Source organism: Urocitellus parryii, chromosome 16, assembly GCF_045843805.1.
Source record: "Urocitellus parryii isolate mUroPar1 chromosome 16, mUroPar1.hap1, whole genome shotgun sequence".
Lineage (NCBI taxonomy): Eukaryota > Metazoa > Chordata > Mammalia > Rodentia > Sciuridae > Urocitellus > Urocitellus parryii.
In genome coordinates, this window is record NC_135546.1 from 14,516,693 (window position 1) to 14,803,061 (window position 286,369).

The window sequence follows — 286,369 nt, forward strand, 5'->3', positions numbered from 1 at the left end:
TTGCACCTGCAAAGCTTGTGCTCTCTGGCTGAGCCACACCTTGGCCTCAGAAGTGTTTTGAAAGCAAATCCAAGCATGGTGTCAGCTCATCCTTGGAAATAGCAGTGTTGACAGGTTACACGATGCACGTGGGTGGCTTGAATCAGGATCCAAAGTCCAGTTTTTGTTGAGACACTTCCCCTCCTCCACCCTTCCATTTCAAATCATTTATTTTTAAAAAAGTTGTTTGTCCTGTACCACGTCCCACACTTTGAACTTTGTTGGTTGCTTTCTCATGGCATTGATTAACTTCTGCCCCGCCCCCAGTGCTTTCTGGAAACTGGCAGCTACACCTGTTCCTGGACACTTGGACTCACCCCTTTTAGTGTGAAAACATCTTCCTGGTGCTATGAATCTACCGCTGTGCCACACTGCAAGGCTGTTAACATTGGCTGGTTCTATTTTTCTTAAGGATAATTCACGGGCATCACCAGATCCATGCTTGTTGAGGTTCCCCATTATTACCCTTCCACCTAAGGGTCTTACTACCCTTGTCCACACCCATGATTAGGGGTTACAGATGGCCTAGCGCCCTTCCGTGTTTATTAGCACTTTTTCCTTCAGCAGTTACTTTATTACCTGGATATACAGGAAAGGCAAGACAATGGCTTCATCATTTTTCTACTTAGGAAGTGCTAGAAAGCCAACCTTTGAAAATTACTGTCATTTTCCCATTACAAAGTCATGGGTTTTTATGTATGTTCTGTTTCAGTTAATTAGAGTCATTGGTCTTTTTGATGCTTCCCCATTTGACTAGTGGGTTCCTGGGTGCTTTGGGCAGTGACCCCAGAGTCTCTTCTTTTTTCCTTTAGTACAGGGAATTGAACCCAGAGTGTCCAACCACTGAGCCACATCCCCAACCTTTTTATTTTTTGAGACAGGTTCCCCCTATGTTGCTGAGGCTGGTTTTGAACTCAGTCCTCCTGCCTCAGCCTTTTGAATTGCTGGGATTATGGGTCTGCGCCACCATGCCTGGCTCCCACAGTCTTTAATAGCTTTCTTGCTTTCTGTCCCAGTAAGACATCTTGGGCCCATTTTGTGCATTTTCATGTCTCAGACCAAAAATCAACACCCCCCCCATACCTTTTCTTCCTTTTAAGGAAGACTTGGTTCCTGTCAGTGGCAAATAGTTTTTAGAGACCACAATCTAGGTGTCACGTTGATACCAGAGAGGTAAAGAGTGGCATGAGTTCATGTCTGCAGTTCTACTTTCCATAGTTTGAATCACCTCAACTTTGATCTGAAAATACTACATGGAAAATTCCAGAAATATGTATTTTCTATAATTTTGTTTCTATTTTGAGCTGGGGTCTCATTGTCATCAGGCTGGTCTTTCAAACTTGGGCTCAGGTGACCCACCTGCCTCCGTTGTAGCTATAACTATAGTCAGATGCACCCAGATGCACATTTTAAATAACTTCTGAACATTTTGAATAACTTCTATTGCATATGTTATAACTGTTTTAGTTTTCATTATTGTTGTTAATCTCTTATGTGCCCAGATTCTACTTGAACTTCATTAGAGCTATGTTTGTAGAGAGCTTAGTCCTGGTGGTGTCTTCAGTCATACACTGGGATCTTGGAACATGTGCATAAGGGGACTACTGCAGTTCCAGAGAAGGTCAAAAACCAGGTTTTTGTCCTTTCTTTCTCCATTATTCTGAGACATTGATTTCTGATTACCTTCACAAAATAACCTCTCTTGCTTGCTTTTACTATGGCAACATACTTTCAGAATAAAGGATAGTTCAGTAACTGCTAAGCATGAAACTATTTAATGCAGGCACTAGGGGTATAGAGTCAAAACATCTTTATCTTCTGGTTCCTGAGCTTGATATAAAACTTATATTTCATTCAAGGTTTTTTTCTAGTTTTTAAGAAATTTTCCTTCATGATTTTATTATAAAGCATTTACATGGTTCCAGAAATCAACCTTTAACAAGGGGCATTTGGAGAGTACATCTCTTGCCTGTCCCTTCTACTCTTCCTTTTCCTCTGTAACTATCTTGTTGTGACTTTCTTTGAAAGTGTGTTGCTTCAATTTCCAAATGTCCAAGGATTTTCCATGTATGTTGTTGATTTCTATTTCTAGTTTCCTTTCATTCTTGTCAGAGTATGTCCTATGTGATTTTTGTAGCTTGAGGTTTGTTTCAAGGTCCAGAAATTGTATCCAGGTGCAAGGAATGAAGGCATTGTGGGTGGGTGCTGTGTTGAGGCAGCTGGGTCAGGCTCTGAGCTATGGCTTTGTGGATTCTAACCTTGCAGATGCTTGCTGGAAGAGGAGTGTGGAGATTGCCCACCAAAATGGTAGATTATTTCTCGCATTTCAGATCTGTTGTGTGTATCCACACAGGATTACATCTCTATTCCCCTTATATTTGTTGTTCTAAAGTCTCTTTTGCCTTTTGATTAATATCTGTACATTACATACATTTTTATCTAGTACCAGGCACTGAACACAGGTGCTTTACCACTGAGCTACATCCCCAGCCTTTTTAAAAATTTTTACTGTGGCGCTGGGATTGTGGCTCAGCGGTAGAGTGCTTGCCTAGCACGAGCTGGACCCGGGTTCGATTCTTAGCACCACATAAAAATAAAGGCATTGTGTTGTGTCCATCTACACCTAAAAAATCAATATTTAAAAAATTTCTCTGATGTGGAGGCTGGTCTCACAGGTAAGTGCCACACTGTGCCTGGCTGTTATTTTTCAGTGCTCTACTACTGAGGCATGTCCCCAGCCTTAAGGGGGCCTTAGAGATTTTTTTTTTTCTCTTTTGTGATGGGGTCAGACTGGCCTTCGAAGTAACTGTAGATGGGCACCACCCCACCCAACTAATTTGGTTTAAGTCTCCCATTGTCATACTTCGTAGCAGTAATTTTGTATTGGATACTGAACACTGTTAAGAGCTGCATTTTTTTTTTTCCCTACAGAATGTTGGGCTTTGGAATTATTTGTGTTTGGTCCTCTTCATGGTTGCTTTTCAGGTCTGGCTCGGTCTTTGCCATAGAGCTCATTCACGGTGTGTTACTGGGGCATGAGGCTGCCTTCTCCTAGGGCTGTATCATGAAGTCGTTACACTGTCAGGAGGTGAGCAAGGGCCAGAGATTGGCCTGTTGCTTTCTGGCCACTAGTTACCATTACAAGCACGAAGTGTCCTGCCACGTTGCCTTGACTCGGCTAGGTGGTGTGAGCTACGGAGCACACGGCTTGCTGCAGCTGACTTGACCAGCAGCAGCCATGGTGGGAAGACAAAACCATTCTCCATTTGTTGAGGGCATCTGGCACTAGATCTAGGAAGCCTGTCCTTTGCTTACAGAGCAGAACTTATTAGGAAAGGCAGACCTGGACTTGAGGCTAACCCGAATCAGGGACACCCCTGTACTGAGGAGTGTGCATGCCAAGGGGTCAAATGGGACCACATCAGACTTGAACACTTCCACATAGCAAAGAACACTGGCAGGAGAAATTATCTTCATATTGGATAAGGGTAGAATACTTGAAAATTTACTCTAGATAAAGGTGGGTGTTTCTGTTCTCTGAAGGCCTCTACTGTCATTTCAACCAAAGTGCTTCCACTTTCTTCCGAAAAATAAGGGAAGGATGCAGTCAAGGGAATAGGGGTCCATGGTTCCCTGACCACATGCACCTCACCCCTCTCTGGAGCCCAACACTCTTATCACTTAGCAGCGCCTGGTCATGGCCCTTCTGGTCCACCCATCTGTGTCAACCTTCAGGGCAGAGTCCTCACAACTGTGGTGCCTTCAACATGAAGCGAATCTTGAAGGAACTCTGAGTGAGGCAGGTTGAGGTTTTTGCCTCGTTAGGGGTGTGTTAGGAAAATGAGGAATTGTAAGCAATATGATTTTTATTTAGTTTGGGAACAACCTCCCCCCAAGTAATGCCCCAACCCAAAGGTACATAAAAATGGCCAAAAGTATTTCAAAATAATAGATTTGAAGTCATTTGTAGTTTCTTCAGGACATCAATGCTTTGAGCCGGGCAGTAAATTACAAACCTCATGGAATTGTGTTAAGGCAGATGATCTGTGGTAGCATTTGTAAGTGTTCCTAGGAAGACGGTCCTGGTGGACCTGGGTGCTCCTCTTCCCACTTGCTTGGTCAGTTGTCCCAGGAAAGGGGCAGGTGGGGAACCAAGCCCCATCTGTGTTGTCACTGCTCATTCTGCTGGCCCTCTGTGACGGAAGCTGACACGGAGCCTTGGCCCTTATTCACGTCACTGATGCAGACCCACTGCCCGTCCACGGACTCCTTCCACAGGGTCACCTACAGGTTAGCACAGCGTGTGTCACTCATGAAAGAGCAGGAATGACACCCATGCAGCTGGAGGGAGAGGATGTCCCCAGACCAGGGAGCTGGTTATGGTTTCACACCCTGACTTCAACTTGGAGGTTAACATCTTAAAACTGGTCGTGAGTTTTAAATCACTAGTGTGCCACTTCTACATTGAGGAAATAGCTGAGAGCAGGCCCGATCTGTGTCTCTGCAGAGTAAAAAAAATCTAAAAGAACTCTTCCTTTGGAGATGGAACACTGGGTCCTTTGTAGGAAGCTTCACACTCCAGCATCTGTGCCTTGTAAAGGTTACCACACACATAAGTCTGGGCTTGGGGGGGGGGGGGGCGCGCGCGCTGATCTCGTAAGGACCTCAGCTGCCTGCAGAGGGTCCCCACCGTCTAGCAACACGTAAAGAATATGCTCAGTCAGCTTTAAAGGGGGCAGTTTCTGACCCAGGTTGTGTGCCTAAAGAAATGGTTAAGGGTGGTAAATCCTAGGTATACTTTACCCCTTCCCTCCTGTACACAGATTTAAAAAAGTGATTAGGAATGTTATTATTCCCTGAGGACCTCTCATCATACAGGGTGGGCTGTCATTCCAGCCCTCGCCACTCTGGTTCATACTTCATGTGGAAGTATGACATGAAGGTCTCAGGCTTATAAAAAGTAAGTACCCTAGTGTAGACAAACTCTGAAAAGGGCTTGTACACGTCAGCTTTTTTTTTTGTACTGGGGATGGGACCCTCAAATGAATCCCTATTTTGAGATAGGTTTTCTCAGTTACTAAGTGCCTAACCACTGGGATGACAAGTGTGTACGAGCAGGAACAGCTTCTAATGTCCCTTCCAAGCCAGTGATCAGATAGACCTAGCTACAGCACACACCCTATGGATGGACCGGACCTACCTTATTGTCTCCACCGGAGACGGCCAGGATGTTGGCGGTGATGGACCAGCTCACATGCCACACCACGTCGTTGAACTTATGCAGTAACTTAGGTGACCACATATTGCCTGAGGCATCATCACAGGTCCAAATGAACACCCGGCCATCCTGGGAAAAGAGGCTGCAGTCAGGACTGTCTCCTTACCCAGCTTTGACGCTGGCATCCTTGCTTATCTACCCTGAGGAACTTAGGCACAAGAGAAAACACGAGCAGTGGTCTATTAAGCCACTTGTGGGGAAGTGCTCCAATGTTGGCATGCAGGGGACACAAAGTTGTGTCCATCACATACTAAAAAATATTTCACTGAAGAATGTTTTCACTTTAACATCAAATAAAAAAGCCTTGTGTAAGGGGGGAACCTGTCCCACATGATTCCTGCCTGGGTGCCTCCCGCTAGGCCATCAGGAAGGTGCCCAATGGGTCTGGCCTGACCTGGGAACAGCTGGCGATGGTGCTGGTGGGCAGGCCAATGGAGGGGGCCCAGGCAACATCCCGAACCCAGTCGCTGTGTGCCTCCAGCTTCTGCTCTTCTTTCCACTGGCCGTCCTCCTCCTCCCTGTGGGAACAGCGGAGGAGCAGGGAGCTGTGCCACCGTCCAGGTCACATTGTCACCCACCACTGGTAGAAATGCGGTGGTGGGAACAGAGGTGACCTTACACTCAAGCCACTCACTTCCACAGCTTGATGAGGTTGTCACAGCCCCCGGATGCAAACTTCTTGATGTAACTGGGCTTCTGTCCTGACGGCTGGTCGATGAGGCTTCCGGGGACCACGGCAGGGGCCCAGCTGACTGCATTGCAGCCAATCTGTAAAGAGGGACCCAGGTGACGAGCTCGCCCTTGTGCAGCAAAACACCTCTGTACACACCGGAGGCTGGTGGTCACGTCTCCAGGACTAGACAACATGGCCCTTGAGAGAAGAATTGAGCCCTGCAACTCTCCCTCACGGAAGCCTAACTTCGTGTACGCACATGTAGAATTAGGGACTTAAAGGTCACCTTTTCCAAATACATGAAAGGAGGCCACACTGGGGTCCATTAAAATTACACAGATAAGCCCTTGGCCTAATGAACTCTGAAGCACTCTGGAAACCCGGTCAAGAAACAACCACCCCCTACCTGAGAAGCCTCTCACTTTGTCCCCTCCTAACCCAGGCCCCCTCAGCTTTTCCGCCACCCATGCGCTCACTACATTAATCCATGTAATTAGGACAGTGCTGATTTTTTTCCTCTTCATAGTTTTCCGGTTGAACAAACCAGAGTCACCTGACCCCTAGGCCCAGTCGGGCTCTTCTGAATTCTTGAATGCTCATTTAGACAGAGGGCTGGGCTGGGCCACAGGCCTCCAGCGCTACTAGGAAGTGCCAGCTTGGCCACTCTGGGCTTCATTCTAATGTCATGAGCTATTGAATCCATATGCTCATTTGACAGGTTTTAGTTCACTTATTTTTGTTACTGGGGATTGAACTCGGGGGCACTTAACCACCGAGCTCCTCACCTTTAAAGTTTTTTTATTTTTTATTGAGAGAGTGTCTCACTGAGTTGCCAAGGGCCTGGCTAAGTTTCTCAGGCTGGCTCTGAACTCCTCCTGCCTCAGCTGGGATTATGCCACCAGACCCAACTCACTGTATTCTTGTCCCGCTCAGCGTGGCTCCTCTGACACAACCTTACTGTGTCCAACACAGCTCTGATCATTTCTCTACAGGTACGACGTTCTAGGCTTTCCCTGTACATTTCCTGCCTCAGACCTGGGATCCCTCTGGTTTGAGAAACTATTTCAAAATTATAATCTGGGTTCTAGGGATGCTCACAGTCCCAGAATTACATGTGGTTTTGTCTCATTCCACACAAAACTTTCTACTGCCAACATGGTTATGAAAGAAAAAAAAGACTTTGCAAATGTTTTTTCCCCATTCTCTCTCAACGCTGTTCATCCCCACCACTGGGGAGGGAGTCTAGGGGTGCTCTACTACCCCCCACCCAGCCTCCCTTTAATTGAGATGGACACAATATATTTTTATGTGGTGCCGAGGATAGAAACCAGTGCCTCACACACGCAAGGCAGGCGCTCTACCACTGAGCCCCAGCCCTCCCTCCTTTTTTTAAATTTATTTTTTAGTTCTCGGCGGACACAACATCTTTGTTTGTATGTGGTGCTGAGGATCAAACCCGGGCCACACGCATGCCAGGCGAGCGCGCTACCGCTGGAGCCATATCCCCAGCCCCCTCCCTCCCTTTAATTGAGACAGAGTCTGGCTACATTGCTCAGGCTGGCTTCCAGCTTGTGATCCTCTTGCCTCAGCCTATCAGTAGCTGGGATTATAGGTGTGCCCTTGTGCCCAACTCCCTTGAATATTTTATGTTTTTGGTACCAGGAGTTGAATCCAGAGGTGCTTAAACACTGAGCCATATCCCCAGCCCATTTTATTTTTTGAGACAGGGCCTTGCCATGGTTTTGAGGCTGGCTTTGAACTTGTGATCTTCCTGCCTCAGCCTTGTGAGCTGCTGTGATTACAGGCATGTGCCACCACACCTGGCTTGGATACTTTATGTGGCCTTCTCTGGTGCTCAGATAAACCCAGGGCCTTGTGAATACTAGGCACACACTATCACTGAGCAGTACCCCCAGTCCTGAACTCCTTTTTCTTATGCATGAATCTGTGATAATCTAACATGGTTTTGCCCAACTTGTTTTGTTTAAAGTCCAATAATTTTACTAGAATTATGTCTTTCTTGGTGACTCTGGGTTGATGTTCTTTTTTGGTACCAGGTATTGAACCCAGGGGCACTGATCCAAATCCCCAGCCATCTTTATATTTTGAGACAGGGCCCAAGTTGCTGAGGCTGGCTTTGAACTCAATCCTCTTGCCTAGCCCCTGGGATTACAGGTATGTGCCATCGTGCCTGGCGTGGGGTGATGTTCTTAAATACAGAATTAGATCTCTTAATCAAGTTTCAAATCCTTTAAAGGTTTTCTTGAATCTTTTTAGTATTTCGTTTTCTTCAGAGACTTATTGGTATATTTCCCATTTGCCTCTATGAAAAGCTTGCTCCTGTACTTCTAATTTCATGCTTTCTATTTCCAATTCTTTCCTGAATTCTGTTTCTTCATTTTCGAGTTTCTCTAATTTTGACTTTTTTTTTTTTTGGATACCAGGGATTGAACCCAGAGTTGCTTAATCAATGAGCCACATTCCCAGCCCTTTTTATTTTTTGGTGGTGTGTGTAGTGTGAGTGTTTTAAATTGTTGTTCTTTTATACATGATAGAGTGTATTTTCACCTATTATACATATAACTTCCCTTTCTTGTGGTTGTACGAGTTTCGATGGTTGTGTATTCATTTAAGAACATAGGAAAGTTATGTCTGATGCATTTTACTGCTACTTTCCTATTCCCATCTGCCCTCCTTCTCCACCTAATCCAATGAACTTCTGCTTTTCCCTCCCCTGCCCCCTTATCATGTGTTACCACCCACATATCAGAGAAAACATTCTGCCTTTTGTTTCTTGGGATTGGCTTATTTCACTTAGCATGACGGTCTCCAGTTCCATCCATTTACCAGCCAATGCCATAATTTAATCTTTATGGCTGAGTAATACTCCCGTGTGTGTGTGTGTGTGTGTGTATGTACACATATATAAAATGAATGATCTGGGAAGGGTGGGCAGGTGTGCCTGTCCTGATTCTTCTTTGGGAATACCCCTGGGCATACACACCCACCCCACATTTTCTTCATCCATCTGTTGGAGGGTACCTAGGTTGGTTTCCATAGCCTAGCTTTTGTGAATTGAGCTGCTATAAACATTGATGTGGCTACTTTTTGAGTCAGGGTCTAAGTTGCCGAGGCTGGCTTCTAACTCACAATCCTCTTGCTTTAGCTTCCTGAGCTGTTGGGATTACAGGCATGTGCCACCAGGCTGGGCTCTCCTGATTTATATACATATCTCTTAGCTTGATTTGCAACAGTGGTAACAGTTTGATTCTTTATGTGGGCATGTCTTTGCAGTGTACTCTCCTTGTAGGGATATTATTTGTGTAATTTTTCTTGGTGTGTCTGTGGTGCTGGGGATGGAACTCGGGGCCTTGAGCATGGCAGGCAGCACCAACCGTTACTAACCTACTCCCAGCCTAGTTTTCTGGTCTAACCTCTTCTATCCTTCTGTGTCCCTAACTGGCTCAATTCTGATTTCACCCCAGCAGTCTCCCCTTGTGACAGGACTTGCAGTTCTTTAGTCTTTCCCACTGTGGTTCAAGAGAGTACAAGACCCTCCCAGGCATCTCTCTAAAGAGGACATTGAAATGGCTAGAACCACAGCAAAGATGCCCATTTTGATGAGCAAAATGAAAACACCAACCACAGCAACCACCACCTCACACCCACCAGGACAGCACTGACCACAGAGATGGCTGTTGGTGAGGATGTGGAGGAGGAGTACCTCGTGCTGCTGGTGGGAACACAGGATGACTACGTGGCTCAGCAAATTCACCTCAGTGCACCCAGGGGAAACCCACCCGTTGATACAGAAACCTGTCCCTGAACATTCACAGTAGCATCTGGTCATGACAGCTGAAGGTGCCCATCAGCTGGGGAATGGCCAAACATGACATGAACAGCCACAGTGGGAGCATGACTGGCCATAGAAAGGAACATGCAAGACATGCTGTGACTTGGGTGAGCCCTGAGAATCTCACAATTGTTAGTTCCTCCTTTCATTCATGAGTTTGTGAGAACAAGGCACAAGGCAGGGGCTCCATAGGTGCGTCCCCCACTGTCCACACTGTTTTCTGGACAGTTTCAAACTTAAGGTCCAATGCCCAGGAGCACATGGAACTCAGACACTGTGATGCTTTCTATAGCCACCTCAACTCTAGGGGTCCCAGTGGCTGTTGCAGGGCGTGTTGACCAAGCCGTCCACAGCTAAGGCAACAGGGGGGGTGGGCTGCTGCTGCCCCAGCCCTCCCCACCGGGGGGCTTACCAGGAGGAGCCAGTGCTAACCCTGCCCTGGGCAGCAGAGGCTGTGCACCTGCTCGGGCTTCAGAACAGGAGGCTCAAGCATGTGACCAGCAGCCCTCCTGGCCCACAACTCACCACCCCCAAGGCCACACACAGCACTACCCTCTGCATGAAGGCAGGGGCTGGACTTACAGTGTGAGCGTTGTTGATCTTCTTCACTTCCCACTGGCCTTCCCCGGTGTAGGTCAGCAGGGAGATGGCCCCATCCGAGCTCCCGCAGGCCAGGATCAGGCCGTAGTCATGGGGGGCCCAGCACACAGAGTTCACTGCAGAGGGAAGGAAGGAAGGAAGGAAGGAAGGAGGGAAGGAGGGAAGGAGGGAAGGGGCAGTGAGTGGGGACAGCAGGCGCGGAGCCGCAGACCATCAGTTTCCGAGATCTATGGCTTTACTACGTTTCTAAAATAATTGTAGGGATCACTGCGGGCAGTTGTGATTTTGTCAAAGACACAATTATCTACTAACGCTATCATTTCATCGTTGGTCTTCAAAAGAGTAGAAGGAAAACCACCTGAGAATAAAGGCTGGTACTTAAATGAATAAACCTTAAGGAAAATTCACTGTGTTGTGCTTACGCTTCTCATTTTCCTCTGGACTGGCTTTGGATTTGGGGCCTTATCCCAACCTGTAAGGGGCATCAACCCGAGATACCACAGCTAGGGTGGGAGTGAGGGACTAGCAGAAGGCCAACCAATCCCAGGGGACAGATAAGCCCCACTACAAGGGAGCTAGGGCTTCAGGAAGGACAGAGTCCCTCTTCACCCAGGGGTTGACTGCCCACCAGCCCCATGTACCGGAAGAGTCGTGTCCCGAGTGCTCATGGGTCTTCTCCCAGGTGCCGTTTTCCTCTTTCCAGATAATGACTTTCCGGTCGTAGGAGCAGGAGGCCAGGATATTGCCATACATGGGGTGGGCCCAGGCCACCTGCCACACAGGACCCTCATGCCTGCAAGGGGAGGGGTTGGAGCTGCTCAGGGCTCTGCCAGGCTCTATTCTGGACAAAACTAAATAAAGTCTGCCCAAGAATTCCAAAGGGGGGGCTGGGGCTGATCGGTAGAGTGCTTGCCTAGCATGTGTGAGGCCCGGAGTTCGATCCTCAGCACCACATAAAGATATTGTGTCCATCTACAACTAAAAAATAAATATTAAAAAAAAATTCAAAAAGGGACAGTACAGAATGACACTGCCACAGGGACACTTGCTAGACAGTGAGGACCCTAATGTCCCGAGAGGTTGAGCACCTTGAGGTCAGAGTCTTTTGACAGACAGGACTCCAGCAGCCTCCCTGTGGCAGCCAGGAGAAACCTCACTCTGATTGCGGCCAGCAGTGCCTGTGTCCACTGTTGTCTACACCCACAGGTGATCAGTACCTGTAGACGGAGTCACAATCCACTCTCCACACTCAGCTTGTGTGTGTTTTACTTTGATATTTTTCATCTGTTCAAAAGGCACGTCCTTCCCTTCTCTCCTCATCTATCCATTCACCTGCTGACAGGCATCATCTGCATAGGCTGCAGCAGGCCTGGCACGGGGGCTGCTCCTGTGGTCAGGGAGGGCTGCATGCTTAGCACACAGCGGGCAGCCTGCAGGTACTCAGGCCCCTGCAAACCCACTCCCCACTCCCCAGCTCTGGACTTCGGGCCAGGGTCAGATCTCCCTGTGGCTTTTTTTTTTTTTTTTTTCGGATTTGTTTTTTAGTTGTAGATGGACACAATACCTTTATCTTATTTATTTTTATGTGGTGCTGAGGATCGAACCCAGGGCCTTACACCTGCCAGGCAAGTGCTCTACCACAGAGCCACAGCCACAGCCCCTTGACTTTGTCTCTTGATTTAAAAATGGACCTATCAATAAGATTTCTTTCACAAGGTGGTCACAAGGGTTAAATGTGATAACTCACATACAAAGCTTAGAAAAATGCATGGTACAAAAAGAAAAAAAAGGATGTGGGGGGAAAAGGTACACTCACACATTGCTGGTTGGGACTGCAAATTGTCGCAACCATTATGGAAAGTGGTTTGGAGATTCCTCAGAAAACCTGGAATGGAACCACCATTTGATCCAGTTATCCCCCTCTTTGGTTTATACCTGAAAGACTTAAAATCGGCATACTACAGTGTCACAGCCACATCAATGTTTATAGCAGCTCAATTCACAACAGCTAAACTATGGAACCATCCTGGGTACCCTTCAACAGATGAATGGATAAAGAAAATGTGGTGCATATACGTAATGCAATCCTACTCAGCCTTAAAGAAGAATGAAATTACGGCATTTGCTGGTAAAAAGATGGAGCTGGAGAATATCATGCTGAGTGAAATTAGCTAATCCCCCTCCAAACCAAAGGCTGAATGTTTTCTGATATGCAGATGCTAACTCAATAAGGGGGGGGGTGGCGGCTAGGAAAGAACAGAGGTACTTTAGAATAGACAGAGTGAAGGGAGGAGAGGGGGTAGGGGGTAGGAAGGAGAGTAGAAAGAATCTCAGACATTATTACCCTACGTACATATATAACTACATGACTAGTGTGATTCTACATCATGTACAACCAGAAGAGTGAGACATTATGCTCCATTTACATATGATGCATCACAGTGCATTCTACTGTCATGTATAATGAGAATTAAAAAAAAAAAAGACACTTAGCCTTTAGCTCTTAAATTTAAATGAGAGTGTTAAAAGTGTGCTGCGAGTCCCTAAGAGCACTGTTAAGACAATGACAAGACATGAAGTGCTCCTGAATGGCAGCGGTGTGTCACCCACAACCCCACACACTGTGCAATCCTCATGGCCACCATTTCAGAATCTCACCCTGTGGGTTTGCTTTCTACAGGTACTTGTGATGCCAGTATCTTGGGTTCAAGTTCCTCTAAAGAGCAGACCTTAGAAAAGGGGTGTGTGTAGGCAATTTGTTTTGGAAAACAATCCTATAACTAGGAAGAGAAAAAAAATGGTGAAAGGGGAAACCAATCCACTGTTATATTTTTGAGCCAATTCCTACAATGTGGATTTGGGAGTATCAACTGCTGGGAACCTTTACAGAATCACGGGGAATACACCCCAATATTGTCTGGCCAAGGCAGGGAAGCAGCAGCATATGTCTACTGGCTCTAATGCTATAATTTAATAGGAACATCACTGACCTGGACCTCAAGGTTTACATAAGACTTGGAATGTCGAGATGTCTTATTCCGCCAGACTCATCTCTACCACCCCCTTGGTATTTCTCTGAAGTAATTAAAGTCAGATTTCTTAATGACACATGCACACTCATGTTCACAGCAGCACAACTCAGAAGAGCCAAATCATGAGAACCAGCCTAGCTGTCAGTCAACAGATGAATGGATTAAAAAATGTAGTATAGGGGCTGGGGCTCAGCGGTAAAGCGCTCGCCTTGCACGCACAAGGCCCTGGGTTTGATCCTCAACACCACATAAAAATAAATAAGTGAAATAAAGGTATTGTGTCCAACTATAACTAAAAAATAAAAAATATATTTTTTAAATGTGGTATACGTACACACAATGGAGTTTTATTTGGCCTAAAGAAAAAAATTATGTAATTTTCAGGAAAATGGATGAAACTGGTAAGCATATGTTAATTGAAATATACCAGACTCAGAAAATCAACAGTCATGTTTTCTCAATTATGTGAAAGGTGGAAAGAAAAACATGGAAAAAGGATTTCATGAAAATAGAAGGGGGACCAGTGGCTCGGGAGGCTGAGGCAGGAGGACCACAAGTTCAAAGCCAGCCTCATCAACAGCAAGGCACTAAGCAACTCAGCGAGACCCTGTCTCTAAATAAAACAAAAAATAAGGCTGGGGGTGTGGCTCAGTGATCAAGTGCCCCCAGGTTCAATCAATCCCCTGTACCCCACCCCAGGATGGGGTAGAAAAAGGAGGGAGCCCTTTAGGATAGAAAAAGTGAATTACGGAGAGAAACTAGAGGTACTGGTGATTGATTTGATCAAATCATCATTGGGGTGGGGGAGACCACCAAACCAAACCCGCTCAATGCCAGGAGATGCCCTTGGTTACTTCTCTGCCCTAGAGCAGCAGCCACTGCCCCCTGGCTGGACAACACTATGTTCCCAACACCTGCGAAGGAGCTGCTGATGGCATTGAACGGACCTGAGTCCCAGCAATGGGCAGAGTTCTGACGGAAGCACATGTTTGGCTGTGTCTTTCACATCATTTGAGCACGAGGAAAACCTGCAGGGAGCTCAGCTCCTGCACAGGACTCTGGCAGCTGGCTCCTCAGTCACTTGTCCTCAACACTCAGGTGGAGGGTGACTTTCAGTCTCATTTCCCCAAATGGGTGATTTAGTCTGCTTTAACGCAGCTCAATACATCCTGGCACCTCTGTCAGGGCTCTGCTCCTGGGCAATCTAGCAAGGTCAGGGATGCTCAGAAGAGGGCACAAAAGAGACAGAAGCAAGCTGACCACGCCAACCCCCTGATCTTGAAATAGGAACCCAGACACCGAAATCAACAACCGATAAGCCCACAGATGGTGTGACTGACTCTAGTGGCACATCTAATAACCATTGTGATGCAAAGTCACGGTATTGTAAGAGCTACAACTGCAATGTAAAATGAAAATACCTGTGACATCCATTGGTGCCAAAGTGACAGGCACTACAAACACTACTGTGGATTCTGCTGCACCTCCAAAATTGAAGGAAGTGTGAAATATCAGTCACGAAAAATAAAGGTGATTCTTTTCCCCCTTGCTCCAGTTCCCCGAACCCTGTGTTCTTCCCACAGCACCTTGTGGATCTCAGGTTAAAACCCACAACTCTGTGAAAGGCAGGGAACTTGGGGGTGAGCATAAAAGTGATTCAGGATCTCAGTAGGGAGAAGGGGAAATCAAACATTCAATCAACACCTGCCATTGGCAAACAGAACAACAGATTAAAAAGTTTATTCTTACAGTAAAGCTCTTGAGATCACATAGGCTAAACCATATAAAATGGCATCGTTTACCACTTTTTTTTTTCCACATTCTTTTTTTGGGCCAGGGATTGAACCCAGGGGCACTTCAGTAGTGAGTCACATCCCCAGCCTTTTTTATTTTTTTGAGAGACAGGATCTTGCTCAGTTGCTGAGGCTGCCCTCAAACTTGTCATCCTCGTGCCTCAGCCTTCCAAGTTGCTGGGATCATAAGCACGAGCCCCCCACACCCACTGTTTAAATGTATCAGTACCTGCTCACACTGAAGATGAACTGGGGGCTGGCTGTGTAACACATGCTCCTTGCGAAGGAAGCAGGATGAGCCCATCTTGAGGGTATGTAGATAAGGATTCAAGAGGTACACTGCCTCACTTGCCCCAGGTCCTCTAGTAGGAGTGTGGGTGCAGATCCGGGACTCACAGCTGGATCCACCTGTGCCCTTAGCTGCATCCCCCTGAGGGGCATATGCTGAGGTCAACTGGGGTGCTGGGACCCAGCCATCTTTGCTAAATATACTTTGGGGTTGCTCTGAATCCTGGCTCCATCCTTTTCTCAGGCTCAAGGCAGGGCCTGAGGTGTCACATGATTCTGGCAAACCTTCTCTGGGCTTGCCCACACTTACCCCCTGAGGTCGGCGATGAGGATCTGTCCCCCGTTGCGCACATCGAAGATTTTGACGGACCTGTCTGAGGAACAGGTTGCCAGGCGGGTGCCATAGTAGTCCATCTGGGCATCATGCTGCAAAGGGAGGACAGCTTAGGAAGCCTGCAGGCTGGGCAGGTGGGGTGAGGGCAGTCACCAGACAGAGACTAGTTTGGACTAATCTACCCGGAACTCACTTTTTGGTATTGGGAATTGAACCCAGGGGCACTTTACCACTGAGCCACCTCTCCAGCCCTTCTTAAGACAGGGTCTTGCTAAGCTGATGAAGCTGCTCTGAATTCTCCTGCCTCAGCCTCCCAAGTCCCTGGGATTACAGGTGTGCGCCACTGCCTCCAGTCACCCAAAACTAATTTGATCCCAAAGAATTGTCATCACTAGGCAAGGAGATACTCTCTGATAAGTGATGTCTTTCCAAAAGGGACAAAACAAACCATACTCAGCTGATTTTACATACCCTTTATACATTCTCAGGAAGGTCTCTTTAATCCTGTTCTGTTGGGTGAAGATGGGGAAACCAAAGCTGGCCCAGTCCCCCTTTCTCCTTTCTCTCAGGCTCCATGGTGTATTGGGAAAGGTACACCAAGGTCCAGCTCAGCCGCAGAACCCAAGGCTAACACTTGAAAATAGGTCCCAGACAGGTCCTCGGGACTACACACAGGGTCCCACTCAAGATATTTAGGTTCCTGACTCCACCCAGAGGCCCTTTTCCATACTGTTGTGCCTAGTAACTCTGACTCCCACCCAACGGAAACACCACCTCAGGTGTCACTGGCTGTGCCACTCGTGAACCAGATTCCCAATGCTGCCTGACCACCCAGAGCTGGGCTGGCTCCTGCCCACAGCCCCTTCTCTCTGGGTGATAATTCCTCTGAGGCACTGTGCCTACTGCCTTCTACCCTGGCCCTTCTGCTTGCAGGCTCTCCCTATTCCAAGGATGCTATTCCCTAGCTGTCCCGCCTGGAGGGTTTCAGAAGTGATTAGCTGTCACCCCTGTGGTCACCATGAGCAAGCGTGCCCTGTGAAAGGAAGCATTCCGTGTGTCTGCCTCGGCCCTCCTTTCTCACTGCCCCACCCATGGAAAACTGACTCCTCTTTGGAAATCAGCCCCCCTCCCCTGCTGTGTTGGGTCTGGCTTTCTGGGGGGCAGGCAGTGCAGGTGCATTCCCTAGGTTCTTCTCCAGCAGGTGCTACCACACTGTGAGAGGAAGCAAGGCATAATACCAAAGAGATTCAAATCCTAGCTCCTTATCTGCTGTGCAACCTTTGGGTAGCGACCTCACCTCCTTCAGCTTTAATTTCCATATTTAAAAATGGTCTAATGACTGCTCTCTTCTTCAACATTTGTAAGGCAGTCTGAAGGAGATATGAATGAAAAGTACTTAGTATGGGGTCTGATGTTTAGTAAGCAAATGTCCATAATTATGATTTTGCCTCACCTGCTTCCTAAACTCATGCAAGTAGGTAGCATAGCCACTATTCTTCCCATGAGGCTTACAAAAGTTAAGACAGTAGTAATAGAGCCTCACACTGGATCTTCCTGCCCATAGCACCACGCTGTATCCAAGGAGGTATGGTCTCACAGCTAGACTGCTTGTGACTAAACCAGAAACAGATTAACTCTGCCATTAGGCCAATTCTCAGAAACCTGAAAGCAGCTATTGAGTGGCCAGGCTGAGGGTGGTAACCCAGCATGAAACACTGTTTAAGCCTGTGTCCTGCTCAAAAATTACCTGTATTCCGTGGCCCTACACGAAGCAGCTTGGGCTTCCACTGTGGCTGCTGGCTGGCTTTCTACATCATCTTCCTTCTCTCCTCATTTAAGCCCCTTTGCAGAGGGACCAAGAAGTGACAGCAGGAGGAAGACTGGGAAGGCAACAGTCAAGCCTCACACCCACTTGGCCTCCAACCCAGAGCAAGTTACTGTGTTGGCCAAAGACCAAGGGCTCTGAGTGACAAACTGCTCCTAAGCACCCCTCAGCAGGGAGATCAGACTATCATAGTCCTGCTAACTCAGACAACACTGCTGACACGGCTGGGAGAATGACCACGCCCCTGAGGCTACAGCCTGACTAGCAACCACTGTACAGCCAGACCTGGGTTCATAAAAATGATCAATAGAAAGGGGAATGAAAAATCCACGCTTTGTCCCTCCCACAGAAATGCCCATGCCCAAAGCCCCAGAGGGAGGATTAAATACTCACAATCATATCCTCATGGGATGTATCTACGGTGTTGATTACTGATACCTGGAATCAAAGATGGTGCTGGTAAATTAACTGACAGCAGAATGCAATATCTCCTCATTAAGTCCACTTTTTTTTTTTTTTTTTTAAGTTCTTGACTGCAAGAGGTAGTTGTCTTTGAAAAGTTTACATGGTAAGATAAATCTTTTAACATTATAGGAGTCCTAGGGGGTAGCGGTAGACACGGACTGGACCTAGATGAGAAGGAGCATTGGCCAGATGGCGAGGGGTGGGCGAGTACTGTCTAAGCACAGGGATAAACAAGCAAAGACCCAGAGGTCTGAGAGAGCTCGATGTGAACTGTGGAATGACAAGGTCTGCCTCTGAAGGTGAGGTGGAGCCTGGAGGGAGTTAGAGTCCATGTTCCCTTCTTGGATGGCAGCCTCTGAGGTCCCAGGCACTTTATGCATAACACGATTAACATCTATGACTTGGAGACTTGATTCAAACTTCTCCTGAGTCAGCTCCCTGGTCTACCACTTGTGATGGACTCTCACACCTAGTGGCATCCAGGTTCAATAGTTTGAAGGGCTGGGACACAGGTGTTACGGCATCAACCTCCTCATTCTGTGAGATGCAGCTCAAACGAGCCCCCCCATTAAAGATTCTCAAATCCTTGACTGGCTGGACTCTTGTATAATAGCCCCGCACACCTACAACACTTTGTGCTGTTTCTTCTCCCCACTAGAAGGGGAGCTCCCTGGAACCCTGCACTTAGTCACATGCAGTTTTGAAACCCTTCAAATCATCTATTGCAAACACAAGGAACTCGGTGACTATTTGCTGAATGAATACATGAACAAAAATTGACTACTTTTTCTTTGCTCAACCATTATTCTCTTAATTCACTGGATAGAAAAGGAGACTTGAAAAGATTTCAGTTTGGAACTGACATTTCTTTCCTTTTGATACTAGGGATTGAACCCAGGGATGTTTTACCACTGAGCCATACCCCTAACCTTTTTATTGATTTTATTTATTTTGAGACAAGGACTAAGTTGCCCAGACTAGCCTTGAACTTGTCATCCTGTCTTGGCCTCCCCAATTGCTAGGATTATAAGCACGTGCCACCACGACTGGCTGGTACTGACATTTCTTAATTATTTCACCCAGTTCATACTTTCTAGCACAAACCCCGCAAGTATAAAATCTGACTTCACTTTTCAGAAAGATGCATCACGGGAGAGGATGGTAGCAAAGCAGGTCAGAGGCGCATGCTGAGTAAGCTTCAGTTCTCTCATAAAATTCTAACACCTGCAAAAGTGGGCTCCCAGGGTCCTCAAATGCAGGAAAGGAAAAGGAGTCTCCTGTGCGTTGAACTGTCAGGATACAAAGTGCTTTCACATGTGCCCTGGGAGGTACCACGTGCAGAGTCAATTACAGTCACCTGACACACTAAGGCACTGAAGAAGCCCAGAGAAGAAGAAACACCTGTCAAAGTCTCAGAGCTGGGGAAAGAGTCATCCCCTAATCTACCAACTCCCAGCCACAATCCACAATCCACTAGACTCTGGTCCACTGAGAACATAAAATAGTTGTTGCACCGAATTCCCTAAATCCAATGGCTGAGAGTGAGTCAGGAAGAAAGTTTGCTGACAGATAGTCTCGTACTGAATTATTAAAGGACTTTAGAAGCAGCATTCATTTCTAACCACGTTCATCCACCAGCCAAGATTGGCGAACCATGCTTGTAAACAAGTGTGTTTTAAAGCCTTTTTTTCTCCCAAGCAGAATGCAATATCACCTCATCAATATCTCCTCCTCTTTATCTTGGTGGATAAAGAATAATAACCTGAATATAATATAATTAATATAATAATCTGTTATTATCACTGTTAAACAGTAAGAAGCAGCACTCAAAACCAATTCATCTTTTCAGAATCACAAGTAATTTAGAAGGAGGTGAACACTGAGAATAAGTGCTTCCAACTTTATTAAGCCTAAGAACCAGAAGCCAAAAGAGCAGCAGAGTAGCTCCCTGCAGAACAAGAACTAATCCCAGGGCTCTCATTCCTGGGTTCACGAAGGCTCCCTCAAACCTGCAGCTCGGGCATATCCACTTTCCTAAGAGCATGCATTTACCACAGGGTACCAAACTCAGTCTGCAGACTTCCATTCATTAGTTCATTCGTGCTCATTGAACTGAACAGTAAGCGGTAGACACCACAGAAATTTCAAACAACGGCGGCCTCACTCAGTTGGTCTTTCCTGAACCGCCCCTCATACCTGGGGACGCTGTGCTCAACTGGTCACAATTGAGCTGTTAGAGGTGGTAGGCGGCAGAATGGAACGGTTAGGAAGGTTCGAGAACTCAGCTCTGCCCCTGACCAGGTAGCTCTGCAAGAGGCTTTACCTCTCAGCGAAAGCTTTTCTCGTCTGCAGGGTGACGACACCTTCACGAGGCTCGGCGGGCGGAGATTACGAGCAACACCTGGGGTTTCTAAGGCCTCGATATGGCGTTTGGGGTTTTCAATGGCGGAAGGAAGAGGACGGGGATAAGAGGAAGGCAGGGCAGCGGCGCGGCCCGCAGAGCCCCGGGAGGTGCCGCGGCCTCGTCCGGGTCTCTCGCTCGGAAAGGTCCACAAGGACGCGGACAGAGCACCCAAACCTCCGAGTAATGAGGGGGAGCTGAACGGCCCCAGCCCGGGCTTTGAGCCTCAGCGTGGCCAAAGCCTTGGTGTGGTCCGAACCCTGCTCCGCGACCCCAGCTGAGCTGAGGCGAGAGCGACTCACCATAGCTGCTGCGAGAGCGACTCCCGGTCTCGGACGTGGCAGCCTGAGGCGTCGCGTCCGGGCGTCTCACTTCCGGCGCCGTGTGGGCAGGACTAATGGCCCGTCGCTCTGAAGCCTCCGGGTAGCAACACGCTCGGCTTGCGCGGAGGTCCGGCGTCTTCCACAGGCCGCGCCCCGCCCTCCTGTGGCTCCTCCTCTTTATCCTGGCGGAACGCGGGAGATCCACGGGGCGGGGTTCTGGTTGCCTAGGCGACCCGGGCGGAGGGCGGTTGGACTCGGAAGCTCTAGGGCGTTAGCTATCCTGACCTAGCCGTCCCTTTTCCTGAGACCTAGAAGTGAAAGCATTAATAATGGCAGCTTCACGGGCCCCTCGGCGGTTCTGGGTATGACCGGCTTTTTGATGAATATTGGAAGATGATTAATTTTGTGGGGGTTGATTGGACTGGTCTTAGCTCTTCATTTTTGGTCCTTCCTAAGGACCACCCTGCCGTCCCTAAGCCCCAGGACCTATGACTTTAGAGACTCCAAATTTCCCCTTGCAAACGGAAAGCCTGCGATCTGTGAGGCTGGCTGGCTTATCAGGTAGATTCCCCCAGGCGTGGAGGGACCTCAGCCAAACTCCTGTGTCTGGAGTCCAGGAGTCCAACCCTCAGTGTCCCCAACTCCTCCTAGATGCCTGGCTTCCCCAAGGGAGGGCAGCCAAGGATCGCTCCACAAGCACGTGGAGAATTCCGCACTGCAGGACAGAGCCTGGGCCACACATGGTCTAGGCCTGGGCCCACTCAAGTACTAGGGGGCAAGCAGCTTACAGGGGAGCCTTGCTTTCTTTAGGGAGTCATAGTCCTTCAGTTTCCTCTGTAGAAACTGGGGCTAAGAGTCCTGCTCAGTGATGTCCCCAGGAAGACGTTGATAGGCACAAGCTGTCAAGGAGCATTGGAGAGGAGGCCAGGGGAGTTCCCTGTTAAGTAAGCCTCAGGAAGCAAGCCAGTCTTCTACCCCCACCCCAGCTTCTGAGATTTATTTCTCTCCAATGAAGAAATATTGCGGGGGCATGAGGGGGTGGTTCTTTTTTTAAAATATTTTTTTTTTAGTTAAAGATGGACACAATATCTTTATTTTATTTATTTATTTTTATGTGGTGCTGAGGATTGAACCCAGTGCCCCAGTGCCTCACATGGGCGGGGCACACACTCTGCCAAGCTCCTGCATCTACAACCCCAGCCCAGAGGGAGTGGTTCTTAGGGTAGAGCAGGGAACACAGCGGAGGGGGACCTGTTGGTCTCCTGTTCTTCAAGGGATCCCTAGTCTTGGTTGGGTAGTTGCACCACTGATCTTCTGGGTGATAGGTCAATTCTTTCTGAGCCAGTGGGAAATTGGCATAGAGGCATATTAGATATAATTTAAATATAATGCAGCAGCGTAGTCGTTATTGATGGAATTTCCTGGTGTAAACATTGAGGTTGAAGAAACAGAAAATTTGGGACAAACAATGGGTATGTATTTTACTCATATTTGTACTCACAAGATATTTGTGAGTGGGACTGAAAGACTTTGTTATAGAGAATTTTAGGTGCTGACCCTGGCATCAAGATGGACAGGTATCAGTATCACACCTCTTGCTTATTATATAGGCAAATCTTTCATTCACCTCTCTGAGCTGCTGTTTCCGTCTCTGGAAAGTAGGAAATATAATACAGGTTGAGTATCTCTTACCTGAAATGCTTGGGACCAGAAATGTTTGATTTTTTGGGATATGGAAAATTCACATATTCATAACGAGATGGTTTGGGGACGGGACCCAAATCTAAACACAAACACTTTTATGTAGTATTTTTAATAAATTTTTGCATGAAGTGAAGTTTTGTGGTGTGAAATTTTTACTCATGATGTTATATCAGCATCCAAAACATCTTTGTTTTTTTCCAAAACATCTTTGGATTAGGGATGCTCAACCTGTAATGCCGCTTCTGAGAACTGATGTTAAATAAATGAACCTTGGATATGTAATTACTTGGAAGTAGGATGGGCCAGTGGTTCTTGTTCTAAGCATCAGTTCAACCCGAGAAGAGCTGGGATTGTGTGTGTATAAACCTCAGCTTTTGAAGCAACATTGAGAATTGTTTCTCAATCTGGGAATATTCTCCTTCTCTTCCGATGCTCAGCAGAGCTTGGCAAAGTTCAGACTCCCTCTGTCTTCCCCCTCCCCAGTGGAAGATGCCACCTATATCCTATGTCTGTATTTCCCATCTCCTCCCTCTGGTTAATCCCAGACCCCAAGTCATTCTAGCTTTCTCTAACCTGTGCCCTTCACCTCCCAGTCCCTTTGGCCCAGAGTTTCTTTATATCCTCTGGAGGCCTTTCCCCCCATTCTCTCTGAGATGGTCACGTTAAGTTTGCCTCCTTCATTGGGTAGGTGGTCAAAAGGTGCGACCTAGTAGAGGGAGAGCAAAGTGTCCTTCCCAACCAGGGGCTTGATTTCCCCAAATTTAAACCCACAGAGGGTGGGGACCCAGCTGTCCTTCAGAAAAAGGCTTTGTGATGGGAAGCATGCCTGCATTTCCACGTGTGCATTTATTGTTATTGCTCAGTATAGTGTTGAAAAGGCAGACAAATCCCATTAGTTACAAAGAGCACAAGCCAGAGATACAGAGAAATAAAGAGTGTACAGTAAGAGCACAGTCTCTTCCCAGCCCCGATTGTCCCAGAGCCCCCCCCCCCCCCCAGAGCCCGGGCAGCTTATGGAAGCTGGAGGCGGCACCAGTCCCTCACTACTCTATTATAAAAGATGTGCACACAAGAGTTAGCAAGTGTGGCGACCCCCGAGAGGAACGGCTCGGGAGGGAGAGCACCACAGACATTACAAAACAGACTGAGGGGCTGAGGGGTGGCCCCGAGAAGCCTCAAATCTCTTGTTTTTTTGGAGGGGGTGGTGATGGCAGCTGCCCAGGGCCTGGGATCTTTCCCCCCCTGCTCCGTCTCCTGCCTTTTGGGTGGTGGGATCTCTACATTTAAATCAGGAGAGCTTGATTTGGAACCTGGAAAAGTCCTGGGGTTTCCTGTTGTCCCAGTATGGCCTTGGCTCTGGGAGACCCTAAAGCCTTCAGGAAGCAGCCCTTCCCTGCCAGATCCTCTCAAGTGGGGTTCAGATGTTGCTGCAGGAAAGATTTGAGGGGGAGGCTCGTCAGATGCACCAGGTTGGCAGCCTCCGGTAGGCAGAACAGGAATGGGGTGAGGGGAGGAAGGGCACAGAGAACATCCGGGCAAGAAACTTCTGTATCTCACAGGCGCTGAAGCTCTGAATTAAATAAGAGGGGATCCCCCCACTCTCTGAAAAAACAAAAACACCTGAAATAAAATAACCAAAAACAAGTTCAGGAAGTGGAGACATGAACAAACGTTTCTCCCATGAACAGTACAGCGTGGGCCCCACATTCTCTCCGAGCTCACCCTCATAGCTCTGGGTCTAGGAGAACCCCTTTTTATCTTCTGATGATTGGCGGAAGATGGAGGGTCCACCTCTGCATGATCATGAAGTGACTTTGGTTCCTAAGCTAAGGCTGGGTGGGGGCTCAGTGGATTCTTCCTCACAACTCCTAGGCCTGGGCAACAGGTGAAATGACAGGAGGGACATCAGGCTTCCTTCGATATTCAGGATTCCACTTTTGTCCCTTCTGACAGGACACACTGTATTTAGTGACCCTGGGGAGCAGGAATTACAATGTGGGGAGAGGGATGGCACATAGGGTGACAGGACCCAGGATCTGGGCTGGGAAGAGGGCAGAAGATGGAGGTCTTGGCAGATTTTTAACATTACCTCAGAAGAATAGATGAGAGAATAACTAGGAGATTTTGTTCAAGTAGGGTGAAGGAGACTCACCCTGCCACAGAATAAAACATTCCAAAGTGACAGTAAGCAAAACAGTGTGGCTGGTGCCAGAGGAGACATCCAGATGAGGGAATAGAAGAGAAATTGCAGAAATAGGCCCAAGACTACATAGGACGTCAGGAGGGATAGACGCACCATTTTAACACAGTTGGGCAGAGGGGCTCTTGAGTGACAAGGTTCAGAGTCCTGGCTCAAGAGCAATGTGCTCTCAGAAGCAGGGTGCCCCCGCTCTTGCCAGTTCTATGCTGGGGTTGAGACACAGGGCCCTGGTGAGGGTTGCTGGAGCATTGGGGGCTGCTCCTGAGTTAGAGAAAGCCCCATATTGCAGGAAGAGCCCTCCCTTCCCTCCTCCAAAGGTAGGTCAACCTGTAGCATCAGGAGTCACTGAACACGTCTCTGTCTTTCCCTCATCTCTTTTGAGTTGGGGAGCTTAGATCTCAGAACTACCCCTCCTACCTTCTCCTAGAGCCTGGGTCTACAGGACAGGACAGAAACAGAGTGTGTAGTCCAAATTAGAACAGCATAATTTACACAGTATATATTTACTATGTTCTGCTTGATTGGTGTTTCTTTTTCTTTTCTTTTTTTCCTGAAACCACATCTCAGAACCACACTGTAGGAGTCAGAAGAGTCGGCAATTGAAAGCATACCCATTGCATAGTATTAAATGAACAGAGACGGTGAGTTCTTTATTTACAATTATTGTCTAGATAAAAAAATTCATAAAAACAGATGAATGGTCATAAATTATTTACCCCCTAATGGGGTGATCTGCCAAACGTACCCCATGCTGCTAGATATAGGACGCAGAGTGCAAGCTTTGTATACTACAGTGAGTTGTGACAAACCAACCATTTCCTGTGTGCGTGCGTGTGTGGATGTGTGCAAGTTGGAGAGTGAGGGGTCTGTGTGTGCGATTGTCCATCATTCCTGACGAGAGGAGACCAGACGCCCATGTGGGGCCTCCCTGGTGGCTTCCGTGGATCCCTGTCACCCCAGCTGGGATCTGCTCAGAGCACCCCTCCCATTTGCCTTGCATCCCGGCTCCAGGAGCACAGGGGAGTCTGGTGAGCAAGTACGACCATCCTGATATCATGGAATGAGGTCACAGAGATGTGATTGAACAAAGAAGGGGAAGATGGGAAAAAACGTGAGAAAGGAAAACTCCAAGAGAAACTACCATGTTCCAGGGCTGCCCCATGTTTCCTGCGTGCCGGTCTCTCCTTCCTCGGAGGAGCGAGTAGGCTGGCTTTGGTGGTGTTTATACTAGAATCCAATAAGCACATCCGAGGGTGGTGTTTCCTCTGCTGGATACATTCAGAGAGACTTCTTAGCGACACTCAGGCGATGCTCTTTTGCACGGAAGGTCCTCCTTAGAGAAAGATTTTGCCAGGTGGGATGGGCTGACTTTGAACCCTAAAGCTGTCAGGTTTTTCCACAGCTGTGCAGACACGGGCCCTCCCAGCTGACTATGGCTCTTTTCCCGGTGGCTCTCATCTTGGTAGTGGAAGAGTTCTCTGGGCCTGGAGAAGGGGCAGGGGCCAGGCGGACACGAAATGACTGTGGGGAAGGGTCAGCGTGAGGAATGGACTTTGCAAGCGAGGCGGGAAGTGTTTGGTTTTCCTTGAAGCATGGGACATCATCGATCATGGTATTCAAAATGTCTTTTGCACTGTACAAGTTTATGGAAAAAGATTGTATGCTGAAAAGTCTCAAAGCAAACTTTGTATTAAATACAAAAGTTCTTTTATGAAAAAAGCTGAGACCCACAAAGTGCTTAGCAGTTAAGAGGCCGACAGACAATTAAATAAGCTCTTATTAAGTGGGATTACTAGTGCTGTTATTGTCTTGGGGGGAAAATAGCCACCTTTTCTGACCTGTGATATGGGAGGGTTTCAGAATGGCTTTCTGTCTGGGGAAGCAAGACTTGCTGTTACAGGTTACAGTATATATTGTGGCTAAAGGAAGACAATTTGGTTTAAAAATCACACTGAATACATCTCAATATACACATCATAAGGTTCATTCGGATCTAAATAGTGCAGAGAAAAAGGCTATTCTTCTTCAAAAATAAAAATAAAAGCAGCAAGCCATACCGATCTTCATCCAGTGTGCCAACAGCTTATACGCTGCCATTTATAAGGAAATAAACTTCTAAATTACTAACTAAAAAAAAAAATCAACACAATAGCATTTATAATATTTCAACACTACCTCAACCTCTGTGCAGACAGCGCCAAAGACAACCTATTTTGGAAATGCTCTTGGTAAACTCAAGCGAGTTTCATTGAAAGAAAAGTCTTGAGCCAGTGCTTTTGACATCCTTGGGTTGTGACAGCTGCTGGTGCCACAAACCTAGGAAACCTTCTCTCTTCTCCCTTCGTCTACGGAGCCTGTGGCTGAACACCTCAGGATGGATCCTCGGTAGCATTTGGCTTCTGCCTGAGCCTCCCACGGTAGTGACGTCATTGAACGGAAATAGCAGGCAAAAATCAGAGCATGGCTATTGTAAAACATCGAGGATGCAATCCAGGGGAAGTGTCTGTTGGGCCGAGCGAGCTATTTTTATAGCATCTCAGCCACCAGTGTTCTTGAACCGTACAAATAGCCAAAGACATTATCTACAGGTTTGTAAACAAATTACATTCTTCTTTTAGGACATAAATAAGTTAAAATAGAGCAATTTAAGCAGAAACAAGGCAACATGCCGGCAAAGAAACTTTATATATCCATGTATATATATTTATATATATATATATATATATCTACCTATCTATATGGACGTATACAGTCTTGGAAAGTATACGTTGATATAGATACAAAGAAATGGATATAACCTCGTGAGTGTCTATGATGTTCTTCGGTTCCATTGGTGCAAATCTACTAGGCGAGTTAAGCTCTGCGATTTCAAAAAGTTATTAAATTAATCTATACAACTGAGACCATGCTGCGCAAGCATTTCAAAAACTCACAGACCAGTGGATCGGATAAATAGTCTCAGAAAAGAGTCCTGTTTGCAGTTCCCGCCTAAGAAAACAAACAAACAAAAAACCCCTCCCCCTCTCCAACCCCCCCAAAACCAAACAAGGGGAGGATGGAAAGTGTCCAGTACATTCATGCGGGGGGGACGTGGTGGCCGGGTGGGTGCATGGCTGGTTCATGTCTTGAGTGGGAGCCAAGAAAGGCTCCCTTTGGGATAACTGCTCACTCCTCCCAGAGGCCCCCCGGAACCCGGCCCTTGCCTCGAAGTGAAAAATTGTTCAAACAGCATCGCAGCCAGAGAAAGGTCTGTGGGTGGAAACGTCGGGTTTTCTCTCCAGTATTTGGTTTCCTGGGGTTGCTCCTTGCTGCGTGGGTGAGTCGGGTGCCTGGAGGGGTGGGTGCCCGGGAGCGGTGGCAGCGGGTCCCTTAGGGCGGGCCGGCGGGTGGGCAACAGGGTCCTCAGCTAAAGCGACGTCTCCAGGCTGTGAATGGGGCTCCCTGGACTTGAAGAGGTAGCTGATTTGCTCGTGTCGGTCGTCAGGTTGATCCCGCTGTCGATGGCGCTGTTGTTCTTGTTGAGCGATGACGGCGGGCTGGAGTTCTGCTTGAGCGCGGCATCTTCTTCCAGGTCGGTGTCGTCAATGAGGGGGATGTGGGGCTGTGAATCTTCGATCCGGAATTCAGGATGAGCCATGAAGTTATGGATGGAGGTTCGAGACTCGGGCTTTTCTAACCCTTCATAGAGAGAGCTACGGAACGCCTTCACGACGCGGATCTGCAAGGGAAGCACAGGGCTCAGGAGCAGCCCTGGGGCCTGTGGGGGCTCCGGGGGGGCTCAGAGGATGGGGCTGGAGGAGGGTGAGGGCAGCAGGCGGCTGGAGTCCACAGTCGCTGGGTGCTATGCGCATCGCAGGGAGGGAAGAATGGCAGAGGGGCTCAGGTGATGTGCATCCATGAGCTGGTTTTTAAAAATGGCTTTGGTTTTGGTCAGAACTACAGTATTAGGATAGGAGGAGTCATCAAGCACCATGAAAGAGATGCTGGGACACAGTGGTGAACGGAAGCATGGTCCACTCCAACGGGCACCCCGACCTAGTGAGAGACTGAGCCTGGTTAACTTGACAGCAGAGGTTCGACCATGCAGAAGGGAGTGGGGCGGGGGAAGAGACGGGGAAAGAGGAGAGGCTTTTTTTAAATATATATTATTAATTTTAAAAATAAACCAAAAAACCCCAAAAAACCACACACAGTAAAGAAACCAAACCACATGGAACAGGTTACGTGTCACACAGTAAAGGAACAGGAAGGAGAGACGGCTGGATGAGCGGGGATGAGAGAGGACACACGAGGCCAAACAGAGAACGGGGACATCAAACTGAGGCAGCAAAGCGGATGAAGCCAGCTCAGGTCTTTCTGAGGCGCAGAGCAGAGGCAGCCAGAAAGCACGAAGGAGCCGCAGATGGATGACATTCAGGGGCAGGGAGCATGCCACAGCAGGATCAGGAAACCACACAGCACACACAGACGGACACACGGCTACACTTGGAAGCCTGGACAATGTGAACAAGATCGTTTGTACCCAGCGTTTCTTTCCTTCATGCATTTGGGAGGTAAACACTCGAGTATAGACTCACAGCCCTGGCCAGTCAGTGGAGCTTGCTTTGGTGGTGGTGGGGGGTTCTCTGGTTTCCTGGGGTGTTTTGTTCATTTCTTTATTTGTGCTTTGAAAACACAAAACCAAAAAATGAGGCCAGAAGCAGATGGCCATGCCCAGCCTCCCCGGGCAGTTCCAGGGGGCGTGTACTGTGTTTCTTGTCAGTGGTGAGCCACACAACGAGGCTCAGCCTCCTCTAAAGATTGGAAGGAGGCTGCTCATTGGGTCTTCAAGGACAGTGGACGGGGACTTGGAAGTAGGAAGAGACCCAAGTGTGGGCTCTGGCTCTGCTGCCTTTTGTGCCTTGGCTGTGGGGGACCCACACTGTCTCTCTGGTCATGCTCTGTCCTGCCTTACAGGGTGCAGAGGGGCAGGACCCTCACCTGGGAGAGAGATGTCCCCTCTCTGGGCTCTTGGGAGAGGGAACATGCCTGTCACCTCAGGGGACTGATGGGCCTTGGGACAAAGGTGCCTTGTGCTCTCTTCCCAGCCCCAACTCAGAGCAGAGTGAGAGGTGGAGGAAACACGGTGGCTGGGTATGGAGTGTGTATGGGGGGGTGGGGCCGAGAGGCAGGGCCTTGGTGACACCTCCAGCCTGCAGGGAAGCAGAGGACCGTGGAGATGGTTGTGGGGAGGCCCTAGAAGTCCCAGACTGAGCTCCCGGCTGACCGAGGGCTGGCTCCTCTGATGGCATGGTGTGGCAGCCTGTTCCCTGGGGGTGAATTTTCTGGGTGCCTCTGGTTGGTGATTCTACGTGTCCTAACTGAGGCGTATTTCCCTGTTTCAGGGGGAGGGCTTCTATAGCTCTCATGTGCGCTCTGCCTTCTGAGGACGAACACAGGGAGAGTTAACTTGGGTTCTGCTGTCGTCCTTCTTGGTCTGGTGCCAGGTCACCCCGTTTGGCTCTGTCCTCCCCCCGGAGTTCCCCTCTGCTGTGGGCCATCAGTTATCAGTGCTGACTTCCGCATGTTTTCTAAGGAGCATCTCTGTCTCTCCAGAGTCCCTCCAGAGTCCAGCACTTGCTGGAATCATGCTTTAAATCAGAGGCAACAGATGCCAAGCAAGAGTTGGCCAGACACCGCATTAGTGCTGGCACTTTGTGATGGCCCTCTTGGCTGCCCTGACTTCCGTATTGGTGGCTCTGTAGAGATGATAAATACTCGGATCTCTGGATATTTGGGCCATCACACCATTGACTGAGAGAAAATGGCAGAACAAAACAAAAAGTCCTCAGTTTTCTCATCTGTGAAATGGGAGTGATCAGTGTCACTGGCACTGCCCTAGTGCATGTGCTTTCTGAGGCTGATGTGCAATGAGATGCCGGCTGGAGCACTTGGTACATGTGTGGGGGAAGGGGACAGTGGCAGGCCCCTGTCATGTGACTGACAACGCAGAGGGGATGACACACAATGAGATGAGGCCCTTCCACCCTCCCCCTGGCATGGAGACAACAGAAATAATGAACTGCTCTGGACAAGACTGTGGGGACAAGACTTTTCGGGACACCCCGCCACGGCCATCTCAAGTCTCCACTTCGGTTCTCTCTGTGGCTGAAATGGAAAAAAATATATATGGGAAGAAAAAAAAATGCTCTTCCATCTCCCCTCCCTGCCTGCCGTGGAGATGGGACTTGGGGGCAGAAGCCAAGTTTGGGTACAGGGACCAGGAAAGAGGAAGGGCCCAGTGGGCGGGATTCAGCTGGTGTGGCTTGGTCAGCACAGGGCACCTGGCGCTACAGGAGGGCTCTGGGGGATGCACAGGCCCCGCTCTGAGACGGTTCCGGGGTTCCACATACTCGAATGTTTACCCGGCTTCAAGGAAGCCAAGAGTCTGGGATTGATTCACATTCATTTCAGGCTCAAGGTTAAAGACTCACAACCTGTTTTAATTTCACTCTCTCTTGCTGAACTCTGTGTCCAGGGTTCTCTAGCCCTCTAGGGAAACAAACACACGGCATATTCAGACAGTGGAGAGGTCTGGGGCCCCCCCAACCCAGAAGCAAGCCATTTTCTCACCAACCCAAGTCGCTCTAAATGAGTTACCAAAATGCTAAAGAGAGGTCCAGCTTTCTGTCCTCCTCCTTGTCTTGATTTCTCTTCCTCACTGTACCATCCTTGCCCTAGCAGTCCTCAAAACCAGGACAGGTGGTCCCCTGTCTGTCTAGGGAGGCATGGTGTCCAAAATGTGGCCCAGGCCTGGCTCACAAGTGGGTCTGAAGGAGCAGGAATTCACTGATGAACACAGAACCTGCTACAGACTTGCTCGGGACAAAGATGGCTTGAGATGAGTTAGGATTTGAGGGGGAGAAGGGGAAGAAGAGGCCACCGTGCAGCCTGGCGTTTGAATGGGGTTCTGGTCACGAGTGGGAAGTCATGCTGCGTCTCGTTCCCTGCCAGGCTGGGGGACTTTTCCTGGTGAATCTGTGGGTGTGGGCGCCCGCTGTGGAATGAAAGTTCAGCCTCCGTGCCTCCAGGTCTGTGGACCTGTCTGGGAAGTGATGGGACGGTGAGGGGACAGACTTCCTGCCACTCCTTTGCTGTGGGTGTCTGTCAGTGTCTTCCTCTGTTCCATTAACATGCTGGTAGACTGTCCTTTCTTCCTAGTCATTTTGTGACAGGATCTTGCTAAAGTTGTCCAGGCTGGTGATCAACTCTTGTTGGCCTAGGGACAGTGGTTTGACTTCTCTAGGGGCACACAGACTGCAGCTCTCTGTGCCTCAGCAGGCCCATGGCCATCTTTGCTGAAGAGCCCCCAACGTGTAGATCCTGCTTTAAGGGGGCAGCCCCTGTCTATCCACCCAATGGGGCTCTGCTGCTGTGCCCTGGACACTTGATGCAAACCTCCCTGTGGGCAGGAAACATTTTGGCTTCTCAAGGGACCTTGCCTCATATCTAGAGGGTCCTCAGAGTCCTTGGAGACCAGAGGAGGTGACATTGTTATGGAAACTATTCAAGCAAAGGACGAGGGATGTTTACTTAGTGTTTGCACAGTGACCCTCATGACCAAATGTATATGTTGAGACTATAGACGTTGGGATCCCTCTTGGAGCCAGTGCCCTTGGGCAAGAAGATGGTGAGGTTCTTTTTGGGATCCTATGCCCTTCTGGGACCCAGTTATCGGCTGGACTCTAAAACAAGAGGGTAGGAACGCTAGGTTCCTGGCGATGGGCTTGGGTGAGGGAGTTGGTGTGACCAACCCCACTGGGGCTTCTGGGAGAATGAGGGGTCAGGGGTGAGGACCAGTAGGTCAGCTTTGGGACAGCCTCTGCCTAAGCTCCATTCAGAGGCTTTTTCCAAAGTTGAGGTCAGTTGGGATAAGGGGGGCTGATCTGGGCTGGAGGGAGTTTAAAAGTGGGAATAATGTGCATTTCTCTGAAGGAACAGTGCTGTCCCATTACTGGCCTCCTTCAATGGTTTTACAAATGACACAAAAGAAGAGTGAGAAGGAGGCGTGGAGGTGTGAGAGGACTGAGCTTTCTTCTTGATCATGAGGGCTAAGCTGAGGGACTAAACCCAGGGAAGGTCTGCCAAGGCTGTGTGGGTGCCCAGGAGTGTTGGGTGAGTTCTGTCCTGGCTGGTGCAAAGCACTGTGCTTCAAGAAAGAGGCTGAAAGAGGCCAGGCAAAGTGGCACATCCCTGGGATCTCAGTGGCCAGGGAGGCTCAGGCAGGAGGATCACAAGTTCAAGGCCAGCCTTAGCAACTTAGCAAGGCCCTGTCTCAAAAATAAAAAATATAAAAAGCAGGGCTGAGGATGTGGCTCAGTGGTTAAAGGGAATGGAAAAAAGAACTGAGCTTGTACCCAGGAGCCACAGTCCTGGCAATCAGGGTCACCCAGAGCAACTCTGGAGTCACCAACAGGGGCATCTCCGTGCCAGAACACTTGGTGACTGCACTTCTAGACAGGTGGGGTGCTGCGCAAGGCCAAAGTTAAGCTACTACAGGGACAGGAAGGAGTAGAACAGTCATCTGGGTGAAGGTCACCCACTGAGGTGAGGGCTTTGGTCTGAAGGCCAGAGAGGGTGGGACCAAAGTGTTTCCTGCCCAGAGGGAGCCTGGCCGTGATCTCCTAGGGACGGCACCTTATGGGAACGTGACTCAGACACCATCTGCTTACATACGTGTCCACATCCCCTGGCGCATCTGGTCACCCCATCTCTGTGTTTTTGTGCTAATGAATGAACATTTTCTGCATCCTTCCTGCAGTCTTGTGAACTGGGCAGGAGATGAGTGCAGGCCATGGACAGGATCAGGTTCTTTGTGGTCATATGGAATAGCTCCCACACCACACCCAAGTCCTTCCTGCTGGGGAGGGCGGAGTGTTGCGGCTGCTGTGGTTTTGGGTGCAGGTAGGGGCGCTTCATGAAGCATCAAGAGGTAAGGCCCGGAGTCTGTTTCCCTCTGTCTGATGGGAACACCGGACCCAGGGACTCCCTTGAGTGTGGGGGGGTCTACTGGAGACAAAACCAGGGAGCATCTGGGAAATACAGACTGACTCCTTCTGGGGCCTAAAGTCACGGAGAAGCCAGGAAATCCAGAGATGAGAGATGAGGGACTCGGGTCAGAAGAGGCAGCATGAGGAGCGGAGGAGAGAGATGAAGGAGGGGGTCACAGTCCCAGGCTATCCCTCAGACCCTCAGATAAAGAAGGACAAGATGCCAAAGGTTAGACCTGAATGCTCCGAGCCTGCTGGCACCCAGAAGAGATGTGAGACATGCCCCATGCCCATGGGCAGGAGCCTTGTCTTTTCCAGGAAGGGGTCAGAAATTTAGTGTGTCCCAACTTCTAGTAGGGAACAGTGTTTCTAAGTCCCCTGATGCCATCAGATGGGCAAGGGGAGGGACATTCTAGAAGGGAGATTTCAGAAATTTGGGACCCCTGACTGATGGTGACCTGTGGCCTACAGTGACCTCTTGGCTTGTCTGTCCCTCTTGGTCATGACTTCCCACACTGTTAGGTATCATCTGATCATCTGGGAAACCCGAGATGACATGACCTCCTCTTGGTGGGGTCCCACTGTGACCCCTGAGGGGCTTTTACCCTGACCCACAGTACCCATTGCTTGACTTTGACTGCAAGATTGTGACCTGTAGGCCAACTCTGACCCTGGTCCTCACGGGCTAGGCTTTTGCTGACAAAGGACAACTAAACTAGATGACACTCTGGCCAGCTCTGTGACTGCCTGTCATGGCCTCTGGGACCTGTGGTGGACTGAGACCATTAGATCACTGAAACCCAAACCCTCCTGACCGCTGGTGATCCTCTGACTCAGACCTTTGGACTGCTGTGACCCTAACGACACCGACTGGTTGGTTGTAACCCCTGGACCCAGCTGACCCTGGCCTCCTGAGTGACTGGCTATGACCTCCTGACCAACTGGGACCCTCTTCAGTGGTAGAGACCCCTTAGCCCCCTGGGCCTGACGTGACCAGCTGCCCCCCACGTCCTCTGGCACCCCTGCCCCTGCCCGCCCCGGGGGTTGGCGTTGGTGGCGCCAGCAGAGGCGGTAAGGAGTCACACTCACGCCCAGCTGCAGCAGGAGGAAGGCTGGTCGGAGAGGAAAGAGCATTGGACAACGACACGCGACTAGGGCTAGAGAGATTGGCTACGTCCTGGCTCTGGCTGGTGACGGAGGACTGTCTCCGCAGGGCCCCCTGAAAGGAGGCCCCGCTCTTGAATGTATTGACTACTTCAATCTGCAACGGAGGAGAGAACGAGACAAGTTGCGAGAAGAACGGACACGACAGCTACACAACTGACAGGCGCAAGGTCACGAGAACAGCCGCAGCCACGGCGACAACGACAACGTCACTTAAATCAAAACAAAAAATACCAGACACACTCCAAGGCTCTGAAAGATGTCTGCTCGGCTCCGGGCCCATCGGTAGGCCCCAGGGTCCCCGGGAGGACACAGGGTTCCAGCCTCTCCCCTGTGCTAAGGGCTGGGGACCGTGGCTGGGGGAGGCTGGGGGAGGCTGGGGGTGAGCATGCTGTTTGGCCGGAAGAGTAGCTGCTCAGCCTCCCTGGGCCAGGCCTGGAGCCAAGAGCATTGTGGTGGGGGCCTTGGGGTGGGCAAACCTTGGTCCAAATTCTGGCTTTTGTCACTTACTAGCTAGGTGACCTTGGGCAAGTCCCCTGTCTGAGTCCTGTTTCTTGTCCTTAAGAAGGGGCAAAGCCATCTACCTGGCAGGCTTATCTGCAAACAGCAAACACCAGGCCCACGTTAGTGCTCAGGAAGAGGCGGGAATGGAGGTGCTCTGCTCATGCCCACTTTAGAAACTACACTCTTTGGTCCCTCCAGCAATCTGGAGACCTGCAGGGCAATGACAGTCGCAGGGCTGGAGCCACCGGATGCTCTGCCCCCACAGGAAGTGGGGCCACTGGGGTCCTGGCTAGGGAAGGGGGTGCCCAGGCTGCATCAGGTGGCTCTGGGTCTGAAACCCACTCCCTGTCCCATCCGGGTCATGCCATCTCAGCAGAAGGGCCATCTCAGGGGCTGAGTGGCTTCTAGAACTGGGGAGGCAGACCCACCTGTCCTCTCAGGCCATAAAGGTCAAATGAGATGAGGTTTGGGACTGGCACTGTGGGGTGAGAAGTGGCCCAGGGGAGCCACCTGCCGCACAGGACAGAAATGAAGTTGCTAGTCCACTTCTGGAGACCGAGGTGCAGCGGTGGCTCTTTGCCAAGCTTTCCCAGAGGGTCAGGGAGGGATCAAGGACGACCTCCCCAGCTGGAGTGCCCCTGGTGGTCTCTCAGGTCAGGAGGCCTCTCTCTTGGTTTCTTGGTCCCCTTTTGACCCCGACCTCACAGAATGGTGACAGCATGCCTGTGAACAGCCTCTGACTGGGGGAGGGGGCTCTGAGGCTTGTGCCTGGGGAGGGACATGGTTTTTACATGCCACATGGTGGCTCCCCATGCGTGTGCATGGCAGGCACGGGTGTGTCTGTGTACCTGGGGAGAGCCACCTTTGCTCCCCAGGGCCCCCTTAACCACCTGTGGGAGTCTGGGGAGTGTCTGGAGCCCTTGTGGGGACAGAGGATGGCGTGGGTCCATAAAGGTCTCACCCCGGGGCCCTGAGAAAACCTGAGGCAGCCCTGGCCTGTAGCTTCCACCCAGCCTTGCCCTACCCCTCCTGGTGGCCGTCCCCAGCCACCACAGTCCCCTCACTCACCTCAGCCCTCAGAGCTGCCCCTCCCACCCTCCCAAGGGACTTCTCCTGGAAACCCAGGGTGGGATCGACCCCTGCATTGTCTCCTGGGGGGGCCACGGTGTGATGGAGTCCTCCTGAGGAGGCTGCTCTGTCCTTGTAGCAGCATGAGTGTGTGTAAGGAGCGCCGTGTGCGAGTAGCTGGTGACACAGTGAGGGCTGGTCTGGGACCTTACAATGCTCTTTGCAGGGTGCTATGAAAGCCCCCTGGGCCTGTCTGTGGCCACCCTCGGTGCCAGAGCCACCTCTGGGAGTGGCAGGCACACACTGACCTCTGCCACCACCTGCCAGCAAGGCCTGGGCCCCACCCTGGAGCTTCCTGTACCTGTGTCTGAATCCGATTCAGGCCCCGGAACCACAGGATCTGGCCGCGGCGCAGCTCCCTCTCCGCGTGGTCGATCTCCTCCACGTCCTCGTTGAGCTCCTCCTCAGGGATCTCCTCCTTCTGCGTGAGCCTGCCTGCCTCCTTCAGGAACTTGAGCCTGCTCGTGGGGATGGTGGCGATGACCTGCAAGGGACACCACCCAGCAGGGGTTCAGGGCAGCCTGTCCTTCCAGCTTCTCCTCCACTTCCTCTCCCTCCTCCTCTACCAGCTCGTCCAGCCCCAGGACCCACTTGCTCCTTAGCCCATCTCTCCCATCCCTTGGCTCAACCTTTTACAAGTTCTTGTTAACTTGCTTTTTCACTCACTCGTCTAGACTCAGGGGCACAGTGGGACCTCTGGGCCTTTAGAAGTTGCCCAGATGTGACTTGGAAGACATCAGACTGTGCTGGTTGTGCAGCCCTGGGCAGGTCATGTACCCTCTCTGAGCTTTGGTTTCCCCATCAGCGAGGATGCAGCCGGGCGTGTAAGTTGCTGTGTAGACCTTCGCCTATGGCTGGCCCTCAGGTCTCCCGGGTTCATTTCCCCCTGAGGTCACTGGGTCATGGGATCCCCAAACTGGGGGAAAAAGGGCATAGGTCCGGGTGGCCTGGGGCTAGCCAATCTTGGACGGGGAAGGCAATATGGGAAGGGATGTGCCTTCTTCTCCATCTGAAGGCTTCCCAAATGGCTTGTCCATGGGTCCGAGGCCCTTAAATCCATGAGGATACATACTCAGCCTAAGGGTTCCCTGGGAGTTTAGGGACAACACTGTCCACTGATATTGACCTTAGTCCTTCAGTATCTGCTCCCCCAGATGCTGAGAGCTTAGAGTATGGGCTTCAGTGTGATAGAGATGGTCCCAAGAAGTGCCCAGAGAAGGGGGTTCCTAGATCAAATTGAGTCTATCAATTTTCCAAAGAAGCTCCAAATTTTAAAGATGAAACTCCTGGGTATGGTGGTCATTTCAAAATGAAACCTGTAATCCCAGCAACTTGGGAGGTTGAGGCAGGAGGGTCACAAGTTCAAGGTCAGCCTGGGAAATTTAGACCCTGTCTCAAAATTAAAAATAAAAGGTGCTGGGAATGTAGTTCAGTGATGGAGACCCACTGGAGTTCCACCTCCAGTTCCAGTACTGCTGATAACTTTCTTCTGTATCTTCTAGTTAATTTTTGTCACTGTGGCTTCTTACTCTAGCTTGGGGACAGCCATGAAGGAGAAAATTATGTCTCAGGCCCATGGGGTCCCCACTGCCTGGGTGTCTGAGCACCTTGGAAATCAAGCTCCTTGGGCCCAGAATGGGCTCTGGACACCTACCCAGCACCTGAGTCATGAGCAAGCAGAATTGTGATGGCATATGTGTGTGTGTGTGTGTGTGTGTACATGTGGGTACACTCAAAAATGCTCATGTGTGCGTAGAACTCGGCAAACACAGGGGAAGGAACTGGCTGAAGAATGTCCTGGGATCAGAGCTAGAGGGGCCACCAGAGAGTATTCCCAAAGCCAGGGAAGATCTCTTGTGACCCCAGGCACAGTACTGCGTCACACTGCAACATGGCAGGATTTGTACCTCTGAGTCAGGACACCACTGACTAATGTCCCCTTTCAACACACTGGCTTCAGGCCCTGAGCCTTGGCAGGCCACAGTGTCTAGCTAGCACTTAATAACATTGTGCTCATGACATTAAACTTTTTGTTAGCTTCTATTTATAGCAAGTGACTGATTTTCTAGTTATGTTAGTAATATTATGTTGCCTTTCGAAGTAAATTTGTTAAAAAAAATCCCGAAGTGATTAAAAAATATTAATAACAGGAGCAATGGTAAATAGATAAAAGGCGAAATTCAGAGTGGTGGCATGCAGATATCTAGCATTTGGGACCTGGCCAGGCCCCCACTGCTCAGATGTCCAGAGATGGTGAGGGCCTTGCCTGGGGTGGCAGTGAGTCTATGGCGGAGCCAGGACCCATTCCTGGGGGCTCCTGGATTCCCTGTCCAGTGCTCTTCCCTTCCCCTGCAGAGAGACACCTCCTGCAACCCCCAGGAACCCACCTGGCCCCAGACGAGCTCTCCCAACCCGATGAATATGCACCACATCCACTGGTCCAGCTGCAGCGGCGAGCAGCTGAAGGGCTTCCCTCCAAACTGCACGATCACTATCTGGAGGTCAAAGGGAGCAGAGACACAGGGGGACAGGCCCTCAGCGGCCGGCACAGAGGGCTGGGGTGCTCACTGCCCAGCCCAGCCCAGGTGAGGGCAGGGGCCTGGTTACCTGGATGGCGAAGGTGCCCAGCACGATGGTGCAGAAGATGGGGTTCCGGAAGATGCCATCGAAGACGTTGCGCTCGCCATGGATCTTGCGGGCGTTGATCTCATTGAAGAGCTGCATCATGACGAAGGTGTTGAAGATGATGGTGTAGTGCTCTGAGGGTGGTGAGTGCAGGGGGGCGTTCCTCCCACTGTCGATCTGGAACATCTTCTCGCCTGCCAAGCCGAGAGGGCAGGGGCTGGGCTGGGAGCAGCAGAGGAGGGAGGCACGGCTGGAAGCAAGGGGCAGGGTACAGCCCGCACTGCTGCCTGGTCAGTGAGGGAAGGGTCAGCAAAGCCCTTTTTCTAAGGGGCAGGGGGCAAAGACCTTGGGGAGCTGTCTTCCGTCTTTCCTGTGGAAATCTGAGAAAGGTGGAATGCCAGTTGCATACTAGGTGACATTGCTTATAAGAAGTGACCCTAGATTGGCAAGTGCATCTGGACTGGGAGGACAAGAAAACCTGTGGGAAGCTGCTATGGTTTGCCAGTGTCCCCCAAAGGCTCAAGCGATAAAGGCTTGGTCCCTATCCCACAGTGCTATTGGGGTACTTTTAAGAGGTGGAGCCTAATGTGGGGGTCTTACGGTCCCTGGGATATGCTATCAAAGGGGATTCTGAGACCCCAGCCTCTTCCTCTTCCTCTCTTAAACTTCCCTTCCATGTTGGGCAGTTTCCTCCAGCATGTACCCCCTCACCACAGGCCTAAAAGCAAGAGACTGACCATAGACTGAAACCTCCAAAACTGTAAGCCAAAATAAACATTTCCTCTTTTTAAGTTGATTATCTCAGGTGTTTTGTAACAGCAACAGAAAGCTGATCACATGGAGGCCATGGATCTGAGCTTCCCTGACAGTTCTGCTGCTTGGCACTGAGCATGCCCTTGCTGAGACCTCTGGAAGCTCATAGGGCTGTTATAAGAGATCCCCATTCCTATGTGAGTGTGGGGCTTCTAGGCTGGGGTGGCCTTGGAACCACCCTTTTGGGCTTCATCCTTTCACACCTGAGCTGTTGCTTGGGGTGGTCCCCAGATTGCTGCATGGATGCCTGTTGGTGGCATGTCTGATGCATCCTGTATCCTTTTGTAAAACCTCATGAACTGGTGCCAGGAAGGTCGTGGAGTTTTCTGGGTAGAAGGTGTCCAGCCAAACCCAAGAACGGCAGGTGATGAAGTCGGGGTTGGGTGGTGGTGCGGGCAGCAGGCAGTAGGAGCCCCAGTTCTCCTCCCTTTCTCCCACCACTTTCTCCTAGTGTCTCAAGGTTTTCTTTCATGTGGCTTCCTCTATAGCTTTTCAGGATAATTCTTACAACAGTAAACTGTGTCCCGACAACACATCACTTTCCAGATTTACAGAAGGTGACTGCCTTTTTTGGACTGAGACCCTTGCCGCGCCACCATGCATACTCTGGGTGTTGAGGGCGCATGCTCGTTAGCATTGAAAACCCAGCTCCCAGGCTGGGGATGCTGCACTGGCCTGTCTCTGTGTGACCAACCCCTTCCTCTTCCTGGGTTGGGGACCATGACCAGGGATAGGCTTTGCCAGGATCATCTTGGAGGCTCCACAGAAACCAGGCCATTCTTAACCCCAGCCAAACCTGATTCTCTTTCTAGTTCCTCCTCAGACCAGCTGTGTGCCCTTAGGTAAGCACCTCACCTCTGTGAGCCTTGGTGCCTTGGAGTAATGGGGGGTCAAGGTACTATAATTTGGATCTGGAGTGTCCACCAGAGGCCCATGTGTTAAGACTTGGTCCCCAGGGTGGTGCTACAGGGAGGTGGTGGAATCATTGGGAGATGGAGCCTTGTGCGAGGCTTTCTGGTCACTGGGGCATGTCTTCGAAGGGGGACATGGGCCCTGGTCTCTACTGCTCTCTCTGCCCCCTGGCTCCCAAGGTGATCCGTTTTGCTCTACCCCATGCTCCTGCCATGAAGTGCTGCCTTGCCATTACCCTAAACAACAGGGCCACCTGACTGTGGACAGAAACCTTCAAAACTGTGAACCAAAATAAACTTATTCTAAGTTTTCTTGGGTCTTTTATTATAGTGACAGAAACAGCTTCCTAACACAGGAGCAAGGGCACCTGCCTCATGGCGTGGCTGGAGGCCTAAATGAGGCAGCTTCGGTGGAAGCATGGTGTAAGTGGCTGGCAGTTACACAGACGTCTCCATGAGGACACCCTCCCTGGTGCAACAGAAGGTGCTAGAAGAGGTCAGGGAAGGGGTCCCGGCTCTGAGGAGCTGATATGAAGTGCACTCATCAGCCCTGCATGCACCTTGTGTGATGTGCACTCAGACCTGGGAGCTGCGATCCATGGAAAAAACCCTAGATTTGGGGTCAGCTAAGCCTGTGATGGGGACAGGCTCTGCTCGAAGCTCCCTCTGTGACCTTGAGCAACTTACTTTACCTCCCTAAGCTTGAGCAAAATAGGAAGGTGGCTGTGAATCCAGATGCCAGGTCTGGGCCAAAGTGTCCCTGGAAGGTGGTGACAGGGCCACTGAGGATGTGGGCAGGGGGCTCACCAACGAAGAGCAGGGTGAAGATGAGGGTGAGCTGGTAGACTGCGTGGCCCAGGATGTTCTTCATCATGGTCCGGGAGATGAGGGGCTTGTTGCGTCCGTACGGCTTCCTCAGAAGCAGAGTCTCAGTGGGTGGCTCTGTGGCCAGAGCCAGGGAAGCGAATGTGTCCATGATGAGGTTCACCCAGAGCATCTGCACAGCCTTCAGAGGGGAGTCCTGGAGAAGTGGCCCAAGGAGAGCTCTGTCACAGGAGCCAGCCCCTCCTCTGCCATAGAGTGCTGGTAGGATGTGACGGAGGTCACATGAGGCTGGCCTGTCCCGTGGGTTCCTGAGCAGGTGCACAGCAGGTTCTAGAAGCCTCCTCTGGAGGACTGTGCAGAGCTGCCCACCTCAGCCCTGTACCCCACCACCCCAGGAGAAGGCAGAGTCCCCCAGGCCCAACAGCCACCAGCTTCTTGTAATCTTTAGCTGCATCCCTGCCACCTCCCTCCCCCCTTCTCCTGGCCATGTCACAGCACAGCCCCTGCCGCTCCCCCTTCCCTGCACCTCCTGCTGCCTCTTTCCCCTCAACTGTCTGTGGCTCAAGTCTCTCCTTTCCATGACCCTTGTCCCCAGTTTCTCCTTGCCTTTTATTATCCTACGTTATTCTAAAAAGCCTCTCTTTGTGTTTCTATGACTTTAAAAATAATACATTTTCAAGCTGGGAAATTTTGGCACATAAGGAATAGCAGAGGAGGCTAAAAGTCTCTGGGGGATCTCACAGAGGTTACCACTGCCCCCATTCTGGTGTGTGCCCTTCTAGACCTCTCGCTGACTGAGACGGGAGAGTACCGCGTGTCGGGCACAATCACAGTGCAGGGTCTCCACTGCCTGAAGGAGCTGGAGCTGCTGGTCGCCCTCCCTCCTCCTGCCCTGTAGGCCTTATCCACAGCTGTAGGCTTGGCCCCTCTGTGTCCTCAAATGCCTTTCTCTGTCACCAGCCACTTCTGTATCAGATTGAGGGATCCCTCCTCCAGCCTCACCGCAGTGCCAGGCCACTCCTGACCCCACTCTCCTGGTCCTCCCTTTCAGAGGGCTCCTCCTCCCTCCTTTTAAAAATGGGTTCCTGGGCTGGGGTTGTGGCTCAGCAGTAGAGTGCTCGCCTGGCACGTGTGAGGCCCTGGGTTCGATCCTCAGCGCCACATAAGAATAAATAAATAAAATAAAGGTATTATGTCCAACTACAACAACAACAAAAAAATATTTAAAAAAACCCTGGGCTCCTGTGGCCCCTTCCTGGGCCCTGCTCTCCTCTGCACCTGTTTCCCTAGCTTCAGGGACCTACCTCCTCCCACCTGGCCTCTCTCCAGCCCAGATCCCTGTGGCTTTAGCCTTGCCCATCTGGGGGCCATAGAACACAGCCTTCAGGAAGCCCACCCACCCTGACCCCTCTGCCTGTGCCCGTGCGCTCGCTCACCTCCTAGGCGATTGTCACAGCCCCTCCTGGCCAGCTCCCCGGCCTCTGTCCTGGCTCAGCCATCCCTCTTGGGCTTCCTCCTGCCCCTCAGCTTTTTCTGATTGAGTGCACCTCAGGGACTGGTGTCCACCTATTCCCCCTGGTCCCTGTTCAACTGGTAGTTTTCTTGGAACCTCAGTTTCCCCACCAGGTACCAGTTGGATCCAAGAAGCCTGAGTTTCTGTTACCATGGCAGTATCCCCAAGCTGCCACTAGAGGGAGCTTCTCATCCACAGGAGAGGAAAGAGGACTCTTTCCAGCAGAAGGGAACCCAACCATCCCTATCTCTGCCCTTCACCCCACAGGGCTCTGACTCTCAGACTGGGGCAAGCAGTGGCCACCAGCAGTGTCCCCATGACTCGGATGCAACAGAGGGGAGCAGGGTTCCCAGGGCCACACAGCTCAGTAGTAGTGCAGCACTCTGGGATTCTGGGGGTCCTGAGTACAGGGGCTTGAATACTGAGGTGGCTGCTGGAAGGCGTCAGGCCTCAGGGACTTCCCAGGGCTGAGGCAGCCTACTCTCTTCCCCAGGCCAGGCTGGTCAGCTCCTGGAGGAGGCAGGCTGGTAGCAGTACCAGGAGGCTTCAGGAGCAGTGGTAGGTGCCTCTCCTACTCTGAGCCTCAGTTTCTGCCTCTGTCAAATGGGAATCATCCCAATTCCTGTCTCAAAGTGAGGACATGGTGAGGCTGCAGGCCTCCAGGTCTTGTTTTCTGCAGGCCCCACCTAGTCTAGAGGACAGGGCTGCATGAAACCCAGAAGAAGTGATCTGGATAAACAGATTCCCGCTGCCTGTACTGTCCCCATCATTGCAGAACCAAGGCCCCCAGGGGCCCCGCTGACCCTCAGCCGGTCCTGTGATCTACATTGGGTCTGCACTGGCCCTGTCTCCCCCTAGCCCTGGACCAAGAGTCTGGCCAGTGCCTGGCCCAGGACCATGGGGGTGTAAGGCTGACATCTTCCACTTACTGGGCCACCTGAGCCATGCCACCTCTCATTTCCTCCACTGCACCAGGGCTGGCACCTGCACAGGGAACTGTGATGCGGTTCCTGGCAGGTGCTCCAATCACGCGTGCCCCAATCCAGGCATTCTGACACAGCTCAGGAAGCTCTCAGCTCGGGGTCTCTGCCCGCACCCCAAGGACCCACCTGTGTGATGCATGCGCCTGTGAAGGCCACGATTACAGCCACCACGTTGACAGTCAGCTGGAACTGCAAGAACTTGGAGATGCTATCATAGACGTTGCGACCCCACATCACCGCCTTGACGATGCTGCTGAAGTTGTCGTCTGTCAGGATGATGTCTGAGGCCTCCTTGGCTACATCCGTGCCTGCGATGCCCTGTGGGGACAGGGACAGGAGCCTGGAGGGGTGGCCGGGGGAGGTGAGTGGCTCTATACTGCTGTCCCCATCCCTGGCACATCCTCAGCCCACCACAACCCACTCCTGTTCCATCCCAATGGGCCCAGCACAGTCAGACCACACACAGGGACACACACAGACCCCCACCTGGGCCCTGCCCTGGACCCTCTCCTCCCTCACCCTCCTGCTCTCCAACCTACAAGTGCCCCTCCTTGCAAAGCTCTCCCTGAGCAGAAGGACTCCTCCCTTCCAGGAAGACCTCTGGGGCCAGGTGGAGGCTGGAGAGCATTGAATGCACACAGGGCCAAAGGGTCAGCTGAGTGTCAACTGGGGGTCCCACAAGCCACTTCAAGGCTATGTAGCCTAGGTGCTCCTGCCAGATTCCACCCCACACCCCTGAGAGCCGCTCCTACCATGGCGAAGCCCACATCAGCCTTCTTGAGTGCAGGCCCATCGTTGGTCCCATCCCCGGTCACAGCCACCACCTGCCGCTGCTCAGTGTGTGTGCTGTCGATGATGCCTGTTGGGGACAGGAGTATGCTCAGGGCCTGGGCCAGCCCTGAGCCTTGACCATGGCCATGGCCCCCTCTCTGGCCCCTGCTTAGCTAGCCCCTTCTGGCGTGGCTCTTCCCAGTACCTGCAGGGCATTCTGGGTACTTGGCTAGCCCAGGGCTGGCTGGAGGTCCTGTGTGGCCTGGGTCCTGCCCACTTTCCAGCACTGTCTTTGTTTCTTACAGAACTTGGCCACACTGGCAACCACCCTAACCAGAAAAACTGTCCCCTTGGTCCCTCTGCTTATACCCAGGGCCCCTCTGCTCTCCAGGGATTCTCAAGGTTTCTCTGGGGTCCCGCCATCTGCCCTACCAACACCTTCCCCTTACTACTCTGACCTTGGCCTATCTCCAGACACTCATCCTCAATAAAAAATTCAATAAAAATGAGAATGAACACAAGACACGTGGCCCCAGTCACCAGCTGGGTCAGTGGAAGAGGGTAGGTGAAAGGTGTCATCATCAGGGCCCTTTGGAGTGTGTGGGACTTGTCACTCATGAAGCTACCAGGCAGAGATGGCCATGGGCAGGACAGATATTTGGGTGTTGACCTTGACTCTTATTCCACACAACAGACGCATCACCAAGGCCTTAGATTTCTGGCTCCAAAATGTCACTGAAGTCCTTTGTGTTCTGTCCTGATTTCTACAACTGGCATTTCTACTGGCCCCTCACTAACTTGGGGCACCCTGGAACTTGCTGCAAGACCTTGTTTGAACCTGTCCCTTGCCCCTCGGAAAAGCCGTTCACTTCTTCCCTGGGCCTCATGATAACATGCAGGAACCTCTGAACCCCACGACCGGGCCTCTCCACTCTGATCTCTTCTCTTGCCCCTGGCCATGTCCACCTCTTTGCCACATGCCTGGCTCTCACTGGCCTCTGTTCCTATAAAAGCTGTTCCTTGGGTTGGATATACTCCTGTCACCCATCTATAGCTTCAGCTTGGATGCCACCATCCACAGAAGTCTTCGTAGTGCCCTGAAGACCCCTGTCACTCCAAGAGCATCCCCGAAGCTGCTGCCTCCCCTACCCACCCCCCTGCCTATGCCCTGCAGTGGAGGGGGGGATGAGCTCCCTAACTTAGGGCACTGTCCCCTCTAAATTGCTCCCCTCAAGACCTAGCTCCCATGCCTGGTGCCCCAGGAACCGTCCTGAGCTGCTGCCACCCAGTAGCCAGCCCCAAGGCCCTCTGCCCTGAACCCGGTCTCTCCAAGCTGGTCCACTCGTATGCGCATGCGAGGCCTCTGTCCTCCCTGGTTCCCTCAGCCTGCAGGGGGCTCCTCTTTGACAAGGGGAGGGGCTCTGTGGCTCCCTGGGCTGGTAATGGGCTTTTCCTGTTCCCAACAGAGCACAGATCTGGGACAAAACCCTCCTGGGGCTGTCTCTTCTCACTCTAGGCCCAGTGTGGCCCTGCCCTGTGTGGCCACCAGGGGCTTCCCTGTGGCCAATCTGTGTCCTGACCCTCCAGACCACATCCGTCCTCCTCTCTGACAAGCTTCCGTCCTGGCTTTCCTGTCACCCATATCACTCCCGCTCCTCTGGTCACTTGTCCTTGGGTTCTGCTGGCACCACTTAGGTGGGTGCTCCTGGGTTCAGCAGCTCCCCAGCTCTTCCCTCTTGTACCCCAGCCAGGCCTGTGTCTCAGGCCCCGCACTCTCCTGCCCTGAGAGCCAGCCACCTCTGGACAGCTTCGCTCGACTGTCAGAGGCCGCAGCGTGGCCAGTCCTACACTGAAAGCATCAATTTTCCTCAGATCTGTCTTGTCTCCTGTGACTCCTGGTGCCCAGATGCCCACCAGAAAGGCACTGGGCCTGCAGTGGGCCCTCAAACAGGCAGACAGCAGAGGTCCTGGGCCCCTGCCCCTTAACCCCCTTACAATGTCCAAACACCCTGCTCAGACTTCCACCTGGAAGGGTTTCTCAGACCTGCTGACGGCTGGCCGCCCTGCCTGCCACCATCTGGTCCTTGTGGCACGCTAGGCAATCCTGGTGGTCCCTCTTGCCTGCAGGTCACTCTCCCAAAGCAGGCTGGGTTTTATGAAATGGTGGTCTTTTCCACGTGGCCCTCCCACTTCCTGAACTTGGGGTAACAGTGCAGGTCATTGCCACCTACGTGGCGAATGCGTGGTCTGTAGGATGTGATGCCACCCGCCTCCTCCAGTCTCCTCCTCAGCTTTCCCTCTTCCAGGACTCCCATGCAGGTAACTGAATTTACGTTCATTCCTTGATGTGCTGGGGAAAACTTTTTTCTCTGGACAGTTCCAGTGTGGTTCCCTGCCCTGTCTGAAAACCAGACCCTTCCTCCTGGAAACACCCTCCCCACCCACCCCTGGCCTTCCATGGCCTGTGACCTGACACCCTACCCAGCCAGAGTCAGAGGGCAGCAGCGGGCCCCAGCACAGCCTTCTCTGCCACCCATGCAGCCTTTCACCCTCTGCAGGGACACTGCCTATTTAGTGTCCACTGCCTGGGACCTGCACCACGAATTCCAGAGGGAAGGACCACATCCACCTAGATCAGGGCCTGGATATAACAGGTCCTCAATAAATGGTCATTGAAAGAATGAATAAATGAATTGATGAGCAAATGAGTTAATAAATAATAAGAAATGAGCATGGGTTGGAGAACTTTTGCTTCAGTATCTGTGCTTCAGGGCTTCTGTTTCTGTCCCCAGGCTAGATCTGCCTCCATTAATGTCCCTGGGTGACACGTTTGAGGCAAGAATCCTAGACACCTACGGATGATCTCAGGCAGAAGCCTGGATCCCACAGTCAATTTACAGATGGGTAAATCGAGTCCCAGAGTGGACAGTCTTGTCCACGGCCACAGAGCAGGTCAGCAGCAGAGCCAGGACATGAACCAGAAATACCTAGAACCTGGCCCCCAGAGCTTGGCATGTGTTGTGCTCTCTCTGGGGGGGGAAATGGGAAGAGAGAAGGACTGTGGCATTGGGCCCAAGACAGCCCATCCCTGAGTCTCAAGATGCCAAGCACACCAAGGCTCTTGAACTCCTGAGCTCTGGGGCCAGACTGAGAGCAAGTGAAGAGGGTTGACTTTCAGATAACGAGCAGTAGCAGTCTGTCAACCACAGAGAGCAAGATCTGTATAAAGTCACTCAAACTCGACATTTAAAATGCCCCACTGGCCAAATAAAACATATCTGTGGTCCCCATAAGGTAACTGAGCCATGAGTTCGAGACCCTAGATGGCCCCAACCCTAACATTTCTTGGAGGAGTTGGAGGCCCAGAATAGAAGGCTCACAACCTCCTTTGGGCCCTCAACAGGCATCCCTGGGCCGAAAAGCATCCTTTTCATAAGAGCATCCCCAGATGTGTAGACTCCCAGAGAGGGTCCCTTTCCCCCGTCCAGTTGTATGGAAACACCACGTGCCAGGAAATGAGGATTGGTCTCTGGCCTCAGAATTTCCCAAGACCTCCCACGTCTCACCTTTGACCAGGGTGTGCTTGTCTGTCGGGGAGGAGCGAGCCAGCACCCGCAGTTTTGGCCAGATCTTGTCAATTCGCTCCTGCTCAATCTGCAGAGGGATGAGGGGAGAGGGTCAGCAGGATCAGGGAGAGAAACTGAGGATCGAGGAAGAGCCCAGAGTATACTGGCTGGTCTCTGCACAATCATGCATCACAGCGCCTGTGCCTCCCAGCTCCCCGCCCCATCAAATCTAGTCCCTCTGAGGACATTTACCCTGGGTCACGTACCTCCCCCTTCTCGTTGCGGATCCTCCGGTTGAACTCTTTGCCCTCCAGACACAGGAAGTCTTCCCCAGGATGGATGATACCACACTTGATGGCGATGGCCCGGGCCGTATTGATATTGTCACCAGTGACCATTCGGACAGTGATACCTGCCCGCTGGCACTTGCGGATGGCTTCTGGGACCTAGACAGGAGGGTAGGATCCATGGGGGAGGGCACCACCCCTGGCAGGCCCTCGCTGCCTTCATGAGTCCCAGAGTGAGCCCTTCTCATAGGCAGTTCCACTTAAATGGGAGTAAAAACCCCATGAGATACTGATGGCACAGATAGAATACAGGCCATGGCTTCTCTCCCTGTGCCCATGGCAGACATTGTTAATCGATCACAGTATCCTGGATTGAACCTGATGTGGGCTCAGAATTCTTCTCAGCCAGAATCCCAGGCAGCCAACACCTACTGACCATGATAGTCTCTCCTGAGACCAAACCACTGGATCCCCCGAACTGCATAATGCTTTGGAAAGACCCTAATGAACACCTTCTCAGATCAGGCCCCAGGCCAGAGTACAGAGCACCTAGTACACTTGAACTGGACCAGCTTTATCTACAAGCTCCATGATAAGTCTGTTTGTGTATTTTCAGGCTTTTTTTTTTTTTTTTGAGGGGGAGATGTTTGCATTTGGAGGCATTTTATTTACAGAATGTGACATTGGATTAGAATAAATCCGAATGACTATGCTGTCACTTAAAATAGGACATTTTGCTGAGAGTAAGGATTGCATCCTGCCTTCTCTGACTATAATGACAGACTGATGTCTGGGCCAATCGGGTCAGATTCAGACCCAGCCCAGCCAATCTGAAGGCGGCAAGGCCCGCCACCCCCTAGGCCCCAGTAGCTTCCCCAAGCAGAGCTCTGGATTTACCCAGCAACCAGGATGTGGAAATTAGCCTGGAGCTGTGGCAGCCCTTTATACAGAACACAGATCAACTGAATGAGTGATTCTTACCCATAGGCAATAACAAATAATAAAATAATAAGACTATATTTGCTGCAGAATGTCTTTGAGGGGGAGAGAACACATCAAGGGCAGAAAATCCAGTTGTCCAGAAATACTAAAGCACTAAAGCACATTGGAATCCTGGGCCCAAGAGCTGAGTCGTGCACACCCTAGTGACTGAGGCCTCACTCCCATGCCTCCTCTGACAAGCCACTGCTGAGCTTGGAAATGCATTTCCCCCCAAAGAGACCCCGAAGTCCTAAGCCCCCATAGCTGTGAAAATGGCCTTACTTGAAGAAAGGGTCTTTATGAAGGTAATTACACAAAGATGAGGTTCTCAGAAAAAGTCCTCATCCAGTATAATCGGGTCCTTAGGCACAGAGGAAATTTGGATGCAAAGACATGCACAAAAGGAGATGTCAGGGGAGGGAGAAGGCATGCCAAAGAACAACAGAGACGGTCCAGCAAACCTCTAGAAGCTAGGAGAGTGGTCTAGAGCAGGCCCTGCCCACTCCTGGATCTTGGGCTTCAGCCTCCACAGCTGTGAGACAAATTTCCACTGTTTGAGCTGCTCAGTTTGTGGTTTACCTGCTGTTCAACAGAGTTCAGTCCTGATAAACCCACCGTTAAGTTGAAAATATCAAAAGTAAAAAATGCACCAAATAGACCTAACCTACCGAACAGCCAAGATGAACATCAAGTATCATGGGTTGTTCCCCCTCGTGATCATGGGCTGACAGGCAGCCGTGGCTCACTGCCCTGCCCAGCATCAAGAGGTTTTTCTGCCCCATTTTGCTAGTCTGGAAAAAGATCCAGATTTGAAATTCCAAGTACAGTTTCCATGGAATGAGTATTGCTTTCACACCTTTGTGGAGTCAAAAAAATTCAAAATCTAATTATCGTTAGGTTGGGGGCTATCTGTACTTTGCCATGGCAGCCCTCGCAAACTGATGAATAAAACACTTAGCATCTACTATAGTTTAGATCTTGAACATCCTCCAAAGGCCTGTGTGTTCAAGGCTTGGTCCCTAGACTATGGTGCTATCGGGAGGTGGTGGAACCTCTAAAGGGTGGGAGGTCTTAGGTTACAAGGGGTGTGCCCTGGAAGGGGACTATGGAATCTAGGTCTCTTCTTCTTTCTCTTTTGCTTCTAAGCTGTGATGTGAAATGCTTTGCTCTGCCATGTATTCCCACCATAATGTGTTGCCTCAACATGGGCCAAAAAACAATGGGGCCCAAACAACCATGGGCTGAAACCTCCAAAACTGTGAACTCAAACAAACCTTTCTTCTTTACAAGTTGATTCATCTCAAGCATTCTGTTATAGTAACAGAAATCTGACTAATACAGAATCCTTTTCCAACTCCCTGCCTTTGCCCATTCTGTTCCTTCTGCCTTCCCTCAATCTCTGTGTGTCGTATCTTACCCATCTTACATGTAAAATGCTTTCAGCTCATGAAGCCATTCTGAATTCTTCCAATCCAGTGGGATATTTCCTTAAACTATTCTCAGTAGTTTCTTCTATCACTCAGACATTTGTTCATTCAATGAACTGTTATTGAACATCCTGTTCAAGGCACTAAAGATGCAGAGATGATTAAGACTGAAACCCCAGAGGCATTGATCTGGTTGAAATATGCTTTCCACATAAATAAAATTGCTGTTAATTTTTTTTTAAAAAAAGGCTTCTTTTGCTAAAATTATCCTAGATATTTCTCACTGAGGAAAAACAGTCAGGAAATGGGCGCTTCCTGTTTTCATTAAATAAAGGCTTTTAAACATCTGTTGTTTCTGGTGACAGCCGTTGTCTGTGACTCTAAGGGCTCCAAACACCCCCGGATAACCCGGCAAGTCCCAGACCGCCATTCTCCTGATGGCTTCATTGATGTTGGCTTCCGTCAGCCTCAGCAACGTCTCAGGGTGGGAGTTTTGGCAAATATGTTTTTAACTGATTCTTGCCTTTGGTGGTCTCCAGGGGGGAAGGCAGTGTGGAGATTCACCCCACTGACAGCTGGGGAAACCAAGGGGGGCATAAATTATCTTCCTGCTATGGCAAAATGAACCCTAGCATGTCTAAGGACCCTAGAGGTGGCCCAGGTGGAGGCCATCCTCCTTTCTGGGCCTCGGCAGGCTGGAGGCACTAAGCAGGGTATTCGCCCAGGAGACTCAGGGCAGGGTGAACAGAGCTCGGCAGAGTTTGCAGAAATGCACCCACCATAGGCATGGATGCTCCCAGAGGGTCACTCACAAAACCGGTGACAGTGCTGCTGTGGAGGTGGGAATTGGGGACTAGCATGGCGGTAGGGTTATTTCACACTTCTGTACTTTTTGAATTTGGTTCCATGCACACAAATCACCTATCCTAAAAAAGCAAATCAGTAAGACAACTGTATCCACTGGGCTCCTGGGGGCCTGCATCCATCCCACGCTCCCCAGGGGGAGACGCAAATCAGCAGGTCTGAGCTTTTATGCTTTCAGGTAGCGTCCCCAGCAGCCCTGCCATGTCTGTGAGTCGAGAACATCAGACCGTTCACGTGTCTTGTTTTTCAGATGAGGAGACCGAGGCTAAAGGGGATGCACCTGAGGCCACCTAGAAGGAGTGGCAGGAGCAGAATCAGAGCCCACATCCTCTGACTCTGCCAGGCCACTGCTGTTAAATTCAGATTATGTCTTGAGGGCAGGCCTTTGGGGCACGGGAGAGGGTCAAGATGGATTCTCTGATGGAAGGAAGGATGAGCAGATGAGAAGATAGAGGCACAGAGAGAGGGCCAGTGGCTTATTGGTGGTAAAGTTGGGGCTGGCATCCAGGTCCTTTCCAAGTCTGCATCTGAAGCCACTTACTCTGGATGACCCTGCTGTCAACAGCAAATGCCAGGGACCCAGCTTTGCTCCTCTCAGGCCCTGGGTGTGGGGAGTCTTTCCTCAACCTCCTGACACAGAATGACTTGCCCCTTCTGTTTTGTGGCATCTAGGCAAAGGCCCTGGGGAAGAAAGGCAGAAACCTGCCCTAATCGGGACTTGCTCAGCCTCTTACAGGGAGTCTTTGGGGACATCCCCGTCCCTCTGTGTTTCCATCTGCAAACTGGGATGTGAGGAAGCTATCTGGGTGAGATGAGGGTTCAAACCTCTAGCCACGCCTCTTGAGTGACTGTGAAGGCAGTGGGTGTTGATTGGCATTAACAAAAAGAAGGAAGGACAGAAAATTCCGCACTACATGGCATTACTTTGTGAAATTCTTGGGTTGGTTAAGCGTGTGTGCTGACTTGAGTCATGACATAAAATCCATTTCTTCTTATTTTGGGTCAGGGCCAAAAAAATGTTTGCACCGGATTCTCTTTCCCAGCCCACCTCAGAGGTGTTTCGGAGGCGTGGTGATGAGCCAGGAGCTCACGGAGGGGTGGAGGAGGCTCTAGAAAGCAAGGACAAGGGAGTCCCCAGGGCGTGGTTAGGCCCGCCTCCTTCTGCAGGGGACAAGCCACTGCTGCCTGTTCTGAGAAATTTCCAGTAAGGAGGTAATGCATCGCCGTGAGGCCTGAGCCCATTAGCGGTTGGTAATGAGCAGGCGTCCCCTGGGGGAGCTGATAAATGGCCTGTGTACCCGGGAGGGCTGCGGTCTACAGAAAAACACACGCGGGCTCTGGTGCCAAGCGCCAAGCTCCTGGGTGCTGACTGTCTTTGCTGTTTTAGGATCGGGGTAGGATGAGGGGCCCACAGTGAGACCCAGTTGTGTGTGTGACAAGAGGGGGGGGGGAGAGAGAGAGAGAGAGAGAGAGAGAGAGAGAGAGAGAGAGAGAGAGAGAGAGAGAGAGACCTGAGCACTAGATACGGTGTTGGAAGACTGGGGTTCAAGTCCATTCATTCTACAAATCTTTATCGAGCACCTCCTGAAGGCTCAGCTGTGGGTTAGGGGACACAATGTGTCATTGGATCCAGAATCTATGGGGAAGGGGGGAAGAAAGGGGACCTTCGTTTTGGGGCCATCTACCTCATGCCAGACACTCTGCTTTTGTTCATTCAAAATGGTACGATCAGACCCTTCACAATATCCCAGGATGTGCATGCATGCGTGCGTGCGTGCGTGCGTGCGTGCGTGTGTGTGTGTGTGCGTGTGTGTGTGTGTGCGTGTGTGTGTGTGTGCGTGTGTGTGTGTGTGTGTGTGTGTGTGTACGTGGGGGAGGGTATTATTATCCGAAGTCTGCAGATAAGAATCAGAGAGCTTATGTAACTGGCCCAATGCCTCACAGCCAGCAATTCTGGCACTCCCTGGTCCGTCCCATGCCAGAATTCATTCACTCTTTGATTCTTCTCCCTGATGCCTGAGTGGAATGTAGAATCTTACGGCATCAGGCCCAAGAACTTGGAGGACAAAAATTCTACCCTGTTTCCCTTTAAAGAGGGGAAACTGAGGCTCTGAGAGAACAGGGACTGGCCAGACCATGGTGTCAGGGCAGGAGGGGACACGGAGGCCGTCCCTGCTGGCACACTCCACACTGGGCAGTCCATCCTCCTCCCTTCCTCCCGCCACGCTCCAGCTCAGGATTCTTGTCCTTCTCCCTGCAGGATGCAGACTCAGCTAAAGGAGACTGAAGACCTACTGTGTGCTGAGTACCTGTTAGGGGCTCTCCCACAATCACCTCCTCCATCCATGTGAGGAAGGTGCTGTCGCCCCCGCCCACTTGCTGGAGACTGTGACCTGACACTGAGAAACTGATGGGACTCCATTTTTGAGAAACCAGCCTCAACCTCAGAGCAAAGCCTGTCCAAGGAAGGGGGCGTGGCCCTTGTCCTTGGAAAAACCCACAGAGCACTCCTAGGCACATACCCACCCTGCTGAGTTGTTTGTCTGCAAATAACAGGAGAGATCTGCAGAGCCAAGTGTCCCTGACTCAGTCAGGCTAGGTGAGGACCCATAGCAACCCCCTAGCAACCACCAATCAGCATGAGACAGGGAAAATACCTGGGATGCCAGATGACCCCCCCAGTAGTTTATGGTGGTTGATAACATGTTGGGAAACCCTGTAGTTTAGACATACACCCCTCATGGCTTAAACCAATCAGTTCAAACGAGTCCCCCTCTTGTACTAACCAATCACCCCTACCCAACTTGTTCCTGCCAGGGAATGCGCTAATCAGTGTTAAGAGTTGTTGTTGGACTTTCCCGCGGTGTGGAATGATTTGCTGTGTGATGTTGTGACCCATAGAGTATCCCCCAAAACCTATAAGATCTCACTGAACAAAGGACCGGGGCTCACTCCCTGGGACCACTGTGAGTCCAGGCTCGAGCTTGCAATAAAGACTCTTGTGTGATTGCATCGGATTTGGCTCCTGGAAGTCCCGAGAATTACATGACACCGTGACTTGTGCGAGCTCTGTTCCTCTGAATGTCAGAGGTGTTACCAGGCAAGCTGGCCAGGGGATGGTGATTGCTAAACTGCACCTGGACAGAGGGAAGTGGAAGTACTGATGGGGACACGGCACTTGGTGTTCTCCTGAGAACAACGGCCCTTGTCATTGGGTGTGTCCTTTGCCCAGGCCTGGAACCTGGGCCTAGGGGCTTGTTACCAGAGCTCCTGGTTCCTGTGAGGTAAAAGGCTTCTAAGGCAGGGAACTCCCCACACCTGTCCCTGGGGAGGGGGGTAGAGGGAAGAGCACCTGGCGGCAGGGAGGACAGGCCCCGCAGCAGAGCACCAGGGCCTTACCTCAGGCCGAACGGGGTCCTCGATGCCCACCACACAGATGCAGGTGAGGTCATTGAGGATGTCATTCTCGTTGTCCCAGTCGGGCTCGGGGCTGCTGGGGAAGTCACGGTAGGCCACACAGATGGTGCGGAGCCCGTCGCAGGCCATGGGCTCGATCACCTTCTTCACCATCTCGTCCCTGTCTCGGGGTCGGAAGACCCGGGGCTCACCTGCCCCACTGAGGATTTTGCAGCACCTGGGGGAGAGTGAAAGGCAGGTGAATAAAGCCCAGCCAAGGGCCTAAGGGGTGTTCCCCTGCCCACTGGGGATGTCCAACTGGCCACAGAGTTCAGGCAAGGCCCACCGGGTCCATCTCCCATAATGCCTCAGGACTAGGTGCACCCACCAGCGCCCAGGTCTGAGGTAGGGTAAAACCAGGTGACCTTAAAATATCTGCCCAGGGCCATTCAGCAAGAGCAACCCTGCTTTGGTCAGTTATATGTGTTATCTACAAGGTTTCATTTGAAAAATTAAAAAAATGGTTTCCAAAGGCCATCAAACCTTGGCTAGTAGTTTTTGGCCCCACTTGTATACTAGGATCAACTGGGGAGAGCATTTAACAAATACCCACGTGTGCATCCTGCCCTCGGGTCTCCAATTCAAGTTATCTGGGGTAAGTCCAATGATCAATGGTTTTTTAAAAAATCTCCCTGGGGTGATTTGCATGGGGCTGCTGGCGCTGAGAACCATCGGGCTAGATCAATCCCTTCAACCTACGAGCCAGGAAACTGAGGCCCACAGAGGACAGTGACCTGCTTAGCTCCCCAGGTTTATCTCTGGCGCACAGTCAGAGGAACTTGCCTGATGAAAACCAAGTAACTACCACCAACCAGCCCTATGAGAAGGGAAGCAAAATTAAGTGTGACTGTGGGTAGAACGTCCTGAGGATCCAGTCTCTCAGAAGGCAGGGAAGACTCTTATCTGTAGAAATTTTTAAGAGGATATAGTTAAAAAAGTGGTGGGCAAGGGGTGAGTCTTGCTGTGTGACCTGGTGCTAGATGGACTCTCCAGTCCAGGGGTGCTGCTAGGTCCAGCATGGACGATGCCAGCATTGCATGGTCCAGAGGCCCCCAACCCCCTCCTCCAGCTCGGCCCTCAGCCGGCGCCCTGTTGGCCACTTACTTTTTGAGCACAATCTCAGAAGCACCCTTGCTGTACATGCGGAAGCTCTCGTCGGGCATCTTGATGACGGTGCTCATGGACTTGCGCACGGAGTTGAAGGTGTACACCTTATACAGCTTCTCCTCCGGCATCTGGCTGCGCACAGGCTCATAGTCCTGCTTCAGATCCAGCACAAAGCCCAGCAGACCGCATTCTGTTTTGTTACCCACCTGCCGAGGCAGGCCACCCTCCTTCTCCGGGGGCTGTGGAGAGAGGCAGGTGCGGCTCATACAGGGCAGGGCCCGCCCCCGGGGAGCCCTGGGTCCACCCTTTGCATCTGGCCTGGGACGTAAGCCACTGCATCCCAGATGGAGTCCTGACTCCAGATGCAAATCATGAAGCAAGACATCTTTTAATAATTATAGATTATTTCAAACAACTATGAATTATTTCAAGCATAAAAGAAGATAATGATAGAAACAGTTGTGTACCTACCACCCTACTTTGTAGAATCTTGACATTATGCCATATTTGCTTCAAAATTTTCTTTTTTTTTAATATTTATTTTTTAGTTGTAGTTGGACACAATACCTTTATTTTATTTATTTATTCTTATGTGGTGCTGAGGATCGAACCCAGGGCCTCGCAAGTGCTAGGCGAGCGCTCTACTGCTGAGCCACAACCCCAGCCCCCAAATTTTCTTTTTTAAGAAGCAAAACATGTCAAAGAAAAGTTGAATCCCCTCTGTGTATCTCTTCTCATCTGCTCACTTCACCCTGGACCCAGAATTAACTTTTATGTTAAATTTGGCTTTAGTCGTTGCCATGTATGTGTTATTCTTAGATAACTGTGGATTCACATGCAGTAAGAAATAATACAGAGAGCTCTCATATATCCCCTTTGTCCAATTTCCCCCAAAGTTAACTTCTTGCTTCATCAAAGTACAATGTCACAAACACCATCAAACTGGCCTTATTCAGATCTCACCAGCTTCACTTCCACTGTGTGTGCACGTGTGCATTTAGTTCTTCACAATGGCATCATGCCTGAATTCCCATGATTACCACCAGTGTCAAGATACAGGACAGTTCACCCCAAGGGGCCCCCTGCTACTCCCTGGTGGCCACAGTCAACTCCTCCCTGGCCCTGGCCATCAATCATCTATCTCTACCCTTTCGTTATCCCCCCCTTATTGTGGTGCTAGGAAGTGAACTCGGGGTCCCGGGCATGCTAAGCAGGTGTGCTACCACTGAGTTACTCCACCAGCCTGCTTCTGTCATTGGAGGCATTGATACAGGGAGTCGCACAGTAGGTTAATTTGGGAGATTGGCTTTGTCCACTCAGCATAATCTCCTTGAGATCCAGACAAGCTGTTCCATGTGGCCATGATTTATTCTCTTCATCAGCTAAGTAGTGTCCCACCGTGTGGATGGATGGGCCATCTCTTGTGATTTCGACTCAGGTTGAGCCAAATGAAATGGCTAGTTGTGCATGTCAAAAATGGCCCAAAGGTGGCAATTGCATGAGGCCATTTAACCTAATGTCTATCCGGGTAGGACTCTTTTGCACGTTGAGCATTTCAGACCCGGGGACTGTACACATTCTTCTGTAACTTGCTCTACTCACTCCACATTCCATTCGTGAGATTCTATGTGTTTTGGTTCTAGTTTGTTCTTTTTAACCTGTGGCGTAGATTTCATTCTATGAATAGGGTGCGATTGATTGACTTATCCCTTTTGGTCCCTCCCTTTTTTCTTCTCGCTCGTTCTTTAGCACTTGCTACGTTGTTGCTGTGCCAGCAACATCTGCTGCAGAGATTCTCAGTAAAACCAGGGCTGCCTCTCTCCCCCAGCACCCTTACCCTCACCTGATTTCGGCCTCCACTTCTGTTCTGAGTGGGTCCTTCTCTCTTTCCTGCTGGGCACAGTCCCACTCATGTTTTAAGGATCAACTCAAACATCTTGTATTTGAAGATTGCCTCTGGGGCTCTATCTCTTGTGTTCTATTCCTCTCTGGGTTCTCAGGGGTACTGCAGAGCCCAGCACACAGTAGGTGCTTGCCAACTGCTTGAATGGCTCAAGGCAGCCCAGTCTTCTGGGCAAGATGCACGTTTGCAGGTCAAGGCAAGATGCTCCACAGGGGCACTAAGGGGGCACTAGCCCCTCACGGTGGGAAGGGAAGATCTGCAGGTATGATCCACTCCCTTGGGTTCCCCCACACATGTGCACAGAAAGCACTTGACATTAATATGCAGTCACTCAGGTGGAGGTGGCTTGGGGAGCAGGAAAAGCCACCAGAGATAAAAAATCAAAACCAGAGAGCTATTAAAGAGGGACAAATAGCAAGAAACATGCCTGTCCTCCTCCGTCCCAGTAGTGACATTTCATGGGTCTCAGATCGGCCTTGCATCCTGGTCCTCAGCTTCCTTGAGATTGCTCAAAAGAGCAGGGTGGGCAGGAAGAACAGGGATTCAAGAAGATGCGAGCTTTGTAGGGACCCTCCATAGTCAGTTATGTCCTGGGCCTATTCTCCCCTTCTGCAGTTAAGGTTCAGGCCCAGGAGGCAGGTCCCAGTCACATGGAGACACAATTATTGACACACACAGTGGGCCTGAGACCCAGGAAGGAAAGAGACTTAGAACCTAACCATGTTCTCAGTTTCTCCATCTGTGAAATGGAATGGGTAGGAGCAGATGGTTTCCGAGAGAGAAATCAAAGCTTTCCTTAAAGTAGACTTTGGTGAAGGATGGTGGAGGGGAGAAGGTCCGTCAGCAGATGATCTGGGGACCAGGGAAGGGGACAAGGCTCAGAACATCTTCCCAGGTCCCATGACCACATTAACCTATGTCTCAGCATCAAGCACCTTGCAGAGTTGCCCTCTCTATGCTCCATGATGAGATTTCACTTGGAAGCAGAGAAATCTTTGATATGACTTCCCATTTCTGGCATTAGGAAAATAAATTCTAAGAGCTTCTTTTTTGTTTCCACAATATGTTGTTAGGCTCTAGTGTAATATATATAAAATACAATTTTATAATTAACTTTCTGGTGATTTCCAGAGTTTTATGTATGTTCCACAACCGTTTTTTTTTTCTCCCCTCTCCACTAATGAAAGAAAATGACGACTCCAAGGACTTAAATAAAAATGCCTAATTACTTATTTGCCCAAGAGAGCTGAGCAGTCATGCCTGCAAAACACCCAACATTTTATTACCCTCTGTGAAATATTTTAATTTTCCTCTAAAAGGATTTCAAACAATCCATGGTTACAAATAGCAAGCGCTGCCTCCTCCGTAATTCAATTTGTTTCCATGAACTTGAGCTCTGAAATCGCCTACACGCGTTACTAAGAAGCGTGCACCCTCCCCTTTTCTCTTTCTGCATTTTTTATCCTGACAAGCTCAGAGGTTTCGCTCTTGCTGTAAAAATTCCAAGAGCCTTATTAGCTCCAGGACTCCAACTCTGCAAAGGAGTTAAGGTGTTGGTAGTGTTCCTGTTTCTAGGGACAGGAAATAGCCCAGGAGGGAAGTGACCTGCTCTAGGTCACAGTCTCACTGAGGGCTGGGGCCCGGGGGCTGTCACTTCAAAGCTTTATCTGGTACATTTCCCTGCTCGGCTGTTGAGCCCTTTGGGAGTGCGAGGTGCAGTCATGGGCGTAACTTGGGACAAGTCATGCTTCTGATTTGGAATGCTGGATGTTTTGGGAGTGAAACAGATAAAAATCAATGAATGATGATGAATTATAAATAACAAACTATAAATATACATGATCCAAATTGTAAATAATATCTGCAAAAATGAGATGATTAAAAAACCCAGAGCACGTATCACCTCGTATCCATTAGGATAACTATTATTAAAAACACTACCAACAGGGGCTGGGGGTGTGGCTCAAGTGGTTAGCACGCTCGCCTAGCATGCGTGAGGCACTGGGTTCGATTCTCAGCACCACGTAAAAATAAAATAAAGATATTGTGTCCACCTAAAACTAAAAAATTAAAAAAAAAAACACACCACCAACAAAAAAATCCCAGGAAATAACAAGTTTGGCAAGAATGAGATGGAACTGGAACTCTTGTGCATGGCTGGTAGGAATGTAAAGGGGTGCAGATGCTGTGGAAAACAGTATGGCAATTCCTTAAAAAGTTAATTTGCAAGTCCAAATCCTAGGTACACACCCCAAATAACTGAAAATAGAGACTTACAGAGATATTCGCATACCCATGTTCACAGTGGTGGTATTCACAGTAGCTAAGAGGTAGAAGCTATGTATGTGTCCACTGATGGACGAAAGGTAAATAAGATGTGGCCTGTCCATGCTATGGAGAATCATTCAGTCTTACAAAGGAAGGAAATTCTGACACATGGTACCATATGGGTGGACCTTAAGGACATGCTAAAGGGAAAAATGCCAGTTACCGAAAGACAAATACTGTATGGATCAACTTATATGAGGGACTAAGAGGGGCTGAATTCATAGAAAGCAGAGTGCTCCCCAGGCACTGAGGGGAGTGGGGATTGGAAGGAAGAGTTTAATGTGGTACAGAGTTTCAGTTTTGCAGGATGAGAATTCTCTGGATGGGTGGTGGTGATGTTTGTGCCACAGTGTCAAGGTACTGAATGCTACTAAAATATACGTTTAAAAAAGGTCAATTTTATGGTATGTGTATTTGACCACTATTAAGAAGGAAAAAAATCAAAAGAAATTCCATGATTAATTGCTACAGTTTGAATCTTACATGTCCCCTAAAGGCCCATAGGATAAAGGCCTGGTCCCCAGCTTGGTGCTATTGGACTCTGGAGGGGACTTTAAGAACTGGGGCCTAGTGGAGCGAGCTCTTAAATATTGGGACCTCATCTTCTTCTTTCTCTCTCACTTCCTGGTTGTGAGCCTGCAGTCTTGCTCCCCCAGGAGCCACCATGATGGGCTTCCACAAGCCCAAAGCAATGGTGTTCATGAATCATAATCTGGTGGCTCCAAAACTGTGAGCCAAACCCCACTCCTTTTTTTTTTTTAAATAAGCCAACTTACCTCAGATATTTGTTACAGTGACAGAAAGCTGACAAACACAGTAGGGAACCCCATGGCATGATAAGCTGCGATGTGAGGATAGACCTTGGAAGTGAAGCCTCTCTCGATGCCAGACTAACCACCAGCCCTGTCTCAACGGTAGCCATGACCAGCTCTCCGAATGCCCGCTCTGTGCTCATGGCTTCCCTGAGCTCTTCACGTGCGTCCCCTCATTGTACCTCCACAGCTCATTCCACAGTTATGCACATTGAGCAGGACGAGGTGGCGCTGGTAAGAAGCAGCTGAGCCAGGACCCAGGTGGTTCCCTGGTCTGTGCCCCACAGCGCATGCTCCCCGACAGCATCTGCCTCTCCCCTCCAGCGCTGGAGACCACTGGCTAATAGCAAAGTGGAGGGGCCACTGAAGAGTCCTGGGGGCGCAGGGCAGTGTGCCCTGCTCCTCTCTGTACTCACCTCTAGAATGGGGTGGTGGGGAGCCATCCAATAAGTGTCAAATGAACTGACGAATCGTTTTGTGTCTATGTCTGGGCTGCCGCTCACCAGACGGAAAGGAATTTAGGCAAAATTGGGCTCCAGAACTGTCATCTAAGGGGCTACCTCTGCTGGAGAGCTTCTCAGGTGCCAGGTCTGAGGAGAGTGAGGTGGCCAAGCCAGGCCAGCAAGCCACAGGACCTTCCCTGGAAGCTGCAAAGGCAGATGTGGGTGTCCAGGGTGACAGGATCCCCCTGCTATGCGGAGAGATCTTTGGAAAGTAAACTCTTTGGAGACCTTTCCAAGTTCACGGGTGCTTTGTTACGTGTGGTATTTGTGGTGTGTGCGCATGTGCGTGTGTGTGTGTCTGTGTGAGAGAGACAGAGAGAGAGAAAGAGCAGGCAAACGGGGAGGGATTAACAGCTCGGTTAAGAGTTGGGCTTCATTCCACCAGGGATGATTTGCTTTAAGTCACTTTAAGTTACTATCCCAGAGACAGGAACTGCAAAACTGGTCCCTGGCATTTCACCTACCAGAACTAGACCCTCACTTTAAGCCCCGTCTCATGTCTTTCAAAGTCCCTTTCAGAGCCTTCCACACCCTCTGGCCCCTCTGTCTTGTCAGGAGGCCAGCTGCAGAGCACAGCCTGACTCGGGGGACTTGGAGGCTCATTTGAATGTTAGGTCGAGCCCTGAGTTGGAAGCCTGGAGCCCTGGGTTTGGGGCGGTCTCTCTGCTCCTCAGTCACTTCCCCTTCTCCTATACTTGGCCCTTCTCATCATCTGTCCAGGTTCTAATGTTTACTGAAAATACAATCCAGCAGATTCTTCCTGCTGTTTGGGGGTTCCTGGGGCTAGGCATCTGGGGTTTTGTTTTTAGTTTATTTGTTTTTAGGTACTAGGGATTGAACCTGGGGTGCTCTACCACTGAGCTACATCATCAGTCCTTCTTGTTTTTGAGACAGGGTCTCACTAAGTTGCTGAGGGTCTTGCTAAGTTTCCGAGTCTGGCTTCGACCTTGCAATCCTCCTGCCTTCGTCTCCTGAGTGGCTTGGATTTCAGGCCTGTGCCACTGCACCTGAAATCTAGATTCTAACTAGAAGAAGTTGGCTTATCTGTTCAGGAAAACCACACTGTTCCAGGGCAATCCTTCCTTCCCCATCACTTTGGGGGCTCCAGGGAGATCAGTTTCTCTCCCCACAGTTTATGATTTTAGACGCTTGACACCCTCTTTTATCAATTCAGCTCCGCATGCATCCATCTGCAGTTTAATGATTCAAATGTCACCTGGAGAGTCACCTGACTTTATAAGAGGCCTCGTAAGATACAAAACTCAAGCCTGCTCGGGTGGTTGATATGCAGGCGAAACGTGGGCAGAAAAGGAGATCATTTTCCCAAGAAAGCTCAGTGCCTCGGGAGTGTGAGGAAAGAGCTATTTCCATCGAAAGCTCAGCTGTGGCTCAGAAAGAGAGTGGCACGTTGACAGGGAGACAAGAAGCAGCCAGGAGAAGTCTTAACGTACAAAGAGTTGGAGGCCACAAAGCAAATGTCAGGGTGTGCCAGGATTTCTGAAGCAGGGAAGCAATTTTTGACAAAAAGAAGACTCATGTAGCTTCCCCTGGGGGCAAGGGAAGTCCCTAATGATTAGAAATAAGAGTGGAAAGAGCCCCCCTACCTTCCATCTCAGAAGGGATGGGCATGGGGCTGAGGCTGGCCTCCTGGGCCTCCTTTTCTGGCCACCCTTCCTACAACCTTGGCCCTTGAACCCGCCTCACCTGTGTTTTGAGTAATTCTTTTGGGTCCCGTGAGGAGAAAGCCTACTGCGGACTTATTTGCTACCAATGAGCTCTGCCTCACCCTTCAGACTAATTTTGCATTATTCTGGCCCTCAAAGAAATGCCGGGGCCACACACCACCATGTTTTCTGAATGAGCCATGAATTTTAAGTTCTCTGGGCCTGCCTGGAATGTCCCTCCTCCCTGACCACCATGGAGAACTTCTCTGGAATTTTCTGGACTCAGCTTCATCCCTGGTCTTCAGGAGTGACCATGGCAGGTTACTTGAGGTTTCTGCAGCTCAGTTTTCCTAGCTGCAACATGGGAGTGGGCCTGTTTGGCCTGATGGGATGAAAGGGATGTGTAGGGTCAAGCGAGACTGACCGGCAAAGCCAACTGCAGAGGCTCAGAAAGAATCATGGTGGTAATGAGAGTAATAACTGACATGGACGGAGGGCTTGTTGCACTGTCCTGGGTACTCTGCCTTCATTAGCCTCCTCTGGGTGCCACCGCTGGCTGGTAGCACATGCCTGTAATCTTAGCAGCTCTGGAGGCTGAGGCAGGAGGATTGCAAGTTTGAGGCCAGCCTCTGCAGCTTAGCGAGAGACCCTGTCTCAGAATTAAAAAATAAAAAGTGCTGGGGATGTAGCTTAAGGATAGAGCACCCCTGGGTTCTTTACCCACCCTTGCAAATACGCATGTAATTTGTTCATGTTTGAAAGAAGAAAGGCATCAGCCAATTAGGAGCTCTCTGGTTCAACCAGCACAGCCTGGATGACTGAGGGAAACTGCAGAGTCAGCTTGGTAAGTTGGAGGGGTTGACAAAGCCCTGGTGTTGGCCAAGGAACATGGAACCTCTGGCTGTCACAGGAAGAGGTCACAGAGACCCCTATTAATTCATAGTCACCCATTCACTCATCTACCCCGACACACACCCATCTACCTACTCACCCTCCACCTTCCATTCATCTGCCCATCTGTTCCTCCCTCTCTCTGCCTTCCTGTCATCTCATTGATTATTTATCTATTTATGGATCAACCAATTCACTTACCCAGCCCATCCACCCACTATTTCCCAAAGGCCTATGCTGAGGGGACTAGAGAAGACTCAACTGTGTCTCTCGTTCTCAAAGACCCCACTGCCGGGCTGGGGATGTGGCTCAAGCGGTAGCGCGCTTGCCCAGCACGCACGGGGCACTGGGTTCGATCCTCAGCACCACATAAAAAATAAAATAAAGATGTCGTGTCCACCGAAAACTAAAAAATAAATATTAAAAAAATTCTCTCTCTCTTTCTCTTAAAAAAAAAGAAAAAGACCCCATTGTTTGCATCAGATGGTGAGAAGAGACAGAGGACTGTTGTCCTCAGGAAGGGGAAGACACGGTGTGTGCGAGCTCAGCTGTCACCAGGGTCTCATTTTCCTTGGCCAGGTCCATTTTTTGCACGGGAGCAGATGAGTCATGAGGGTGAAGGGCACGGCTCCTCCTTCCTGCCCACCTCCTCTTGCATGGACTCAGGGCGTCCTGCAGTCTAGATTTCCCATCCTGGTTGGGAGATGCCTGGACTTCTACCCTGGACCAAGCTGCCTTAGCCTCTTTACTGTCTTCATCAGGATGAAGAAAGGGTGGTCCCCGAGAGCCCCTGTGTTACATGGCCCGATTGGCAGGGTCTGGGTGGGAAACTTACCCTGAACTCCAGCCCTCGTTCCCAAGACCACCACAGTCTAATGGTGTTGTGGGATTGGTTTCAATGACTAAGAATCTGGCTGGGCCCCTGGACTCAACAGCTGGCTATAAGGTGGCCAGAGGTTGACTTTGCTGCTGACTGACTTTGGACAAGACCCTTTTCCTCTCTACCCTGATGCCTCTGCTGTAATTTACTTACTTGTTGGTCTCTGCATTGCCAAATGGAATCCTCCTATAATTTTATTGCTGAATAACCACCCAGTCATCCTGTATGCTAATTATGTGCCAGGTGTGGTGCTCAGCGCGTCCCACTTACTGATTTGCTCCTCACAATAATCCTATCATTTTACCCAAGAAACTAAGGCACAGAGAAGTTAAGTAATTTGTTTGGATTCACACAGCTAGCGAGAGGTTTGAACCCAGGCTGTCTGGCTCCAGAGTAGGAGTCTTGACCACTGTCTGCTCATACCAGAGGCTCTACTGTCCCTCCCACACTGATGGCTGTCAACAAAAAGAATCATGTGGCCATGATACTTTCAGGAAAGAGCCAGAAATACAGGCACAGGAATCCTAGGATCCCAGAGTTCAAGGTATAGCAGCAGGGGACCCTATGTGACTATTGGATTACAAACCAAGGACCCCGATTTCCAGGTCTCTGGCCTGGCCCCAAGCTTACGAAGCTGCACCTTCTCCCCAGGTGGACTCACTGACCCTTGTCTCTTGTGCCACCTGGACACAGCCTCAGTCCACCAATATCTGGAAGTGAGATTCTAGCTTTGCCACCGCTGTTCCCGAGACCATCTGAGATTTAACACCATGGAGAGGTTTCTACAGATCTCCTGATCGATCCAGGGACTTCCTGACTGTAACTGAATAATCTACGTCTCAATCCAAGCCCACTGCACAGGGCTTTTGCCCACATGGCTGCCCCCATGGCTGGAAGCCTGTTCTGGGAATCGCCGCTCCCCTCTCTGCCACATCTGCAGGACAAACTCATTCACAGCGTGGCGGTTATTTTAGGAAGGCCGGGGGAACCAAATAAAGCATCGCTGATCTCTCTTGATTCCCAAATCAGGGGAGAAAGGAGACAGAAATGTCATCTCTGGCATCACCCGCAGGGTTCTCTGTCACCCGTCTGCACACGTCCTCCGACCTACTTTCCCCTCTGTGGATTCTGCCTCCCTTGGCCTGCAGCTCCAGGGTGATGGGGGTGGCCATGAGAGGCAGGGCGCCGGAGCCGCCTCCTTATCCCCACAGCAACCCCCAGTCCCTCGCTGCTGACTCACGCTGCTGACTCCCCAATTTGGCGGCTCCCACAAATCCCACCGGATTATGAAGGCTGCAGCTGGCCCCCGGCTGAAGGGGAAGGTCAGGGCTCGGGCACATGTGGAGGGGAAGCAGAAAGCTCCGCCGATTCACCCCGATGCCCGTGAAGCAGAAATGCCCTGCATCTGGGTGGCCGTGGCCATCTGGATGAATGAACTCTGGGCTTCTCGTCCATAGTCCAAACGCTGGTTAATTACCAAGAGGCAACTTGGGTTTCTAAACCCAAAAGGCATCACAGCATGATGAGACTAAGTAGCATAGCTGAGAGAGTAAGATGATTGTTATTTTATCTTATTTTATTTTAGTTTTTGGTACCAAGGATTGAACTCAGGGACACTCGACCACTGAGCCCCCTCCCCAGCCCTATTTTGTATTTTATTTAGAGACAAGGTCTCATGAGCTGCTGAAAGTGATTTTTTTTTCATCAAAATAAATAATTTTATTACTCTTACTAACAACAGCGGTTATTATGGGTGGCAGATTGTTTATAAAAATGGCCACAGTTTTTTTTCCTTCTATGAATCCATGTCCTAAGCAGCACCTCTCAGCAAGAGGCGGAATCTCTAATTCACTCTGTGAATCTGGGCTGGCCTCCCAACTTGCACTGCTCAACGGGATGTGTCAAAGTGACAGTTTACAGCCCAGTTCTCAAGAGACCCTGAACACCTCAGTTCTAAGAACCCTGTTGTCACCATGTGAATTAGCCCAGACTAGCCTGCCAGAGGAGGTGAGACTACACGGCGGAGCAGGGGTAGCCTAGAGGAGGCCAGGCCAGATCAGCCAATGGTCCTGCCAAGATCAACAGACCTGGCCACTTGAAGCTCTGCAGATGCATGAGGGAGCCCAGCTGAGACTGGAAGAACCACCTTGCTGAGCACAGCCAGAACCACTGAACTGCAGGATTGCTAGCTTCATAGAGCCAGCTCTTAGTCCCTGTGGGGGATGGGTTCCAGGACCCACAGCAGATACCAACGTCTTTGGATGCTCAGCCCCTTAAATAGAATGGCACAGCATTTACACAGAACCCACACAATCCTCTCCCATACTTTTAAACTTGTCTCTAGCTGACTTATAATACCAATCTAAATATTACATGTAAAGAGTTCTTTTAGTGTATTGTTTAGGAAATAATGACAAGGAAAAAGTCTGTATAGTGCTGTACAGATGCAACAATTCTAGTCCTAACTAGATTTTTTTCTGCATATTTTTTAACCCACAGTTGATGGAATCAGCATACGGAATCCACAGACATGGAGGGCGGACTGCAGTTTCATTTTGTGTTACTAAATTTTGAAGTGTGTGTGTGTGTGTGTGTGTTTTGAACCAAGGGGTGCTTACCTACTGTGCCACATTCCCAGCCTTTTTAAAAAGTTTTTTGAGACAGGGGTGTCACTAAGTTGCTTAGGACCTAAATTGCTGAGGCTGGCCTTGAACTCTCAATCCTCCTGCCTCAGCCTCTGGAGTCAGAGGGATTACCGGGGTGCACCACCATGTCTGGCTTGAAGTATTTTGTTTTGTTACATAGCATAAACTAATTAATAGAAACATTTTGGCAAGGGGATCAATGTCAGGATTTAAAAAAATAATCGATGGTAATAATTAACAATCTTTTCTGTTTGATCACACAGACATTAAAGTTAGAAGATTATCAAATCAAACAGAAATGAATTGCTTATTATCTGACCACCCGGGAGTGCATCTGCAGGAGCTGAGAACATCAATGCCATCGTTCAATCTGCCCAGGACTTCTGGGTCGCATCATGGATGATGCGCCCCCTAGCGGGGGATGCCACAGGTGCCCACTTACCAGAATCTTGGTGGTGTAGGCGCTGTTGATGGCGATGGCGTTGACCAGCAGCTCCATGGTCTTGGCGTTGATGGAGCTGGGATCCGGAATCTCCTTGTAGTGGACGTCACCAACGTAGGCCTGCACCACCGTCATACGATTGGTGGTCAGAGTGCCTGTCTTGTCTGAGCAGATGGCTGTGGCGTTGCCCATGGTCTCACAGGCGTCCAGGTGGCGCACTAGGTTGTTGTCCTTCATCATTTTCTGGGAGAAAGGGCAGATAAAAGGGCGATGGTGAGGAGGGAAGGTGGGGGAGATGGGATGCCTGGGGGCGGAGGCCCTGCGTGATATTTGGCCTCTGCATGTCAGAGGATCTTGGTTATTAAGGCCTCTTACACCTGGACTTCTTTTGACTGTTATGGCCCTTTTCTTTCTCTTTTATCATTTGAACCATTTAAAAGATTACTTATTTTTTTTTTTTTTACCTCAAGATACAGAAGTAATCTACATTGTCTATAGAAAAAAAAGGTGGAAAAAATATACGAAAAAATGCTCATCATCTCTAGCAATCAGAGAAATGCAAATTAAAACTATGCTAAGATACCATCTCACTCCAGTAAGAGTGGCAGCCATTACGAAGACAAACAACAACAAGTGCTGGCGAGGATTGCAGGGGAAAAAGGTACACTCGTAGACTGCTGGTGGGACTGCAAATTGGTGCAGCCAATTTGGAAAGCAGTATGGAGATTCCTTGGAAATCTGGGAATGGAACCACCATTTGACCCAGCTATTCCTCTCCTTGATCTATACCCAAAGGACCTAAAGACAGCACCCTACAGGGACACAGCCACATCAATGTTTATAGCAGCACAATTCACAATAGCTAAACTGTGGAGCTAACCTAGATGCCCTTCAGTGGATGAATGGATAAAAAAAATGGGGCATTTATACACAATAGAATTTTACTCATCAATAAAAAATAATAAGATCATGGCATTTGCAGGGAAGTGGATGGCATTAGAGAAGATTATGCTAAGTGAAGTCAGCCAATCCCCCCAAAACAAATGCTGAATGACTTCTCTGATATAAGGGAGGTGACTCAAAATGGTGTTGGGAGGGAGAGCATGGGAGGAAAATTACCCCTAGATAGGGAATAGGGGTGGAAGGGAAAGGAAAAAGGGGAATAGCATGGATGGTGGAAGGAGACCCTCATCATTATATAAAATACAGGTATGAAGATGTGAATTTGGTGTCAACATACCTTATATACAGAGACATGATAAACTGTGGTATAAAGGTGTATTGCATTTGTAATGCAAAGAAGAAAAAAATTAAAAAAAAATTAAGGTTGGGTCTCTCTTGATTACTTCAAATATTTTACTCTTAACTGAGCATAAATAATTATTCCTTATTTGGTTATGGATTTTTCTCAAATGTATCACCTTCTACTGGTGCCTGTTTTTCAGTGTCTTTTCAATTTTGCCAAAGCTAAAATAAGTTTAGCATACATGTGTTTATGGATATAGGAAATAATTTGGAGAAATATCAAAATATGAGTGTCATTATCTCTCAGTGATAGAATTTTAGATTTTTATTGACTTCTTTTTATAAAATCCATAGATTTCATTTTTCTATAATGAGCACATAACTTGCACCATAAAAACTATGAATTCCTTTTAAATAAAAATATACTAAAAGGAAAATGAAAAGTGAGCCATCAACTGCCACCTAGAACAGCCACATCTTATTATAAATTTAAAAAGAACAGATGTTGATGTATAACAAAATGAAACCCTACTATACATATTATTATTTTTATAGAGCCTCCCCTTTTCTGGCTCAATTCCTGCCTCTTCTAGGTTCTTAAACAAGTAATGAAAATAAAGTAATTTTCAAAGAACCACCATTTCTCATGCAGGTACCCTGACAAGTTGACCCTACCTGGGAAGGAAGGGCGAGCAAAGCCGCTAGAGGCTGAGTCAGATGGAGTTCTAGTCTGTGCCTAGAGATTTTTTTCCCCTCTTGATACCAGGGATTGAACCGAGGGTGCTTAACCACTAAGCCACGTCCCTGGGCCTTTTTGTGTTTTATTTAGAGAAAGGGTCTCAATGAGTTGCTTAGGGCCTTGCTAAGTTGCTAAGGCTGACTTTGGAATTGCAATCCTCCTGCCTCGGCCTCCCAAGCCACTGGGATTACAGGCATGTGCCACCCTGCCAGGCTGGGCCTAGAGATTTCATTTCCTTTATTCTTGCTCCTCATTATAATTCTTTACAGCAAGGATAAATAAGAATGCAATTTGAATAATTTTACCAGAGGTTTAAGTTAGATACTGATAGGATTATTGCTATTGAATTTTCCTGATTATAACCCGTGATAATAATGCCAATAAATATCATGCTGAATGGTTGACCAACATTTGGAATTTGCAATACACTTTACATTCTGCAACGAGCCTTTTGCATTTATTTTCTTGTCTGATGTTGTAAGAATCCCATGAACCCTGAGAAGATCTGTTTTGGCAACTGAAGAAATCTAGACAAAGAGATTAGACCAGGATCACACTCCCAGTGAGGTTGAAGGTTGGTGTTTCAACCCAGCTCGACTTAACCGCACAGCCTAGATCATTCCATGGAGCCTCAACCCATCTGCTCTCTGAAGAGGGTGGTCTACTAGGCTTGAGAATCCCTAAGTTGAGACTGTCCAATAGGGTAGCTCCAAAGTGTACATGTAAAAAGCACATTGCATTTTGAAGACACTATGAAAAAAGAACATGTAAAAGAAATCTCTTTATAATTTCTACATCAATCACATGTTGCATTGATAATAATTTGGATATATTGGGTTAAGTCAATTGCATTATTAAAGTTATCTTCACCTGTTCCTTTTTTACTTTTAACAAAATGGGGCTACTTGGACATTTAATGTGGCTCACATCTGTTTTTCCCAGGTAGCACCGATCCAAGTGGTCACTGCTGGGCTCTTGATGGTGACTCCCAGATCCAGGCTCAGAGAGGAATCATCTGCTTCTCCTGAGCTGGGTGCTCTAAGTTTATCAAGTGACTGCAGAATCAACATGACCTAAGATGACCAAAGCTACCAGGTGCCAGATATACAAACTGCAGACAGCACAGGAGCCTAAGATTGTCTAGACACATGGTTCCTCCAAACCCGGTCTGTAAAGTTTTCAAGGAGATCCCCAGCTCGGTGGGGTGGCTGTGGAGCCCCTACTCATGGCTATGTAAATATTGCCCTCTCTCGTCCCCCGGGCTCTCGAGGAGCATCTTCATGTGACCTGTTTGGGCTTTGGTTTGTGGGATGGAGTTTCTCTGAAAACCCTAAAACAGAGAGAACAGAACGATCAGGGCTGTATAGATTTCACAGAGCTGCCACTTCCTGGCACCAGCTTGGAGATCTCTTTTCTGGATGAAATTACATCGGAGAGCCCAGCCCAAATTCCTACTTGGAAACAGATGCTCACTGTGCCCTCCAAAAGCCCTGCCAATTTCTTGGAGTGGGGGGCCTTATTAATAAACACGACCACACCTCTGCCCTTGTGGGGGACATCATGGCATCAGGACACTGGGCGAAAAGAATCCAGAGCCCTGCCCTCCAAGGTGGGGAAACCCCGGGGGCAAAGGGAAGAAATGAGCAGGACGTGAGAGCCTTGGAGTGACCCACAGAAGGTCAGACTTGTGGTGTCTGGGACCCGCGGATGACCACTGCCTGGGCAGGTGGGAGTGGGACTCCGCCATTGATTGTGCTTTGGAAAGCCTCCCAGACCCGAGCTGCCCCAGTGAACATCCACTGTCCAACAGTCCTTCATTTAACTGCTTTTAAAACCTCTCAGTCTATATCCAAGGTGAAGAGGCTTCTGTTAAATTAGGCTTCCCTTTGTTTTCATCTTACCTCTTTCACACTTTTTAGATTGCGGCCTCTGAGATTAGTTGTGTAAATACTATGGCTACGAGGGGCCTGTTACTGTGGCTGCCAGACCTCTGCCTATATTCAGTGGGAGGGGGATAGGTTTGGGCCTCAGAGCGATATCTGGATTTTATTTAATTTTTGCAGTACTAGGGATGGAACCCAGAGCCTCATGCATGTGAGGCAAGCACTCTGCTACTGAGCTACACCCCCAATCCTATTTTATTTTAGGGGATTGAGCTGATTGTCAATACAAATCTGGAGAATTTATAGTAAGTGCAGAGTTTTGACTTCTCTTGAAAGATGTGTGAAGATCTGACCCCCTGGGCCTGCAATCCTACAAGGCGACATTTGGCTGGGCTAAATAGTGGAGACCCCTTTAGCTAGGGCTGGGCTCTTGGGTCTGTCCCCAGCTTCCTCAGGTGTCTGAGTTTTGGGGACAGCAGACATCCTCTCTGAGCCCCTGATGTGTCCATATGCTTCTTGGCTCATCTCCCAACCCCAGCACCAACCCTGGGGCCCCTCCCCAGGCTCCCAGCTGGGGATGTCAGCTGACTGGTCCTGCACTCCCAGCTCACCTTCACCGAGTAGGCCAGCGAGATGGTGACCGCCAGAGGGAGTCCCTCGGGCACAGCGACCACCAGCACTGTCACACCAATGATGAAGAACTTGACAAAGTACTGCACGTAGACGGGCGTGCACTCGGGCAGCCACGGCTTCTTGTTGACCACGAAGGTGTCCACGGTGAAGTAGAGCACCAGGATGATCACGGTGATGGCCGACATCACCAGACCTGCAACACAGGGGGACACCTGCTCAGAAGGCTCCAGGCAGGGCCCAAGGGGCCCTGAGAAGTGAGGTATGGACTAAACACTTGGCTGAAAGGTCCCTGGGGTCTAGCAGAACTCAAAGCACGTCCCAGCTCTGCTCCTTCCTTGCCCTGTGACTTAGAGCAACTCCTTGGTCCTCTGTGAGCCTCAGTCTCTTCCTCTGTACCATGGGGATGCAGATTTCCTTCATGCAAAGTGCCTAGCACAGTGCCCACCTGACACTTAGCAGGTGCTTCAGAAATGTGTGCCAAAACAGGGAGGTGAAGTTGAAATCACTTATTTCCTCATTTTTTTAAAAAAAATCTTAGTTGCTGATAGACCTTTATTTTATTTTTAATTTTTTTAGCTGTTAATGAACCTTTATTTTATTCCCTTATTTATATGTGGTGCTGAGACTTGAACCCAGTGCCTCACACATGCTAGGCCAGCGCTCTACCGCTGAGCCCCAGCCCCAGCCCCTTCCTTCACTTATTGATAAATAAATACCTTTTGAGCATTTATACCAGTCACATAGTAGTTCCTAGGCTACAAACTAGAGGCACAGCAGTTACAGAGTTCCTACCCTTGGGGACCTGATGTTCTAGAGGGACAGGCATACCAGAAACAGATCACACAGCCACAAGATCATTGAGATGCTGCAAAGAAAAACCAAGGTGATGTGACAGAAGGTGACATGACAGGGGAAGTTGCTTTAGCCAGGATAGCCAGGGAAGGCTTCCTGGAGGAGGTGACCTTTGGGCAGACACAGGAACAACAGGAAAAGGAAACTGAGGCTCAACAGGAGAAGTGTCTTGTTCACCGCCACAGGAGCTACTGTAGCAGTAGGGATGCCGTTGGCAACCTCCCGAGATCCCCTGGGGTCTCTCTCACCAGTTCAGTGTGCCCACCTCCCACCTGCGGCAGGTGCCGCAGAGACTGCTTACATCTGCAGCCTTTGCCAGAGGGAAGTGGCACTGGGGGCGATGTGAGTCCCCTTGTCATGGGAGTGAACCAGCCCCCATCTGGGTTCTAGTGAACCCACCCACCAACCAGTGGCTGATGTGGGGGGTCCCAAAGCCCAGGCCCTGCTGCAAGGTGGACGGGCCCCCTGTCATGTGGCTCATGGTCCTGCGGAATCAAGTGGAGACTAGGAATGTTCCAGAAATCTCAGTGGCATCTGGCTTCCTCCCCTTACTGCAGGCTCCACATGAGAAAATCTCGGGTAAATCCCTCACCACCCATCTCGGATCTGCTTGCAGGAAATTCAGCCCAAGAGGTAGGCTGTGAAAGGTCAGGGAGGGAGGGGAGGGAGGACTCTGAGGGCCACGGGGCTGTTGTCTTCTTAGTCTCCTCCCCTAACCAATGCCACCTTCCCAGGGAGTCTTGTGCCTGTGACAGCCATGGTGGGGACAGAGGAAATCCCTGGGCCCGTCATTCCCCACCCCCCCCACCTCCAGCTGCGGGGCCTCAGAGCCGGGCTCTATCCCTGTCTGACAGTCACAGGGGCGGGAAGCCAAGCTCCCAGCAGCCCGGAGCTGTCACCAGGCCCCCGAGTTTAAATATAGACAGCCGGGCCTATAATTTTCCTCCCTCCCCCTGCTGTGGTGTCTATAATTAGAGCCAGGGAGACAGCCACGGAGGAGAGCAGCCAGGTGGGGAAGCCTTGGCACTGGCTGTATCCTTAGCCAGGAGGGTTGGGACTCACCTTGCAGCTGGGCTCAGCTTCTCGGGCCAGGGGGCTGTCACCAGCCACCACGTGCAGCCACTACCTCAGTTGGGAAGCCCCGCTTGTTTGGTTGGAGCGCAGACAATGGGCTTCTCCCTGGGCTCCTGGCATGCCCTCGGCCTCTTTAATCTTTCCTCTGCATCGCAGCTGGTGTGGTTCATTATAAAGCCCCAATCCGTCCCTGCCCAGCCCTACTCAAATCTCTTCCATGGCTCCCAGTGTCCTCAGGATAAAAATCTGAGCTGCCTAGATCTCCAGGCTCTGAGAATCTGATCCCTCTTGAGTCACTGCATGTGCCAAAGGCTAAGTCCTCTGTATACATAATTCCCTTTAATCCTCAGAGCAACCTGTCAAGTGGGGATGACCTGTAACCCCATTTTACAGGTGAGAAGACAGAGGCTCAGAGCAAGCTGATGATACTTGGCCCAGTTCTCACAGCCATGGATGGACTGCAATGTAGGCAGTCTGCCCCGATCCAGGGTTTTACCCTCCTCTTTCTGCCTCACTAAGTGCTGAGTGTTTACTGCATACAGGACTCAGATTGATGGCTATGGCAGGAAAGCCTGGGCTTCCAGGACCATCTCTTTCTTATTTATTTTTTGGTACAGGGAATTGAACCTGGGAGTGTTAATCCCTGAGCCGCATCCCGAGTCCTTTTTATTTAGTTTAAGATCGGTTCTCACCAAGCTGCTTAGGGCCTTGCTAAGTTTCTGAGGCTGGCTTTGAACTTATGATCCTCCTGCCTCAGCTTCCTGAGCCCTGGGATTTACAGGGTGTGTGCCCCCCCAGCACCCACCAGGCAGGACCCTCTCTTTCAAGGTGACCGAGGTCAGCCTGGGGTCTCACTGGTGGCTTCAGTCCCTCAGCCCCCACCGCTGCACACTCACCCGCCTTGCCAATCTGCACTGCCAGTTTGGTGAGCTTGCCCTGCAGCACAGACTTCTCCTTCTTGTGCATGTTGGCCTTCTTCTTGTCGTCTGCGTCGCCGCCCTCGGCACTCTTGAGGGGCTGCATCTCCATGGCGGCTGCCCCGTCCTGCTGTTTGGCTGGAGGAGGCAGAGCACGCACATGCGCACACACACACACACACACACAGACACACAGATGCGCACGCAGGTCAGCCTTCAGGGTGGGGATGCTGGCACCCACCCTGCCTGCCCAGTGGAGGTGCTGGCTGCCCCGACTGGGCCCCCACATGGTGGGCACAGGAGCCCAGATGGATTCTTGGGCTGCCAGGAGTCTCACTGCCTCAGAGAACACGCTCTACCCTGGGCTCCCAGCAGGAGTGGACTGGGGTCCCCTTGGGGCCTGAAGCAACCCACAGACTCTACTCAAAATGGACTCTTGGTCTTTCCCATAGTCAGATAGGAAAGAAAGTCTTGGGCTTTCCCAGCATGCCCCTGGGGCATGCTACTAAGATATTGAGGATCCAGCAGACAGGAGGGTCAAAAATGAAAAATAAGAAAGACGTTTAAAAGGTAAAAGAGGGTGAACCTCTGGGCACAGGTACCTAGTCCCCAGTCAGTATGGCCTCTTCAGCATGGGACTGAATGGAGGACCTGTGGCCCTTTTTTGACAGAGATTGGGCCAGCCCTTAACCTACCCCATCCTTCGACCTGTAAGGATCTCAAAGAACCAGTTTTGAGTCTGCAGCTGAATGGGCCGGGAGCCCAAAGGCTGGGGAGACGCTGGCCCAGGAGTGTCCTCTCTTCTCCCCAGGGACACCTGGCACCATGAGTATCACAGCTACATCCCCAGGGACACCAGGCCTCGTAACTAGCCTCCACCTCTGGTGCAAGCTGGTGTGGGTGGGGAGGGGCCCGCGCGGACCACAGAGGCTGGGACAGAGGTTTACCTTTGCTCTGGCTGGAGTCCACATTGCCATCTTGCATTTTACCTACACGACAAAGAATTTTAACAGACAACAGAGAACAGATGGCACAGGTCGGTCATCACAGAGACGTAACAGGCCATGGACATTCATGTCACAGATGGAGGAAGGACTGAGCTGTTCAGGTGCTGTGTAGGCCCGCAGACCCAGGGCAAGCTGGCTGCCAGGCTGGCCACAGGGGGCTGTCAGTCTGAGTGACTCTGGATTCTCTAGGGGACTCAGGAGAGAGGGTTTCTGTTGCAATCACCTTGGCCCTGAGTGTTTTATAGATTCAAGGACCATATTTGAGAGTCAAGGGGACAGAGTCTGCTGGCAGGAAGCAGGAGAACTCTAGACCCCACCAGTGAGGCTTTTATAACTTTTTGACAGCTGTATTTTGTGGGCTGGGAGGGGGCAAAGGGGAATGTTCAGCTACAACCTTTTTGTTTCCTTGTAGAAGGAAACATGTAAACACAATGGAGAAAGAGAGAGACAGAAAAAGAGGGAGGGAGGGAGAGAGGGAGGGGAAGGATGGGAGGGAGGGGGAGAGAGGGAGGGAGGGACGGAGGAAGGAAAGAGAGAAGGGGGTGGGATTGATTCTAGAATAAGCAGAGTCTGGATGATGTACGTAGTTCTGTGTCTCTTTGTATCTGGCTCCAGGGGACAATTCTGCTTTTTCCTCATCTTTCTGAAGGGCTAAGAAGCTATTGCATGGATGTTTCTGACAGTGACCATGGCAAAGAGTGAGCAAGACGTCCCCAGCAGTGGTCTTTGAGGGGCCCTGAGCATGTCGGGGGGGGGGCTTCATGAAGCATCCTCATTCCCGAGGGGAAAGCTACGACCCCTGGTTAAGGGGGACTTTATTCTGCAGCTCCGGCCACGGTAGGCAGGATAAGTAGAGTCAGTAGGTTCCTCTGGGCAGTTTCTTCTATGCCAGGGCCTGCTGCCTAGCACAGGGGAAAGGGTGACTATGGGGATCCCCACCCACTAAACAGGGCAGCCCTGGCCCAAGTGGGTGGCACTGGTGGCTGCTGTGTCTCACCTGGAACACCTGCCTCTCTCCTGTACCCTCTGGTCCCCTGGCCTGTGCCGCTCATCTGGATTTATTCCTCTGGGCCTTGCCACTAAGGGAGGGGTCTGAGGGGGCCAGCCGCCCTTGGACATCTGCTGCCACGCCCACCAGGTATCAGGCTCGGGTGGCCTCCATGATTTCATGTGATCCTGTCCATGGCCTCCCCATGAAGGGTACTCTTGAAACAAACCCATTTGCAGATGAGAAACTGAGGCTCAGAGGGGGAGATGACCCACTGACGTCTCTGCAGTGGACAGCTGGCCCCAAAGTGTGTGCATGTCTCCACTCTGCTGTCTCATTTCCTGAAGCCCCTCTGAGCCCAAGGAAGGGCATCGGGATGGTGCTGCTAGGATAGAGTTCCTCAGGGTCCCTGTTTTGGCACTGACTGTGTGACTTCACGTCTCCCAGCCTTGACTTCCACCTTTATCCCAATAGTCACCTCCCATAGTGTTCCAAAGTCACCTTCAGCCGGGAACGGCGGCATATGCCTGTAATCTCAGTGACTCAGGAGGCCGAGGCAAGCTCGAGGTTAGCCTAGGCAACTAAGAGTGACCCTAAGAAACTTAGTGAAACTCTACCTCAAAATAAAAAATAAAAACGGTAGGGGATATGGCTCAGTGGTAAAGTGCCTCTGGGTTCAATCCCCAGTACTGAAAAAAAAAAAAATTCACTCTCTCAATAACCACTTGCATGGTTCAGCCTTCTGCCATTTAAAAGGGCTTTTGCAAGAGTCATCTCTTGTCAGTCCCTGCAAGGTGGGGTGGGAGGGACTGTCAACACTCTCATGTTACAGATGAGGAAACCGAGGCCAAAGGATGTTCAGAGGCAGCCTGCATTTACGGGTAACCTCCGCATCACCTTGAAACCACATGATGAGCTTGTTAGCATTTCTGCACCCAATTTTTAGGTGACACCCAGGAGGGAACCGGCTTCCCTGGTCCCTGCTCGTCACGTTCTGTTCCAGTGTCCATGCTGGGCTGTTCTCACCAGCCCTCAGAGCAAGGCTGGGGTTTAAAGAGAAAGGCCCCCATTGCTCTATTGTTAAAGTCTTCCTACTGGATTTATAAAACAACAACCAGAGAGAAGACTTTTCAGAGCAAACAGGAATGAACAACAATTATTTTTATTTCTTAAAATAATTTTACTAACTAGGCTAAGGGGCACCAGAGGACTCAGCTTCAATAGTCTCTTTTAGAAGGCTCGAAGGGGCCTTTATTTGAATTGCATATTATCAGATGCCTAGCCGGTGTGCGTGCCCATTAGACCCAACTAGCAATTTCCTCTTTTATTGCCACAGTGATCACGTGGCTAGAAAAATAATTGCCAATGCATATGTTGGAGGGAGGGAGTACATTGTAGGAGTGCTTTGGTGCAGATGGCCTGGTTTCTCAGAAACAAGGGACTTATTGGGGACTCTTCTTGCCTGCCTGGCTCCGCACTGTGATGGGACAGCCAGCTTTGGTCCTATGAGGGACCAGGAGGGTGGGCTGTATTTCAGGGGATGTGGCAGGATCTGAGAGTGGGGCTGGGAGGGGTCTCGGAGGCCCTTCTCTTCCAGATGTGGCTGTTTCTGAGTCCATTCTCTTTGAACATCAGGAGGGATAGAGGTGAGAGGAGCACAGATTTGGAGGAGACAGACCACCAGCTAGGAGATCTGGAAAATGTCACTTCTCTGTGCCACCCTTTCCTCCTCTGTGAAATGGGTCCGTATCAACTAAGGTGATGCTCATGGGATGCACCTGCAAAGTGCTGCATAAATGTTAGGAGTTAATGGTTATACGTTATGACTCCTGCTTCTAATAATCTAAGTGGTGTATTAAATAGCCATATGTGAACAAGCATAAAAAATAATAAAGCAATTAAGGAAATCACACCTCCAGGATGCATGGAACGCATCTATCTTTGAGATGTGGAGCTTTGGGGAGTAGAGTTGGGGGATGCTGGCACCCCAATTTTTTTCTACAACATCTAAGTCATCAAGATTTGGCTCAGAGGAAGGGGATAAAATTACAGTTAATTCTCTCACTTATCAAGGCTCATAAACTTTCATGGTGCTCTTTCCTAGAGCATGAAAGGTTTGTTAAAATTCAGATTCTCATTGTGTTGGTCTGGAGGTGGGGCCTGAGATTCTGCATTTCTAACAAGCTCGAAAGCAATGCCCAGACTTTGGGTCCTCCTGGCATAGAGCAGTTTCCCAAAGTGTATTTATGGGGCATACCCGTCCCTCAAGATTCAGCCAGGAAGGGTCCTGCTGTCAAGTCAGCTTGGGCACCCTTTATGACTCTACAGCTCTGCACGACCATCAGCAAGTTCAAGGTTCGAGCAGTTCTGCAAGTGAGGAAGAAATCAATTCAGACCAGGGGTTCTCAAACATCTTTGACCACAGGATCCTTCTCTTAGGGGAAAGACCTCTTCTTGTAACTTTCACTCCATCAAGAGATCCTGGTTCAGGAGGAGCACACACTTTGGAGCCAGCCTGGTCTGGGTTCTGGGTTGAGATCCCAGTTCTGCTACTTTCTTGCCCTGTGTTCTTGGGTGCGTGTCTTGGGTCTCCTTGAACCTCAGTCTCCTCATATTTAAATTAGAGATAATAAAACCTGTGTCATGGGGATTAAATAAGATGGAAATCCTGCAACAGTACCTGCATATAACAGATAATTAAGAAATGAAAGTTCCTTATTTCTCCTACATTTTTTTCCCTCTGGATGCTGAGGGTTTGGGGCTGCAAATTGGAAGTGAACTTGACACCCCCCTCCTTTTTTGTTTTTCTGGAGCTGGTTGGCATAGATGGGGTCTGCTGCTCATTACCTGGGGGAAGTGGGTACCAATGCCTGGTGCCTTCTTGCCCCAGCTGTGGGTTTGCCCATCTCTGTTCTGTCACCTCTCAGCCAGCCCTCCCTGACGTGTGACACCTCCCACATCCCAAGCTGTTCTCCTTTCTCCTCCCGGGCCTGAAATAGACCTGCACCCAGATTAGCATTCTGCTTGCGGAAGCGCCTTGTCTAGCCCCTGACATCTTCTAGGAGCTTCCGTGGTTGGTCACTTTGCAGACAGGTAGCTTGACAGAGGTCTGGGGCAGAGGCTGGGGGCGGTGACAAGTCTCCATGCTTTGCAGGAGCAGTGAGGAGTGAATGAAACAGAGGATGAGAGACCTGTGGCCCAGGGCCTGGTGTGCAGGGACACCAGAGAAAAAAGACATTTCTGTTCCTTCCTTGGCTTCTCTGGAGTCATGTTTTCATGGCTTTGCCATCATGGCTCTCAGCAATCCCGGAACAGCCTGGTTGATTATCATGTTACCTAACTTTGGGGCAGGGGCAGTATCTGAGTCAACAGAAGCCTCATCTGTCCTGAAGAGAACGAAATCTTCTGGAGGCTTGGAGGCAAGTGCACGGAATTCCTCCCAGGCCGTGCGTAAGGAGGGACAGATGCAGACCCCAGCTACACGGGGTAACCCTACCCTCACCCACCACCCCAGGGGGCAGTAAGAATGCAGAGTCCCACAAATGCCCCAGCACAGGCAACAGCAAGAAACACCAGTCCACATAGGAGGGACAGAACTAGACCCGAGCCCAAGCAAAACCCCTGCCCGTTAGCTCCGTGAAAGAGAAGAGGAAGAAAACTCCACCGGGCTCAGCCATGCTCTGGGGTGGGGCTGAGGAGCTGAACCCTGGCTTGGGTCCTCCTGCCTCCAGGGAATTTTAGTGGAGGCTGGGAGTCTTCACTGCAGACCCAGATGCCGGCTTCAGCTCAGGTCCAGGCCCCAGGCCATCTTCCCAAAGCCAGGGCAGAAATGCACTTAGTCGGAGGGCCACGCCAGGTGGGACACTGCTTCTTGGGGGCCAAATCTGAAGCCAAAGTCATGTCCCACACTTTGGGCTCCCCTGGGTGGGGGTTCAGGGCCCAACAGGAGCCAGCACCTTTGGGTAGCTACAAGCAGGTGTGGAGTTGGTTTCCGGCTGTGGCTCTGCTCTTAAGCGCCTGCCCCATGTGAGAGGGTGACTGTCCCAGTGCGAGATCCCATGCACATCCGAGATCTGTGCAGTCCAGAAGAGGGAGAGAAAGCCCAGAGTTGGGAGCGGAAGAGAGAGAGGCCCGTCCAACCCAGACCGAGACTGACCATTGCCATCGGAGACGTACCATTGACTAGGCTGGCCCTCGCACTATCTGCAGCGTTTGAAGCTGCCACACCGTCTGCCGCTGCAGGGGGAGGGGTGGGAGGGATGGAAAATGCAGTGTGTCACAATGGAGAAAAGCAACAACGATAAAGACATGAACCCACTGGCGGGAAAACCATGTGACTCTACAACAACAACAACAACAACAAGTCTCTATTGGAAATCAAGAAACTCAAATTTGGGGGTGGAGGTGAAATGTTCCCGGGGAGATGCCACAGGGGTGGGGTTGGGGGGGACTCAGACAATGGAGGGTCTTGAAATAAAACATGGAGGATGAGCAGGGTGGTCAGGAGGATGGCATTCTTCCGTGGTGAGGTCTCGACAATGTTGGCCCAATGGGTCGGGTGGGCCCCACGTTGGATGAAGGGGTCTGGCTTCCCATCAGGACCAGGGGGCCCTATGACCAGGAGTCAGCTCAAGCTGTTCAGTGAGGGGTACAGCGTGTGCACCAGCCATGCAGAAGGGCTCTCTGCTAAGATGGCCATCACCGTGTCCTGGTGGACCAGCAGTCAGTGGTGGTGACAGCTGTTAGGATCCTGCCTTCTCTCAGGGCACTTGCCATCACTAGCTCTTCCTTCCCTAACCTGCATACTAAAGATCGCCCTGGTAACCCCCTGATGAGCTAGCCTTCTGTTTAAAAGGTAGCATCAAGCACGTCTCAGTTTGTACACAGGCAAAGGCGTTAGTGAGGTTTTCTTAATTTAGCAATTAAGAATGATTTGAGATGGACAACATTCACGTCCGTTGCTCTTTCTTGGGGGACTGGGGTTCTGTGGGGAGGAGGAGAATGAGACCCTGTAGGGTGAGAGATGCTGGTGGGTGAGGCAGACATGTTGTGTGGTGGGGGATGGGAAGCCAGGTGGACTCTGGGGTGTGAGTGGGGGTGTCGGGGTCTTGTGTGCTGTGAGGTGTCATATGCTGGTGTGCAGGGCTGTGGTGACTGGGCAGAGTGGGGTGGTACCATATGGTACAGTGAAGTCCCGTAAGGCAAGAGGTGGAGTGAGGTGCTGGTGTGTCCTGCTGGGCTGGCATCCCATGAGGGCACAGAGGGGCATCTGTAATAGGGCCACCTCCCTCTGGGTGCTAGTGGTGTAATGTCAGGCCCTGGTGACCAAAGGCTGCAGCTATTTCTAAAAGCCCCATCTACTCTAAGGGGTGTCTTACTGTACCTGGTAGCTGAAGGCCATCCCCCTTCTTCACACCTGTGTGACGATTTTGAGACATGTTAATGATGGAGAAGCACACACAGCCTCATCTTACACACACACACACACACACCCAGGTCATTCTGAAATGGGAAATTGCAACTGGCGGGCTCTAAGCTGTCTCCAGTTGAGACAATGGGATGGGGGGATGGGATGGGAGCGGCTGAGCTACTCATGATGGCCTGAGATGCTGGCCCACCTCCTAGGTTTCTTGTGCCACGTCCCCTCTGCATCCCACCTCTTCTCCCTCCAGGAAGCTGGATCTTTCAATATTTTGTCTCACTGGGGCATGCTCAGAGAGGGACCTTGACTACACTCCAGGGCCACTGAGACCTGCCTTCCTTAGCGGCTTTTCATAAACACAGGTCTGGCTTGTGGGAGCTTCTGGGTGTCCTCGTCCCTGAGTTGAGCCCGGTGAGGCCAAGGAGGTTCATACAGGCCACAGCATTCTGTCCAACTCCCTATACCTCGTGCCAGGCCTGGCCACCCTGGCCACAGATTCTCCCTTGGTATATGGACACTGTCCTGATGTCCCCTGGATGTTCCTGCCAAGATTCTCTCCTCCATTTCAACCTTGGCACCCCTTTGCTCTCTCCAGCCTCTTGATTTCCCAGACCACAGCTCAGATCCAGTGTTCCTGCTCGTGGGGGTGGGTGCAGAGTCACAATCTCATCATCTTAGGGGACCCACTGAAAATGGGTTTTGCCCTCAGGAACAAGTAGACTTCAATCCTGACCCAGGCTCTGTGCCTGGGTGGCCCCTGAGAGCTGGAGATAGCAGAGTTGCCCCTGAAACCCAGGCAGGGACCATCTGCCCTCTTATCTCTCTTCTTCCCAGGCTCCAGAAGTTCTGGGTGTTGGGGATCCTCCCCTGGAGCTTAAGGAAGAAGAGAAAAGACTGAGGATGTGAAAGGGGGGCTGACTCTGAGACTGAGTATGGGTGTCAGGTAAGGAGCAGGGTGTGCTGGGGCCAGAAGCCCAGATCTCTGGATTTGGGCCTGGCCTGACAGGATTGGGGTTTCTCACAAGAGCATCCCTTATCTTTCCTGAGAAGCATTTCCTCACAGGCCACACCCACTGCACTGCTGGGAGTCCAATGAGTAAGGATTCTTATTTTCAAGGTGGAGGAAGGATCAGAACTGGGACAAGGTGGCAGCTTGAGGGGGAATCAGAGAGGTGGCCTAGAGCAGTAGATTTACAGCCATGTATTTGGCCATCTTCCCCAGAATATCTACTGCCCACGTATGGGACAAGTCTATGTTGGGTAGCTTTTCAGCTCTGTCTAGTGGAGTTGACAATGGTGGCAGGAATAAATGTCAGTGGGAATTTCTACTCAGTATCAAGGTGATGAGACCTATTCATGCTGGCTGTTTCTGCTGCTTGAAACAGAAGACTCAACCTCATGCCTGGCCCCAAGGGGAAGGAGGGGCCTCTGTGACATGACTGGACAAAACAGAGACTGGGACAAGACCCTAGAGATGAAACGGACAGAGCCCACCTGGCCCCAGCAGGGCCTTGAGGATGGAGGCGACCGTTGGTACAGGGCGTGGACACAGAAGGCACTCGGTAACTATTTTGCTGACTAACAAATAAACAAAAACAACAAAAAATGTGGCCTTAAAAGCTCCTCTCCTGGTCTGCAAGGGGGGTTGTGCTTACCTTTTTTGTCTTTCTTCTCTTCCTCTTCACCACCAGCTCCCAGCAAGGTAAAGATGATGCCAGTCTGAGAGTTCACACCTACAGCAGTCACCACCATTCGTCCTGAGCCCTCCATCACATGGGTACCTAGAGAAAAGAGCAAAAGCCAAGTTATCATTACATCCTCCAAACTCCCTCCCCAGAGGAGTAGAAGGAATGGTAAGCTCCCAGCTCTTTTGCTACAAAAAATTGTAGGATACCATCTATGGTTAAAGTTCACACTGTATGTGTGTGTGATGGGTTTCTTAAGATGATTTCACCTCAGGACAGTGCCAGGACTGCTGTCCTTCAGTTCTCAGGCCCTCCCAATCATCTCCAGGCTCACCACCTATTACCCTGTTCTGGAAGGTCATTTTCTTCCTCTGTCTCCTTCTCCCTCTTCCTTTTCCATAGTAACAGCCCAAGCTGAGGGATACTCTCTCTTTTCCTTATCGATAGTATGTGGAGCCAAACCACATCCTGCTTAATTCTGCAAGTAGTAAAGAGGAGCCAACTGAGGACTGAACACTGCTCAAAATGAGATCCATCTTCCCTCCTTATTTGTGGTTCAGAGGTTTGTGAGTTTGGATGAGAAAAATATTATGCCTTTGTTTTCATAAACCTCTGACTGCCATTTACCATTTCTTCCCACCATGAATATAGAAATGCTATTGGTGCACCATCACACACATTACAAAATTCTCAGATATTTTTTTGTTTCATTTTTACAGCTTTGCAGATTTTGTGGCTAGTTTTCTCTGTTTTTCAACTATTGTGGTTATTAAGCATCCTGATGGATCTTGTTGTTCAGTGTGTTAATCAGGAAGCACATACATTTTTATACCACTTATTTTTATACTTCTTTATTTCAACATAATTGGTTTTCCTTGTAATCTAGTATTTTTTTTCTTTTATTTTCTCTTTTTGGTACCAGGGATTGAACTCAGGGGCACTCGGCCCCTGAGCCACATCCCCATCCCTATTTTGTATTTTATTTAGAGACAGAGTCTTACTGAGTTGCTTAGCATCTTGCTTTTGCTGAGGCTGGCTTTGAACTTGTGATCCTCCTATCTCAGCCTCCCGAGCACTGGGATTACAGGCATGTGCCGCCTCACCCTGCAAAGCTTTATTCTAAGAAGAGGTGGCACTTAACAATGCCACACTTCCCCAGGGGTTCATGCTGCAAGAAAGATTAAGGACCCCCTTCCCAGAGTTTCAGATTTCTCAAACTATAATTCTTTCAATGATCTGGAGGGGCAGTTGTAAGGGATGAAGTGGCTATTTTTTTTTTTACTGGTGCATTATGATTACATATAATAGTGGGATTCATTTTGCATTCTTTATAGATGTACAAAACATAATTTGATAAATCCATTTCATTCCCCATCATGACCTTCCCGACTCCCTCCCCACGTCTGATTCCCCCCCTCTACTTTCTTGGTCTCTCTCCTATTTTTTTTCCCCAAATGCTGGGGATAGAACTCAGTGCCTTGCACATGCCAGGCAAATGCTCTACCACTGAGCTACATTCCCAGCCCCCTCTCCTCTATTTTCATAAGGTCCTTTTTTACACTTTGTTCTCTCTAGCTTCTACATATGAGAAAACATGTGACCCTTGACATACGGAATCTGACTTATTTTGCTTAACGTATAATCTCCAGTTCCATATTTTTTTTCCTGTAAATGACATATTCATTCTTCTTTATGGCTGAATAAAATTCATGGTGTATATATACCACATTTTCTTTACCTGTTCATCTGTTGGTGGAACCTGGGATGGTTACATAACTTGGCTATTGTGAATTGTGCTGCCATAAACATGGATTTGCATGTATTGTTATAGCAAACTGATGCTCCGATACACAATGGAGTTTTATTCAGCCTTCAAGAGGAAGGAAGTTTTCATACACTTTGAGGACATTGTGCTACATGAAATCAACCAGTCACAAACGGACTATAAATACCATGTGGTCCCACTCATGTAAGGTCCCTGAGAGTAGTCAAATTCATAGAGACAGAAAGTAGGATGGGTGTTACCAGGGGTTGGGGAAGAGGAACAGGAGAGTTTTAGTTTGGGAAGATGAAAAGTTCCAGAGATAGACAGTGGTGGTGGCTGCACGAGTGTGAATGTGTTTAATGCCACTGAGTTGGATGGCTGGGCCCAGCCTGGGAAACTGACAGAAGCTGCATAAGTGAATTTTTGCTCTCCAGACACCCATTCCCCCCCCCTGACTTTATCATTCTGAGTAGAAAACTTTCTACAGTGCATCTTGCCCTTCCTTTTTAAATGCAGAAATAAGAATCCTGTTCCTGCCTGATGCCGTGTCTCAGGCCATCCTTATGCTGTGCCCACAGTAAACCATACGGGGAATCCCAGATGTTGCCCAGGGGAGGCCTTGGGACCTCTATACTGAGGCTCCACCCTCCAGGACTTGCTTCTGGAACTCAGTTCTGCTTTTTAAACACTGGGTGCCCCTTCTCCATGTTTTCTGTGTGCAACCTGTCTCTAACACCCTTTCTGTTGATTTCTGATTCTCTTGGGATTTGAAACCCAGGTCAGCAAATTCACTAGAATCTTCCTAAATCAGGAGTCCATGTGTTCTGAGCCAGGACCCAAAGCATGTTCCTTATGTGAGAAATCCACTCCCTCTTTTCCTTTCCTGCCAGGATTTGTGTAATATCTTGTGTGTGTGTGTGTGTGTGTGTGTGTGTGTGTGTGCGCGCGCATCTGTGCACTTGCATGCCTGTGCATGTGTGAATGTGTGCTACACTAGCACCTTGGCACGAAGATCTTAGGGTCTTAAAGTGCTCTGCTGAAAGGCAGACAGACACCATCCAGTGTGCTCCCTGAAGGCAGGAGAACGTCATCCTGTCCTGACACAGATGTGGGAGTCACATCATGAAGGCGTACACCTTGGGCAGATGGCCCGGTGAGCTGTCAAGAACTCAGATTCTCAGGCAGGAGAATTCCCAGGACAGGAATCTCATGCAGGGAATGGGGTGGGGGTAACCCCGAATGAGTCCAGACGCTGACTCTGGGCTGAGCAGGCTGGCCTGCTGACTTTCCATCTCAGGTTGATCCAGGAACCACCCAGTCCCCAAGAGGCCCCATGTCAGGACCTTGGTCATTGAAACAACGTCTGACAAAACACTTTCTGCGATGGCTTGTGTGGGGCTGTTGCCTACCACCACTCGACCAACGAGAAAACTGATATCATGTCAGGGGAGAGGGGGTCACTGGAGACTTCAAAAGAGGGAAAGGGTCACACACGGTTGCACTTACAGAGTGGAGACGGCAGTGACAGCAACCCAGCTAGACAACACCTACTGCGTGGCAGGCACGGTGCTACCCAACACGAGCAATTATATCACGTGATGCTCACGCTGGCCCTCAATTGATGCAGGAGGAAACTGCAGTTGTTGGGGGGGGGGAGCTGGCTTGTCCAGGGTCCCTGCAAGGGGCAGAGCCAGGATCTGAAGTCTTTGCCTGTTGTCTTGGTCACACGGAACTCTACCCAGGAGACAAGGCCTCAGTAGCTGGGTCTCCAAGACGTGAGTAAAGAAAGTTGGCTGAGAAATGAAGGTGCCGGTCCTCTGGCTTGGGTGGTGACAGGGAGGCTGCCCTTCACCTCCCAGCACAGATGATGGAAAAAGATGCACGGGGCCAGTTTCCACCCTGATAATCAGACTCAAATCACCTTCTAATCTAATCGCTCCCATCGCAGCAGAGAACTGGCCGCTCTGTGTCCGTATCTGGAGGCAGGAGCGGGGAGGAGGAAGCCAGAGGCCGGCTTGGGGTGAAGTCGAGCACAGCGGGGTCCTCCGGGACCTGGCACTAGATGGGAGCAGGGGGGCTGGAGGCATCCACCTTAGGCTCAGGATGAATGTCCCTTCCCTAGGTGGCCCTCCCTGACTCCCATGGGAGGATTTCATCTCCCTCTTCTGAACCAGCTCTGTGGCCTTCCTTGGGGTACTCCCTGGTTGGCTGCCCAGGGAGCCCCTGGCAGGTAGGGCCTGTGCACACCTCCCCCAGGGGCCTCCTCAGCAGAGCCTGGGGTGCAGCTGCCACTGTAGCCCCTTCCTTGTAGACCTCCTTTTTTGGTATCTCCCATGGTGGGCACGTGCTGCATTTAGAATGGAGAATATACGCCCCCCTCTCAATCCACTGTGTGGCCTTATAAAGGCCACCTTAGTCCTGCTTTGCCCCTGCTTCCCACACCTCCCTGGGTGGTACCCTTGTCCTCCTGCCAGAGGAGGAATGGCATAAACCAGCCTGTGCTCCCCAGGCTCTTCCTGATCAGCTTTGGAAGTCCCTTGCAGGGGGCAATGCTTGACACCAAGGCTCTAATGGTGGGACAAGAGGCCTGGAGCTTAAGGTCAGCTGACTCCATCTCTCAGAGGAAGAACAGCAGGGTCTCTGCAGAAGGGCAGAGGTGAGAGCCCTTTGGGTATGGGGGCCCTTGCAGCAGGACCTCACTGTGCATGGTCCCTTGGGCACTGCCCTGCAGCCCCTACCTCTCCTCACTACCCAGGGAGCCCCTCGGAGCACACAGCACGGGGTGGGGAGCGTGGACAGAAGGCCCTGGGCTGGAGAGCTAGTCTGGTGTCTGATTATGATTTGCTGAGGGGCCTAAGCCAGCCCCTCGCCTCTCTGGGCCTCTGTTTTGTCCTCTGTGAAATGGGAGGGTTCTGGTTGAGGTCACTACCTCTCAGCCACGGTGGAAGGACATTCTGGGAAATTCTGGGCAAAGGTAGGAGGGGCCGGTGTGACAGCAGTGGGTCATTTGGCAGATACTCAGGGCTCAGGAAGGCAGGGTGACAGTGTTGCAAGCTTGGTGTTCCTAGCATTTGGGGGAGGGAGGGAGCAAGAGAAGGCATATTAACTGAGCACTCGCTACACGCCACAGACAGTCCAGTGGCTCTTCCTACTTCCTGAGGTCATGTGAGGGCAGAGCTGGGATGGCCAGCCCAAGGGGGAGGTGGAGGCGGAGCAGCGGGGAGCTGGGTCAGCCAGCCATGGAGGGGGTGGCTCCCATCCGCCAATGAGAGAAAGAGGAGCCCAAGGGCAGTCAGGCCTGGAACCAGGGCCCCTTGACCTCTTGGTTTGGCCCCTGAGTCTGTCTTTGCCCAGGGAGAAGGGAGAAGCAGCCGCATCTCCTAAAGGGCCTCCTTGGGTGAAGAGAGATCATGAGAAGGGAGAGGTCAACTCGAGGGCTTAGGATTCCCCTCCTGGCACAAGCCCCAAGCTGTGTCAAGAGGATCCCCTGCCCAGTCACTCTTGTCCCACCCCCTTGTTATCAATGCAGCTGGCAGAGCGTCCCCCTCACAACAGCCCTATGAGGCAGGTTTTGGTGCAAACGCAAGCCCAACTCCCTCTGCCCACCTGTGGCCTCTCTGGCTCAGAGAGGCTGAGTGACGGCCCAGAGTCACACAGCAGCAAACAGCGGAGCTGGGACTTGGACCCGTGCTCTATCCACTACACCCCGCTGCCGCTCGTGGAGAAGAGGCAGGGTAGTGTAATGGAGAGAGTGCGGGCCGAGTGGCAGACAGGGCCTTCTGCTGTCACGGTGTCGTCTTAGGCTCCCTGAGGTGGTGGCCATGGTGGCAGGTCCGGCTCTCGGCTGGGCCTGGCCTTCCACTTGGCGGGGTGGGCAGCAGGCTTGGGAGGTGGGCAGAGTCCCCAGAGGGCTTACTGATGTCTTGTGCAACCTTGTGCTGTCACCACTCCGGCTGGAGGGGGACGGAGGCTGGTGGGGGTCCTGCCTGTGGGATGCTCCCCCACCCTGGCCCCCGGCTGCAGCCCCCTCCTCTGATACCCAGCTGCTGTCTACTGTCTCCAGTGGAAGCTGATGCAGGGGCTTCCGATGGGCCACACTGCCGGGTGACAGTCCCTGCGGACCCTGGAGGTGAGCTGGGCTTGGGCAGATCCCAGGGCTGGGGGGACCGAGGGGTGGGGTTCATCTCCGGCTCTGCCTCTGCCCCCTGTGTGGTCTGACACCCCTTCCCTGGGTGTCAGTTTCTTCAGCTTCAATTTGGGACAAGACCAGAGTTTTCTAGGGGATATTTGAATCCCCTGAAATGCTGCAAAATCCCAAGTCTGGACATCTCTTTCTTGTAAGAGGGATGATTGCTTTGGGGGGGACTCTCACGGGGGTCACGGTCGACAAGCATTCATAAAAATAGAAATAACCAAAAACCAAGACAAAACACTGGTCTTTCATGAAAGGCAAAGCAAAGATGAGGGGCTGTTTCAAGTTCAGGGGGGCTGGAGAGACAAGAGAGATTTCAAGAGTCCTGCAGGCCTGCTGGGTGTACATCTATCATCCCAGCGACTCAGGAGGCTGAGGCAGGAGGATTGCAAGTTTGAGGCCAGCCTCAGTGACTTAGCAGGGCCCTGAGCAAATTTTAGTGAGACCCTGTCTCGAAAATGAAAAATATAAAGGGCTGGGGATTTGGCTCAGTGGTAAAGCGCCCGTGGGTTAAATCCCTGGTAACAAAAACAAAAAAAAATGTCCTGCAGGCCCTGCATCCCATACCCTGTGCTGGCCTGGGACAGGGACAATCAGTGGAATGTGATCGTGGATAGTTCATTAGGGAATAATGTCTTATCAATGTCAAGTTTCTGGATTGTGACGGCTGCGGCATGGTCACTTATGGGGATATCGTAGTTCTTGGCGGTCCCCCTGCAGGGCTGAGGGAGAAGGGCCACACCCCTGCAGGAGGGGAGAGACTGAACGGGAGCCCATCACTACGATCATACCCGGGTTCTCCTTGTACCATTTTTTTTTTTTTTTGCCACGTTTCTGGAAATTTAAAATGGTCTTAAAACACAAAGCTGAGAAGATAAATAGACCCAGGTCAGAGTTTGCTCTCCAGGGACCATCTGTTGTTGGACCACATGAAAAAATTAGAATTCCGTCAATTCTTAAGCACTGGGGGACAGTGCAGAACATCTGGATTTCTGGTTCTTGCCAAGTGAGCTCTGTGGCCACCCAGGGTGGTGCCCGGGGCAGCTGTGTCCTGGCTGGGCTTTCCCACAGACGTGGGGTCGGAGGTTCCTGAACCTTCCTCCCCCTGGCCAGTCTGCAGATATGTGGGACTCGGGCTTGCACAGGACTGTCCGTCATGGGGGACAGTGCGTGACTGCCTGAGCCTTCCCACTGCATGCAGCACCCCAGGTCTGTGGCATTTGGAAAGGACAGTCACCTCCATGCATGCCTGTGGTCCCCACAGTGGCCCTGCAGGGTAAGTGACAGGGGTCATTGCACAGACACAGACATGGAGGCTCAGGGGGGTGAGGGCCCTGCTCGGGGTCACAGGCCAAGTGCGGCTGGGACAACTGACTAGAACTGGAGTGTTCTTTGCCTTCTGGAAAGCAAACCAATGTGTCGGACGTCCCTAGGGGGTGTCTGAAGCACCATGAGGACCCTGTGAGTGCCCCCAGACTTGTCCCTCCGTTTCTCAAGGGCTCAGCATGGCCTCTTTGCAGAGGTAAGGGGCTGATGGTTTCTGGTCATTAACAAAAATTAGCCTCCGTATTTGTTCTGCAGGGGCTCAGGGCCTGGGGAAGATGGCAACCAGGAAGACCCGCCCCCTGGAAGAAGCTGGAGTCAGGAGAACCTGCAGGGTGGAGTGGAGTGGGCAGCCCAGAGGGGCAGGAAAGGGCAGATATTGAGATAAAGAAGATAGGGCGAAGGATACTTCTGAAGACTCCATACGTCCACACACCCTCTCCCACTGGGGTTAACAAAACCCATTTTAGACATGAGGAAATGGAGGCCCAGAGAGGGTAAGAAGATTGTCTGGAGTCTCCAGCCAAGGAGGGCACATATGGAGTAGGAACCCAGGACTGTTTTACCCCCAAGTCCAGGCTCCCCTCTGGGGACAGGGAAAGGAAACAATAAGCATCTTAAATAGCTCTGTGCCAGCATGATGCTAGGGTCTCCACCTCCATCTTATCACTAGTGCCATCCCTATCAGCCTCAAAGGTAAAATGAGGCTCGGAGAAGTGAAGCAACATGCCTGAGGCCACACAGCCAGTTCATCTCTCAGTGGCCGTTTCACAGCCCTGCTCATACTCAGTGACAGGGAACTCACTGCCCTGTGGATAGCCTTGTTGTCCCTGAACAATTCAGAATGTTCTAGAATTATTCTCTTTCCATGTACACTCCTTCCTACTAGGCCAATTATACCTCTTCTGTTCCCTGGGAGCCTGGGCGGTCATCTGCCTTGGTCCCTCCTGGACACTGGGTTTCCGCTCACCAGGCCGCAGGCTCATGTGCGCCCTGGGGTGATTCTGGGGTGATTCTGGGGATCCCGACTCAGCCCTCCCTGCGCTCATGGGCTCTGAGCTCGCTGGGCACACTTCCCACAATGCACCAGGACAGACTTGCAGGCCAGGTGGCCAGACACCTGCCAGGTCCCCAGCCTTCCGGGGGCAGTGTAAACCCTGGAACCCCCCGGGCGGGTCAGCACCCCTCCTGACCTCCCAGGAGGACATCCCGACACCCTGGCGGGTACCTCCTGACAGGCAGAGGCTAGAGCCTCCTCTCCTACGTGGTCTTCCAGCTAACTGGACAGATCCAGACCAAAGCCTGGGTTCAACATGGGCTCAGGGACTCAAAGTGGCTTCCTGGGTCACCCCTCTGTCGTCTCAGGGCTCACAAGCCACCTACTCCTGAGCCGACACCAGCCTGAGATTCACAGGACTCACCCAGACCCCTACGGAGACCTGGAGGGCCCTGTATTTGTCCCCAGTCCCCAATCCTGCCCCACCCAGGGGGGAGGAGCCTCCAGGGTCTAAGGGCCACTAGGCCTCAGCTCTCTTGTGGGATCCCTTGGCCTCTGGGGGCTTCTGGCTCCCCAGAGACATCCACAGCCCTTCCCCAGTTACGAGGCTTCTCCTGGGCAGGAAGAAGGGACGCAGAGATGGAGAGATGCTCCCCAAGCCACTGGGATCCCCCACAGCTCCCCACAGCTCCTCTTTTGTCTCCTGCCCTGGTTTTCTCCTCTGCCTTCAACACTCTTGAGGATTTGGCCCCTCTGCTGCCTTTGGGCCCTCCCGTCTCTGCTCAGAGGCTCCGTGGCCTGTGATTCACCTGGGCTGGCTGCTGGGCTTCCCGTCCATCTCTGTGCATCTGCCTTTTCCAGGGTCTCTCTGCACCTGTGCCGACCTCTTTGGCTGGTTTGTGATGCTGTCAAGCCAGCGATTCTGGACATTTTCTCTCCCGGGGCCCCTGCCAGCATCCTCCCTTCCCACTCCTTCTCCAAACTCTCTGGAACCTTCATTGCCCATCCACTCAGGTCCATGCCTTCCTGCGGCTCTTGCAGAACAGATGACTCGCCCAGATGCTTCCCCCAAGGATGCTCGCCTTGCCAACCACCTCATCCCAGAGGTTAGAGCCAGGGCCGAGGGGCTGTGACCATCTCTTGAGGTCTCATGTGACCCTGAGTTCCCAAGAGAGGGTACTTAGGACCTTCCGTGGTTGCTCATTCAGACCCCAGGACCTTTGCACTGCTGTTCCTCTGTCATGGATGACATTTTCAGTGTTCCACTTTTACAAAGCCCCTCAGAGAGGCCTTCCCTGAGCAGCTGAGGTCCTGACCCCCTTCCTCAGGACCTCTTTCTCACTACAATGGTCTGTCTTCATCTAATAAATCATTATCTATAATAAAGTTACCTATTTGTTCCTGGCAGCCCTGTCTCTGGAGGGGGGTGGGTGACAGGCTGGCTCTTCCTCACCCGGCTCAGCTCACATGTGGCCTCCACAAGAGGCCGTCCCTAACCTCTCCACACCCCATCCTTGTGTCCTGCTGGTTTTCTTCATACACCTGTCACTCCGGGCGTGTCCACGCGGCCTCCCTCTCTCAGTTCACCACAGGCTCCGCAGGACTGGCCTTGCCTGCCTCAGCCACTGCGGTAGCCCCAGCACCCACCACGGGGGGCCAGGAGCTCACTAAGTGTCCGCAAAGATTGTCACCAGATGGATTCTTTCTCATGCCTGATGAGAAAGCTTTGGTGTTTGGCTTTTGAGTAATCCAAGTCACTAGAAGGTACGTTCCACGGGACGAGGGGTCACTTTGAAGTGACTGTGACAAGGTTGGCTTTCTGCACTGTGCCAGCCCCAAGGTTCAGAGCATTGCCAGGTGCCCAGGAGGCTCACTGTAAGTTTCCTGGGGTGAAGGGACGGCCTTCTCATTGAGGCCTGAGCTTCAGAGAGCCCAGAGCCCAGGACCAAGGTCCCTGAGCTCCTTTGGCCTCATGAAGGGGACACTCAGGCATCGCCCTCCCTGTGGGGGTGGGAACCAGCCCACTGTGGGGCCGCAGCTCACCTGACAGCAGCATGGGGTCTTTGTCCACGGACTTGCGCACCTGGTCAGACTCCCCTGTCAGGGAGCTTTCGTCGATCTTGAGGTCATTGCCCTGGATGAAGAGGCCGTCTGCAGGGAGGAGGTCACCTGGTGGAGGAAGGGCAGGGGAGTTGGCCGGCCGTCTCAGGTGGTCAGAGAGACTGGGACAGTCCATGGTGCGGGAAAGTTCTCTGCTGAGGACCGGAGGCCTAGAGCTCCCGGGTTGCCTGAACCAAGATGGCGCCCACCAGAGGCCAAGGCGTAGCTCAGGACTGGGGCCAAGTGAATGGATGAGACCAGTCTGACTTGGGTAGGCTGAGGGGATCCCCAACCAAGGCACCTCATCCGGGGAATCAAGCCCTCTCAGCTGAGGGAGGAGGGGCGCTCCTCTCCCTGCCCCATGGTCTGCCTCTACTTACCCAGAACATATCTAGTCAGACTCTCTTTGGTGGCTCCTGCCCACTTTCCCGCTGGTAGTATTATAGGACCAGAATATTTGCTCATCTACTCCTGCTTCCTCTATCACCTCCGCTAGCCAGCGACCTTCCACCATAGCCAAACCAGGGATGGGAAATAGATCTCATCTCACAAACCCATTCGGAGTAGAAATGGTCCTTGGAATGTTGTGTTGAGAAGGCTTCAGAGCTGTCCCCAGTCTTTGGGCTGTGATCACTTGGTAATATCTGCTACGGGTGGGAGTTTGGACAGAAGGGATGCGTGTGCTAAGTACTTGCCATTTCTGATCTAAATGGATTCTGGGGTCCCATCTCTTCTAGGATTTCAAGGACCCTGGAGCACAGCCTGGCTTGGGATGTGTTCAGGGACCCTGCCCTGGTTCAGCCTCTCTCTGCCTCTGCCTGTCCTGTCCCACCTCTGTCCAGACTCCGGCTTTTGAATGTGGCTCACCGTATTTGATCTGGGCGATGTCCCCAACCACGATCTCAGCTACGGGGATCTGGACCACCTGGCCAGCCCGGACCACCGTGAACTTCTGCTCCTGCTCAATGCGACTCTGCAGGCCCCGGAACTGTTTCTCTTTGCTCCAGTCATTGAAGGCTGTGACCAGGACCACGCAGATGACGGACAGGAGGATGGCGGCCCCCTCGATCCAACCTGCTTCTGCCTCTCCTTCATCCTCGGCCCCGGCCTGGGCCGTGGCACATCCTGCAGGGAGAGCAGAAGGGGTCAGCAAGGTAGAAAGGCCCCCCTGGCCTGGGTTTAAAGTCCAGCTCAAGTAACAAATATTAATAACCAGGTGACAATAATCCATTTGTTCAGCGGGTGCCAAGCTGGGGGCCAAGAGCTTCCTGTGGCTCAAATCATAAAAGACTCTGCCCATTTCACTGAGGTGGAAGACGAGGGTTCTCGCCCAAGCTAGGAAGGGCAGGTAGGGAGCTCAGAAGTGACCTCAGGCAGTGTGGCTCAGGGCCCATTATCTCAGCCACTTCAGTTTCCTGCCTCCCCTCTCCAAACCTCAGCTTTCTCCTCTGTAAAATGGGAAACATATTCTTTATCTCAGCGGCCTACTGTGAAGGTTGAAATTTAATGAAGGTTGAGATCTTGCCCGGCCTGGCACAGACGGGTCCCTCTCCTCCACTTACATCCAAAATGGGGCCTAATTTATGAGAAAAGTGAAAAAAGTGTGGCTGGGAGAGAAGGAAGGCAACCAGTATTTGCCAAAAAAGGGTAGTTTTGTTCATATCCCCTCTTTTTGATCAGGCCCAGGCAGCAGGGACAGCAGGATGGTGGTGGGGTGAGGGGATAAGAACCACAGTCCTGGGCCTGCCTTCCAGTGCTCTGAGTGACCTTGGGTGACCCTGGGTGAGTCTGTCCTCCCTTGGCTTCAGGGGCCTCATCTGGGCTCAGCACACGGGGCTTCTCACCCAGCCCCTGTTGGATGACAGCTGAGGACGGGCCCCACTGCACAGTGAGGACTCCGACTCAGGCTGCAGGCTGCCTGTTTGACCCGCAGTGACCCTGAATCCCATACCCTGGCACCATGAACCTCCAAGCTGGGCCTTCTGATTGCTCGAGGGCTGCTAGGCCCATGTGATGAACAGAGAAAGAAAACACAGGTGCATCAAACCCAGGGCCTCAGACTTGGGTGCTCAATCCCTGCTGTGCTGAGGTGAAGTCTTCCTATCCTCTGCTGGCCTGTACCCCCAGAGGATCCCGAGAGCGAGAGGTGTTCCCCCTTGTGCAGATGAAGAACATGAGGCCCAGAGAGGTGAGGTCCCACGGCCAGCTGAGATCAGGCCTTTTTATCCACTGGGAGTTGGAGAGCAGCCGTCTCCATGGAAGGGCCCCTGAGCAGTGTCTGACCATCCACCCCCGAGGAGCTCAGAGGGGTTCCCTTCCATGGGACCTAGACAGGCGGTGGGGAAATCTGCAAGGCCTACGGTGTGCCAAACATTGACTTTTACCCTCAAGCTGACTGAGAGAAGAACGGTGGTTCAGAGAAGAACAGCAACTCACTTGGGTACATGCAGCAGATCTGGGATTTGCAACCAGGACCTGGAATCTGACATCAGACCAGGCCTGCCCACTGCCTCTGTCTGCCACATACGGGCCTTCCAAGGGAAGGTTACTAAAGACTCATGGCTGACGGTCTAGAAGCCCAGTTTGGTCCCAAAGAACAGATAACAGTAGTTTCAAGAGACCCTAACAGAAGTTTCTGGAAAACCAGGGGTTAGAAGCAATATGATAAGAAGGCCACATGGGAGTGTTTGTGGCACTCTGCTCATGGGAGAGTTGGTGTTAGGCTGGCAGCCCCGAGCTCATGAAGGCAAAACATCACTGTGGCCGAGCAACATGTGCTGCTGGAAAATTCCAGGTCTCAGGCTGCACCAGCTGCTTCCTGCAGGCCAGTCAATTATGTCACCATGTGGGGTTCTCAAAGCTACTTCTTCTCCCCCTTGGGAGTTTCAGGCATTTCCAATAACTTTAAACTGCTCAACCAGCCCAGGCCTTGGGGGTAAGGTCATCACCGTTGTGCTAATGAGAACTGACGCTGGGCCAGCCCCGAGTTTGAATCCTAGCTGCACCACTTAGCTGCAGCATAGAATCCTATATTCTTCTCATATGCAAAATGAGGGTGATGATGGGTGTTCCCTCAAAAGGTGGTTGAGAGGGGGCTGGGGTTGTGGCTCAGTAGCAGAGCGCTCGCCTAGCACATGCAAGGCCCTGGGTTCGATCCTCAGCACCACATAAAAATAAATAAAGTTATTGTGTCCAACTACAAGTACAAAAAATAAATATTCTTAAAAAAAGGGCTGGAATGTGGCTCAGTGGTTAAGTACCCCTGGGTTCCATCCCCAGTACCAACAAACAAACAAAACATGAGAAACACAGATGCTCCTTGCAGGATGAAGCTCAGCACACTTGGCCCTCTATATCGGTGAGTTCCAACCAACCAGAAGGAAAAATAATAAAGAAAAATAATTTGTCCTGTACTAGCATGCATAGTTTTTTTCGTTATTATTCCCTAAACAATACAGTATAACAACTATTCACCTAGCACTTACATTTTATTAGGTACCGTAAGTCATTGAGAGACAATTTAAAGTATATGGGATAATGTGTGTATGGATTTTGGGCCAGTACCAGGACACTGTATAGAAGAGACTTTGCATCCTCGGGTTTGGTGGCCACATGGGTCCTGGAACCAATCTCCCATGGATCCTGAGGGGCTCCTATATTGAAATTCATTATTTTGGAGCTGAAGGGTGGACGGGGGAGTCGACATTATAGATAGAAGCCTGCTGCTTTGTTTCTCAGGACGTCTGGCGCCTGCCGCCTTTACGTGCTCTGTGATGGAGAGGCCGTATCCCCTGTCCTGTGCTTCCTCCATGGGCCCCCGTGACAGCAGTTACTGGAGGATTCGGACGCTCCCTGATGAGGCGGTAGAGAGCTTGTGGGCTCTGGAATGGGAAAGTCCTGGCTTCAGTCCCGAGCTGTAACGTGTGACTTGGCCTTTCTGAGCCCCGGTTTGGAAAGCTGTAAAGTGGGAAGGCCCCAGGGGCTTGGGAACCCAGGGCCGACCACATGGTGGACTGATAAATGTCGGTCCTCCCGTTTCCATGATCCCCTCCTCTTGAACTGGCTCACAGAAGCCCAGGGCGTGGTGGTGGGGTCTGCACCCTGTTCCCTCAGCTCTCAGCCCTGTCTGCCGCCCTTGCTGATTCTATATTGAGGTGCCTCTGGGCCTTGAAGGGCACTCGCTCGGCCAGCAAAGATGGATTAGCTTCATCTCCTTTTGAGAACTGTCTGATGGTCCCATGGTGCCTCGGGACAGCCAGAAAGTAGATCCCTGGGGTGGGCCTTCAGCCACTCAGGAGCTGGAGGACCCTGGAAGCGACCCCTGTGCTCTGGTGCAAATAGGGTGAGAAGAGAAAGGAGGGAAGAGGCGGGTAGGCAGGTCCTGTGGAGTCTCCCCTGGGCCCTTGGACTAGGCTGGGGACAGGATTTGGAGACTGTGCCTTCAGGTACAAAGTGATGTGGGTGAGGGAATCACAGGCTGTGGAGTGTCCACAGGGTCCACAGCCCTTCTGATTGCTTTCTTGCTGGTGGCTGGGATCGCTTTACATAGCAGAAGCCACAGAGCCAGCCCTCAATCCCAGGTCTTCAAATCCTAAATTGGGGATCCTTCCGGACAGCTCACTGCCATCCAGCTGACCCAGTTCATCTTCCATGGTTTTGGGGAGAAAGGATAAGAGCCCTGAGTGCCCTGGAGTTGAACATTGTCAAACTAGGCAATGTCAACAGAGTAATGATGTCACTACTGGACAAGGGCACAGGTCAGTGAACAAATCTCGACTGACCCCTGACTATGGGCCAGATGCCGAGCTCCACTCCCTGCACACTAATTGCATTCTGCACGGTCACTGTGCTGGGCAGGGGTCACCTGCCCCATTCTACAGACATGGAAAGTGAGGCAGCACAGGGAGGGTCACTTGCTGGGGACTCACTGTGCCTGGACATTGCTCCACGTTTTCCATCTGCTGAGAGCAGGCCTCTTTCCTCGGGCAGGTGTGTGGTTGGTGGGGAACAGCCAGACCCCGGGGCTGCCCGGGTGTCGCATCCCTCTGCCCGCCCAAAACCTTTTCTTGGAAATGATCCCAGATGTGTGTGCCTTTCCTCTCTGGCCCTTTGAGACCGTCCCCACCCAGGGAAGCCCGAGGCCTGGCTTGGGGCCACTGTCCCCATCTCTGGGAACCATTCCAGGCAAGCATCCTCTCCTCCCGGGCTTTAGTCCCCTCACCTACTCAGAGGTGGCGGCTGGGGATACCACGTGCCTGGTTACCGTAAGAGCTGGGGGCTGCGTGCATCAGCGCTCAGCATGAAAGATGGTGGTGGGTGAATGCACCAGGTGCACACTGGGGACTTGGGAGAAGCTGTTGGGTGCTGTCCAGCTTTCCTGGGGACATGGTATAAAGAAACTGCCCGCTGCCTTCTCCCTCCCTCCCTCCCTCCTTCTGCCTGCAGGGCTCCATTCAGGTCTGCAGGATAAGCAGAGGCCCCTCTCTGGCTCCAGTGGGCATCCCCAGGAGCCATATCACAGTGCGGCAGGCATGAACGCCAGGCATGGGGATGTGGAAATTGTGGTCTAACCTGCTCCCACTTCCCCTCTCTGCTGTGCCGCAGAGGACCCCAGAGTTGGGTGCTGCACAAGATGCGCCTCCATCTACCCACAGATGCTGCAAATCCGGGTCCTGAGTGCTGGCTCTGCTCGGGCTCTCCAGGATGTGCTCCAGGGTCCTGCATTCCCTCCAGTCCTCACAAGGGTTCCCCAGGGTAGCTTCCACCCCATTTTACAGCTGTAAACACTGAGGCTGGGAGCATCGGCATGCTGGCCTGTGGTCCTGCATTGGACATGCAGGACTGGGCCCTGAGCCCAGGCTCCCACCCGACTCTGGTGCCTTCTGGCAGTCGGCAGCTGGTGTTGAGACAAACCAAGGCCAGAGCCTGGGCTCTCAGGAGAAGGACCACCCTGTGGGGCTGAAGCACCTGCAGCTGCCTTGGACCCAGAGTGTGGCCTGCATCAGGGCCCAGAGGCAGAAAGGGAAGAGGTGTGAAATCTTGCCTTGCTGTCTACACCTCAGGGCTTCAGGCAAGTCCCTCCCCTCCAGGGGCCTCATGTCTGCACCCCTGAGATGCATGCAATGGCGGCCAGCCCTGGAGCTGAGGGGCAGCTGTCCTGGAGCACGCTAGATGCCCCATCCATGCTCCCCGCCTCCTGCCAACACCTGCTCTCTGAGCTCTAGGCCTGCACACCATTGGGTCACACAAGGCCATCTGTCTGGGTGGCAGTGACTCAGTCCTGTCCCTCTCTGAGGAAATGCAGCCAAGGGACAAGAGCGAGGAGCCAGAACGCCTCCGTCTGAGTCACGGTACTGTTGCTTCCTCGCTGTGTGGTTTAGCCAGTCTTAGCATCCCAGGGCCTCGGTTTGCTGGGTAATAATAGGACCTACCCACAGGGCTGCTGTGAGGACTGAGGGTGAGAAATGGACTTCCACCACCACAGCTCCCAAGTAGTGGCAGCTATTAAAAATGCCACAAGTCTGATCATCACTATGTGTTTGTGTTGTATCCTTAGGTTTTGTTCGAGGCTTATTCAAGTAGCTATATTTAATCTTCTATGTTTGCTTTAACATTTCTGCAAAGAAGGCTGCCCATCATGCATCTCTGAATAATGTCCTATGGGAAAGTGCATCCCAGAATTCATTGTCAGGAAAAATGTCATCTTCCTCCTTGTGGACAACTTGAGCTATGCAAATCATCTGAGTTCCCTTGCTTCTCTTGATGCTGGGAAGCTCATGTCAAACGTAGATCTCAATCGTGGTAGCAACTGTAGCTGGCTTATTTGTTTCCATCCTTTTCCTGTTGGCTTTCTGTGAGATGTGTCCCTCTTATGTCTTTATATCCACTATGGAAAAAATTCATGTGGGGAAAAATTTTATTATTATTTTATTATTATTTATTATTTTATTATTTTGTATAGGATTGAGGTAGTTGGTCTAATACATCTGGTTATCCAGTTTCTTGAGCAACTTAGGTTTGGGAGAGAGCAGAGCGGCACATGTTCAAGGGACCTCAGAGACTACATCTTTCATTGGAGAAAATGAGGCCCATTATGGTTATCTCTTACATACAACTAGAATTTTTTTTTGCTTGCCAGAAGCAGTGAATGTAGGATGATCCATGTACACAACACATTTGTCAGAAGATGCGTCATCATAATTATAACAAAAGAAAGTGTTTGCAAGGTCTAACTGATTGAAAAAGCACATTATAAAGTGATCAAACAACAAAGCAACGTATCTTACATTATCCCACATATCCACGGAGTGTGTCTAGCTACCTGCCTGCCTCTAGGTCACAGTGGGTTCTCTCTGGGTGGCAGGGTTACAGGTGGTTTTATTTTTCTGCTTTGTGCTCACCTACATTTTAGATTTTTCCTATAGTGAGCTTGGATGGCTTTTGCACTGTTAATTGTGTGTGTGTGGGTTTTTTTTTTTCCCTATTTAAGGAAATGTCTTTCAGGGAAGGTTTGAAGCCTTGGCCACCATGCAGGGGAGCAGGCATGGAGTCAGCCGGTCCTTTGGGACAGGACCACGGAGAGGGAGAGGTGCAGAGGGACCAAGTGACTTTTTCACACAGGGCACAAAGGAAGTGATCAGAGACGAAGATCTGAGAAGGAAGACCAGGGCAGCCACAGCCCTGGAAGTGGCAGGTCCAGCACCCACCACGAGACCCTTTCTTACCTCTGCACAGTAACCCTTTGAGAGAGGATCCCTTGTCCTGTTTTGCAGATGAGGAAACAGAGGATCAGAGAAGGTATGTGGCTCACATAAGCAGGAAGCAATGGAGTGATTTAACCCAGGGGCATGTGACTTCAGAGGCTGGTTTTTTTTTTTTTTTTTTTGGTTGGCGGGGAGCAGTACTGGGAATTGAACCCAGGGGTGCTCTACCACTGAGCTATATCCATAGCCGTTTTTAAATTTTATTTTGAGACAGGGTCTCACTAAGTTGCTGAGGCTGTCCTCTAACTTGTGATCCTCCTGCCTCAGCCTCCTGAGCAGCTGGGATCACTGAGATTACAGGTATGCACCACCACCCCTGGCCAGAGGTTATGCTTTTAATCACTTCATTTTATTTCCACACCCAGAAGGGTGTATTGGGGGACAGGAGAGAGAGAGAGAGAGAGAGAGAGAGAGAGAGAGAGAGAGAGAGAGAGAGAGAGAGAGAGAGAGAAGGGTAGGTATCAAGACAAGGGTGGAAAGGAGAGACTGATAGAAAAAATGAGAGAAAGATTTCAAAACTTCCCATCCCACTCTTTCTGGACAGAGGTGGAAAAGGCCCAACAGCGGGTACTTTAGGTCAGCCCCTGCCCCCGCCAAGTGAAGGCCTCCGCAGGCAGGCGGAAGAGTAACGAGAATCAGAGAATCATACAAGGACAGGGCTGCCCAGCCCTGGCCTGAGCAGCACAGCGTGCCAACCCCTGCTGCAGGAGGTGAGGTGCAAGGAGTCACCTCCAAGGTGAGCCAGTGACTTGGGGGTTCTGAGAAGAAACCCATCTGGAGAGTCCCTCAGATGTTGGTGTGCCCCAAGGGCAGGGACCCCCGAGGGATCCATGAACAGGGCTGAAGCACCATCAAATCAGTGTGTCAGGAGTGCACAGGGCAGGGGGTTCAGGCTTTGTCCCCAGCGGTGAGTGCCGGGAGCCCTTGCAGAGCAGCCTGGATGGATGTCGGGGTCACCGTCACCCCGTCTGCAGCACCCATCTTCATGAACAGCATGTGACTGTCTCAGGAGGGACCTGGCCCTGGTGTCTAACAAACTCCACAGCAAACCCGAGTACTCTTTTTAGCTGGGTGCTGTGGTCTGGAAGGTCTGCCAGGTCCTTGCTTTGGGAACTTAATCCTCACATTCATGTGTCGATGGGACCTGGAGGTGAGGCTTTTGGGAGGTGATGAAGGTCATGAGGGTGGGACTCCCGTGATGGCATTAGTGGCTTATGAGAAGAGACCCGAGCTGGCAGCTTGTTCTGCCTCACTATTGGGTCCCCTCCAGCCACTTTAGGATGTAGCAGGAGGTCCTCACCAGATGGTACTGGACTTCTAGCCTCCAGAACCAAATTTCTTTTCTTTAGAATTGACCTCGCCTGCGATATTCTGTTGTAGCAACGTAAAACAGATACTGGGTAACCTGGAGCAAGTTAACCCACTTCTCTGTGCCTTGGTTTCCTTGTCTTTCAGATGGGCACAATGATGGCCCCTTGCTCACGGGGTGTCTGGAAGACAGCTCAGCTCAGAGCTTGGCACACTGTAAGTGCCTAATAAGTGCTCATGGTGATTGCTATTACTGTTGGTCTGATCCTTACATTTCACAGAGAGGAAGACTGGATACTGAGGGCTTTAGACTGCTGCTCATTTGGTGTGTGTGAGGCCTCAGTTTCCTCATCTGGAAGCAGTGGTGGCCGTGGGCCCTGGGTGCCCTGCGGTGTGGGCACTGTGGCCAGGAGTGCATGCTCCCTGCGGGGCGGGGATCAGGGGGTCTGAGGCCCCCGACCTACCTTCGTTGCTCTCGCCAGGCGGGTGGTAGAAGGACAGTCCCAGGGAGATGATGGCCGCAATTTCCAGGATGATGAGCGTCACATCCTGCAGGGCTTCCCACACGAGCTGCAGGAAGGTTTTTGGCTTCTTTGGAGGTATAAAGTTTTGCCCAAAAATCTGCTTCCTCTTTTCCAGGTCTGGGGCGGTGCCTGGTAAACCTGTGGACAGAGTGCAGAGAGGTGGGCAGGGGTACCCTGGAGGGACGCATGTGTGTCCCCAGGAACTGTGGGGTGGAGTGGGGCGGGGGGCTGGCAGGAAAGTTCTGGGCACCTGACCCAGGGGCCCAGCACTTCTGTGTGCTTCAGGCTCTTGGTGGCTCCTGTCAAATGCCAGAGACACCAGGCAGTGGGCCAAATGGTCCAGCGAACACCAGGGCTCCGTCTTGCCTGCCCTAAATGTGCTCAGAGCACCGACATCAGCCCCCAGCTGGGCAGAGCATCTCCCACGGGCCTCTGTTACCATGAAGGACCGGGTACCTCCTGTGGTTTCGAAGACTGCACTAGAGTGGGAACAGGAGGCTGTGCTGGGTGCCCCTGCACCATCCCCAAGGTGAACAGGGGTCAAGAAGAGCCATGAGAACTGCATAAGATAATCCATGCAGTCCAGGACAGGGCCAAGAGCAAGGCAGGAGGTGACTTCCCGGGGCCACATACGGAAGGTGCTGGAAGCCACGTCTGGTGGGTGGGACATGCTCAGCTGGGCTGGACCAGGGCAGCGAGGGGCAGCCAGATGTCGGCCTCGTCATCCAGGGCCTGGATGGATGGCGCAGCCAGGTTCACTGCCAACTCACTAGTTCTTCATTCCCAGATAGTTCCTCCAGCCTCAAGAGCCCCACCCCACCTCCTTCCTGCTGAGCAATCGTAGGAAGCATCTCATTATCTTCTGGTAACTTCTGATCTATGTCTGTGGCCCTAGCGGTCACCACTGAGCCTCACCCCATCGCCAGGCAAGTCTCTGGCTGGGAAAGGCTTCCCGTGCCCTCTGTCTGCTGGCCCCTCACAGAGGTCAGCCCTTCGCATATTGCTGTGTCGTTTTGTTTCTCTGTGACAGCTGTGCTGTCTCACTGCTCCTGCCTTTGTTCCTGTGGGCCAGGGACATCCTGTCCTGCCATCTACACCAGGTACCGTCCTCAGCCTCTCTGAGCAGCCTCCCCTCCACCCCAGGTGGACAGCGGCCGCTGCCCTGACCTCTCCCCGGCCCTGATCACAGCAGGGCTTATGGGTTTGCTGGGCCAGTTGGTTTTGGGGGCAAAGACTGGTCTGATGCCTATTTCTCAGAGCCTGGCACTGGAGGTCATGGCGGAGAACGTAGCATGAATGGCTCTGTCAGCTGGGCATGCTCAGCCACATCTCCCCTGTGGCTTGATGACAGCTGGATGGGGACAGGGAGGGGCACAGACCTCTCACTGGACCTCAGGCCTCCAGCCCACTACTGAGAAGGGAGAACTGGAGGAATCCCGGGGGGGCTGGAGTGCTCAGTTGTATTCAGGGGAACTTAGTGGATGAATATATGACATGGCGCTAGGACTCTAAGTCTGTCGTTCATTGGCTCATTCATCCATCCATTGGCTCAATCTGTGTCTCTTTCTTTCTGGTACCAGGGGTGCTTAACCACGGATCCACACTACCAGTCCTTTTTATTTTTTCTTTTGAGACAGGGTCGGGCTAAGTTGCTTAGGACCTCGTTAAATGGCTGAGTCTGGCCTTGAACTTGCAATCCTCCTGCCTCAGCCTCCTGAGCTGCTGGAATTACAGGCATGTGCTGCTACCCTCAGCTCAGTCCCTATGTCTGGAGCCCCTGCTGTGGCCAGCTTGGTGCTGGGCACTGGGGAGAGGTGTGCATGGGACATCCCCGTGGCTCATGGACACAGGAGCTCAGGGAGCTGGGAGTCTGGCAGCCTGGGGTTCAGGGGTGCAGGGCAACAGGCATGTTCTGTGTCTGAATTCCAGGTGCAGAGCCTCCTCTGAGTGACTCCTCTGAGCCACAGTGAGTCCTCCATTGGGGGCCCGAGAGCCAGGGTGCTGAGACCCCAGGGGAGGACTGCATGTTCCCAGGAGGCCCTGCACCAGCCTCGCCTGCAGCATGGACACTCTGGACAGCTCTTGTCCTGCTGTGCAGTGAGAAGAGGGAAGCCACAGCCCAGGTGCGCCCATTTTATGGATGGGGGCCTGAGGCTTTCCAGACACCAAGCTGCTGCCTGGGGCTACTCTTGGGCTGTGCAAAAGGCCAGCCCTGCCTGCTCAAAGCATGGGGAGACGTCTCCATGGTCCCCTGCTGCGGTGCCCATCAGGGGTGACACCTGTATTTGAAGCAGAGGTTCTAGAAGCTGCAGGAATCTCCCTCCACGTGTCCGATTGCGCCCACGGCCAGGGGCTGAACTTCCTTGGGCTTTATACTTTCCACTAAAAGCTCTGATTCCTTTAGATGCCCAGAGGGGAGAAGCCATCATAGTTCTGGTCACCATGGTGTAAGAGCTCCAGGTCCCTCTCTGAATGTGTTTTGATGGGGGAGGGAAGCTTGGGAGGGTGGTGGACCTCTGATGGAGAGGCCACAATGGCCAACACTAGCCTGGTGTGGCAGTGTGCTGTGCCTCAGGCCACTGACTTCCCTTCTCTGAGCCTCAGTTTCCTCATCTTGCTAACGGGGGAGTTCACCATGATGGGTGAGTCCCCAGGATCTTGGGGTTCCAAGGTTCGCAGGCCCTGAAGTGGTCCTGCTGGGCTCTGTTTTTACCTTTAGGGGGCTCTTTGTGAGGTCTAGTGTAAATAAAGGGCTTAGATCAGAAAAAGATGGGTGGGGGGCAGCTCCACTTCTCTCCCCACCGCCCTGATGGGCAGAGTCTCTGAATCTTGTGAGGCTCTCGGTTCAGATGCGCTGGAGTCTGGAGTGTGCATGGTTGGTGGGTCGTGCTCTCGGTTCTGAAAATCAGGCCACAGCTCTGGGAGGTCTGTCCTGCTGGGGACCCACACACTAGGCCCTGCCATCTGGGGTCCTGGGACAGCAGACAGGGTGGGGACTCCAAATTCGAATAGCCGTAGGTGCTGCGCAGGTTTGGGGAGTGAGAGGAGTAGCTGGGTGGCAGACAGTGGGGAGTGGTGGGGACTGGGGCAAAGGGAACACTGACGCTTCTAAAGGGGCAGATGTTTCTAAGGGCTCCTGTGGGGGAGTATGTACCCAGCGAATCAGATCTTCCAACCTACGAGAAGGAGGACACGTGGAACTTGACAGAACGTCTCCCCAGTGAAAATATTTCAGAGCCAAATACAACAAATCTATGGGTGGGATTCTGCCCAAGGTTGCCAGTCTGAGACCCCCCAAGGCTGTGGGTCGGAAGAGGGGGAAGGCTGGGAGGGGAGGGGCCAGGGCATGGAAATTTCTCTCTCCCTTCCTCCTCTTTTCTGGGCAGCACCCCCTCTAACACCAGGCACTGTCCTGTTCCCCACAGGCTTCTGGGGGCCTCCTGGGTTATTCCCATGGTCAAAACTAACAGGAAGTCTTCACAACCACAAATTCCCCAGAATATACACCCTCCAGTGGTTAGGCTCACAGGGTCTCCGAGATGGCTCATGGTAGGTTCCTGGCATCTCACTCCTGGGCCACGTTGGAGTTGGGGATGCCAAGCCCCAAGAACTCAGGTGGGTTTGGACTTGGATATCCCGTGTTCAAATCCCAGGTCTGAGTTACTTTGAGTAAGTGATTTTTGCCCCTCGGTCCTCAGTTTCCTCATCTGTAAAACACAGGCAACAGCAGGGCCCACTTCCCAGGGTTTGGGTGCAGCTGCCGTCTTCACGTTCCATGTAAGGGCTGGACAGGGTCCCCACATGGGACATGAAGGGATGGTCTAGAAGCGGGGTTGAGGGGTGGGTGACTCTGGAACCTTGCAAGCAAAGACAGTGGCTTTGAGAACCTACAGGTGGGGCACTCGCCTGGTCCAGCCCACCCTCCGTGTCCTTCCCAGGACTCTCAGGCTCCCCACCTTCCTGCTAGATGACCGACATGCCTATTTTGGGGAGCAGACACAACAGAGACTGGGGTGAGGGATGAGTGGTGTCAGAGATTCAATTTATATTGTGGAGCATCTCGCCACTTAGCATATTCAAAATTAATACAGTGTGTCCAATGTTGTTGGACACACCAGCAAGGGCCTAAAAATTCAGGAAAAATAATGCACAGGACAGAGGCTGCATGGGGTGTGGGTTTTCAAGTGAGAATTCTTATTTATTTATTTATTTTTATTTTGTGGTACTGGAAATTGAACCCAGCGGCTCTTCACCACTGAGATTCATTCCCAGACCTTTCTATTTTTTTTTTTTTTTAAATTTTGAGATAGGGCCTCAGTAAGTTGCTGAGGCTGGCCTGGAACTTGTGATCCTCCTGCCTCAGCCTCCCAAGTTGCTGGGATTACAGGCATGCACTACTGTGCCTGACTGAATTTTCTCTCTCTATATAATTACAGAGCACTGGGCGGGGAGTTGAGTTTGAGTCTTGATTCTACCACTGACTTGTGAGTGAAGCAAACCCAAGGCCCCCCAGAAAGGGTGAGCCACCTACTTAAGGTCACACAGCAAGGAAAGATAGAGACATACCCTTGGAGACTCAGTTTTCTTATCGATAAAATGGGAGGAAGTAACCCCTACGCTGTGGTGGGCCACTGTCAGAGGAATGGCTGTGAATACTCTGGGTAAACGCTGGGAATACCATCTGTGTGCCTTCATGGGAAAAAAAAAATGTCAGCTGTTGTCCAGATTCTTCTACTGGGGCCAGAATTTGGGTGTCCTGTCATTTATGTAAGAGAAGAAAGGCACAGCTCCCAGAGTGGGGGTTTCGGTTGTACAGAATCATTTGCTGTGATGGCTCTTGCTGTCACTGGACATTTGAGGCGTGTACCTCCAGCTGTCCTGGACACTGATTGGGTTCTCTCCCAGTCTCTGAGCCCTCGCCCTGTCACCCCCGGTCTTCTGTTTCCAGTGAGTGGCTCCCTCTTCTCAGTCATTTCAGACTCAACTTTGATGGCTGCTAACAGCTCTCCCAGGCTGTCAGAGGGGTTTTTTGGTTGGCCCAGTATTTCTTAAAAAATGGGAAATTTTCACAAACATAAGAAATGCAAGCACTTCTAAATAGAAGTCCTCACGTTTGGCTCAGGGAGTCACGTGCCCCTACCTAAGGGAGTTGGAACCGGTGAGTGACACCTCTCTGATGCGAACACCAGCCCCACCTCTGCTCCAGTAAGGAGCGCTGGGGGCGGAGGAGGGGACCGTGCATGTCACCTTGTCTGTGAGGCAGATTGGTGGGACCGAAGATACGATGTGTGTCAATCGTGCCTGGCACATGTTGGCCTTCCTGATTTCTGGATGCAGTTCTTACTAGTTGCCACCGCTGCTACTAACTACCACGGTACCACCACTGCACTATGGGCCTGGAATGTGTGTCTCTGGTATTGCCCTCTGAATTGCCACCTATTAGATCACCACCCTATCTGAGATTGCCACCCCTGACATATCATACCTCTCTGTCGGTCCTGAGACCTGGTTTGAATCTATCTTTCCTTGCCGTGTGACCTTAAGTAGATGGCTCACCCTTTCTGGGAGGCCTTGGGTTGCTTCACTTGAAGAGCAAACAGAACCAAGGCTCTGTGCACTGTAACGTTCTGCTGTTGTGGTCACCCCACTGTGCAGATGTGGACCCTGAGGCTCTGTTGGAGCCTTGTGGTCAACCTGCCCTGCTCCAGCCTGATCCAGTCAGGGGTCGTCTACACCTGCTCCCAATACACACAGACAGTGACCCCACCTGATCAAGCTGACCGGAAACCTTGGTTCACACCAGGCTAGTCCCTGCCAATCCCGGGGTGCTTGGGAAATTTCAGGTGAAACCAAAGATGAGTGTTTTCCTCAGTGGCTTCCTGGCCCTGCTACCTGCATTTATGAAGCAGAGACAGGGACCAGCTGAAGGGCACCCAGAAGGCAGGTGTGTGACTTAGTGCGTGCAAGAGGCTGTAGGCGCACAAGTGCATGCTCAGGAGTGCCGCCAGGTGGAGGTGTACGGCACTGGGCTGACCACGTGTCCTGTCCCCTGTCAGAGGCCAGGCAGAGCGGGCAGATTTCAAAGGCACCACAGCTGGGACTTGGGATTTCTTGGTGGCTCAAGATACAATGGTGAGATGGATCAGGAGACTTGAAGCTCCAGTGGGCAGCTCTGTGCCTGTGGGCAGGTGACTTCCACTCCGCCCTGCTTCCTCACGTGTGACCTTCCAGCGACAACAGCGTCTACCTCAGAGTTAAAGGACCTTGTGCTTAGCAAGGCGCCCGCCCCGTGAGGACTTGGTTAATGTCAGCGGCTGCTACTACGCTGTCCTGACAGAGCCACCTTCAAGGCCCTGGCTCCTAACTTAGTTGCACGTTAGTGTCACTAGGGAGCTTCAGAAAAATGTTTCTGGCTGGGCCTTAACTCAGAGGTTCCGACTCCACCACGGCCCAGCCTTGGGGGGCTGCAGAGCTCCCCGGGATTCTGCTGTGCTGCCAGGGGTGGGACTGCATGGTCCCCTGGGCAGCAGCAGTACCTCAGGCTCCGCCTGGACCTGCTCAGTGAGACAGGACGCAGCCTGGGGTGGAGCCAGCCCTCTGCGGGAGGTGGGCCGGGGCAGGCCAGAGAAGGTCTGTCCCCTTTGAGCCTCGCCAGCAGTCCTGGGTTCTTGCTGGTGCCCTGAGAGCAGCGGCTGGTCCAGATCACACAGTGGGGCAGGGGTGACAGAGCCTGAGGTGACAAAGTCTGAGGAGCGTGGTCAACCCTGCACTTTTCTGTAAGGTTTTCCAGCTCCCCAGGGCCCGTCTCCCTCCCTGAGAGCTGATGACAACAGACCTCGGTTCCCAGCCTCCCTTGAGGCCACGGCACAGGTAGCGAGTGCTGCCAGTCAAGAAGCCGACCCAGTGGGCCGAGGTGGAGGGGAATGCTGGCCACGCTCCCTGTCTCCTGCTGGCACAGACGAGGCTGCAGGAGGACACTAGGAACGAGGCGGGCAGGGAAGGACCCCAGGAGGAGACCCCATCAGCGTGGGGCCAGGAACTAATCCTGCAGGGTGGTCTGACAGTGTCCCTGCCCTGTCCACAGCCCCTCCTGGCTCCCCGTGCCCTTCTCAGCTGTCCACCTCCTGGGCTCACAGTGGCCTCTCTGAGGTTGTCCCAAAGCCTCCCCCTGCCTCCCTCCCAGGCACATCATGTTGATCCCACTCCGCTGCCAAGCCACAGGCCCCATTCCTGTCTGGCCTCAGTCTTGTCTCATCTGGCTCCTAACCCAGGCCATCCCCCTCCCCTCATCTGCTGACCTATTTAATCTTCAGAAGTGCACATGGGCATTCACTGCCTCCTCCTGAAAGCCTTCCCTGATTGACCCAACAAGAGTGGTCTGTCCCTCTCGTCCCCCGAGAGCATTTGTCACCCAGCTCTTTCCTTTGATAGCACACGTCCATCAGCCATTTCTCCCAGGCTGGGGTTTGGCCCTGAAGGTCAACCAGCAACTGAGATCCACCCTTTCTGTCTCCACTGCCTTCTGGACCTCTTAATGCCACTGTCCCCTGGTAGCGGGAGCTGCCCAAGTCATCCCACAGCAGGCCTTGGAAGGCTCCCTCCCTCCCCTGCCTCTGAGGACCAGAGACGGAGAGGTGGATGCTGAGGCTGCTCAGGGCTCCGCACAGGTGCCGAGAGACTGGGCTTGACAACTCTCTGCGGTGAACCCGCCATGCACAGGCCTGCCCTGTGGCCCGTGGGACCAGGGGCATATGCAGTTTACGATCAAGGTCATGTATTGATGATCCCGATGGCCAGCTGCAGGGTGGGGAGGTGTCTTTCTGGTACACAGTGGCCTCACGTGGGGCTGTCTATGGACCCAGAGTCTAATAATCACTAGCAATCATGCAGAGGGGGTAGGATTTACAGTTATGCGCTCACATGCAGATGTGGAGCCCAGCTGTGCACACAGCACTTGACCGTGAACCTGAGTACCCACGGTCACAGCACTGGGTGGTCTCTAGGTCCACAGATACGGTGTCCACTACTTTATGTGCTCACAACTGGACATCAGGGAACAAGGACACAGATGCTATGCGCCTTGACCTGATCCCCACGGGGATACAGGATTCCATCATATCTTTTTGCAGCGCCGACTGAGCTCCTGGCTCCTCCCTCCACGGTGGGACTTCTTTATAAAACCTCTCGGCTCCACAATTTCCACTTGGGCAGGGATTTGGAGAAGGGGGTGGAGGGTGGTAGTGGGGGTCTGGTCCGAAGCTGTGAAAGTATGAATTACATATACCAAGGAATGGGGGTCCATTGGGGCTGGGGTCCTAAGGTTTACAAAATTTAGTATGCCTAGTTACGTTTGCATTTTAGATAATTAGTGTAAGTTATGTTCGTGCAATATTTGGGACATACTACTGATCAAAAATCATTTGTTGTTTAGCTGACATTCAAATTTCGCTGGGTATCCTTGACTTCCCTCTGTTAAATCTGACAACTCCACCCCCAGGGGTCCCCAGTCCCCTCCCTTGGGTCCACTGTTGGATCAGAAGTCCTGTGGCCGGCCAGGCTCCCACTCCCAATGGACAGGCAGGAAAACAGAGGCACAGAGACGGGGAATGACGTTACCCAGATGCAGGGTGGGGCAGGCTCCTTCCTCCTGGCCCTGGCCCGTCTCACCACGCCGTGGAGACACAGGAAGGAGACGCTGGTCTTGCTTATAATGGGCCTTATCGTACAGAAATTATGGCCACTGCAAATCCTCCCCTGTCAACCTTACTGAAGGTATTTGATTCAACCTGTCCTGAGGTGGCTCATTGTCCTCTGACTGCAGGTGACCCCTTCAATGATGTGGGACCACGACCTCCCACCAATGCCCCCACTATACTGGGGCTGCAGACACTAAGTATGCACACGTGGTCTCACATGGCCATCATTTTAAACCGTGTGTAGCTTGCATTTAATTTTCCTGGCTGTTCTGTAAGATTGGGATGATAGATAACTTCATTTTTACAGATGGAAAGACTGAGGCTCAGAGAGGTAAAGACCCTTGCTCAGGGTCACACAGCTAGAGTCAGGATGTGAACGCTGCTGTCTGAGGCTCAACAAACTGTATTCTTTCCGCACCATGTCAGGCTGCCTGAATTAGGATCCAGCGCTGAAATCAAAGCCAGCAATTCTGCCATTCTCCTGTTGCTCTCAAGACAGCCTTTTCCCATAAACAGAGATTTGGCAATGGACAAGAGCTATCTCCCAGGGATGCCAAGCACCTGAAGGAAATTGCGAAAACTTAGTCACCAGGCAGGGTGTTGCTAAATATTTGTGTTGTCACTGTGATGTGGGCTCCTCCATTAGCATCAATAAAAGTCTTATACTTTGAAGGGAAGGAAGAAAAAAAAAACCTACAAGCCTCTCAAAAGCTCACATTTTTAGAAAAATGCATTTCTGTCTTTGGAAAGCAAGTAGGCTAAATAAATTGTGGTACATCTAGTCCACAGTAAACTACACAACAGCCGAAAAATGAGATCCATTTATATGTTCTAACATAGAAGGTTCTTTAAGACAAACTGTTGGATAAAGACAACATTGAACATTGCAGCGCAGCATGTTCGTTCAATTCCACTTTGTAGAACCAGAAATTCCACAAAATAGTCTGTATTTCCCATGGGTATCTAAGGATATGTGTAGCGAAATGTCTGTAAGGATCTGCTCCAAACTCACGATAGCGGTGTCTCTGTAGGATTGGCTACAGTGGTCAAGATTTGACTAAAATGTTTTAATTTTTAGCAGGAGAATGTGTTCATGTTTTATTTGAATAACTCAAAGTTTAATCTGAAATCAGTACATACCATAAGAAACTCAAGGTGTGTTTTCATAGAACCTTTGATTGAAGTGGTCTTGGGAACAAGCATTCCCAGGTCACAACTGTGGCTTCCTAATTTGCTACCAGCACGTCCTTGACTGAGTCACTTCACCGTCTCTGGGTTATAGGACATGGTGCCCAGCTCAGAGCCTGGCTCTGAAGGTTGATATCAGGCAATGGGCGTGGCATGCCAGGGACAGAGGAGAGGCTCAATATATGGCGCCCGTCATCTCTTCTTTCCCTCTGGGTCCTGCCTGTCTCTCATCTTTTGACCTAAGTCTGCAATCTTCTTCACACAGAGCAGGACTCATCTCAGATCTAACCGCCCCCCTCGGTGGCCTCCATATGGGTCTGGGCTGATGGCTTCAGTGGCCACTTCACTGATCTCCCGGCTCCAACTCTCAATTTAGTTCCTATGCAGCAGCCACAGGGAGGTTTTAAAAGCATAAAGGGTCATTGGGTTCATGTCAAGCCCTTGCTGACTGCAGTCAAGGCCTCCTATTACATGCAGGTAAAATCGCTCTCTTTACCAAGACCTGGATGGCTCCTATGGAGAGTCCCTGCTCTCCTCTGCAGTCTCACTGTTCCTTACCCACCACTATGCTATGTGCCCAGCAGGATCAGCCTCCTTTCTGAGGCTTCAATATGGGGTTTTCCTGCCTCAGGGCCTTTGCACATGTTGTGCCCTTACCAGGAAATCTCTTCTTTGCATTTGAACCTGACTTAGCACTTCCTTTGGCTAAGCTCCCCTCCCGGCCAGGTTGGACTCCCTTCCAAATATTCACATAACTCCCTGAAAATTCCTTTTATTTGAATACTTCATAATGTAATTGGCTTTTCTTAGTGGAACCCTTCATGACTGTGAGCTCCATGCAGACAGGCACTGTTGAAATATAGGAGATGCTCAATAAACTCGAGGCCTCTCCTAGACACCTGTACAGGGAGACGGGGTGAGGAAAGGGCCATGCTTAACTCCAGAGCAGTGGCCACCCTGATGGGCACCTTCAGGCTGAGGACTGGGGAGCAGAGCAGAACCTCAGGGTCTCCTACGGTCACTTTCCTCTCTGCCTGAGGCCACACAGGAAATGCCTCAGGGCCTCCAGTGTCCTTTTGCTGGTAGGACAGATGGACACGACCGGGCTTGCTGGGGACACACACATCCCCCGCCTCTGCCCAGCTTGGGACATCCCTCCAACTTTCCACTTACTGCCGGGGCAGGTTGGGTGGGGGAGGCTGCTGGTGAAACCCAAGACCGGAATCAATGCCAGGAAAGTAGAGGCCCTCCCCTCTGTGACAGGGCTCCTCCCTGCTCTCACAAAAGGCAGCTCGAGGGACCGGAGGGTCCTACCAAGAGACTTCCCCCTCCCGATCAAAGAGTCTGGGGAGTGGAGGGAGGGGACAGGAGAATGGGAAGGGGCCGAGAGGGAAGCTGGAGTGACACAGGTCTGAAGGACAGAAAACCCAAGGAGACCCCAGAAAGCTGAGTGGGTCCCTTGTGCAGGGCGGTTTAGAAAGTGCCTTCACATCCACAGTCACGTGGGAGCCGACAAGGTGCCCACGATGAAGTCTACAGTTGCAGACGAGGAGACCGTGGTTCAGACAGGACCCAGGGTCACGCACCTAAGCTTCATGGTTTCCTGTGACCTCACTTTGTTAGCTTCATTTTACAAATGGGGAATCGAGGCACGGAGATATAAAGACACTCATCTTCTGGATTTCCACTCTGGGTCTGTGTGAATTTAGAGTCCAGGTCTTATCCAGTGCATCACAACCCCCAGCTCACGAACCTGGGCTTCTCTTGCCCTGTGTAACTCTGTGGAGGAGGCTGGAAAAGGATGACGAGGTCACCCATTTTATGGGTCAGGAAACTGAGGCCCAGAGAGAGGGACGATTATCTCCAAAGGCCAACTGTTAAGGGCGTCTGGATGGTTCCCCCTGCCTCCCGTGGAACAGAATGTTCTGGAGCCTGGGGACTCTGACATGTTCCTTACAGCCGGCCTCCTCAGGCTGCAGGCTTTAGGGGCCCTCTGGAGTCAGAGGCGTGTCAGTGTGAATGCTGGCTCAGTCGCTTACTAGTTGCATGACTTCAAACAAGTTATATGAGCAGTTCTGAGCTGCTCCGTTTCCTCAACTTTAAAATAGGTATAAATGGCCGTGACCTCCTAAGATGCACTTGAAGATCAAAGGCAGTCACGTACATAATGCACTCAGAATACAGGGAAATATACCAATGAAAGGAAGCCATTATGGGCACTATTATGATCTAAGGAGCTGTCACATTCTCTTCTTGTGTCCTGTACCAAGACCCTCAGCCCTCCCTGACTCCACGGTGTGGGGTACAGCCCCTGAGCATGCTGGCCACATCCCCCTCACACGCCCACTGGTTCCTTCTTCTCTTTGGGGATTTATTAGAAGCTGGGAGGTCAGGAAGTCGCCACTACTAGGAGCCCCGGAGTGCTGAGAATTTCCCAGGCCCTGTCCCGCAGGGGAAGGGAGGCAGGGTCACAGCTCCCGCCTCACGCTCTTGCAGGACAACTTGGATGAGCGATGCACATGCTTCCTACTACAAAGATCACCAGGGGGGCTGAGCCCCAGGTGCCTGCAACAGGAGCCAGCGTGACAGCAGCCCCGACTGTGTTCCTCTCTCCCCTGTCCAATGCTCTTCACTACCTCACTCTTTTTAAAAACGATTTTATTAGTTGTTTATGGTCCTTTATTTTATTTTTCTGTGGTGCTGAGAATCGAACCCAGTGCCTCACACATGCTGGACAAGCGCTCTACCCCTGAGCCCCAGCTCCAGCCCCTACCTCACTCTTGAGATCACTCCCCAGAACACAACCTGCACCCCATCCCGGAGAATCCAAAGGAAGGCAGATGCCAGGGCAGGAGGCTGGAGCCCGCCCTGTGCTCTGGTTCCCAGGTTGATGGATCCGTCCTTGCTGGGCCTCTGCTTCCTCTGGACTGAGGGGCTTGGATTCACTTTCTACTCCAAGGGTATCCTCTCTCCCCTTGTTGCTCAAATATTCTGAGATCCTCCAGGACTCTTTCGTACTGAATCCTTCATTCATGAAGCCATCAACCTGTCCTTAACCCAGACCCCAGAGCACCGCAGCCATTTTGTGGAGATCTAAGAGAGACCCACCCGCTCTCTCCTCTCAGCTCTGCCCCACTGGTCACCTGCCTGGGAGCCCTTCTGGCAGAGAACAGGGCTGGAGTCGTGTTCTGGACCATGGCATTTGGTCTCATTCATTCATTCACTCAATAAGTCGTGACCCGTGAAGGTGGGTCATACACTGGAGAGCAAAGATGTCAGTGCCCACCTCCTGGGTTTGCTCACTCCTAGGAGCTCTGCGGGACAATGCTGTGGTACGATTCCTACCATTTTGTAAATAGACCTTTCTCTTTTTCCTTTGGGGGGCTGAGTGCATCCTGTGTTTGTTAGGAACTGTTACCCTCTTCTGCTTGTGTCTATTTTGCATTTCGTCCCCCTCCTGTGAGTCCCTGGGCTTCTCTGCCTGCCTGGGAGGGGCTGTGTCTTGGGGGCCTGTAGGAAGGTAAAGGGATGAGTCACAGTCCCCTCCCTGCACTGGATTATACCTGGTTGCTTAACAACCAGGAACGCACATCTCCGCCACCACTCGCAGTTTTATGGGGAGACGTGATGAGACACAGTGTTCCGGATGAACCCTTAAATCTCATTCCATTGAGTTCTTTGCAGCCTGAGGCCCCCAAAATCAAATGAACCAAGGAGAGCGCTGAGACATTTGAGGGGCGAAGACTGCAAGGAGCCGGGGCTGGGGTCCTGTGCACGCCCTCCCTGACAGGCCGGGCCAATGTGTGCTATGATGTCCGCCCTTGCTCTCCAGGGTCCCCTTCACTCTAGAGGGAAAAGCCAGGCTTCGGCTCCTGCCACGTCCCCACAGGCCCCACCTCGAGCCTTTGCCCACACTAAGGTCTGCTCTGCCCCCTGATCCTGGGCTCTCAGAGGCGCCGCTCTGGGGTTTCCTAGCTTGGCCCCTGGTTTATTTCCTCCAGAGCTCTTGCTGCAATTGACAGGCTCCATCATTTTTCTCTCAGCGTGTTTCCTTGCTAGCCACCCACGCTAGAATGCAAGCCCCACGAGGGCAGAGACGTTTATTGATGTGTTCACTGTGGTATCCATCTCTCTGGGCTCAGAGTTGGGTCTAGCACATAGTAGGTGCCCAAGAAACATCTATGGAATGGATGAATTTAAAAACATCAGTTTCCTGGGGCTAGAGGTATAGCTTGGTGTAGGGCATGCGCTTAGCATGAGTAAAGCCCTGGGTTCCATCCCCAGCACCATAAAAAAATAAAAAAATAAAAAATAAAGTTTCCTTATACCTGATGCTTAGCAGGTGTTCATGGGCCTTAGCTGACACCCTTCAACTCCATACTGCTTGGACTGCCATCTACTGAGGGCATTTACCAGGGATTGAACCCAGGGGCATTTTACCACTGAGCCACATCCGCAGCCCTTTTTACTTTTAATTTTTTTTTTTTTTGAGACAGGGTCTTGCTAAGTTGCTTAGGGCCTTGTTAAATTGCTGAGGCTGGCTTTGAACTGGTGATCCCCCTGCCTCAGACCCCCGAGTTGCTGGGATCACAGGTGTGCGCCATCCTACTTGGCTGGAGGAAATTCTTTATTACATTATTTATAGCAAAAAGAAAAAATCATCAAAATATTCATTAGTGGAAAACATGCTAGGAAAAAACCACCATCCATGGCACTTTTCAGGGGCTAAACTTCAGAAGGGAGCTGCCATGACATGCCCCAACAGTTTCTGAGGTTTAAAGGCACCTAATAGGGAGAGAAAACCATGTGAGATCTCAGGGGGACAGGAACTGACTGGAAGAGGGTCCTGACCCGGGCAGGCCTGGCTCAGATCTCACCTCTGTGACCTGTAGGTGCGTGACTTTGGGCTCTCTGTGCTCCACATCCTCGTCTGTAAATGGGGATAAAACTGAAAGAGAGACCACGATAAAGTGTCCCCAGCAGGCAGGATACCTTTTGCATTACAGGCCTGAAGCCGGGCTGGCTCCTGACTTGGGACTTGTTAGGACAGTTTAGGAAGCCTTAGGGGGTGGGGCAGTGGGAAAGCTGGCAGTTCCAGATCAAACAGCCAGCAGTCCTGGGGCGCCAGAACATGACAGGGACAGTTCTGCAGCCCGGCCTCCCATTAACGACAGCCCTCAAAAAACCCGATTATTTCAAACGCCCGGTGCTGGGTGCTCCACATTCTCCGGGTGTCTGGGTAATTAGACCTCCCAGGACTTCAAGAGGAAGCTGCCGCTTCCTGCTAGAAGCCAATCTTGCTCAGCTCCTATGTCCCCGAGGCTGACAAGGGGCCTGCAGGGGGCGTGCCTCTGCTAGTTCAGGTCACACTCGCTCTGGGGCTGGGGATTTTCCCCGAGGACTCCACTTTCACGGGAGTCAAAGGGACAAAGCTTTCCTCATCAGGGACAGAAGGAAGGACAGGGGAGTCTGGCCAGGGTGTGCACGGGACAGAGGCAGAGATGTCACTGTTGCCCTTGGCTGCAGTGTCTGATGTCTCATGCCCCCCACAAGCTGAGCTGGGCTGTGGGTTCTGGGAGGGGGTGAGGGGACATGAGGGTCCTCAGCTCATGCCTGTGCACCTCCAGGGCACACACTCGCTCCTGAGTCCCTGCTGGGGGTTCAGAGGCAAATGAAACCACCTCAAATTTGACAGGTAGAAAATTCCAAAGCCTGGTGTGCATGGCATGTGCTAAGCCGCCCCTCTCAAGTCAAAGGGAGGAGTTGAGCTAAAGTGTGGGAATACACAAAGCTGCCCCCAGCACCCAACAGTTGGCCTTTGTGGGGATTTTTTCCCCCCTGTAATAGGGGGCACCCAGGGCTCTCCCCACATGTCCATTCCCCAGGGACTGTGACCTCTTTTTCTTTATTGAATACTCACTGGCCTCTCGGGACTTGGCTCTTTCTCCCAACAGTGCCAGTCCTGACAGACCAGCCCTGGCCCTTCGGTCTCATATTTGGGCCTGATGTCCAGTGTGCCTTGGAGCCTCTAAAAGCTCCCGGGCTTCTGAGCCAGAACCTCATCCTCTTTTGACAGATGGCTGGCTTCACCCAGGTCTGCGTTTCATTCCCACAGCTGTGTGACCTGGGCAAGTCAGTCAACATCTCTGTGTCTCCGTTTCCTCATCTGCAAAATGGAGTTAGCAGTGATCTCCTGCTGAGGTGTGGCAGCTGTGGGTGTAACGGGGCTGTTCCTGGGGGAAGCAGCAGCACCTGGCCTTGGTTCTCTCCCTAAATCAGATCCCCAGCCTCTGCTGGCCACCAGATGAGCCTCATTAAGGAGGCAGCAGGTGGGGTGAGGTTTGCAATTGGCATCTGATTCTTCACCCTGGCCATCTGAGACCTGGGTCTTCCCAGAGGGCCAAGGGAGTTCCTGGGAGGTCAGGGACGCACCGGGCCCAGCATGCCACCTGCCGGTATGTGGTAGGGAAACCTGAGTCTTCAGGGGCACTTCCCACCATCTGAGGACCCCTGAGATTCCCACTCAGGCTCATCTGTCATTATGGGTACTAAGGAGACTCTGCCCTAAGAGACCCTTCAACCGGGGCCATCTATGTTCTTTCAGGGACAGGTGGACCTCTAAGTGCGGACACCCAGGCCACCCAGGCAGCAAGACAGGGGACAATTAGAAAAGTTACTTATTCATTTCCACCCCTGGGGAAGGTAGAGGGCTAGACTGCGGGTGGGCAGGGCTGCTCGGAGCCCCTGTGCCTCTCCTGGCTGGGTCCTTTGGTTTGCTGTCCTCTGGATAACGCCCTGGACTCCCCTTTTTATTGTACCAGGGATTGAACTCTGGGGCACTTAACCATTGAGCCACATCCCCAACCCTTTGTAATTTTTATTTTGAGACAGGGTCTCACTGAGTTGTTTAGCACCTTGCTAAGTTGCTGAGGCTGGATTTGAACTTGCGATCCTCCTGCCTCAGCCTTCTGAGTTGCTGGGATAACAGGCATGTGCCACGACGTCCAGCTCTGGGATTCTTTATAAGGATTCTGGGACTTCAAGTAATTAGGAATTTTTAAAAATAGAGATATCAGGGCTGGGGATGTGGCTCAAGTGGTAGCACGCTCGCCTGGCGTGTGTGGGGCTCTGGGTTCGATCCTCAGCACCACATACAAACAAAGATGTTGTATTCACTGAAAACTAGAAAATAAATATTAAAAATTTTTCTCTTTTTTAAAAAAATAGAGATATCATAAAAGAAAAAAAAAGTACAACTTAAAGAAATCATCTAGAAGAGGAAAAAAAATGTTGTTTTTGGCTGTCCAGAGGCACACCTCTTTCCTCTTTGGAGGTTAGGTCTCCCCTACTGTGAAGATTCTTGGTGGCTGTCAATCAAGATGTCTCCACCTTTCTGTCCTAAGGGTGGGAGGGTCATCAGGCTGAGCCAATCACCTCCCAGAGATGCTCTCCCCTTGGATATGGAGTTAATGATTGGTTGCAGTCAGCCTTCACCTGCTGGTTAAATTTCTAGGTATTTTGTGAACTGATTGTTAATTACAGCCATCATTAGAATTCAATGTTATAAAGTTATAATTACATAAATTATACTTTAAAAGGCAATAGACACCCCCCCCACGTCACTTCCTAATTGTTTTAGTAAATTTTACAATGATTGATCCTCTGGAATATCATATGGTGCTCTGCATCTCTTCTCAACTCCGTGTTTACCAATGTCACCTTGGAACCATGGTGGCAGAATTTACACCACACACACTACAAATGGGGACTCCCTCCCGCATAAAGGGTCAGCGGGCTGGGTTTCCAACATCTACCAGCATGGCGCCACTGGGAATCCTGAGTGACACAAGGACCCAAGATAGCTGGAGCGCATTGCTTCTGTCCCCAAAGTCCCCCAAGGGACACTTGCTCTGCCAGTGCTGCCACCGATCAGTGCATACGTCAGTTTCCTTCTGAAAACCTGAGCTAGTTTCCCCAGACTTTGCTCCATTTGGGGAGAACACTTCCACCATCCTCCACGGTCTCCATGACACTGAGCAGCCAGCCTACAACCAGCAGCCTCAGGGGACCCCCTGGGAAGACATCACCACCGGGGCAGAAAGAGAAGCTGAGAGGAAAAACCATCATTCAAATGGCATCTGCTGTCCCAACACAGGTGCATTCTCGAAGTTTTCTGCCTGTCTCTTTTCCTTGCCTCTGTCCTTAGGGAGTTGCTGTCATTGTTGGCACCACAATACCGAACCCCACTATTTTTATCGTTATGTTATTTCACCAGCCTCATCTATGGTGCTTTGTGCTCAGTGTGACAATTGTTTTCTGGGTGGTTCTAATAGGCCCATGGAGAAACTGAAAGGGACTCGATGCTTCTCTTCATGTAGGACATTTAGACATTTTTATCTCCCCTGCCCCTTAACATCCACACAGGGATGTGATTACAAAATCTGTGACTCTGGGTCAGGAGACCCGAGTTCTGTCTGGTTCTGTACCAGGTGGCTGTGTGAGCTTGGGCAAGACCTTTCCCTCTCTGGACTTCCACTGAACCCGTATGATGTCCAGGATGATCCTGTCGCTGACAATAATAACAATGGCAATTTCCATCTCTGATGTGCTTCCTGGGCTAAGTGTGTTATGATGTGCACCAGCTCATTTATGCCTTTCAACAGCGCAGGAATGAGGGCAATTTCACAGGCGAGTACACGGGACCTGAGAGGTGACGTCATCTGCTTGGCACAACACGGCTAGTAAGTGGCACAGCTGGATTCAGACCCAGGGACGTCTGTGTCTTAACTGTCACGCTGCATGGCTACTTTGTAGTACCTGTGATTGCACGGGGGAGCAGGGTCACTGCAGAGGTGAACAGTTACCCAGTTAAGAGGAGGCCATCATGGTGATCCACGGTATGAGTCTGGCCCGCCATCTTGGTCCGTGTTAACAGAAACCACGGGCTGTGAGGCTTGTAGACAACAGAAACTTACTTCTGGTGGTTCTGGAGGCTGGGAGTTCAGGTCTTGGGGTCTGGTGAGGGCCCACTTCGTGGTTCATAGACCCCATTTTTGAGCTGTGTCTTCACCCAACAGAAGGGAAGGGTGAGGGGCTTCTTTTATCAAGGTGCTGATCCCGTTCACGAGCCTCTGCCCACAGGACCTACCCAGTACCCAAAGTCCCACCTCCAAATACTGTCACTCCAGGGGCTGGGGCTTAGCAGTGAACTCTGGGGGACACAAACACTCCCTCTGAAGCCCCCACTGATCTCTTGGGCTCAGCCTCCAGCACTGTGAGGATCCCCTGCTGCTCTTAAGCCACCTGGTCTGGGGGTACCTTCTTGTAGCTCCCTGGCACACCCGTAGAGGGACAGGCAGGGTGGTGTGAGGGCGGAGGGGAGAGGGGACCCAAAAGGCTGCAATGGAGACCACAGAGGAGGGGGCTCAACAGCCTGCCCACCTCAGCAAAGACTCTCTCTTTCTTACTTTCTCAGTTGCCACGTCTAGTTGAATGCCAGTCCAGCGTCGGACACCCTGATCATGCCACACCTGAGTGCCACACCCGTCCTTAACAAGTGCCCCTGCTGAATCTCCTCTTGCGAATGTAGGGACTATACTCTGTAGTGGGCAGGGCTAAGGAGTGGGGAGGCATGCAGAACCCTGCCCTGGAGACTGCAGAGAGGGGACAGACTCCTCCACAATCATCTTTGTCATGAGATGTTCCACCTCCAGGCCCAGCCTCTCACCATGTTCCGGATCTGCTGTCCTACGCCCCAGCCCTGCAAATGCACAGTGCCGAGCCACGGACCTTCCATCTGGCCTCACACTGTGCCCCTCTCTGTCTTGCAAACTTCTTCCAGGTTGACACCTCTGTCCCCCTTGACCCCCACTCATGGTGTGAGTCCTGCTGCTTCATACTCACAGTCCCTCCTCTCTGTCACCCCAGCCCAGGTTCACCATGATCTCTCTCTTTCAAATGCCTGCTCCTCCCTTCTCACAGGGGTGTTCCCTTCCCAACCACACTCACCACCAGCTGGCTTAGCCACATGACTCCTCTGCTCCAGAACCTTCAGGGGCTCCCGTTTGCCTCAATTTAGGCCCAAACTTTCTGAGCAATAATCACATCTGTTCACAGAGGTTTCTAACATGGGTTCAGAAGGTGTCTGCCTGGATTTGAATCTAGTTCCTCCACTCATTAGCTGTGTGACCTCAGGCAGGTGATTTAACTTCTCTGTGCCTCAGTTTCCTTGTTCATAACAAGGGAGATGATGCAACTTGCACTTACCTCCTATGGTTGTTGGGAGGCGAAAGGAGGTAATGATGTGTGCCCAGATTTTAGAACAGTGTCTGAGACATCTCTAAATAAAGCTCAATCACTCTTGATTATCATCACTTCTCGCTACCCTCTGCTCCAAGGCCTGGCCAAACACAAGGAGCTGTTCTTTCTTTCACATCCCCTTCTTTCTTGCCTCTGTGCCTTCGTCCCTACCATCCCTTCTGTCTGGAGAGCCCTGCCTCATGGCAAACCCCGTTGACCTTTCAAATGCTTTAGTTCTAATGCCACCTCCTCTGTGCAGCCCTCCTGGGTCCCCCAGCCGGAAAAGCTGGCTCCTGTCTCTCAACTCGGTGACATGTCCAAAGCTTTTTCACAGGAGGAGCTGGGCCTTGCAGTCATACACTGTCCCCTGGGTCATTTTGTGGACCTCAGGACTTTGCAGGGGACCCTCTCTTTGGGGCGGAGGCTGGTACGGGCAGGTGGGTACCAGGGAGCCGCCGGCTGAGGTGCTCATTTCCACGGACTATAAATAACGCTGGGCCTGAAACCTCAGCGGGGGGCCTGGGCTGCACCAGGAGTAAGGTAACCGCTCGGAGGTGAGGGGCATGTATAAGTATCTCACCCGCCCTGTCTGGGCCTCTCAGGTGACAGGCGGGCCTGGAGGGACAGGCTGTTCCAGCTGTCTTGAACGAGGCCTCCGGTGCACATCGGAAGTCACACTGACATCAGAGTGGTCCAGGCTGCAGTTACTGAGGACAAGTCTCACCCCTTAGCCATGCGATGGGTGAGGAAACTGAGCCTGGGGGAGGAAATTGAAAACTAGGGTCCAGGCCGCAGTTTCTGTTGCCAGGAAATGCCCATGGGCTGGTCAGCTGCCAAGTCCAGGCCTTGGGAGCCATCAAGGGGAGGGCCAGCTCTGAACTGAATGTGTCCCCAAAGTTCCTGTGTGGGCAGCTCAATCCCTAATGCAACAGTGTTCAGAGGTGGGTCCTTTAAGAGGTGATTAATGGATTAATGCCATTAAGGTGTGGGGGCTTGCTTTCCCTCTTCCTCATCTCTCACCCCCTTCGGCCTCCGTTTGGGATGATGCAACAAGAAGGCCCTTGCCAGATGACCCGTGACCTTGAACTTCCCAGTTTCCAGAACTGTAAGACACAAATCTCTGTTCCTTGTGAGTTTTCCTGTCCTAGGTGTTCTGTTGGAGCAGCACATCAGGGACTAGGCCAGACCCCAAAGTCACCTGTAGGGAAAGGCTGCTGGGCGCAGCTGTGGGGCGCAGGGTCTAGGGCACCGCCCTGGCCCAGGCTGTGATGGGACCTTTGCCAAAGCCCAAGGCTTCCAGGTCACGGGCTTTCTCAACTGGACCAGTCTGATGTGTGCACTGCTGGGGTCCTGAGGTGGAGAGTCTCACAATTCTAGAATGTCTGAGCCTGGAGGGGCCTCAGACCCTTCCAGACACACCTACACTCTGTATTTTGCAGATGGAGGGACAGAGGCCCAGAATGGAGGATGACAGGGTCTTAGTCACTAAGGGCCAATGTCAGGCAGGTCCCTGCCTCTTGCCCATCTTCCATATCTAGGCACAGGTGATGGCCCGAGCACCCTTTTCCTGCCCAGGCACATTCATCCCTCTGGGACCCAGCACATGCAGCCAGACTGTGCTCAGGGTGGGGCAGCTGCAAGATGGAAGTCCCTTAAGGTCCCACTGTGAGCCAGGCCCACCATGTGTCTCTCATCTAATGCACAGTAAGTGGGCCCTGGGAGCTGGAAATTATCTTCTCCATCTCACAGATGTAAGAACGGAGGCACTCTGAGAACTCCTATGATCCAGGATCCGATCTGGGCTTGTAGATACTCTAGTTTGGCATTTTTTTCTAGTCTTACCAAAATTCTTCTGCTCAAAATATTTTCAAAAGTTAAGCCAGGTGCAGTGGTGCACACCTGCAATCCCAGCAGCTCTGGAGGCTGAGGCAGGAGGATTGTGAGTTCCAAGCCAGCCTCAGCAACATATTGAGGCTCTAAGCAACTTAGTGAGACCCTGTCTCTAATAAAATATAAAAAGGGCTGGGGATGTGGCTCAGTGGTTGAGTGCCCCTGGGTTCAATCCCCAGTACCACCGCCCCACCCCCCCGCAGTCCATGGCTGGGGCCCTCTGCCCTTTGAGATGGGTCCCAGGCTCCAGGAGCAATGAGTTCCTCACTCCTCCCTATGCTACCCCAGTTCTCAGCCCAGGGCCTGTGCCTCTGTGCTCCCCTTGAGACTGGACTTCTCTCCCCCTTGCCGCACACCCAGCTCCTCCCTGTCCTTCAAGGCCTCACTAGGGACACCTCTCCCGATTTTGTCCCCCATCAGTCATAAATGGTGCCCTCCGACCTTCCCCTCGTGCTCTCTTGCTGTAGTTATTTCTGTCAACAGCTGACACTGGGTTGAGGAGATGGTGGGTGCACATTTAGGGACCAGACAACCTGGGGACTGCTCCTGTCTAGGCCAATTTTTAATAGAGGTGCTCTGGGCCTTGGTTTCCTTCTCTGTAAGCTCAGTGACACGGGGATGAGAGGGACATCATGTGAGGTGATGCCTTTGCACCTCAACACCCCCTTTCCTGGGGATCTGTAGGAAACTCTGGGGCAGGGGATCCTGGAGGGGATCCCGTCTCCTTCCCTGTGGCTGGGCTGAGGTCCTGGCTCCCCTCTTTCCTATGGACTCCTGCCGTCCCCTGCACCCTTGGAGTGGCTTCCTGTCTGACTCCCTTTCCCCCTTGGGTGGAGTAGCACTGTGTTGAGGCGGCCCATCCTCACCTCCCCACCTGTTCCAGGTGCAAGTCACATCATGCAGACACTGCTCCCCAGGAGTGGGATCCAAAGATCCCTTCCCAGAAGGGGACATGTCACCCAAACCTGCACATAGTAGATGCACAACGTACTTGTTCAACCAATTTGTGTCTGCCTCCGTTACTGCTTGGCGTAATAGAATAAGGGGGCAACCCTGGGGGTGCTCATCAAATGCCTGCATCCAGAAGCTCTGGGAGGTGGGTGTTAGCATCACATGATTTACAGATAAGGAAACTGAGGCTCAGAGAGAGCAAGCGACTTGTTCAAGGTCCTGGGGTCCCGTGATTTAAAGTCAAATTTCTCATTCTTTCTCCTTTTCGGAGCACACTGTGGGCACCCACTGTTTGGTGCACATCTATTCTGCCAAACGATGGTGTCTTCACCGTAAGAATCGGCCCCACCTCTTCAAGCCCTTGTTACCTGCTCAGGGCCCTGCAGTGAGGATGTGCTAGAAGGGCGTGGCCCTGATATGTCCACACACAGTAAATGACAGCCATCAGCAGACTTGGGACGTGGGCTTTTTGCATGGTGGGTCTGTCTAAAGTGAGGTCCTTTGAAAAATCCTCCCCCACACATCTCCTCCACTACCTCTCCGCGTGCCTGGCTGCACAAAGTACCTGCCAGGCCAAGCCACATCGCTCGTGGGCAGTGAAGGTCCCTCATTCTGCTGGACCGACATGGAAGCCCACAGGTCAGCTGTAGGGTGCACTTTCTCTAACCATTCTGTTCCCTCCCCTGCCACGTCCTGACCTTCAGACTGTTTGCCTGGGACAATGCATAGCATGTATTGATCGACTCGTGGGTTTACTTTATTGATGATTCAGAAAGATGTGTGGGTGGCATTCTGGAATGCTTCTACACGTGATTCATCAAACCTTCATATCAAGCTGCTTTTAAGGGACTTTTTTCCCATGCTGATGGCGGTGGTGGGGTGTGTATGAGTTGCTGATATGAGACTGACACGTTTTTTATTTTAAACCTACAGACTCCCTTGCATCGCTCAAATCCAAGGATGCACTCAGATACACTGCCTTTCTCTCTCCACTATGAAAACCCAACGTGTCCCTTAAAGTCACCCGGAGAGTTCCCAGAAGAGAAGAATAATGACAACAGCTTATGCTGATATAACACCTACCAAGTGCCAGGCATGAAGCTGACACTTGAATCTTTATGGCAATATTATGAAAGAGGACTTGTTATAACCCCAGGTTACAGATGAGGAAACTGAGGCAGTGCAGTTAGAGAACTGGTCTGGCATTCTACAGCTGGGTAAGAAGTGGAAACAGGATTAGAACCGCCACAAAGTCAGCCTCCTCACTGCTGTGACACTCCCCTGCCTGGAGAGGCTCAGCGGATGCCTGTTGCCCTGGTGTAATTGTTAACACTGTCGTAGTTTGGCTGGTGACACGGATGGTCATGCTAACGCTGGCATTCCTAAATGCTACTTTTGTTCCTCAGCCATATCTAAGCCATTTCTGAGACCCCACTCACTGCCCAGAACATTCCTTTTTTCATAAGTCAGTTTAAGATGGGTTTCTGTTCAATAGAACCCTAGTGGATAGAAGTGCCCAGTAAATACAAGCCTATTCTTTTGCAGAATACTTTCACAACATTTTCAACTCACTGAAAGTGGCCCAAATCTCATTTCAGAGAGAAGAAAACAGGTTGCAAGAGTCTCACAAATCTACTTAGTGACAGAGGTGAGACGGAGATACCTCCCTAGTCTTTGTGCCTTCTCTTCCTTCACCCCCCACATTTATTTGAGAAGGTGGCTAGGTTTGCTCAGCCTCTTGAAATACTTGGGAGAATCATTTCCCTCCCAGGATTCACATCTGACAGAGTTCAAAGCCTTAGAAAGGAGCCTGGGCCACTTTATATGGAGCCTGGGCCACTTTATATGGACCCTGCAGGGGCCCAGTGGTCCATGGGGAGACAGAAAACATGGAGAACTGTGCACACAGAGGTGCTGGCTCACTGCCCCACAGCCTCCCTGGCGCCAGCTGGCCAGGGTACGTGGATGATGGGGTGCTGCCGGCCTCAGGGGCGTTCTCCTTTAATAGCGTATGTGACACGAAGCAGCCACCTTCTGTGCTCTGCCTCCTGCCCAGGCCGAACCCCTTTCTCTCTCCCCCCTCACCTGGGCAGCTGTGGGATTCATGCAAAATTAACCAGAGGTTCCGTTTCGCAACGCACGGCAGTATCCAGTTCCCACCCACCCCTCACTACCCCGTCTTCTTTGACCCTTTGATCGTCCCCAGCAGGAAACAGAGTGGTGGACACCTGACAGGGCCCTGTCTGAGCCATCCCTTCTGACAGCCCAAGGTGCAAGTTTAGGAAGTGAAGGCTGAGGGCCACCCAGCTCTGTGGCTCAGGGCCGCACCACACGGGGCCTGGGGAACTGAAGCCACCTGTCCCGTGGGTGACACTGGGTGTCCTGTGTCCTGTCTCTGGCCTGCAGCTTCCGTCCTGGGCAGCAAGACATGCCAGGACACTCCGTCTTCTTTTTTTTTCTCTTTCCTTCCTTCCTTCTTTCTATGAATCTTTCTTATGCCCCTGGGCACTGAACTAGGTTCTGGGGACTAGCCCCCAAACCTGCCACCCATGTTTGTGCCACTGAGAGCATGGTGACCCTGCACTAGACACTGTCATATCTGATGGCCTCTTTCATGGGGGTGGGGCCCAGGTATTTTGTTTTTCAAAGAAATGTTTGGGTGTAATAGGAACAAGCTTCATAAACCCGCCTGGTTGGTCGCCTGGGCAGGGACTGTTATCATCCCCATTTCACAGAGATGTCAGCTGGGGCCCAGAGAGCTTGGATTCAACTTTCTCAGTGCCCCTCAGAGAGAAGCCCCTCAAGACTGCAACTTTATTGCCCCAGGCTGGAAGGGTGTGGAAGGAAAGGGAACAGAAGGTAAAAAGGGAAGGACATCAAGCAGAACCATAGTAAATGAGGAAGGAAAGGTGCGCAGATAGGGCAGAGCAGGCCAGGGTTACCCAACAGGCATCACCCAAGTCAGGCCCCCAGGTGGAAAATCCAATACCAATTTCTTTGGTGCAACAGGCTGTGCAGCTTCAGACTGGGTGGGATGTGGCTTCAGACTCCATCCATCACTTTTAGAGTTTTTTTTCTGCCTAAATTTAGCTGGATGTGAAGGGGACGGCTGATTTATGCAGGGCCTGAGCAGCTTCCTGCAACATGAGTGACTTGGGGGCCAATTCTGGACTCACATCAGCAGATAAGTGACAGGGGGTGTCAGGAGTGGCCAGAGTCAGCATAGCCCAGACTACTTGGCTTTTAAGTCAGAGTTGAGACTGGAGGCTAAGCATTTCTTTAAATGGTGGGAGGCTCAAACAGGGTCAAGGTAAGGAAAGAGTCAAGGTAAGGAAAAGTGTCCCTGGTGATCCCCTTCAACTCAGGGCTGCCTCAACAGTGGACACCAGAGAGGACTGTTCCCAGGTGGACATGCTCAGCTTGAGTTGTGTGGAGCTGGGTTCAAAGCCTGCTGGGCCCTCATGCTCCTCATTTGTAAAATAGGAAAACACCTGCTTTCAGGAGCATGCGTCATGGGGGAAGCAGAGCAGTCTAGTCTAATTCAAAGTGTTGCTCCACATGAAGACCAGGGATCCAAAAGAGGCACATTGCACCCTTTCTGGGGACTATGACTGCTTCTTCCAGAATAATGACTCCCAGGATGATAACAAGAAGGACTGACATAGCGGGCACACAGACGCTGGGTACTCGGCTTAGTCTCATTCAACATGCACAGCGCATCTTATTGACAGGGAGGTGGAGGTGCCTATTCTCTGAGGCTGAATCCTGACACAGAACCACTGACATGTCTGCACGACTCCCAGCCACCTCACTTTGTCCTCACCATGACCCTGGGAGGTCACCACATTGTTATCCCCATTTTACAGATGAAAAGCGGAAGCACAGAGAGTTTGATGAACATGCCCAGAGACCCACAGTGGACAAGTGGCAGAACTGGGATTTGAACCAGTCCATCCATGTCTGGGATCTAGAGCCTTCTGCTCTTCTGCTGCTCCCCAGATCTCTCCCACTCCTACCCCTGCCATGTCCCGGAGATCCTTCTAGAGACCAAGACAGCAGGAATTTGAGCTGATCCTACAATGGACTTTCCTCCTCAGAGATCTTCCTCTCAACTGGTCCTCGTGAGAAATCAGGAAACCAAGGTCCAGAGAGGTCAGACCAAAGGCCCAGAGGTACATGGCTGGCAGGCGGCACAGCGACTCAGAGATGTCGTTCTTTTAGTTTTACAGATGACAAAATTGACTCCATCGGCTTTTACGCAATGAGGGATTTCTTGAGCACGCCAGAGGGCTGCAGAATTCTAAGACAGGCTGCTCTAGCTCACACTGTAGGCTTTATTTCTATTTCTTCCACAGTCAAGTGCAAACACTTCTTCCTCCAGGAAGCCTGTTCTGACATTGCTGCCCACCTGCCTCACCTCCCTGTGAGCCCTGGAGTCCCTGCTGCTCTTGGTCCCCTGATGTTTGGCCAATCAGCTGCCTGAGCTGCTTCCCAGGGGCTGGGGACTTGGTGGCCACATCTTGGGTTTTCCCCGGGTACTTCCCGAGCCTTCGTATATCAGGCCCAGGCGCTTGCTGAGTGAATAGAGAGCAGACAGGGCCCACCCCTCAGGTTTGTGGGTGCTTCTTCTCCCCAGTAGGGGAGTGGGGGTGGTGTCAAAGAAGACACCTGGCACTGGCTCTGTACAGGGCTGGACCTTGACCATGTACTGCCCAATTCCCTGGGGCCTGAGAGCTTTTCTTGTGGGAGGGAAGGGTGGATTTCTTAACTTGGAGTCCATGGCCCAGTTTCAAGGGGGTATGGAACCCCACCTGTGGCAGGCAGTGGCTGTTCCTGGGGACAGTGATCCCAGCTTCCTTCAGCTTTTCCCCAGAGCTGGGACCCAGAGATATTCAAGAATTTCTATGCTGGTCCCCAGTCAAGAGGCAAAGGCCGCTCAGGCAGCTCTGCCTCCTCGCAGGCCAGGGTGTGGCCCTGATGGTGGGATGAGCATGGTCCATTCCGCCAGGGATTTGTGGTCACCCAAGACTGGGACCCAGGAGCCTGCAGCAGAGCCTGTGCCCATCTTAGGGCCACAAGCGGCCATCTTCAGGCCTTGAGTCAGAATTGATGCTTCCCTCTTCCCTCCCCTCCCACTGAATTGTGACCAAACAGTACCAAGGGAGGAGATTCACTTTTAAACTTCTGCCTGGGCTCGTCCTACAGGCACAATCTCAGTGAGAGCAGTCAATATGAGAATTTGCCTCCTGACCACAGACATCCAGGAGTTGCAGGGTGTGGCAGGGGGTAGGCATGTGTGGCCACTGCACTGTCTGGCTGGCCCTGGTGGGTCCCAGCTGAGCAGCAGGGCCGGTGACGTAGCCTCTATAGAAACGAGTTCAGGATTAGTGACCAGCAGTACCCAGGCATGGGGACTGGGGGACAGATTTCTCCAATCTAGTTGTTGTCTGCCTCCAATCCAGGTGTGATCTACATTTGGGGGAGAGACTGTTATCCACTTCTAGAATAATCATACTTACTGAACACCTACTGTATACCTAGCGCTGCACTAAGCACTGTGTAGGAGGCATTGACTGCATGTTACAGAGAACAGACCAAAGCTCAGGGCAGTTTTTGTGCAAAGTCACAGGACTGGAAGAGTCGGGCAGGGCCTTGGACCCATGCCTTTGGGACTTTTGATCCCCTTCTGAAAAGCCCTAGGAGCTAAAAGCCTCTCTCTGGAAATTCCAAGCCTGCTTATTTTGACAATTGCAAGAAAACCCCACTTTCACCCTCAGGGAAAGACAAACAAGGGTGTCTGTCACCCTGCCTATCATGGCCCATCTTCTTGCTGCCCTGTCTGCCCAGCAGTTCCACAGTCCACAGCTGCCCCAAGATCTCCAGCCATCCCCAACTGGAATCTGGATTTGCAAGAGGATGTGACTTCAGCCTGGCCACAGGGTTCCCTTGGGCAGCTGGAACCGGATGCACCTGCAATGCTGTGGCTCCTGCCCAAGCCCAGATGATGATGCTCTTTCCCCTGGCCTCCTCAAAGTGGCTGACGCCCAGCTAGAACACACTAGAATGGCAATTCTGGCAATTTTCAGTCCACTTCCGACACATCTCTGCCACTAAATATTATGAACAGAGTCCCTGGTGCCAACTCAGTGGCCACCGGGCCTGCAGCCCTGGGTTCAAGTCTCCCACACTTACCTTCCACAGGTGAGGTTTTGAGGCGCCGGCAGATGGCTTCAGTGTCCCCGTAGGTCTCCTTGATCTTGACCACAGCCTCTGTGCCCCGCAGCTCCATGAGGGAGCGGAGCTCCTCCAACGTGCACCCAAACTCACCCCCATGGCTCGACTCATTTCTTTGGTTTTTGGAGTAAAAGTCGCTGTTGGTCATATCACCCATGTTTGCTGAAGTCCCTGCTCAGGGTGGGCCCAAAGGTCAGCACTGGACAAGAGGCTTCTGGGTGATGGCTGCGTGTGGCTGTTCTCAGCACACCCTCACTGGACAGCTGCAGCTCCAGGTGGCCGACTCCGGGTCCCGGAGGGAGGGGGTGGCTGAGGTGGGCTGGCGACAGCAGTGGTGAGCTCCAAGGTGTGTCCCCAGGTGGGGGGCAAGGTCCAGGGGCCAGAGGGGCTCAGGGCTGCAGACCCAGGAGTCTCCATTCAGTGGGGTCCATGTTGCTACCTGAAGCTGGCATCTACATGGTCAGGGGTGGTGGCTCCTGTGGGGACAAGCAGAGAGTGGGTCAGGCACTGGAGTCCTCCTGAGACAGGGGCTCAGTAAAATCCAAGCTGTAGGTGTGCACACATGGTCCCAAGTAACGCTGAGCACACACACATACACTCTCACTCAGGCATTAGTTCAACAACTCCCAACCCACTAGCAACACTGTACACCCGAATGGTTAGCAGCAACCACCGAACCCTACAACAGAGCAGCTCAAGACACAGCCTGGTAGAGCCTCATAACATACCCTATCCCCAATTTTCCATGCTGTGTAACATGCTGAGTTCCGACCAGCCCTGTGCCCACACCGTCTGCCATGCAATACCCAAAATGCATATTCCTAGCCCCCCCCCCACTGCCAGACACACGCACCAACACTCAGGCCCCCCATTCATACCACTCTGAGGAACAGCCCCACCCTGTCACACACTGTCACACTTCTAGGCATACAACTTCATATCCCCACCCCTGCCCCACCAAACGCTGTGTGCACACCAGACCCCGTTTCCTTTTTTCTCTGACTACGCTTGTTTACCCACATCCCAGCCCCACAAAATCTGAGACATGCCCTCCCTCTCCCTAGGAACACAGGCCTCTGGACACACACACATGACCACTCCCACCCACGCCACCTCTGCCCGTAGTACATTCTCTTCTCCCCACATTCCTTCCCCACTTGGGTTTCACAGGCACAGGGAAGGAGAAAAGATCCCCACCTCCACCCACAGCCCCCAACCACGTTAATCAGGGCCCTTGGCCTGGCTAGAGACGCCTGTCATATATATATTCATGAGGCACAGAATTGAGCCTCGAGCTTGGTCCCTCGTATGAGCTCTGGTCACGGAGCCCTCACCTGGAACCCCCTCACATCAGAACCATGGACAGTGGCCGATTGATTGTCCCTCTCAGGAGCACAGGAGGAGGGAGCCCCGCCGGCTTCTCCCTGCCCGCCAGGCCACCCTTGTAGGAGTGCAGCATCTGTGGGGCTGCCAGGAGAGAATCCAATCTGCCCAGACACCCAACACCAGCGACCGAGGCCCCGGCAAGCGTTGGGTGACAAAGGGCCCCTGCTGAGCTCGGCTGAGCCTGGCACAGGGACCCGCCCCGCCCAGCCACAGACAGCTGGCCATCTTGGGCTCGGGACAAAGAGGGGGAAGGGGCCCAGGACAAGAAGAGAGGACTGAGTCCCCTGACGCAGCTCCAGACCCCAGTGCTCCTCACAATCCTTCCCTCTTGCACACATTTTAGAGCTGAGCATTTGGGTCTTTTAACTTTCCCAGAGGGTGCCCGAAGCTTGGAGAGTGAAAGGAAATTGTCTTGAGCTATAGAGAACAAGGAAGTGGAGATGCCCAGAGAGTGGGGTGGTCTCCTGGCTGCCAGCCCAGGGCTCTTCCTCTCCCTTGGGAAGCAACCTTCTTTCTCTCTGAAGTGCCCGGCGGGCGGGTGCACTGTGTAGGCTGCAGCTAAGACACAGGATCTGGAGTCAGAGCAGTCCCCGTTCAAATCTGAGCTCTCCTACATCCTGGTGTGGGACCCTGGGCAAGTCCCTTCACTTTGGAGCCCAGATTTCCTTCATCGGTAAGATGGGGATAATAATAGTCACTCTCCTCTGTCCCCTGGCTGCCTCTCAATTCACTGGGGATAATGAACTGTGTTAAAATCCACTTTGTTTTCATCCAGGGTGTGCAGCCTCCCAGCCAAGGGTCAGGAGGAGCTGGAGGCTTTAGAAGAAACTGCCACACCTTACAGAGGAGCACTTTTACTCAGGGATGCAGGAAGAAGCAGTGTCCCCTGCTCATTTGGGACCAACGAGTATCTCATGGAGGAGACCATAATATGGACACACTGCCTCAAGAAGAGATCAAGTATACGGTGTGCTCGGTACTTCTCCTTCCAATTGTGCAGAAGTGTTCCCACAACTTGGCCACTGGAGTACACACTGTTCCCAGAACTCATGAACTTTGACCCTAACAGAACAGGTGAGGTGGGGTGTGGCCAAGTACATCTTTGAAGAACAACCATCCAGTTCCACTCTCCCCACTTCTTAAACATGTGCAATGAATCAGGCCCTGTGTGCACTGCATGTCACCTCATCCATGTGGGGACTGGGGTGTAGTTAGTGATAGAGTCCTTGCTTAGGATGTGCGAAGCTCTGGGTTTGGTCCTCAGCACAAAAGGAAAAAGGTGCCTGTTCATATAGTGTAATCCACTGAAGGTAAATTCTCAGGGGGCAGGTGGTCAGTATATTATGTGCTGCTCTGTCTAGAAAAGTACCTCATTCTTCAAAAGTGCCCAGTAAATAATTGTTGAATGAATGAATGAAAAGCAAGGAAACAAAATCTCATTGTATTCTTACAACCCCGAAAAGTGGATACTGTGATGATACCCATTCTACAGACAAAGACAATGAGGTTCATAGGAATGAAATCATGTGCACAAGGTCACACGGAAATGACAGGGAGTGAAAGGTCTTTTGGACTTGAAGCCTTGGACCCTTTTCTACCATCCCATAAGAAAGGTTTGACTGAAGCCTGTTCCAGGACCCCGAGCTTCTCTGGAGACAGTGTTGGTGTTTGGATTTGGGTTAGATGCTCCTTTTCCTCTTCTAGAAGTCTTTGAGGGTCCTTAACGTGCCCCATCCCCAGTCTAGAATCTGCTGCAAGGGGAGATCTATCAGAGCACGTGGGCTCCTTTCTCAGGGTGGGGTGAGGCCTTGGGCTCAACTCAAAGGTTGTGCAGGGGCTTTTGTGTTAAGTAGAACCACCCCCACCAACGCCCCCCCCCTACCCACCAGTGTGAATGTGTTATGGGTAAGTTCAGGAAGCTGTGTAAGGAAAAATAAATGCCTGGATCAAGACAAGGATAGAGTGTGGCAGACAGGGGGCACAGCCATTAGGAGAGAAGGGAGAGAACAAGGGTTAGGGCCCCTTCAGGCCAGTGCAGGATGGGAGGAGAGATGGGTCTGAGATGCTCAGGGAAGGCAAAGCCCTTGTTGGAGGCTGACTGGAAGCCTTCCAGAATGGCCTTTGTTTTCTCAGGGACAAGTGGGAGTTGAGGGGACTTAGACCTTCGGTCCAGAAGGATCTTAGAACTGACCTGTAGCCAATAAGTGTGCAATAAGTGTGGGCCAGATGAAAGCAAGGCCAGTTGACCATTTGCGATCCCCAGACTCACTCTAACCTTCCCGATGGAGCAGGGAGATCAGTCTGTGATCCTGAGCTAGCCACCCAGCTTCTCCTGAGTCTTAGTTTCAGCATCTGCAGTTTGGGGATGCTAACATGTAATACTGCTAAATTAGTGGCATGTGGCGAGCATTTATTGAGCATCTGTTAGGAGTCGGGCACTCTAAATGCTTTCCAGGGACATTTCTTTCAGAGATGCTACTGTAAGGTATAAAGAGTAGGGACTCTAGAAACCACAATATATGGATTCAAATTCAGTTTCTTCACTTCCCAGTAGAACGGGAAGCAAGTAAATTTTGCTTTCATTATCTTAAAAAAGCTGGGGAGGGGCTGGGGTTGTGGCTCAGTGGTAGAGTGCTTGCCTAGCATGTGTGAGGCCCTGGGTTTGATTCTCAACACCAAATAAGAATAAATGAATAAAGTAAAGGGTTTGTGTCCATGTACAACTAAAAATACTAAAACAAATGTAGGTTTACTCAGCAATAAAAGACAATAAAATCATGGCATTTGCAGGTAACTGGATGGAGTTGGAGAAGATAATGCTAAGTGAAGTTAACAATGCTAAGTGAAGATAATGCTAAGCCAATCCCAAAAACCCAAATGCCGAATGTTTTCTCTGATATAAGGAGGCTGATTCATAGTGGGGTAGGGAGGGGGAGCATGGGAGGAATAGATGAACTCTAGAAAGGGCAGAGGGGTGGGAGGGGAAGGGAAGGAGCAGGAGGTTAAAAAGATGGTGGAATGAGATGGACATCATTACCCTAAGTACACATATGAATACACAGATGGTGTGAATATACTTTGTATACAACCAGAAAAAAAAGTAGGGTTAGGGTAAACAATACTATCTAGCTCATCAGAGTTATGAGGCTTAACTGAGTTGTTTTTTGTAAAATGATTATAACCCAGTCTGGCATGTGGTAAGCATTCGGTAATTATTGTGATTCCTATTAATACATCCAGCCATTTTATGAAACAGTCTTGTTATTTCCACACATATGCAGAAACAGAGGCCAAGCAAGGTGCAGCAAATTAGCCAAGGTCACCATGGCCTGGTAGTGGTGGAGGGATTTAAACCCTGGCGGTCTGGTTCCAGGGACATACTCCTAGCCAGGATGCTTTGGGGCCTCCCATGGTGAATCTCCCTCAAGGGGTTCTTATGAGACTTAAATGAAGTACCATATGTGAACCAAAGTGTTTTGCAAACCACAAGGGACTTTTTAAACCTGAGGTGCTGTTTTCTGTCTGTCCCCCTGCTACCTGCAGCGTGGCTTACAGGCACTGATAATTACATCTCTGACAGCACGAGCTATGAGAATTGTTAGCAGCAATTATGTCTGTGATCACAATAGTAGGCATGAGTTAATGGTTACTGTCAATAGTAATGACTATTGTGTTAAGATGAACTGTGATGTTCAATCGTCTATCTGCCCACTCACCCACTACTACCTGCCAATCCATCTACCCACTCACTCACCCACCCACCCTCCATCCATCCATCAATTTATTCATCTACCCACTCACCCATCTACCCACTTATCCATCCATCCACCCATTTACTTATCTATCCATCCATCCATCCATCTACACACCCACCCATCTATTCATCCATCCATCTACCCACCCACTTATCCATCCATCCATCTACCCACTCATTCCCCAATCCACCTTCCATCAATCCATCCTTTATCATCTACCCACTCATCCATCTACCCACTTACCTATCCATCCATCCATCCATCCATCCATCTATCCACACACCCACCCATTCATTTATCTACTCATCTGTCCATTATCCATTCATCCACCAATCCATCCATTCATCCATCCATCCACCCACTTACTCATCCATCCATCTATCTACACACCCACCCTTCATTTATCTACTCATCTGTCCATCCATCCATTCATCCACCAACCCATCCATCCATCCATCCACTAACCCATTCATCCATCCATATACCCACCCTTATCCATCCATCCATCTACTCACTCACCCACTCAATCTACCCATCCATCCCTCCATCCATTCATCTACACACATACCCACCAGTATGTCTGTCCACATCCATCTCACCACTCACCATCTGTCCATCTATCTATCCACCTACCCATCCACTCTATCCACCTACCCATCCACTCACACATCCATTCAATGGTGATATTTTGGAAAGCTACTTGGTGCCAGGCACTGAGGAATCAAGACACGGCCTCTGCCCTCTAGGAGCTGACAGTGGGGAAGAGACATGATTAAATTAGTGATTTCCATGACTTGGTGAGTTTGCCATGATGGGGATTCCCAGGAGCTGTGGATGCCCAAAGCAGGAAGATCTGACCTAGACTAAGGTATTGGGGAAGGTCGTTCCTCTCAACTCCAAGTAAGAAATATTTTCCCTATAGGTTAAGCAGAATTTAAGCTAAAAATACAGGAAAAACAGAAATACACAACTTTGTCTAAGTGAAGGTTGGAGGAACATAGTGAAAGGTGCAAGAAGGGACCAGGGTGAGCAAGGATGGATGCAGCCCTAGGATAACAAGGGGGACGCCTAGGACAACAGGCACTGATAACAAGGTGGTGCTCTGCCCCATAGGTGACTCATCTTCTGTGCTTCTTTTGATGCTGCTCATCCTCAGCCCCCGCATCTCACAGGTGCACCCACAAGGTCACCTTTGTTCTGGATATCTTGCCTGTTTTTTTCCCCTTCTAAATTACATAACTCACTGTGGTTACTTGCTCTGGCTGGGAAATTTGCTCAATTCAAAAACATGGGTTCCCCAGGCACTGAAGCACTTCATGATGTAATACAAATGATCTTCCGACAGGTCGACAGAACCAAAGACCTAGAAGTTTGCAGAGACTCTATCAGCTGCCTGAGTCCTGCAAACCTGCAGCCCACACATCTGTACTGAACCTTCTCAGATCCTGGGTTTCTGTCTTCCTGCCTGCCCCAGTGCCCCTTTCTTGGAAGCCCAGGTGACCATCTAGCCCACAAGTTCCTGGTTCCCAGAGGATTCCTGGATTGTAGCATGTTTCACATCCACTTCTCAGGACTGCTTAACTCTATCTCCTTTCCCCAGGAGCCTGGGAGCACCACATGGTCAGCAGCCATGTCTGTTTTGTACCAAATGCAGTACCTGGCACCCAGAAGGAGTTCAACAAATAGGTAACGAATGAATGAACATCCGTGCCTGCTGCCTATAACATTAGATATATTTTCAGACCTCAGTTTCCTTGTCTGTAAAATGGATGATTCTTATCCTCCCTACTTTGTGGGTGTGCTAGGGGTCAGGAAAGCTATCAGAATTGGTGGTGATGATTTTTTATTTGAGCTGCAGCCCCTTCCCTCCTCTCCCCAGCATCCCTTCTGAGTAAGAGGTGGGGTTACGAGGCTCCGCCGGATTCTGATGTTCTTGTTGCCTTATCATGTGTCCCACCTTTCCATGGCTGAGGGATTAAATGAGCCATATGACCTTGGAGAAGTCGCTTCACATTGCTGAATCTCATCTGTCTTACAGGCTGCTGCAGGGACCCAGTGAGACCCAGCTCCCAACTCAGACCAGATGTTCCATGATGCTGGCTTCTCTGGGAGCCCCTGCCTCCCCTGGTTTTTAGCAGGTGCGTCTTTCTCATGGTTTCTTCATGAGGGCCACCTACAGCCACTTCTCAACACTGCCTGGGTGGGCACCCTGTCCTAAGCCAATGTGCTCAGGGCCTGGGTGGGGCGTACAGCCATCTCTGGCCTAGAGAGCTCAGTGAGAAGCTCCACTCCTTCTCCCCAGCTCCAGTGGAGTGACCTTGAATAAGCCTCTTTCCTCTCTGGGCCTCCCCATGTGGCCAGTGAAGGAACTGGACTAGGGCTCTCTGGGGTCCCTTCAAGGTTTGAAGCTCCAAGCCCTTCAGAATCCAGGAGAACATTCTGACAATATTGGATTTATGCATTTCGGTTTCATCTTATTAGCATTTAAATGACTCCGTATTGTTACATTTCCATGACTCAAGACTAGGTTAGGGGCACCTTAATAAAAAGTCTTTGCCACGAGGGATGCTGGCAGAGGAAGGAACAATATTTTGGGAGGAGTTAATTTGACAAAGAAGGAAGCTATCTTTCAAAGGCAGAATTAACACAACACACACACACACACACACACACACACACACACACACACACACCACAAGCCAACAGCTTTTCAGATCCTAACTGAAAGATGGTGGCTGAGACAGTTGCAAATGAATTATGTGCTAAAAATAACTTTCGGATGCCAAATCCTTCTGTTTTAAGATGTGCTGAATTTAAATGCCACCTGAATATGTATTTTTAAAGTCACCATTTCCTTTGAATCATCACTGGAAGCAATGACTGATGTAGGGACCCAAGACCAGTATGGGGGGGAGGTCCCCTGATGACCCAGGCCTATCTCTGTTGAGTTATTGGTTGTGCAACTTGGGCAGGGCTCTTCATCTCCCTGTGGCTCAGTTTCCTCATCCATAAAATGGGGACAATCCCACAGTCACCCTTACAGGGTTTTGTAAGGATTGATTGAAAAAGAGCTTAGCACGGCTCCTGGTCATGTTACACGTGACTATGACAACGATATGATCCTAACTGCGTTGTCCTTAAAACAAGAACTCAGATCCGACTTTGCAATGCCCTCAAAGCTCTCTGCCATTCCTCAGATGACTGGGACATTTGCAGCTTGTGGGTTTGGTACACAGGCTGGCTTGCCCTATGCTCTGATCTGGAAAAACTCACGCTAGTACCCATGGAGTGGGGCATTTTCTTTTCCTCTCTTGGTTGCAAATTCTGTCCTTGCTGTAGGGGCTGCCCTGGTCCAGTGATGGGGAGCCATTATCCCTGTGTTGATCCCAGAAAACAGGTAAGTTCAACCTGGCAGCCAGGGACAGAACAGCAGCTCCTCCCTTCTCTTCACCCAGAGTCTCAGCCATCTCTCACACATCTCTTCCTGCGTGTGGAGGGACTTTCCTCTGCACATGTGCATGAGACAAGAGAGCCTGATGCATGCAGGGTGCATGAGGGTGTAGTTGTGTGGTGTGTGGGGTGAGCGTGGGTGTGCGGTCTGTGTGGATGTGCTGGATCCCTGGGAGTGCATCAGGATGGTGTGTTAGCATGGGGCATGGCTGAGTCAGGAGTGCAAAAATTCTGTGTGAGAGAGGGTCTCTAGAGTGGTGTGAGTGATCCTGAAGGACAAGGTATACCATGCATGTCTACTGGAGTATGTCATCAGGAGTGTGTGTGTGAGCCAGCCAGAGACATCTGTGCCACCCCCACCTCTGGGTGTGCAAGCACCATAATGTGCGTGTGCATCAAAGCTGACAAGGACAATCTCAGTTCTGTTCTCACAGTTGAGGAGAGAGAACAGGGAAGGAGGGAAGAAATTGAAAATGTATACCCCAGAAGCAAATTTGGTGCTATTTTTAGACAACCCCTATTCTGTTAACCAGAAAAGGAACATCTAAAAAAGTCCAGAAATCCCACAGAAACAGCCTTGCATCAGCCTTGAAGGCACAGGTGGCACAAACAGGGCTGGGGTGGGTGGAGAGGGACCCAGGGCTTTTTGTGCAGCTTGTCATCCTCAGGGTTAACTGTCTCCACTGCCCCTGCTCTCCAGCAGGGCCACCAGTGTTAGATGGCAGGAAAACCCCTCTACTGCTGGTCTTTCAGGCCTGGCACAATACCCATCTATCTACCCACTCATTCACCCATCCATTCATCCACTCCTGTGCCCACCCACTCATTCATTTGCCCACCCACCCACCCATCCACTCATCTGTCCCTTCATCCATTCATCCGTCCATCAGCTGTCTGTCCAACTATTCATCTCTCCATCAATCCTCCCACCCACCCAACTAATAAGTCTAACAAGGTGCTTCTCAGTCCCTTTTCTGAGCACTGGGATTGTAGAGAGAGCAGGAAAGATGCTTAGATCCTCCTTCCTGGCTGCAAAGGGTCTGATCACTTTGCTACAAAGAGCCCCATATGACTCCAGAGGATCTGCAGGTTGAGTTGGGGAGTTCCTGTACAGGGTTTAGTTCAGATTGGGGGAGGATGTATCCTAAATGGCCCTTTCTTGGGAACCAGGTCCCTCGGGTCCTGATCTTGGCTTGACCACTACTGTTAACAGCAATTGCATAGCAAAAGCCTTCCATGAGCTGGGTCTACTTTAGAGGCAAGGAGGATGAGGTTCAGAGAGGTTATGGATGGCCAAGGCCATAGGGATAGGACTTGATATAGTTTAAATACAATATGTCTCCTTCAATCCAAAGTCTCTGTCTATCCTCTGTGTCCTGCCTCCTTTTTTTTTGTACTGGGGATTGAACCCAGGGGCGCTTAACCATGGAGCTACATCACCAGCCCTTTTTATTTTGAGACAGGGTCTCGCCAAGTTGTTGAGACTGGCCTCAAACTTGCTATCCTCCTGCCTCAGCCTCCCGAGCTGCTGAAGTTATAGTTGTGTGCCACTGTGCTTGGTCCTCTGTGTTCTATGACTCATAGTTTGGCCTTGGGCCAGTGTTCCCCCTTTGGTAAAGTGAGGAGGTGGGATGGATAGGTCGTCAGTCTTAAAGGGCCATTTTAGCACCCTCCTTAAGGATTCTCCCATCCCAAGAGTCTTACTTCTCAGGAGACACACAGTAACCCGACCTTCCTTGATGCCACCTTGTCTCCAGTGGAGAGGGATGTCCCAATTGCAAGCCCAGCCCTGCTTGGCTGGAGGCTGGGGGAAGGAGAAATGCCCTAGAATCAGGGAGGCATGAGCTGATTATAATTCACCTTCTTCCTTTGACATCCAATTCCCACCCCCAGGCCTCAGCACAACAGCGTCTGCCTTTCAAGATTCGTACCCTTTATGTGCTCCAGGTTTAGAAATCTTTGCTTTAAAAAAACCTTTGTGAGTTTTCTGATGAATTTAAAATAGGAAAGTCACTAGCAGTTGGATATGAGAAAGCCCAGTTGAGGAAGCAAAGGGTTGTGCGGCAGCTGTCACCTTAGAGACTGCAAGGAAGGGGCTTGCAGTTTGAAGGCTGAGGTGCTGGCCTTCCTGGGGTCCACCAGCTCATCTCCACGTTGTTCTCAGGCTCCACCAAATGCCTCTGCCAACCCTCAGCTCTTCTCTCACCCTAAGTCCGGAACTTTTAAAGTCTCCTTTGCAGCTTTGGCTGCTCCAAGCCTCTAGATCCTAGCTGGCCTAAGTGACCAAAGTGAGTTCTTCTGCATTTAGCCCCTCATTCTCTCTTAGCTCCTGCTCTGTCTCGATGGATTACAATCAGAGACTGGAAGGAACGACAAAAAATGATGGCGACACTAACCCCATGTCCACTGTGGGCCACACACTGCTCCATGCATTCGCCATCTCTTTTAGTCCTTCACAACGACCCTGGGACCCAGGAACTTTCAGCACCACCCCCTTTTTACAGAAACAGAGCAAGAGAGCAGTGACTAGCCCAAGGCCCCATGGTGAGAGCGGCCAGCTCTATGTCACACAGCTCTATGTCACACACTCTAGAGTCCCCCAGGCTCGCTCACTGTCCTCTCTCCAGCAGGCCAGCCTCCTGCCCTTCTTTCTGTTTCTACAGTAAGGCCCAGGGTTCCTCTGTGGCCGGCACACTACCACACACCACAGGCTATTTATTGGGGCCTCAGGCTTCACCTCTGACCGTGGAAGGAGGGGGCCCAGGAGCTGACTCCGGGGTTGAAGCGCTGATGGATGAATGGAGGTGCGTGCAGGGGAGGGATTGGGTGGCCGAGGCCAGGGAACTTGATAAGGGCAGACCTCTACCCCCTGCGGGCTGTCAGGAGAGGCTGGGAGTGAGAGCTGTCCACGTGGTCCTGGTGCTGAAAGACAGGAGGGGGGGGATGACAAAGAAGCAGGCGCTGGCTGTACTGGGAGCTGTCACTGAGGCCATGGTGCTGACCGGGGAGGTAGGGGTGGGCTTTGAGGATGAGCTGTCCGCATGCCGTGGTGCTGACAGAACAAAGCATCTAGAAGAGCTTTCTAGGACAGCAGGGCTGGCCTCTGGAGAGTGGGGACGGGCAGGTAAAGCCAAAGTGCGTCCCCTGACTCAGGAGCCGGGTGTGGGTGCTGGAGATGGCACTGAGCCTTTCCCATGAGTAATTGAGCAGGCATCGGGAGCTGATCCCCGATACCAGAGGCCTGGTTCTCAGGCAGGGAGACTGTTCCAGTGTGCAGGCCTGGGCAAGATAAAAACCATGAACTTTGCAAAAGGCCAATGAGGGCCATTTAAGCACACAGACAGAAAGTCCACCTTGGTCCGTCAGTGCCATCTGCCCCCGTGCTAGAAATTCCACCAACTAATGAAACATTCTTTTGTATGCGCCTCCTTCCTTCCCTCCAATTCCTTTCAAGACAGGGAGCATATTTAGGTGGTGGGATCTTAGTGGGACTGAATTGACTGAGTTCTTTCCTCCATGGGGTAGAGGAGGAAAAAATTTACTCACAGAAGTGCTGGGGATGTGCCTAAGTTGGGAGATGACTTTTGAAAAGTTGAATGGGTCCTTTGGGCCCAGATCAGAGAAACAGGAAGCTAAGACCTGGGAGAAGGTCTTTCTGTGTGCCCCGAGACTGCAGAGGCAGGGCATCCAACTATAGGGAGAGAGAGGGATTAAACAGGCAGAAAGTAGGACTCTTGGAATCAAGGGAGTGGAGGAGTGACAGATCGCAGCGGGGATTCATGCATGTGTGGGGATGAGCTGTCTTTTGGCTCCTATTTCTCACTCTTGTGGCCAGTCACTGTTCTATCTCTTCTAAGCTCTAGCAGAGGTGTCCCTGGTTTGGTGACTGTGTCCTCATTGCTCTCCATGCCTGAGCCCAAGCTATCTCCACCCAGAGTCTCTTTGGTGCAAAGCCAGCAATCTCTGTGATGCCCCCCACTTGGCCTCAGACCTGAAGGAGGTGAATGGGAAGACCGGAAGCCAGAGAAGGAGCCCAGAGCAGGTGAGAATGAGTTGGAGTTTGTATGTGGGCTTAGTCCCTCCCCTGTAGCAAAGGTGTCCTTTCCTTCCTCTCCTGATAAGGACTTCTCCAGGCAGAGCTTGGGGTCCCCAGAATGGCTGCTCAAAGAGGGGGTCCCTGGAGGGACCCCTGAATTGACATCACCTGGGGGCTTATTAGAGCCTGGGTCTTCAGCCAGGGATGGATGAGTGTGTGGCACTTGGGGATTTGAAAGGAGCACAATCATTGCTCCAGTGCTTTGGGGTTTCCACCCCCCTTAGGCTCACTTTCTCTCATACCCATTACTCTCCGGGTCTGGGTTCTAGAATCCTACTTTGCTCCTGTGGCTTCTGGCTCAAAATCACCCCAGTTGCCTGTCCCCAATCATCCAAATGGCACTTCCCAATAGGCCAGGCTGTTAGTGGCTCCTGGGGATGGCCCGCACCACCCAACTCCAGGGCCCTTTCCAGTCCTCACATCCTTGCCCACAGTAGATGTCGCCACCCCTCCTCCTTCTTCCCACTCTTCCTGGGCTTCTGTGGTTTGTCTGTTTTGGACCAACTGGAGGCTTTACCCATGGTTCTGTCCTTGACCTCTGAAATGTCTGGTCTCTCCTGGGTGATGCCACCCATCTGCCATCAGCTTGTATGCTAACACGAGTCACTCCCAGGCTGACCCTTCCACCTCGCCCTCTCTCCCAAGCTCTAGAACTGACCTTCCTAAGGCTGCTAAGTGTCCTCTCTGAGGGTGCTCCAGGCTCTCAGACTCCTTTGAATGTCCTTTTTTTCCTGTGACTCCTGTGTTCCACAGAGCATCTAAAGTGCCCTATCTTGACTCTGCTCCCTCTCTCACGTCCAGTCAGAGGCCCAGACCCGAGAATCACTGGGCCAGGGCCCATGTGCCTTCCTCTTCCTCCCCTCCCCAGACTCCTACCCTGCTTTAGGCTACTCGCTGGCAACCCCCTAACCAGTCCCCCAGCTCTACATTCCCCTGCTTTCTCCATTGTCCCCTGAATGAGGCTGATGATGATCGCCATGTACAGAGTAGCTTCTGCGTGTCAGAAGCTGTGTCAGGCTGTGCATATGCCTTGTCCTGCAACTTGAAGAGGTAGGTACTTCATTACTTTCCACATGAGGCAACGGGGGCTCAGAAAGGCAAACTAACATCATGCACAAACTTATAGAGTTGATGGTTTGTGGAGCCAGGAGCAGACTAGTGGTCTAACTCTAAAGCCACCATATTATGCTACCTTTTGTATTTAAGCATGCCATTTTTCTGGATTAAAAACCATCCTTGGCTCCCAGGTCCCCATTTTAAAAACATAGACAATGATCTCCAGGATCCTGCCCCGTTGGCTCCAAGCCAGCCTCCCTGGGCTCTGGTCTAATGGAACGCTCTGCCATTTTCTGAACAACTACTGCATGCTCTTACCTTTTGTATGCATACTCCCCCTATTCCAGAAAGGTCTGCCACTTGCTTCTCTACTAATTGAAACATGGCCCTCCAAGACCCAGGCTGAACGTCGACTTCTCTGTGAAATTTTAGTACGCCATGTTCCAAATTTGCACCCCTTTCCGCTGGCAGCCCATCACATGTGGCTTATGCCTTGACACCACCAGCTCCATACTCTGTTGGAGTGGGTTTTGCCAGCTTGCTTCCCTCATGAGCTCCCCAAGAACGGGATCTTCCCAGTCCCCAGCCTACGATGGACTTTCACTAATGTTGGCTGCATGACAGAGAAAGCCACTGACTGGGGGAAGGACACTGGGAACAATGAGCCTTAGGGTGAAGTCTGCATTTCCAAGGGGAAACTGGCCAATCAGATGGTAGGAACAGCATATGCCCAGTGTAGCTTCCCCAGGGTTGAAGACTGAGCCACAACCTTCTGGATAGCAGATCAGCCAACCCATACCTAAATCCTACGCAGTAGCTGCTACTGGGATCCCATTTCACAGGTGGGCAAACAGAGGCTTGGATAGGAGGTTGCAAAGAAGGTGGCCCAGGGTCTCATAATGGTTGGATTTGAACTCAGGCAGACTGCTTTCAGAGGGTCTGCTCTGAGCAGTGTTACTGTGGCCACTCAGGTGGTTCAGATTTGGGGTTTCAGCCCAAATGGGGAGTATCCCAGCCCTTCTGGATGGTTCATCAGGTCCCTCTGAGGACCCTGGGGCCCGCCTCATCCCTCCTTCTCCTCTGCCTCTCTGCCCTCCCCACGTCCTGAGGTCAGGACCAGGACACCCAGAACCTGCCAGGAGGCAGCCTTGGGCTAGGTGCCTAGGCCTGGGGGCTGTGTGGAGGCACATGATGTCCCCCACCTTGAGCGCATCATCTGCGATGTCTGCCCTGGCCCCAGAGTTGCCTCACCAACAGCCACATCCCCCAGCCCCCAGCCTCGCATGCCCTGGGTGCCTGTGGCCTCTCTCCAGCTCCTGCATCCAGCAGGTGCCGATGAGGCACCATCCCACCCAGAGTGTGGTGGAGGGGGTCCCGGCTAGCTCTGCAGCTCTTGGCCTGACTTGGCATGGCTGTCCTGGCCACTGCAGGGATGAACAGAATCCACTCGGCACCTTGAACAGATGGTACCACTTCTAAAAATAACGTCGCACCACGCTCCCGGGCGCAGCCGAGTCCCCGCGACAGAAGGGGGCGCGGGTGGGGGTGGGGGCCACTAGCTGCTCTCACCAGCCATCTGCACTGGGACAGATGCAAATACAACCTCCCTGGGGACGCAGGCCCAGGGGACCCCAGCCCTGCTAAAGACAAGCAGAGCCACAGGCCCGGTGCTCAGGCTGTGAGCCCCCCCAAATGAAAGTAAGCCAGGATGCTGTGGGGTGAACGGCCTGGCTCCTCTCTACGCCCACTCTCGAGGGCCCTCCTGCAGGCCCACTCTCCCCCCACTGATCCTGGATGGGATCCCTGCCTGGAAAGCCCGTCTCTTTCTTTCTCTGTTAATTTTCACACCATCTCTAGGTCTTAGCTCTGCAAGCCCTAAGACCGTCTCCTCCTGAGGATTTTGCCATTCTCAAAGACTTCTTCCCTCTGTAGATTCTTTTTTTAAAAATTGTAGTTGGACACAATACCTTTATTTTGTTTGTTTATTTTTATGTGGTGCTGAGGATCGAACCCAGGGCCTAGCACGTTTTAGGCAAGCGCTCTACCCCTGAGCCACAACTCCAGCCCTCTATAGATTCTTTAATGACTTTTTGTTTGACTCACAAAATAGTGGGGTCGGAACCCCTTATGTGAGGCTTAGATTCCGAGAGATCTCAGGATCCTCGCTCTGCCACTACCAAGGCACCATCAAGTTGGCTCTCTGGCCTCAGTTGCCACGTTTCTAAAAACCGGAGACCACAATAGGCCCTCCCTCCCAGGCCACTGGGAGGACAGTGTGAGTTAATCCAGGACTCAGGCCACAGCCTGGCTGTTGAAAGACACCACAAACTGGAATCATAGTAATTTCTAGAAGGATGGATACCCTGAGGTAGAAGGCACTGGCCCAAGGGAACAGAGCAGGTGCTGGCAGAGCTGGGCTCAGGCCCAAGGCCAGTCACAGATGTCACCATCCTAAGCCACCCATTTCCCTCTACTTCCAGGATGCCCCAGGGCAGCTGGTCTGGGTAGGCCTGAAGAACCCCGGAAGATATTCCCTTCCTCGTGTCTTGCTAAGAACCATTATAAGCCTCCTCTGCCCTGAGCCCTGGCCTGACCTCTTCAACTCTTACAGAGGTCCAAGCCTTGCCTAAATCTCTCAGCCAGAATGTTCAAGAGTTCCAAAGTTGAGGTGCCTCCAGAGCCCCAGGAGACCCCAAACCTGAGACCCCAAAGGTGTTCTCGTTCAACTACCCTCACCCCAAGGTTCTGCTCCTGCTTTCCAAGCCCTTCAGTCCTCTCCTCCCCCAAAGCCCCAGATTCAAGAGAAGCATCATGGTGGATGTAGTGGGGCTTTGTTCCTCCAGGGGCTGTGGCTCCAGCTCCTCAGCAGCATTATTATGCATTTTGAAATTTCCTAGAGTGTTAGGCCCCTACCATGCTGCCCCCAGGGCCTGCTCTCCTTGGGGTGTCATCCAGGGCAGTTTGGGGCTGGGTTTCAGGTGCAGTCAGAGCCCAGGTTCAAATCTCCAAGTCAGATTCTTCTCCAGCTAAGAAGAGACTCCTGCCTCTGTAGAGACTTCAGTCCCTGAGACCTCTCTGCTTTGCAACACCCAAATCTGGGCCTTTGCTGCCTGGTTTCTTGTTATAAGGGACAGACAAGGCCAGAGCTTGTCCAGGGTCATAGTTTCTTTCTCCTGGGTCAGGGTGCTAGTTCCGAGGGCTGCGGTGTGCGCATCCCTAGTGGCTGACTCAGGTCCACAAAGGCTTCAGGCCTGGACAGAGCAGGTCCCTGACCACTGTCCTGTACTGTGGTCCCAGGGTCCTAGGAGGGTCCCTGCCCGGAGCAGAGGCTACCAAAAGGCATGTGTTTGCAAAACTCATGAAGGGGCTCTGGTTCCCTGAGCGCATTTGAATCCAGAGACTAGAAGGGACCTTAGAGGTCAAAATCCCTGTGATGTTTGATCCTTCCACAGCATCTCTATCAAGTCCTGCCTCTGCTTGCTTGCCTCCCGCCATGACAGTCTTAGGCCAATGTGATGGTTATGGGCTCTTTAGGTGGGGCTGGGGTTTTCGTCTGGTTGATAATTCTTTTTTTGTTGTACAGTTACGGGGTGCTTCCTGATCTACTCTCAGTACTGTCGGGGCAAAGTGCAATTGTGAGTGTGAGTGTGTGTGTGTGTGTGTGTGTGTGTGTGTGTGTGAAGGGGATGTGAGGAAGCCAGAGGTCATGGCAAAGAGTTTTACTATCTGGAGCAGGGTCAGTCTCCATGTCTAGGAGGTGGCTGGGTGGTGAAAGGGAGCACCCACAAACTTTCTAGAACAGCATAGAAGGCTGGCCTTTCTAAGATGCCTCTTCACTATTTCTGGGGCTGTCCGCAGGGAAGTCCTAAACCCTTGGACTCTGGAACCCCCAAACCATGCCAGCAGATGACTTTAGCTCTCAGGGAAATCTGCCATTAAGTTGTACCCTGAACAAAATGTCAGCAGTATTAAAATGGCCTTTGGAAAGAGTGCTCGTAAAATGCTTTCCGGTTTGAAGCTTGAAAGATCCCATTTTTAATTTTTGACTCGCAAGTAAGGAAACTAAAGCTGGAGAGATTCAGGGGCCTGGGGCCGGTCCTTCAGAGACAGACATCTCCAGGCTGTGACCCTGGAGGCTCACGGGATTAGTCCCAGGACAACAGCTGGTTACCCCAAACCATGGTGGGTTGGCCTGGCTGGGAGGTCCAGCATTAGCTGTCCCTGCTACACTATCTTTGGGCCTCAGTTTCTCCATCTGTAAAATAAGGAAAATGAGCAGATGGTTTCCGAGAGACCTTCACAAGACGACTTGGGCAGAGTCTTTGAGCTCAGGGAAGGGCTGATAGCACCCCTGCCCCTGATTGTATAGGACACATTTGTGTTCTTGTCTCAGCCAGTGTTACTTTCTGACCAAGTCTCTATGTGGGGAGATTTTCTTGTTTTAATAATAATAATAATAATAATAATAATAATAATAATAAAGCAACTCAGAGCTTCCCTGTGGATCACCTGCTCTGACTCCCCTTCTCTGCCTGGTGGACTCCTATTCAGAGTGTCCTCTCCTCAGTAAACCCTATGTTGATCCCACTGTCCAGAGTCAACTGATCCTTCCATGTGACTTGGTCATTTATGCCCTTTAAGCATTATTTATCTCTGGGTCCCCAACACACAGTGGTACCTCACAAAAATGTGCCAAGTGGAAACATGGAAAAGTGGCCCTGGGAATCTGTGTCTTGACCCCAGAACCTGGAAAAGCACCAACTGCCTGGGTCTCAGACCCACCCACTTCTTGAACAAACATTTGTGTTTGAACACAAAGGTAGAGGACATGCACTGGGCACCAAGCGGCCTCCAGTTAGAATAAAAATTAAGGTTGAATAAGAGGAAAGGAGATAATATTTCTGGCAGGGCTACGGCCAAAACATGAAGTCACCAGGGCAGCAGCAACATTAAGGGAACAATCCTGAGAGCAGCTGGTTTCGCTGCTACCCAGGGCTGCTCCCTGCATTCACCTTGGTTCTCATATCATCTTGCAAGGGCCCACCAACACCTCCCTGAGGTGCGTGCTTTTATCTTCTCCATTTTGCAGATGAGAAAACCGAGGTTCGGTCTGTTGGAAGGACAGGCCAAGGTCTCACACCGACAGGGACAGCTTGGTGGAGATCTGTATCAGGGCCTGAGTCCCAAGGCTGTGCTCCCTCCTGACCCTGGTACACAATGGACCCAGCGTATTTAGGGCTGCGTTGTGGTGGGGATGCAGAGCACCGGAGTGGAATGTTCTAGGGGGAAAGAGAGCAGGGCTGCCCGCTGCCCTCCTCCCCACCCAAGTGAAGGATCGTGGGCTGGGGCCGGGAGAGGGAGCTCCAGCATCCTCCAGGGAAACCCCAGTGGGATTCTTCTCCCTTCCACTGCTGACAGGTGCGAGGCCGGGGCCCAGGCAGGAAAGGGCGCGGGGGCTTTGGCTGACCTGGCAGGTGGGGTGTGAGGGGCAGCAAGCAGATGGCAGCCCCTTCCTGTGTTTGGAAGAAGTCAAGGATGAAATTCTGGAGCCTGAGCCTGGCCATAGCACCTGCTGTGAGAAACAGCCCTGGGCCAGAGGGCTGGCAGCCGCCCAGCGAGGATTTGCTGACAATGATGGCCCCGGGGAGGCGTGGTCACCAGCTCAGCCCTCTTCTGCGGCATCATTAACATGTTATAGATAAGAACTGGGATTGGAAGGGACCCTTTGCGGGTTTTGCTTCCTTTGTCTCTAACCCTAGAGAATGGGACAAGATGCCCATTTTACCAACCGATTAAGGGGAGAAGTGACGGCTTGACACGGGTCACCCAGATACCGTGTTAGGGCCAGGGTGAGGCTGGTGAGGCACCTCGGGCTTCCAATGTGAGAAGGCCCTCCCTCCCGGTTCCCATCAGTGCCAGATCCGGCTTCCTCCACCATCTGTCCACCTTGCTATTTACTGCCCGGAGCACCCACGGGGTCTATTCGCTTCCACGCCAGCCCCAACAAAGGGCAAGATGGAGAACCTAGACAGGGATTTCAAACATCTTTTGGTAACTTTGTGGAGGGTGCACCTGGAATTGTAAAAAATGTTGAAAGCCAGGGCCTTGGTGCTCGGTGCCCTGAGCAGCAGAGAACCCCAGGAGAAGTGCTTCACCTCTCATCTGTACATTTGATAAGCTTTTGCAGTGGGCCCGCCACGGGCCTGGGATGCGCTCACAGCTAGAGAGGAACAGGACTTGGCCCCTGCTCTCAAACAGCTGGGCATTGTCCCCGCCCCTTACCTGGCATGGTGCCTGGATATTATAACAATTTAATAAAATTAATGAAAAGATGACACACTCAGGGGCATTATCTATATGCCAAGCCCTGTGCTAACCACATTATATGAATCACCTCCTTTGATCCACACCACAAGTTTACGAGGCAGGCATTCTTATTTCCCCCACTTTACAGATAAGGAGAACTGAGGCAAGAAAGCTGAAGTAGCATGCCCAAGGCCACGTAGGAGAACACAGTACAACTGTGGATACTCAATATTTGCTGGGTGAAGGAACTAAAATGTGGAAGAGGTTGGGGAGGGAGGCCAAGAATACATGATACAGCTGGGCGCGGTGCCTGTCTACAATCTCAGCCACTTGGGAGGCTGAGGCAGGAGGATCACAAGTTTAAAGCCAGCCTCAGCAACTTAGTGAGACCCTGTCTCAAAACAGAAGAAAACAACCTTTAAAAAAAGAGCTGGGGATGTAGCTCCGTGGGTTTAATTCCCAGGACAGAGAGAAAGAACACATGATACAGAAGGGAAGTGATTTCTTAACTGTGGCCTCGAGGCCCACGCAAAGCACTCTGGGATCTCCAGGAGCTGACATCAGGTCTCCCAAGGAGTCAGGGAATTCTCCAGGGTTTTAGGTAAACTTGGGCTGCAGACTTCCAGGAAGAGGGGACAGCAGCGGCCGCTGTATCAGCTAGCAGAGGGGAGGCTCCGGTTTCCCTTTCTGAGCCTGGCCACATGCTCTACCTATAAATACACCCCAGGCCAATGGCCCCTTTCACCCCCAGGAAGTGGGTTCTCAGATAGGCTGGGCCTGGACAGGTGTGGGAGGAAGGGGATGTCCCCCTGGGGCTGGCCCCGGCAAGGGTCCCCCGTCCTGAGCCTTCCTGCTTCCTAGAGCCTCCTGGGAGGGGGCCGCGGCTGGACACCCTGACACCCAAGCCTCCCTTGCGTCTCAGTTGCCAGGCAACCAGGCAGGATGTCCCTCACCCCAGCTCAGGTTTCCAGCGCCCAGGCCTGGCTGAAGGTGTGGGTGTTTAATAACAGACTGCCCAGTCCCGTGGGGGCTGCTGAGACCCATGGATCTGAGAGCTGGGCAGGGCCCGAGTGGTCCTGTGGTCATTTTGCAGATGGACGGACTGAGCATGGAGAGGGAAAGGGAGCTGCCTGAGGTGACCCAGCGAGTGAGTGAGGAGGCAGGGCCCTCTCTGACTCTCTGATGAGGAGGTTGAGAGAGAAATAACCGTCTGCCAATGACAATGAAGAGTCTAGCTGCTGCATGTGGGACCCTGGCTCTGTGCCTTCTCTCTGGTGGCCCATCTCATCCTCAAAATAAACACAGTGAGCTGTGTGTTGTTCGCACACCCATTTCATAGATGGGAAACTGAGGCTCAAAGAGAGAGAGGTGGGTGAATGGCAGAGGCCAGATGCAAACTCAGGTCAGCATGACTCGGAAGTTTGCAGGTTTCTCCCTGAGCTGACCCTACCTTGCCCCTGGGGACCAATAAGAGTTAAGTAGGGACCGAGGGCCCTGCCTCCCAGCTCAGGGAAGGCGAATGAAGGATTTGAACTCATAGCTCCCTGGCCTTCAGGCCTGGGCCTGACCCCTTGTGCCCAGTCCCTGGCAGACTCTGAGGCTGAGCCCTTGCTCCAGGCCACAGGGCCTCCCACCCTCCCCAGCAGGGGGAAAGTTTCCAGGGGACAGGACCCCATTCCCCAGTCCCCGAGATGGCCAGCAAGCTCCGGCCTACAGAGGTGACCTTTGATTCTAGGCCACTGGACCTCTTGCTCGTCCCCACCGCCCGCAACTTGAGCCTGGGCTGGATGGGGACACGCAGGTTGCCATGGCGACAGCACATCGGATACTGACCTGGGGACCCACTGGCTGTGCAGGGGAGGGGCGGGCGTTGCCTCAGAGGGATGGCTGGAAGGGCGGAGGACAAGGGGGCCCTGGGGCCCAGTGGCGGCTGTGGTTGCCGTCTGGGTCAGGCTGGGCGCAAGCTGCTATTTATAATTCTGCTGAATGGGCCCAATGACCTGATCTGCTGTCCCACCTGCCTGGGAAGGGAGGAACAGGCCCAGAAATGTCCTGCCTGTCCCCAGCAGGGCACCTGCCACACCCCATGCAGGAAGGTGCAGGAACCCCTCACCTCCCTTAGCTTCAGCACCCGAGCCCACCCTGGTCCCCGAGTTCTGAGGCCAGGACAGAATGGAGCCTGGGCTCTGGTCCTCAGAGGGCTTGCGCAGGCCTGTGTCTTGTCGTGAGCGTGGTGCGTGGGTGCGCGTCACGTATGTTCTAGGAATTCTCTTACTAGAGGGAGGAGAGGGGTGGGAGGGAGGAGGGGAGAGGGGAAGGGAGAAGGAAGCTGAGAGACACGGAGGGGAACTTGAGAGGCTGGTGTGGGAGGGAGAGGGACGGGGGAAGGAAACGGGGAGGAAGAAGAGGCTGCAGAGAAGCACGCAGGCCCCAGAAGAGGCAAATGAAGGCCTGGAGGAGGCTGGGGGGAGAGACAGAGGCGGATCAGGATGCTCAGGAACCAGAGCCAAGACGCAGAGACCCAGGAAGATGGAGCCCAGAGACACAGAGGCAGGCGAGAGGGGAGATGCGGCTCCAGGGCGGGTCCCCTGCCACCTGCCCAGCCTCAGCCCTGGTGGCCAATCTGCTGGTCTGAAAGGCACACCCAGATTCAGACAGCTGGGTGACAGGAGGAGATGGCTTCGTGGCCTGTCTCTGATCTGTCTGCGCAGCTCCTGGGCCAGGGCCAGGGCCAGAGCTCTGTCCTGGGCATCCCTCCTTTGCCCTTCTTGCCACCTGGGGGCCTTGGGGCAGGGCGAGGGCCACTCCAAGGTCGTCGAAACCTGGCTGGGAAATGGCATGGCTCCCGTGGCTGGCCGGGTTGGCCGCCTTCAGATCCGGGTTATTTTGGGAGCTGAGCAGCCAGAAGGCGCCCCTCCTCCCCTGTTCACGGGCCAGTGGCTGCTGACTCAAATCTTCTCTCAAGGAAACTGTCTCCCCCAAACCTAATGTCACTTCTTCTGGGAGGCCTCCCCTGACTCTCCCAGAATGCACCTTGGGTGGTAGCTCCAGGACAGGGCAGATCCCAGGGAACCACTGTCCGAGCGTCTGCCCAGCGCCCTGGCAGACTGGGAGCTTCACGGTAGCGGTGGTGGGGCTGGTTAGGTTCTGGCGCTGGGCACAGGGTTTGACAGCAGCAGCTAATGCTCATTAAGCACTTAGGAGTCCGAAGCACTTGATGGCCACCATGTCACTTCACATCTCAGTAGCCCTGTGTGGAGGCTGCATTAGTCTGGTCTCCCAGCGGGGAAACTGTTGGACTGAGCCCTGATCTAAGGCCACTCACACAATCCCCAAATAAAATGACCACCAGGCACACAAGCTCCCTGCTCTAACGTTCAGTTCCATAACCACGTCGTCTCTGCTCAAGAATGTTCTATGGCTCCTCAGTTTCCCCCAATATCAAGTCTAAACATCCTACCTCATGAGTTCCCTTCCTTCTATTTGTTTTGTCCTTTGGAATCTCATTCTCTTTCCCTCCTCTAAAATTCTAGGCTCCCCCCCTATTCTTGAATGGATTTCACTCAGCTGTTATTTAATGAGCACCTATTATGTGCTGGGCACACTGTGCTCGCCCGGTTCTGTTCTGTTGGGGAAGATAGACTGTGAAAGGCTCCACGAAGAGAATAAGGGCTTACTATTAAGACGGTCAGGGAGCCTGTTTTGCAGAATGGATGTGTAAAGAGCTGGGACAGTATGTTCCAGGCAGAGGGAAGAGCAAGGCAAAGACGAGGTGGCAGGGGACAGGGTGTGTACTTAGTAACTCAAAGAAAGAGAGGTGACCTTCGAGGTGAAGGTCAAGAACAGGGAGAAATGGATCCTGCGCCCTTGAGGTGAGCAGGGTGGCAATGGCGGTGAAGAGATGGGGGCTGGAGCTGGCAGGTGGTTCCCCCAGGGCAAGCTGGGAGAGGGAGTGGGAGGAGCAGGCAGAAAGTTCCAGCAAGTGGCGGGGGTGGGGGTGCTGCTGCCTTTGATTGTGGTGGGAAGTTGGGGAAGGAGCCAGTGTTCCCCGGGGGGGCTGGGGAGGCTGGGGTGGGCACCATCGAGAATCTGGTTTTGGACTTGGTGACTTTGAGATGTTCGCAAGATGCCAAGTGGGCAGCTGGGTGTATGGGTCGGGAGCACAGAAGAGAGGCCCCGGCTGAAGATAGAAATGTGGGAATCAGCAGCTTAAAGGTGGTATTTACAGCCATGGGACAGGGTGAGATCATCAAGAGACGGAGCTCAGAGAGAGAGCAGGGCAGACTCAGAGCTCCCAGCACTAGAGGTCAAATAGAGGAGGAGAAGGGAGCCGTGTGGCCACAATGGAAGACCCGATGAGGTGGCTGCCCTGCTCCAGTGTCATCTATGGCTCCCTAGTGCCCTAGGAGCAAGGTTCAAAATCCTCAGCCCAACACGCAGGCCCTGCCTGCTTCTCCAGACTCACATCCTTGTCCCCTTCCTTGTAACCTTCCTGCAAATCATAATAGACACCTTGTAGAGTTTCACATCTGCAGGCTTTTGGGCAAAAACGGATACTCTTTGAACATGCTGCTCTAGAACCTTCCTCTAACTTCTCAGACAGGCCCAGCAACACCTGCCCTGGGTTTCTAGGGTCTTTGGGACACACCACACTGTCACTGTCTTTCTGGGAGCTCCTGGGAGAGAGGGGTCTGGTGCACCTTGGTGTCCTGGATGCAGCCCAAAGTGCTCTTGGCTCACAGTGATCTGTCCCATCACCCACAAGCCAGAAATGCAGGGGAACAGGGGTGGGCAGGGCTTGGCTCACCCACGGGCAGCTTATATCTGGCTGCAGGACAGGGAGGAGTCAAGAAAGTAGCAGCCAGAGGGGTGGCCACACTGGGCGGTTGCAGGTCCTCCTGCCCACCACTGAGGTAGGAGGGGACAAAGAAAAAGACGAAACCAACCAAACAAAAACCAGCAACTGGGTACATCCTTCCCGGAGCTCATGACAAGAGACTATCATGTAGGAAATCAGACTGTGCAAGAGGACATGTGGGACTTGAGTGTCACATCAGGCCCTCCACACCCTCCCCAGGCCACTGTTGCTCTCTGTTATTGAATGTGACCCCCTGCAGGCTCCTGGGGAAAGGCCAGCAAGGCATTCTGGGAGAGAGGAGGAGCAACGGGTCCATTTATTGAGCATCTACTATGTGTCAGACACCACTCCATTAGATCAAGGGCTACACAGACAGGGGCTCTGATTCTAGCTGGTTCCAAGGCCTTTTGTCCTGGGCTTCACTGTCTTCGACTGTGAGGTGGGCGGCTGGGGTGGGTGGAGCATCCAGGTTGGGCAGAAGCAGAGTGGAGTTTGAGAATTCTCAACTCCTAAGCCAGTGACTCCTAATTTAGGGATCAAGCAGGCAGTTTGAACTGTCCCGTGACTCAGTTTATCCATCTGCAAAATGGGCATGACCCTATCGTCCCCCAGAAGATAACCAGAGGGTGGGGCAGAAAAACACTTGGTGTGTCCTTGGTGTCACCCCCGGGGCCATCCCAGATGAGGCTGTCACTAGCTGAGGCCCATGGAGGCCACCAGAGGAGTCTGGGTTTTTCTGAGGAGGGAGCCTCTAGTTTTCACCAGCTTCTCAAAGATGTCCCTGACCCCCAGAGTCCCACGAGGAACCAGAATCACTGTCTAGTGGAACTCGGTGAACTCCCTGCTTCCCAACGAGCGCTGTGTAGACGTGACACCAAGATGGCAGACACAGGAGGCAGAGACAACAGGGGTCTGGGGATGGGAGAGAGATCAAGGTTCAAGGAGAGATTCTGTGCTCGGAGACCCCCGGAAAGGCAAGGCTAAGAAACTGCCCCTCACCCTGGAGTCTCTGTGGCCTCTCTGCAGCCGCCCGGTGAGCGATCCTGGAGTCACCGGTCCCCCTGCAGGCCAGCATGGCGGGAGGCGGGAAGACAGGGAGGGTGCGCTTTCCCAGCAAAACACAAAGCGAATCATTCCCAAGATCCGTTAACCATCCCTCATCAACGTGGGGTTCATAGGAAGCTGGATTTCATCGGCCTCTCCCCTTGGCCCTGGGAGGGGACTGCAGGCCACAGAGCTGAGCAGAGAGTGGTTAACAGGGTGGAACCCCAAGGGTGTCCGGAGAAGAAGTAGACGGAGGGGCGAAGCTCTGTCTCAGCAGGGGCTACACCTTGGGGAAACACTCGGGCCTCGCCTGCAAAGCACCCCTGATAGAACATTCTAGAAGCAGCCCAGAAGTGTTTAGTCTAGTGCAGTGGATCATAAGGTGGGTCCAAAAGGCAGACGGTGGCTCAAGATACCAGATGGACTCAAGAGCCTGATGTGCAGCTTCCTCTGGCCCCTACACCCTGCCTCTCCTCCCGTCCAGTCCCGCACGACAGACTCAACAGCTTTCAGTGTATCTGGGTTTTCCTTTATGGTTAGTGTTTTCTGAGTCTTCCCTGAAAAATCATCCCTTCCTCCTATGGCAGGTGAAGGTGTTCTCCTGTTTTCTTCTAGAAACTTCATGGTTGCAACTTTTATATTTAGATCTATGAGCCTTTTGGATATATTTTTTTATCGTGGTTAAAACTATGTAACATAAAGTTGCTATTTTAACCATTTCTAAGTGTCTAGTTTGGGGGGCGGGGGTACTGAGCTCATCCACACTGTTGGGCACCCATCACCACCATCCATTGCCAGAACTTTTTCATCTTAAACTCAAACTCTACATCCACTAAGCACTAACTCCCTATTTCCCTCCCCTGGCTCCTGACAACCCCATTTTTTTTTAACAATTTCTATGAATCTGGCACTCTAGGTACCTCATGAGAGTGGAATGGTCCAGTGTTTGTCCCCTTAGTCCAGGTTTATTTTACTTAGGATAACAACTTCAAGGTTCGTCCGTGTTGTAGCATGCGTCAGAATTTCCTTCCTTTTTAAAGGCTGAATAATTTTCCACTGTATGGATTGAGCACATGTGGTTTATCCATTTACCCATGGAGGGACATTTGGGTTGTTCCCAACTTTTGGCTATTGTGAATAATGCTGCTATAAACATGGGTGTGCAAACATCTGCCTGAGTCCCTGCTTTCAATACATTTGTGTAAATACCCGGAAATGGAATTGCAAGTTAGGTGGTAATTCCATGTTTGATTTTGGGGAGAGCGGCCATACTGTTTCCCACAGCACCATTCTGCAGTCTCACCAGCAAGGGACGAGTCTGCTACTTCCACATGCTCTTGCTCATGCTTAGTTTGTTGTGTTTTGTTCTTGATAATGGCCCTCCTAATGGCTGGAAAGTAAGATCTCATTGAGGTTTTTGCTTTGCATAATTTCTCTAATTATTAATGACATTGAGTCTCTTTTCATGTGCTCATGGGCCCTTGGTGTACCTTCTTTGGAGAAATGTCTATTCTAGTTCTTTGCCCTTTATTTATTGGTAGCAGGGATTGAACCCAAGGGTGCTTTACCACCAAGCCACATCCCCAACCCTATTTTGTATTTTATTTAGAGACAGGGTCTCACTGAGTTGCTTAAGGCCTCACTAAGTTGCTGAGGCTGGCTTTCAATTCGTGATCCTCCTGCCTCAGCCTCTCAAGTTGCTGGGATTACAGGAGTATGTCACTATGCCCGGCTTCTTTGCCCACTTTTGAATTGGGCTGTCTATCATTTTGTTGTTGAATTGTAGGAGTTTGTTATATATTCTGGAAATTAATCCCTTATCAGATGTATAGTTTGCACATATTTTCTTCCATCCTGTGGGTCATTAGGATAACATCTTCAAGGTTCGTCATTACTACCACATTCCTAGGGCCTAGCGCAATGTCTAGCAACGGCAGGTCATCTGTAAATAGTCTGACAGAGAAGTGGGGACGGAGGGAGAAGGAAACACTGATTTTTGTGGAGGAACAAGACTGATTTCCCTCGCAAGGCAGGAGTTCACGGATCCCTTGAAGCTATAAATCTCAGTGCATGGCCTTCAGGTAGAAGGGGGTGACAATCACTTTCTGTAATTTCAGATCTTTTGGGAACATTATTATATGACAGATCCCTTTATCAGTCTCAGTTTCCTCATCTGCAAAGAGGTAATTACAACTCTGCTTTGCAGGCTGAGGGTGTCAGAAGAGATGATGTCTGCAAAAGCGCTGAGCTCCACAAAGGTCCTCTGGAAATGACCCAGAGCCTGGCTACACTTCCAAACACAGTCCACGTCTCCTGGGTTCTCTGTCACAATCTTCTCTTCACCGGCTGCCAGATGTGGGCAGGGACACATGCCCAAAATGGTGTGATGAGAACGAAACCTCTTCTGGAGCAGACAGTGTTCCAGAACAGCCCCAGCTACGTGCTCTGGAGAGGCCTAACTCAGTCACCCCTGGATCTGGCCATGCCTGAAGCAGGCCTGACTCCTGGTCATAGCAGGAATCTTGTGAAGATAACTGTGTCTCATCTCCTTGGACACTCACCACTAGAGCCATTCTACAAGTGGCCCCAAATCATGTAGCCTAGACCAGTTGGGTCTGGACCCCCTGTGCCCAGCATGCCTAGGCTTGGGGCAGCTCTTCCCCTGCATGCGGCCTCTATGGTCAGCAGGGGAGACTCTTAGCTGCCCTTGGTGTCTAATACCCCGTGAAGGCCAGGCCAGGTCCTGAGCTCTGAGACTCCACCAGGATTCTGATGTTCTCAGGGGAACATGGCCCGCCTGGACCCAGGACTGCAGGAGGGGGTGTGACCAGAGCTGAAGCAGGAGGTGCACCCAACTTGGGGCCTCCTGGAGTCTGGGCTCCCTCCCTCTCAGCCTTCCCTGAGCCCTCCCAAGTCCAGCCTCTTTATTGAGTCTCCATTTCCACCCACTCTCCACCAGGCAGCCAGAGTGCTCTTCCTACAGCATGAATGGGGTCATGTCATTTCCTGGCTTAAAACCTTCTGGTGAATTCCAGCACCCTCAGAATCGAGTTCCCAGTCTTCACTGGGATCTACACGGCAGCCTGGCTGCTCTGCCCCTGCCCAATGTCCCACCTCTGCATCTCACACTCTGTGTGCTGCAGCTACCCCGGACCTCGCTCCTTCCCACCTGCCCAGCCCAGACCTCAGAATGGCGCAGGTAGGGGGTCTGCCTGGGGCTGCTGGGGACCTTCCTGAGAATGAAGCTCACACAGAATCAAGGAGAAATGGGAAAAGACCAGACCACATTGGAGCACCAGGATACAGCCACACCTGAAGCCGACTCTCCTTCTGTTCTTTTTTTTTCCTGTTCAGTTAGTCCCTACATTTTTTTTCCCCCGTGAAGCTAACTTGAGCTGGTATTTATATCACTTCCTGTTGAAGGGAGTCCCAGTTAACTCAGATGGCCAACGCTCTGTCGTTATCCTTATCCGGTCTCCTTCCGTTCTTCCAGAACGTCAGCACGTTTCCTCCTCAGAGTTTCTATATATGCTGCATGAGGTCCCTGCCCAAATGTCACCTCCTTGGAGGGGCCTGTCCTAACTACCTCATGGAAAATAATAACCCTTTATCATCACCCCTACCCCTTACTCTGTTATTTTATTTTTAATAATTTTTTTTTTTGTCCTCCACCACTGAGCTATATCCTTGTCCTTTTTAGCTTTTATTTCGAGACAGGGTTTTGCTGAGTCTCCCAGGCTGGCCTCAAATTGGCAATCCTCCTGCCTCAGCCTCCTGAGCAGCTGGAATGACCACACCCAGCATAAAATAACCCTGAAACCCATCATGCATATTATATATTTGCTTACTGACTGTCTCTCCCCATGAGGGCAGAAACTGCCCAAGGTGACCAGCTGTCCTGGTTTGCCTAGGACTGGAGGATTTCTTGGGACACAGGATTTTCCATGCTAAAACCAAGAACGTCCCAGGCACAGCAGGCACGGGGACCCCCTGGGCTGCTCTGCTTGTTTCCTTTGCAGTCCCACTGGCTGGATCTGTGCCCGCACCCCGTAGGTGCCCCCCACGCAGCCAAGTGGGTGAATGAGCCGAAAAGGCCAGGCGGCCACAGTAGTCACAGCAACTTCGCGGTCAGTCAGTACTGGGTCCCTTGTCCCCACTTTACAGATGAGGAGGCTGAGGCTTGAGCTCCCGGCTTGGGCCACAGCACTAGGGCAGCAGGGCAGCCAGGCTGGGCACCAGACTCTCCAGAGGCTGGGCCCTGACTCCTCTGCAGCCCAAGTCTCTGCGCCGCTCGCTCTGCCACTCTAGCAACCCTGACCCCGGAGCCCACGTCCCACTGTGCCCGAACCAGGTGGCGGAGAACCCACCTGGGGCAGCCCACTCCTGCCAAGAGGTGGAGGGGCAGATGGCGCAGGAGTGTGGGGGCTACTCCCCTGACCTGTGTCCCTAGGGCACCTCTGGCCTAGGCCCACCAGTGTCCTCAGCAACCACAGCCACCTTCTCAGTGGCCCCCACCCCAGGCCTGGGCTCCAGAAAGCACATTCTGCTCCCAGGTGCCTGGACAGAACACCCTCCCTCTGCAGCCCCCACAGCCTGTCGCCACGCTCTGTCCTGTTGAATGTGCCTGGCCTCGGGTGCCGTGCTTCCCTGGGGTCAGAGCAGGGCCACCAGCACTGGGAGAAGGATTCCCATTCAGTCCTGACAACCAACCTTTATGTAGGTGCTCGGCCTTCTCCCTATTTCATGAACAAGGAAACGGAGGCCCAGAGAGGTGAAGTGAGTCGCTTGCCTAAGGTAACACAGCTTCTAAGGCACAGACTTAGGCTTCTCAGAGAGATTCAGGGCTGTCTCCCAAGCTCACATGCTCCCTATTCCACCTTGTCTCCCTGGAGAGGGCGATGCTGGAGATGATAAAAGACGCTGTCACTCCCAGAGCCAGGCACCACGCACACATTAATTCTCATTTCCCAGTGCCTCGTAAGGTAGGTACAATTGTCCCCATCTTATAAATTGAGGACGTTGGACAACAGAGGAATCAAGTGATGGGCCAAGGTCGTATGCAGGAATGGTTCCTAATGGAACCGACTCACCAGTCTCCACGGGCAGCCTACCTCCCCACCCATTTAATAACTCACTGACGTGTGTCACTTACGCACAAGGCCCTGGCTGGCCTGTGCCCACAATACCCTAAGCAGCGACAGCGAGGTACAATCCTGGACTCGGTGGCCTCCGTGGTTCCTGGCCCTGCGGCCGGCGAACCCTGGGATCCAGCGGGAGGCGGACTGGACTTCCCAGCCAGGTTCCCTGGGGGCTGATCAGAGGTCTACGTGGGACTCTCTCACGGAGGAATGAGGCTTAATTCCGGGATCTCAGCCGCTGTGTCCCCTGCCTGGCCACCAAGGAGCTGTTTTTTCATAACAAAGTGGCGCGGGAGACGGGCCCTGGGAGGCTTTCACAAATCCATTGTTGGAAATTTCCACGGTGGTGGAAAACTTCCAAAATACAACTGCTGGCTAGGTCCACTCTGGCCTGAAGAGTTACTGGAGGCACCCATGGGAGGCACCAGCCCCTCAGCACAGAGCGGGGCACCCAGAGGCTCTAACTTGGAGAATCCCCTGCCCCATCCCCCAGAAAAGTGCAAAAACTCTCCTGGCGTGCACGTCTCTGCCCTCGTTTGCTGTGTGACCTTGAGGAGTTACTAGATCTCTCTGAACCTGTCCAAGGAGGCAGATAGCAGACACTGTGCTCCCTGAAGCGGCAGGAGAGCTGCCTCTGACTTCGGGGCTCCCAAGTGACTGGAGCTGCGGACAGAGGGTTACCCAGAGACTGAGTCCTGCAACCCTGCAGTCCCCCAAGGGCCCAGGGGCTCCCTGGGAAGGAGAGATCTCCTGGCGCCCTGCCACTGGGGCCTGGAGGTGCTGCCCTGGGTGGGCAGGGGCCTTGTCACTGTGCGGTGCTGGGTGCCTTGCGCATGGGCCTGTGGCTCCCAGGTGTGGCTCCCACGAGATTTCTCAAGGGATGGGCTGAGTGTCCCAGGACAACCTCAGCACCTCGCTGCGTTTCATGAGCCCCCCGCCATCCCACTGCTGGCTCTGGGGGTCCGAGTGGCATTTTGAGCCTCCATAGTCGGCACCGCTTGTACCCATGGGGGACTCTGTCCTTGTCACCTGTCCCAGTTCCTGGCTCTCCTCTGGCACCAGCCAGGCCACTCCCAGTACCCCCAGTCCTGAGGTGTCCTGCCTACTGTCCCCAGTGCCCCCGAGGCCCAGGGCGTGAAGCCTGACTCGGTGGCCATGGTGAGACTGGACAACTCCCGAGGTAGTGGCGCCTTGTCCCCCTCCTTCCACGTCCATCCGACACATCAGAGGCCCATGACACTGCCCCCACCAGCATCCGGGTGGAGCCCCCGGGCAGGGAGGGCTGTGTCCTGTGTCGCTGCTCTGGAGCACCCGCCCCTCGCTGCTGGGCCCAGCCCCGGGGCTCAGTCTCCTGAGCTGTGAGTGTCCACACTGTCGGGAGCTTAAGATGAGACTGGGTGGAGGGGACCCCGGCCAACCTGGCCTGGGCCCTCTTGGAGACAGGGCTTGGGCGAGTCTCCATCTGACCCCGCGTGGTTTCTGCGGCGTGGGGTGGAGAGGGTGAGAGGAGGGAGTTGCAGGCAGGGGCAAGGGCCGGAGGTGAGGGAGACTTCAGCAAGCCAAGCAGCCAGGTCCACCTCTGTCCCTAGCCCAGGACTCGGACAGGGCACTGTGTGCCAACAGCAGAGGGACAAGTTTTCAGACGCTTCTAGTAGAGCCATGTGACCTCCAGGCTCCCTGCTGTCATCCCTCAATGGCCTTGAGCCCATGTGGGTCATTCCACCTCAGGACCTTTGCACATGCTGGTTTCTTGGTGGGAACTACTCATCTCCCAGCTGGAGGCACAGCCAGCTGCTTCTCATCTGCAGTGTCACCTCCTCAGTGAGGCTCTTCCTGACCGTCCTGCTCACACTCTCCCAGCAGCCCCTTTGATTCATTCCCTTGTTAATATTTTTTCATGATAATCATCACGACCTGGTGGTTATTATTTTACTTCTTGCTGAGACCTCCTCTGTCTTTTGTGCTGTATTCCTGCTGCTGTGAACATCCCTGACACGTAGCAAGAGTTCAAGAAATATCTGCCCAGCAAAGAAATACACACAAAGACCGACACACAGTAGGCATTCAATACATCCTCATTCCTTTCTTTCTACCCATTCCTAATGTGGCCTTTACCTCTAAGTGTGTGCGTGCATGGACAGATGGGCAGGCAGACAGATAGACACAGACCAAAAAAAAAGTCCTCAGATGAAACCAAAGAACAAAAACTCCCGATGAGAAGACCCTGGGCTGGAAGGAGGATGCCAGCTGGGGTCGCTGGGGTTCAAGTTCAGTGGCAAGGCCCTGCCTGGCTCGTCGGGGGGTCTCCACTGAAGGCCACAGGAAGTCAGGTTCCCTGGACGGAGCGCTGCTCAGCCTGACCTTCATAGGCCACTAGGCCCCCCGAACCTCTGGCTCTGTGGCCCTGGTAGAGGCTGAAGAACATGTCTTTGCAAACAGGGACTGTGTTGCATCTAGGCCCTCCGTGTCCCCTGTCTTCAACTCAGAATAAGCAGGTGAGGGTGGAGGGCTCGGACCTGGTGGCTGCCCAGGGTCAAAGCCTCCCCTGCAGACAGTGTCCCGTCCTATCATTAGGGGAAGCTCCTCTTCTGCTGGGATCACTCCTAAGGCTCCTGTGATTCCCTGAGTAAAAGCCAAAGCCCCTCCAAAGCCCCCCCAGCCCCTGCATGACCTTGACCTCACCTCGTTCCCCTCCTCCACTCTGCCTGGCTCGGTCCCCTCCACCCGCAGCCTCTCGCTGTTCCTTCCACCCACGGAGCCTGTGCCCACGGCAGGGCCTGCTCGCCGTCTGCTCCTTCTGCCGGAAAACATCTCCCCAGATCCACAGGCAGCAGCCTCAGGCCCTGCACACGCCGCCGGCTTCTCAGGGGAGCCTCCCCCTGATGCTTCAAACAACCCTCCTCCTCCTCCTCTTCTGGATTCTTCCCCATGCACGGGGTCTCCCGGCCCAACCACCCACCACGCCCTGGTGACAGCTCTGCTGCGTGCAGGTGTGGTTCCCAGGGCCCGGCCCTCAGTACCCTCAGTGACACCCAGGGAGTGAGTGGATGCGCCCCTTCACCTTCATCCTTCCAAGGACTTGGCGTTTCTTTTGCTAGTGGGTCCCACATATTTCTGTTTGCAAAAGCGACTCCCTGCTGGACAGCCTGCAGGCCCCTCCCAGGGTGGGGATCACGGGCTCTGTCCTCTCTGCTTCCCCTCTCTCGCCATCCTGTCCCCTCCACCAGCCAGGATCCCCCTCTCCCCAACTCCCACGGTCCCCAGGCCCCGGTGGCCTGTCTTGGAAACATTGCCCTCCGCTCCTCCTCTGCCCTACCCATCAGCACCCCAACTCATTACCTTCACTAAAGCCACAGGCCTGTCCTAAAAGACCCATCGGGTGACATCACTCCCTCGCTTAAAAGTGTCCAGCACACAGCCCTGGGCCTGGCCCAGCTACCTCTCCTGCTGCGTGCTCACTGTCCCCGCCTGGTGCCGTCTGCTCTGCGCGGCTGGTGGCTGCCTCTCACCCTGCTCACGCTGTGCCCCTGCCTGGAGCCCCTCCCACGCCCCACCTTCCTTCCACTCCACTGGCTCTTACTTACCCTTCCACTTGGCCCTTCTGAGGTTCCTGTTCCCTGACAGCCTCCATGATGGGCCAGGGCCTCCCAGGGCTCCTATCCACCCCCTTGGCTTCCCCTGGCCTGGCTCCTGGCAAGTACAGCTCTGGGAACAAGCGCCGGTGGCTTAGTGGTTAAGCTGGGGACTTGGAGTCAGCTGGCTGTGCGCTCTGGGGCAGGTCAGATGTCAAAGAACCTTGGTTTCCTCATCTATGAACTGGGCATACTGGTGGCCACAGGGCATTGGTTCAGCAAGTTCTGCAGAGCTCTGACGCCAGGCCTGATCCATAGGGCCTGATCCACGGTGGTCGGCTGCACTCTCAGGAAATGCTGGGAGGTGTACAGGAGGCTGGGGCACCCGGTGTAAGGCCCCAGGGCCTCCCGTACCTAGCTGAGGCTGAGCCGGGGGTCCAGCAGGCCCCCTTCCCCTTTCTGTGACTCTCTCTTTAGTAACAAGCCTCTATTTGCGTCGGCTGGTATTTAAAAATTACGGATTATTTGCTCTGGGGGAGAGGGCAGCGTCTGGCAGGTTGTGTTTTTCTGTCATTCTGTTTTCCCTTCTGACCTTTGGGCCGAGTTTTGACTTTGCCTCCTGTCCTCTTGTTTGTGCGTGTGGCTTTTTTTAGCTCATCGTTTGCAATCAGCCTTTTTATCGGAGCTCAGACTCGGTGCTGTGGCTTTGGGTGTCAGGACTCTTTGGTTGGGGAAGGGGCGACGGCTTGTCTCTATCTGCAGGGGAGGCTTTGACCCCAGGCAGCCACCGGGTACCAGCCTGTGCCGGGCACTGTGCGTGGCCAGTTCCTCCACTCTGCAGCGGAGACACAGAGTCACTCAAGGAATGGCAGGGCTGACAGATCCAAAGTCCCTTTCATTGGAACCCTGTTGCTTCTCATTCAAACATTGCTGAACCATCAGGATGACTAGGATACACTGCTAAGGGACAAAATGAAGCCTGGGGTATACAGCAAATGATCCCAATTTAAAATTAAGGAAAAAAAAGAGCCTTCTAAATCTACACCTGCCCCCCCAGTATGCAAAGCAGCAAGCCACAGATCCCATCCCATCTCCGTGGAATCTTCAAGTCCAGCCGTGACCTCCCAAGCCACCAGGACAGGGAAAGGGCTCCTGAGACAGCTACGGCAGAGCGTCGAGTGCAAGCTGCGTCCTGACCCCAGAGAGGCCACCATGGTGGTGGGGAGGGTGCAGCATCCCCAAATCCCCAAAACAGGCTGTGAACGGTGTCCCATCAGGCCCAGGTGGGATGTGAGGAGAGAGCGCTGCGTTCGGCTGCAGACCCTTCTGTATCGTTCCAGTTCTTTCCACAGCGTGCATTATTTTTGTCATTCAAATGGCTGTGGTTTAAAAAAGGAAAATAGGATTTTTCCAAGCAGTTTGTGCCTCGTTTCTTTTCTGGCCACCTTATGGGTTGGGGATACAGTAAACTGGCAGCTCTGGGGTGTGCTCTGCTTGGGGAGAAGCCTGGGGGCTCTTGGGTGGGGGGGGAAATAAGTGTCAGGCAACAGGCACAGGGTACTCTGCAGAGCCTGACCAACTCCTGTGGGTCTGATCAGCAGCAATTTCCCTTTATAAGGGCCCGGCCCCCAAACCCATCATCAAGGGCTCTTTTAAGCTTGAAAGTACCCAACGATGCTGTGAACAATATGGCAAAACCCAATTTATCAAAAAACAGGACAGTCAAGCCGGGCAAAGTGAGGTATGCCTGTAATCCCAGCAGCTCAGGAGGCTGAGGCAGGAGGATCTCAAGCTCGAGGCCAGCCTCAGCAACTTAGCAAGGCCCTACTAAGTTACCTACCCAAGCTCACACAGCAAGGAAGCAAAAAAAAAAAAAAAAACAGACTAAAAAAGGTTGGCGACATGCCTCAGTGGTAAAGCACCCCTGGATTGAATCCCTGGTACCAAAAAAACTCTGGTCATGCCTTCTCTGACCTCAGACCCCTAATAGAGCACAGCCCCATTATTCTACCTCACAGCATCACTGCTAAGATGCGGTGGGTGGGTTGCACTGCTGCATTGGTCTCTCCAGGGTCCCACGCCTCAGAGAGAATGAACATTGAGGAGAACCTGGCGGTACCCTCTACCCACTCCCTTTTCTCTCCACCTTCCCTCCCTTCCTGGGCATTCAGACAGGCTCACAAAAGGGGGCACCTCTCCCTGTTCTAGGCCCTTGGATACAAGAGTGAATGAGACAGATAAGCTTCCGATTGTCTACTGGGGAGACAGACGACAAACAAGGAAATGAGTATAGGAAACCATGTGCATTGCTAGTGAACCATGATCAATGCTAGAGCAAAATAAGCCCCAGGACGGGGAATGCTGGGGCAGGATGATGTGTGTGGGGTGTTTTTATGCAGATCAGTCAAGGTTTTGATGAAGAAATGCTGCTCCGCTTGATGAGAATGTGTCTTTCATATACACAAAAAGAGAAAGAGAATTCGAAATAGGGAGACAGCATGTGCCAAGAGCCTGAGGCAGGAAAGAGGCTGATGAGTTTGAGGAATCCGAGGGAGGCCAGTAAGCTGGAGAAGAGTGAGGAGAGAGGCTCTGGGTGAAGGGCCAAGCCCAGAAAGGCTTGCAGGCTGCGCAAAGGAGCCTGGGAATGATGCTGAGCGTCATGGGAGGCCTCTCGAGTTCTAAGTGGGGACTCCATGATCTGATTTCTACTGTTGAAAGGATTCTCCTGGCCACTCAGGAAGAACAGAGGATTGATGGGGCAAGAGAAAATAAGGGCGACCCGTTTGGAAGGTCACCTCTTCCTTTCTTCCACACTTGCCCCTTCAACAAACAGGGCTCTAGTGAAATGGCCGAAAGACAAATAAAACACGTTGGCAGGAGCATGACTCACAGGCCCAGGGCTGCTGCCTGGGCGGCTGTGACCCGGGAGGGGCAGGGAGTCCTCCCACAGGACAGGGTATTTGAGTGGAGCTTTGAAAGACAGGGCAAGGGACACCCAGGGACCGGCACAGCTTGGACCAAGGCTCAGAGGTGGGGAAACGGCCCCTGGGAACCGGGGGCTGCGATTCACAGCGAATGGCTGACCTCCTGAGCTGGTGACCCAGAGGAACTCGGGGAAGCAGTGGAGGGCGCTGGGAAGGTGGGTGGGCTGGGGGCCGGTGACGCACACCCTGGACACAGGCCGTGGAATCTGGGAGCCATGGAGAGTCCGGCCAGAGGGACAGCTCTGATGGACACTGTGAGAAGTTCCTTCCCAGGGGCCATGGCGGGCCACGGAGGAGGCTGGGACAAGACTCAGGGACAGAGGGAAGGTCTTGCTAACCCCGCCCCCTCACATTCTGATTCCATAATTAAGAACAACCACAATAGTTGACACTTCCTAAGGCTTCCTAAGTCTCAGGGGCACTGTTTCAGGCTCTTTACAAGCCTATTAAATTAACTTTATCCTCACTAGCTCTGTTATTTACCTCTGTTTTTCCAAGTGAGGAAATGGAAGCACAGAGAAGTTAAGTTACCGACTCAAGCTCACACAGCAAGGAAGTTATGGGGAATCAAGTCCAGGCCCCCAGACTCCAGGGTCAGCTCTGAACTGCTGCCTTGCACTGTCTCCTCCATCTAAGACACTACAGTTCTGCATGCAGTCATTTGTCTCCATGGCGGAGAAAACTCTCTCTGGATGTGGGCCCCTCAGGCGACATTAACTGACAAGCGCCCATTCACGCTCTGCTGCTCACCTGCTGTGTGACTGGCAGCAAGTCCCTGGACCTCTGACGATCTGTGAAAGCGATGCGATGACACATGGTGGCCAGGAGGACCATGTGCTGCTAGCAGGGAGACAACCACGTAGCTGCCAGGCACAGGGCAGGACCGTTCATGGTCCTCGACCCACATCTCCATCTCCACCATGGGAACAGCCATGTCTCCCCATTAGACGGACGACAAAACTGAGACTCAGCAAGGAACAGGAGCTCAGCCGGGGGACAGAGACGGTTGGTGCAGTGCTGCCCCTCAGTACCTGGCCCCCAGATGTGCAACCAGCTACCTCTGATTCCTGCAGGGTTGGCCAGCGTGTCTGGGGGAGAAAGGAGGGAAACTGAGGGCAGGCGAGCTCCTGGGGCCTGGGCTGATGTTGCTAAAGAGCCAGCCTCAATGATGCCCTGAACTTGACCCCGTGCCCCTGAGGGCAGCTGTGTGTTGGGGAGGCGAAGGCCTGGAGAGAGCTGCCCTCCTCCTGTGTTGAGGCCTGGCCTGGCCAAGGCTCTTTCTTCCTGGAGGCCTGGGGTTGGCGTCTGGTACCATGGACAGAGACCCTGTAGATGTGACCTTGGGCCATGCCACTAGGGCCTCAGTCTCCCAAGTCCAATGCATATGGCAAGATGAGGAGGAACTGGGGTTTGGCACGTGGGCTGCCTGGGTCCCCCAGCTCTGCCCTTCTTAGCTGTGACAACCTCGGGAAGCCACCTGACTCTCGGAGACCACGTCTGCTCTTCCAGTCCAGTGAGGCGGGATGGGGCTTTTGCACAGGGAGGTCTTAGCTCAGGAAGAGCTCAGCCAACAATAGCCCCTGAGATTCCTGCTCTGTTCAGCTCAGAATTCCCTTCCCCAAGGCTGGAGGGGCCGACCCAAGTCTCAGAAGGCAGAGAAATGCTCAGAAACAGCCCCAGCCGCCCCCCCCCCCCCAGCCACACAAGAGCCCACGTCAGAGATTCTTCATTACATTGACCCATTTTATAGGCGAGGAAACTGAGGCCCTGCAAAATCCAACGCATATGATTGGCAAAGCCAGGTCTTGGTCCTACACCCCAGCGAGGTGCCTGTGATCTACTGCCACCACGAACCTGGGTCTGTCTCGTCTTCCCAGCAAGAGCCACCACAGGAGCTGATTCATCTCTGGGCTTGGTGAGCAGCCCGGCACCCGGCCCGGCGCACACCGAGCACCCCGTCAATATTGGTTTTATTGGTTTACAGTCGATCCCCTCTTCAAGATGCCTCGAGCTGAGGAACCCGAGTTGGCTGGGGTGGGGTGAGGAGAAGGGCCTCATCTTCGTCTGAAGTGAGTCATGAAGTTGATAATTTTACAAGAGGCCTAAAGAGCTCTTAATCTCCTGCCTTCAGACACGGGCGAGGAAGAGACTTTGCATCCCAAATGCACACATTACAGTGGACCATGTTGGTGGCCTGCTTGGGCCCCTGAGTCACCTGCAGCTCCCACACCCGGGATGCCTGCTACAGAGCTCGGGGCCACCTCTTCTGCACCCGAGCCCCAGGAGGAGAGGGAGCAACGGTCCCCACATTTGTACACATCACTTTGCTCTGAGCGGGAGCTGGAGCTGCCTGGTATCAGGTACAAAGGGCCAGCTACTTGGCCACAGGCAGGGAAAACCCCGGGGGTGCAGGGCACGTCCCAGAGATCTGCATGAGTCAGTCTGAGGCTCCGGCTAAGCCTGCTTCCTGCTTCTGCCCCTTTCTTCTGTCTCAGCCCAAGACCCACAATGCAATGTGTGCTCCCAGCGGGGGCCTGGTCTGAGCTCCCTCCGTCCCTCGGGTTCCCTCCCCTGTGACCTTGACCATCAGTAATGTTTGGGCAACTTCAAAGTCACCGGGGGCCCATCTGACCCCCAAGTCCTTATTGGGAAACTGATGGCCAGAAAGGGACTGTGACTTATCCAAGGTCACTCGGGAGTATTTGTCACAGTCGGGTGGCACCCCCTGCCTCCTGATCTCCTTTGTGGTCCTGGCACTGCCTGGTGGCTGGTTCAGCCGCCCAGCCAGGGCTTCGGCTCTCTCCAGAAAGTTCTGCTGTGTCAACTCTGCAGCAGCCTCCTAGAGGCCAGGGGAGCTGGTGGGGAGACTGGCAGGGTGGCTGGACCAAGCTCCGTGACCTCGGGCAGGTCTTTTGTTGAACTAGAAGAAACCCATTAGAAGTTCATCAAATAATAATTGCCGATGCTTCTGTCAGGCACTATGCCTGAGCGCTTTTAATTTTATTTAATCCTCACAATTCTATGAGTTGGATACTTGGGTTCTGCCCATTTTACAGGTCGTAGGATGAAGGCACAGAGAAGTTAAGAAACTTGGTCACACAGCTAAGAAGTGGTGGGGCAGGAGTTGGAGCCTGTGCTTTAAATTCCTCCTTGGACTGTGGACTTTGTTGTTTGTTTTAAGCTGCTCTTTATTATGCACCCACTGCATATGGGCACTCTGCTGGGCATGTAATACATAAGTTCACTGACTCTTCACAAGGGTTCTGGGAGGAGGGTATTCTCTTGCTTATAGTTTCAGACAAGAAACAAGGGTTCTATGAGGCCCACTGTAACTGACCCAGGAGACAAACAGGAACCCTGGTTTGTCCCCATCAGCCGGGTGTCCTGTCCTAAGCTCTTTTGAAGTTTTCTTATTGACGGTACCTTGTTGGGCCCATGTGGCACTGACAGTAAGATGCATTAGTATGTCATAGATATTTAAGAAGAAAAAAGGTGTAGTTGGTTCCACTGTGAAGTGTCACCAGTTCTAAGGGACACCCTGGTTCCTGAGATGTCAAAGCATGCAATTTGGAACTTACACAGTTCACTATCATCTCAGCACCTTGACACGGCAGGCCTGACTACTGTCCCCATCTCTCACAAGGGAGAAGCAAGACTTGGAGACAAAGGACATACGGCGGGTTGGTGGCCAGGCCTCAGATTTGAATCCCAGCAGCCTGTGTCCAGCCCTTGTCCCTAAACACTGTGCTAGATCCCTGCTAAGCCAGGCCCACGTGGGAAGTGTGCTCAGCCCTGGGCACAGACGACAGCTCTTGGGAAGGCCCAGGCACCTGGAATCTGTGGCCTTGGTCTGGGTGAGCTCATGCCCTCACTCAGTGTGGGCCAGGGGACAGCCTGAAATGACTGCCTAGCAGCCCCCTCCACGGCCTCCCGGGCTCAGCTCTTTGTGCCACCCTGGGGCCCTGACCCAGCCAGGCAGGAGTGAGGCTGAGATGAACTCATCCCCTGGGCAGCCAGATGTGGTCCAGGGGAGCAGCCCTGACCACGGAAAAGCCGTCAGAGGATAGAAAACCGTCTCTGGATGGGGCACAGGGGACACCCGTTTCCTTCCTTCAAAGTTTCATGGTGCCTGGACCCAGAATGGGGTCATCCATTCACAGCCTTCTCCCACGGGCATTTACCAACCCCAAGTTCCGACAGCATCCAGAGCGTGGGAGGCAGCGAGGTGGGTCTTTGCAAAATTCAAATCTGCCCTCTTTGGACTAGGATTTGCCCCTTCTGAGGCCATCTGAGATGCTCAGAAGCAAGACAGAAGCTTGACCTATTTCAAATGCCTGTTATGATTGAGGTCCCATTCAAGATAGTTTCCTATCTGTCAACTGAGGTCAGACACAGTCTTTTGAGGCAGGTTTCTTCGACCCTTCTTTACATACAAGGATGCTGAGCTCAGAGAAGCAAAGCCACTGGCCCAAGGTCACACTGCAATAAACACTGGTGTTAGCATTTAAATTCAAGTCTTCTGATGACATTTTAGCACTGGTGTCTCTGGCCCTGAGCCAAGCCCTTCCTGTGTATGACTTCACCACATCCTCACACAACAACGTCCAGTCGTCGTCCCTTGGTATCTTTGGGGAGTTGGTTTCAGGACCCCTCATGGATGCCCAAATCCCCGGATGCTCAAGCCTCTTATATAAAGTGGCATAATATTTGCATGGAACACATTTGCACACAGTCCTGCAGACCTGAAATCATCTCTAGATTCCTTAGAATACCTAATGCAACGTGAATGTTATGTGAATAGTTGTTCTACTGTAATATGCAGGAAATAAGGACAAGAAAAAAATATCTGTACGGTTTAGTACAGATGCAATATTTTTGGACAGTATTTTTTTTGTGTGTGTGTGTGTATGTGCGTTCTTGGTTGAATGGACAGATGCAGAACCCGTGGAGAAGAGAAGGCAGACCATAAAAAGAAAACCAAGACAGCCCCCATTTAACAGGTGAGGAAACCGGCTCAGGGGTGGGCACCTGACCTTCTGAAACCCTGTGGCCTCTTACAATGACCAGTCATGAGGCGAAGCGGGGGTGGGGGGTTATTAATACTGTCCCCATTTTATGGAGGAGCAAACTGAGGTTAAGTCACTCATTTAACCACGTGCAGCTACTGAATGGTAGCGCTACTTATTAGGAAGCGGCTTGGAACAAGCCATCTCCCTCCCACACAGCAAGTGAAAAAACATTTGTAAAGTGCTTGAGGACATGCTTTAACTCCTCGTGAGGACTATTATGATTAGTATTTGGGAACTTGGCAATTACCCCACAAGGTCAGTGCAGCACCCCCACTCCCCAGATGAGGATACTGAGGTTCACAGAGAGTCAGCAGCAGAGATTCTTAGGAAGGAACTGTATCTTTCCACCCTCTGCCATGTGTTGGTCTCCTGGGCCCAAGGCAGGCTGCTCCCACACCTCGAGCTCCCCCACCTGCCTTCAGCTCTCCTTGCTGGGGCCTTGGAGCCTGCTAGGCCCTGGGTTTTGCTGGGCTAGTTTGGGTTCCCACAGGCCCCTGGGCACCCCTCAGCAAAGCCCCCAAATGGTGGAAAGAAGGCGCACCAGAGACCTAGGTTCAAATCCCAGCCCTTGCTGTGGGACCTGAACATGGTTTCTTTTTACAGGTGACAGTGAGGGAGAAGAGAGGCACTGAAAGGGTCTTAGTAGCCGCAAGACATTCAATAAATGTTAGTAACCGCAGCGGGAGAGGCAGTGTCCCCTCCTGCATTCATGGAACCTCGGAATCTGACCTTATTTGGAAACAGGGACTTTGCAGAAGCAATTAGTTAAGCTCTTGAGACAAAGTCATCTGAGATTTGGATGGTCCTAAATCCAATGACAAGTGTCCTTATAAGAAGAAGAAAGGACACAGGGACACACACAGAAAATACGGTGGCATGAAGATGGAGGTAGAGAGTGGCCTGATGCATCTATGAGCCAAGGAACGCCAGGGTGTGCCCACCCGTGCCAGAGGCAGGGGAGATGCAAGGGATGGCTTCTCTCCTCAAGTGTCCAGAGGGGACTGACCCTGGTTGGCCCCTGACTTCCAGAACCGCGAGACCATACGTCCCTGCTCTAAGCATCCAGTTGGTGGTAATTTGTCGCGGCAGCCACCAACTGCCATAGCCTTCACTGTGGTACTGCAGGCTCGCAGCGTCTCAGACCCTTCACCAAACAGGCCAGCTGTCCTCAGCAAGGACACCCCCTTCTACAAGGGGACAGCTTGAGGCCACTTGCCACCAGCTCAAGCTCACCTGCCAGTGGCTAAGCAGGTCTGGTGGGGACCCAGCTAGGCCAAGGCTTGCTTCCCCGTACCTTGGGACCTCTGAGCATCAGGGCCCCAACCTGCCCACCTGAGACCTGGCAGTGTAGCCCCCACCCCCAGCCTTGGCCCCTGGTCACTCCTCTGGACTGCTCTGGCCCTGCAGAGGTTTCCTGGCTGTACACAATGCTTCTAAGACCTTAAAAACCCTCCTGCTTCCATCCCAGGGTTCTCCACTGGAGACCAGGGCAAAGCCTTTAGCACACTGCCTCGTGGCAGGTCTTTGTGGAAGTTTTTATCTGTAGCATCATCCTTTTTTGGGCAAGGGGTAATCCTACAGTAATCCTCTGAAGCAGGCAGTTTAGGTACAATGTTCCCATTTTACAGATCCCCAAACTGAGGCTTAAAGAGGTAAAGGGACTAGCTTCGAGGCCCTGGGCTCCCCCTCAGCGAAGGTGGGTCTCCAACTCACACCTTCTGATTCTCCATCCAGACACATTCTGGTCTCCAAGGCTTCCATTTGCTGGGCCATAAATAGGCACCACACCCTGAGCTCAGCACTGCAAGTCTGTTACTTCTCCGTTTTGCCTCACGTCAGCCTGAGAAGCGGATTCTGTTACCCCAGGGTCTAGATGGGACTGAGGCCCCACCCCACTGTCTCCAACACCAGATCTGGTCCCGTTTCCCATCCACCACCAGCTCCTACTTGAGGAGTAAAGCCAGCCTGTGTCTGTCCAGGGGGACTGTCTCCCTGCTGGGAGAAATCCCTGCAGGTTCAAGGTTCTGGCCCTGAAGAGGAGAGCAGGGTACAACGGGCAACCAGATTCTGAGTAAAATCTGCACCTCGCTTCCCACATGGCTCCTTGTGCTCCGGGTCGGGGAGCAGTCATTTTTCCCAGAGTCACAGGGCTGGGAAGAGGGATTCCCGGACCTGAACCCCAAGGTCCACGCTGAGGACCAAGATCCAGGCCTGCTGGGGAGGCAGCTCCCTTTGAATGAGAGAGGTTAGGGGTGGGGAGGGGCTGGTGAGCGGGAGATGAGTTTCCACCTCACTCTGCCATTGTCTTCGCAGGAGACTCGGTTTCCCCAGGTGTGACAGGTCTGGGTCCCTGTCAAGGCGATCTCATTCCAAATCCCCTCAGCTCCCTGGGGGAGAAGGGTGGAAACCTCCCAGCAACCGAGAACATGTAGCTCGGGACTTCCGGAGTTACGAGGGGAGGCCCAGCACCTGTCCCACTAGGTGACCGCTAGGGCTTGAGACTCATCAGCCCCTTTCTTCCTCTCCTGACCTTGGGGTTGGCCATGTCCAGCAGCAAGATGCTCCCCTGCTCTAGCTCCAAGTCCTCATGCCAACACAACTTTGAGCATAGCACTCTACAGTGACCAAGGCTCCAGGACAATTAAGGGATAAGGAACAGACTCATGTGGCCACAGGTGAGGAGACTGGGGTACATGCAGGGAACTCAAATGACTTGCCCAAGGTCACACAGCTGGTCAGGAGCAGAGGCTGGGGCTGGGGGACTCATTTTTTGATCTGGAGTCAAACGCCTGGTAGGGACCCACACAGGCCCCTGCCACTTTTTGCCTGGGACCACGAGAACTTGGCAAGAACCCAGTGCTTCAGGGAACACGGCGTGACCTTGGAAAAGTCCTTTCATTTGGGTGGGCTTTGGTTGCCCTCTGAAAGATAGAACTTCAGAATGCAGGTGTCTGCTTTGGATTTCTGAGTGAAGTGGTGGCAGAGCGGTCTAGCTACGGAGGACAGGATGGCAGCTGCTTGTAGTTAGATCTGCCTACCACACCAGGACACCCTCTGTACCCCTGCTTAGAGTTTTGCCCCCAAATTCCAAGTTCTCCGTCTACTGGTTCCCAAGATGTTGGAACTGGCCTTATCCCAGAAGGTCTAAGTGGGTAGACCTGACTTCTACTTCACTTCTGCCACTTTCCTGCTGTGTGACCTTGAGTGAGTGACTTCATGTGTCTGGACCCAGCTTCCTCGTCTGGGACATGGGGATGACAGCACTGTGGGCGGTCCTCTGGAGGTGGCATGTGCAAATCAATGAGCTCGAAGAATCCTAACTGGGCTTCTTCCCAGGTCCCCTGACCCCTACCTGTGGCTGGGTGAGGAGGAGGGAGAGGGGACAGTGGGAGAGGAGACGCAGGGGCCAGCACATGGCACCAGCCACAGACAGCTTTTTGCCCTTCTGGATCTGGAGAGGACCATGAGGGATGCTGGAGGCATCCCAGGCCCCAGCTCTTAGAGACCCCACACTAGCGGGCCAGTTCCTGGTGCCAGGAAGGGGTCAGCCTGGCTTCTGGTGTTTGGGCCGTGCATGGGCAGCAGCTGCGCCCGCCCCCTCCCTGGTCTCCTTTCCAACTCCAAGCAGTGATCTCTGCAGAACATCAATAACCCGAGATGGCCTTGCTGAGCCCCACCTCAGCTCCCCGGGAACGTGGGCTGGCCCGCCCTTGAGGCCTGTGTGATCCTGTGGGGGCCACATGGAACCCAGCATCCCTCTGTCCTCCTGGAGAGTCCCCTAAGGGGCCTCTCCCCAGTGCCCAGCAAGCCACCTGCACTCCCAGAAGCTGAGGGGTGTGTGTATGCACGCAGCATCTGCAGAGGTGCTGCAGCTGTGTGCCTGTGGCCGTCGTGTTGCTTGCACAACTGACATTCACCTGTGGGCACATTCCAGCATGCGGTGCACCTGCCAGTGCAGGGACAGGCATGCAGATGGCACTTGAAGCTCCACATGTGTGTGCCTGTTGTTTTCACACCTGGGTCAGCCCTCACACCAGCACACGCATTGGTGGCTGCTGCTGCTGCAGAGTTCCATGTGCAGCCTGCTGCATCCTGTGAGGGCTGCAAGCGGGTGTGAGCAGCCCAAGTTCACAGGTGTGTGTGTGTGTGTGTGTGTGCTCGTGAGCGTGCAAGTTGAATTTGCGTGTGCTGTGTTCTGCATGCAAGCATGTGGCAGTCAGGGATGTGGGCTGTACTTGCAGGTGCTGGGGTGTATTTGTGAGCGCAGGCATTGTGTGGGTGCTATCCTTGTATCTGTGGGTCTGAGTGCATCTGTGGACATGCATGTGTCCTGATGTGAACGCCACTGGGGGTGTGAAGGTGGCTTAGGTAACGCGGGCCATCGGTATCTTTCCTGGATCCTCCGTCTCTCAGGAGGGCTCCCCAGAGCTGCAGACCCTTTTTGCCACGGCTCCTTCAAGGAAGTTAGCAGGCGGAGGCCCCACAGCCTGCCTGTGCTCCAAGCCCCCTCCTACTGCTCACGTCAAAGGAGAATTTCTCCGGATGGCGCCCGCTGCTCCTGGAAATGCCCCAAACGTCAGCTCTGCCGCCTCCCAGCAATTTGGAGAACCATGCAGGAGAGAAGGGGAGCCCCTTCCGCACGGAGTAGCGTCACTCCAAGACCCTCTGCCCGCCAGCTCGCCTGCTCACTTATCCTTCTGAAGGTCGAGTCAGGTGGAGCCTCTTCGTGGGGGCCCCCAGGGCTCCCCCAGGGCTCCTGGGACCCTTGTCTGATTGGGGCAGGCCAGCCACAGAGACCCCTCCCCATGAAACCTGGGTGAGCAGCGGACAGCTACGGTGTGGAACAGCCACTTCGCTTAAAGGGGGTGGCTGCAGGTAGTAGCCCACCCACTGCAAGTCCTGAACCCCTTGGCTGCATTTCCTGACCCTGCAGGGGGCAGGGAGGAGCCCCAGGTGTCCTAAAGCTCAGCCAGATACCACAGAGGCTAGCGAGGAACTGGGCTTCCGGGGCCAAAAGTGCCAACTCCACCACCCAGCATGACTGCTGCAAAATGGCCAGGCCACCCCATTCCTACCCACCCTGCTGCCATGGAGGGAACTTGGGGACACGTCCCCGGCACCACATGCACCTGCTGGCCTGACCGAGTGACCCGGCAGGCACACAGCAGCCCACCCCAGCAAGGAGACCCTTCATAGGAGCCTCCCGCTGCCTCTTTCCTGGGTCCCTGGCCAGGGTGGGCAGGGGGCACCCTCCTGTCCTCTTCCTCTCCCTGGGACTAGGCTGAGAGAGGAGGACCTTGCTCCCCCGCCACCACCACCAGCTTGCTAGCCCTTGCATAACATCCTTTGAGGGGCATTTGCAGTCCAGAGGCTGCCGGAATCTACCTGAGACTCCAGGCATCCGCTCCACTCCTCCGAGGCCCTCCTGCTCGGGGTCCCCAGCATTCCAGCCCCCCCCAACCCCCAACGTACAGACCCTCACACTCGTGTCTCCCCCAGCGGCGGCTCCCCAGGCAGCCTCAGCGGCCGCCAGATAAACAAGCCCTGCTCCCCCCTCCCCTCCACACTGCCACCACCGCCGCCGCCACCACCACCCTCAGCAGTGACAAAAAAAAAAAAAAAATCAAATGAAATGAAACAAAATAAAAAATGGGTGCGGGAGGAAGGGGAGAGCGGAGTGGGGCGCTTTTTTATTTTTTATTTGCTCATGCCGGGGAGGGGGGATGCCGGTACTTACTTGGCTACGAAAATCACCACCAATCCTGCACGGCTTCCAGGCGGGCAGCCCCGTAATCGCGGTGCGGCAGCTGGTGCCGCGGCTGAGCCCAGCCGGCGTGCCCGGGTCCCTCTGCAGACTGTACCATCCTGCCCGAGCGGCTGGGGGGGCGGGGGGCGGAGGCGCGGCGCCGGCTCTAGGAGAGCATCGCGCCCGCAGAATGCAATCCCGGGGGAGGCGGAGGCCGCCCTCGGCTGCCGGAGGCTGGGGGAGGGCTGCGGGGCGGGCGGCCGCTGGGGGCGCTGGGGGCGGAGAGTGCGGGGCCTGGGGGTGGGGGGGTGTGGACCGAACCACCGCCGTGTTGTTGGCGGTTTGGATTCCTCCCGTGGGAGCCGGAGGAACCAAAGCTGGCAGAGTCCCAGGAATATGCCCGCTCCCCAGGAGCAAGAGGGAATGTCAAGGGCATGGGGAGGGGAGCAGGGGGGCTGAGCGCGAGAGGAAGGGGTCCCCCAGAGTGGTGGAAGGAGAAGTGGGAGCAGAGCTGGGGGGACAACCGGTTTGGGCTTTAAATAGCCCCCAAGTCATCCTTTACTTTCTGGGGACTCTTAGGTTGGGCAGGGGCTCTGGTTCCCCCCTCTTTGTGGCCGGGATGCCCCCAGACCTGGGGGCAAAGGTCGCCTGGGCGAGAAGCGGAGAAGCGGACTGAACACAGCCTAAATCCGTCTGTGGCTGCAGGGCTCCTGGAGCAGAGCCTGCCGCCAGCTCCCTGCGGCCACCTCAACATTCCCTCTGCAACCTGCCACCCAACTGTGTGTGCACCCCACCTGCCCTGGGAGGGGGCCAGGACTGGCAGTAGACCCCTTCAGAGGGTCATTCTGTGGCTGCCAGGGGCCGACCAGGAGGGATATACGCATGTGCCTGTACTTCCACGTAATCTGCAGGGACATCTGTGTCAAGTTGGGGGCTGGCTGCTCTGGGGGGCTGGCCATGCCTGGGGACCCCAGGGATCCCCTAATGAGGAATCTGGAAGAATGGAACCCCCAGCCAGCTACCCACTTCTTCCTGTCTGGTCTCTGGTACGTCTCTGCCCATTTAATTCTGGGCAGGTGGGATCACCACCCTAGGAGCAAGTTGGGAGGTGAGGGTGGGAAAGGGGCGTCTCCATCATTCCAAACCCCCCTGCATTGCCCTGTCCCCCTTTCCCAGGGGTGCTGTGCTGGAGGGAGGGCACAGAAGGTGGAGAACCTTCAGGATGAGTGTCTTGTGGCACCTGTCAGTGTGGAGGGCGTGCATGGCGGGGGGGATGGGGCAGGGTGGGGGCTGCCCCAGGAGCCAGTCCCAGGCTGAGGCAGCTCCTTCTCCTGCTCCCATCCTTTGCCCACCTATGAGCTGCCCGCCCAAGCGTCCCGAGCTGCCGCTCCATCCCTGGGCTGGCACAGAATATCAATTTGTCTCGTTAAGCTGAAAGTCTGCACTGCACCAAAATCAGAACCCGGCCGTGTGCGGAGGGGCCGCGGGAGGGAGGGCACCAGGAGCGCCCGCGCAGGGCCCACCAGCAGGACCTGCCGACGGCCCATTTCTGCTCAGCCCCCAGCCCCACCCAAGGGTCCCATCTGCCCCTGGCAGTGGCTTCAGTGTACACAGGATGCTGAGAAGCTAGGGATGCTGAGCCCTAGGTTGTCAGTCAAGGTTCTGGGCAGGGCTGTGGTCACAAACCAGGGAAGGTCTCCTGCTGGGGTTCCTTCAGAGCAGCCCAGGACCCCGTCAGAGAGACCCCTGCCCCCACACCAACAGCCAGAGCCTGGCAGTTTCCAGAGCAGCCTCATCCTGGGGTGTAGGAGGGAGAATTCTACCCTTTTGCAGGGGCAGATGGGGGGATCTGAATAGCAAACCTTCCACGTGGACTTCCAAGTTGGCTCCATCCCTGATCAGCCCCTTCCCCAGAGGCCCAGGGCCAGGTCAGGCGCCACCCCCTACCCAGGCCTGCAGACAGTGCTAATTCCCACCGTGGGACCAAGGAAGGGTGCTCTGGGACGGCTGTGATGAGGATGGGCAAAGGGCAGGGGGTGAAAGGCCCTGCGGCTCACACCTGGCCAAGCAAACATGCCTATGCCAGGAATGGCACCATTATTAGTGCACCACCTTTGCCAACTGTGTTCTCTAAGTACAAAACAAATAGCCCCAGAAGTATCCCATTATGAGCCACCACCCTTCATCAATACGACCCCTCTGGGCCCAGCACCCTTGACAGTTTGTCAAGACCACCTGCCAGACAGTAAACCATTTCATTCTTACAAGTACTGTGGGCACCCAGATGAGCAGGCCCTGTGTGGCTCAGAAGAGTGTGGTGGTGAGGGTGAGTCTGCACAGCCAGTGAGGGGTAGACTACATGTGTGACCGAGGTGGTTTCCAGCCCAGGGTTCCCTGTGAGGGAAGGCCAGTTGGGTGAGAGCTGGCTAGGAGCCCCATATTTGTCCACTTGGAAGACTGTGTCCTGTCTGCCCAGTGGGCTGGGCCTCACCAATAAGGTACCAATAGCCAAGCTCTGAGGCCCTAGCACTGGCCCCAGGCCAAGATCCCATCTCCTTGGCATCCAAGTCCATCCTTCAGTAATGCACGCTACCTATCTGCAGAAGCAGCCCAAGTGTTGAGTAGCATAGTGTGCAGGTGTTTCCTAGAATATACATACTCTGCCTCTAGGCCTATGAACTCCTATTGATCCTTCAAAGTCCAACTCAAATGCCCCTTTGCTGGATAGTCCTTCCTGATTTCGCAAACTGAGTGGGCTCCTGCCTCTGTCCTAGGTCTGACCAGCATGGCCTCCATGCCTGTCTCTCTCGGCTATGACTACATTGGATGTCTCCAGGGTCTCAGGTGCTACCTCCCAGCAAGTGGTAGGTACCACAGTCAAGGCTTGAAGAGTTTGCTTCCATGTGATTTTGAGTCACCAAGTGCTAGACCCAGAAGGACCGTGAAGCATGCATACTCAATCCTCCCATTTTACAGGTGAACAAACAGAGGTCTCAAGAAAAAGCTATTTGCCTAAAGTCATTCTGAAGGCTGGACTGGCCACAGGCACCCATCTGCTGTCCCTGCCCTGCCTCTTCCTGCAGCACTCATATGTGGGTCATCTGACCTGTCCTTCCAGGATATGTTGGGGGACTGGGCGGGCAGAGGTGTTGGGAAATCAGACAAACAATGGCGCTAGTGTTGCAACTCTGGGAAGGTTGGAAACGACAGGTCAGGGTCATTCACGAGGAAGAGGGAGGAAGAGGCAGGGGCCAGCCAGCAGGTCACTGACAGTTCTGTGTCCAGTCTGATTTGGCTCAGGGTGGGCACACTGAGGGTCAGGCTTGGGGAAAGGTACGGGAAATTGGGGAAAAGGGGCGGGGGAGCCAGTCTCATCTGGTTTTCGGACAGTATTTAGTTGGCCAGATCCTGTTTTGTCCCCTCGGAAGAGATCTTGGGGCTGGGGCACAGGGCTAGGGTGGAGAGCTGGGGCCAGTCTGCTGGGGCACCACTGCCCAGGAGAGATGGACGAGGTAGGTACGGACAGGTCTGAGGGAGGAGGATGGGACACAGGCAGAGGCCGGCAGCGTCCCTCTATGAGACACGGGCTCTGGGTTTCCTGGCTTCTTACAGGAAGCACAGGGAGGGGGCTCACCCACACTTACTTTTTTTTTTTCTTGGCTCTGGGTCTTGAGACATGTGGGCAGAGGTCCTTGGCCGCTCTTGGGTGGGGTTGGCAGCTGCCACAAAGAGCTGCTAAGTGGCCCCTCAGGGACAAAGTCCTTACCCTTCAAATCTCTCTTCTAACCTCCTTGGATCACCCTTGGGTCTGTGGGCATTTCCCTGTTTTACAGAAGAGGAAATGGAGACCTGGAGACCTCAAGGATTTGCTCAGAGTTCCAGAGCCAGTGAGGGCTAGAGCTGAGAGAGATCAGTTCTGCCCCGTGCAAGCCCCAGGCCCTTCCCTCTGCTCCTGCCCGAAGTGACCCAAGTCTGAGGCAACCATTCAGGATCTCCTAGGTCCGTGACTTTGAGGAGCTGTGGCCACACGCTACAGGAGACCGATGGCCTAGCTTGTCCCAGATCTCCCCTCCAGCTGAACGGGAGCCCCAGACCTACTCCTAGGCCAGCCAAGGCCCCAAATTCCCTTAGCCAACCAGGTCTGGGGTGGGGACTTGTGGCCTCCAGGCCTGGGTTCCACTCCTAATCCCCGTTTCATGATGTGTGACTTTGGGCAAATGACTTGATGTCCGAGTCCCAATTTTCTCATTTGCAAAATGGGCACCATACTGCCTATTTGTAAATTAGGGGTGTTAACAGAAGAGCATGGGTGGGGTTCCCCAGAAGGCCTCTGGGAAAATGCTGGGGGCTGGTTCTCTTCCAGCCCTTCCTCTCTGTATATGATGGTTCTTGGTTACCATCAGGCCCCCAAATGTCCCCTCCTGCCATTGGTTCTTGTTTCCTCAGTGAGGAGGTGCAGGCCTGGCTTCTGGTGAATTCCAGACAGCCACCGTTCAGGTCAACAGGGCCTTCTGCATGGTGCCCAGTGCGTGGACTTCGCACAACCCTGAGAGGTAGGTCCTCCTTTATCCCCATTTTACAGATTAGGAAACTGAGGCACAGCAAGGTAGCTGTGGGCATGTCTCCAGGGGTCAGAAAGCAGCCCCAGGAGAGCCCACTCCAGCCTCCCACCTGGACAGGGCAAGTATGTGGTGATGGTTGCCTCTGCCTCCCTTTTGGGAGGCCAGAGACCAAGGTCAAGGGTTTGAGTTCACACAGCTGCTGCAAATGGAGCCTGTGAGGCCAAGAAGAGAGCTGGGCCCTTCCCTCCTGGGAGGACAGACAGCCTGGGGGATCAGGAGCATCTGGGAGGACTGCCTGGGGGAGGCTGCCTCTTCCAGTCTCATCCTGCTACCCCTGCAGGCTAATGCCACCTTGTCACATCTCACACCTCCTGTCACGGCCCATTCCCATCCAGCCACCCTGCCTCCTCTGCTCTTCCACTACTGACCCACCCCCTGCAGCTTTAGTGCGGGCTCTAAATCCCCTTAAACCCTTTTTTTTGGCTGCCCTGTGTCATTCAGCGTAAGTCCCAAATGCCTCATGACTGTCTCAGACCCGTCCCTCTTCCCTCTGCCCCACACCAGCCTCCACTGCTCTCAAGCACACTCTTGTGTTTCCACACCTCTGGGTCTTGGCACGCCGCTGCCAGGAATCCCTTCCTTCCCCACACTTCTGCCCAGCAAACTCCTACTCATCCATCAAGAGCCTGCTCCAGCAGCTACTCCTTCATGATTACCCCACCAATGCCTTGCCCCCCAATCAGAATTTGTCTTAATTAACTTTTTTTTTTTTAAATTAGTAATGGGAATTAACCCAGAGGCACTAAACTGCTGAGCCACATCCCCAGTCCTTTTTTTTTGAGACAGGGCCTCACTAAGTTGCTGAGGCTGACCTTGAACTTGCAATCCTCCTGCCTCAATCTTCTGAGTTGCTGGGATTACAGGCATGCACCACGGTACCTGGCTCTGTGTGTCTGTCCCTCTGGGTAAGGGATTCCTAGTGGACAGGAAATAGTCTCAGTTGCCTGTGGTACCCCCAGCATTGGGCGCAGAGTCTCAATTATTTTTATTGGTTGAACTCATGCGTATAGGTTTGTTGAATGAAAAACCAGCCTCCTCCCTAGTAGTTTTGAACTGTGTTTGCATCTCTGTAGCTTTGGAAATGTTTTTTGGAGTCACTGAGGAGTCCTGGCCTAGGATTTGCTATTTTCTGAACCTATGAATGACCTTTGGGAAGAGCAGAAAGTAACCCCCACTTCACTCAAATACTCGTGCTCAGAGATGTCCTAACTGGAGTTAGGATGTTTGAGTCCAGGGTTGGATTCCTGGCAAGATGAGCACTCAGAGAGGAGTCCCTGTCCCTAAATGCTCCCTCTCAGTTACCTATGGCCTGACATTCCACCATTAGTGATTCATTTCTTTGGATCATTTCTTTGGATCACCCTGGAGGTGCGGCATTGTGCTGGACCCTTGAGTTGACATTTAAGTGTGTCTGTGCTACTTCTCCTTCTGGAAGGAAGGAAGAAACAGAAGGGGTGGGGGTATGAATAAGACTGGAGGACTGGACACTACTGGGATCATTAGGGATCAAATAGCCACCTCAGTCTCTGTCCCGTCTGAATAGCACAGAGGCCACATAGTGTCTTCTGAGCATGCTCACACCCCCCACACCCTCAACAGCCCCGCTATGTGGAGTGTCACTACCATCTTACCCAAGAGGAAACTGAGCTTAGAGAGGGAGGTGACCAGCCCAGATTGACAGAGCAGGAACCAGCATCAGAACTCAGCCTGGCCTGGGCTGCTCAGGTGCAGGGGCCACTGGCTCACCCCTTACTGGTGTCCAGATGGCTGGGGCTCTCAGAGCCACCTCAGCTCTTCCTTGCCACTCAGGCCCCACTCTCTGGGACCCAGGGTGGCCCTCGTGCCTCTTTGTCCTCCACTGCACGGGCAGCAGGGACCCAGGCGTGGGTGCAGAGAGCACGGGAGCTGGGGCTGATGGCCTTCCACAGAGCCCTGCTCCAGCTGATGGGCTGTGTTGACTTTGGACAAGCTCCTCAACCTCTGGGGCCTCAGGCTCCTCATCTGTAAAATGGGCAGGATGCTGTGTGCCGCCTGCCTCTCCATCTGCTCATTTGTTCAACAAATACCCATCGAGCACCTTGTACCCAGCTTCTGTGATGTGTGCTAAGAAGACGGTGCAGAAAGAAAAGCCCCTGGTTCTTGCTCTCAGGAGGGGTTACAGACAGATGTGAAATGAAATGATCAGGCAAATCAGGGTGTATTTACAGAGGGCTCTAAGACACCATGGAAGAGGCCATGGGCAAGTTCAGAAGGAGACCGGATGCCTCCGCAAGAGCAGCAGGAACCATAGAGGGTCTCCCAAGGGGGTCATGACTGAGTAGGGCCTGAAGGCCGAGCATAAGCTCACCAGGTAAAAGGAGGGGGTGGTTTCTTGATGCTGAGAATGACATGTGCAAAGGCCCTGAGGCTGGGAAGAACTTAGGAATTCAGAAGAAATGGAAAGGAGGCCTGAATGATAGAAGGAGAGAGTAGGAAAGGGGCAGAAGAGGGGCTGGAGCCAGGCACCCGAAGTCCTGTGATCAATTTATAGATTCCCATTAGAATTGCACACCAAGGTCAGCCACACCGCAGTCACCTCCCACCTTCAATAGGCATTGACCGAAAAATTACGCGTGTCAAGTGCTCTTTGTTTAGGGTTTCCCACACATGGACTCTTTTAATTCTCCCCAAGACCCTTTAAGGTCATTCTGGTCACCATTCTCCACGGTGAGATGGAGGCACAGAGAGATCAGGTGACTTGGTCAAGGTGGTCGCGCTGGTGAGTGTACTTGGGATTTGAATTCTGAGACCCTTCCTGTGCTTCATTTCCCTACTCTGGGTCTGGGTCCTGTTTGGGTCCTGCCAGGGGGTCCAGTGAATGGCCCTGGGGAGCAGGGCAGAGAGGAGGTGGGATGGGGGCCAGAGCTGGGCCTGGAGGGGAGGTCAGGCAGGAACTGGCTACCCTCAGGAGACCGGGATGCCAATGCGGCCTTGCTAAGTTCCTTGAGGTCATGCCCACGGGAGTATTGCACATGCTCCCCAGAGGCTGCTGGGGCCCAGAAACTTCTGGAAAGTCCTTCTTGGATGCGCATTTGAGCTAGTTTATGGAGATAGGCTTTCATGTCCCTTCAGCTAGTCCTACTCTTCCATTTTACAGATGGGGTCCCAGAGCCCAGACAGGGGTCACCTCCTGCCATGGACACAGCAAAGCCAGGGTTGGGAGGTGAGGGCTTACAGCCCTTCAACCACATAAGGAACACTCCTGTTACTCTATGGGGCCTCCTTGCTCATAACCCACCCATACCAGATGTGCTGTCTCCCTGGGCGGCCCCCTCTGCAGGCCCTGTGTGGATGAGGATCCCCAAAGGCTGGGCCAGCTCTCTCACTAGCCCACCAGCAGGCAGCCCAGGAGGTGAGAGGAGCACTGGGCCAGCCCAGCAGAGGTGGGTCAAACTGTGGGGGACAGGAAACACTTGGACCTCTTCCCTCCAGTCCTCCTGACCCGCCAACCCCCCAAAGCTGGTTTGCAATGACCAAATAAAAGCAGGACATGGGACGCTCTTGCAAACAAAACAGCTTCTCAGATATAAGGTGGTATTTCTTTGTGGGGGGCCATGGAACATAAAGCAGGGTCTTGGGGATCAGAGAGAAGTAGGATTGAACCCCAGCTCTGTCACATGTTAGTAAGGTGCATTATTGAGCTGGGCACAGTGCCAATTTGAACTTTAGTTTCTACACCTGTGCAAGGGGAATAATGATATCTGGCTCTCTGGGAGTTCTGGGAGGCATGAATGACTGATGTGTTTGTTTATGGCACGTAGTAGGTGCTCAGCCAAGTCTAGCTTGCTTCTCTATCGTCTCTATTCTGCAAAGGCAGGAATGCTTTCAAGTTACAGGGCATCTAGTCTTTGGCTTCAAACAAAATTAAAGAGAACTTCAGGGTAGCATTGATTCATTCTCCTGCGTTAATTGAGCACCTATTACATGCCTAGTGGTGGGAGACAGACTCAAGCTTGGCAGAAAGACATTCAGTTGCAAAGAAGGACAGGGAGGAAGGAGGGTTTGTGGAGCTCTGTGGGCTGTTGAGGGGTGTATCTGCCCTGAGAAGAGGGGAAGGTCACATTCCTATTTTGATCCTTCCCTGAAAGGGTATCTGCAACCTCCCAGGACCTCCCCCAATGGTGACAACGATCTCCCTGTGACTTGGTGGAAGCTCTCAACTGCCAGAGCCATAGATGAGCTCACCCATTGGCCTCCTTGACAATTGAACCCCTTCACCTTTCTAAGCCTCATTTCTGTCAATCACATGCCGCTCATAGGTACCTCAGGCCTGAGAATGAACTGAGATGCTGCCTGTAAAATTTTTCTCTGTCATGTTATATGCACCACAAATAGTCTTTTAAAAATTACTCACAAGGCCTTCCTCTGTTCCTTGAAAGTAGCAGGCCACAAGTAACTCCATTTTGTGGTGTGGCTTCGAGCGTTCTGGAATTGCTGGCCCTGGCTCACAGAGTCAGCCGAGCACATCAGTGACCTCATACCGAGCTTCCACTCTGCTTCCATGGGACTGTTGACCCACAGAGACTGGCCAACACCATAAACCAGGACACCCACCCCCAGAGAGCCTGCTGTTAGCCATGTTCCAGCACAACACAGAGCCTGGGCAGGACCTCCACACAGCTGCCTGGAGCCCACTACCTTCCGGGTCTCAGGGCCCTTTTCTGCCCTGATTCCCTCCATCTCCTCCCTCCGGGAGATGGCTGCCCTGGCCCTGGTTCTCATCTCAGTGATGCCGATTTCTCTTATCTCTCCTGCCACTGACTGCTGATGGTCACTACTTTTCCTAAAGGGATTTCAGTGTCAGATGAGGTGAACCTGTCCTTCCTTCTGCCTGTGTGGCACTGGACAAGTTACTAGACCTCTCGGAGCCCCAAAAGCAATAACAGCAGTATTTGCTAGGCTCTGTCACATGCCAGGCACCACACCCACAGCTTTCCCTGTTTCCCTGTCTGCAAAATGGGGGCAACCCAGGGCCTCACCCCGTGGAATTGTCTCCAGCAACAGATTTGTGAAATGGGCTTGCTGATGGAAAGCGGCACCCTAACGCTGTTACTCTACTTTGAAGGGCAACGCTTGTTTAGATCTACAATTTTTAGATGTGTTTAAAAAAAAAAATGCCACAGGCATGTTATTTATAGTCAGCTCCCGTACAGGTGTTGATCGTTCCTAGGCTGCTCTGCTAAAAATAGCCCACGACAAAGGGCATGTCCGCTCTGCGGACCTGAGGAATCTACAAAGAGCCAGGCTCTTGATTCTCTGCTTTAGCCATGGGAGCGCTCCTGCCCGCTGAGGGCCAGGCCGCAGCCCCTCCAGTGAGTCCTCACTGGAAGGCCTGGGCCCGCCGGAGGAGCTGGGGGAGGCTGGGGGAGACTGGGGGGTCTCTGGATGCCTGCTAGTCTGTCACTGGGCAGGCATGTGCTGTCCTTGGTCACCTCTTCCCCCTCCCTGCCCGGCGAGAGGTGATGGTGGAACAACTGTAGATTAAAGGGCCTGGCTTCTGGGGTGCAGTGTGAGCCTCAGTTTCTCCACATTCGAAAGAGAGGGTTGAAGGTAAGAGGCGGGAGAATTTGCTCTCGATCGAAGATGCACACAGGCTCTGTTCTTCTTTCCCTCCCTCTGGCCTGCAGACCTGGGGACTCAGGTAATGCACACCCTCTGGCCCCGATAATGGCAACAGAGGTGATGGAGATACTCAGCCCCTACCTGTGTGGTGACTCACCACACAGGCCGAGGCGGCCGGCAGGGGGAGTAAACTCACTGAGTCCTGGTCACCCTGCTGGGGAATCCCGTTGTCCCCTTCTGACAGATGAGGGAGGAGACGGAGCCCAGGGAGGCGATTTCATATGCAGTCTCATACCAGACAGTGACAGCTCCTGGCTTGCTCTTGGCTCCAGGCACGAAATTGGGCCCAGTGGGAGCAGGACAGGAGGACCAAGAGCTTGCTTTGTCCACAGCTGAGGGAGCGATGGTCATGCACAGGATGACCCTCCTGCAGGCAGGGAGTGGCAGCGGATGGCCAAGCTGTTTCACGTGACCTTGCCAGTTGGAAGATGGCAGGGAATGGCATTCCAGGGCGGGGCACAGGAGGTGGAGGGTTGGGGTGGGACTAACAGAAGACGAGGACCTCAGAGGGGAGCGCATGCATCACCACAGCACGGAGGCTCACTTCAGTAGTGATGTTTGGCAGCCCACAAGTAACATTGCTATAGCTGGGATCCGAACCCTAATCTCGAAGGCCCATGTGTTAAAGGACTGGTCCCCAGGGTGGAACTCTTAGGAGGTGGTAGACCCTTTAAGAGGTGGAGCCTAATGGGAGGTGCTTAGGTCTTTAGGGGGCATGCTCTGGAATGAGTCCCTGGAATTCTGCCCCTCCTCACTGGCTCCACAGTGAGAGGTTTTGTTCTGCTCCCTCTCCACAGACCTGTAGCAATGAGGGCCACTTAATCCCAGATCGGAACCCCCCAAATTGTGAACTAAAATAAACCTTTCTTCTTTAGAAGTTGGTTATCTCAGATATTGCGTCATAGAAACAGAAAGCTCGAATATGCACACACTCAAAATTTGTCTTTGAATCAACTCCCTTAAAAAAATACCAGACACCTATTGAGTGCCATTGGACCTCTGCATCCACAGTTTTCTGTATCTCATATCCAACCAACCATGGATCATTTAAAAATATGTCTATATTTTAAAAATTGCCTCTGTACTGAATATGTACAGACCTTTTTGTTTCGTCATCGTTCTTCGAACAATGCCGTCTAACAGCTATTTACATAGCATTTACGTTGAATTAGGTATTATAAGTCCTCTAAAGGTGACTGAAAGCGTACAGGAGGATGTGTGTGGGTTCTATGCAAATAATACGCCATCTTCCATAAGGGACGTGAGTACCCATGGATTCTGAAATTTGTGGGGGTTCCTGGAACCAGCCCCTCTCAAACACCTTGGGATGACTGCATTATCTTAAGCCTTCAGAGTCACAATATCATGAATTCCCTTGCAATGTGTGTTTTTCTCCCAATACATTAAAATAAGGGCACAGTTATTAAAATAGAAAGGGTGGGTCTGGGGAGGGAGCGCATTGGTGGAGCGCTTGTCTAGCATGTGCGAGGCCCTGGGGTCCATCCCCAGCACCACAAAAAATAAAATAAAATAAAGTGAGAACTTACCCACCAAAATGGTAGTTCTGCCCTTTGGAAACCGTACCCATGACCTTGGCCCCAGGTTGACTTCAGGGGACAAACCTGGGCTACAGAAGCACCTCCTTAGAGCTCAGGGGCAGGAGAAGCATTCCTGGGGGTCACTCCTGTACCATGAAGGGCTTGGTATACACAGCCCCAAGCTGAGGATCTGCCCCCCAGGCTGGGGGATGCCCGCCTCTCGCCCAGCCACAGCCTCTTGCTGGCCTCAGCTCCCCTGTTTCATTGGGCCCGGGGAGAGCTCGCTCCTGGACACCCCGGTCCCCAGCCAAGCGCCGCTGCGGCCTGCCGTTCTGACCTCAATGACTAACACACATTCCTGGCCTAGTTAGAAAGCCCCTCGCCTCTCATATTTATAGCCACCTCCCGACTCCACCTGGCCTCTCAGGGAGGCTCCACCCTTTCTAGAACCTTTTTTTCTGTACATCCTCCCTTCCCTGAGCCCTGCTTTTTCTACAGGTCCTGTCACACACTCCTCTTTGAGCTCGATTTTGTTCTGGGTGACCATGGACAACTGGCTATCCGTCCTTGAAAGGAATCTGTAAAATGGGAACCAATGTGTATTCTCCAGACTGGGCTATGAGGAGGATTAAATGAGGTCCTCATTCTGAAATTGTAATGGCTAATGTCTGGGAAGAGCCCACAGTGCACTAGACACATATAAACTCAGTTAATTCCTACTACAACCCCAGGTTGGGAGAATGGTTGTTACCATGTCCGTGTTGCAGAGGACGAAACAGAAGCACAGAAAGGTTAAGCAACTCACTTAAGTTTGCACAGCTAGCTGAGATTCAAACTAGATTCTAGAGTCTATACACTGAACTTGGCACAGAGTGGGACCTCAGTCATACAATAGATTCACCACCATTTGTTTCCTGCCTTTGGGGTCTCCTTAATGACTTAAGCACATTGCTCACAGTCTGCAACAAAGTGCTTGGGGTGAGAACAAATAAGGAAGGTCAAGTGCAGGTCACGGACATAGTCCGGTCAAGATAGTCCTCTCAAGGAAGTGACCAAGAATGTGGCTAATGAGAGAGCGCAGCAGGCCGGGGTGGGGATCACAACTGGGAAGGGTGACCTTTGACAGAGGGGGATGCTGAGGGCCAGAAAAGGGCAAAGCAGTCAGGCATCCAGCAGGGAGAGGTGCTGGGGCTGCAGGAGCGGGGATCTCCGTCCTGGCCCTCACCCTACCCCGCCTTCTTTCACCCTGGAATCCAAAGGGGAAAACCATCCAGCACATTTTTTCATATAAAGGTTTTGGGAACTTGTATGCATTGTCCCACGAATGGGTGCAGCTGTGAAAGAGGATTCAAGAGGGAGAAGGAATATTGACCGTTTGGACATGTGCTCCGTGTGCAGCACTGGGCCGGGCATGTTGGAGGAGTCACTTATTCACTCAACAAACACCTCCACACCAGCAGCCAGTGTGACTGCTTTATACGGGGAACTCCTGCTCCAGGACACTGAGCCGCAAGTGGGCCAATGCAGGGGCTTTCGCTTACCCCCGTGGGTGCAGGGACAGCCCACACTCCCTTAGCCACACAGATCTGGCTGCACCCTAACCTCATGGCACATCCTCACCCTGATAAGGTAAGAAGGAGCAGCGGGGAACATGCCCTGTCTTTCTTTCTTCTCTAAATTCAGCCCTAAGATAAAACTGTTTTCAAATTCAAATGAAGCTCCGAGCCTTGGTGGTTTGGGGATCATGGAATTGAGAGAGGTGTCAGGCTGCTTGCCCTTACCCAGAAAATTGATGGCCGACCCTGATTTAATTAGCTTTTTCTTACAGTGATTTAAGGAAGCCTGTAATTAGCCCAGGGCCCGCAGGGAGAGGCCGGGGTGTTGGAGCCAGCGCTGGTGCAGGCGGCAAGGGAGGGGCGGGGGCTGCTTTTAAGAGGAGACTCCGGGCCTTGCCAGGTGATGGAGGTTGGGGGGACACCAGCTGCCGAGGAAGTGTGTGGAGAGAAACCTTAAATACATGCAGCAGGAGAGGCAGGGGCTGGAGGGGAAGGGAGTTGGCTTGGAAACTGTGCCTTTGCATTTTGTTCTGTATGGGACCAGGTTATGTGGCCCATGAGACTTCTGTGTCCCCACCCCACAGCAGATTCAGAGGGTGGCAATTAGACTATGTCACTGCAGATAAAGTCTGGGAGGCCTTTACCATGGCCGAGGAGAGGACCTCCCCCATGCCAGGGCTTTCCAGCTAGTCATGGGGACCTGTTCCCCGTTTTGAGAAGCTTCTAGAACAGGGTATACATTGCATGCAGGGTAAGTGGCCATTAGCCAGGCATCGGACAAGGTCTTGCCTGAGACCCTTGGCAGCTCTGGGCTTCAAGGCCACATGATCTCCAAAAGGACAGAGCTGGTTTGAATGTGGCTTGCCCCTACCACAAAAACTCACAGTACAGGTTGATTCCTAAGTGTAGCTGCATGGGAGGTGACTGGGGTCATGCGGACAGAGCTTGCAGGAGTGGGTGAATGGCTTTCTCCCCAGAGCAAGTTCTTGCTCCTGCTGGGTCAGGGGCCACACACACAGGTTGTTTAAAGCAAGCAACTCCACGTTCTGCCTCATTCTCACACACCCCTTGCCCTTCCGCTTTCTGCCATGAATTACTCTGCACAAGGTCCTTGCAAGATGTGGCTGACCAATCTTGGACTTCCCAGCCTCTAGAACCATGAGCCAAAAGAAACTCCTTTATATATATATATATATATATATATATATATATATATATATATATATATAAATTAGTGACAACACCAAAAAGTGGATCAAGACAAGTAGATTGTCCCTCTGGGCCTGAAGGCCCTGCAGGCAAACCGCACCCCCCATCCTCAGGGGGAAGCCGAGACAATCCCACCTTGTAGGAAATTCACCTCGACCTTGGAGGCATCGGAAAAGCATCATAAACAATCAGTTGACTCAGGATCCAGGACCGGATAGATTGTCAGTCATGAACTTTCACCTTGCAGACTTTCACAGCCAGGAATAAAGCTGGTGGTGGCATTATTGATGATGGACAGGTAGCTTTGGGCCCTTCTTTCAGAGTGATTTGTCTCTTGATGCTCATTTCTGAGCTGTTCTGTGGGTGCTGTTAATAACCCCACCATGTCCAATTAGACAGAAGCAGTGAGAGTGTGGGCACCACGGGAGGGGACTACAGGAGCCCTGTGAAACACCACCCTTGGAGGTGGAGATATTCCAGGTACTTGTATCGTGTCATCTGAGATACAGAGGCCAACTGATTGGGAACTACTTGGGAAATTAGTCTGAATGAGATTAGAGAAGCCAGATGTGGCCACAGGCCACACTTGGAAGGAACAACAGCATTTGCTGCTGCCACTTGCAGAATCCCTACTATGTGTCAGAGAACATGCCAGGCGCTTCCACATCCATCATCTCTAATTCCCACCCTAGCCCTGCTAGGGAGGCAAATGTTGGCCCGTTTATAGAAGAGGAAACAGAGGGTCAGACTGTTCAGCCAGAAAGAGCAGAGGTTGGATTTGAACCCATCTGTCGGGCCCCAGGGCCTGTGTCCTTCCACACCTCACCAAGGCGGGGAGACAGGGCTGGGATTAAAGGATAGGAGGATGCAGTGGGAGGCTCGAGAGGAAAGCGAATGTGAAATTGAGTTTGTTGAACACGTGCTGCGTTCTTCCTGTGAGCTAGGCCACCAGATCAAAGTGCCCTCTAGCAGCTCCGGGCCCAGTGCGCCTGCAGCGCTGAGCACCCTTGACCTGTCTCTGTCCCAGGGTATGTGTGCCGCCAAGTCCCACTTGCTAGCCTTCTCTTTCTGGGTTCAGCAGTGAAGCCTTCTCCCTAGGGCGCCTTGGTGGGTTTCTACTCTCCCCTGACTCCCTACAGGGTCTGCCACCCCAGCCTTGGGCCTGGTACTATTGTCATGGATGCCTTTGGACCCCCATCTTTGCTTCTTCTCAGCTGCTCACCCCCTCTCATCCTAACAAACGTCTATATGAGGCTCAGGGATGTTAACTAGCTGGCTTAAGGCCACGCAGCTTGTGAATAGAAGGCCTGGGATTATCTCCCACACCAGGCTGCGGTCTCCCCTGTGGCCATCAAATCTGACTCCCTCTGCCGCTCGCCATCCCAATGGCATTTACTGGCTTTAAGCACAGGCCAGGCTGAAGCCAGCACTGCGCTTGTCACCTGGAGGCAGGTGATGAATTTTGGAAGCCTTCCAAGAAAGAGACACAAATGACTTCTCTTGGTGGCTCTCGCTGCCAAAATGCACTGAACCCCAAACAGGAGCAAGCCTCCAAAGGACTCATGGTGACACTGTCCATTTGGCTGGGATTTGCAGCTGACAGGGCACTTTTCAAGTCACTACCTCGTGGAGCTCCATGGCAGCCCTGGGTGGGCATCCTGAGCCTCCGTTTACAGATGAGGGGGCTGGGGACTCCGAAAGGTACTGGGGCTTGCTCAAGGTCATGTTCACACATGGTGGGGGGATGACCTTGGATGCATCACAGTTCTCCATCAGCAAGCATGGAGATGATGCTGGCTTCCCAGGACTGCTCCGGGGGACACAGGAGATGGGGGGAGGTCTGGAACAGGGCCTGGCCTACTAGAGGAGGCCCACAGCTGGCACCTCTGACTCTGCCGACAGACGGAAGGACACAGACGTGGAGACTAAAGAAAGGCCAGAGAGAGAGATTCTCCAATGGTGGCTTGTGCAAACAGGAAGGCTGGTAGCTGCTGGCACTGGTCACGGTGGCCGCTTCTTAACAGTCTAATCCTCTACATGTGTCGTCCCATTATGTCCTCATCATAAGCTGTAGGAGGTGGTTTGATCTTGATTCCCATTCTCCAGATGGGAAAACGGAGGCACGGACAGGGGAAGTCAGTGGGAACCAAAGATCAGTTTTGCCACAGAATAGAAAAAGCAGCTCAAGGGCAGAATATGACGAACCTATAAATTAACCCTCTCCCCTGTAAAATACCCACCCCAAACTTCTGGACCTGCCTCTTTTCTTTGCTTAACTTCTCCAGCCACCTCCTTTATGACAGAACTCAACACCAGCTGCTCCCTGGCAGGCCACCTTGGCCACCTCTGCTCATGGGAAATGCTGAGGTCCGGGAATCCCTTGGAATCCTGGATCCCAACCTTCCAACCTAGGACTGGGGGTGAAGCTTGGGCTCTGGAATCTGACCTATGATTCTAGAAGTGGTGGAGAGCCTTTGATGCAGGGTGCGAATGGCGTCTGGTGAATTTACATCCTCCTTCAAGTAGGCTATTTGGAAGATTCTGGTCAAAGGTCAGTGATCACTGGGGATCAGTGGGGATCAGTGGGGATCTCCCGTGAGGAGATCTGGCCGTGGAGCAGAGGGGGTCTGGTAGACTTGTTGCTGGCCCCACTACATGGTCAAATACAATAGGATCTGAGCTTTTCTCTCTGGGCCTCAGTTTCCTCTTCCCTAAAATGTAGAAAAAAAAAAAAAAAGAAAGAAAAGGAAGCCAAGTGGCAGGGCTAGACTGGAGTAGAAGCTGCAAACGAGCCACTTGTGAGAGCAGCCAGCTTAAAATAAATTTGTTTGTTTTGCTCAGAGCTTAAAATAAAATTGAATTAAATGCCAATGTTTAAAAATTGGAGGACTGTGCCGAAGAACCCAGATTTCTAGCTTCTCTTAAAATCTTGTCAAGGCTGCCCACCCTGGAGTTGGCTGGGGGTGGCGGAGGTCACAGAAATGGGCATCGGGTCATCAGGGTTTCCCTTCTGGTCCCACTTCATTAGGGACAGCGTCTCCCCTGGCCTCAGGGTGGGGGAGCTCCTAATGCCTGAGTCTCCAGCTGTCCTGAACGTGGGGTCCCTCAACGGAGGGGCTGATGTGGCATCAAACCTTCCCCAGGCATTTCCTGAATGCTCACTCTCTGCAGGGTGGCTCTGGATGGGGGGTACAGCCCCAAGCACTCTGCACACACCAATCAACCACTTCATCTCCCAACCTCTGAGGAGAGTACCCTTGGCATCACACCCATTGCACAGATGAGGACACAGAGGCATAGAGAGGTTAACCCACATGCCCAAGGTCACATTATCAGTAAGTTGTGGCACTGGGATTTGAACCCTGGCAGCCTGGTTCCCAAATGTGTGCTCTCACTGTTATGGGATGCTGTTCCCCTTCCCCCTCTTTTTTTTCCCCAACTTTTGTCTCTCAATATGGAAAGAAAATCATCAACCTCCCCAGCCCTCGTGCCCTGCTCTGTTGGTTATGACTTCCCCCCGTTATACGTCAATTGACTCCTTTAATCTTCTCAAGAGCCATGTAAGGCCTAGGTTCTACCATCATCCACATTTTAAAAAGGGGAAATTGAGGCACGTGTAGGAGGCCATGTGGCCAGAGGTGGCAGAGCCAGGACTGAACCACCCTCTCACTCCCCTGTTTCCCCCCTTCACGTCTTCCCTTCTCCATTTCTTTGTTTACCCCTCGTCCAACACTCAGCTGGGGCTCCATGCCAGGGCCACCCTTGTGCTGGTATCACAGTCACCCAGACACCTACAATACGCTCCCAGATGCAGCTCCAAGGAGCAGGCTGGGGTGGAGGGCGGGAGCCTGCTCCCAGAACAGGAAATGCCCCTGGACACTCCCTCTGGGGCCAAGGCCAGCGGGAGAACTGGTTTCCAACTCACAGTTCTGCAGAGTCCAAGAGGTGGTGAGAGAAGGGAAGTCAGGGAGCCCCTGACAGCTGCCTGCAGTGTGAGATCCAGCCAGCACTGTCAGACCTGGGGAGGCCCCAGCAGTCCCCACCCATACCCACCCTTCACAGCTGGAGCCTGGACCCAGCTTTTGATCCTGGATCTGCCACTGAACTACTGTGTGGCCCTGAGTAAGAACTCCCCCTTTCTGGACCTCAGTTTACCCATCTGTAAAATGAGGGCATTAAGTCACTGGAGGACGAAAAGTGGCTGCTTGAAGGCCAGATCCAGCTCTTGGATGTACTCTGCTTGGGTATTTGCAGAACTGTTTTTTTTTTTTTTTTTAAATCAACTTTTGGTTTTACAATAGCTTTAGATATACTAAAATACTGTGAAGATACTACACAAAGCTCCTATGTACCCATATCTAGTTTCCACAGTAGCATGTTTCTCATGATTAATGAATCAATATCAATACATTATTATTAACAAAAATCAACATATCATTCAAATTTCCTATGTTTTTACCTAGCGTCCTTTTACTGTCCTGGGTTCCCATGTTATAGTTAGTCATCATGTCTCCTGAGGTTCCTCTTGGCTGTGACAGTTTTGCAGAAGACTTTTTTTTTTTCAATTAAATTTGATTACCTCAGAAGAAAAGTTTTGGGCTAGTAGAAATATTTGTATTTGTGTGGTGGTTACACAGGCTCAAATGCATGGAAAATCATCAAGTGGTTAATGCGAGATTAGGCACTTACCCACTTTAATCATGTCTCAATTTAAAAAAATGATGGAGCTGGATGCAACGGCGCATGCCTAATAATCCCAGCAACTGAGGAGGCTGAGGCAGGAGGACCACAAGTTCAAGACCAGCCTTAGCAACTTAGCGAGGCCCTAAGCAACTTAGTAAGACCCTGTCTCAAAAAAAACCAAAGAACCAAAAAAACAAAACAAAACAAAAAAGGTTGGGGATGTAATCAGTGGGAAAATGCCCTTGGGTTAAATCTCTGGTCTCCTCCACTCTCCCAAATGGTTGACACTCCAAATAGCTACACTCCCTATTGTATTCTGCTCAGAATTGATCATCACTTTGTATCATCTGCTTGGTGCCTATAGTTACCCCGCTGCATTTTAAGAAGGCTCTTCTAGTTTACTCAGCCATAAAACGGATATAGTAACATCTTCTACCTAATCAGCCTGAGGTGGAGATGAAACGAGATAATGTGTTAACAGTTCTTAGCCTAGTGCCTGGTCCACACTCAGTGTCCATTAAATGGGGATGATTGTGAGTATTGCTTGTGTTGTGGTAGCAGTATTAAAACAGGTGCTCTCTGCTGGGTGTGGTGGTGCAGGTCTGTAATCCCAGTGATTTAGGAGGTTGAGGCAGGAGGATCAGAAGTTCAAGGTCAACATTAGCAAGGCAGGGAGACCCTGTCCTGGCTGGAATGAAGTGCTGAAAGAGGCCAGGTAAGGCAGCACACACCTGGAATCTCAGTGGCCAGGGAGGCTCACGCAGGAGGATCACAAGTTCAAGGCCAGCTTCAGCAACTTAGTGAGACTCTGGGCAACTTAGGGATACCCTGTCTTAAAATAAAAAGGGCTAGGAATGTGGCTCAGTGGTTAAGCACCCCTGGGTTTGATCTCTGGTACAAAACAAAAAATAATAATAATAAAAATAAATAAATAAGACGGGTGCTTCTCCCAAGGTTTCTTCCTGCTCCCCCTGTCTTGCCTCCTCATATTCCTCTGTCCTTCAAGACCCTTTAAGATGACCCCCAAATCTGCCCCTATGTCCAGGGAAGCTGGTGGAAGTTGGGGTCCCATTCTTCCCCTTTTAAGGAGCCCATTGGGGTGCAAGGAGCCCTGCCCAGACAACTGTCACCAAGAGCTGCATCCTGCTCCCTCAGAGACTTCCCCCAGCCAAGGACACAGCAGGGGCCTGGAGGGCTTTCAGAAGGCTGCTCTGGAAACCATGGGGACAAGGTAACTCCCCACCTGGGCTCTCGGCTGGCCCAACTTTGGGGGGCAATGCTAGCTTTCTCTGTGAAAGAAACCTAAGCCCAAAACCAATGCGTTCAGACAGCGATGAGTTTCCAGGTGTTCAAAGACCTCTTGCAAGGATACAACCAAGAGGGAAAAACAGCTGCCTATAATAACAGCTATGTAGCAGGGCAATAGAGACCAGTAAAGGGTAGGACTGGGTCCTGTCTTGCCCGCTGACTCTCTGTGTGACTGGGGGCAAGCCCCTACCCTCTCTGAATCTCCCTTTCCTAATAACAATAAGAGCAAACAGTAACAATGGTGACAGTCATGACAAGGATAGGGCAACAGTAACTCCTGATTTAAGTTCGAGGTATGGAATAAGCCCACAGTGTGTGCAATATCATTTCTCCTTACAAGTACCCTGTGAGATGGTCCTGTAATTATCTGCATTTCACTTATGAAAACATAAGTGAGGTCAGAGGGTGAGAATTTGTCTGTCTTCCCAGCTGACAGATTTGCAGACACAAGATTCAGACTCTGGTCTGTTGGACTTACAGTGTGAGACCTTAACCTGGGCCCCACCTCTGGAGTTGCACCTGGAAACCTGGCAGGTCACTTGCAGGGTTTCTGAATGTGCCTTCGCATAGGGATCTCACAGACTGTCCCTGGGGCGGGGGGGGGGGGTGGCTCTTCATCAGTATCCAAAGAGCCAGTCTGGACAGGGTCTCCCCCTCCACCCCTCCTCCACCGCAGGACACAAAGCTTCGGAGGTCCCTCCCCTCATGCCATGTTTCATCTCAGGCTCCTGAGGGGACCAGCCAGCCCACGATCCCAGCCTCTCCTACCTGGGCCAGAGATGGTGGCAGATCCAATGGTGTCCCCTCTGGGTTCCAGGCGACAGACAAAAAACCCACACTCTAACCTCTCGGCTTCAGTTCCACCAGCCACTGCGGAAGTCTGCCGCCTATGGCTACACCCTGTGAAGTGGCCACTGGGTCCGGGTCCAGCTGCCAGCCGGGCTGCCTCCCTCTCTGGCCTGGAGACCAGCAAGGAGGGGAGAGGCCAGGGTGGTAAGAGGCGGGGGAGCATGGCTGGTCACCAGGGGCTGTGGGCTTGCCTCCACAGTGCCATGACAAAAGGGTGTCTCTGCCAAGTCAACGTGAACAGTGGACATGTCTCTGTGTCCTCAGCTTCCTCCTGGGCCACTGTTCACCTGCTCACGAGGCCCTGATCCTATCAGCGACGCTCTGGCCTCAGTCCTGCTTACCTGGAAATTCTTTTGTTCCGAGGACTCCCTGTACAGATGGCTGGGGAAGGGTCGCCCTGGAAACCAGGAGTGCATCTGGTCCAACCCAAGAAGGCTTCTGACGAAAAGGGACGCGTGGGGGTGAATGGCTGGCCAGAGGCCAGACCTGGAGAGCAGGAGCGCCCTGGCCCAACAGCTGGGAGGGTAGCCTCCCCCAGGAAGCCTCTCGGAACAATCTCCACCCACCCCATCTCTGGCCCCATGACTCTCCTTGCTTCTTCCCTTATAAGAGGCCCTGGCTCTTTCTGTTTATTGACAACAGGAAGAAAACATCCTTCACGTGGAGTGACAGGTCCCTTCTTCACCATCCCTGGGGAAAGAGCTAGTTCCATGGAGGCTGCAATCCCCCTCTGCATTGATCTTTTTCAAATATTTCAGGTATAAAGAACTTGCCCCTGACTATTTCCTTGCTCTCACATGAATTGATATTTTGCTAATCACAACTCCTAGTTGACAAACAGAACATCTAAGTGGCAGACATGAGATCAAGTTAATGCAGGTCCTCCTCCACTTCCTAGCCCTGGGCTTTTAAAAATGTGACTGAAACCAGAGACCACAATGCAGCCTGTCTAGGAGCTATGACGGTGATTGCTTAGGGGTGATCCCTGGATGGCCACACGAGGTCTCAGTTATGTGCCTGGACTCATCATTTTCAAGTTACACTGGATTTTCTCCACTGTTTTTGACTTCAACTCTGCAGTCACTCCAAGATGTACCGTGTACCTGCTTCTGCTGGCGAACTTTCCACCCTATGAGTTTATAATGTAATCCATCTCGAGAGCTCCTTGCGCTTTCTCTGCAAGTAGTGAGCACCTGCTGTATGAATGTCAGGGGGTAGGGGTACAGAGATAAGCAGGACATAGATTCTGTGCTCAGGGAGGGACAGAAGCACATAAAGACACTGACATTCACCCATGTGCTCAAAGAGGTTAGGTCTGTTCCTCTGGGTCACACAGCTAGGAGGAAGTGGGGCACCAGTTTAAAGTCAGGCATCTTTGAGGATAAGGTCGAAGGCTCTTTCCAGGGCCGAATGCCTCCTGGGGGAGTTTACGGTCTAATAGGAGAGAATGTAATTCTCCAGAACTAAACTAAAACAATCTGAAATATCCTACAACCAAGACCTATCTGAAGAGCTATAGGGACAAGGGACAGAATGATAAATTTTTAATGAGGTTACAAGTGACATTTGGATTTGGGGCGATCCATTTGGAAGCCCTAAGAAACCAGAGAGCACGCATGCAGATGGGACTGTGCTACGGTAGGAGCTGCGAGGTGATGAGGCAGGCAGGTTCAAGCACGGACTTCGTCAGCTTAGCTCCTTGCCACACCCTCCCGTGCCACCACTTGGAATGAGGTCCCTGCTGCTGGGATCAGCCAGAAGGAAATGGAGAAGTGACCAGGCAGAGAAAACGCCTAGCAGTGGACGGGGCTGCTGAGCAGACCTTGGTTCCTTCTAGGGAGATCCTGCAGGGTTTAGGATGTTGGCTCATAGAGGGAAGCCGGGTTCCCTTCTGGTTCTCCCACTGATGCCGAGGAGGGCAGCCTTTGGCTCCAGGCAAGCCCAGACTGATGGCAACGCCTTCCTGGGAGACCCCACTGCACTCAGGTGCAGCAAACAATTTTGAGCATTTCCCTTCCAGCCCCCATGGCAGCCCGAGGCAGGGGGACGCTGACTTTTCGTAGAAGGAGAACAGAAGTGGGTCTCATCCCAGAAGGAGAGCTGAGTGAATGGCAAAAGGGAGTCGGGGCTCCCTCATGGTCCTCAAAGCACCTGGGAAGGGCATTTTTCCCCCTTCAGGAAAACAAAGATAGGGAGTGACTCTGGAAGGAAGCCTTGTTCCCTCACCTTTTGAAGACCACTTGCTGGAGCCTGGTGGCCCCAGCACCCACATGTCTGACATCAGCAAGTTGCATGCCTACCTGTCCCATGGCCATCCAGCTTGTGACCATCTTGAGCTAAGCCCTTGGATTCCCGTGTATTCCCCGGAACCCAGTACACAGATGTGTTAAGAAAGTGCTTGGGTTCAAATCTACTGCTCTTCATGTAAGATCATGATTGGCTCAAGAGACCCAGGATGGGGCTAGGGTTGTGGCTCAGTGGTAGAGCACTTGCTTAACACGTGTGAGGCACTGGGTTCGATCCTCAGCACCACATATAAATAAATTAAATAAAGGTGTTGTGTCCATTTAAAACTAAAAATATTTTTAAAAAAAGACCCAGGCTGGAGTTGGTGAGGGCCAAGTATTGATGGGCATCTCCTGGAAGCTGGGGCATCTGTGATTTTGAGAGGAGCACTGCCCTTTTGAAAAATGATGGAAAATATCCTTCAAGTCTATTTGAGGATCTCCATGTCATGAGTGAATGGGTGGCTCATCCTTTCAGCTTCAAACAATTACCATAGTGTCAGGGATTGAATCGCAATCCCATGTTGGAGTTGAAACCCCTAGCACCTCAAAATGTGACCTTACTTGCAAATAGGGTCTTTGGCATTAATCAAGTTAAAATGAGGCCATTAGGGTGGGCCCTAACCTGAAATGACTGGTGTTCTTATAAAAAGAGGAAATTTGGACATAGATATGCAGAGGCAAGATGACATGAAGGCAGGGGACTGGAGAGCCGCATCTATGAGCCAAGGAAGGCCAAAGATGGCCAGGAAACCACCAGAAGCTAGAAAAGAGGCCCAGAATAGATTCTGACACCCCACTGACACCTTGATCTCAGACTTCAAGTCTCCTGAACGGTGAGACGGCACATTTCAGTTACGTCAAGCCCCTCGGTTCATGATCCTGTGTTACAGCAGCCCTGGGAAACTAATTTGGACAGCAAGCTCTTTTCCCTGTGCTGTACGGCTGAAAGAGACCAACAAAGTCCCAGAAGAAAGAAGCCTCTGAGGTCCTCCGGATTCAAGGTGATCATCCCCACTGCGGACCACCAGGAGAACAAGAGCCACTGAGCAGCCGATAGTCTAGGGCCCGTGTAGGCACATCATATTTTCTCTTCCCACTTTATCCTTCCAATACTGTCAAGTGGGAGTGCTCATCACTCCCATTTAAAAAAAAAATACAGAGGAGCAGAGGAGATAGAGGAGCATTTAAATAACTTGACTAGGACAATGCAGGCAGGACCTGCACCTGGCAAGGTGAGATGTGTGTTGTGCCACACCACCTCTGCATGAAGGCAGGGGACTGGAGAGATACAAGGACAGAAGCCACGCAGGACAGCTACAGGTCCTTCCCAGAGGCTCAGGGTGTTGTCACCACATCTTTGCTCTGTCCCCCTGTATTTTAGACTATGAGGCTCGCTGGCCAGGGAGAGGCTGTGTTTTCCTGGTTTCTCTCACTGAGAAACAACGCTGCAGGGAAATAGCCAAACTCTCTGCGAGGATAAGCTGTAAAGAATCATCAAGTACTTTAAAAGCCCTGATTCAAGCAAATTTTCATCTTGCACAAAGCACTTTCATGTATGTGGCCTACAGCACAACCACTCAGGTGGGAATTCTAGTCATTCCTCTGTACTCACAGGCTCCATGTCACGGATTCAACTAAGTGGGAATCAAAAATATATTTCAACCAAGTGGAAATCAAAAATATATATAAAATGTTGCATATGAACTGAACGTGCACATATTTTTTTCTTGTCATTATTCCCTAAACAATTTGGTATAGCAATGATTCACACAGCATCTGCATTGTATAAGGTATTATTGATTGTCTAGAGATGAGTACACTGGAGGACGGGTGTAGGTTTCATGCAAATACTAGGACATTTTACATAAGAGACTTGAGCATCCACAAGTTCTGACAACCTTGGGTGGGAGGCATTGGGAGGGGTCCAGGAACCCATCCCCTTTGTCTGTATTTGAAGGAGTGACGCGTTGCTTTGTGAACTATCCTTAGTTGTGATTGCCCCATACATCACTCTGATGTGGAAATTCTGCCAAATGGAACTTATTTACAAGGAAGGACGCCTGCAATTTTTACCTAGACGGGGTTTCTACTTCGGATGTTTTAGGTGATATTCTGGTACAGAGTTGGAGTAAAACATTTTCCACAAATGTTTTCTGACTCAACTCATCTTGCAGTTCATTTTTTTTTTCCCCCTCTGGATGCTCCTCTTGGCAGGGATGGAATTTCTCAACTCCCTTGTCAGGAGATTATCTTTCCAATCAGATTGTGTTGATGTTGGATAATCTGTAAAGACCCTACTTCCAAATAAGGTCACATCGTAAGGCTCCAGGGAGGACAACTCAGCCATTCCAGACTCTCTCGTGGCTCCTGGTGGGGGGGACACACTCCAGATCCCCAGGGATCACCCCAGAAGGGCTGCTGCTCAATGCCTGCCAGATGGGCGAGTGACCTTGACCCAGACTTGGACACGCAGACAGAACTGATTCCGATGATCGATTCCTGCACTCCACTGCATTTTGCTAAAAACCTGGACTCCAGAGCCAGACTGCCTGGGTTGAAATCCCTATTAGGGTAGGTCACTTGCCCCTGTGCCTCAGTTTCTCCCCCTGTAAAATGGGGATCGTGGTCACAGGGCTGTAGTGAGGACTAACTGATGTGTTTTTAAACACTTAGATCAGGGCCTGGCACGTAGCAGGTACTGTATTAAGTGACCTCTCTGGTTATTTGTGCCACTGCTGCTTTTGTTATTATGAATTCAATTAGCCAACACGGATTGGGGACCATATGTGTGGAGTCAGCTGGACAGGGTTCAAATCTCAACTGTGCTACTTCTTTGCTGAGTGACCCTGGACATTTGACTTAACCACTCTGTGGCCTGGTTTCCTCCTCTGTGAAATGGAAATAATAAAACTACAGATGTCATAGGCTGGGGTGAGGATAGGGCTCTCGTTGCAGTATCCCTCTCACTGTGAGTGCTAGCATCTCCTAGACACTATTCCTATGATTGATACTGCTGTGACTGTGAGGGATACTCCAGCTGCCCTGGGAAAACCTAAGGTCACCTTGAGGCCTAAGATGGGTTCACCATGGCTGGATATACATCTGAGGCTGGAAGGACACTCATGGGGTCAGGTGGCTCCTCTTGTGTGCCCCTGAATTCTCTCTGCCCACCACCAGAAACCCAGACCTAGAGCTGTGACCTGGTCCTTCCTGGTGACCACGTGGCCTGTGTCCTCTCCCAGCTGCAGAGGGATGCTCCTCATACATTCATCAGATTTCTGGAACCCTCCCGTAGCTTCACTGCTGCGTATCAGTTACAATCCAGCTCTTCACAGGAGCCCTGTGTGCCCTGCCCCTTGCCACATGCCCACTCCTCTGTCCACATGGCCTGTCAGTCCTGCATACCCCTCTCCAGCCCCGCTGTCCTCCTCTCTGTTCCTCCCAACACCCCCAGCCCTGTTCCTTGAAGCCTTCACATCTGCAGCAATGTCCTCCCCTGACCCAAGACCCCTGCATGCTGTCTGCTCTACCATCCAGAGCTCTGGCCAAATGTCCCCTCCTCTGGCCACCTGCCACTCCACCCTGCTTACTTTCTTTGAAAAGCTTATCACACCTTGAAGCTGCCTTCTGTATTTATTGCATCACAGTCTGCAGGGTTGTCACCGCCATGAGGACAGGGTCTCATTTGCTCTTTTTAATTCAAGGGCACCCAGAGAGGGATAAAAGGCAGACAATGACTGTACACAGAGGTGCTCAAGAACACTCAAGAACAAACAAATGGGAAGCCCTGCTTTCAAGCATCCTTTAGAGAGAAGACAACACAACCTTATTCTATAATAAAACAGATTCCACTCAATGGTGAAATTCCACCATGTGGTTGCCACCAACCGGGGACAAACCCATGAGGAAACCTTCAATCCATCTCAGGAGACAGAGAAGGGACCTGCCACCTCCTCCCTCTGTGGATGGCTTGTAGATAGCTCTCCTCGACCTCCTTCCTCACCCACGCCTGCCAAAAACTGCTAGGTTTAGACGCCCATCTTTCTGTTCTGTATTATCAATTGTTTAATATTCAAGAGATGGCATTAAATAAATATGTGAGCAATTATGTCATGTGTTTGAAAACAATCTGGTTAGTCCCAAAGTGCTTGGGCGAGAAATCAAACTAGATAGAGGCAAGAGGTCTGGGTGATCTCTGAGGGAGGAGGAGAGGCACGGCAGCCTGCAGGCCTGCTCCTTCCTGGTTCTGCTCTGGGGTTACTCTGTTCAGGCAGGAGCAGGGGCAGGTGGAAGTCTGCTGTATCTTCACAGTCAGAATCTCACAGTTGCATCCTGGATGCAAAGTTGCTACATGGGGTCTCAGTTTACTCGTCTGTGTAAAGGGTCAACTACATCTACTGGGGGAAGGGCAGGTCCTGGGAGGATGTTCTTAAGGAAGATAAGTTGGATCTGATGCTGGAGATGAGTGGTACAAGCTCTGGTTCCTGATATACCATCATACAGCAAGGTGGGTAGAGCGAGGTGAAAACAGGCCAAAAAGGAAGGGCTTCAGGAGCACATAAAAAGACACAGTTGGTTCTAGCAAAGGGCCAGGGAAATCTCATGGAGCTGCCATGTGTGCTAGTTCTGCAAGGTGAATGACATTTTGACCCCAGGGAGAGGGCTGACCCATTTCAATAGCACAGATGAGGTACCTAGTGCATAACAAGTATTTATTGGGTACCTACCATGTTCCAGCTACTCTGGATTATCTTTGTGTAGCTTTTGTAAGATGCCATTCTGGTCTCCATTTTATGGATTAGGGCATGCTGGCTCAGAGAAGCTTCCTTAGTTGCAAAACTGGTATATTTTGAACTCAGATCTGAGTCCATCTCCTAAGCTCTTGATAACCACTAAACATACCACGACCACTCAGCCGACTGGCACTGTGACCCTCTTAGCTCAAGCATGGGTCACAGCAAGCCCACCTCTGAGGCTTCATGTGCAGCCCAGATGGTAGAAGAAGGAACCAGGGCCAGGTGATGTTACTGGCCTTCATGTGAGCACCAGTCTCTCCTCCCAGGACAGAGGCAGTGTCAGAGTTGCCGGGGTCCCCCAGCAACAGTCAGGGCTGGGGCAGACCCTGGGAATGAAAACCATCTATCACGGAATGTCCTACTGCCTTCCCCCTTCAAGTTCTAATTCAACTGCAAAAGGGTTTCCAGGGAGTTTCTCCAAACAGGCCAAATGTTGCACAATGACATATGTGTCCCCAACAGGATAGCCCATGGAAAGCAGCTGCTTTCAAACACTCTGTGCTCCTGCTCAGTCGACCCTCCATTAACAACCTCTGCTCACGATACACTTGCTCTCTGCTCAGTTTGCCCTCCTCCCCCACAACAAATCCCCAGTGTCAACTCACCCCTCCACGTCTTCTGGTTAAACGAGAGGTGTCAGGCCTTGGAAAATGGGGCCCATGTCTTGCTGGCTCTGGGGACTGGGTGACGAAGTTCAACTCTGGAAAAGGGAAGAGATGGATTGGTTAGGGGCCACATGACCTGACTCAGATCAGGAAGTAGGGTCGGGAACAGTGGTGTGAGTGTCCCCTGAGTAATGGCTCTGGGCTAGGGCCAGTGTTGGGGGTGTAGATGTAGGGAAAACAGGGGTGCCCCTCCCCCAACTCCCCTCAGGGCTACACAGGACCCCACCCCTGCCTTCTGCATTGAGATCTGCCCAGGTGGGTTTCACCACTCCCAGGCCCCACGCTCATCTCAGGGCAGCAGGTCCATCTGCTGGTAGGGGTCAAAGTGGAATCTCCCTGTTGGTGGCTGGTGTGACCATGATGGTAGAGGGGGTATGGTGCAATGGTCACAGGTGTGTGCTCTAGAGAGACAGAGGCCCTTCCTTGGCTAGTGGCTTTGAAGCCCCTGCTTCCCCACATGGAGAACAGAAAGAATACCCATTTCTTAAGATTTTTTCTGAGAGGTAATGTTATGTATAAATACTTTGGCTTTAGAAAGGTTCAATAAACAGCAGCAGAGACCAAATGGATGTTATACGTGTCTTTATTGGCCCCCTTTTATTGATTGGTCTATCTCTCCACTCGTCCATCCATCCATCCATCCACTCACCCATTCATCCATCATTCATCCACCATCTACCCATTTATTTATGTATCACTTTTTTAGTTTGAAATAGATATAAATTTAGAGGAAATTGGAAAGAAATGTACAGGGAGGCTCCATGTACCTCCCTCAGACACCCCCCAAATTAACATCTTGCACAACCAGAGCGCATCATCAAAAATAGACATGTGAAATTGCACAATTCATAGACCTAATTCAGATTTTCCAGTTTTATATGCATTTATGTGTGTGCGTACAGCTCCAAGAAATTTTACATGTGGTTTTATGTAATCATCATCACAACCAAGATTCCCAAAGTGTCCCATCACCAAGAGGCCTCCTCAGCCTACCCCTTTATAGTCACATCCATTTCCTGTCAACTCTCATCCTTGTCCTCTAACAACCACCAGCCCATTCTCTATTGTATTAGTCTTTCAATGATTTAAACATGGAACAAGGCAATATATAACCATTTAGGGATTGGCTTTTTTTTTTTTTTTAACTTGGCTTAATCCTCTGGAGACTCATCCAGGTTGCTGTGCCTATCAATAGTTCATTTAATTTTATTGTTGAGTAATATTTCATGCATGGATGTGCCACAGTGTGTTTAATCATTTACTCATTTAAGGACCTCTGAGTTATTTCTACTTTTGAGGAATAATTATGTATAATGCTCCTATAAACAATGGTGTATAGGTTTTTAAAAATGTGAACATGGTTTTCACTTATTTGTGATAAATTCCCTAAAGTGCAATTGTTGGGTCACCTGATAGTTGCATATTTTAAAAAGAAATTGCTCGGGGCTGGGTTTGTAGCTCAGTGGTATAGAGCTTCCCTAGCATGGGTGAGGCACTGGATTTGATCCCTCAGCAACACATTACAAAATAAATAAAATAAAGATATGTGTCCATCTACAACTAAAAATATTTTTTAAAAATGATTTTAAAAAAATAAAAAATAAATAGAAAGATATTGTTAAACTTTTCCAGAGTAGCTGTACTATTTTATATACCTTCCAGAAAAGCATGAGTGACCCAACTTTTCTGCATCCTTGTAGGCATTTGGAGTTGTCATTATTTTCCATTTAAGTCACTCTGATAGGTGTGGGATGTTATCTCATTGTGATTTTAATCTGCATTTCCCTAGTGGCTAACCATGTTAAACATCTTTTCATGTGAAATGAAAAAATGAGTCTTCAGAGAGATGACTCCTCATGCCTTTTTCTCATTTTCTAATTGAATTGTTTAATTTTTTTTTACTTTTGCATTTATGAGTTTCTTTTAAATGCCAGATACTGTAACCTTCTCAGATTTTATGGTTTGCTAATATTTTCTTCCAGTTTATATTTTTTCATTCTCTAAACAGAGGTGTGTGTGTGTGTGTGTGTGTGTGTGTGTAAAGCACAAGCTTTTAATTTTGGTGAAGTCCAATTTATCATTTTATTTTTCCTTTTATGGACCATGTGTTTGGTGTCAAACATAAGAACTCTGCTTCTTAGCCCTAGATACTGAATATTCTTCCCTTGTTTTTTTTCTAAATGGTTTATAGTTTTGCATTTTAAGTCTGTGATCCACTTTGAGTTAATATTTAAAAAAAACTTAGACTTAAGTTGACATTATTGTTACTATTATTGTTTTGCCTATGGATGTCCAGTTGCTCTAGCACCATTTATGAGATAGATTGTGATCTTTCCTCCACTGAATTTCTTTTGTTTCCTTGTTAAAATCTTCTGGGCATGTTGGTGTGGGTGATTTCTGGCCCATCTATTTCATTCCATTGATCTATGGGTCATCTTTCTGCCAATCCCAATTGGGCTTGATTTCTGCATAATGAATCTTGAAATCAGATAAAGTTATTCTTCTTTTCCAAAACTGTGTTAGTATTCTAGCTCCTTTGGCATACCACATGAATTTTAGAATAGTCTTTTCAACATCTACATAAATATTGTTGGGATTTTGATAGGAATCGCAGAGAAGTGATATCTTTATTATATCTTCCATTCATGAATACAGTGCTACGTCTCTTCGTTTACTTAGATCTTTGATTTCTTTCATCAGCGTTTTACAGTTTTAAGCGTACCAATCCTATAAAAATTTTTGTCAAATTTACACTTAAGTGTTTCATTGCTTTGAGTGTTATATAAGTGGCACTCCAATTTTTATTTTGCTGTCCACATGTGCATTGCTAGTACAGAGAAATGCACTAGATTTTTATATGTTTATCTTGGGTCCTATGACTTTTCTAAATTCACCCATGAGTTCTGGAGAGGTTTTGTTCATTTATTCCTGTTTGTATGTTTGTATATTCCTTTGAACTTCTTATGTAGACAATCAAGTCATGTGCAACCAGGGAGATTTTATTTCTTCATTTGCAATTCATATGCCTCTTCTTGTCTTCTCTTACTGAACCAGCTTCGACTTCTAGCACTATGTAAAGTATAAATGGTAAAATTTGGCATTCTTGCCATATTCTCGTTCTTAGGTGAAAAGAGTCAGTTTGTAAGTACTTAGTATAATGTTAGTTGTAGTGTTTTTTTTTTTTTTCAAATGCTCTTTATTAACCTGAGGAAGTCCCTACTATTCCCATTTTTCTGATGACTTTTTCATGAATGGGTATTGAATTTTCTTTTCATTCATTGACAGATATAATTACTGATATTCCTTCTTTAGCCTATCAACATGATGATTTATACTGACTAATTTTTAAATGTTGAACGAACTTGTATCCCTGAAATAGGTTCCCCTGGATCATGATGCATAATTCTTGTCATATATTGTTGAATTCTATTTATTAATGATTTATTAAAGACTTTCACATCTATATTCATGAAGGATATTGGTTGGTAGTTTTTTATTTTTGTTTTTGTTCTTTTTACTATTTTACGGTTTTGATACTAGCTTCATAAATTCAATTTGAAAGTGGCCTTTCTCTACTTACTGGAATACATTGTAGAGAAATGGTGTTAAATTTCAAACATTTGATTAAGTTCTCCAGTAAAATTATCTGATCTTGGGGATTTCTTTTGAGGGAATTTTAAAATTACAGATTCAATTTAGTAATTATAAGAAAATTAAATTCAAGTTATTCATTTCATATTGGATGAACTGGAAGAGTTTTGTGTTTTTCAAGGCATTAGTACCATTTTCAATTTCTCAGGTTTATGTGAGTAGTGTTATTCATCGTATTCTTTTCCTATCAATGCCTGCAGGGTCTGTAGTGATGCCCCCTAATTCATTCTTGATTTTGGTCATTTTTCTGTTTCTGCCCCTCTGATTAGTATTGCTTGAACTCTGTTAGTGGTATTGATCCTTTGAAAGAATAGTTTCTTTGTTTCATTGATTTTCTTGTCTTTCTGTTTTAGATTTTTGATCTTTTCGTTATTATTTTCTTTCTTAGGCTTTTTGATTTCCTTTCTTTGGATTGAGATTATTTTTCTCTTCTTTTTTAAAATTTTTTTTTCCCAAAATGGGAGTTAGGACTATTGGTTTGAGGCTTTTTATCTTTGTGAGTAATGCCTAATGCCATAAAATTTCCCTCTCAACATTGCCTTAGCCATGTCCTACAAACTTTGATATGTTATATATTTATTTTTATTCAGTTCAACATATTTTAAAATTTATATTTAGACTTTCTTTTTGAACCATGAGTTATTTTATGTATATTATTTAGTTTTCAAGAGGTTGGAGATTTTCATGTTATCCATAATCTTTATTTTGATTCCATTATGGTCAGAGAAAATATGCTCTATAATTTCAACTCTAATTTTGCTGAAGCAAGTTTTATGACCCATCTTAATGATCAATCTTGGTACATTATCTGTGAAAGTTTAAAAAGAATGTGTATTCTGCTGTTATTTGGTGTAGTCCATAAATATTATTAGATCCTGTAGTTCATGGTGTTGTTGAGTTAGTTGTTCTATCAGTTATTAAGAGAGGGGTGTTGAAGTCACCAGCTGTAACTGTGGCCAATTTTATCAGTTTTTGCTACACATATTTCGTAGCTCTGTTGTTTTGAGTATACACATTTAGGATTGCTATGTGTTCCTGATGGACTGATCCTTATATTAAAATAAGATATCCTCTCTAGTCCTAATAATTTTCTTTACTCTGAAGTCAACCGTTTCTGATATTAACATAGCCACTCCTACTTTCTTTTGGTTAAAATGTGCATGATATAATCTTTCTATCCTTTTACTTTCAGTCTTCTCATATCGTATTTGAACTATCTCATGGACAGTGAATAATTGGTCATGCTTTCCAATCCATTCTGCTAACCTCTGTCTTTTGAATAGCATTTTTGATCACCTATATATAATATAATTATTGATATGTTAAGGTTTAAGTGTGCCATTTTATTTTTGTTTTCTGTTTGTTCTTTTTATATACATCTACAATCATATCAGATAGTGTTATAATTTTGGCTTCAAACATCAAACATAATTTAGGAAACTCAAGGCGCAAAGGAAATTTAATTGCCTATTGCATTTACCCATATTTTTATTTAAAATGTTCTTGGATCTTTCTTGATGATGTCTCCAAATTCCTAAAAAAAAAAAAAATCTGCTTCCTTTCTGTTTGGAGAACTTCTTTAGTCTTTTTTATTTTTATTTTTAATTTTTTTATGGATTGTTCCAAGGGGTGTTTTACCACTGCACTACATCTTCAGTCCTTTATTTTTTATTTTTTATTTTTTTTACTTTTGAGAGTCTCACTAAATTTTTGAGGTTGGCCTTAAACTTGCAATCCTTCTGCCTCAGCCTCACAAGTTGCTGGGATTACAGGTGCACACTGCACCTAGCTTAAGTGGTTCTTTAAAGTAGGTCTTGTGCCAACAAGTTCTCTTCCTTTCCCTTCATCTGAGTATGTCTTAATCTCCCCTTCATTCCCAAAGAATATCTTTGCTAGATATACGATTGATAGTTATTTTCCCCCCTAGCATTTCAAAAATACTTTAACATGGTTTCCCATGAGAAATCTATTGGCATTCTAATTGCCGTCCCCCACCTCCTGCTACCATATGTGAGGGATCATTTCTATCTCATTGCTTTCAAATTTTTTTGTTTTGATTTTAGTTTTCAAAAGTTTAACTGTTTTTAATCTTGTAATGGTGGATTGCTTTGAATCTATCCCTCTTTGGGGTTTGCTTAACTTCCTGAATCTCTGGGGATCAGCCATTGTTTCTTCATATGGTTTTAGTCTCTCTCTCTCTCTCTCTCTCTCTCTCTCTCTCTCTCTCTCTCTCCAAAGGGATGAATCCCCTTTTTATAGTTCCACAGGTCCTTAAGGATCTGTTGACTTTTTTCCTAATCCATTTTCTCTTATTATTTAGATTAGGTAATTTCTATCATTCTATGTTCCAGTTTATTGATGCCTTCTTCTGTCCTCTTCTGTCTACTATTAAACACATCCATTGAGTTTTTAAAACTTCAGACCTATTTTTCAGTTTTAAAATTTTCATTTGGTTTTCCTTTATATCTTCTATTTCTTTGCTATTTCTCTTCTATTTTCATTTTTAAAAATTTGATTCAAGTGTGTTCATTGTTGTCCCTTGGAACTTTTTTTTTTTTTTTGAGGACTGCTTTGAAATCTTCACTACTAGATTGTTCTAATATCTCTGCCATGGCATTGTTGACATTTATTGTCTTTTTTTTTTTCACCATTCAGTTGGAGATTTTGCTGGTTCTTGCTATGATAAGTGAATTTTAGTGGAAACTCATGCATTGGAAGAATCTATTATGAGACTCTGGATCTTGTTTTAACTTTCTATTTCAGCTGGCTTCCTTTGAAATCATTCCACCAGAGGAAGAGGATGCTGGCTTGTTAACTCCAGGTAGGGGGTACAAGTCCCAATCAACCTCCACTGACACCTGAGGGGGAATTCCTTGCTGTTGGGCAGGACAGGGAGGGGGATTCCAGCTCCCCACTGGGCCTCTGCTGAGACCTCCCTGGATGGAGGGGCAGTTAGGAGTGCCTGCTACAGCTCCAATGTGGTCTCCTCTGGCACCGTGGGGATTTGGAGTGAGGTGTTGCTAACTAGTGGGGATCAAAGTCCTGGCTCCCTACTTATCCTTCTCTGGCACCACTCCAATGGGGATTGGGGGTTTGAGTTTCCACATTATAGTCTGGTGAGGGTATAAGTCTAGTTTTCCCACTGGGTCTTTGCTAGCATGGACCTCAGTGTTTTCTGTGGTGTTTGGCTGAAGCAGAGCTGTTTTTGTCTAAAAGTGTGTTTAGCTAGGACACCCTTTCTGGTTCCTTAGCTGGAGCAAGCAGGCTTCTGCTGGGGATGTGTTTGGTCTGCTCACTGGTATTTTCTCATTTCTGTTTTCTTCAGCTTCAGCCCTGGGATCTATGGGGCAAAAAAGAGGACCCAGAGAATTCCCACCACTATTTCTTGGGGCCTCGGTCTGTGTTCTTCTTTCAGAATTTTCTTATATTTGTTCTACATACAATGTCTAAGGGTTTGTTGTTGTTACTGTTGTACTTAGTGGGAGGAATATAGGAAAGTACCTCGACCTCATCTTCCTGGAATGAGAAGCCCCCTTACAACCTCTCAGCAAGTGCTCCCCACCTGCCTGCAGTTTTCCAGAATACCATCTATTCAAATCACAGTTTCTGAAATCCCTGTCATGTTCCATGGGCTCCCAGTTTTCTGCTTGACTCAGGTGATGGCTCACCTGTCCTGCCAGGAGGTAAGCAGATCTCTGAACTTTTAGGAGTATGTACAGTAAGATGAGACTTGAAAAGATGCAATATTATTAAAACTAGAAATCCAGGTGCGAATCTTTTTCAAGGTCTTAGGGCCTTGCTTCCCCTGCCAGTTATCTTTAGGGGAACACGGGATCTGAATGTTCCCAGCTCTGCCTCATTTCCCATTTATTGCCAATTCCTCCTCAGAGCTGTGCATTTTCATTTATGAGGTGCTCTCAGGCCTGTGCTTTATTCCCTCCCCTCCCACAGTTCTTGGAGGCAGGCATCACCCACTATCCTTTATGTAGCACTATGGTTTGGGTATGGTTTGAGTGTGTTCCCCAAGGGTCCATGTGCTGAAAGCTTGATCCTCAGTGTGGTCATGTCAGGAAGTGGGGGAACTTTAAGAAATGAAGTCTAGTGGAGGGTGTTTAGGTTACTGGGGATGCTATCACTGGAAAAGATTAAGGTAGATCTTGTGGGGACCCTAGCTATTCACACAAGAGTGAGTTGATATAAAAGAGTCAGGTCTAGTCCCTCCTTGTTCTCACTGTATTCCTGTCTTGCCATGTGATCTCTTCTTGTCACTCTTTTTCTTGCCTTTGTGATGCCATCCACTCTGAGGCTCTCATCAGATTCAAGCTCATGCTGGGGCATGCCTGTGAACTTCCAAAACTGTGAGCTAAATAAATCTCTTTTCTTTAGTTATCACCCAGCCTCAGGTATTGTGTTATAGCAACAGAACACACATTAATACATGTGTGGAGTATCCAGCTTCCAGAAGGCTGTGACTTGCTCAAGACCACTTAGTTGTCTAATGCCAGAGCAGAGGTTTTGCCCAGGACTTGTGACTCCAGCTTCGATGTCATTTCTGAAACTCTTCAATGTCTGGCTGCAAATTCTTCCTGTAGCTTTTTTTTTTTTTTTTTCCTAAGTCAGCAGTTCTCAAAGTGTGTTCCATAGTCTGTGGAGGGTTCCCAAAGATCCTTTCAGAGGTCTAAGAGGTCAAACTGTTTTCCTAGTAACACTAAGACGTTATTTGTCATTTTCATAGTGTTGACATTTGCATTGATGGTGGTACAAAATAATGGTGAATGAAGCTATTGGTGCCCCCCACGTGAAGTTCACAGTTGGCTCCAAACTAAACTGGCAGTTGTCATAATGTTCATTTGTTGTGCACTTGTGGTTAAAAAAAAAAAGCCAGTTTCACTTAGGAATGTCCTGAGAAGTGATGAAAATTGTTAATTTTATTAAATCTAGACCTTTGAGAACAAAGACTGGGAAGTTTGCATAAAGCACTTCTGCCCACCGAAGTCTGAAGGTTGCTAGAAGTAAAGCATATACATGATCCTTTGTGTTGTCTGTTGAATTAGTTCTTCTTTCATGGAACACCACTTTCCCCAAAAGAGCTACCTGCAAATGACGGTGGTTCTGACTTGGGTAAGTTTGGCAGATATTTTCTCAAAAAATGTACCAAGTGAGCCTATCATTTTAGGGAAAATAACTGACTGTATTTGATAACACGGACAAAATTTGAACTTCAAACTTTGGGGAAAACTTTTATCTGCTATCAGGAGGTTGATGGCTTCCCGGTACCTTAAGATATTTCTGATGAGGTCAGGATGAGGTCACAAATGCAATTTTTTTTGAGACAGTATTACAAAATGTGCAAATGTTTAGAAGATGTACGTGACTCCGTGAGCCAATATTTTCTTTCTATTTTTTTTTTGTAGTTGTAGTTGGGCACAATACCTTTATTTTGTTTATTTATTTTTATGTGGTGATGAGGATCGAGCCCAGGGCCTCGAACATGCTAGGTGAATTCTCTACTGCTGAGCCCCAATCCCAGCCGGAGCCAATATTTTCCAAATGAACAATGCATGATGTTATAAAATCATGCCTGGGTAAAAGAGTCATCCAAGTGTAAATTAAAAAAAAAAAAAGGTGGAGGGCTTCAACGTACACTGGTTAAGCATCTCTAGTCTGAAAATTTGAAATCCAAAATGCTCCAAAATCTGAAATGAGCATTGTGTCTACTCAAAAAGTTTCAGATTAGAGGCACATTTCAGATTAAAGGTACTCAATCTGTCACTATTATGTGAATATTCCAAAATCCAAAAAGCTCCAGAATTTGAAACACGTCTGGTCCCAAGCATTTTGAATAAGGAGATTCAACCTATTAGTATGAGAAGCTCATTGTAATGGCTTCAGATTCTTCATTACAGCTGATTTTAAAGATCCTAACTGCTGTGAGTTGAACTCTATCTCTCCTAAATTCATAGGTTGAAGCTCTAACTCCGTGAACCTCAGAATATGACTATATTTGGAGGCAGGGATCTTAAAGGAGGCTATTAAGTAAAATGAGGCTGTTCCCTAAAAGGGAAGGGAAATATGGATACACAGAGACACCATGGTTGTGTTCGTGTGAGGACACAGAAGGAAATCGGCCATCTGTATGCCAAGAAGAGAGATCTCAGGAGAAACCAAGCTTGCAGATACGTATATCCTAAACTTTCACCTTCCAGAACTCTGAGAAAATAAATGTCTGTTGTTTAAGCACCCATGCATGAGCTATTTTGTTATAGCAGCCCTAGCAGACTTAAACACTATCAATAGTTGAGTTTGGTGTAGTATCATAGAAGAATATCTATGATGATTGGAGAAGGTTATGAAAATACTCTACCTTTTCCTAAAAATATATCTATATGAGATTGGATTTTTCTTCATACACATCACACAAAGCATCATATCACAACTGGCTAGATACAAGGAGAATTCTGTTGTCTTCAATTAAAGAGACTTGCAAAAATATAAAACAACATTACTCTTCTAATTTTTGTTTTGGAAAAAATAGTTATTTTTTATAAAATATGTTATTTTATGTTACTGTGAAGAGTTTACTATTGTTATTTTAAAATAAATTAAGAAATAGACTATTGAAGTGTTTGAATTTCTAATATGGAAAATATAGAGGGAGATAATCACCTTCATAAGCAACACTCTTTGGTGTCCTTAGTAATTTTGAAGAGTGAAAGGTCCTGAGACAAAAGCTGGGGAATGGCTAATTTACTTCAGCATTTCCCAAACCTCAATTAATGGATTTTGACTGTCATGATGGTTACTATCTGTCCTTTTATTGACTTTATGATTTTTTCTTAACTTGATTGATTGAAACTTAAACACATTTATTTTAAGAGGAACTTTTTGTAGTCCCATCAGGGGAAAACTAGTACCACTCCTAACAAATGAAAGACCATGACAAAGAGCGGGAAAACCACAGGATGTCCTTAAGTTTAATAGATGCTATGGCCCACCAAAGGCCCTGAGTCTGCTCTCAGCTCAAATGGAGTTTATCAAACATTTGAGAGGGGAGAGGGTGGTGATTAAGGATCCAGTGGATCCAGACAGAACATCTTGCCTTGATGTACCCGGCAGAAGGAAAGAAAGCTGACAATGGACGAGTTTTCCTATCAGCTATGAACTCTCATTTAATCCCTCCTGAGATCCTCTTATGTATCATTGCAGTACATGCCCTGCATGCTGGGAAGCTCAAACTGAGTGGCATTGAGACTGAAGAGCAGACTCCCTTCACCACTGTGTTTCTGCCTGCTTGAAGGGAGGTCCAGGAGAGGGTCCCTTTCATGAGCCCCACACTGCTGACTGTGGCAGCAAAACCTGACCCCAGCATACTCTAGCTCAGCCAAGCTCATGGGATGATGGATGCTCTTTGAGCCCTGTGCCTATGTCACACCAGCTCTGGCCTGCAGACAGCTCTCCTTAAGCCCGTGCATGCTGAACTCTTTATCCGTTTTCCTCCCTATATTCCTTTCTTAGGTGAATGGCACCCGGGTCAGGAATGTCTCCAGTGACATTGTTTACAAAAGTAGAACCCTGGGAGCAATCCACATGCCCACCAGCACGAGGATGAATGTGACCTCATCCTGCCAGGGACTAGCTGCCCCGGCCACAGAGATCAATCTGGGAAACACCATGTTGCCCTAAAGCATCAAGTCTCAGAAGGTTACATATGGTTTGATAAAAGAAAGGCAAAACTAAACAATATGTGGTGTGAGAAATACAGTCATGAAATAAAAGTTTTTTTAAAGTAAAGAAAGGTTATTTCCTCTGGGAGAGGCAGGGGTTTGGGACGGACTCAATAGCAAATCATTGGTCACATTCTCATGCTTGAGTTGCATTGCTCACAATATACATTGAATCATTAAACCAAAATATATGTTAGATAATTTCTTTTGTAGAGATCAAATATATTTTTTAAAGAACAAAGGAAATAATTTGCAGTTTCTAACCCAATCATTTCACTTTTCAGGAACTTCTTTTATTGGCAGGTGCAGATATAGTCATGAAGACGTTCATTATAGTGTTGTTGTTTTTAAAATCATGGCAATAATTTGAATATAACTTTAATATCCAGTATAAGGGAATTAGTTCAATAAACTACTGAGCAGCCATAGGATAAAATATTGTGCATTTTCAAATGATATTTAATGATCCAGGAAGATATCTTAACCTCCAAGTGAGAAATATAGATTAGTAAACTGAAATGAAATAGGATTTCAATTTGCATCACCCCAACAAGAAGCTTACTATTTTTATGGGTCAGAAAAACAGGTATTACAATGGTACAGAATAGAGGACACAGAGACTAACCCACAAAATTACAATTATCTTATATTAGACAAAGGTGCCACAAATATGCATTGGAGAAAAGATAGCCTCTTCAACAAATGGTGCTGGGAAAACTGGAAATCCCTATGCAACAAAATGAAACTAAACCCCTATGTCTCACCATGCACAAAACTCCTCAAAGTGGATAGAGGACCTAGGAATTAGACCAGAGATTCTGCATCTAGTAGAAAAAAAAGTAGGCCCTAATCTTCATCATGTGGAATTAGGCCCCAACTTCTTTAATAAGACTCGTATAGTGCAAGAATTAAAACCAAGAATCAATAAATGGGATGGATTCAAACTAAAAAGTTTTTTCTCAGAAAAAAAATCTGTGAGGTGAACAGAGAGCCTAGGTCCTAGGAGCAAATTTTTACCCCTCACACATCAGATAGATCACTAATCTCTAGGGTATATAAAGAACTCAAAAAGCTAAGTACCAAAAAAATAAATAACCCAATGAATAAATAGGCCAAGGACCTGAACAGACACTTCTCAGAAGAGGATATACAATCAATCACAAATAGATGAAAAAGATGTTCATCATCTCTAGCAATTAGAGAAATGTAAATCAAAACTACGATAATAAGATATCATCTCATTCCAGTCAGAATGGCAGCTATAATGAAGACAAACAACAATAAGTGTTGGCAGGGATATGGGGAAAAAGGTACACTCATACACTGCTGGTGGGACTGCAAATTGGAGCAGCCAATATGGAAAGCAGATGGAGATTCCTTGGGAATCTGGGAATGGAACCACCATTTGACCCAGCTATCCCACTCCCCGGTCTATATTCAAAGGACATAAAAACAGCATACTACAGGGACACAGCCACATCAATGTTTATAGCAGCACAATTCACAACAGCTAAACTGTGGAGCCAACCTAGATGAATGGATAAAAAAAAATGTGGCATATATACACAATAGAATTTTACTCAGCAATAAAAGAGAATAAAATCATGGCATTTGCAGGTAAATGGATGGCATTGGAGATGATAATGCTACGTGAAGTTAGCCAATCCCCAAAAATCAAATGCCGAATATTTTCTCTGATATAAGGAAGCTGATTCATAGTGGGGTAGGGAGGGGGAGCATGGGAGGAATAGATGAACTCTAGATAGGGAAGAGGGGTGGGAGGAAAAGGGAGGGGGCAGGGGGGTTAGCAAGGATGGTGGAATGTGATAGACATCATTATCCAAAGTACGCGTATGAAGACACGAATTAGTGTCAACATACTTTATATACAAAAATTGTGCTGTATATGTGTAATAAGAATTGTAAAGCATTCTGCTGTCATTAATTTAAAAAATAAAAATAAAAAAATCTTAAAAGTATTTAAAATATTGGAAAAAAGAAAACCAGGTATAATACTGAAAGATATAGTGGTCCCCAAATCAACATTGGGAGTTAAAAGAAGAATCCTTCTATAAAATGCCTCTATACTGAGCTGGGGTTGTGGCTCAGGGGTAGAGTGCTTGCCTAGCACGTGTGAGGCCCTGGGTTTGATTCTCAGCATCACATATAAAATAATAGTTCATTGACAATAAAAAAATATTTTTTTAAAAAAAATGCCTTTATTCCCCTATTTTCTATGGTAAACATGGTGTGAAGGAAAACACGTTAGCACATGGCGCTTTAGTACTGGGAGACCAGCCTCACTTTGTGTGGGACTCTCTTCCACATCCATCTCCCAACACCCCACAGCTCCTGCCCCTCAAATGACTACCCAATGACAGCTGGAGTAGATGAGCCCCCATAAGCCTGAGTTCAGCAGGGGTGAGAGGAGGAGAGACGCAGGCGGAGACACCCTCTTCCCACCTGCTCTCCCTTCCAGCCTCAGCTTCCTGCCATGGCGCATGCCTGAGAGTTCTTCTCACCTGCCTCAGCCCAGAGCTCTTCCTTCCCTGTTCACCAGCCCCTCTGCCCAGGGCTGGCAGCTCAGAGCAGACAAGGAGTCTGGGTCCCATGGCCTGGCCTGGTCATACCCCAGCCAGCAGCCTCTACCCCCTAATGGGGGCCACTCAGACCCTACTTGGGGGATGGCAAGTCGGCACCTTGGACAGCTCCTTTCCACTGCGGCAGTGGTGCACCTGCCAGGGACTCCTGCCTTCTGAGTTCCCCACCCTCCCATCACTTCCCTTCTCCAGAGACGGAAATCAACTCCCTAAGTCCAGCTACCATATCTGCATTTTCTCTCACAAAGAGGCCACCTGCTTGTCAGATTGACCGACTATGATCTATTGACTTTACTGCAGCCACTGTACAGATGGGAAGACGGAAATGCTTACAGGGGGATTGCTGTATCCCAGGGTGCACAGCTAATGGTGGCAGAGCAGGATTCAAGCCCAGGCGGTGGGGCTCCTAAAGCTCTTAGATGAATACTGCCCAGCGCTCCAGACCTGCTGTCCTCATCAGTGAGTGCTGTGCACTTGCGCGATGTCCTCTTTGAGTCAAAAATAGGCCCCGAGGCTCAGTTTTGCTGTACCATCTGCCGTACACCAACTCAGAGGCAGAAATGTTGACTTGCTGCAGAGATGGAACGCTCCAGCAGCCGGGAACTGAGCAGCCAGAGGCCCCCACGCTCTCTAAGGCTCCCCTGCCTGGGGGCTGGTCGATTACGTGGGTGCCGAGAGGGGGAGAGGGTCTTGGGTCAAAGGTCGGAGCAGAGGGCCCAAGGTGGGCCCAGCTCTCGGCAGATGGTAGGACAGATTGGTGAGCTGGAAATTAGCAGCGACGGGCCCGGCACTGACTGCTACTGAGGCTGCGTGGCCTCGGGCAAGTCCTCTGCCTCTGGGCCTCAGTTTCCCCACTACAAGAGTTTTGGGACCTGTGAGTCCTTTCAGGCCTGACAAGGTCATATTCTATAGCTGTAGGTCACAGGGGACCTACATATTCCTGGTCCTCTGGGATTTGACGACAGTTGGTGGGGAGAAAAAGGAGTCTCAGAGACTTGAAATCACATCCTTCCTGACAACATCTGTGACAATGATAAAATTACTTCCCTCGCCAGCAGGCTTGGGCAGCATACATCTCCCAAAGCACTCTCACATTTTTTAAATTTCATTCATCATCTCCATTTTATAGACAAGAGAACAGACCCAGAGTGGGAGAGCAAGTTGCCTTAGGCCACACAGCTGGCTGGCTGGTGGCAGGGAAGTCAGATCCTCGTTGTCAATCATCTGTTACAGGAAACTTGTGAATTTTAGTCCCTAGAGAAGCTGCAGGCATGCGCTTTGTAAGCTTTCACCTGGGGAAGCTGAAGCCCCCAGCGAGGCAAAAAGTATCTTGGTGCCAAAGCAGAAGATAATCCCCCGCAGGAAAAATGTTCTGTTTAGACATCTGCTGATCGTGTTTTCTGTGTTACAAAAAAAATAGACCTTGGGCATCCCAGTGGGAGGGCTGGCCCAGTGCCCTCCACATGGTGACAGGCACTTCTAAGGCAGCTGCGAGGTGCACTGGATGGCAAGTCCAGTTTTGGTGTTCTGGGTACTGCCCTGGCGTGTCGGTCACTCATCCTCCAACTTCCTGGAGGAGCCAAGAATGCTGATGGCCAGGGCCCTGCTGGTGGAGCTCATAGCTGTCCCCAGTGCCTGACAACTCAGTGGCACATTGCTGAGTGTAGATTGAAGACTGGGTTCTATGGAGCACTCGGGCATCTGTTTGAATCTCACACACAGTTGCTGTGATAATTTGGATCTTGAATACAAATTAACCTGAAATGAACCCAAAGGCTCATATGTTAAAGGCAGTGTCCCCAGACTGGTGCCACTGAGAGGTGGTGAAACCTTTGAGAGGTGGGGCCTACTCGCAGATCATTAGGGGCGTATCCTTGAGGGAGACTGTGGGACCTCTTCTCTTCTGCTCTCCTGGCCATGCGGAGGAAGCAGCTCTCTCCACCTCCCGTTCCCACCATGGTGTGCTGCCTCAGCACAGGCCCAAGGCCGCAGGGTCAACTGATCATGGACTGAAACCTCCCAAACTATGAACCAAAATAAACTCTCCCTCTCTTTCAGTTGATTGTCTCAGGTATTTGTTATGGCAAGGGAAACATAAGAATGGAGAGTGCTGAGAAAAGTCCCTCCAAGGCCACACACAGTGAGTGCTTAATATGGGATCACTCTCCAAGCCTGATACAAAGGAATCCACTTAATCCTCAGAGAGACAGGCCTGTTGGTGTGGCTCTGCTGCCCTGCCTGCCCCCCCCCATCCAACCTCTGTGGTGTAGGTGGGCTCCGTTCACACCGAGAGCCTTCACCTCCTTGTCTGAACACCTTGTTCGGTGGGCAGGTGCCTCTCCTTGGAGAATAAATATTCCAGCCTCCCCTCCCTTCCAGTGGGAAAACTATGAGCAGTGGGTTTTGCACTAGCTGTCAGAGTCCCCAAGTGTCACAGAGCCCCAGTTGGCCACAGTCGTAATTATGTTGCTTAGTAACTCATTCCTTTTCCTGCCTCATTTTTTCCTCCCTACCAAGGTGTCTGTGCCTCTCCAACAGATTACTCGCATGAGAATCCATGTCTCATGGTCTGCTTCTGGGAGTCTCAAGCCTAAGGCAAGAAGGCACTAAGATCAGTCCCATTTTCATGGAATGATTTCCCAGGGTGACAGGGAAATCTCCGATTTGAACCCAGGCCTGTTTAACCTCAGGGGTTTTGCTTTAATTCTCACAGGTGCCAAGAAGAAAGAACTACAACTGAGATTGGGAGCCCAGAGGGAGAATAACTGTGGGGGAATAGTGACTCATTCATTAATTTATGCAAAGACTTTTTTTCATTGAAATCTGGTACTTGTCAAGGTCTAAACTGGGGGTGCTGAGGGTACACTGATAAAACACACTGGCTCTATAATCATGCGAACCAGGCTCTAACCATATGTCAACTGTGCGACTTGGGTGGTTGGACCTCTCCTGTGAATCACCCTTTATCATCTGTCAAAAGGTGAAGGATCACATGGAGGATCACTGCGTGCCTGTCACACAGGTTGTGGGGAGAGCAAAGGAACAAGTGCTCAACATGTGCTAGTTACAGGATGATAAGGATGCCCGTGTTGGACACAGGAAGTGAGATGTGGCAGGAGCACTATCATTTTTTTACTCAGTTAGGCCAGCCCTTGTGAAATTAATAATTATGAGTTGCAAACGGGTTTAAAGTTTGCATTTTCCTTCACTTTTCCCCCCTCCCTCCCTCCTCCCCTTCCTTCCTTCCTTCCTTCCTTTCCTCCTCCTCCTTCTTCCCTCCCTCGTTTTCCCTGCCCCCTTTACCCCACCAACCCAAAACCCCTCCATCTGCTCCTTGCCAAGTTCTGTGCTGGGCACAGACATAGAGATGACAAAGACTCCACTCTCAGGAGTCTCCTGGGGTCTGGGAGAGATAGACAAGTGAACGATACAGCACAGTGCGGTAAATAAAGTCTAGCACAGGAGAAAGGGACCAGAGGAGGGGCAGCTGATCTGGCCCAGTGATTCTGGAATTCAGGGAGGGAGCCCATGGCTCATAGAGGTTAAGTCACCTACTTATACTCACTCAGTTTTAAAAAAAAAAAGTCTGACTCCAAATTCCACATGATTTCTAATATCCTGGTATGGAGTCACATTCTGTTAAGGGTCACAAGGAACCCATAGTAACACTGACTTTTATCACAAGACAGATCTTGAGAACTCAGTCCAAGGGAATCTCTGGTGGCTGGCTAGCCACAGAGAACAGAGCCTCTGAAGCAATATGGAAAGAGCGACTGATGAGCTGAGAACAATATAAAAGCAATAAATGTTTACTGCTGTGGTAGACATAACTTCCTGAAACTTAGAACTTTAAGTAGTAGAAATATGACAGAATACTTCACTGAACCATGAATCAGAACAGCCTGGAACATGAGGTATTTTACCTCGCTATGCAATATTGTTTTTTCACTTTCCTTACAATGACCTTAACTACATAACATTTTTTTTACATAACTACATAACAAATTTTCATTTTTCTTCTGATTTTTTCTATTTAACACACAAATAATCTGGATCCTAATTTTATAACCTCTGGAGAAGGTACGCTTTTCTTTATGTGATACTTTATAAGAAAAGTTTGGAGGAATCTGAGATACAGATCTCTTGTCTTTTGGCATTTGACACTTTTGCCTTCAGAAAGACAGATTCTCAATTCTCCAATGAGACTCAACAAGCACATGGGCTCTGATCTACAGAAATCCATTTCACAGGACCCCTGTCAAGACTTAATGTATCCATTCCAGGATCCCCAGCTGCCTGTGGGCTGGCATTGCAGGCTCTTCTGATTATGGCAAGGAGCAATGTCACCCCAAAGTCTATGGAATCAGCTGCTGAAGAGTTTTAAATAGTAGCAAAGCCATGCTGGGTGAGGTCATGGTGACAACCAAGGGGCAATAGTCACAGTTGTTCTGGGAGAGAAGGAAGCTGTTACGCAGAGTTGCACAGCCTGGCACAAACCAAGTGCTCCAACCAGGCCAGGGCTGCTGGCAGGACCCGACCAGACCTGCTGTTTCTTTGGCTAAGTGCTGTAGTCTGGCTCTTCTCTACTTGGGTCCAGCAAGTCAGAGGCTCAGACAAGACCTAGGTATGTGGGAAAGTGTGTGGACCCCGCTTGCCCGCCCTGCTAGAGTCTGTGCCTCTAACTCTTGGCCTGGGCAAGTGTTTCTTTTTTAGGACTGCAGCCAGGGAAGGGGACATCACCCAAGTGACTATGCAAATATTTTTGACTTGCCCCTTCTTCCAACGCACAGCTTCCTGAAACTCATCTCTGATTCGTAATTAGCTCACAGAACAGTTAGGAGTAGCTGGTAGAAGAACAGGTAGTGGATTCAGTGGGGAAAGACGAAAGGCAGCTTGCAGTGAAGCAGGTGGCTTGGCTCTCAGATCAAGCAAGGCAGTGGCGCATGCATGCGCTGATTTGTAACATGCATGACAGGCAGAGTGGAGGTGGGGCCAGGGGTGCTAACCTCAACAGAGATCTGTGACCATCATCGCCCCTCCTTGCAGAAAGCAATCCTCAATACGACACCTTTCTCTTTAACACCTCAGTCACACACATCTCTCACACGGCCCCTGCTTTGGCAATTCAAAGTTTCATATAAAGAAATACTTGGCTGTAAATATGCGTTTCTAGCCTACACTGTTATATTTAGAGACAGATTTTTTTCTTTCTTTTTTAGAAATCAGAGTTCAAACCTCCAGCCTGACAGCAAGATACAATTGCTCATGATTGTTTCATTCAAAAAAGAATAAAATGCATCATATTTACCTGCTTGGCTCTGTCTCCGATCCCCAAAGCTAATTGGGCTGGCCAATGAAGCAGAGCTCTGACCACCGGGGCAGGGAACCTCTGCAGGGGGTGTCCTGGCCATGTGACCTCAGACATGGCTCAGTTTCCCCAGGACTCTAGGCTCTGTCTGGGCTGCTGGGAGAGGACTTGAGGTGTGTGAGCTGGGCCAGTTCTCTGGGGCCCTCGGCAAATGGAAGTTGTGAACCTTAACACTGCTTTTGAACAATGCCAAAGGTTACATAAGCAACGTAGCGGTGCCTGTCGTGGGGCCTGGTTTTGGCTTTCTGAAACACTGATTTTGAACAATGTCAGAAGTTGCATAAGGACCCTGGCTTTGCCTGCTGTGGGGCCCAGTTCTGGCGTTCAGGAGCTCTGCCTGCAGTGGCATTTCTGCAACCGGAGAGGGAACACCCTTCCCACGGTGCCGCCTCGGTGCAGTGGTGAGTCACACACTGGCAGGGGCGTGGGCGGGAAACCACTTAGGCATCACCATGGAATCTGACAGATTTGCCCCCTTGGAGCTACTTTGTCAAGAAAAGGGGAAAAGGGGCTCCCTTCTCCTCCTGCAAGGTGAGCAGGGTGTGGAGGGGACAGTTTTCCTCAGCCAAAGCCCCTCACCACGGATGTGGCTAGAAGCCAAGGCTGGAGAAGGTGGGAGTGTCTTGCATTCCTCCCAAAGTGGATGCTGGCACGGGCTTGTGGGGTGGGGAGCAAACCCCACCTTGTGACTGCCGACCCCAGCCCTGTCCACTCTGGCACATGATCAGGTTCAAAGGCTCCTGACATAGTGAAAGTCAAAGGTGAGCACTGTCTGTGTGCGGGGCTGGGCTGATGAGTGCCTGGTGAAGAGTTTTGCTCCATTGCAGCCTCAGAACAGCCTGCCTGCTCTTGTTCCCATTTCACAAATGGAAAAACTGAGGCTGGCAGATGCCCGAGATCATGCTGCAGCCATGAAGTGGATCTGTGATTTCAACCCAGAGGAACTTCCTGGGCTCTGAAAAGGGTCGGGAAATCCCCAGGTAGGTGTCTCCAGGCAGCCGAGATGCAGGTGAACAGTTTAGGAAACTGCTGGGACCACGGCACGGCTCAGCGCAGAAATGCTCATTTTTGGCATCTGCCGCTTTTTAAAGTACATTCTACGGGTTGCCCTGTTTCCTTTCCAGAACAATTCTATGAAGCAGGTGCTAGTAGCTTCATCTCACCGGTGAGGAAGTGCAGGTGGAGCCATTTCCCAAGACCACCCAGGCGCTCTGCCCTCATGCCCTCTGACTCCAGCTTCCCATCCTTGCAATGGGGCTATATTAGAATCCCAGCCTCCGATGATGTCAGGGTTAAATGAGGAAACGCAAGGGAAACGCTTTAGAAGCTGCAAAATGCCACTGGAATACTAAGGAGTATTATTATTTACTAAAATAGCTTAGTGGGGACAAGGCAAGTGAAGCAGAGAATTACAAGGTTCTGGATTCAATCCTAGATTTCTGCAGAGTGCTTGAGTGGCATTCTTCCCAGGACTGGAAGCTCCTGAAAGCAGAGAGGGTGTCTCGTCTGCCTCAGTTTCCCTAGAGCCCAGCTTCAGGTATGGCAAAGAGAGAGTCCTAGAAAACCCTTGGCTGAATGATTCAGGATTAATTCCAGGGCTCCAGGAGAGGGTGGAGGGGAGGAAAAATGGAATCAAGGGCTAGCAGTGGCCTTAGCGGTAGGTGACCAGAAAAGGAACCTTCTAACTGGGATGCTTTTGAGAATGACAAGGACGCTTTTAATAGTCTTGATAAAGCGTGACATATCATCACACTGTCATTTGTGATCTGCTTGTTTCATCTGATTGGCATATTGTTCAGGAAACTGAGGCCCAAGAGGTGAGCAAAGCCTGGTGGGAGTCCAGGGCTCCCTGTTCCTTCCAGCTTGCTCTTGGAAGAGGGGACAGCAGCTATGAGTGGGTGGGGCTTGCTTAGGAGGCTCTGCAGTTCTCTGGAAAAAAAAAAAAACTGGGCATTATCACGAAAATCTAAAGTTTCTGTTGGATAAATATCAACACTTCTGGGCTGGTTACTAAGGGCCTGAGCAGTTGCTAAGTGGCCGCCTGACCTCATGAGGGGCCATTGTTCCATGCTCAATAGGCATCCTTGAGTGACATTCCCCAACTCCCAAATCCCAGGGGCCCCTGGGGTTCTGTGAAAAGAAGCAAGAGATTATAATGAGCAGGAACAGTTCACAGAACCACGTTTGTTTTCTGGGGGGGGTGCTGCATGGAGGTGGGGGGACAGTTTTTCAGAGCAAAGAGTACCCGTGAGAGGTCCTCAGCTGCTGCGACTAGTGACAGAAATACCCTAGGAATAAAGAACTAACCCCGTGTAGAGGGCCTGACCCTTTATAATCCCCTTGATCACACGTCACCCCACTTTGTTTTTAGAGCAGCCACATGTGGTGGGGGTCAAAATGGTCACCTGCATTTCATAGAAGAGAAACTGAGGCTCAAAGAGGGGAAACGGCTTGCCCAAGACCTCCCAGAAGTGCCTTCGTTTCTAGGCTTGGAAGACAGAACAGCAGCTACCCAAAGAAGCCCACGTCCAAGTTCCAGGAACCATGACTATGTTATGCTACAAGCAGAGGGGATCCGAGGTTGCTCATCAGCTGACTCTAAGACAGAAGCCTTGTCCTGGGTGACCTGGGAGCCCAATCTAATGACAAGGGAGGCTGCTGTGGTTTGGGAGAACTTGAGTGTCTCCCATGTATTAAAGACTCCGTCCTCAGCATGATGCTTCGAGGAAGTAGTGGAACCTTTTAAGAGGTGGGGCTTAGTGGGAGGTCTTCAGGTCACTGGGAGCATGCCCTTGAAGGGGACAGCAGGACCCCAGACTCTTTCTCTTCCTCTCTCTTGGCTCCCGGCCATGGTCAGCAGTTTTGCTCTGAGACATGCTCCCTGCTATGCTGTACGGCCTCACCCGGGCAACAGGGCCACTTGATGCTGGACTGGACCTCTGAAACCACGAGCCAAAATAAACCTTTTTTCTTTAGTAAGGTGACTGTCTTCGGTATTTGTTATAGTGATGGAAAGCTGACATGGAGACAGCAAGTCAGTCTCCAGGACTTAAGGAACACGGGCAGCTCCTAGAAGCTGGAAAAGGCAAGGAGACACATTCCTCCCTAGAGCCTCTGGGAGGAACATGGCCCTATCTTGATGTTAGCCCTATAGACCTAAGTCCAACTTCTGACCTAGAGAAAATGGTCAATTTTAAACCACTTCATTTGTGGCAATCTGTTACAGCTGCAACAGAAGACTAACCATGGTTAGAAATCCGCAAGTCTAAGCCAGCGGTGGGGCTCAGAGATCATTTAGCTCCTTGGAGCGAAGGAAGCAGGTGGCCTAGAGAAATAAAGTGATTTGCTCAAGGTCCTACAGCAAGTGACAGAAATAGAGGCAGACCTCTGGGTGTAGGTCATGCCTCCTGAAGCTACTGAGAATGTTGTCAACCAAGGAATTGCAACTTCTAGGACACTATTCTGCTAATCCACCCTCAACAAACCTCATGAGGGCTCTAAGCTGTGAACCCTCTCCCCTTCTGCATCTCTCCTGGGCAGAGGCAGGAAGAAGACCCATCCTATGACAGACAGGAGGGCATTCTCCTCTCCTAGCCCCTGCCAACACAGGCAGCCTTGGACCCAGCACTGGGATTGTGATTTCCTCATCTGAAAATGTGTATAGCACCCTTCACATTAAACCATGCGAATGAGGTGGGAGTGCACAGTGGGACTCAGTGCCTTCTCCTCTGGGTCTCTCAGCCAGCTCAGGCCCTGCCCTCACAGGCCTCTGGCTCCTCAGCTCAGCTTCCTTTGTGATCTGAGGATTCCTGCCTCACTTGGCATTATCTGGGGCTGGCACACAGAAGGGACCTGCTAGAGGCATGCTGAATGGACCACAGGGTCCATGCCCGAATATTCCCTCTCTCTCCTTGAAAGCTCTTATTCCTATTGATTTATTCTTTCCTATTTTGTTAGTAAGAAACTCACATCATTGATATCTCTCTCTCTCTCTCTCTCTCTCTCTCTCTCTCTCTCTCTCTCTCATATGAAACTACTGAAGATTTGCAGGAATCCTCTGCAGTGAATATAACATTCACTGCAGATGCACAGAATTTTTTGCAGATACACAGAATTGAGGTCCAGGGAGGTGAAGTGTTTTGCCTAAGATCACACAGCAGGCAGATGCCTAAGTCAGGATTTGAACCAAGGACTGTGTGATATATCAGTTTATGTGTGTTCTACCAGGACTCTAGGCTGTGGTGGTCCTTGGGCTCCCAGATTCCTGCTATCCCACTATAAGTCACTGCTGTCCTGGAGATGATTCGCTCCTTGCCTTCTGGCTGGGCATTTCTAACTGGCATCCTGGGCCTCCCAGCCTGGGTCTCTGTTCTGATATAAAGAGGCGAGTGTGTGGCTTAGGGTGGTCACCAAAGGCTCTAGGAAGGCAGTTCCAGGGGCTCCAGATGTCACTCACTGAGGAGGCAGATGAAGATGCCACACAGCAGGAAGATGCTTGGAAAGTGTGAGAACTTATAAAAAGTTCATCAGAAAAGTGGAACAGCTCTGCTGGGTGTGCTTGAGTTCCTCACAGCCCATGCAGCATCTGTGCTGCCTGGAAGAGGCTGGGTTCCCAGGGAGGCCACGCCCCTGCAGCTCAATGGGACCTTCTGGTTAGAGACTGATTAAGGCAGCAGGCAGTGATCCCAGGGGAGGGTCCCTGGAGACCATCACGCTGCAGTGAGATGCAGGGCGAGGGCCTCAGGGTGGGATCTTAGAGGACAGGGCACTGGAGTTGCCTTCACTGAGTTGTGGGGTGGAAGGAACAGCCTGGGATTCAGGGGTTCTTGTGGGGCACAGCTGGGCACAGCTGTGGAGGGATGTGTTCAGGGGTGGAGAGAGGTAGGGGGTAGCTGGAAAGAGGCGTGTGCCGAGGGCAACCTCCTGTTCCCCTATTCTGTCATCATCTATCTCAGTAAGTGGCAGAGCAGGGCTTTGAACCCAGATTCGAGTGATCTGAAGCCCGTGCTGTTTCTAGGTCAGTGTGCCAGCAGCAGGAGTGGGGATCATCATGGTGGCCGGACCAAGGTGGCTGGGGAGGAGCAGAGACAGGAGGTCACATGAGGGTCCTGCTCAGAAGTTGTGGTTGTGAGGCTGCCTTCTGGCTGAAGATGGTGCCCTGAGGCACAGTGGCCAGTTACACGTGGATATTATGCAGGAATAAGGTGACAGGGCCGGGAGAGAACTGTACACTGAAGAGCACTGTGGGTCTCAGCTGGCACCTGTGCCTCCTCCTTCAGGTCAGGGCAGCTTGAACTGCTTTTGAAGAACTGCTCACCCCCGTTCCCCCATCCCAGCTTGTGCGGCTTTGAGGGGGCTGACTCTAATTGGGGCTCCCAGGATGGGTATGAGTCTCAGCCTTGGTTAAATGGAACTTTATAGTATCCAGCCAATGATCAGTTGGTGGAGGTGTCTGTGACCCGTGAGCCTCTGAGTCACTTAAATATTTTCCAGGATTGCAAGGAACGAAGCACTCTCTTTTCTCTTTCTGTGCGGATAACTGAGCCAGTAGGATGTAAGGATGTAAACTTGAGCTACAAAAGGGCACTTTTGCTACCACGTAAGGAGCAGTTGCCTGAGGATGCGGCCAACACAGGGGTACAGGAGAGGGAGAGAGAGAGAAAGAGAGAGAGAGAGAGAGAGAGAGAGAGAGAGAGAGAGAATGAATAAGTACTGATGACATTGTTCTACCCCTGGATCCAGCTGGGCCTGAAGCCCATTACCTTGCCACGTCTCAGTTACTCAACCCAATCAATTCCTTTTGTGCTTAAGCCAGCACAAAAGGAAATTGACTCTTTGACAGAAAGAACTAAGTGAAAAAGCTCATAGCCTTCTTGGAGTGAAAAAAGGAGGGGGGGGATTCAGGAAAAAAAAAGATAGGTAAGGGAAGAGAATAGAAGGATAGGGAAGGAAGGCAAGAGAAGGGAAGGGAGGGGTAAGAGGAGAGGAGAAAACAAGTGAGGAGAGTAACAGAAGGTGGCCCTGCACCCTCCAGGAGTGAGGCCAGCTGCTCCTGTCACCTCCTCTGCTATTTATATACTTTGTGGCTCTCCACGTAACTTCACACCTGTTATCCCTGCCCTTCAAACACAAATTTGTTTTCAAACAGTTTAGAGATGCTTTTCCTCCCTGAGAAATACTGCCAGCTTCTAGGGGCTCCTTGTTTCTGAAGTACAAGTTATACCCCTAGGAGGGGCAGTAAGATGAATGACATTGACCACAAATGGGCTTTCACTAACAGAGCACGCTCACACACGCTGTGTCTGATTTACTCCTAGCAAAAGCCTCGTGAGGCTGGCAGAGAAGTTTCCAGCCCCGTTTCTCATGCGGGACACAGTGTGACTTGCTCAAGGTCTCCCAGCCTGTGGTGCTCTGGTTTGCATCCAGGTCCCTGGTGGGAAGGGAAGCCATCTGGGAGGACGAGCAGAACTCAGTGGCTCTTGGGATCCATCCTGGGCTTGATGTTCAAAGAAGGTCCTTGGAGACCCAAGGCCCATCAAAGATAGCGCCGCTTGTGTCCTCCCATGGGGAGCTCAGGATGCATCCGGGGTGGTCCATTTCCAAAGAGAGACCATTTAAAATGCAGCTGGCAGTTCAAATGCTGGGAACTGTGTAACACTCTTCCTTTCAAGTTTCCACACTGAGCAATTTGGTTTCCATTTTGGGAGGAGAAAAGTGGCTCCGACTTTAAGGAGCTGTGACAAGACCGAAGCTGGCCTCTTGCAGCCTTTGATCATGGCGCATTTAACTCTGACTTCCCAAACCTGAACAGCTGGTCCAGACCCTCTCAAACCTAGAAGGCAATTAAATTTCCACAAAAAAGAAGTAGGAACTCCAGGGATAATGAGACAGGAGCAACTCAAAGGTGGCCGCTGAGCTCTTGAACTGGTGACAGCCACCGCGGAGTCGACGCCCTTTATAGTGAGGTGTCCCACGTGGATCTGGACAGTAGATCAGGATGGGAAACCATCGGAGCTGGGGTTCTGCATTGGCAGTGTCCCAGACTTCTCCTGATGGTTGTGGCCGGGCGAGGGACTGGCCTCCTAGCAGGGTCGGAGTTGGGCAGGTGTTGAGGACAGGTGCCCTCACGGGGACTCTCTGATGGGATCCGAAAACCAAAAGAACATCTCATGGCTGGTCCATTTTTCTGAGTGCCGGAAGCATCTCAGATGTCACATAGACCCAACTGGACCCCATCTTGCCCCCCAATTTTCTCTTTCTGTCTTTCCCATCCTGAAACCTGCTGCCTGCTTCCCTCTCTCTCACCTCAAAGCCATTGTCAGTCCTCTGAGTCTGCATCTGACACCTCTCACATTCTCTCCCCCTCTACTGCCATCACCCTCACCAGTCATGCATCCCTGATCACCTGAAGGAATGCAGTCCCTCCCTCCTGGTCTCCACGCTTGCCCCCTACAGCCACTCCCCAAAAGAAGGGTCTTCTGGAAGCCAGATCCTATTACACTGAAGCTTCGACCCCTGGATGGCCCTGTTGCAGCGAGGATGAAATCCAAACTGCACTCATTTCCTGGAGGCATCTGTCCGCCCTCCCTGTAACACCATCTCCTCCCTAAATTCTGGAACTCTGGCTTCCTTCAGTGTCTCCAGTGTGCAAGAAGGGTTCCTACTCCAGGGCCTTAGCACATACTAGACCTGCCTGAAAAGCATGTGCCCTGCATTCTTCCTCTTGTAGCACCTCACCTAGAGTGGCCGTTGTATAGTACCTGTGTGACATTTTAGTTCCTATCTCCTCCATGGGGCTGAGAACTTCCTGGGAGCACAGAATATTTGTCCTGTTACAATTATAATGCTCAGTGGTTTAAATGGGTGACAGGGAGAAGTCCTTCCACCTGTCCACCCACCCATGTATCTGTTTGTCCACTTATTTTGTCTATGTCTCTGTTCACCATCCATCCATCCATCCATCCATCCATCCATCCATCCATCCATCCACCCATCCATCTAGCCAGCCATCTGTCTACCCATCCAAATGCCCACCACCCACTATCTGTCATCACCCACTGTTTACTCAGTAGTCTAGTAGGAGGAATGAGTTAAATAAATGAACTCAATGGCTTGCAGGTGGGAACTAATGTTCACTCTTAAATTTGCACCCCAGCTAATTAGAGGATAGAATTTAGGGCAGGGACCCCATTTCTGTTCAGTATGCTGGTGTTTCTCAGTCCCATTGGATCCAACACCCCTTTTACTGTCTTCAAAACAAATTCACAGATACTATAACCTCCCAATATACGTAATTTTTAAATGGTATGTAGTATCCCTGCTGTAGTGTAGGAGAGAAGAGAAAAGCCAATAGCAAGTGAATGAGCATTTCCATATCCACAAGGCCTCTGTGTGACTCCACTAGGAGATGTGATGAGTCGCCAGACTCTGGGTCCTCCCTGGGCTGGACTGGTTTACACCGAAAAGAAGACCATGTTCAACCGAGGACCGTCAACTCCTCTCATTATATGTGACATTCTGAAGTGAGGGATAATTACACATATTTGTAGATGTACATCAAGTCACTAGGAATTTGACAGCTACTAACACAGGGCTGTTGTGTCAGTGTTCTGAGTACCAAGAGGTATTAAAATAGGGATGGTTGTGGGTGAAATTGCAGATAAAATGAAGTACAGTTTTCTAATAATTTCCTTTGATAGTTTCATTCCTGGAAATCCCAGGGTATATTAACAGGTTGACATGTCATGGTCAGGAGCTGGGCTCAGATGTGTACAAACAGGGTTTTTACTGACATTTGCATCCAGTGAGACATTGACATTCAACACTGTGCTGGCTGCACACAGAAGGTCAATGTGCGGGGCTGTCCTGTGCATCATGGGGCAATAATAAGTTAGGTCCTTGTTCCTAACTATTGTGACAACCCAGAATTCTCACCCACCCCCAGAGGAGTGTAGCATAATGACAGACAGATTTGGTCCCCTCATTCCACAGTCATCTCTCCTGGTCCCAGCCTACCTCCCAGCCAGTCTGAGAGGGCCAGGGGCTTTCTCCTGGCCACAGCCAATCAAAGCCCACCAAAGGATAAAATGTCCTTTTGGAAATTGGGGGGCCACATGCTGCAACAAAAGTGGATTCGCAACCTCAAGTCCTGAAGCCAAAGCCTGGGATGAGTGACCTGGGGGAAGTCTGTTGGCCTCTCCGATTCCTAGTTTTTTTGAATTGCCAAATAGGAAGAATAATCTCTCCTGTTTGGAGCTGGTCAAAGCATACCTGCATTTTCTACTCCTAAGTCAGGTTCATGCTCATAGAGGAGGCACAGAGGTGGGACAGGGCTCAGGAGCCTGCTGATCTTGCTTTGCAACACCGCTTATCAGCTGAGTGGCTTTGGGCAAGATGCATAACTTCTCTGAGCCTCAATTTCTTTATAGGTAGTAGGGGCTGCTTCACACGGCAGTTGTGAAATATTTGTTAGAAAATTTGTGCAAAGTATTTCTCGGAGGTGCTTCCCCTACAGCAAGCCCTCAATGAATGTTAGCCATCCATATTGTCACAATTTCTAGTTATTAATATTTATGGAACATGAGAAATAGTTGTGTGTAAGAGGAATGGGATGCGGTGGTAGAAAACCAGCCAAGCCACCCTGCTCCCTGCAGTGCCAGATTCGTCACCCTCTACAGCCCACACTGCAAAGGCACGTGTGTCCAGGAGGACAGCTGCAAAACCACCTCTGGCTTGCAGGTACCTGGGAGGAACACACTAGGGAGTGACCATGGCGTGAAAGCCCACACACTTGATATTCAAAGAAAGAAAAGTCTCCTGAGCTTGAGATCAGCAAAGAGATCCTGAGCTGCAGAGATCCAGGTTCAGGGGGCTGGAACTCAGAGGAGGAAGTTTCCCTCTCCTGCCTCTGTTCTGGCTGGTGAATGATCAGTCCACAACCCGGTATTTTTGGCTCCAGCTGCTTCAGAAATGCCGTTTTGGAAGCAAGGCCTCGGGGAGCCACAGCCTCCTGTTCAGCTTGAACATCATGCGTGACTTCCCCGATAAGATCAGGCAACATCCCTTAATTGCTGCTCAAATGATTCTCATGATGCGCTCCCAGCCCCCGCTACTTGTTACGACCCCAACACGATCGTGGTTCTCACTACTCAGCACCCAATGTGCGGCTCTGGGGGTCACGTAGCCTTGCTTTTCCCTTTTCCCTGCCTGGCTTTTGTTTGAACAACAGGCAGGTGAAATTCAAACCTACCCACCAACCAGTGTTGGGGGGCCAAAAAGAAAGGATATATATTTTCAACCAACTGGATAAAATGGGCTGAACATAACCTCTGTAGCTGCTGCTTTCTGCAGAGCCTTTCTCAATTTCTTCAGAATCCTGTTCACTCTGTGATGTGGTATCACTCTCCTCTTTTCACAGATGAGGAAAATGAGGTGCAGGGAGGTGACGGGAGTTATCAAAGCTCACCCCCTAAGGAACATCAAAGCCAAGCATGAAAATTGTATGTGGCTCCTAAGCCCCCTTTCCATCCAAGAGTAACAGTGATGGAAGCGACAATCAGGAAGGCAATAGGTGCCTTTTATTGAGCACCTACTGCATGCAAAATGCTATCCTGGCTATATAGGTGATCTATTAATTGGAGCCACTCTTCACTCACATCCCCAGGTGGAAGAATGAACCCTGTATTGCAGGTGAGGAATCCAAAGCAGAAGCTTGGGAAGGCAAAGTGACTCGACTTAGATCCCCCTGGGAGCATGGGTTGGAGCCAACTCATCTTACTCCTTTCTTCTCCCAAAGAGTGGTACAGGTGTTTCTAAATGGCATCTGGACAGTTTTTTTTTTCTTAAAGTAGTTTTCTTAAAGTAGAAAGAAAGTTCTGGACATGACATCAGTCAAACTTTAACTACTTTAAGAAAAAAGATTATTTTATGAACAAGACAAAAATATACAACTAGAACTTGACCTCAGAAGTATTATTCCTAACGATAAAGCCAAAGAGGGAATCCAAATGATGAAAACTAATGAGTTCAAGAAAGAATGCTGACCTCTACCATTCAAACCTTTTGGGGCACTAAGCTAGAAGGGGCCCAGGGTCAATGCTCTGGAATGATGGAAGGAGGCTAGGCCTCAGGATGGAAGGGGTCTGCTAAGTGTCAGCAACTCGAGACTGACCCAGAACTTGACCACAGAAACTGGGTTAGAACTTCTGAGTCTGCTGCCACCTTTGACACTATTTCCCAAACCCTGACAGGGACAGCTGGTCAGCCAGAGGATGGGGGTGGTGTGGATTTTCCAGAATGGAAAGAGAAGAAATGAAATTGGGAAGCTAAACTAGTGGCCTAGTGAGGGGCCACTTTGATGGTTTCTCTGGACATGGGGAGAATATTTAAAATACAGCCCAGCCTACCACATTATTCCTGGGGCCTTTATCATTTACCTTGGATACTTAGAGTCTGAATCCCTTCTTCCATCTTGGGAGCTGCCCATCCTGAGACTCAGAGCCCACCTTCCCATTCTAGAAGCTGGAAACACCTGCAACTGGCCTCTCTGGCTGCCCTGGACATGACATCAGGAGCTACTGAATGCAGGGCAGTGGCCTCTTCCTCAGGCTGGTTTGGAGGCCTTGCTCCTCACAATCCTGAGCTTGGTTTCTGATCCATGCCTAGGGTTCCTACAAGGCCCCAGGGCTATTATTAAATTTCTCTTTTTGCCCAAATCACTCAGGGTCAATCCCTGTTATTTGTAGTCTAAAATCCTGGCAGATCCAGTACTTCATGGGTCACTTGTCCAGGGGCAATCTCAATTAAACTAGGAGGCCCCACAGGAAGAGGTCAATGCTTAACTTCCACAGAGGGAAAGCTCACAACAGGGGAATGACCAGAACAACAAGAATTGCAGGGACCCAAGTTCCAATGCTATTCCAGAGGCACTTTACCTACATCCCCAGTCTTTTTAAATGTATTTTGAGACAGGGACTCACTAAGTTGCTGAGGATCTTACTAAGTTGCTAAGGCTGACCTTGAACTTGGAATTCTCTTTTGGCCTCTGCAGTTGCTGGGATTACAGGCATGCACCCCTGCACGTGGCCTTACACTGGTCTTGCTGGACATAGTATCAGTAGAATTGCATTCTTCTCTGGAGTTGCTTATCTTCTCCAGCTTCTGCAGCTGTGAACATTCCTTGCTGAAGCCCCTTCCTCCATCTTCAAAGCCAGCAAATGTCCTATCTCTCTGACCCCCTTTTCCATGGCTACAGCAATACCTGACCAAAGCTGGGAAAGGTTCTCCACTTTTAAGAACCTAGGTGCTTAGACTGGGTCACTAGGATAATCCTGTATACTTTCACGCATCAGGTTCTTTAATCATACCTATAAAGTCTCTTTTGTAAGATAAGGTGACAAATTTAGAGGTTGCAAGGATTTGAGTAATGACATCTTTGGAGGCTGTTATTCTACACACCTAACCATACTCAATTCTATTACCTAACCCCTGAGCCTATTTTCTCATCTATAAAGTGGGGATATTAAGGTCTTTCCTAGTATTAACAAGAGGATCGAGAGAAAGCATGGAAACCACCTGCTGTGTTGAGCAGTCAGCTGGCACAAGTCAGTCCCCACTGGAGCCAAGCCCAAAGCTCTACTTTCAGAGTTAGACTTTCTGTCCCCTCCAATGACAGACCCACTTTCCTCATGACTTCCGGCCCCCTCAACATGGCGCCATCATGATCAAGGCTTGAAAGGCCCTTCTCTCCACCATGCCCAAAGAGATCCACTTTGCCCACCTAAGGCTCCTGCTCCCCAATCCTTAAGGAAGATAAATTCTCACATAGGGAAAGTTGGGTTTAAATATGAAATTCTGGGTTACTGAAGTGGTTAACTTCATCTTTTATTTTTCATTTATCACAAACCCTAAATGAAGAGAGAAATGGCTCTGTATTTTAGTCGTTCCAAGAGTCCACAGAGGACTCAGATGCAGGGGAGGAGGAAGGTGTTCTGGAAGTTTCTTCATGCTGTAATTACTCCAAGTGAAGAAGGGAGATATCCCAAGATGATCTTGGTGCTCACAGAGCCAGTGCCATGGCCTTGGAGTTCTCCAGCTCCTCCAGATGGGCAGAAGCTGGGGAAGGCCCTTGTCTGGGGCCAGGAGGACTGCCAAGTGTGCCAGAGACTGGAGAAGGTGACTTGGGGCCTCATGCCCCATGGGCTGTGATAACCCACTGTGCCAGGGGAACTAGCATCTTGCCTGCAGTCTCTCATAGCAGACTTCTTGCCATGAGATCCTTTCAGAAGAGATCCTTTCAGAAGGATTTAGAAGCCTCCATGGTTTTATGAGAGAGTCCACATGAGCCAAGCACGGGCATGGGTGTGGGGCACACAATCTGGCAAGATCTGGGGCCTGGAAGGGGCTCGAGCTCAGCAGCTCCAGCTCAGCTCCCAGAAGCCCTGAGTGCCAAGCAAGATGCTCTGGGTGGGCTGGTAAAGTGTTGAAGAAAGCTGAAATCATTGTGGTAGGAGGTGGGGACTCCTGTTCTTAAAGGCACCCTGGACAAATCCTTTCTTGAAGGAAACAAGCTTTGCAGGCTCCTACCCAGCAGGCAGTAGTCTCCTGGGGGACTTCCCACAGCAGCTCAGCTAATCCTTTAAACAGTCTTGTGAGGTAGAAATCATTAAAGTGAGGGAGAAGGGGAACAGCATGGATGGTGGAAGCATTATACAAAATACATGTATGAAGATGTGAATTTAGGGTCAACATACCTTATATACAAACAGAGATATGATAAATTGTAGTATAAAGGAGTACTAAAAATTGTAATGTAAAAAAAGAGAGCTCATATATAATGGCATAATTTGGCATAAACATACTTTATATACAGTGTTATGAAATATTGTGCTGTGGGCTGGGGATGTGGCTCAAGCGGTGGCACGCTCGCCTGGCATGCATGCGGCCCGGGTTCAATCTTCAGCACCACATACAAACAAAGATGTTGTGTCCGCCGAAAACTAAAAAATAAATATTAAGGAATTCTCTCTCTCTCTTTCTCTCTCTCACTCTCTCTTAGAAAAAAAAAAGAAATATTGTGCTGTGAGTGGATAATTATGATTGTAATGCATTCCACTATTGTCATGTTTGTAAGAAATAAAAAATAAATAAATAAAAGGAAATTATTAATCTCTAAAATAGGGCTCTGGAAGATTACACAATCCACCTCAATTCTTGAGATATCCCAGAATCTATGTTTTTGTTAAGTTTCTTCTATTCAAAGAGTGGAGTCCAGCTCGCCATTTGACTTGTTTTGCTCAACAGAACAAGAGGTATACCAGATGGAATCTTGACCTCAAGGGGCAAGGTGGGCTTTCTCCTGTCCCTTGTGTCTCTGCTGTGACCATGAGAATATTACTATAATGAACTTGGTGGCTCCAGGCAGAGAGGCTCAGAGACCAAGGAAGCCAGCCAACCCCAGCCCATCTGCAGACTGGTGAGCTGAAGAAGTGCCTATGATTGAATCATTGTGTCTGGCTGAGAGACTGTAGTTATTTTTGTACAGCATTAGTATTTCCATGGATAACCAGTATGCAGGGAGAACAGCCCCTACCTTCTAGGGTTCTAAGGAGGATTCTAGGCAGACAATGCACGTAAATGCTTAAACAAGTTTCCTTAGGGAAAGTTGAAAGATTTCTGGAGATGGATGGTGGCAATGGTTTTGAAATGACATGAATGTATTTAATGGCACTGAAACATATATTTAGAAATGGCTGGAATGGTAAATTTTAGGTTATGCATTTTTTTAACCATTAAAAAATCACAAATAATAATCCTGGCTGGCATATATGGAAGTGCTTGGTAAATGTTATCAATTATTACAAGGTTCCAAGATTATGGTGAGATTACATACAAGTCAGAGGAACAAATGGATCTGGAGAGCATGCCTGGCCTCTCCACTCATCTCCTCAAAGAAGAGGTGTTCATTCATGCCAATGGGTAGAAGGCCATTGACCATGATTGCATGAAAAGGAGAATAATGTTAGAGTTAGGAGACTTCTTGGCAGGGTCTAGCTTCAACCTCCTTATTGCAGGAAACTGAGATTGAGAGAGGCAACTCAAGGTCACTCAGGAACTTGGTGGCTCATCTAAAATAGGAAGCTGGACTCCTGACTCTCAATCCAGGGCTCTTTCTGTTCTGCTACAGGCAGGGACATCAGGGCGCTTCATCTAATTGCTAGTGGTGGAATTTCAGGCCCCTGCAGATGGATTTGGCCATTCCATGCACATCTCTGGCCACATGAGCCCTAAGGCAGCCACCACCACACAGAGCAATTCCTGCCTGCGGGTTCCTCTGACACTGTGATAATGAGGTGAATGCTTTTTGATTTTCCCCCTCCTTCTTCCTTTTTATTCTTCTTTTTATATATTTTTTAAATTAATTCAAATACATTTCTTCATGGGATCTTTACTCTAGTTTTAGAGTTAATTAAAAGAAAAAAATACATATTAAAAGGCCAATTTGATTACTGCTACATATTACTAATGTAATGAATAATTGATTGGATGTCTGTGTTAATTGCTTCCTGAATCTGTGATTTTGCTGCTAAATATCGAAGAGCTGTTGCTATTTTGAAATTAGTAATGATTCCCCTCGCCCGATGACAGAGCTTGCCACACAAGACTATCCCCCTGGGCTTGAACCCGCCCCTGCTTCCTTTTCATCTGCTCCGCCACTGACTGCTGGTCCGGTTTCCTCCCTGGATCCTTGTCCACGACCTGCTCCTGAAGCCAGCAGGTCTCAATCTTTGGTCTATGTCAAACTCCCCAGGGAGCCAGTTAAAATGAATTTCCTATCCCTGCCTGGGTTTTTGATCTGACAGGCCTGGAAATCTGTGTTGTTACCAAGTGTCCCAGAGGCTTGGTTGGGGATTTCCTTGTCACAAGAGCTGGCTGGGGTAGAGACACCCTCTGGGCACCAGTCTCCAAACTGAGAGCAGTGGTTTTCTCTCCCGGGGTTCAACCCACTGCTTCCTAGCTGGTGGGCAGGCAGAGCTACAGGGAAGTTCTGGAGCCCCCCGAACTCCAGTTATCTAAAATGAACTCATGGGGCTGGGGATGTGGCTCAAGTGGTAGCGCGATCGTCTGGCATGCATGCGGCCCGGGTTCGATCCTCAGCACCACATACCAACAAAGATGTTGTGTCCACCGAGAACTAAAAAATAAATATTAAAAAAATTCTCTTTCTCTCTCTCTCTCTCTCTCTCTCTCTCTCTTAAAAAAAATAAAAAAATAAAATGAACTCATCACTGCCCTGCTTCAACTTCCCTTCTTTTGCTATCAGCTCCCAAAGATGATCTCTGTCTGGCCCTCCTTGCTCAAGCCAGAAGCCGCTTCTATTTTCAAACCAGCCCTTCCCCAAAAGTCCATTTGGGAACCAGATCCTGCCCATTGCCCTTATAAATCCTACTGACATGCTCATTGCTGCTACTTTAAAACATTTGTTTCCAAGACTCTTTTTTGTTCTCCCAAGGATGCTTTTATTGCTTCATTGGTAGTATGCAGCAGTGTCTCTCTCTGAGATGTTAATTATACCGGTATTGGAAGTTTTCTTCTGCTAAGTGCATCATCTCTATTTTCTCCCTGTTCCTTTTTTTGTCTTTTTTTGGTCCCTGCTTCCCTCAGACAAGGGAATAGACAACTGCTGAGCCTGGATGTCTATTTCCACTTGAGGGAGAAGTGCTTACCAGCTGGCTGGGCTCCTTGGAGTGAGGTGAGCTGGGTGGTAGACTTCCCTGAAGGGGCAGAGCTGTGCCTGGAGAGGCCCCATGTGGCAGTAGCGAGGGGTGTTTCTTTGGGGGCTGGTGAGACGTCCTGGTGGACTCACTCAGCCCTCTGCCTGGTGTGTGTGGGGGTCTGCCTGGCGTTCTCAGGGCGCACTAGTCAAGAGGCTTCCCCACATTGACCTTTTCTTCGGTTGAACTTCACCCCATCCCATCCTTCTGCAAGGCCTAGGTGATGGTTACCTCCCTGGTGAATATTTTGAGTGGTTATTATTTTATCAGTTTTCCTATGTCTAATTTCTAGTGGGTCTTTGGGCTTCTCTATACATATACAAATTGTGGAACATGGAGAATGGATATTTTTAAATAATAATATTTTCTTTGAATGATGTTTTTAAGATTAAATTAGGTCAAGAGTGGAAGGAACTCAGCAAAGCTTATGTTATTAATTTAAAAAGTAAACAGGTCTCAGCAGGGTGGAGGAGGAAAGAGTGGATCACTTAGGAGGTAGGAGGCTTGAGGGAACAGGAAGATACATGGGGGTGGGAGACCTGATGAGGAAGAGGGATGTGGAGATGGGATTCTTGGGCTTGCAGGGTATGTAGTGGGGACAGCCAACGCACAAGGGGCTAGCTGATTTGCCTCTCAGTGCCTTTGGGGTTAGGACACACCTAGTCCCCTCTTATTAACACCCTTGGTGAAATCATCCCCTCCTGGCCGCTGGGTGCTTGGGGTCACAGTACTTTGATTCTCCTTTTCTCCATGAGAGAAATGTAAAGGATCGGGAAGGGATGAGGGTCATGTTCATGTCCCCTTCCACTTAGGTGCCATCGTTAGACAAAGCCACCCAATTTGGCCAAATAGAAAACTGAGGCAAATGGAACTCAGATGAAATAATGACAGTAAGAAGTCACTGGGAAAAGCATTAAGAATGATTCCAAAACCAGGGCCCATGCACGATAGACCCAGGCCTTAGCAGAAACTGAGAGCTGTGGGAGGCGGGGCCAGGAGCTGCAGAAACCTGGAAATGGGCACGTTCAGGGAATGTTCTGGGGTAAGCAAGTTTCTCTGTTTGATTAGGATGTAGGCTGTGAGGAGGCCATGGGGATCTATTGAAGGTGCTTGAGCAAGGTGGACCTGCCTCAGGTAGACTTAGCAGCAGTTTGTGTGGGCACATGGTATCTGGTAAGGTCCTTGTTCTCAGCATCAATTGGTGGGGTGAGAAATTTCCCTGGGCTGCCTGGCTGGTTGCTCCTGCTGTCTCCGGCAAAGCTGGGCCAGAGTGAGGCTCTGGCTTTATGCAAGGTCATGTTTTGGAGTGTTGCCTAAATCTATAGCCTTCTAGGACAAGCTAGAGGTGGGATGATCGTTTGAGGGAGAATATGGCTTCTGGAACATTCCAAAGCCTGGGTCTTAGAGGCCCCGTGTGTTCAGTTCCAAACAAGGAAGGGGAATTTGAAAACACCCTTACACAGAGGTGTGCATTACCCTTAGTGAGCACTGGGCGTGAATCTCCTCTTCTCCTGCACAATGGCTCTGGGCTGTGAGTGCTGCTGATGTGTTCATTCTGAGGCTTTGCACAGTCCCGGAACTCACTGCTGGTGGAACCAATCCTCAACCCCAGATCTGAAAACTGTGCCTAGGCCTCCAGAGAGGCCTGAGACCCTATGCTGCCTTCCTGTGTAGAGAGATCCACCTGGAGAAAAGGCAGGGGCAAGAAGGTCCGCCCAGGTGTGGGCAAGCCTCTTCTGCTGCTTTCCTACCCCAGCTGCCGGGGCCAATGCTAGGGTCAACGCTGAGCTCAGCCAAAGTTTTAATTCCAAGGTCCAAACTCCATTTGAAGAGATGGACAGCAAGATGTGTTTGGCGTCAGGTGGGAAGCTATCTTCTTATCAATCATTTCATGTTTGTTTTGTTGTGCACTTGGCAAAACGTATACCTGGTACTTTAAAAAAATTTTTTTAAATTTGTTTTAGTTAGTTATACATGACAATAGAATGCATTTATGTACTTTGATATATCATACATAGATGGGATATAATTTCTCATTTTTTTAAGTGTACATGTTGTAGAATCATATGGGTCATGCAGTCACATATAAATAAAGTAATAATGTCTGTTTATTCTACTGTCTTTCCTATCCCTACATGCCCTCCTCTCCTCTCCCCTGCCCTCCCCTCCCTTCACTTCCCTCTACAGAATCTAAGGTAAACTGTTCTTCCCTAGTGCCCCCTGCCTTATTATGAATTAGCATCCACATATTAGAGAAAACATTCAGCCTTTGGATTTTTGGGATTGGCTTATTTCGCTTAGCATGATATTCTCCAACTCCATCCATTTTCTGGCAAATGCCATAATTTCATTCTTCTTTAAAACTGAGTAATATTCCATCAAATATATACATACCACATTTTCTTTATCCATTCATCTACTGAAGGACATCTAGTATATCTGGTACTTTAATCCAGTAATGCATCTATATTACTTGTTAGGATGCACCTAAGTTTTAAAAAATGTGATTTAATGACAAACATGGGTTGGGGAAGGAGGGCTGAACTCCTGGTAACCAAAGTGTGTCCACAACAGTATCCATACCACCCAGAGCCAGATGGAAATCCAGGACTTCAGATCCCAATTCAGTAGGTCTGGCTGGAGAGGTCCTGGCTACAGGAACTCTCGTACATTGCAGGTCAGAGTGTGAAGTGGAACAGCTCTTTTGGAAAAAGAGTTGCTAGCTTGGAGTAAATCTAACTCTACATCTTGTTCTGCACTGAACAAGATCCCCAGGAGAATCAGGTGATTGTGGGAACTTGAGGAGCACTGGCCTGGGTGGTCCACTAAATTGCTGTTGGAATGCCTGAGACTGGTGCAGAAGTCCCAGGCACCTGCCCAGACTATGGCTTCTTAGTCCCTCAGTGTTATGGGTAGCAGCTAGGGCTCAGAGAGTGGGTTGTTTTCCAGAGAAGAATAATCGATGACTTCGGGGACAGCAGAGCCTCTGGGATAGGGACTCCACAAGGGCTCCGGGCTGCACAAGGGCTCTGGGCTGCCAGCTCCCAAAAGAACAGTTTCTCCTGGCAAGCCCATGGGGTTGGTTACATTCCCGGCAGTGTGACAGGGAAGGTCAGGGTTTCCGGGGAGCCCGGGATCTCCCTGGGGATGCTGGCGGGGCCCAGGGCACCATGCCACAAGAAGATGAGCACTGAGCTGGGAGTCTACGGACCAAGAGCCTGGTCCAGTGCTGCCACTGATGGTTTTCAGTCACCCACTTCATGTTCAAAAAACATTTACAAGTGCCTCTAATTCTAATGCTGTCCTGAGTTCCATACAATTAAAATTGTGGCTACATAGTTCCAGGATTCAGAATCTCACCAAGCAGCAAGTCTGTGCTCTACTATCAGAAGCTGTATGATCCAGAGAAAATGACTCAGTAGCTCTGAGGCTTAGTTTCCGATTCCGTGATATGGGTATAGTTACATGCCCACCAGAGTGCCTAAAATTAAAGTGACTGGCTGTGTCAAGGGTTGATGAGGCTGTGAGGCTACAGGAACTCTCATACATTGCAGGTCAGAGTATGAAATGGACCAGCTATTCTGGAAAAAAGAGTTGCTAGTTTGGAGTAAATCTAACCCTACACCTACCCTATGTCCCAGGAATCCCACTCCAAACAAGAAAAAATAAAAATAAATGCTAGCACAAAGACGTTCACACAAATATTTATAAAGACAATTCATAATAGCTTAAGACTGGAAATAGCCCAAATGCCTACTGCAGGATAGATGAAAAACTTTTCATACAGTCACACAATGAAGTATTACACAGTCCTGAAATATAAAGGGCCATTAACATGATTGCCTTCGGAGGAGCTGGCAATGTGTTACAACTAGGACTGGGTGGAGGGTATGCAGCTATGGACAGGTAAAATCCCCTCAGACATGCACCTGTGATGTGTCCATTTAATTGTGCAATTTTACTCAAAAAGAGAAAGAGAGGGTGAGGGTGTGTATAGGAGGTAGAATATCATCCCTATTCCTCAGGAGCCCTGAGAGCAATGGTGGAAACAATCACATGTCCTACTCCCAGTGGGTGACCAACTGATGAGTGCTACAGAGAAGCTGGAGTCTAGCACGGGAAGCACCTCTCAATCCTTCAGGCCTGGGTTTCTTGTTCTGTAAAATGGGTACACTGGACACAGAGAGGCCCCGAGGGACTCATGATGCCTGACCCAGGGGCTCTAATAGTGAGGACACTCTGAGACCCCAACTACAAGGACCACGCTCCCAAGAGCCTACATCAACAGGAAGAGCATAGAGGATCCTCTGTCCCACTGTAGCAATAGAAACAGAAGAACAGCTAAGAACAGCTCCTGCTACTCCTCCTCGGAGAGTCACCAGCCTCTCTGGGCCTGCTCCCCTCCTCCACTGGCAGGGAGGGCAGGGGCTTGCTCCCCTTGGGTTTTCAGCACACAGCACAGTATGGGGGACATGGCAGAGGCTCAGCCCTGCAGAATCCGGATGCTGTGATTCACGGTGCTATTCAAGGTCAGCGGGCCTCGACTGGGGTTTCCAGGCCCCGCCCAGGATACTCCGCACCTGCGCAGTGGGCTCCCCCGCCCACTTTCCTATCTTTGGGTCTCATCCCTGTGGGCAGCACCTCCCCACTTCCTTCCTCTCCTTGTCTCTCTGCCTTGTCCTTCTTAGAAACTTTCATGACTGACAGGAGGGTAAAAGTCTTTCCCCCATTGTTTGTAGCATTTCAGAGATAATAATAAAGGTTGCTCCATAGACCAGGTGTGGGCAAAGCACGGTCTGTGTCTAAATCAGGCTGCCATCTGTTTTTGTAGATAAAGTTTCATTTATTTGAACACGACCACGTTAATTTATTTGTGTGTCTATGGCTGTGTTCACATACAAGAGCCGAGATCAGTCGTGGCAACTGAAGTCATCCAAAATAGTTGCTATCCTAGCCTTTTAGAGGGAAGGATTGTGGACCTCTACTCCAGACAAGGTTCAGACTATGAGATTTACATGTACTCTTTTATTTTCTCTTCACAGAAACCCTACAGAAGCTCAGGAACTCCTGTTATGCCCATTTTATGAATCTAAAAAGTAAGACAATGGGTCTTGCCCAAGGTTGTACAATCAGTAGACAGTGGTGCTGGGATCTCAATCCACCAATGCACGCCCCTGTGTTGTGAGCACACCCTAATTACAAAGCCTAGGCCAATACAATGGGACTAGTTTGCCTGTTGCAAGCAAAATCCACATGCACAAGAGAAGTTTTGAAGAAGAGGGTAAATGGGGCCAGAGAAGCCCCAGAAAGCTCTTGGAAGAGGTAGAATCTGAGCTGAGTCATTCAGGGAGAAGAGACTTAGCCAGATGGGAGGAGGGTGAGAAGAGAGGTTTTGGAAGAGCCCATGAAAGAAATCCAGAAGAGCGGGCCAGATATTTGGGGCAAGGCCAGGGCACAAGCCACCCAGGGATGGTGGCTCAAAGCTGGTAGACACTCAGAAAATGATGTTTGTGAATGATTCATCCTCAGGGTCCCAAAAGGATGCTGGGTCTACAGACTGGAGAAGGAGGGAAGTGGGGTGAGAAATTTGTCCCTAGGCATTGGAGGGAATTTCAAATTCCCCAAAAAGACCCAAACCAAAGTGGGTAGCTTTTCATAGGGTGGGTTATAAGCAAGGTCTTCCCTGTGGCCAAAATGTTAACAAAAACTCCCTGAACTAATTAAAAAAAAAAAAAAAGAGCTGCCTGAGGTCACCAGCCACCTGAACTTGGCCAAGCGGTTTAACTCCCGGTGCCTCAATTTCCTCAAATGTAAAATGGGGAACGCATGGGGCTGGTGTGAGGTTTCAGGCATTGATATTTGCAAAGCACATGGAACAGTGCCTGGCACAGAGTAAATATGGAGAAGGGTTTTTAGGTAAATACAGAACACAAATAAGATCCAACTTCAGCAAATATCAACTCCCAACTTTTTTGCCCCAAATGATTCACACGCTGCTCGGAATTCGCTGGGCGCGCAGTGTGGTTAATTTAAACACTGCGGCAGCGTGGCGAACCTGAGCGGCATTTCAATGAACACAAACCTTATTTTTAACAAGACACACTTTGGCACTTGCGAGAACATTTAAAAATACCTTCCCTGTTCCAAAGCAGCATTGTGTGGCAGCCAGGTCCAGGGAGAAAGCCTTAGTTTTGGGGTCACTGTTTTCCTTTGGGACATGGGCTTCAGAGTGTTGGCTCCAGGGTGTTGCCCATCTTGGGTTGAGAGAGGGAAAGAGACTTTGCAGGTGATTGTTTCAATTCCCAGGGTGACAGCCATGGGCAGACATGTCTGCTCCTCTCTGGATGGAGGGACTCTGACTTCTTTGAACAAACACATAAGGATGCCTGCTATGTCATGCGGACCTGGGGACGGCACAGTGGAAGGGTCCTCGCTCCCAAGGCTGATGTCCCAGCTGGGAGACAATGACAATGGCAGTAAAGATCACTACAGAGAGTTGCATGTGCTTTGGAGAAAATAAAATAGAGAAGTGGTACAGAGGGCTGCTGTCTCTGGTGGCAGGAGAAGTCTTCAGGTGGGGCAGAGAGGGACTCTTGGAAGAGGTGACCTTTGAGCTGAGAATGGAATAGGGAAGAGAAGTTGGTCATACAAGAGCTGGGAAGAGTGTTGGTGGCACAGGGAACAGCAAGCACAAACTCCCCGAAGGGGGCTGAGTGTGCAGAACCTAGAAGAGGTGCCGTGGTGCTGAGGGATGCACCAGGAGAGACCCGATGAGGTCCAGCAGGAGAGAGAGGCAGGCCAGACCCACTGGACAGAGACCCATCTGAGGGTGCTGGGTGGCCTGTGTGGTGTGGAGCCAGAGGCCCAGGGAACAGCGGGAAGCTACACCATGTGACTACAATTGATGTCACTGTACTTGGTGTGGATGGTGATCCTTGTCTTGCTCAATGTGGCAGTTTCGATGGTGCTACATTTGACACACAGAATGTACTTAATGAATGTTTAATGAATAGACACAAAACCCAGCTGGTTGTATCCTCCTTCAACAAGCACACAGGGACTCCTGCTAATGTGGCCACATGGCGGACCCAGAGACAGCACCGTGAACGGGCCCTTGCTCCCAGGGTGCAACAGGCCTTCAATCCCCAGCACATTTGCCTGCTTTTAAATTGAGCACATGCTTCCTGAGTTTTCTTCCTTTTGGATGGTTCCTGTGCTTTTCTTCTCAAGACCTCAGTTGACTTGACTGTTGGGTGAGAGGAGCACTCGGTGTGATCTAAACCTCGCAGCACCCTGAAGCCCTGGCAAGGAGGCAGGAGATCTCGGCTTGGATGCTAACTAGCCCCATGGCTGGGAAGGACGGAATCTGAATTGAGGCTTGGAATTGCAGTAAAATGTTGATAGTCCAAGTGTTTAAGTAGCCATAAATAAAATAGAGCCTGCCCACTAACAGATTACTTCTTTCAGAACTTCCCTAACATCCAAGAAAGTACATGTGGAGTATTAATGTCTCCTTCAATATATCCAAATATTGCCTCATGAAGGAAAAGCTGATTCCTTGACCATAAGCTCCATTTTGACCCCCAGCATATTTGGGGCCTTCGCAGTGAGAGAGGGTAAGAGCTCAGGCTCCCATAGTTCATGCAGGCATTTAGTATTCAGGTGGCTGATGACAAACGATGCAAGTTATTTCCAGTACGTTTCATGAACAATATTAGGCAGCTTTACCAACGGAAGCCCACTAATCCCCCCATCAGAGATTCCCAGTTTCAAGATGAGGAAGGTGAGGGCTGAGAAGTTTAGGGATGGACGAGGGCAGTGACTGGTGGTCTCAGACTGACCTGGGTCTTCTCCCTCCCGATCCTGCACTCTTTTCCCTTAAAAGGGGCTAACACTGTCAAAAGCACTGTCATGTCGTGGGGCCAGGAGAGTGCTGTGCAGGACACTGATCCTCAGTCCTTGGTAAAACCTCAGCACAAAAAGGAGACCAAGCAGAGGGGCTGTGCCCACAAGCCTGAGGACAGCTCTTGGGAAAATATAATTCTGTAATTTCTCCCCAAGCGCCTACTACTTGCTGGGCCTGGGGAACATTGTGGCAAACTAGACAGATGCAGCCATTGCCCTCCAACAAGGGACAGTTTGACCAAACAGTAACTATTAAGCCAAAGAAATATGGTAGGGAGTGAGCTTTCAGCTTGGGCTGCAGGACAGAACAGGTGCTGGCCAGGTGACAGGGTAGGAGGCTGCAGGGAAGCTCAGAGAGGGACAAGACATGCAGAGGAGGGAGGCACCAGCCCCCTGGGAAGCTGGGGATGGGGAGGACGATCATTTCTGCAGATAGTCTGGTAGTCCCTCAGGGCAGGGAGGAGCATGTGGTGTCCAGGTCACACCTAGTGCCATGAGGCTTGAATTCAGATAGGGTTTCGTGCCAAGACCGTTCTTGTTCTCCTCTGTAGATCCTGGCACAACCCACAGGTATTCAGACCTCGGAGGCTCCACAGATGACATCCTGGAGCTTTCTAGGTGCTTCTTAATGCCTACAGGTACTTCCATACCCAGTGGTTCTTAATGCCTACAGGTACTTCCATACCCAGTGGTTACCTTCATGTGCTAGAGACAGACAGACTGCCTCTGTACATCTGTGCAGGGTGGGGCTGATGGCTCAGAGCTGAACTTCCTGCCAGAACTCCCTCTTTAGGACCTCTCTCTGGGCAGTCCCAATGCTCCACCTTTCCATGCCACATCCCTCAGTGTTCAGCCCGGATCCCATGTGCCCACTCTGTCACCACACCCCCTTCCCACCTCCCCATTTTAGCAAATGTCCACCCTCCTCCCAGACAAATCCCAGGAAGTTATCCTTGATTCCTCTGGGTCCCTCCTCCACCAGCATGTCTGCTGGCTGCGTCTCCAATAGCACTTGAATCTGATCCCTTCTGCCTCCTTTTCTGTCCTACCCAGGTCCCAGCTACCATTGTCTGTCATCTGGATGTCTGCAACGTATTGTGCCTTGCACACCTGCACAGGTGTGGACAAGTTCCCACCGTGTGTCCAGAATGGGTCTTTCAAAGGGACATCAGACTGTATCACTGCCCTGCTCCAATCCTTCCAGGGGCCTCCACTGTAATGAGAATCCAGTGGGAGCTCCATTCTCTGGCCTGCAAGAGCCTACATGAACCAGCCTCCACCCACCTCCCCAGCCTCTTCTCTACCTTACTTCCACAGTCACTTTTTGCACATGATTTCCTTCTCTCTTACTGACATGCAAGTTTACTGCTGCCACAGGGCCTTGGCACTTGTTATTCCTTCTGCCTGGAATGTTTCCTCCGTCCCATGATTCAGAGTTCAGCTCCAAAGCTCCCCCAGTCCTTAAGGCCTTCCCTTATCACCTTGCTTAATGCTGTCTCCCTTGTCACTTTCTATCACATCACTCTGTTTTGTGATGATCTTAAAATCACCTTCTGCGTTTGTTAGGCATATGTACGCCTCTCTCCCACTGCAAATTTCAGGGAGCAAATTCTAAGAGAATGTTTAAGTCTAAGAGAATGTAGACTCCTCTCTGATAACCACTGGACTTCTCTAGCATCTATTATTGTGCCTGGCAAATAAAACAGCAGGTGCTCAATAAACATCTGCAGACTTATTGCCCTCCCCACCCCCTGTGCTCTTGCTCAGGCTACTCCTCCCCCTTCCTATGCTGCTCTCCCCTGAGAAGTCTTTTTTTAAAATTATTTTTTAGTTGTACACAATACCTTTATTTATTTATTTATTTTAATGTGGTGCTGAGGATCGAACCCAGGGCCTCACATGTGCTAGGTGAGCGCTCTACCGCTGAGCCACAACTCCAGCCCCCTGAGAAGTCATTTTTAAGAGTAAAAGACATCCTTGGAGAAGTAGTAGCATTTGTTTGCTTCTGATCAAAACCATGATGTTGTTACTTTTACCCAGTTACCTCCTTATTCTGCCATGATTGAAAAAAGTAGCCAGGTGCAGTGGCACATGCCTGTGATCCCAGCGACTTGGGAGTCTGGGGCAGGAGGGTTGTAAATTGGAAGTCAGCCTTGGCTATTCAGGAAGACCCCGTTGCTAAATAAATAAATAAATAGAGCTAGGGATGTTACAACTAAACAATAAATATTTTTTTTTTTTTTAAAAAGAGCTAGGGTTGTCACTCGGTGGTAAAGCATCTCTGGGTTTAATCACCAGTAAAAAATAAAAAATTTAAAAATAGAAAAGAAGAAAAAAAGCAAAAAGTAGTATTGGAAACTTATTATCCCACATCTGTAACTGGGGCCCCTTAACTCAAGTTGTCAGCCAGAGTGGGAGGATGCTGAACATGGGGCGGGGTGTGTGTGTGTGAACTTGAGCCTGACTGACAGCTTTCCTCCTGTCATCTCATCTGAGGATCTGTCATCCCAGTGGGGCAGACGTGGTTGCCATTTTGTAGATTAAAAAAACTGAGGCTCAGAGGGAGTATAAGCGACCCACCCTGCGCTCACACCTGGGAAATGGTGGGATTTAGACAGGAGGCTGCCTGCCTCCACAGGTGGAGAACCTCTAAGGTTCCTCGAGGGAGTCTTCTATTTCCATCCTTGAGGATCCTGTTTTTAAACACCTGTGCGTCCTGTGGCTCCTTCTAAGACACTTCTAAGACAGTCACCTGCAGCCTCTTTTCTCAGAGGTGTTCAAGGGGAGTCTTGATGGGTTGCAGTTCCAAAATAAGAATTCTGCTATTTCTCGAAGCTGGACAGAGACCTTCCAGAGAAGGTAGCTTTGCTTAAACACACACGATGCCCAGACATGCTCCATTTATCATGTCATTTTTCTCAGATTCACTCAGGTCGCTACTCAGATGTCACCTCCTCAGCAGTGTCTCCTTCAAGTAACCAAATTCCCCCTCCCCGCCCCTTCACACTCCCCTCACCGAGCTTTCCTCACAGCCCTTACTCTCAGTTGATTTGATTATACTATAAGCATCATATATTTATTCGTTTGGTTCTTTTATGGTCTCTTGCTAAAGTGAAAGCCCAAAGAAGGCCACTTTTTCTGGATATTCCCCACTGTTATATCCCTACTGCCTAGAACTGTGCCGGGTACAAATTAATCACTACTGGTTAATCGAATGAACGATCTTAATTACTGTATAATATTCAGTATATATTTTATGCCCTTATGATGTTATTCTGATTTTACTTCCTTTAAATGAAGGTTTTATTGTATAAGTCACAGAGGGAAATTTAAAAAAAAATACCGTATAGATAAACCCAGAGGAAAATAAGAATCTATGTTATTCCCATGCCCCTGGTTCATGCAGGAGTACTCTCTTCCAGATTTTACTTATCCATAGATGCATATGTATAATCTTGTAAATTCCTTCATTGAGATACTACTTATCATATGTTCACTGTGTTCCAGGCATGGCTCTACGCATGGCTGTTACTGAAATCCTAGATTAGAGCAGGGTTTCTCAACCATGACATGATTGGCATTTGGGGTTGGATAGTTCTTTGATGTGAAGCCACCCTGTGCCTAGCTCCTACCCACTAAATGCCAGTAGCATCTCCCTAGTCATGACAATGATAAATGTCTCTAGACACTGTCAAATGTCCCTGGGGGCAGGAAGTAGGCAAAAACCACTCTGCTGAGACCTGCTGGTCTAGAGGAGGAGACAAGTTTTAAAAAGGGTCATACGGTACGTTGTCTCCAGTGCCCAGAAATTGCCACTTGCTGTTATTTGTGTCCCTCTTTCCACATCTCTAGACATGTTACTGATGGCTGCCTCTTCTGTAATTGACACCAAGTGTCCCATGGGTGGACACCAAGGCTGTATATCTGATTCTGTTTCAAAGTCAGACGCAAGAACACACAGAGCCCCTCTGCCTAACTCTGGATGGGTCTTGCCCAGCCTGACCACCAGAACTGCCACAGATTTCTGGAGGAAAGGATCTCAGGCCCTGCACCTCTCCCCCAGCACCCTCTGAGGGCTTCTCGGAGGTTCCCCTGCTGAGTGATCGAGAGGTACGACTTCACTGCATCTCTACGACAATCCTCAGGGCCATGTTCTTTAGGGGTAGCGACTGACTACAGAATGATCAGGGGATTCTGGGGGTGGTGGAACTGCTCTATGCTTTCACTAGGGCGGTGGTTGCACACCTGTATGCATTTGTCAAAACTCACAGTGAAAACTTATGCCTTGGGGCTGGGAATGTGGCTCAAGTGGTAGCACGCTCGCCTGGCATGTGTGAGAAACTGGGTTCAATCCTCAGCACCACATAAAATAAAATAAAGATATTGTGTCCATCTAGAACTAAAAAATAAAAAAATTATGCCTTAATTTTTAAAATTGAAAAAATAAAAAGCCTTCTGCTGTGTCCTTGGTATAATGAAGGCTCCAGAACCCCTCTCCTACTCTGGGTCAATCCTGCAAGCCCTGAACTGCCCAGAGCTGGGGGTCCCTCACTTTCCTTGCTTGGAAGCCAACCCTTTTCTACTCAAGGTGATGAAGGACAGAGAGCTTCTCTCAGATGGACTGTGCCCCCTAATTAGCATGGGTCTTCTGTCAGTGGCTGCCCAGGGCCATGGGAGCAAGGGGTTGGTCCTGCTCAGAGCATGCGATGAGAGTCTAAGACTAAGGTAAGAGTCTCAGAGTGAGTGTTTACAATTGTGCTGCCCAAGATGGTAGCCGCTAAGCACACAGCTTGGCTACAGAGCACTTCAGATGTGCTTAAGGCCAGACATTGAGGGGCTCCAGGTTTCAAGGGCTTACTATGAAGAAAGGCAATGTAAACCAACTTATTATTTTTTTCCTACCATAATGTCAATTACATGTGGAAATAATATTTTGGGTATGGCTTGTTAAATAAACTATCATTGGAATTAATTTCAACTGTTTCATTCTCCTTCTTTTAATGTGGCTGTTTGGAAATTTATAGTTACTTCTCTCGTTTGGGTCTGGAGTGTCTCCCAAAGGTCCTTGTGTTAAAGGTGTGCTCCCTCGGATGGCACTAGGGGTAGACGATGGAACCTTGGTGGTGGTGGGGGGCGCTATTGGGAAGTGTTAGGTCACTGGGAAGGAGATTATGGGGCCCAGATCTCCTTCTATGTGTGTCTTCCATTTCCAGGCCGTGAGTGAGCAGCTTCCTTGGCCACATGCTCCCATCATGATGTGCTGCCTCGCCACAGGCCCACAGCAATAGGGCTGGTGGATCGTGGATTGAAACTGTAAGCCAAAATAAAGCTCTCCTCTTTGTAAGTTCACTGCATTAGGTATTTTGTTACCATAATGAAAAACTAATATAATTCCTCACAGTGGCTGTTCTCAATATTTGAGAGGAACATGGGTTGTTCAAATTCATTTCTATTGGATAGTTATGGCTTAAAGACTAAGATATTTCACATAAAAATCTAGAATTCTGAATCCTCTTGAAAGCTCTGGGAGCCATGAGCCTGTAGATCAGCAGTGAGCCTGGGCTGAGTATCTGCTGAGCTCTTGAGATGGGACATGTGCCTCCAGTTGGCCACAGTCCTCATTATTTCCTTATTTATGCAATATGCTGGTCCCTATAGACACATGGGTTTACAATTCCTGGTCTACCTACACTTATCTGAGCAATTTCCTGCCCCCATCTTCCACATGTGAAGTAGCTGCAGTGCTGTGTCCCTCAAGTCAACTTACCCTCCAGAGTAGACCTGTCGTGGACTTCCCACCATGCATGAACTTCCCCAGAGGATATCCCAAAGCCCACCAATACTTCTTTCATGAATATTTAGTTGGATCCCTAGTAGGGCCAGGCACTTGGGATTCAGTGAGGAGTGGACATGGGTTCTTTTATGTGCACACACCCTAACTCCCTCAGTTGGTCTCCTCAAGCAGTGTCACTCTTATCATCCTTCACACAGCAGGCACGACTTTGTCCCACCCCTCCTCCCTCTCAGAACTCATCAGTGGCTCCAGTGATTTCATGATCAGGGTCAAGGACACTAACTGACCCTTGAAACCTCCATGACCAGGGGCCCGAGGACAGTCAAGCCTTGTATAAGAACTCAGCTAGCGGTAGCCTGGCTCCCTTCTACCCCAAATCACCCCTTTAGCTCCCTCTCTACTTATCATTCCCATCTGCTTCCAAGTGTGCTGTGCTCTTTCCCATCTGGAACATTCTGTCCCTTGATCCTGGGCTTCGATTGCTCCCTTCCTCTGTTTCCCTCAATGACTAAAATCCTCTCCTACAATGCTTACTCCAAAGAAGATAAAGAGCAGAATGTCAGGCATTATAACAGTCTTAACAGTGTAAATTTCACAAAGTGCTTTACAATACAAAGTTGGTATACTATTCCAGATGAAGAAGCTGAGTGAAGATCTTTTAGCTAAGGTGCTAGAAATCCATGTTTCCCGACTTTCGATTTTTTGTTATATTCATTAGTCATCAGATACCCTAAGGTGAGGGGCAACTAGAATAATGGGTTCAAGTTCCTGAAGGTAGGAGTGCATGCAGAGGTCCAATATGAGCAGAAGGAAGACCAGAGGACCTGAGTGTGAATATCACTTGTTCAAGTCTGTCCCCATCCAGGGATCCACCAGATGAGGGTCCGGGAAGGAAAGGGAAATCACAGATAACTAAGAACTTGACCCCTCTCTTCCTTCATTTCCCAGACACCCCATCCTTTTGGTATCACTGTTATCCCTGTTTCACAGCTTAGGAAGCTCAGACTCGGGTGAATATTTAATGCCTCTGGGCTTCTCTCTATAACACAGGAGAATGGAGGGAAATGGATGGGGGGGGTAGATGAGATTATTTTTTTACATGTTTAAAATCTGCCATAAATATAGTTAAACACAAATAAATTCACCCAGCTAAGTGGTGGAGCAGACATGGGAATTCAAGCCCAGGTGACTCTTGCACCCATGTCCTTTCCTTTCTTCCCCACAGAGACTCTGCCCATCTCAACTTTATGGTTTTCTGCTGGAAACATTGTAGATATCCAAGTGACCAAGGACCATTAATGCATTCTTTTTTTCCTTTTGAAGATGGAAACTTCAAACTTTTTTCCCCAATCACATCCTAGGGCATTATCCCTTCTGAGAAGAGATTTCTCTCTCTCTCTCTCTCTCTCTCTCTCTCTCTCTCTCTCTCTCTCTCTCAAAACACAACCATGGAACGCCAATGGTCATGTGTCTTAGATGCCCCCCAGGAGCAAGGACATTCCCACAGTGGCTTTATCTCAACCAAATGTAATATGTAGTATCAGCCCTGATTTACAGATGTAGAAACTTAGACTGGGGTGGTTAAGAAACTCACAAGATCAGGAGGAAACAGCTGGAATTTGAACTAGATCTGAGGGACCCTAGGTCCCATGCTGTCGTAACCAATACATTGACCTAGAATAGGCTTCTCTGAGAGTTCAGTGCCTGGACAGAGAAACATCTATTTAATGAGAATCTATATTTGCCTGGCATTGTATTACGTTCTTTCAGTGCATTTATCTACACAGCCCAAAAGAGAGATATCATCACCCCCATTTTATAGGTGAGGAAGTGGGTTTAGGAGTTTTAACTCAGGTGTGCCTTATCCCAAATGCAGTTCTTTTTCAGAAACTCATTCTCCATCCAGATGTGGCAACCACAATTATATGACCCATGCAAAGGCAGAGCTACAAACTGGGATAACAGCAGTTTTCTGGGAATCCTCAGCTGATCTGATCAGGACCCTGGAGAGCTCCAAGTGACTCCATGTTGATTGGTTCCAGGATGCTGACTTCAGGCTCTCATAGGCCCACCCTGGACAGGTCCTCCTGCTCCAAACTGGAAGCCCTGGAAGGGGTGGCATCTTCGGGCCTTTACTTTGAGGACCCCATCAGGTATCTGGGGGCCTTTGGGGAAAAGAGGCATGGGGAAGATCCTCAGGTTGTGCGTGAAGCAAGGTGTTCAATAGTTAGATGTGTTTCTTATGTACTCCAGGAGTTGGGCATTTCTGCTAGGCATGATCTAAGGTTCTAATTAGTAAAGTGTGCTTAGTGGAGAGTTCCCAATGGGATAATAAGCTCAAGTTCATAAAATGCTTCTCTGTGGCATTATCACTTCTATCTTCACAACAGCTTGTAAGTCAAATATTGTTCCGTGTGTGCCAGATAAGAAAACAGGATCAAAATCGTAGATGACTTTCCCAAGGTCACACAGGACATCACGGAACTGAAGCTTAAACCATGAGATCATTACGCTAAGTTGCCATGACTCATTTAAAGAGACCCTGTCAGCTTCCATTAAGGATATTGTGCTCATTAAAACTGGTTACTGATGCTTGAGAATTTTGTTTTGAGAGCAAAATAGTAAACGTGACCATATTCTATCACCTCTCCTGGATTCCAACATCAATTGTTAGTCAACAGAAATGCAGTCTGCTTACTAGAAGAAAATACTGCTTTTCCCTGTGGCTTGCAAGACTTGTCCTGAATTGGCCCATACTCTGACCTTATCTTTAATCCCTGTCCCCTTCAGGCAAAAAACTCCAGCCACAGCACCCTCCTGGCTGCTCCTTGAAGTCACCAAGCTCATTTACAACCGGACACTGCTGCACTGACTGTTCTCTCTGCCTGGGATTCTCTCCTCTCAGATCTCTGCATTACTGGCTGCTTGTCTCTCTGCTCTCATCTCAAAGTCCCCTCTTCAAGAGGCCCTCCGTCAGCTAAGTAGTCTCCTGTCACCCTATCATGTCACCTTTTTCCATACCCTCCCTGGTACCCAGCAGTATCTGAAATGACCGACTCAATTGATTACTACATCATTTTCCTTCTCTTTCTGTTTAGAACCCAGCTTCAGTAGGGCAGGGACTTTGTGGGTCTGAACATCAATAGGTCTCCAGCACCATGCATACTATAGACACCTGATATGCGTCCACTGAAGGAATAAACACCATTGCATCTCAAGCAGGCAAGACATTCTTAGATTTAGATGGTGCAGGTCTTCAATGTGTCTGATTGTTTTGAGGGAGATGCCAAGGCTTTGAAAACAAAGTTCTTAAAACTTTTTTTTAAAGTAGCACACCTCAAACGACAGTTGTAGAGGGTGGGACTGTCACATCAGAGTAGTTAAGTGTCACATTAGTTGTAGTCAGAAGAGTCCATATTTCTTCAAAGAGGAGTAAAAACAGCCCCAGACAAGGCTGTGAATTCCTTGGCCATTGATCTTCCCTGGCTCAGTTTGAAAAGAAGACCAGAGTTTCCCAGAGATGGGCCACTTCTGTTCTCAAAGATGGAAACTCCATGGTTTGCTGTCAGCAACAGCCCAAGAATGGAAGAAACAGCCGAGAAAACCTTCACCCCCAGAGTGAGTCAGAGGGAGCCGCGAGGGGCTTGCCTTCCCCAAGCACACTCAACATGAAGAATTCTTGGCAGACCAGGGCACAGGGCACAGCACAGGCATGAGCCCATGCAAGTGTGCATGTACACACACACACACACACCATCATATCATCATCATCATCACCATCATCATCACCATCACAGGACCTATACACAGCCCCCTCAGCATTCAGAATTCAGGTATCTCAGGGCCATCAGAGGGAGACACTATGTTGAAAAGAAAAGAAAGAGGAAACAAGGAATGGAACTAAAAGAGAGGTCCGAGATGAGCAATTAAGTCATTTTCAAATATTTTCCATGTGCACGCTCGCGCCCATGAGCCAGCCAATGGCAGCTGAATGAGATGGTTGAGTGTGGATTCTGGAGCCACCCTCCCTGAGTTTGAATCTTGGTTGTGTATCTCAGTAGCTGCCTCAGTTTCTCCATCAACTCAAATAGAATGACAATAACAACAGTATCTCTGGTTTATAAATAAGTTCTACATGCATCTTAGCTGCTGCCATTGTCATTATTGTCTGCAAATCCGAGCTTTGGTGTCTTTCTCTATCGGCTGACCCTCTAGCCACCAACCCTGAGAAGGACCTGGCAAGGAAGAAATGGGAAAAGGACTTGCATACAGGTGAATATTACATCATTAGGGCGGGGGAATTAGAATTGGACCTTGGGTGACACAGCAGGCTGGGCTATGGGGAGGAGAGGCACAGAGTTCAAAATTTCTGTTCAAAGGCAGATATCAAGGGCAGTGGTGGTTGACATCAGGATTTTGTGGAACAGAGTTCCTGGGTTCAAATCTCAAGTTACTCTGCTTCTAAATCAAAGGATCTGATCATAAATAAGTGATTTAACCTCTCTGTGACTAAGATCCCTCAACTATAGATTCGATTAAAATACTTCCAGGGGTTGTTACAGAGATTGAGAGAGGTGATACACCTTAAGCACTTAGTCTGACATCACAAACTTTATATTCTTAAATGACAAAACTTCAGGAAAAACAAGAAGAAGTGTGTTGTCCATATGAAGGAAAAGGAAAAGAAAACTTCACTCTGAGGCTACAGGGATTGAATATAAAAGATCTTTAACCTCTTCCTTAACTTATTTCAGACCTATTCTTACCTCTATGCCTTTGTCTATACTTTTCACCTCGACTTGGGTAAGTTGTAGAAGGATCTTTAGTTGAATAAAATTTACAAACAAGTAAGCAAGCCAACAGAAAACTGGATCTGCACAAATGTTTGCTGATTGACAGTATAACACATGTGACTGAGGGCACAGAGGATGGCATCTCTAAGGTGGTGTCTTAATCCTAGGACAAACCAAGCAGAGGGTGATGACCTGTAGTCCCAGGTTACAGTGATGCCATACCTACCCTCTCAGCCACTAATTTAATAAGACACTCATCCCCTCTGGGGAAGGCATATCTTATAACAGGTAAGTGATCCCCCAGCCCCTGCATTACCAACCTAGTCCTTTGCTGAGACTAGCACTGAAAATAATACTCAGAGAGGGACCTGGTGCCAAGAATCATATTCCATTTCCCCAGGGGCAATAACCGGAGGCCCTGAATCTTTTGAGTATTTGGTCCATACTTTAGGCTACAGCTTGAGTAATCTTCCTGAAACACAGCTCTGATGGGAGATTACCCCAACTGAATAACCTCTAATAGTTCCCCAAAGTCTAGAGTCTGGGTGTGGCACTGGAAGCCCCTTAGAGTTGGTTTTCACTTATTCTCCAGCTATGCCTCCCTCAATCCCAGATTTCTCAGGGTTGCTTCCCAGAACCGGCTGCTTCCTCCCAAGCACTCCATCTTGGCCATGGTCCCTTCTTTCCCAGGTACTCTGGCTGACCTTCCTCAAGGACCCCCTTTTCTCTTCCTCTGCCTGGATTCCCTCTGGCCCTCCATGACAGGCTGATCCCACCAGACTGTGATTTCCTGTCTGGCTTCCCTCTGGACTGGGCACAGGAACGATGGGCTTTAACCAGCACTAACCAGCACAGGGACTAGCAGGGAGCGAGGCAGGGCTCAGTAGCTTTGCTGATTGGATGAGCCCCAGCATCACAGAGTTCAAGATGGACTTTAACACTATTGAAATTGGGTAACTTTTATTTATTTGTTTATTTTGGGTGCTGGGGTTGGAACCCAGGGTCTGGTGCATGTTAAGCACCTGTTCTGCCACGGAGCCACACCCCCAGCCAGGTCATGTTTTATGTGGAGACTCTGCCCGCAGGTTTTACTTAAGTGTATTTATTCAACCATTTCTGAGTTCATGATCTGTGCCAGGCACTGAGTGAATAAAACAACATCCCTATCCTCATGGGGCTTATGTCCCACCAGGGGGAGATAGTGAATATGAAAGAATTCAGGCAAGTACACAAGATCCATTCAGAAGGACGAGATGGCGTATAGTGTGAGAAGGGATAATCTGGATTCCAGAGGGCTTCTAAGCGGAGAACCTCAAAGACACAGGAGGAAGGGGAAGGGGAGCAGGTAAGTGGGCTGGGGCCTCTTGGTTTAGGGATTTGACTGCACTGTTTTGCTGAGTAGTGAACCCTTTCAGGGCAAGAAGTCAGCCTAGGGCTGGTGTAGAAAAGGGTAATTGACAACCGAGGGGCTGGGGTCCTCAGGGGTCCACAGCTACCCACCTGGGGAGTGAACAAAAAAGTTTCCCCAGCACAGCTTTATACCTGAGCCCCTGCTGGACCTGAGTAACATCATAAAAAAAATCCTTCTTCTGCCCTCAGGTTTAACTTCCCTGTGAACTAGAAGATGTGTTAATCAGTGGATGCCCAAGGAAGGTTGGCATCCTACAGGGTGAACTCCTCTGCCCTGAGCATTAACCCACTGTGGACCAGCTCACAACTATGGCCCTCGCATGCTCCGGGCCCACCCCCTGCTTGCCATTTTCTACAGGAGTGGGGTCCAGACACTGGGCCACACGTCACCCTCCTCCTCAGCCCTGGAGCAGAAGGCCAGGGCATCTTGTCAGCCCCAGCCACTGCATATTTAATTAAAATGGAATCACAGCTCACCCAGGAACCAGGGAGGGGTTGGGATAAAACAAAAGGCCCTTTCATGGTGGGAGCTGACTCCCCTTACAGAGGAGGCCATGGGTTTATTCAAAGCCTCTGGTTTCAAACTCCAGACAGGATAGGCAGCTTGGTTCCCAATCAGTAGGATCTGCAGCCCTCTCCCTGCCTGTGGCTTAGCAGTACCTGCTCTGCTTGGACAGGTGGCCTGTGAGTGACTACATGCAACTGCCTTGGGGCACCTAGGGGTCACTCTGCCACTCACCTTGCTTTCCCGAAAACCCACTTTTTGTGTCCACGAAGAGGGCTGAGTGAGGATTGGGTGAGTGCAGTGGTGGGGGATGATGAGCTAGAATGAGGGAGGCAACAAAAGAAAACAGACAGATGTCATAGAGAAGCCCAGGTGAATTCCTGGGGCAGGGCAAGGCTGAGAAGTCCCCCAGGAAAGAGGCTGGCTCTGCAGTCATGGCTAATTACCATGCAGCTAAGGATCCACCTGCCCTGCTGCCCTGCATTCAAACAATACCCCCAGATTCCAAGACCTGGAAAGCCCCTGAGCCTGCAAAACAGAGGAGGTCCCAAGGTAACAAAGGGTGTCAGCTGGCAGTTCCCCTGTGGGTGCTGTGTGCCTACTGTGCACTGAGCACTGCCCTGTGGCTGGCCCCAGTGGTCTCTGAGGAGTCTCTGAGGAGGAAACTGGCTGCCAAGTCTGGCAGAGGGCAGGGGAGGTAACCACAATCTCTAGGCAGGAAAGGGAAGACGTTCCCAGAGGCCATGGTTGGAGCTGAGTGTGAGCAAGGACGCTCCAGGAACACTCAGAATTGGCACAGGTGAGTCAGGTTGGGTCGTACCTTGTGCCTGAGGCCTATAATGGGAACACCATCTGGCTGGTCCCCAGGACAGGCTCTGAAGCCAACCACAGCATAAGAAGCATCAGCCCTCTGAGAGGAGGTGGGAACGTGGAGGGAGGGGAGCCTGGGCTCTGCCCCATACCAGCTCTGAGGCCTTCACCTCCCTGGGCCTGCCTCAATTTCTTCATCTGTAAGATGGAGGGCATGATTTGCTCCTTGATTGTGGAGTAACGGTGAACAAGAGGGTCTCTAGGAATCTTGCAATCTAATATTCACTTGTTCATTCAGAATCAATCTGTCCTCCCCTTACCCCCTGCTACAGCTCTTCCTATGGTCAATAGCTGACCAAAGCCCAGCAGGCGAGGAGAGGGCCATCTATTATGCGCACACACACACACATTCAAGCTCACATGGGATGGCCTGAAGGGGGAGACCAGGAGCCTGGAATTTACAGCTCAGACCTCAGAACAAGCCAGAACTCAGACTCTTGAAGGGAGAATTCAGTGAGACTGATCCCACAAGGATCCATCCTCCGGTTCCCGCCTCCCTTTTCTCCTGGGGAGAGAGGGGAGCTTGCTTACTTTTCTTCATTTCCCCCCAACTGAGCCTGTTCTTGGGCACATAATTCATTAATATGGGATTAAAGGGATTATAGGCTGCTTCACTCTAAGGTGACCCAGGGCAAACCTGAGGACATGCGTGAAGGGGGCCTCAGGGATGTCCTCCCTCAGCGTACAGAGTCAGAAACTGAGGCTTGAGCAGCCGTCCTGAAAAGCAGAGGGGGGCAATAAGGTGACACCTCCTCTGAACCCCCTTCTTGCCTCCTGCTCTGGCCTCTGTCCCTCCCCACTGTCATCACAAGGGACACTGCACCAAAACTGTTCTCACTTTCTGAGTCACAGAATGTGGGGGCCTGTTCTGCAATTGCACTCGCTCCCCACACTCTTTTGTTCTCCTCTTGTGGGCTCTTCCGCTGTCAGTTCTGGAAGGGTCATAAGACTACTCCTGGGAGTGGCTTTCTGTACAACATGACTCCAAATCGCGAGGTTCAGAGAAGTGTTTTTTTGGACGCACTAAATGATGAAATGATACCAACCCATGGAGTGGGAACGGGTTCCTATTCCCTTTGATTCTTGCTGCGTATCTTCAGGAAGAAAGGCTCGCTCAGGGTTAATGTGCCTTCAGCCCCTCCCACCTTTGCTGACCCCTCCCTGCTAGCCAAGAGAGACAGCAGACCTCAGGCCGCCACCGAAGGCAGAACTTAATCATTATTATTATTAATTTTTTTGTATTGATTTTGATGGATAAGCTTCTACTTATTTGTAAAAAAAATGCTTTTAACTGTTGATGGACCTTTATTTCAATTTATTTGTTTATTTATATGCAGTGCTGAGAATCAAACTTTGTGCCTCACACCTATCAGGCAAGTGCTCTACCACTGAGCTACAACCCCAGCTAGTTTCTTTTTATGACAAATGATATTATTTCCATTTAAGTTATTTAAATTGCATAGTAAAGTTTTTTATTTTTATTTTTTATTTTTTTAGATAATGGAAACAAGTAAAATGGTGACCTGATGAAAAGAATAAAGGGTAAGGCTAGGGATGTGGCTTATTGAGAGTGCACGTGCCTAGCATGTGTGAGGTCTTGGGTTCGATTCCTAGCACTACAATAAATAAATAGATTAATTTTAAAAAAATGGGAAATGGTGTGGGTGGTTTGAAGATATAATCAAAACAAATGACTGATGCTGGGAAAAACTGATATGAAGGGCCAACGAACTCTACCTGCCTCAGGTGAGCTGGTGGCATCTCTGGGATTTGGAGGAGGCCACACCCAGCACCACCCTCCAACTTTCCCTCCTCCTCCACTCTGGGGACTGATCCATTCTTCTCCCTGTTCTGGGCCTCCCTCTCCTCCTCCTCCTCCTGAATGCTCAGCTCCTTCTCTTCCACCTCCCCTTCTTCTCCTTTGTCTCCAAACCCTGTGAAGCTCTAGTTTGGACCATCCTTGCACTGATCAAGGGGCAGAAACCTGAATTAATGGGAAACCACTGGGAGACGGCTAGAAAGAATGAGCCCTTGTAACCAGCCACGGTGACCCTTGCTGAGTGAACCTCCCTCCCCTGGCAGCTCACCTTCTTTGGGCCTGCCTCTTTTCCTCAGTAAGAAAATGACAAGGACTCCACTCCCCAGGGACTACTTCGAGGCTTAAATGAGCCAATGTCTCTAAAACGCCCAGCCCCGCGCCTGGTGTACTTGGCAGATGCTGGCTACGGGTTGGTTCTCTAATAGAATGCAGTAGTTTCTTTTTCGAAGGATCCAACATTGCTGTGAATGTCCTTGCTATGTTCGGTGACACTCTTGACAGCAGATGAGAGTCTTAAAACTGCTTTAAAAATAGATACGAAGCCATTGATAATGTGTACACTCATTGTGGGAATGAAAATGCTGCTACTGAGAGCCTGGCCTCCTAAGTGGGCTTGTTAAGCCATCAATCTGCTTAGCAAACCCTTTTGTCCTCTCAAGTGCAAGTGAGACCCATGTGTGCAAGAATTCAGGGCGACAGAGCTCAGACTGGCTCCTGGGAAGGAGATGTTACTAATGTGGGAACTTCAGGGCCTGCCTGGGTAAGCAGGTGTTCTCTGCCCTATTTCTTCCAGCTGCCCAAATCATGGAGTAGGAGGATGGCAGGTCTTTTATAGTCAGCCACAGTCCCCACCACTCCTTAGTTCTGGCTCTAACTATCAATCCATCTTGTTGCCCTTCAGCCTTTCTAGAAATGAAACCCAAATCTGAGAAGGAAACTTCTTAACCTTCAGGCCACAGAGCAACCACAAAGACCAGGATCTTAGGGGCCCTTGAGAGAGTGAGAGGTCCAGCTGGGTGGGGGTGTCACCGGTGCCTTGAGCTCTCCCTCTCCTGAGAGCCGCATATTCAGCCAGAGTGGGTCCCGTGGGCATCTAGACTCAACAAAACCTGAACCAGAGTCGCTGCCCCTCCTCCCACTATCCCCACTCTCTTCTCCCAGATTCCACACTTTGGTGAACAGTGCCTTGGAGTCACCCACCTGGGCCAGGGAACTGGTGGGCACCCTGGTCTTCTTTTCCTTCCACTCTCCAAATCAATCTCTGCATAGATTTGAAAGTTCTGGAATCCTTCCTCTCCTCTTGCCCCAGCTAAGTGGTCCAGACTCCCCTGACCTCTGTTTAGAGTCCTGCTGAGCATCTCATCCCACATTCCTGCCTCCCATCTCCCTTTCCCAAGTGACCCTCCACACAGCAGTTGGAGGGATTGATGAGACCAACTGCCCATCACTTCATGCTTTTGCCTTCAACCTTACAATCTCCCTGAACCTTTCAGGTGAAGCCTAGGCTCTCCAGCTCATCTGTAGAACAAGGTTTGACTGGGATGGCCTGTGGCCCAATGGTCAGACACAGCCCTGCTAGCACAGAGCTTTACCTCCTCTCATGCCACGAGCTACCTCCTGCCCCACTGTGAGGCCCTAAATCAGAGCTGCAAATTGGTAGCCCCCAGGTTATATTTATTTTATTTGACTTCCCCAGGTTTCTAAGTTGGGAGATTCCACATAAAACCCTGGGTTCCTGGAATCTCTTGAAAACTTAGAAGATCTGGCAATACTAGACCCTTAAGAGCAACCATTGTGTGGAATTGGGCCCTATTTTCCTTTTAGAGCTGATAAGTACTTTACAGTCAACCATAGTCCCCACCACTCCATATTGTCTGTTTTTCTCACTTAGCTCGTATGTATGGGCCCTGGGGATACCAGAACCTGCTCCCCCTGCTCCTGGTACGGTGCACTTCCTGGAATGTCTGTTTCACCATGTCTGATGGCAAACATCGTCCTCTTACATAAGACTCCTCTTTAGAGCTCTTTAGAGCTTTAGCCTCTTGTCAAAACATGCTATAGCCTTCTGCGCCCCGCATATTCAGTATATATCTCCTTCCAAGCCTGGATGGCAGCAAACCCCCCTCATGTATGAATCCTTCCATCTTTCCCCTTAACCTGATCTGTGCTGGACTAGCCAGCCCCAGGCAGCTTCTCCCGCACTCTCGGCACCCTGTTCTAGGCATCCTGGCACCTGGCCAGGAATCAAGGCCATTCCAAATGGTCAAGATCAAGCATAGGCTTTTAGGGGCCACCAACCTTCCCAGCAACATTTGCATTCAATATCTAGAGAATCTGCCCACAGCAGGACACAGTACCCCTTTTTCCTATTTGTACTTAAGTCCCAGCAGTGAGGGTCAGACCAAGCATGCAAAAGGTGCAGGGTAAGCTCCCACTGTTTGAGCGATAGCTGATACTACAAGCTCAGTGACTACATGTGGGCCCATTAAGACTCTGGAGGACATGTGGGGGACACAGCTGGCATTGACTCAGCATGCCCAGCAGCGTGCCATGGAGCCTGCCAGAGTACAGCACCGTCAGGGCCTGCAGATGAGGCTGTTTTACCTCTCCTACCCCCACCTCCATCTGCTCCTCCCATGTCCCCTCTCTCATTAAGAAGTCCCTTCACATACCCAGGCCCCACGGTCAACTTTGAAATCACCCCAGACTTTCCCTTCCCCCTCACCGTTGGTCCTCGTCTCTCAAACTCTGTCCTCTGTCCTCCACCTCCAGACTCCACTGCCCTGGCTCAAAGTCAATGCCTCCTTGAATGTGAAAACGTGGCTTTCTCTCTGGCAGTGTCTCTCTATCTCACCCAACTTGTAGGGCAGATTCCTATGACACAAAACTGACCGCAAAGTGCTTGCTTTAAAATTTTCAGTGCCTCTCACCTGTCTGAGGATCAAGTTCAAGTTCCTTTATTGGGTATCAGAGGCCCTTCAGCATGCACCCTTGTCAGTATTTGCTCATGTCTGCCAAGCCTGTCACCACACACTGTCACATTCTGTATGTCCAAATCTCTTTATAGTCACTCATAATGTCTTGGCTGTCTTTGGTCCTCTGAGGAGCTCCTACTCATCCTTCAAGACCCAACTGAAATGGCCCATCCTCTGTAAAATCTTCTCTAGCACCCTGAAGATTCTGGGCAGACCTTCTCCCATCACAAATTGCATAACACTAGATGATTGAAATAATCACCCTCCTGGCAAGCTATGGGTATTTCTGGGTCGAGGTTCTATTATTGTCCTCTTTGAATCCCCTGATATCTAGCAGGGAGCCTGGCATGTCTAAGGCCCTCAGTAAACATCTGGCAAAGAGTAAGGGAAGGAGCTAAGGTCATTCGGGGAAGTCCTATAACGGCCTGGCTTTGGGTGCCAGCCAACAGCAACCTTCCTTCCCCAGAATTCTGGGCCACCTCAAGTTTGGGCAGAGCCAAGTCTTGCCACTGCTTCAGAGAATTACCAGGAAAGTGCTCTCGAGCTATGACCTCCTTCAGTCTCAACAGGAATAGTCCAAACACAAGCAGCTTCTTCAGCTGTGTTTTTCTGGAAGTCCCGGAGCCAGTAGCTCCTCCTGGCCTCTGGGGACCCATGGCACCGGTAGTCCCCCTCACTTACCCTCCAGAGTGTGCCCTGGGCAAGCTCTGCAGGAGGAGTGGGCTTGTCCCAGCCCTGCGCTCCAGGGCTCCAGGGCTCCAGGGCTCCGAGGCTTCGGCTGCGGGGTCTGCAGGGCCAGGAGCTGTTGGGCACTCTGGCTGCCAGCAGCAGAGGCGCTTAGAGTCGCTGCTGCAGAGCCCACAGCCGCCCCCACCCAGGACTGCGGCTCTGGCAGCCGCAAGGAGCCTGGCGGCATCGATCAGTCCTGCTACTACAAGCCTCCTCGGCACGCCTGGCTGAAGCCCGGAGCTTCCCAAGTGTGTGAAAAGAAAGGGAAAATTAAAGAAACACATCTAACAAAGGCCACTGGAGGGGATTTGGACAGCAAACCATTTGCCAATACAGAAATGCCACCAGATCGGGCCGGGGAGGCCCCCCTGACAAGTATGTGTGAGGGGAGTGGAGGCCAAGGGACTTGGGATAATGAAGGTTAACCCTGGAAGAGCCAGCAGCACCAGCATCAGGGTTCTGGTCTTGCTCCAGTTTCACAGGTATGCCGTGCCATCCCACTCACGACGAGCAGCAGCCCTTGCTGGTAACACCAGCATCCTTTAGTGTCTCAGGGCTTAAGAAGAACAGAACTGTCATCTAACAGGCTGTGTCCCTGCAGTGCCTGCCGTAGATTCACGGGTCAGTGGGCTGTTTGGCCAGATGCACAATAACCCTGTACCGCTGGCTCATGCTCCGAGGGCTGGACCTCCCTATGTCTCAGCCCCTAGCACATTGTGCAGCCTCTGATGTCAAGTCATGTTCCAATTTCTATAAGAGGGCTATCATAGTTCTGGAAAAATCTAGGATTCAGTCTATAATCTTACCATCCCGGTCAGAGTATCTATTTCTGATTCCTTTGTATATATGATAGAAAAAAACACATACAGTATGACTGCATATGAACACACACACACACACACACACACACACACACTTTTCCTGGCCCATTATTCTAGGCTCTGACATTGGCCATCCATCTGATGATCACATTCTTGAAACCTGACCATCAATTGTGCTCTCTGCAACTACGATGTCTTCAATTTCCTTGGCTTATTTTGTGGGGATAGTCCAATATGGGAGTATGTCTAGGATCCTTGGGGCTCTTCCAGGGTTTGAGGTCAAGGATTCCTAAAGTGGGGCCAACATGTACTGCATTTGAGAAGACTTGGCCACTGGGGCTTGTAAAGATGATGGAGTGGGAGGAGAAAGCAACGTGAGGAACAATGTCAGCACTGGAACCCAACATCCAGCCTGAGAGAGGATGCTCAGGAAGGGCGGGTGCTGCACACTCAGACCCAGGCTGGGGTCCCGTGGATCAGCTTCCCACCCAACACTGGCCACTCATCACTAACTTGTCCAGGGCAAGCAACTGAGCCTCTCTAAGCCTCAGTGTACCCACAAGTGCATCAGAGAGAGCGTCGCCCACCCCGTTGAGAAGTAGAACAAGTCTTCTATGAAATCATGAGCAGCAAACTCCCAGCTCAGTGCTCCCCACATTGCAGCTGCTCCACAGACCTGGTTTCCTCTTTCTTAACTGCCCCCTCCCCCAGATCTCCCAAGAGGTTCATAGAAGACGCTGAGAACCAGGCAAGGAGGTTCCAGAAAACTGTGAAATACGACCATAGCCAGAAACAGGCCAAGGAGGCATGCAAATCAGGACTTCTGGCAGGCAGCATGGAGCCCCCTGGGAGAGAAGAGCAGGCTCTGGGTTTTTAAGAACTGGCCCTGCAGCTGCCAGGTGAGAGTGGACACCCCAGGAGGGGTCAGGAAGTCCCCAGACTCACAGACTGCCTGCCAGCAGATTGCCCATGTTTTCAGACCCAGTCCCCCAGCCCAAATTTCAGAACCTCTTTCAAAAGCACATGTGCGTAGGTGTGGCACATGATTCTTTCCTTCTAGAGGCTTCTCCTCATCCCCTCTCCTACTCCCCCACCCTCCCACAGAGTCTGTGCCCACACCACTGACATATTCACAGCATGAGGAACAGAACAGGAGGGTCATGCATTTCCAGGTGATCCTGGCTGATCAGGTTCCACACTGAGAATGTTCTAGGTCTTGTTCACTCTCCAGGTGTTTGATGGAGCCAGGATTCCTAATAAGCAAAGGTGAGTCTTCACCCTCCCTACTTCATATCATTCCCTCTGCTCCCTCCTTCCCTCCTTGCCTTCCTTCCTTCCCTCTGCTTTCATGGTATAGCAAAGATTGGGAAGGAAATGGGCAACAGCTGCGAAAGGGAATGTTGGGCCAATTTCCCTGGGCCTCAGTTTCCCCTCTGTGAATAGTGGCATGGGAAGGCCCCCTGATTGCCTAGATACACCATGTGTCAAGGCAGGCAGGACTGTGCCCCTGCCAGGAGGACTGGCTGGAGCGCCTCTTTCAGCAATGGCACTAGCTTATATAAGCACCTGCAGCCCAGCCAGGCTCCCCCCCCCCCAGTCCCTCTTGCCCTTACTCAGGTGGGATGCACCCGCTGTGCTGGTGGGAAACAGGAATTGTGGGCTCACAGGCCTCCGTAGAGCCGATACAAACGCAGCCTGCCCTCGGTGTGTTTTTGGAGCAGGGTGTGGTTGCTGAATGTGGCAGAGGGAGTGGGGGCTACAGCCCTCCCCCAGGAGGTTCCTCTCAGTCTCCCCTCTGCCTCAGTCCTGTCCTCCTTGCACCATGTCCTGACTTGGTGGGGGGGGGCAGGTCACCCTCCCCTTACCAGATGAAGACAGGCCAAAGGGAAAGTAGCCTGCCTGAGGCCACATCACAGGTGATCTGAGCCGAGTGTGCTCTAGGGGGACTGTCACTTTTCTGAGCTACTCAGATGGGATTTAGGAATGGTCCCACTTCTGCTCCATATGGGTCCCTGCCCAGGGCCCTCTGCACTCACTGTCCCTGAGTCATCCTAGCCCATTCCTTCTCCCTACTAACCCTTGCCTGAAAAATCCCTGGAAACTGGCCTTCATCTCTAACTCTGGAAATACCTAAGGATGGACTGGATTCCTTCTCCCTACTAACCCTTGCCTGAAAAATCCCTGGAAACTGGCCTTCATCTCTAACTCTGGAAATACCTAAGGATGGACTGGATGTAAGCTTCAGTTTTCTCACCTGTAAATGGGGGACCATGTCAGGACCCTAAGGATTAATGGATTTCAAGGGCCAGGCACACAGAAGGTACTATACAGAGATAATTGAACTAGTTGTGACGTCTGCCCTGATCATCCTGTCACAAGTGATGTTGCCTTTCCTGTCACCCACATAGCATTTCTCACACTCTGTCCTGTGTCTCCAACACACTCTGAGCTCCTAGAAGACACCATAACTTCTGGCTCAGAACTGGGCACACAGGAAGTGTCAGATCATGCTCTCCAGCCACCAGACATGCTGTTGGAGCTCCCACCTGACCTGTTCCTGGGCCCACAGTCCCTCTGGGGTCTTTGTTCCCTGCCTTTGCTTCCTTATCAACCATTATCACCTTGGTCTTCTCCAGTTGGCCCTCATCATTTCCCCTACCCTGAAGCCACGTGGCTCAAGGTTTCTGTGGTCTCCATCTGGCCAAGTCCAGCAGCCACTGATGGTCCTCTTCCTTGACTTGCAGCAGCATTTAATGTCACTGGTCAGCTCTCCCTGTGAACCACTTTCTTGTGGACCCTCCTCCCTCTCTGGCCCTCCTTCTCTGTCTCCATGGCTGCCCCTTCTTTTCTCCAACCACTAACTAGAAGCCTCCAAGTGCACCCACCTGCTATTTTTTTTCTTCCCAACTGTACTCACCTCCTGAGCTATCATCGCCAGTCCCATGGCTTTAAATAAGATCAATATAATGATCTTTCCCTGAACTCTGGACTTCTAGATCCAACTGCCTGCTATACATCTCCACTTTGATGACTATTTTATTTTATTTTTTAAAAATTATTTATTTATTCTAATTAGGTATATATGATAGTAGAATGCATTTTGATTCATTGCACAATTGCAGAACAGCTTTTTATTTCTCTGGTTGTACATGATGTAGCGTCACACCATATGTGCAGTCATACATGTACCTAAGGTAATGATGTCCATCTCATTCCACCATCTTTCCTGCCCCCATGTCTCCTTCCCTCTCCTTCCCTCCCTCCTCTTGGACCAATCAAAGTTCCTCCATTATTCCCACACACCCCTCACCCCCAATATGGATCAGCATCCACTTATCAGAGAAAACATTCAGCCTTTGGTTTTGGGGGATTGGCTTACTTCACTTAGCATGATATTCTCCAACTCCATCCATTTACCTGCAAATGCCATAATTTTATTCTCTTTTAATGCTGAGTAATATTCCATTGTGTATATATATGACAGTTTCTTTATCCATTCATCTATTGAAGGGCATCTAGGTTGGTTCCACAGTTTAGCTATTGTGCTATAAACATTGATGTGGCTGTGTTACTATAGTATGCTGATTTTTAGTCCTTTGGGTATAGACCAAGGAGTGGGATAGCTGAGTCAAATGGTGGTTCCATTCCAAATTTTCTAAGGTATCTCCATATTGCTTTCCAGATTGATTGCACCAATTTGCAGTCCCACCAGCAATGTAAGAGTTGCATTTTCCCCCACATCCTCACCAACACTTATTGTTGTTTGTATTCTTGATAACTGCCATTCTGATGGGCATGAGATGAAATCTTAGAGTAGTTTTGATTTGCATTTCTCTAATTACTAGAGATGTTGAACATTTTGTCAAATATTTGTTGATCAATTATATATCTTCTTCTGAAAAATGTCTGTTCAGTTCCTTAGCCCATTTATTGATTGGATTGTTTGGGTTTTGGTGTTAAGTGCTCTATCTGACAGCATGTGGCAAAAATCTAAACACCTTGAAGTTTATACATCCAAAACATTACTCTCCACTTTGCCCTAGCAAAATATTCCCTCCTTTCCAAGACTTCTGCTAATCCTGGTCAATGGCACCACTATCCATCCTGTTAAATAACAAAGAATTTGACTGGTTTTTGTCCTTGATCTTTGGGAGGGAAGACTTTACATCACCTGGAATTTCCCAAGTGATAAGATTGCACCTGAGTTCATGCCAAGGTATAGCATGTAGAGCTGAGCACCAGAAACACGAACTATGGGATTAGAAGGGAGGAGCTTTGAGCTATTCAACCTTGGGGGAGAAGATAGACTGGAGATTGAGTTCAATATCATGGCCAGTGAGTCCATCGATCAGTTCAGTCTATGTCATGAAACCCTAATGAAATCTCAGGACACTAAAGCTCAGTGGAGCGCCTGATTGGTGAATACATTAATGTCTCAGGAGGGTGGTGTTCTCTGATTTCCTGGGGAGATGGCATGGACACTCTGCATTTAGACCTTTCAGACCTCTGCCTGTTGTGTCACATCATTCGGCTGGTCCTGATATCTATCCTTTGTAATAAAGCTACAGTCATAAGGACAGTACTTTCCTAAGTGCTGTCAGCTGTCACAGTGAATTATCCCACCAGAAGGATCTGGTCCGAAGTGCCAGTAGCTTGGGGATTCCACATGTGGCTGCCATCTCGGAGGAGGCAGTCTTACTGGGGACTTAACCATGCCCTTTAACTTGTGGGGTTTGTACTGATTCCTGGTGGCTTGTGCTGGAATTGAATGGCAAAACACTAGATGGTGTCAGGATGTCACTTGGTGACACCCCATATGTCACCCTTGGTCCTTCTCATTCTGTCTCTCCCACACCAGTGTAAGAGTAGGTGCCATTAGTTCAAATGTCACCTCTATTCAGAACATGGCCCTTCCCGCCTCCACTGCCACAGTCCTGGTTCAGCCCCTGTCATCATTCTCCATGTTACAGCAACGTCCTCCCTGGGACCCCTGTGCCCACCCTTCCCCCTTCAGTCTACCTTACAAACAGCAGCCTGGAGATCCCTCCCTGCTTGAAGCCCGGTGTGTCCCATTTCCCCTGGAATTAGGACAGAGCCTTCCGTATCTGGTGCCTCTCCTCCTTCTCTGACCTGGCTTCCCACCGCTCTCCGCCCTGTTTGGGATCCGGATTCTTTGATGCTCCTCAAACACCCCAAGCTTCAGTCTGCTTCAGGGCTTTGGCTTTCTCTTGGAAATATTCTGGAATGTTCTTCTGACACCTCATTACCCTCCGTTCTAGTTGGAAAGTTCACTTCCTCAGAGAGGACTTCCACCCGCCAGCCCTTCTCTCTCCTTACTCTGCTTTATTTGTCTCAGTAGCCCATGGGACGTATTATGGCTTGTTCATTTGTTCACTAACGAACTTTCTTAGTGGAATGTCAGCTCCCTGAGGACAGAGACCTTCCTGAGGCAGGTTTGTCATGTTCACTGCTGTATTTCCAGTACGTAGCTTAACACTCACTTGTCAAATGAATGAATAAATGAATGAATAAAAGGCCCCAAGACACCAGGCAGCCACAAGGAAAGGCACTGTATCAGTGATTTGGTGCTTCATGGAACACTTTGTTTTCCAGCTGATTGTTATAAAGACGTATTTACACAGATGTGGAAAGAACCTCAAAAGGGCTTACAGTTTCAACAGTGTGAGCAAAAGCAAAAATGTTTGGTTAGTAGCTAGCAAACAGACATTCTCAAAGCAAAATTGCCAGGTCATTTGCTTCCAAAGTTGCTGAGAGATTAAAGAATAAAATATAATTGAGAAAAATATATTCAACATGTCCCATGAGGTGGGTTTCATCTGTTTCTCCCATTTCCTAGTTGTGTGACCTTGAGCTGTAGCATCCTCTCCCTGGGCCTTAGTTTTGTTGTCTGCAGAATGGGGAGAACAATAACACCTCCCGACCTATGTTCCAGAATCCCTGTGAGAGGTGGGACAGTGGGAGGTTCTCTAGTTACTCATCTGCTTACATCTACCAAGACAGGAAGTCCCAGGACATTTGGGCAAGAGACATAAGGAAGTCAAGACAGAGTGGTTATCTAGAAATACCAGCCATTTCCAACCTCCCAGAAAAATGGCCAAGACAAAAAAATTTTGCTGAATCAGAGGGAAATGCTGAGACCAAGTTGTGAGGTGTCATGGGGCCAAGTTTACTCAATCAACCGTCCCTTCCACAATGAAAGGATCCTAGGCACAGTCCTGGTTCCCACCCAACAGAGCAAGAAGACTGGAAATACAGAAGTTGAGTGTCACTAGGATGCAGAGAGCAAGGGGGGTGCTGGTGGGGTCAGAGATCAGAGATGAAGGCAGGAGGGCAGCATCATACAGTCACTATCAGCAGAGTTTGGATTTTAGCCCAAACACATCTGCAAGCTCTTGGAAGGTTACATCCAGGAGTAATGTGAACCGGTTTATGATTTTCAGATTGTTTTGCTGTGGAGTGTAGAGATGTTCTGGGCCAGTTGGAAGGCTAAGGCAGAGGTCCAGCAAGAAACAGTGGTGGCCTGGACTCCATGGTGGCCATAAGTGGCAAGGAGTGGGTGGAGGGAAATTATGGTCAAGACATGGGCAGAAGTGGAAGGGGAGTCAAGGGTGATTCCAGGTTTTGGGTGTAAGCAAGGCTAAGAAGCAGGGCATTGGAAGATATTTGTGGGTGCCATTGCCAAACTCTCACCCCATGTTGAAGTCCAACAGTCCAGCTGCCAGCCCTTCACAGTGGTTCAGACTCACGGTGACCCTAACAGATTGTCCATCAGGGCTGGGGCGCTCCTTACAGCTTGTGCCAAGGTCCTGAGTGATAAAGCATTGCTTCTGCTAAAATCAACAACTTCTGTCCTCCATATCCATCTTCCTGTTGCCATGACTCAAGTGGGTCCCCCACAGGGTCAGCTGCTGGAGGCTTGGTCCCTCAGTGTGGGGGTGTGGAGAGGTGGCATCTTTAAAAGGTGGAGCCTAGAGCAAGGTGAGTAGAATATTGGGGCGCTGCCCTGGACAGAATTAACGTAGTTCTTGAGGACTGTGGTTAGGTTAGTTCCAGGGACAGTGAGTTGTTATAAAAAGAGCAAGTCTGGCCTCTGAATCCCCTGGCTTCCTGTCAAACCATGTGATCTCTTCCTGCATGTTCCCACCATTGTGCTGCCATCTACCCTGAGACCCTCACCAGAGGCTGAACCTAATCTTGGACTTTTAACATCTAAAACTGGGTGCTAAATGAACCTATTTTCTTTTCCTTTTCCTCCTTCTCTTCCTCTTTCTTATTATTTTATTTTTTGGTAATGTTGGGGCCTGTGCATGCTAGGCAAGTGCTCTACCACTGAGCTATGACCCTGACCCCCAAGCCTCTTTTTTTTTTATATACAGTGCACAGCCTCAGATATTTTGTTATAGCATCAGAACAATGACTAATACAATTGTCCTATTCCTTCTCTGCACCACTGATTTTATCAATCAAGATCACTTTTGAGTGGATAATAATAAATATTAATTTATAAATTGAAGTTTTAACATCTAGAGCCCATTTTAAGTATTCTATTTTTTTTATAGCTAACTCCTTGCTTCTCGTCTCAGCGAAACCACTTGACAGTTTCTTAGTAAAATAAATTTTTGCAGGCTGAATTATTTTGCTCTGACCTTGAGCACCCCTTTATGGTGGATGGGATCACCTAGGGAAGGCTGCACAACTGCTTTATGACCTTGCTGGAGAGGTGAGGGATAAGTCGTCAGGTGAGTGGTTTTCTTGAGCATTTGCATCATACCTCACCGGGTCCTCTTAAAGATGGGACCATGTCTTCTGCATCTGCACCCACCTTCCTCCCTCAATCCCACTCCAGATCCAAGCTCTGTGTTCTGCAAAAATAGATGGCCACAGTCACCAGAAGAGGCTGCCCCTATTTTGGGCTGAATTGTATCCCCTCAAATTCCTTTGTTGAAGCCCTAGCCCCCAGTACCTCAGAATGTCACTGAGCAGATGGTCCCTGACTTAAGATGGCTCACTTACTATTTTCTGACTTAGTAATGGTGCGAGGGCGATATGAATTCACTGGAAACGGTACTTCCAGTTTTGAATTTGGACCCTTTCCTGGACCGGCCTTATGTGGTACAGTCTTCTCTCTGGCAATGACGGGCAGGGTGGCGAGCCACGGCTCCAGCCAGCCCGGCCATGGCAGCGAGCTCTGTCGCTCAGCAGGCTGGCTGCATTTTATGCATTGTCAACTTTCAATATGGAAGAGCATCTGTAATTGGAGGTAGGGTCTTTAAAGAGGTGATTAAATTAAACTGAGGTCCTTAGAGTGGGCCCTGATATCCAATCTGATGGATGTCTTTATAGGAACAAATCTGGACACCAACAGACACCAAAGGAAGACCATGGGAAGACCTAGGGGAAAGCACCTTCTGCCATCCAAGGAGAGATTTCTCAGAGGACACTAGACCTGCCAACACCTTGACTTTGGATTTCCAGTCTCTAGAATGGTGAGAAAACAATTTTCTGTGGTGTAAGTCATTCCTCTGGGGTATTTTGTATTATGGATGCCCTAGGAAACTAACACAGACCCCAAAGCCAGCACTCCTAGGACCACAGTTCCAGGGACAGAAGGGAAACAATGTGACAAGGACACTGGCTTTGGTTAAAAACATATTTTGAGAAAAATCACGCTTTAGAATGAAAAGTGACAGCAGGACCATTTTTTTTCTCATATGGGAGATTGGCAAAAAGGTCTATGACCAGGACACATGGGTGGGAATAGGCATTTTCTTAATGTGACTACTCTTCTGATTATATAAACAGCAAATGTCTCCCCATGGGAAATGGAGGAAAGGCAGAAAAGCACAAAGAAGGGAATACATGACCTGGATCTTCCTGCACTTCTGTCTCTGTTTCTCCGATCTCCTCTCCCTCCCTGCTCTCTCCTCTTTCCGCCTCACTCACTTGTGGTTTTTTTCCTGCATATTTATAAAAACAGTTAGGACTAACTTTGGCAAATCGCCTTTTCCCTTGACACTGACAAGTGAAGATGACCCACTACATTATTAAAAAATTCATCTCAAACACAGACTGCCGGAACCTCCATACCTGCATGTGCCAGGATGGGTCTCTAACATCCCTGGCTGCTGAGCCTTCTCATTGTTTTCTATTTTTAACTAATATAAATAAACAACTCATATAAATAAATATCCTTGGAGATAAATCTTTGTACACATCTTGGGCAATTTCCTCAGGGCAAAATTTTCTAGAAGTAGAATTACTAGTTACTTATATTTTGAAAGAGGAAAAATCTTTAAAATGTTCTAGTCAGTTATGCAGTTTCTGGGGGTACAACCACGTCTGACCACACCTGTTCAAAGATTCTTAGGGTCCATGTTGTAATTTTAAACATCTACCAAAAAGAAAAGGAAAAGGAAAAAGGGAGAAAGAGGAAACCTAGATTATCTGTTGATAGCACAAGAAAGTGACATCCAATCTGGCAGAAGAGGAGGTCCCCTCAGGTGGGAATTCCAGGAAGAGCACAGCAAGAGGGGACCCGGTTGCATTTACAACACTCTGTGAAGTAGGCACCCATTTTACAGGTGAACAAACGAGGTGCAAAGTGGTAGAGCCACTTACTTGCCAGCGGACACCAACAGCTTGTCCAGAAGCAGCAGTCAGGGTTAAATTCAGTTTTTCCTGACTCCAAAGACCAAGGGCTTAACCATTAGCCCCACCACCCTAAGGGAGGGGCTGTGGTCACTGGTCTCCCCACAGCACAGGCAGCTGGACAGGGCAGCTCCAGAACCAGCCCACATCAGTCCTGCTCTGCCTTCCCATCATGCCAACATGACAAGGATGTGGGTGTGCAGGACTGGGAGGATGAGGGTGGCCATGTGCCCTTTTCTAGGGAGCACAAGCTGACAGTGGCTGCCTGACCCCCATCGGGTGACAACCAACATGCTCACCCTGCCACACTCATCACCACAATGACCTCACTAGGCCAGCCACAGTGGTGCTTCAGTCCAGAGAAGGATATACCAACAGGACCGTGTCTTACAGGTAAAAGTAGGAAGGGACACAAGGACACCCCAACATGCTCATGGCACGAAGGTGATGAAATAGAGTCATTTTCTCCATTTCCTAATCTTCTAAAACAGGGATGCAGTGGGTCTCTGAAGTCAGAAGGTCTTGGATTCCAATCCTGCCTCCTATTCACCGGGTCACCTTAGGCAAGTCACTGCATTCCTCCTGCTGGGCAGGGATCATCCTTCCACCTCATGAACTGAAGGAAGAGATTCCTGACACATCCTTAGCGCCATCCCTGGATGGGGGAAGAACTCAGCAATACAAGTTCCCACTCAGATAAGCACCTTGCTGACCCCTGGAAATGCAGAGGAGACAGCTCCTGCCTCGGAAGGAACAGAGTGTGACAAGAAAGAGCTAATGACAGGCTGAGGTGATGAGCACTGGAGCAGAGATGACGAAGCAAG

General features: G+C 50.5%; 2 protein-coding genes across 6 annotated transcripts; both read right to left on the bottom strand.

Moving 5' to 3' along the window:
• Nucleotides 1-222: 222 nt before the first annotated feature.
• Sec13 (SEC13 homolog, nuclear pore and COPII component) lies at nt 223-20,970 on the bottom strand. The gene is made up of 9 exons (XM_026383118.2): nt 20,884-20,970; nt 18,109-18,153; nt 15,867-15,982; nt 11,085-11,236; nt 10,426-10,559; nt 5,952-6,085; nt 5,712-5,835; nt 5,240-5,386; nt 223-4,323 (listed from the first exon to the last, which is right to left on the bottom strand). Exons 1-9 carry the CDS (start codon nt 20,884-20,886, stop codon nt 4,210-4,212), a joined length of 969 nt encoding a protein of 322 aa, XP_026238903.2. The 5' UTR covers nt 20,887-20,970; the 3' UTR covers nt 223-4,209.
• A 4,462-nt stretch (nt 20,971-25,432) lies between these two features.
• On the bottom strand, nt 25,433-156,479 carry Atp2b2 (ATPase plasma membrane Ca2+ transporting 2). 5 transcript variants are annotated; one of them, XM_026383010.2, is made up of 25 exons: nt 156,388-156,479; nt 134,464-134,981; nt 105,188-105,385; nt 96,520-96,777; nt 95,596-95,721; nt 85,246-85,371; nt 83,552-83,584; nt 82,345-82,404; nt 77,121-77,162; nt 76,153-76,311; nt 73,309-73,523; nt 68,831-69,073; nt 56,760-57,001; nt 55,599-55,833; nt 48,907-49,086; nt 48,641-48,728; nt 45,056-45,162; nt 44,430-44,621; nt 41,790-42,003; nt 39,241-39,452; nt 39,021-39,128; nt 36,935-37,117; nt 34,927-35,098; nt 31,285-31,339; nt 28,465-28,526 (listed from the first exon to the last, which is right to left on the bottom strand). In XM_026383010.2, the coding sequence occupies exons 2-24, from the start codon at nt 134,660-134,662 to the stop codon at nt 31,332-31,334; spliced, it is 3,600 nt and encodes a 1,199-aa protein (XP_026238795.1). In that variant the 5' UTR covers nt 134,663-134,981; nt 156,388-156,479; the 3' UTR covers nt 28,465-28,526; nt 31,285-31,331. The 5 variants fall into 5 exon arrangements, with proteins under 5 accessions (XP_026238792.1, XP_026238794.1, XP_077649669.1 ...); XM_026383007.2 differs by lacking the exons at nt 31,285-31,339; nt 34,927-35,098 and having other exon boundaries at nt 25,433-28,526; XM_026383009.2 differs by lacking the exons at nt 31,285-31,339; nt 34,927-35,098; nt 82,345-82,404 and having other exon boundaries at nt 25,433-28,526.
• Between the last annotated feature and the right edge of the window lie 129,890 nt (nt 156,480-286,369).

What these genes read in the sequence shown, in the direction of transcription:
- Sec13 (XM_026383118.2), bottom strand. An exon ending in CATCCCATGAGGATATGATT is followed by an intron (nt 15,983 to 18,108) that starts GTGAGTATTTAA and finishes CTCCCTTTGCAG; the next exon opens with CATGATGCCCAGATGGACTA. An exon ending in CTCATCGCCGACCTCAGGGG is followed by an intron (nt 11,237 to 15,866) that starts GTAAGTGTGGGC and finishes CTCCCCTTGCAG; the next exon opens with GCATGAGGGTCCTGTGTGGC.
- Atp2b2 (XM_026383007.2), bottom strand. Translation starts at nt 134,662, where the DNA reads ATGGGTGATATGACCAACAGCGACTTTTACTCCAAAAACCAAAGAAAT. An exon ending in CCTACACCACCAAGATTCTG is followed by an intron (nt 57,002 to 68,830) that starts GTAAGTGGGCAC and finishes CTCTCTCCACAG; the next exon opens with CCCCCGGAGAAGGAGGGTGG. An exon ending in CTTCACCCTGCTCTTCGTTG is followed by an intron (nt 39,453 to 41,789) that starts GTGAGCCCCCTG and finishes TCGGCTTGGCAG; the next exon opens with GCGAGAAGATGTTCCAGATC.